The sequence below is a fragment of the Diadema antillarum genome, unplaced genomic scaffold (genome assembly GCF_040938485.1).
Source record: "Diadema antillarum isolate AM-2024a unplaced genomic scaffold, OU_Dant_1.0 seq00000783_RagTag, whole genome shotgun sequence".
Lineage (NCBI taxonomy): Eukaryota > Metazoa > Echinodermata > Echinoidea > Diadematoida > Diadematidae > Diadema > Diadema antillarum.
In genome coordinates this window covers 1,879,269-2,167,626 of record NW_027271671.1, presented here as the reverse complement: position 1 = coordinate 2,167,626, position 288,358 = coordinate 1,879,269, and the positions used below count along the sequence as shown (strand labels likewise).

Here is a 288,358-nt window from a genome sequence, read left to right as displayed (position 1 = left end):
GTTGAAACCAGTTAAAACCAGTTGAGAACAGATCAAACCAGTTGAAACCAGTTGAGACCAGTTGAAATAACTTGAGATCAGTTGAAACTAGTCCATACCGGTTGAGACCAGTTCAAAAAAAGTTGAAACCAGTTGAAACGAGTTAAAACCAGTTGAACCTAGTCAAGAACAGTTGAAACCAGTTGAGACCATTTGAAACTAGTTAAAACCAGTTGAAACCAGTTAAAATCAGTTGAAACCAGTTGAGATCAGTTGAAACCTGTTGAAACTACTTGAAACTAGTTAAAACTAGTTGAAACCAGTTGAAATTGCTTACCCACCCCCACTTTAAATGTCAGGCCCCTAAGGCCTGGGCCACTATGTGAGTGGTCAGATGAGGTTGCTAACCTCCTAAGCTACACATTTATACCGACCCCAGTGTGGCCCACGCCGTTTCAATGTCTGAAAATAACGAAAATACAAGGATATGTAGCATTTTATATATAACGTTTGTAAATGGCAGGAAACACCTACATTGTCACTTTAACTGTCAGGCCCTTTTACAGCCTGGGCCACTATGTGAGTGGTCAGATGAGGTTGCTAACATCCTACGCTACACATTTACAGCGACCCCAATGTGGCCCAGGCCGTTTCAGTGTTTGTTTGAAATAAAGGCAGCATAAGGTTATGTATATATCATTTTATATGCGATCTTTGTAAAAGCTACACAGCTATAAAGACGCAAATGTGGCTAGGCCGTTTTAGTATTTCTTTTTTTAAATAAAGGCATTACAAATTTATGTAGCATTTTATATATGCGACCTTTGTAAATGGCAAGAAGCACCTACATTGCCACTTTAACTGTCAGGCTCCTACAGACTGGGCCACTATGTGAGTGGTCAGATGAGGTTGGTATCATTTTAAGCTACACATTTATACCCACCCCAATATGGCCCAGGCCGTTTCAATGTCTCAAAATAACGAAAATACAAGGATATGTAGCATTTGATATATCATAACGTTTGTAAAGTGCAAGAAAACCTATATTGTCACTTTAACTGTCAGGCCCTTACGGCCTGTGAGTGGTCAGATGACGTTGTTAACATCCCAAGCTATATATTTATACCGATTTATACTGGTCATTTATACTGATACATTACATTTCAATACATTGTGTCACTTGATTTCCTAACATACGCTTTCTTGAAGTTCCTGAAGTTTCTTGGTTTCTTTTCAACTTCTGAATTACGTCATTATAAGAAATGACAATTTTGTTTCTTTTGAACAAAATAGCTTTCTAATTAGTTTGACAATATTGACGGGTTTGTTAAATATCATTTTCAATACATTGCGTCATTAGTAGTAATGACGCAAATATAAGAAACCATAGCACTCGCGATTAAATATTAAGAAGAAAAAAGACATTTCATTCCTTCTGCTACTTTCAAATAGTTTGGTACTTGTTTCAAACTGGAAATGATTAGACTATCAAGCATCTTAAATTGGTCATTAATCAGTCACTTGATTTCATAACATACTCTTTCTTGAAAACCAATGATTCGCTTACCTAGCACGAAAATTTGATGGTTTTACGTTGCAAACGAACTCCCACCCGTTTGCAATGTAATGTACGATTTAACCAACAACGAACAAAATAGCTTTGGAACCAGATTGACAAAATGGACGGGTTTGTTACAAATCGTTTTCAATACATTGCGTCATACATTAGTGGTAATGTCGCAAAGATAAGAAACCATAGCACACGCCATTAAAGGTCAAGAAGAAAAAAGACATTTTATTCATTCTGCTATTTTCAAATACTTTGGTACTTGTGGCAAGCTGCGAGTAACTAGACTATCAAGCATCTTAAATTGGTCATTTATCATTCACTTGAATTCATAACATCCTGTTTTTTTGAAAACCAATGATTTCGTTTCCCTTGCACGAAAATTTGACGGTTTTACTTTGGAAATGGTTTCAATCCCGTTGGCAATGTAATGTACGATTTCCCCAATAACAGATTCTTTATTTCGTCGAACCTTCCCCGGATTTCTAGCGAGTAACAAAAATCGACATAACAAATACAAGGAATTTTCTCTCCTTGTACAACACATCGAATACACTTCCCGATGTTTCTTTACTTTGCGTTGTTACTGCCAAATACCCAATTTACTGGAATTCAATGAAACTTTCAGTATGGACTAATTTGATTTCATCACCGTTATAATGCCGAGACTCATTACGCACACTAATTTCTCAACTGGTTTCAACTGGTTTGAACTAGTCTCAACTGGTTTTAACTGGTTTCATCTGGTTTCAACTGAATTGAACTGATCTCAACTGGTTTTAACTGGTTTCATCTAGTTAAACTGGTGTCAACTAGTTTCAACTGATCTCAAGTATTCAAAAAGTTCAACCCACAAAAGCAAAAGGTTTACAAAATAGAGCGTTCATTAAAAGACAATGGAAGGGAAGAAGAGAAACTTGTATTATAAAGGAAAGCAAGGGAGAGATGGATAAGTTTGAAAAGAAATGATGAAAGCAATTACTATAAAGAAATGCAAATTGAAAAAAATAGATAAATCAAACCTGGATGAATGCAAAGATGAATATCAAGGAAAGAAGTTGAAACCAGTTAAAACCAGTTGAGACCAGTTTAAACCGTGTAAAAAAAGTTGAAAAAAATCGAGAACAGTTGAAACCAGATGAGACCAGTGGAAACTAGTTAAAATCAGTTAAAACCAGTTGAAACCAGTCAAAATCAGTTGAAACCAGTTTAGATCAGTCGAAACCTCTTAAAATTACTTGAAACTAGTTAAAACCAGTTGAAACCAGTTGAAAAAAGTTAAAACTACTTGAAACCAGTTAGTTAGAAACACAGACCAGTTGAAAACCAGTGAAAACCTGTTAAAACCAGTTTAGACATTTCAAACAAGTTGAAACCAGTTGAAACCAAATGGAACCACTTGAGATCAGTTGAAACTACGTACTTGAAACCAGTGAAAACCAGTTGAGACTAGTTGAACCCAGTTGAGATACATTGAACCAGTTAAAACCAGTTAAAACCAGTTGAGACCAGTTCAAAGCAGTTGAAACCAGCTAAAAACAGTTGAGACCAGTTCAAACCAGTTGAAACCAGTTAAAACCAGTTGAGAACAGATCAAACCAGTTGAAACCAGTTGAGACCAGTTGAAATAACTTGAGATCAGTTGAAACTAGTCCATACCGGTTGAGACCAGTTCTAACCAGTTGAGACCAGTTCAAAAAAAGCTGAAACCAGTTGAAACGAGTTAAAACCAGTTGAAACTAGTCAAGAACAGTTGAAACCAGTCGAGACCATTTGAAACTAGTTAAAACCAGTTGAAACCAGTTAAAATCAGTTGAAACCAGTTGAGATCAGTTGAAACATGTTGAAACTACTTGAAACTAGTTAAAACCAGTTGAAACCAGTTACAAATAGAGACCAGTTGAAACCAGTTGAAATTGCTTACCCCACCCCCACTTTAAATGTCAGGCCCCTAAGGCCTGGGCCACTATGTGAGTGGTCAGATGAGGTTGCTAACCTCCTAAGCTACACATTTATACCGACCCCAGTGTGGCCCACGCCGTTTCGATGTCTGAAAATAACGAAAATACAAGGATATGTAGCATTTTATATATAACGTTTGTAAATGGCAGGAAACACCTACATTGTCACTTTAACTGTCAGGCCCTTTTACAGCCTGAGCCACTATGTGAGTGGTCAGATGAGGTTGCTAACATCCTACGCTACACATTTACAGCGACCCCAATGTGGCCCAGGCCGTTTCAGTGTTTGTTTGAAATAAAGGCAGTATAAGGTTATGTATATATCATTTTATATGCGATCTTTGTAAAAGCTACACAGTTATAAAGACGCAAATGTGGCTAGGCCGTTTTAGTATTTCTTCTTTTTAAATAAAGGCATTACAAAGTTATGTAGCATTTTATATATGCGACCTTTGTAAATGGCAAGAAGCACCTACATTGCCACTTTAACTGTCAGGCTCCTACAGACTGGGCCACTATGTGAGTGGTCAGATGAGGTTGGTATCATTTTAAGCTACACATTTATACCCACCCCAATATGGCCCAGGCCGTTTCAATGTCTCAAAATAACGAAAATACAAGGATATGTAGCATTTGATATATCATAACGTTTGTAAAGTGCAAGAAAACCTATATTGTCACTTTAACTGTCAGGCCCTTACGGCCTGGGCCACTATGTGAGTGGTCAGATGACGTTGTTAACATCCCAAGCTATATATTTATACCGATTTATACTGGTCATTTATACTGATACATTACATTTCAATACATTGTGTCACTTGATTTCCTAACATACGCTTTCTTGAAGTTCCTGAAGTTTCTTAGTTTCTTTTCAACTTCTGAATTACGTCATTATAAGAAATGACAATTTTGTTTCTTTTGAACAAAATAGCTTTCTAATTAGTTTGACAATATTGACGGGTTTGGTAAAAATCATTTTCAATACATTGCGTCATTAGTAGTAATGACGCAAATATAAGAAATCATAGCATTCGCGATTAAATATTAAGAAGAAAAAAGACATTTCATTCCTTCTGCTACTTTCAAATAGTTTGGTACTTGTTTCAAACTGCAAATGATTAGACTATCAAGCATCTTAAATTGGTCATTAATCAGTCACTTGATTTCATAACATACTCTTTCTTGAAAACTAATGATTCGCTTACCTTGCACGAAAATTTGACGGTTTTACGTTGCAAACGAACTCCCACCCGTTTGCAATGTAATGTACGATTTAACCAATAACGAACAAAATAGCTTTGGAACCAGATTGACAAAATGGACGGGTTTGTTACAAATCGTTTTCAATACATTGCGTCATACATTAGTAGTAATGTCGCAAAGATAAGAAACCATAGCACACGCCATTAAAGGTCAAGAAGAAAAAAGACATTTTATTCATTCTGCTATTTTCAAATACTTTGGTACTTGTTTCAAATTAAAGTAATTAGACTGTCAAGCATCTTAAATTGCTCAGTGGTCAGTCACTTGATTTCATAATACACTCTTTTTTGAAATTCAAGTTTATTTTAAACTTCTGAATTCCGTCATAATAAAAAATGAAAGTTTTGTTTCTTTTGAACAAAATAGCTTTGCAATCAGATTGACAAAATTGACGGGTGTGTTACAAATCATTTTCAATACATTGGCGTCATTAGTAGTAATGACGCAAAAATAAGAAATCATAGCAAACGCGATTAAAGATCACAAGAAAAAAGACATTTTATTCATTCTTCTACTCTCAAGTAGTTTGGTACTCGTTTCAAACTGCAATTAATTAGACTATCAAGCATCTTAAATTGGTCATTTATCAGTCATTTGATTTCATAACATACTCTTTCTTGAAGTTCCTGAAGTTTCTTAAGTTTTTTTTTTTTAAATTTCTGATTTCCGCCATAACAAGAAATGAAAGTTTTTGCTTCTTTTGAACAAAATAGCTTTGTAATCAGATTGACAAAATTGACGGGTTTGTTAGAAATCATTTTCAATACATTGCGTCATTAGTAGTAATGACGCAAAGACAAGCGATTAAAGATTAAGAAGAAAAAGACATTTCATTCCTTCTGCTACTTTCAAATAATTTGGTACTTGTTTCAAACTGCAAATGATTAGACTATCAAGCATCCTAAATTGGTCATTTATCAGTGACTTGGTCTCATTACATACTGTTTCTTGAAAACCAATGATTTCGTTTAACCTTGCAGGAAAATTTGACGGTTTTACGTTGTAAACGAACTCCCACCCGTTTGCAATGTAATGGTACGATTTAACCAATAACGAACAAAATAGCTTTGGAATCAGATTGACAAAATTGACGGGTTTGTTACAAATCATTTTCAATACATTGCGTCATTTGTAGTAATGACGCAAAGATAAGAAACCATAGCACACGAGATTAAAGATCAAGAAGAAAAAAGACATTTCATTCCTTCTGCTGCTTTCAAATACTTTGGTACTTGTTTTAAACTGCCAGTAATTAGACTATCAAGCATCTTAAAACGGTCATTTATCAGTCACTTAATTCCGTAACATACTCTTTCTTGAAGTTCCCGAAGTTTCTTCAAGTTTCTTTTAAACTTCTCAATTCCGTCATAATAAGAAATGAAAGTTTTGTTTCTTTTGAACAAAATAGCTTTGTAATCAGATTGACAAAATTGACGGCTTTGTTACGAATAATTTTCAATACATTTTCAATACACCTCTTCCATACAATGCTACACCAACCTACCTTGGAGTGAAGTTGGATAGGCAGCTGACCTACAAGGAACAACTCAAGGCCATAAGTGCAAAAGTGTCTTCAAGGAACAACCTCCTTCACCGACTTGCAGGCTCAAAATGGGGTGCCAGTGCAACCACTCTCCGCACTAGTGCGCTAGCACTGGTATACAGTGCCGCGGAATACGCCTCCCCTGCATGGTGTAGGAGCTCTCACACCAAGAAACTTGACTCAGTTCTGAATGACACCATGAGATTAATAACAGGATGTCTCCGGCCTACACCAACAGAATTCCTACCTGTTCTCTCAGGCATCGCTCCTGCCCCCATGCGCCGAGAACATCACACACATAGGCTGGTAACCAAGGCCTCCAGCAACCCGGACGACCTCCTCCACGACGTAGTTGAGGGCTCTGTAACTCTGGGTCAGCGGCATCAGCGACTGAAGTCTCGCCGCCCTTTCTCCCGCCATGCAGCAACGCTGAGAGGATCAGACTTCAACATCTGTCAGACATGGAGAACAAGCTGGGAAGACACCCAACGACCTGCCCAACTCGTTGTCACGCCCGATACATCTGTCCCCCCAGGAGCAAACCTCCCAAGGAGTGAGTGGGTGTCTCTAAATCGGATTCGAACGGGAGTTGGGCGTTTCAATGCAGCCATGCATCGTTGGGGGCTACGCCCGTCAGCAGCTTGCCAGTGTGGTGCACCAGAACAGACTGCTCAACACATCTTGAGTGAGTGCCCTGATCTCCGACCTCCTGACAACATGGACCTGACACACCCTACTCCACAGACTGTAATTTGGCTACAACAACTGAAGGACATTACTTAGATGCTGCTGCCTCATAAGCAAGAAGAAGAATACATTGCGTCATTTACTCATGACGCAAATGACGCAAAAATAAGAAACCATAGGACGCGCAATTAAAGAGTTAGAAGGAAAAAGGCATTTCATTCGTTCTATTACTTTTAAATACTTTGGTACTTGTGGCAAGCTGCGAGTAACTAGACTATCAAGCATCTTAAATTGGTCATTTATCATTCACTTGAATTCATAACATCCTGTTTTTTGAAAACCAATGATTTCGTTTCCCTTGCACGAAAATTTGACGGTTTTACTTTGGAAATGGTTTCAATCCCGTTGGCAATGTAATGTACGATTTCCCCAATAACAGATTCTTTATTTGGTCGAACCTTCCCCGGATTTCTAGCGAGTAACAAAAATCGACATAACAAATACAAGGAATCAGTCACTTGATTTCATAACATACTCTTTCTTGAAAACCAATGATTTCGCTTACCTTGCACGAAAATTTGACGGTTTTACGTTGTAAACGAACTCCCACCCGTTTGCAATGTAATGTACGATTTAACCAATAACGAACAAAATAGCTTTGGAACCAGATTGACAAAATTGACGGGTTTGTTACAAATCGTTTTAAATACATTGCGTCATACATTAGTAGTAATGTCGCAAAGATAAGAAACCATAGCACACGCCATTAAAGATCAAGAAGAAAAAAAGACATTTTATTCATTCTGCTATTTTCAAATACTTTGGTACTTGTTTCAAATTAAAGTAATTAGACTGTCAAGCATCTTAAATTGCTCAGTTGTCAGTCACTTGATTTCATAATACACTCTTTTTTGAAATTCAAGTTTCTTTTAAACTTCTGAATTCCGTCATAATAAAAAAATGAAAGTTTTGTTTCTTTTGAACAAAATAGCTTTGCAATCAGATTGACAAAATTGACGGGTGTGTTACAAATCATTTTCAATACATTGCGTCATTAGTAGTAATGACGCATTGCGTCATTAGTAGTAATGACGCAAAGATAAGACACCATAGCACACGCGATTAAAGATCACAAGAAAAAAGACATTTTATTCATTCTTCTACTCTCAAGTAGTTTGGTACTCGTTTCAAACTTCAATTAATTAGACTATCAAGCATCTTAAATTGGTCATTTATCAGTCATTTGATTTCATAACATACTCTTTCTTGAAGTTCCTGAAGTTTCTTAAGTTTTTTTTTAAATTTCTGATTTCCGCCATAACAAGAAATGAAAGTTTTTGTTTCTTTTGAACAAAATAGCTTTGTAATCATATTGACAAAAGTTTGTTAGAAATCATTGTCAATACATTGCGTCATTAGTAGTAATGACGCAAAGACAAGCGATTAAAGATTAAGAAGAAAAAGACATTTCATTCCTTCTGCTACTTTCAAATACTTTGGTACTTGTTTCAAACTTCAAATGATTAGACTATCAAGCATCCTAAATTGGTCATTTATCAGTGACTTGGTCTCATTACATACTGTTTCTTGAAAACCAATGATTTCGTTTAACCTTGCATGAAAATTTGACGGTTTTACGTTGTAAACGAACTCCCACCCGTTTGCAATGTAATGGTACGATTTAACCAATAACGAACAAAATAGCTTTGGAATCAGATTGACAAAATTGACGGGTTTGTTACAAATCATTTTCAATACATTGCGTCATTTGTAGTAATGACGCAAAGATAAGAAACCATAGCACACGAGATTAAAGATCAAGAAGAAAAAAGACATTTCATTCCTTCTGCTGCTTTCAAATACTTTGGTACTTGTTTTAAACTGCCAGTAATTAGACTATCAAGCATCTTAAAACGGTCATTTATCAGTCACTTAATTCCGTAACATACTCTTTCTTGAAGTTCCTGAAGTTTCTTAAAGTTTCTTTTAAACTTCTCAATTCCGTCATAATAAGAAATGAAAGTTTTGTTTCTTTTGAACAAAATAGCTTTGTAATCAGATTGACAAAATTGACGGCTTTGTTACGAATAATTTTCAATACATTGCGTCATTTACTCATGACGCAAATGACGCAAAAATAAATGACGCAATTAAAGAGTTAGAAGGAAAAAGGCATTTCATTCGTTCTATTACTTTTAAATACTTTGGTACTTGTGGCAAGCTGCGAGTAACTAGACTATCAAGCATCTTAAATTGGTCATTTATCATTCACTTGAATTCATAACATCCTGTTTTTTGAAAACCAATGATTTCGTTTCCCTTGCACGAAAATTTGACGGTTTTACTTTGGAAATGGTTTCAATCCCGTTGGCAATGTAATGTACGATTTCCCCAATAACAGATTCTTTATTTCGTCGAACCTTCCCCGGATTTCTAGCGAGTAACAAAAATCGACATAACAAATACAAGGAATTTTCTCTCCTTGTACAACACATCGAATATACTGCCCGATGTTTCTTTACTTTGCGTTGTTACTGCCAAATACCCAATTTACTGGGAATTCAATGAAACTTTCAGTATGGACTAATTTGATTTCATCACCGTTATAATGCCGAGACTCATTACGCACACTAATTTCTCAACTGGTTTCAACTGGTTTGAACTAGTCTCAACTGGTTTTAACTGGTTTCATCTGGTTTCAACTGAATTGAACTGATCTCAACTGGTTTTAACTGGTTTCATCTAGTTAAACTGGTTTTAACTGGGTTCAACTGGTGTCAACTAGTTTCAACTGATCTCAAGTATTCAAAAAGTTCAACCCACAAAAACAAAAGGTTTACAAAATAGAGCGTTCATTAAAAGACAATGGAAGGGAAGAAGAGAAACTTGTATTATAAAGGAAAGCAGGGGAGAGATGGATAAGTTTGAAAAGAAATGATGAAAGCAACTACTATAAAGAAATGCAAATTGAAAAAAAGATAAATCAAACCTGGATGAATGCAAAGATGAATATCAAGGAAAGAAGTTGAAACCAGTTAAAACCAGTTGAGACCAGTTTAAACCGTGTAAAAAAAGTTGAAAAAAATCGAGAACAGTTGAAACCAGATGAGACCAGTGGAAACTAGTTAAAATCAGTTCAAACCAGTTGAAACCAGTCAAAATCAGTTGAAACCAGTTTAGATCAGTCGAAACCTGTTAAAATTACTTGAAACTAGTTAAAACCAGTTGAAACCAGTTGAAAAAAGTTAAAACTACTTGAAACCAGTTAGTTAGAAACAGAGACCAGTAGAAAACCAGTGAAAACCTGTTAAAACCAGTTTAGACATTTCAAACAAGTTGAAACCAGTTGAAACCAAATGAAACCACTTGAGATCAGTTGAAACTACGTACTTGAAACCAGTGAAAACCAGTTGAGACTAGTTGAACCCAGTTGAGATACATTGAACCAGTTAAAACCAGTTGAGACCAGTTCAAAGCAGTTGAAACCAGCTAAAACCAGTTGAGAACAGATCAAACCAGTTGAAACCAGTTGAGACCAGTTGAAATAACTTGAGATCAGTTGAAACTAGACCATACCCGTTGAGACCAGTTCTAACCAGTTGAGACCAGTTCAAAAAAAGTTGGAACCAGTTGAAACGAGTTAAAACCAGTTGAAACTAGTCAAGAATAGTTGAAACCAGTTGAGACCATTTGAAACTAGTTAAAACCAGTTGAAACCAGTTGAAACCAGTCAAAATCAGTTGAAACCAGTTTAGATCAGTCGAAACCTGTTAAAATTACTTGAAACTAGTTAAAACCAGTTGAAACCAGTTGAAAAAGTTAAACCTATTTGAAATCAGTTAGTTAGAAACAGAGACCAGTTGAAAACCAGTGAAAACCTGTTAAAACCAGTTGAAACCAAATGAAACCACTTGAGATCAGTTGAAACTACGTACTTGAAACCAGTGAAAACCAGTTGAGACTAGTTGAACCCAGTTGAGATACATTGAACCAGTTAAAACCAGTTAAAACCAGTTGAGACCAGTTCAAAGCAGTTGAAACCAGCTAAAACCAGTTGAGACCAGTTCAAACCAGTTGAAACCAGTTAAAACCAGTTGAGAACAGATCAAACCAGTTGAAACTAGTTGGGACCAGTTGAAATGACTTGAGATCAGTTGAAACTAGTCCATACCGGTTGAAACCAGTTCTAACCAGTTGACACCAGTTCAAAAAAAGTTGAAACCAGTTGAAACGAGTTAAAACCATTTGAAACTAGTCAAGAATACGTGAAACCAGTTGAGACCATTTGAAACTAGTTAAAACCAGTTGAAACCAGTCAAAATCAGTTGAAACCAGTTTAGATCAATCGAAACCTGTTAAAATTACTTGAAACTAGTTAAAACCAGTGTAAACCAGTTGAAAAAAGTTAAACCTACTTGAAATCAGTTAGTTAGAAACAGAGACCAGTTGAAAACCAGTGAAAACCTGTTAAAACCAGTTGAAACCAAATGAAACCACTTGAGATCAGTTGAAACTACGTACTTGAAACCAGTGAAAACCAGTTGAGACTAGTTGAACCCAGTTGAGATACATTGAACCAGTTAAAACCAGTTAAAACCAGTTGAGACCAGTTCAAACCAGTTGAAACCAGTTAAAACCAGTTGAGAACAGATCAAACCAGTTGAAACTAGTTGGGACCAGTTGAAATGACTTGAGATCAGTTGAAACTAGTCCATACCGGTTGAAACCAGTTCTAACCAGTTGAGACCAGTTCAAAAAAAGTTGGAACCAGTTGAAACTAGTTAAAACCAGTTGAAACCAGTCAAAATCAGTTGAAACCAGTTTAGATCAATCGAAAGCTGTTAAAATTACTTGAAACTAGTTAAAACCAGTGTAAACCAGTTGAAAAAAGTTAAACCTACTTGAAATCAGTTAGTTAGAAACAGAGACCAGTTGAAAACCAGTGAAAACCTGTTAAAACCAGTTTAGACATTTCAAACAAGTTGAAACCACTTGAAATCAGTTGAAACTACGTACTTGAAACCAGTGAAAACCAGTTGAGACTAGTTGAACCCAGTTGATATACATTGAACCAGTTAAAACCAGATAAAACCAGTTGAGACCAGTTCAAACCAGTTGAAACCAGTTAAAACCAGTTCAGAACGGATCAAACCAGTTGAAACCAGTTGAGACCAGTTAAAATAAGTTGAGATCAGTTCAAACTAGTCCATACCGGTTGAGACCAGTTCTAACCAGTTGAGACCAGTTCAAAAAAAGTTGAAACCAGTTGAAACGATTTAAAACCAGTTGAAACTAGTCAAGAACAGTTGAAACCAGGTGAGACCATTTGAAACTAGTTAAAACCAGTTCAAACCAGTTAAAATCAGTTGAAACCAGATGAGATCAGTTGAAACATGTTGAAACTACTTGAAACTAGTTAAAACCACTTGAAACCAGTTAAAACCAGTTGAGAACAGATCAAACCAGTTGAAATCAGTTGAAATAACTTGAGATCAGTTCAAACTAGTCCATACCGGTTGAGACCAGTTCTAACCAGTTGAGACCAGTTCAAAAAAAGCTGAAACCAGTTGAAACGAGTTAAAACCAGTTGAAACTAGTCAAGAACAGTTGAAACCAGTTGAGACCATTTGAAACTAGTTAAAACCAGTTGAAACCAGTTAAAATCAGTTGAAACCAGTTGAGATCAGTTGAAACATGTTGAAACTACTTGAAACTAGTTAAAACCAGTTGAAACCAGTTACAAATAGAGACCAGTTGAAACCAGTTGAAATTGCTTACCCCACCCCCACTTTAAATGTCAGGCCCCTAAGGCCTGGGCCACTATGTGAGTGGTCAGATGAGGTTGCTAACCTCCTAAGCTACACATTTATACCGACCCCAGTGTGGCCCACGCCGTTTCGATCTCTGAAAATAACGAAAATACAAGGATATGTAGCATTTTATATATAACGTTTGTAAATGGCAGGAAACACCTACATTGTCACTTTAACTGTCAGGCCCTTTTACAGCCTGGGCCACTATGTGAGTGGTCAGATGAGGTTGCTAACATCCTACGCTACACATTTACAGCGACCCCAATGTGGCCCAGGCCGTTTCAGTGTTTGTTTGAAATAAAGGCAGCATAAGGTTATGTATATATCATTTTATATGCGATCTTTGTAAAAGCTACACAGTTATAAAGACGCAAATGTGGCTAGGCCGTTTTAGTATTTCTTTTTTTAAATAAAGGCATTACAAAGTAATGTAGCATTTTATATATGCGACCTTTGTAAATGGCAAGAAGCACCTACATTGCCACTTTAACTGTCAGGCTCCTACAGACTGGGCCACTATGTGAGTGGTCAGATGAGGTTGGTATCATTTTAAGCTACACATTTATACCCACCCCAATATGGCCCAGGCCGTTTCAATGTCTCAAAATAACGAAAATACAAGGATATGTAGCATTTGATATATCATAACGTTTGTAAAGTGCAAGAAAACCTATATTGTCACTTTAACTGTCAGGCCCTTACGGCCTGGGCCACTATGTGAGTGGTCAGATGACGTTGTTAACATCCCAAGCTATATATTTATACCGATTTATACTGGTCATTTATACTGATACATTACATTTCAATACATTGTGTCACTTGATTTCCTAACATACGCTTTCTTGAAGTTCCTGAAGTTTCTTAGTTTCTTTTCAACTTCTGAATTACGTCATTATAAGAAATGACAATTTTGTTTCTTTTGAACAAAATAGCTTTCTAATTAGTTTGACAATATTGACGGGTTTGGTAAAAATCATTTTCAATACATTGCGTCATTAGTAGTAATGACGCAAATATAAGAAACCATAGCACTCGCGATTAAATATTAAGAAGAAAAAAGACATTTCATTCCTTCTGCTACTTTCAAATAGTTTGGTACTTGTTTCAAACTGCAAATGATTAGACTATCAAGCATCTTAAATTGGTCATTAATCAGTCACTTGATTTCATAACATACTCTTTCTTGAAAACCAATGATTCGCTTACCTTGCACGAAAATTTGATGGTTTTACGTTGCAAACGAACTCCCACCCGTTTGCAATGTAATGTACGATTTAACCAATAACGAACAAAATAGCTTTGGAACCAGATTGACAAAATGGACGGGTTTGTTACAAATCGTTTTCAATACATTGCGTCATACATTAGTAGTAATGTCGCAAAGATAAGAAACCATAGCACACGCCATTAAAGGTCAAGAAGAAAAAAGACATTTTATTCATTCTGCTATTTTCAAATACTTTGGTACTTGTTTCAAATTAAAGTAATTAGACTGTCAAGCATCTTAAATTGCTCAGTTGTCAGTCACTTGATTTCATAATACACTCTTTTTTGAAATTCAAGTTTATTTTAAACTTCTGAATTCCGTCATAATAAAAAATGAAAGTTTTGTTTCTTTTGAACAAAATAGCTTTGCAATCAGATTGACAAAATTGACGGGTGTGTTACAAATCATTTTCAATACATTGGCGTCATTAGTAGTAATGACGCAAAAATAAGAAACCATAGCACACGCGATTAAAGATCACAAGAAAAAAGACATTATATTCATTCTTCTACTCTCAAGTAGTTTGGTACTCGTTTCAAACTGCAATTAATTAGACTATCAAGCATCTTAAATTGGTCATTTATCAGTCATTTGATTTCATAACATACTCTTTCTTGAAGTTCCTGAAGTTTCTTAAGTTTTTTTTTTTAATTTCTGATTTCCGCCATAACAAGAAATGAAAGTTTTTGTTTCTTTTGAACAAAATAGCTTTGTAATCAGATTGACAAAATTGACGGCTTTGTTACGAATAATTTTCAATACATTGCGTCATTTACTAATGACGCAAATGACGCAAAAATAAGAAACCATAGGACGCGCAATTAAAGAGTTAGAAGGAAAAAGGCATTTCATTCGTTCTATTACTTTTAAATACTTTGGTACTTGTGGCAAGCTGCGAGTAACTAGACTATCAAGCATCTTAAATTGGTCATTTATCATTCACTTGAATTCATAACATCCTGTTTTTTTGAAAACCAATGATTTCGTTTCCCTTGCACGAAAATTTGACGGTTTTACTTTGGAAATGGTTTCAATCCCGTTGGCAATGTAATGTACGATTTCCCCAATAACAGATTCTTTATTTCGTCGAACCTTCCCCGGATTTCTAGCGAGTAACAAAAATCGACATAACAAATACAAGGAATTTTCTCTCCTTGTACAACACATCGAATATACTTCCCGATGTTTCTTTACTTTGCGTTGTTACTGCCAAATACCCAATTTACTGGGAATTCAATGAAACTTTCAGTATGGACTAATTTGATTTCATCACCGTTGTAATGCCGAGACTCATTACACACACTAATTTCTCAACTGGTTTCAACTGGTTTGAACTAGTCTCAACTGGTTTTAACTGGTTTCATCTGGTTTCAACTGAATTGAACTGATCTCAACTGGTTTTAACTGGTTTCATCTAGTTAAACTGGTTTTAACTGGGTTCAACTGGTGTCAACTAGTTTCAACTGATCTCAAGGATTCAAAAAGTTCAACCCACAAAAACAAAAGGTTTACAAAATAGAAACCATAGCACACGCGATTAAAGATCACAAGAAAAAAGACATTTTATTCATTCTTCTACTCTCAAGGAGTTTGGTACTCGTTTCAAACTGCAATTAATTAGACTATCAAGCATCTTAAATTGGTCATTTATCAGTCATTTGATTTCATAACATACTCTTTCTTGAAGTTCCTGAAGTTTCTTAAGTTTTTTTTTAATTTCTGATTTCCGCCATAACAAGAAATGAAAGTTTTTGTTTCTTTTGAACAAAATAGCTTTGTAATCAGATTGACAAAATTGACGGGTTTGTTAGAAATCATTTTCAATACATTGCGTCATTAGTAGTAATGACGCAAAGACAAGCGATTAAAGATTAAGAAGAAAAAGACATTTCATTCCTTCTGCTACTTTCAAATACTTTGGTACTTGTTTCAAACGTCAAATGATTAGACTATCAAGCATCCTAAATTGGTCATTTATCAGTGACTTGGTCTCATTACATACTGTTTCTTGAAAACCAATGATTTCGTTTAACCTTGCAGGAAAATTTGACGGTTTTACGTTGTAAACGAACTCCCACCCGTTTGCAATGTAATGGTACGATTTAACCAATAACGAACAAAATAGCTTTGGAATCAGATTGACAAAATTGACGGGTTTGTTACAAATCATTTTCAATACATTGCGTCATTTCTAGTAATGACGCAAAGATAAGAAACCATAGCACACGAGATTAAAGATCAAGAAGAAAAAAGACATTTCATTCCTTCTGCTGCTTTCAAATACTTTGGTACTTGTTTTAAACTGCCAGTAATTAGACTATCAGGCATCTTAAAACGGTCATTTATCAGTCACTTAATTCCGTAACATACTCTTTCTTGAAGTTCCTGAAGTTTCTTCAAGTTTCTTTTAAACTTCTCAATTCCGTCATAATAAGAAATGAAAGTTTTGTTTCTTTTGAACAAAGTAGCTTTGTAATCAGATTGACAAAATTGACGGCTTTGTTACGAATAATTTTCAATACATTGCGTCATTTACTAATGACGCAAATGACGCAAAAATAAGAAACCATAGGACGCGCAATTAAAGAGTTAGAAGGAAAAAGGCATTTCATTCGTTCTATTACTTTTAAATACTTTGGTACTTGTGGCAAGCTGCGAGTAACTAGACTATCAAGCATCTTAAATTGGTCATTTATCATTCACTTGAATTCATAACATCCTGTTTTTTTGAAAACCAATGATTTCGTTTCCCTTGCACGAAAATTTGACGGTTTTACTTTGGAAATGGTTTCAATCCCGTTGGCAATGTAATGTACGATTTCCCCAATAACAGATTCTTTATTTCGTCGAACCTTCCCCGGATTTCTAGCGAGTAACAAAAATCGACATAACAAATACAAGGAATTTTCTCTCCTTGTACAACACATCGAATATACTTCCCGATGTTTCTTTACTTTGCGTTGTTACTGCCAAATACCCAATTTACTGGGAATTCAATGAAACTTTCAGTATGGACTAATTTGATTTCATCACCGTTATAATGCCGAGACTCATTACGCACACTAATTTCTCAACTGGTTTCAACTGGTTTGAACTAGTCTCAACTGGTTTTAACTGGTTTCATCTGGTTTCAACTGAATTGAACTGATCTCAACTGGTTTTAACTGGTTTCATCTAGTTAAACTGGTTTTAACTGGGTTCAACTGGTGTCAACTAGTTTCAACTGATCTCAAGTATTCAAAAAGTTCAACCCACAAAAACAAAAGGTTTACAAAATAGAGCGTTCATTAAAAGACAATGGAAGGGAAGAAGAGAAACTTGTATTATAAAGGAAAGCAAGGGAGAGATGGATAAGTTTGAAAAGAAATGATGAAAGCAACTACTATAAAGAAATGCAAATTGAAAAAAAAAAGATAAATCAAACCTGGATGAATGCAAAGATTAATATCAAGGAAAGAAGTTGAAACCAGTTAAAACCAGTTGAGACCAGTTTAAACCGTGTAAAAAAAGTTGAAAAAAATCGAGAACAGTTGAAACCAGATGAGACCAGTGGAAACTAGTTAAAATCAGTTAAAACCAGTTGAAACCAGTCAAAATCAGTTGAAACCAGTTTAGATCAGTCGAAACCTGTTAAAATTACTTGAAACTAGTTAAAACCAGTTGAAACCAGTTGAAAAAAGTTAAAACTACTTGAAACCCGTTAGTTAGAAACAGAGACCAGTTGATAACCAGTGAAAACCTGCTAAAACCAGTTTAGACATTTCAAACAAGTTGAAACCAGTTGAAACCAAATGAAACCACTTGAGATCAGTTGAAACTACGTACTTGAAACCAGTGAAAACCAGTTGAGACTAGTTGAACCCAGTTGAGATACATTGAACCAGTTAAAACCAGTTGAGACCAGTTCAAAGCAGTTGAAACCAGCTAAAACCAGTTGAGACCAGTTCAAACCAGTTGAAACCAGTTAAAACCAGTTGAGAACAGATCAAACCAGTTGAAACCAGTTGAGACCAGTTGAAATAACTTGAGATCAGTGGAAACTAGACCATACCGGTTGAGACCAGTTCTAACCAGTTGAGACCAGTTCAAAAAAAGTTGGAACCAGTTGAAACGAGTTAAAACCAGTTGAAACTAGTCAAGAATAGTTGAAACCAGTTGAGACCATTTGAAACTAGTTAAAACCAGTTGAAACCAATTGAAACCAGTCAAAATCAGTTGAAACCAGTTTAGATCAGTCGAAACCTGTTAAAATTATTTGAAACTAGTTAAAACCAGTTGAAACCAGTTGAAAAAAGTTAAACCTATTTGAAATCAGTTAGTTAGAAACAGAGACCAGTTGAAAACCAGTGAAAACCTGTTAAAACCAGTTGAAACCAAATGAAACCACTTGAGATCAGTTGAAACTACGTACTTGAAACCAGTGAAAACCAGTTGAGACTAGTTGAACCCAGTTGACATACATTGAACCAGTTAAAACCAGTTAAAACCTGTTAAAACCAGTTGAGACCAGTTCAAAGCAGTTGAAACCAGCTAAAACCAGTTGAGACCAGTTCAAACCAGTTGAAACCAGTTAAAATCAGTTGAGAACAGATCAAACCAGTTGAAACTAGTTGAGACCAGTTGAAATGACTTGAGATCAGTTGAAACTAGTCCATACCGGTTGAAACCAGTTCTAACCAGTTGAGACCAGTTCAAAAAAAGTTGAAACCAGTTGAAACGAGATAAAACCATTTGAAACTAGTCAAGAATACGTGAAACCAGTTGAGACCATTTGAAACTAGTTAAAACCAGTTGAAACCAGTCAAAATCAGTTGAAACCAGTTTAGATCAATCGAAACCTGTTAAAATTACTTGAAACTAGTTTAAACCAGTGTAAACCAGTTGAAAAAAGTTAAACCTACTTGAAATCAGTTAGTTAGAAACAGAGACCAGTTGAAAACCAGTGAAAACCTGTTAAAACCAGTTTAGACATTTCAAACAAGTTGAAACCACTTGAAATCAGTTGAAACTACGTACTTGAAACCAGTGAAAACCAGTTGAGACTAGTTGAACCCAGTTGAGATACATTGAACCAGTTAAAACCAGATAAAACCAGTTGAGACCAGTTCAAAGCAGTTGAAACCAGCTAAAACCAGTTGAGACTAGTTCAAACCAGTTGAAACCAGTTAAAACCAGTTGAGAACGGATCAAACCAGTTGAAACCAGTTGAGACCAGTTGAAATAAGTTGAGATCAGTTCAAACTAGTCCATATCGGTTGAGACCAGTTCTAACCAGTTGAGACCAGTTCAAAAAAAGTTAAAACCAGTTGAAACGATTTAAAACCAGTTGAAACTTGTCAAGAACAGTTGAAACCATTTGAGACCATTTGAAACTAGTTAAAACCAGTTGAAACCAGTTAAAATCAGTTGAAACCAGATGAGATCAGTTGAAACATGTTGAAACTACTTGAAACTAGTTAAAACCACTTGATGACACAAACTAGTATAGAAATACACTTTATTCCATAAGAGACAGCCGTGTTGCCATCTCAATGACACATAATAGTATAGAAATGCACTTAACTTCATAAGAGACAGCCGTGTTGCCATCTATAGTGACAGATAAAAATGCACTTTTTTCCATAAGAGACAGTCGTGTTGTCATCTCAATGACACATACTAGTATAGAAATGCACTTTATTCCATAAGAGACAGCCGTGTTGCCATCTGAATGACACATATAGTAGTATAGAAACAGCCGTGTTGCCATCTACAATGACAGATAGAAGTGCACTTTATTCTATAAGAGGCAGTCGTGTTGCCATCTCAATGACACATACAGAAGCATAGAAATGCACTTTATTTCATAAGAGACAGCCGTGTTGCCATCTATGGTGACAGATAAAAATGCACTTTATTCCATAAAAGACAGCCGTGTTGCCATCTCAATGACACATACTAGTATAGAAATGCACTTTATTCCATAAGAGACAGCCATGTTGCCATCTGAATGACACATATACTAGTATAGAAACAGCCATGTTGATATCTACAATGACAGATAGAAACGCACTTTATTCAATAAGAGACAGCCGTGTTGCCATCTCAATAACACATAAAGAAGCATAGAAATGCACTTTACTTCATAAGAGACAGCCGTGTTGCCATCTACAATGTCAGATAGAAATTTTCTTAAAATGAGACAGCCGTGTTGCCGCCATCTGAATGACACAAAATAGTATGGAAATACACTTTATTCCATAAGAGACAGCCATGTTGCCATCTCAATGACACATACTAGTATAGAAATGCACTTTTCTCCGTAACAGACAGCCGTGTTGCCATTGAGAATGACACACAGAAATGCACTTCATTCCATAAGAGACATCCGTGTTGCCATCTCAATGACACATAAATAGAAATGCACTTTATTTCATAAGATAGCCGTGTTGCCATCTACAATGACAGATAGAAATGCACTTTATTCCATAAGAGGCAGTCGTGTTGCCATCTACAATGACAGATAGAAATGCACTTTATTCCATAAGAGGCAGTCGTGTTGCCATCTACAATGACAGATAGAAATGCACTTTATTCCATTAGAGGCAGTCGTGTTGCCATCTCAATGACACATACAGAAGCATAGAAATGCACTTTACTTCATAAGAGACAGCCGTGTTGCCATCTATAGTGACAGATAAAAATGCACTTTATTCCATAAGAGGCAGTCGTGTTGCCATCTACAATGACAGATAGAAATGCACTTTATTCCATAAGAGGCAGTCGTGTTGCGATCTCAATGACACATACAGAAGCATAGAAATGCACTTTACTTCATAAGATTCATAAGAGACAGCCGTGTTCCCATCTATAGTGACGGATAAAAATGCACTTTATTCCATAAGAGACAGTCGTGTTGCCATCTACAATGACAGATAGAAATGCACTTTATTCCATAAGAGGCAGTCGTGTTGCCATCTCAATGACACATACAGAAGCATAGAAATGCACTTTACTTCATAAGAGACAGCCGTGTTGCCATCTATAGTGACAGATAAAAATGCACTTTATTCCATAAGAGGCAGCCGTGTTGCCATCTCAATGACACATACTAGTATAGAAATGCACTTTATTCCATAAGAGACAGCCGTATTGCCATCTCAATGACACATATACTAGTATAGAAATAGCCGTGTTGCCATCTGCAATGACAGACAGAAATGCACTTTATTCCATAAGAGACAGCCGTGTTGCCATCTCAATAACACATAAAGAAGCATAGAAATGCACTTTACTTCATAAGAGACAGCCGTGTTGCCGTCTAATATGTCAGATAGAAATGTTCTTAAAAAGAGACAGCCGTGTTGCCGCCATCTGAATGACACAAACTAGTATAGAAATACACTTTATTCCATAAGAGACAGCCGTGTTGCCATCTCTATGACACATACTAGTATAGAAATGCACTTTACTTCATAAGAGACAGCCGTGTTGCCATCTATAGTGACAGATAAAAATGCACTTTATTCCATAAGAGACAGCCGTGTTGCCATCTCAATGACACATACTAGTATAGAAATGCACTTTATTCCATAAGAGACAGCCGTGTTGCCATCTGAATGACACATATACTAGCATAGAAACAGCCGTGTTGCCATCTACAATGACAGATAGAAATGCACTTTATTCCATAAGAGGCAGTCGTGTTGACATCTACAATGACAGATAGAAATGCACTTTATTCCATAAGAGGGAGTCGTGTTACCATCTCAATGACACATACAGAAGCATAGAAATGCACTTTACTTCATAAGAGACAGCCGTGTTGCCATCTATAGTGACAGATAAAAATGCACTTTATTCCATAAGAGACAGCCGTGTTGCCATCTCAATGACACATACTAGTATAGAAATGCACTTTATTCCATAGGAGACAGCCATGTTGCCATCTGAATGACACATATACTAGTATAGAAACAGCCGTATTGCCATCTCAATAACACATAAAGAAGCATAGAAATGCACTTTACTTCACAAGAGACAGCCGTGTTGCCATCTACAATGTCAGATAGAAATGTTCTTAAAAAGAGACAGCCGTGTTGCCGCCATCTGAATGACTCAAACTAGTATAGAAATACACTTTATTCCATAAGAGAGAGCCGTGTTGCCATCTCAATGACACATATACTAGTATAGAAATAGCCGTGTTGCCATCTGCAATGACAGACAGAAATGCAATTTATTCCATAAGAGACAGCCGTGTTGCCATCTCAATAACACATAAAGAAGCATAGAAATGCACTTTACTTCATAAGAGACAGCCGTGTTGCCATCTACAATGTCAGATAGAAATGTTCTTAAAAAGAGACAGCCGTGTTGCCGCCATCTGAATGACACAAACTAGTATAGAAATACACTTTATTCCATAAGAGACAGCCGTGTTGCCATCTCTATGACACATACTAGTATAGAAATGCACTTTACTTCATAAGAGACAGCCGTGTTGCCATCTATAGTGACAGATAAAAATGCACTTTATTCCATAAGAGACAGCCGTGTTGCCATCTCAATGACACATACTAGTATAGAAATGCACTTTATTCCATAAGAGACAGCCATGTTGCCATCTGAATGACACATATACTAGTATAGAAACAGCCGTGTTGCCATCTCAATAACACATAAAGAAGCATAGAAATGCACTTTATTCCATAAGAGACAGCCGTGTTGCCATCTCAATAACACATAAAGAAGCATAGAAATGCACTTTACTTCATAAGAGACAGCCGTGTTGCCATCTACAATGTCAGATAGAAATGTTCTTAAAAAGAGACAGCCGTGTTGCCGCCATCTGAATGACACAAACTAGTATAGAAATACACTTTATTCCATAAGAGACAGCCGTGTTGCCATCTCTATGACACATACTAGTATAGAAATGCACTTTACTTCATAAGAGACAGCCGTGTTGCCATCTATAGTGACAGATAAAAATGCACTTTATTCCATAAGAGACAGCCGTGTTGCCATCTCAATGACACATACTAGTATAGAAATGCACTTTATTCCATAAGAGACAGCCATGTTGCCATCTGAATGACACATATACTAGTATAGAAACAGCCGTGTTGCCATCTCAATAACACATAAAGAAGCATAGAAATGCACTTTATTCCATAAGAGACAGCCGTGTTGCCATCTCAATAACACATAAAGAAGCATAGAAATGCACTTTACTTCATAAGAGACAGCCGTGTTGCCATCTACAATGTCAGATAGAAATGTTCTTAAAAAGAGACAGCCGTGTTGCCGCCATCTGAATGACACAAACTAGTATAGAAATACACTTTATTCCATAAGAGACAGCCGTGTTGCCATCTCAATGACACATACTAGTATAGAAATGCACTTTACTTCATAAGAGACAGCCGTGTTGCCATCTATAGTGACAGATAAAAATGCACTTTTTTCCATAAGAGACAGTCGTGTTGTCATCTCAATGACACATACTAGTATAGAAATGGACTTTATTCCATAAGAGACAGCCGTGTTGCCATCTGAATGACACATATACTAGTATAGAAACAGCCGTGTTGCCATCTACAATGACAGATAGAAGTGCACTTTATTCTATAAGAGGCAGTCGTGTTGCCATCTCAATGACACATACAGAAGCATAGAAATGCACTTTATTTCATAAGAGACAGCCGTGTTGCCATCTATGGTGACAGATAAAAATGCACTTTATTCCATAAAAGACAGCCGTGTTGCCATCTCAATGACACATACTAGTATAGAAATGCACTTTATTCCATAAGAGACAGCCATGTTGCCATCTGAATGACACATATACTAGTATAGAAACAGCCGTGTTGATATCTACAATGACAGATAGAAATGCACTTTATTCCATAAGAGGCAGTCGTGTTGCCATCTCAATGACACATACAGAAGCATAGAAATGCACTTTATTTCATAAGAGACAGCCGTGTTGCCATCTACAATGTCAGATAGAAATGTTCTTAAAAAGAGACAGCCGTGTTGCCGCCATCTGAATGACACATATACTAGCATAGAAACAGCCGTGTTGCCATCTACAATGACAGATAGAAATGAACTTTATTCCATAAGAGACAGCCGTGTTGCCATCTATGGTGACAGATAAAAATGCACTTTATTCCATAAGAGACAGCCGTGTTGCCATCTCAATGACACATTCTTTTCGTGCGTCAGTCGGAATATAGTGTGCATGCGGTAACTATGGAATTTAGCCTAAACCCACTCGGCTTCGACTCGTGGATTAAGCATTCCATAGTTACCTTATGCACACAATTCCGACTGACGCACTCAGACCTGTGCGTCATTTGTATACTAGTATAGAAATGCACTTTATTCCATAAGAGACAGCCATGTTGCCGTCTGAATGACACATATACTAGTATAGAAACAGCCGTGTTGAAATCTACAATGACAGATAGAAATGCACTTTGTTCCATAAGAGACAGCCGTGTTGCCATCTCAATAACACATACGAATGACACAAACTAGTATAGAAATACACTTTATTCCATAAGAGACAGCCGTGTTGCCATCTCAATGACACATACTAGTATAGAAATGCACTTTACTTCATAAGAGACGGCCATGTTGCCATCTATAGTGACAGATAAAAATGCACTTTATTCCATAAGAGACAGTCGTGTTGTCATCTCAATGACACATAATAGTATAGAAATGCACTTTATTCCATAAGAGACAGCCGTGTTGCCATCTGAATGACACATATACTAGTATAGAAACAGCCGTGTTGCCATCTACAATGACAGATAGAAGTGCACTTTATTCTATAAGAGGCAGTCGTGTTGCCATCTCAATGACACATACAGAAGCATAGAAATGCACTTTATTTCATACGAGACAGCCGTGTTGCCATCTATGGTGACAGATAAAAATGCACTTTATTCCATAAAAGACAGCCGTGTTGCCATCTCAATGACACATACTAGTACAGAAATGCACTTTGTTCCATAAGAGACAGCCATGTTGCCATCTGAATGACACATATACTAGTATAGAAACAGCCGTGTTGATATCTACAATGACAGATAGAAATTCACTTTATTCAATAAGAGACAGCCGTGTTGCCATCTCAATAACACATAAAGAAGCATAGAAATGCACTTTACTTCATAAGAGACAGCCGTGTTGCCATCTACAATGTCAGATAGAAATTTTCTTAAAAAGAGACAGCCGTGTTGCCGCCATCTGAATGACACAAAATAGTATGGAAATACACTTTAGTCCATAAGAGACAGCCATGTTGCCATCTCAATGACACATACTAGTATAGAAATGCACTTTTCTCCGTAACAGACAGCCGTGTTGCCATTGAGAATGACACACAGAAATGCACTTCATTCCATAAGAGACATCCGTGTTGCCATCTCAATGACACATAAATAGAAATGCACTTTACTTCATAAGATAGCCATGTTGCCATCTACAATGACAGATTATGCACTTTATTCCATAAGAGGGCCATTCTCAGATTAAGTGTTCAATTCCATGTGAGTAAAACCGAAAAATCAACCACAAAGTAATACATTCAAAGATGTGTTTTCGGAAACTTCAAAACCGGTCAAATACGAAACAAAAAGTGGAACATTCTAAATGATGGCCATTCATTGAGTAAAAATGAATTGAAATAGAGCATCATATATGATTTTTGATCACCAATCAGATACGTTACCACAAATTTACATGTTGTAATGGACTCCTAACTCTGAATTAAATTTATTGTTTTGATCCAATTTCTGTTCAGGAAAAGACATCTGTCCCCCCTAAAGATATTGGGGTTTTTCAAGAGGTAAAAATGTTGTCATCCCTTGCTAATTGGTAGAAATTATTTCTGTGTGGTAGGTTGAAATATGCTTTTTGCTGAAATGAAACATAACCTTAAAATTCACTTTGTATTTTTAGCAAATTTCGCTTACAAATAAAGTTTCGAATCCCACAAATCATGCAAAGGGAACGATCCGATCTGGAATTTCACAGGAAACAAATATGAATTGCTTTCCTGGGGAAATAACTATTGAAAAACATCGAATCACCCTTGGTAACGCATCTGGTAAAATATAAGTAATAATTTTAGTTGTGTATGAATTAATAAATATCACCTGTTTAATTAATACCTCATGAATTGATGTAAAAATGAATGATGTAAGCCCAAATTAACCATTTTAAACATTGTACGTAATATTTAAACTATGAAATGTAGTGGAAAAGAGCCCTAAATGTGAAAGCTGAGTTCTTCATTCACAGAATATTCTCATCTTACGTCTGAATGTATTTATCCATCTGACTATAAATACTCATTAAGTTTTGATGGATAATGCAAACAAGGTTTAAAAAATATATTTTTGCAGGCACTTAGAAGGAAGTAGGAACAGTCTCTATGAACTCGATATGCTAAACAGTTGTTTGACCTATGGTAACGTATGTGGCTCATCCCTTTTAATCAAAATGAATAAATAATTGTTCAACTTATCAATGAATCTTGAGTAGTTCTTCATATGTTGAAAAACACTAGAATAAATATGCAACAGAACACTGAAACTTTTCTCGGAAGCGTTTCATAAACTACTTTTTACTCTTTTAAAGTTTGGTAACGTATCTGGCGTTCCGTAAATGAATCTGTCGGTGAAGTTACAGAGCAATTTCTACTGAATATTCTTCATTTGAACATAACTTTAATTTTTTATGGAAGCGTCATTCTATGCAGAATTGTTTTATGAACACTTTGTTTTACATAACATTATTTGTCACCGTGGGTGCCCTGAATTATACCTAACGTATCTGCTAAATCTGAAAAGCAAAAAACTGATATGCTGAATCTTAGCTTCGTCTTGTAAAATAAACGTTCAAAGTTGTTGCATAGAATATGAAAGTGGCTGGGTTTTATAAAATAGAACTTTGGAGTTTATGAGCACACAACGATTTGTTTGTAAAAACATTTACAATTTCTTTTCAGCATTTTGATTATGTGGTAACGTATCTGTCGGAAAACTTGGCATTAAGTTGTGAGACACTGACGCAGAAAAAAAAATCATGTGGAAGTGTTGATCTTTTTCACCTCTCTGTCCTTTTGGTGTAAGAATATAATCCTGAGGTCCAACAAAACGAAGCATGTAATGTGTAGGGATGAATTTTGACCAGATTTGATCCCCAGAAAGCACAAGACCAATGAGCAAAATTCGGTCACGTATCTGGGGTAACGTATCTGTGGTAACGTATATGGTCGATCATATTATTATGAGAGCGATATCTACCAAATATTTCTCACTTGTACTAAACTTTAATGTTGAATCGATGCGTCATTCCGAGGAGTAATGTATAATATACAATTTGTCTGACATTGCAATATCTGTCGCAGTGGGTGGCGTGAAAAGTATGTCACGTATCTGTCCAAATAAAAGTGTAGAAAACCGATATTTCAAACATTGTACCGTATTCTCAAAAAAGAGCTGTTGCACAAAAAATCTAAGTACTTGCAATGTATGAAGTATATCCTCAGGGTTTCATATACACAGGGTCATTGCATAGTCTTGTTATTTTCGCAATGCTGTAACACTAAAAAAACTGGTAACGTATCTGGCGGTGAACTTGGCGACAGGTTTCAAAAGGCTATAAAAAAAGAAGTCAATAACAATTTTGGTACTTTTTGAGTATTGTGATTAGCACATATGATATGCTCATCGTCCATGAAAATGATATTTGGAAAGTGTGTTTGTGGACGGAGAGGAGCAATAAAACATAATTCTGAAATAGCCGGCGACACTGCATTTTGGGGGTCTTAACGAAGTTTAACAGCAAAATTTTATACAATAAGGCAGACAACCGCATTTGATCGTGTTTATTTTTAACAAATAAAGTCCTCGTGATATATTATAAACATTTAAATAGTATCTAATAGGTTTCAGGGAACCGCAAACTGTCATGGAATGTCGGCGACACCAAAATTCCGTATTTGAACGCTTTTACTGAGAATGGGCCAAGAGGCAGTCGTGTTGCCATCTACAATGACAGATAGAAATGCACTTTATTCCATAAGAGGCAGTCGTGTTGCCATCTCAATGACACATACAGAAGCATAGAAATGCACTTTACTTCATAAGAGACAGCCGTGTTGCCATCTATAGTGACAGATAAAAATGCACTTTATTCCATAAGAGGCAGTCGTGTTGCCATCTACAATGACAGATAGAAATGCACTTTATTCCATAAGAGGCAGTCGTGTTGCGATCTCAATGACACATACAGAAGCATAGAAATGCACTTTACTTCATAAGATTCATAAGAGACAGCCGTGTTCCCATCTATAGTGACGGATAAAAATGCACTTTATTCCATAAGAGACAGTCGTGTTGCCATCTACAATGACGGATAGAAATGCACTTTATTCCATAAGAGGCAGTCGTGTTGCCATCTCCATGACACATACAGAAGCATAGAAATGCACTTTACTTCATAAGAGACAGCCGTGTTGCCATCTCAATGACACATACTAGTATAGAAATGCACTTTATTCCATAAGAGACAGCCATGTTGCCATCTGAATGACACATATACTAGTATAGAAACAGCCGTGTTGCCATCTCAATAACACATAAAGAAGCATAGAAATGCACTTTATTCCATAAGAGACAGCTGTGTTGCCGTCTGAATGACACATATACTAGTATAGAAACAGCCGTGTTGAAATCTACAATGACAGATAGAAATGCACTTTGTTCCATAAGAGACAGCCGTGTTGCCATCTCAATAACACATAAAGAAGCATAGAAATGCACTTTACTTCATAAGAGACAGCCGTTTTGCCATCTATAGTGACAGATAAAAATGCACTTTATTCCATAAGAGGCAGCCGTGTTGCCATCTCAATGACACATACTAGTATAGAAATGCACTTTATTCCATAAGAGACAGCCGTGTTGCCATCTCAATGACACATATACTAGTATAAAAATAGCCGTGTTGCCATCTGCAATGACAGACAGAAATGCACTTTATTCCATAAGAGGCAGTCGTGTTGCCATCTCAATGACACATACAGAAGCATAGAAATGCACTTTACTTCATAAGAGACAGCCGTGTTGCCATCTATAGTGACAGATAAAAATGCACTTTATTCCATAAGAGACAGCCGTGTTGCCATCTCAATAACACATACTAGTATAGAAATGCACTTTATTCCATAAGAGACAGCCATGTTGCCATCTGAATGACACATATACTAGTATAGAAACAGCCGTGTTGCCATCTCAATAACACATAAAGAAGCATAGAAATGCACTTTACTTCATAAGAGACAGCCGTGTTGCCATCTACAATGTCAGATAGAAATGTTCTTAAAAAGAGACAGCCGTGTTGCCGCCATCTGAATGACACAAACTAGTATAGAAATACACTTTATTCCATAAGAGACAGCCGTGTTGCCATCTCAATGACACATACTAGTATAGAAATGCACTTTACTTCATAAGAGACAGCCGTGTTGCCATCTATAGTGACAGATAAAAATGCACTTTTTTCCATAAGAGACAGTCGTGTTGTCATCTCAATGACACATACTAGTATAGAAATGCACTTTATTCCATAAGAGACAGCCGTGTTGCCATCTGAATGACACATATACTAGTATAGAAACAGCCGTGTTGCCATCTACAATGACAGATAGAAGTGCACTTTATTCTATAAGAGGCAGTCGTGTTGCCATCTCAATGACACATACAGAAGCATAGAAATGCACTTTATTTCATAAGAGACAGCCGTGTTGCCATCTATGGTGACAGATAAAAATGCACTTTATTCCATAAAAGACAGCCGTGTTGCCATCTCAATGACACATACTAGTATAGAAATGCACTTTATTCCATAAGAGACAGCCATGTTGCCATCTGAATGACACATATACTAGTATAGAAACAGCCGTGTTGCCATCTACAATGACAGATAGAAATGCACTTTATTCCATAAGAGGCAGTCGTGTTGCCATCTCAATGACACATACAGAAGCATAGAAATGCACTTTATTTCATAAGAGACAGCCGTGTTGCCATCTACAATGTCAGATAGAAATGTTCTTAAAAAGAGACAGCCGTGTTGCCGCCATCTGAATGACACATATACTAGCATAGAAACAGCCGTGTTGCCATCTACAATGACAGATAGAAATGCACTTTATTCCATAACAGACAGCCGTGTTGCCATCTATGGTGACAGATAAAAATGCACTTTATTCCATAAGAGACAGCCGTGTTGCCATCTCAATGACACATACTAGTATAGAAATGCACTTTATTCCATAAGAGACAGCCATGTTGCCATCTGAATGACACATATACTAGTATAGAAACAGCCGTGTTGAAATCTACGACAGATAGAAATGCACTTTGTTCCATAAGAGACAGCCGTGTTGCCATCTCAATAACACATAAAGAAGCATAGAAATGCACTTTACTTCATAAGAGACAGCCGTGTTGCCATCTACAATGTCAGATAGAAATGTTCTTAAAAAGAGACAGCCGTGTTGCCGCCATCTGAATGACACAAACTAGTATAGAAATGCACTTTATTCCATAAGAGACAGCCGTGTTGCCATCTCAATGACACATACTAGTATAGAAATGCACTTTACTTCATAAGAGACAGCCGTGTTGCCATCTATAGTGACAGATAAAAATGCACTTTATCCCATAAGAGACAGCCGTGTTGCCATCTCAATGACACATACTAGTATAGAAATGCACTTTATTCCATAAGAGACAGCCGTGTTGCCATCTGAATGACACATATACTAGTAGAGAAACAGCCGTGTTGCCATCTACAATGACAGATAGAAATGCACTTTATTCCATAAGAGGCAGTCGTGTTGCTATCTCAATGACACATACAGAAGCATAGAAATGCACTTTATTTCATAAGAGTCAGCCGTGTTGCCATCTATGGTGACAGATAAAAATGCACTTTATTCCATAAGAGACAGCCGTGTTGCCATCTCAATGACACATATACTAGTATAGAAACAGCCGTGTTGAAATCTACAATGACAGATAGAAATGCACTTTGTTCCATAAGAGACAGCCGTGTTGCCATCTCAATAACACATAAACAAGCATAGAAATGCACTTTACTTCATAAGAGACAGCCGTGTTGCCATCTACAATGTCAGATAGAAATGTTCTTAAAAAGAGACAGCCGTGCTGCCGCCATCTGAATGACATATATACTAGCATAGAAACAGCCGTGTTGCCATCTACAATCACAGATAGAAATGCACTTTATTCCATAACAGACAGCCGTGTTGCCATCTATGGTGACAGATAAAAATGCACTTTATTCCATAAGAGACAGCCGTGTTGCCATCTCATTGACACATACTAGTATAGAAATGCACTTTATTCCATAAGAGACAGCCATGTTGCCATCTGAATGACACATATACTAGTATAGAAACAGCCGTGTTGAAATCTACGACAGATAGAAATGCACTTTGTTCCATAAGAGACAGCCGTGTTGCCATCTCAATAACACATAAAGAAGCATAGAAATGCACTTTACTTCATAAGAGACAGCCGTGTTGCCATCTACAATGTCAGATAGAAATGTTCTTAAAAAGAGACAGCCGTGTTGCCGCCATCTGAATGACACAAACTAGTATAGAAATGCACTTTATTCCATAAGAGACAGCCGTGTTGCCATCTCAATGACACATACTAGTATAGAAATGCACTTTACTTCATAAGAGACAGCCGTGTTGCCATCTATAGTGACAGATAAAAATGCACTTTATCCCATAAGAGACAGCCGTGTTGCCATCTCAATGACACATACTAGTATAGAAATGCACTTTATTCCATAAGAGACAGCCGTGTTGCCATCTGAATGACACATATACTAGTAGAGAAACAGCCGTGTTGCCATCTACAATGACAGATAGAAATGCACTTTATTCCATAAGAGGCAGTCGTGTTGCTATCTCAATGACACATACAGAAGCATAGAAATGCACTTTATTTCATAAGAGTCAGCCGTGTTGCCATCTATGGTGACAGATAAAAATGCACTTTATTCCATAAGAGACAGCCGTGTTGCCATCTCAATGACACATATACTAGTATAGAAACAGCCGTGTTGAAATCTACAATGACAGATAGAAATGCACTTTGTTCCATAAGAGACAGCCGTGTTGCCATCTCAATAACACATAAAGAAGCATAGAAATGCACTTTACTTCATAAGAGACAGCCGTGTTGCCATCTACAATGTCAGATAGAAATTTCCTTAAAAAGAGACAGCCGTGTTGCCGCCATCTGAATGACACAAAATAGTATAGAAATACACTTTATTCCATAAGAGACAGCCGTGTTGCCATCTCAATGACACATACTAGTATAGAAATGCACTTTTCTCCGTAACAGACAGCCGTGTTGCCATTGAGAATGACACACAGAAATGCACTTCATTCCATAAGAGACATCCGTGTTGCCATCTCAATGACACATAAATAGAAATGCACTTTACTTCATAAGATAGCCGTGTTGCCATCTACAATGACAGATAGAAATGCAATTTATTCCATAAGAGGCAGCCGTGTTGCGATCTCAATGACACATACAGAAGCATAGAAATGCACTTTACTTCATAAGATTCATAAGAGACAGCCGTGTTCCCATCTATAGTGACGGATAAAAATGCACTTTATTCCATAAGAGACAGTCGTGTTGCCATCTACAATGACAGATAGAAATGCACTTTATTCCATAAGAGGCAGTCGTGTTGCCATCTCAATGACACATACAGAAGCATAGAAATGCACTTTACTTCATAAGAGACAGCCGTGTTGCCATCTATAGTGACAGATAAAAATGCACTTTATTCCATAAGAGGCAGCCATGTTGCCATCTCAATGACACATACTAGTATAGAAATGCACTTTATTCCATAAGAGACAGCCGTTGTTGCCATCTCAATGACACATATACTAGTATAGAAACAGCCGTGTTGCCATCTGCAATGACTGACAGAAATGCAATTTATTCCATAAGAGACAGCCGTGTTGCCATCTCAATAACACATAAAGAAGCATAGAAATGCACTTTACTTCATAAGAGACAGCCGTGTTGCCATCTACAATGTCAGATAGAAATGTTCTTAAAAAGAGACAGCCGTGTTGCCGCCATCTGAATGACACAAACTAGTATAGAAATACACTTTATTCCATAAGAGACAGCCGTGTTGCCATCTCTATGACACATACTAGTATAGAAATGCACTTTACTTCATAAGAGACAGCCGTGTTGCCATCTATAGTGACAGATAAAAATGCACTTTATTCCATAAGAGACAGCCGTGTTGCCATCTCAATGACACATACTAGTATAGAAATGCACTTTATTCCATAAGAGACAGCTGTGTTGCCATCTGAATGACACATATACTAGCATAGAAACAGCCGTGTTGCCATCTACAATGACAGATAGAAATGCACTTTATTCCATAAGAGGCAGTCGTGTTGCCATCTCAATGACACATACAGAAGCATAGAAATGCACTTTATTTCATAAGAGACAGCCGTGTTGCCATCTACAATGTCAGATAGAAATGTTCTTAAAAAGAGACAGCCGTGTTGCCGCCATCTGAATGACACATATACTAGCATAGAAACAGCCGTGTTGCCATCTACAATGACAGATAGAAATGAACTTTATTCCATAAGAGACAGCCGTGTTGCCATCGATGGTGACAGATAAAATGCACTTTATTCCATAAGAGACAGCTGTGTTGCCATCTCAATGACACATTCTTTTCGTGCGTCAGTCGGAATATAGTGTGCATGCGGTAACTATGGAATTTAGCCTAAACCCACTCGGCTTCGCCTCGTGGATTAAGCATTCCATAGTTACCTTATGCACACAATTCCGACTGACGCACTCAGACCTGTGCGTCATTTGTATACTAGTATAGAAATGCACTTTATTCCATAAGAGACAGCCATGTTGCCGTCTGAATGACACATATACTAGTATAGAAACAGCCGTGTTGAAATCTACAATGACAGATAGAAATGCACTTTGTTCCATAAGAGACAGCCGTGTTGCCATCTCAATAACACATAAAGAAGCATAGAAATGCACTTTACTTCATAAGAGACAGCCGTGTTGCCATCTATAGTGACAGATAAAAATGCACTTTATTCCATAAGAGGCAGCCGTGTTGCCATCTCAATGACACATACTAGTATAGAAATGCACTTTATTCCATAAGAGACAGCCGTGTTGCCATCTCAATGACACATATACTAGTATAGAAATAGCCGTGTTGCCATCTGCAATGACAGACAGAAATGCACTTTATTACATAAGAGGCAGTCGTGTTGCCATCTCAATGACACATACAGAAGCATAGAAATGCACTTTACTTCATAAGAGACAGCCGTGTTGCCATCTATAGTGACAGATAAAAATGCACTTTATTCCATAAGAGACAGCCGTGTTGCCATCTCAATGACACATACTAGTATAGAAATGCACTTTATTCCATAAGAGACAGCCATGTTGCCATCTGAATGACACATATACTAGTATAGAAACAGCCGTGTTGCCATCTCAATAACACATAAAGAAGCATAGAAATGCACTTTATTCCATAAGAGACAGCTGTGTTGCCATCTCAATAACACATAAAGAAGCATAGAAATGCACTTTACTTCATAAGAGACAGCCGTGTTGCCATCTACAATGTCAGATAGAAATGTTCTTAAAAAGAGACAGCCGTGTTGCCGCCATCTGAATGACACAAACTAGTATAGAAATGCACTTTATTCCATAAGAGACAGCCGTGTTGCCATCTCAATGACACATACTAGTATAGAAATGCACTTTACTTCATAAGAGACAGCCGTGTTGCCATCTATAGTGACAGATAAAAATGCACTTTTTTCCATAAGAGACAGTCGTGTTGTCATCTCAATGACACATACTAGTATAGAAATGCACTTTATTCCATAAGAGACAGCCGTGTTGCCATCTGAATGACACATATACTAGTATAGAAACAGCCGTGTTGCCATCTACAATGACAGATAGAAATGCACTTTATTCCATAAGAGGCAGTCGTGTTGCCATCTCAATGACACATACAGAAGCATAGAAATGCACTTTATTTCATAAGAGACAGCCGTGTTGCCATCTGACACATACTAGTATAGAAATGCACTTTATTCCATAAGAGACAGCCATGTTGCCATCTGAATGACACATATACTAGTATAGAAACAGCCGTGTTGATATCTACAATGACAGATAGAAATGCACTTTATTCCATAAGAGGCAGTCGTGTTGCCATCTCAATGACACATACAGAAGCATAGAAATGCACTTTATTTCATAAGAGACAGCCGTGTTGCCATCTACAATGTCAGATAGAAATGTTCTTAAAAAGAGACAGCCGTGTTGCCGCCATCTGAATGACACATATACTAGCATAGAAACAGCCGTGTTGCCATCTACAATGACAGATAGAAATGAACTTTATTCCATAAGAGACAGCCGTGTTGCCATCTATGGTGACAGATAAAAATGCACTTTATTCCATAAGAGACAGCCGTGTTGCCATCTCAATGACACATTCTTTTCGTGCGTCAGTCGGAATATAGTGTGCATGCGGTAACTATGGAATTTAGCCTAAACCCACTCGGCTTCGACTCGTGGATTAAGCATTCCATAGTTACCTTATGCACACAATTCCGACTGACGCACTCAGACCTGTGCGTCATTTGTATACTAGTATAGAAATGCACTTTATTCCATAAGAGACAGCCATGTTGCCGTCTGAATGACACATATACTAGTATAGAAACAGCCGTGTTGAAATCTACAATGACAGATAGAAATGCACTTTGTTCCATAAGAGACAGCCGTGTTGCCATCTCAATAACACATAAGAATGACACAAACTAGTATAGAAATACACTTTATTCCATAAGAGACAGCCGTGTTGCCATCTCAATGACACATACTAGTATAGAAATGCACTTTACTTCATAAGAGACGGCCATGTTGCCATCTATAGTGACAGATAAAAATGCACTTTATTCCATAAGAGACAGTCGTGTTGTCATCTCAATGACACATACTAGTATAGAAATGCACTTTATTCCATAAGAGACAGCCGTGTTGCCATCTGAATGACACATATACTAGTATAGAAACAGCCGTGTTGCCATCTACAATGACAGATAGAAGTGCACTTTATTCTATAAGAGGCAGTCGTGTTGCCATCTCAATGACACATACAGAAGCATAGAAATGCACTTTATTTCATAAGAGACAGCCGTGTTGCCATCTATGGTGACAGATAAAAATGCACTTTATTCCATAAAAGACAGCCGTGTTGCCATCTCAATGACACATACTAGTACAGAAATGCACTTTGTTCCATAAGAGACAGCCATGTTGCCATCTGAATGACACATATACTAGTATAGAAACAGCCGTGTTGATATCTACAATGACAGATAGAAATGCACTTTATTCAATAAGAGACAGCCGTGTTGCCATCTCAATAACACATAAAGAAGCATAGAAATGCACTTTACTTCATAAGAGACAGCCGTGTTGCCATCTACAATGTCAGATAGAAATTTTCTTAAAAAGAGACAGCCGTGTTGCCGCCATCTGAATGACACAAAATAGTATGGAAATACACTTTATTCCATAAGAGACAGCCATGTTGCCATCTCAATGACACATACTAGTATAGAAATGCACTTTTCTCCGTAACATACAGCCGTGTTGCCATTGAGAATGACACACAGAAATGCACTTCATTCCATAAGAGACATCCGTGTTGCCATCTCAATGACACATAAATAGAAATGCACTTTACTTCATAAGATAGCCATGTTGCCATCTACAATGACAGATAGAAATGCACTTTATTCCATAAGAGGCAGTCGTGTTGCCATCTACAATGACAGATAGAAATGCACTTTATTCCATAAGAGGCAGTCGTGTTGCCATCTCAATGACACATACAGAAGCATAGAAATGCACTTTACTTCATAAGAGACAGCCGTGTTGCCATCTATAGTGACAGATAAAAATGCACTTTATTCCATAAGAGGCAGTCGTGTTGCCATCTACAATGACAGATAGAAATGCACTTTATTCCATAAGAGGCAGTCGTGTTGCGATCTCAATGACACATACAGAAGCATAGAAATGCACTTTACTTCATAAGATTCATAAGAGACAGCCGTGTTCCCATCTATAGTGACGGATAAAAATGCACTTTATTCCATAAGAGACAGTCGTGTTGCCATCTACAATGACGGATAGAAATGCACTTTATTCCATAAGAGGCAGTCGTGTTGCCATCTCAATGACACATACAGAAGCATAGAAATGCACTTTACTTCATAAGAGACAGCCGTGTTGCCATCTCAATGACACATACTAGTATAGAAATGCACTTTATTCCATAAGAGACAGCCATGTTGCCATCTGAATGACACATATACTAGTATAGAAACAGCCGTGTTGCCATCTCAATAACACATAAAGAAGCATAGAAATGCACTTTATTCCATAAGAGACAGCTGTGTTGCCGTCTGAATGACACATATACTAGTATAGAAACAGCCGTGTTGAAATCTACAATGACAGATAGAAATGCACTTTGTTCCATAAGAGACAGCCGTGTTGCCATCTCAATAACACATAAAGAAGCATAGAAATGCACTTTACTTCATAAGAGACAGCCGTTTTGCCATCTATAGTGACAGATAAAAATGCACTTTATTCCATAAGAGGCAGCCGTGTTGCCATCTCAATGACACATACTAGTATAGAAATGCACTTTATTCCATAAGAGACAGCCGTGTTGCCATCTCAATGACACATATACTAGTATAGAAATAGCCGTGTTGCCATCTGCAATGACAGACAGAAATGCACTTTATTCCATAAGAGGCAGTCGTGTTGCCATCTCAATGACACATACAAAAGCATAGAAATGCACTTTACTTCATAAGAGACAGCCGTGTTGCCATATAGTGACAGATAAAAATGCACTTTATTCCATAAGAGACAGCCGTGTTGCCATCTCAATAACACATACTAGTATAGAAATGCACTTTATTCCATAAGAGACAGCCATGTTGCCATCTGAATGACACATATACTAGTATAGAAACAGCCGTGTTGCCATCTCAATAACACATAAAGAAGCATAGAAATGCACTTTACTTCCATAAGAGACAGCCGTGTTGCCATCTACAATGTCAGATAGAAATGTTCTTAAAAAGAGACAGCCGTGTTGCCGCCATCTGAATGACACAAACTAGTATAGAAATACACTTTATTCCATAAGAGACAGCCATGTTGCCATCTCAATGACACATACTAGTATAGAAATGCACTTTACTTCATAAGAGACAGCCGTGTTGCCATCTATAGTGACAGATAAAAATGCACTTTTTTCCATAAGAGACAGTCGTGTTGTCATCTCAATGACACATACTAGTATAGAAATGCACTTTATTCCATAAGAGACAGTCGTGTTGCCATCTCAATGACACATATACTAGTATAGAAACAGCCGTGTTGCCATCTACAATGACAGATAGAAGTGCACTTTATTCTATAAGAGGCAGTCGTGTTGCCATCTCAATGACACATACAGAAGCATAGAAATGCACTTTATTTCATAAGAGACAGCCGTGTTGCCATCTATGGTGACAGATAAAAATGCACTTTATTCCATAAAAGACAGCCGTGTTGCCATCTCAATGACACATACTAGTATAGAAATGCACTTTATTCCATAAGAGACAGCCATGTTGCCATCTGAATGACACATATACTAGTATAGAAACAGCCGTGTTGCCATCTACAATGACAGATAGAAATGCACTTTATTCCATAAGAGGCAGTCGTGTTGCCATCTCAATGACACATACAGAAGCATAGAAATGCACTTTATTTCATAAGAGACAGCCGTGTTGCCATCTACAATGTCAGATAGAAATGTTCTTTATTCCATAAGAGACAGCCGTGTTGCCGCCATCTGAATGACACATATACTAGCAGAGAAACAGCCGTGTTGCCATCTACAATGACAGATAGAAATGCACTTTATTCCATAAGAGGCAGTCGTGTTGCTATCTCAATGACACATACAGAAGCATAGAAATGCACTTTATTTCATAAGAGTCAGCCGTGTTGCCATCTATGGTGACAGATAAAAATGCACTTTATTCCATAAGAGACAGCCGTGTTGCCATCTCAATGACACATATACTAGTATAGAAACAGCCGTGTTGAAATCTACAATGACAGATAGAAATGCACTTTGTTCCATAAGAGACAGCCGTGTTGCCATCTCAATAACACATAAAGAAGCATAGAAATGCACTTTACTTCATAAGAGACAGCCGTGTTGCCATCTACAATGTCAGATAGAAATTTCCTTAAAAAGAGACAGCCGTGTTGCCGCCATCTGAATGACACAAAATAGTATAGAAATACACTTTATTCCATAAGAGACAGCCGTGTTGCCATCTCAATGACACATACTAGTATAGAAATGCACTTTTCTCCGTAACAGACAGCCGTGTTGCCATTGAGAATGACACACAGAAATGCACTTCATTCCATAAGAGACATCCGTGTTGCCATCTCAATGACACATAAATAGAAATGCACTTTACTTCATAAGACAGCCGTGTTGCCATCTAAAGACGTCACTAACATGACGTGATGAACACATCACAAAACTGATGTAAAATTTACGTCATAAGTATGTCGGTAACAAGACGTGGTAAATAGGTCGCAAAACTGACGTGAAATTTCTATCATAAATAAATACGTCACTAATATGACTTGATGAACACGTGACAAAAGTGACGTGAAATTCACATGTAATTCACGTCATAAATACATCGTAACAAAACTGACATAAAATTTACATCATAAATGCATCGCTGACAAGACGTGATAAATACATCGCAAAACTGACGTCAAATTTACATGATAAATAATTGTTCATATGACGTGATGAACACGTGACAAAAGTGAAGTGAAATTTACGTCACAAATATGTCGCTAACATGACGTGATGAACACGTCGCAAAACTGATGTGAAATTCTCGTCATTAATATGTCGCTAATATGACGTGATGAACCGTGACAAAAGTGGCGTGAAATTCATATCAAATTCACGTCATAAATACATCGTAACAAAACTGACGTAAAATTTACGTCATAAATATGACGCTGACAAGACGTGATAATTACGTCGCAAACTGATGTGAAATTTACGTGATAATTACGTCGCAAAACTGATGTGAAATTTACGTGATAAATACATTGCTAATGTGAAGTGATGAACAATTGACAAAAGTGAAGTGAAATTTACATCATAAATACGTCGCTGATAAGACGTAATGAACACATAACAAAACTGACCTGAAAATTACGTCATGAATACCTAGCTATTATGACGTGATGAACACGTAACAAAAGTGACGTGAAATCTGTCATAAATACGCTGAAACCATGACGTGATGAACACGTTGCAAAACTGACGTGAAATTCTCGTCATAAATACGTCGCAAATATGACGTGATGAACACGTAATAAAACTGACGTAAAATTTACATCATAGACACGTCGCTTACATATTACGTGATAAATACATCGCAAAACTGATGTGAAATATTCACTATAAATGAATAGCTTATATGACGTGAGGAACACGTAACAAATCTGACATGAAATTTACATCATAAATATGTCGCTAACATGACGTGAAGGACACATCAAAAAAATGACGTGAAATTAACGTAATTAATACATTGCTAATATGACCTGATGAACACGTCACAAAACTAAAATTTACGTCATAAGAACATTGCTAACAAGATGTGATAAATAAGTCGCAAAACTGAAGTGAAATTAACGTAATGAATACATCGGTAATATGACGTGATGAACACCTTTAAAGAGTGATATATGTCATTAATATGACATGAAGTTTACGTCACTAATATGACGTGATGAAAACGGAACAAAAGTGACATGAAATTTACGTCATAAATATGTCGATAACATGACGTGATGAACATGTCGCAAAACTGACATGAAATTAACGTCATAAATATATTGTTAATGCTACGTGATGAACATGTCACAAAACTGATGTAGAATTTACGTCATGAATATATAGTCACTCCGTTGCGAACATGACGTGATGAACACGTAACAAAACTGATGTGAAAATTACGTCGTAAATACATCGCTAAATTGACTTGATGTACACATCAAAAACTGACGTGAAATTAACATAATAAATACAACGCTAATATGATCTGATAAACACGTCACAAAACTGACGTGAAATTTACGTCATAAATATGTCCCTAACATGACGTGATGAACACGTCGCAAAACTGACATGAAATTTACGTCATAAATATATTGCTAATGCTACGTGATGAACATGTCACAAAACTGACGTGAAATTTAGTTCATAAATACATAGTCACTACGTTGCGAACATGACGTGATGAACACGTAACAAAACTGATGTCAAACTTACGTCATAAATACATCGCTAATATGACGTGAAATTTATGTCATAAATACGTCGCTAATATGAAGTGATGAACACGTATCAAGAGTGACGTGACATTTACGTAATAAATATGTCGCTAACATGACGTGATGAACACGTCGCAAAACTGACGTGAAATTTATGTCATAAATACATAGACGCTACGTTGCGAACATGGCGTGACAAACATGACACAAAAGTGACGTCAAATTGACGTCATAAATATGTCGCTAACATGACGTGACGAACACGTTGCAAAACTGACGTGAAATTTACGTCATAAATACCTCGCAACTCTGGCGTGATGAACACGTCGCAAAACTGACGTGAAATATACGTTATAAATTTATCACTTATATGATGTCAGGAACATGTAACAAAACTGACGTGAAATTTACATCATAAATACGTCGCTAACATGATGTGATGAACACATTAAAAAATGATGTGAAATTAACGTCATAAATACATCGCTAATATGATCTGTTGAAAACCTCACAAAACTGACATAAAATTTACGTCATAAGTAGGTCGCTAACAAGACGTGATAAATACGTCGCAAAACTGATGTGAAATTAACCTCATAAGTACATCGGTAATGTGATGTGATGAACACGTATCAAGAGTGACGTGAAATTTACGTCGTAAACACGTCACTAATATGATGTGATATGTCGCAAAACTGACGTGAAATATACGTTATAAATGAATCGCTAACATGACGTGATGAACACATCAAAAAACAGACGTGAAATTTACGTTATGAATATGTCGCTAATAAGATGTGATGAACACGTAACAAAACTGACCTGAAAATTACGTCATAAATACATCGCTAATATGACTTGATGATAACGGAACAAAAGTGATGTGAAATTTACGTCATAAATATGGCGCTAACATGACACGATGAACACGTCGCAAAACTGACGTGAAATTCAAGTCATAAATATATTGCTAATGTGACGTGATAAACACGTCAAAAAAATGATGTGAAATTTACGTCATAAATACATCGCTAATATGACGTGATGAACACGTAACAAAACTGACGTGAAAATTATGTCATAAATACATAGCCGCTAAGTTGCGAACATGACGTGATACACAAGTCACAAAACTGAAGTGAAAATTACGTCATAAATATATAGGCGCTACGTTCCAAACATGACGTGATAAACAAGTCACAAAACTGAAGTGAAATTCACGTCATAAATACATAGGCCCTACGTTGCGAACATGATATTGTATCACCCCTAAATGTAATATCAACGTTAAATGTAATATCGACCCTAAATGTAATACACTTTAACCCTAAATGTAATAACAACCCTAAATGTAATACATTTTAACGCTAAGTGTAATAATCGAGTCAACCCAAAATGTAATACATTTTAACGCTAACTGTAATAACCGGAGACAACCCTAAATGTAATACATGTCAACCCTAAATGTAATATCGACCCAAAATGTAATACATGTCAACCCTGAATGGAATATCGACCCTAAATGTAATACTTTTTAACCCTAAATGTAATATCGACCCTAAATGTAATAACAACCCTAAATGTAATACATTTCAACCCTAAATGTAATATCGACCCTAAGTGTAATACACCTCAACCCTAAATGTAATAACAACCCAAAATGTAATACATTTCAACCCTAAATGTAATATCGACCCTACATGTAATACATCTTAACGCTAAATGTAATACCGACCCGAAATGTAATACGTATCTTAACGCTAAATGTAATAACGACCCTAAATGTAATACATTTTAACGCTAAATGTAATAACAATCCTTAATGTAATTCATGTCAACCCTATTAAATATAATATATTCAACGCTTAATGTAATTACGACCTTAAATGTATACACCTGATTATAGAGAGGGTAAGCAACGCAGAATATCGGGCAAAATGTCAGGGGTATACGAAGGAGATATGACACAACTTTCTCTCGCAATCTTGAAAGAACGATGATAGTTGCTTAGACTCGTTTTTGTTTACCCAGGTAAAAATCACACAGTCTTATTAAATCTATCGTTTGCTGCAAAGTTAATTATGTCCATGTGACATAGTTCTTAAATCTATTACCTTTATCATACTTTCACATAGACATTTTGTATTCCAATCTTTATTCAGTGTTCATTATTGCTTAGAGTTTTGTTGAAAAAGAAAAAAAATGGGCAAACGTTAAGTCAGTTTGCCTTACTCATACATTCATATATCATAGGAAAGTCAATATACAAATGGTGACTCAAAGATGATAAAAAAGACATCTATTTCTTTTTGCTTTACTGGCGTTTTTAAATTTATTTCGTGTACCCTCCCCACGACCAATTATCCCAGTTTCGTGTTGAGTATAGTAGTGATTACCAGGAGTAGTGAACAATGTCATGAGGTTAATATTTCGGACAGTGATTTGCTGCCATGTCAATGTGTGACAGATATTTCGTCATTGAAACATTACATAGATAATGATGGTTCGTAAAAAAATGTTTTTTTTCTTGCGATATTATTCATATTCAGAATTTCCTTGCAAAGAATTTTTGCCCATTTTTTTCTTTTTCATCAAAACTTTAAACAAGCATGAACACTAAATGAAGATTGGAATACAAACTGTTTATGTGATTGTATGATAAAGGTATAGATTAAAAAGAAAAACTATGTCGAATGTACCTAATTAACTTTGCAGCAAACAAAGGAATTAATAAGACTGTGTGATCTTTACCTGAGTAAACAACAAAAACAAATCTAAGCAACTATTGCTGCTCTTTCAGGAGTGCTATAAAAAGTTGCGTCATATCCCCTTCATATACCCCCTGATCTTTTGCCCGATATTCTGCATTGGTTACACTCTCTATAATGAGGTTTTCACATTTAGGGTGGTAATTACATTAAGCGTCAAGATGTATCACATTACGGTTGACATTAATTACATTTAGGATTATTATTACATTTAGCGTTAAGATGTATGACATTTAGGGTTGTTATTACATTTAGCGTTAAGATGTATTACATTTAGGGTCGATATTACATTTAGCGTTAAGATGTATTACATTTAAGGTCGATATTACATTTAGGGTTGAAATGTATTACATTTAGGGTTGTCATTACATTTAGGGTTAAAAAGTGTTACATTTAGGGTCAACATTACATTTAGGGTTGACATGTATTACATTTAGGGTTGTCTCCGTGTTATCACATTTAGGGTTAAAATGTATTACATTTAGGGTTGACTCGATTATTACATTTAGGGTTAAAATGTATTACATTTAGGGTTGACTCGATTATTACATTTAGCGTTAAAATGTATTACATTTAGGGTTGTTATTACATTTAGGGTTAAGGTGTATTACATTTAGGGTCGATATTACATTTAGGGTTGATATTACATTTAGGGGTGATACAGATGTGCTACACACGTCACAAAACTGACGTGAATTTCACATCATAAATACATCGCAACTATGACGTGATGAACACATAATAAAACTGACATGAAATTCGCGTCATAAATACATCGCTAATATAACCTGATGAACATGTAATAAAACTGATGTGAAAATTACGTCATAAATACATCGCTAATATGACATGCTGAGCACGTAACAAAAGTGATGTGAAATTTACATCATAAATACCTCGCAACCATGACGTGATCAGCACGTCGCAAAACTGACGTGAAATTCTTGTCATAAATATGTCGCAAATATGATGTGATGAACACGTAATAAAACTGACGTAAAACTTACGTCATAAGTACATTGCTAACATATGACTTGATAAATACGTTGCAAAACTGACGTGACATTAACGTCATAAATACATCGCTAATATGACGTGATGAACACGTATCAAGAGTGAGTTGAAATTTGCGTCATAAATGCGTCGGTAATATGAAGTGATGAAAACGTATCAAGAGTGATGTGAAATTTACGTCATAAATAGGTCGCTAACATGACGTGATGAACACGTATAAAGAGTGACGTGAAATTTACGTCATAAATACGTCGCTAACACGACGTGATGAACACGTAACAAAACTGATGTGTAACTTACGTCATAAATACATTGCTAATATGACGTGATGAACACATAACAAAAATGACGTGAAATTTACGTCATAAATACGTAGCTGACAAGACGAGAAAATACGTCGCAAAACTGACGTGAAATTTACATGATAAATACGTCGCTAACATGACGTGCTGAACATATCAAAAAACTGATGTGAAATTTACGTCATTAATATGTCGCTGATAAGACGTGATGAACACATGACAAAACTGATGTGTAAATTATGTAATAAATACATCGCTAAAATGACGTGATGAACACGTAACAAAGGTGACGTAAAATTCTCATCATAAATACGTCGCAAATATGACGTGAAATTAACGTCATAAATACTTAGCTAATATGACGTGATAAATACGCTGCAAAACTGACGTGAAATTTACGTCATAAAAACATCGCTAATATGACGTGATGAACACTTTCAAAACTGATGTGAAATCTACGTCATAAATTGGTCGCTGATATGACGTGTGACGTGCCCGTGCGATTACTTTGCGCCTTGGTTTCGCATTGTGAGAGATGCTCACACAGTAGATGAGTCTTTTCTCTAGCACTCTTCATCTTGTCTGACAAACGCTCCATCAGACCTACTCCCTCATATATGTCGCGGCTTTGCAAGAACCCCTCTGCTCCAAATCTGTCACTCACATTGCACCTAATTAAGGGTCAAATGATTCGGAGTGCCTCGCTTTGCATTTGGAATGACCATAGACCTGCGTTCCAATTCTCTGCCACCGGAAGTGCGCTCCCGGTTCCATTTCGGTGGAACTGTGAACTTCCACTTTCCACTAGAGTGAGCTACTCGATCTCCCGGTCCGCCGGCATGCAAAACCAAATATCGTTCACCGAAACAGCCTCCCCTATAATAGGCCCTTCATTACGAGAACCCCTCCCCTCGTAGTGCTGTTTAAAAGCACGTGTTCCAATAGCAAAACAATTTAAAGAGGGCCGTTTCGGATTCAGACTTGGATCACTGGGACTCGAAAGCACCAGCCCAAGAGAAGGCCATTTGCTTCCCGAGACCGGCCGCACGGTCGCAAACATGCTGCATCAAACCAGGAGGCGATAATCACCTGACGCGCGGCAGTCAATAGCCGCCCCTGCCGGAACTCCGGAGGAGCAGAAGGGCGAGTACCGCCGTCACTTCGGCAACGGCCAAAGCTGGACCTTTTTTTGTTTTTCTCCCTGTCGTCCGTTTTCACTCTTTTTTTTTCAGAAGCAGGAAAGCTTTTCGAGTCCTGATCTGACCAGTTGATCGCTACGGGACACGCCACGGAGATGCCAAGCGCCGACGCCTTGCCTTCGTCTTCTCGTTGGCTGTTTCAAGGCGTTGATTTTCCTGCAAAATGCTTGCTGCTTCGCCCGCCGAAATTCTGGGGGAGATTAATGTACAACACCGCCGTCTTTTCGGGAGCCCTGCCCTTTAATTCATGTTTCTTTTCTGGCAACTCTGGTGCCCGTTTCGACTTTAACATTCGCTCCTCGTGGTTCGATTCGTCGCTGGATTGCTATCCAGCGGAAATCTGGGAGCCTCGCCCTACGTACAGCACTTCGGGGAGGGAACAGATGGGAGTTTGCCTCTTCGTGTACTCTGCTCGGCTTTTTAGCGGGACGTTGACCGTCTATCCTGCTGGATATCCGTGGATTTAACGTTGCATCGTGAAATTGTTCTTTCGGGGACACTACACTTAAGCACCAACTTCTCTTCTGGCCACTCATTTCAAATAACGAAGTGATTTCATGAACTTATCTCAATCATTTTAGTTTTTACAGTCAACCGATGATTTCATCAACATGACACGAAAATCAGAATTTGACATTGCACTGAATTTACAATATATCAAGTTTCCCTGTTCAATAAAATTCCGTGACTTTTTACGCGACTAGAAAGAGTTGAGCCCTAGCAATGTTGGTAGCAGTCAACTTCATAGTTTTTTTCTTTTCATTTAAAGTAACTTGTTCATTCTTACTTTGCTATTAAAGTATCAAATGCGCCACTCAAAGTTGAAAATAACAGGAGAGTGCCGAAAGGCGACAAAGGTGACAATATCGATTCAGGCCACATCACATATTAAGTCAAATATCGGGCACCATTACGGAAGCGCAATGGCCAGAAGAGAAGCTGGCGCTTATTAAAGTGTAGTGACCTCGAAAGAACAATGGAACGTTGTAACCTTAAATCCCTGGAGTTCCGGCGGGATAGACGGTCAGCGTCCCGCTGAAAAGCCGACGGGGTCGAGCAGAGTGCACGAAGAGGCGAACTCCTATCTGTTATCTTCCAGCTTAATCCCCGGAGTTCTGGCGGGCAAGGCTCCCAGATTTCCACTGGATTACTAGCGGCGAATCGGACCACGAGGAGATAAACCTCTGTCTGTGTTCTGTTTTTGTTCTTGTTGTTCTTGCTCTGTGTGTGAGTGTGTGTGTATGTGTGTGTGTGTGTGTGTGTGCGCGCGTGCGCGTGTGCGTGCGTTGTGTGTGGATGCCTGTCTGTGGTCGTATGGGAGCGTTGAAGTCGAATCAGGCACAATTACGGCATCGCAGAGGCCAGTAGAGTGTTGTCAATCCGAAACAAGGGCGATTTCACCGGAGTTCCGACGGGACAGGCGGTCAACGTCCCGCTGGAATGCCGACAGTTCCAACACTCTGTTCCAACAGATTGCAAGAAGAGGCGAACTCTCATCTGTTATATTTCACTTCCCTCCCCGGAGTTCTAGAGGGCGAGGCTCCCAGAGTTCCGCTTTATTGGTAGCGACAAATCGTACCACGAGGAAGTGAAACTTTTACTGTTTGTGTTTTTTTTAATTCTTGTTGTTGCTCCTCTTTGCTGTGTGTGTGTGTTTGTTTGTGTGAGTGTGTGTATGTGCGTGTGCGGGCGTTGTATGTGTGGATGTCTGTCTGTGGTTGTGTGGAAACGTTGAAGTCAAATCGGGCATCATTACGGCACCGGAGTGGACAGAAGAAAAAGCGTAATGTCCCCGACGGAGTTCCGTAATGTCCTCCAACGGAGTTCCGTAAGGACAGGCGATCAACGTCCCGATCAAAAGCCCACGGCGTGGAAGAGAGTGCACGAAGAAACGATCTCCCATTTCCCGCCCCTCAGCTCCCTCCCCAGAGTTCCAGCGGGCGAGGCTACCAGTGACTGGGTGGATTGGTAGAGATAAATCGGACCACAAGGAGGCGAAACTCCACTGTGTTCTGTCTTTGTTCTTTTTTGTAGCTTATCTTTTCTCTCTCTCTCTCTGTGCGTTGTGTGTGTGTTGTGTGTTTGTGTGTTAATTAAAAAAAAACAAATCATTTAATGCTTATGACCTTTTGATTTCAATTCTTATAATGACGCAATTCACAACTTTAAGAAAAACTCCGGAAAGACAAGAAAATAGTGATTTGTGATATTATAAATAACTAACTTTTCCTGACTTTAAACATCAAAATAGGCAATTTTTCTCAGCCTTTGTTATTGCTACCAAACAAAATCACACAATTAGTCTGTATAATGAGTCTCTACATACTTTGTATACGAAATTATGCTATTTTCTTCAAAGCAGTTTGACTTGCTGTAATAATAAGTAGTTAAATTGTTTAAAATCATCAAATTAACAGTGCTACACTTTGGTAAAAAGCAACAAAAGATTTGTGTCTTTTAGCCAATTTACATTGGTCAACTTGTCTCAGGTAATCTCTTGTTTCATATTACTGTAATAACGTTAATCAATTTTGTCAATACATCTTTAAAGTGACAAAGCGTTTGTAAGCTCAAAATTCATTGAATTTGTCGAAAGACCGTTCTTCTTTTTCATTTCAAATAACGAAGGGATTTCATGAACTTATCTCAAACGTTTTTGTTATTGTTAACCGATGATTTCATCAACATGCTACAAAATCAGAACTTGACATTGCACCGAATTCACAATATACCAGGTTTCCCTGTTCACTGGAATTCCGTGACTTTTTGCGCGACCAGAAAGAGTTAGGCCCTGGCAAAGTTGGTAGCAGTCAATTCCATAATTTTCTTTTTTTCATTTAAAGTGAATTGTTCATTCTTACTTTGCTATCAAAGCATCAAGCAAATGCAAGACTCAAACGAAAATAACAGACGAGGGCCGAAAAGGCGACAAAGGTGACGAAATCGATTCAGGCCACATCACTAAGTCGAATATCGGGCACCATTACGGAAGTGGAGTTACCCAGAAGCGAAAAGCTGGCGCTTAAGTGTAGCGTCATCGAAAGAACAATGGAACGTTGCAACGTTAAAGGTACTGGTTGAGGTAGGGATTCATGTTTTGAACATTCCTAAGTGAGATAATGAAAAGCCTCTTATGAAATATGAAAGAGCATGTAATTTTAAGAAGGATTCACCGTTTATTTGATGAAAATTGGTTTTCAAATGGCTGAGATATCCAAAAAAAAAGTGCTAATAATAAAAGGCGACATGCCCCAACTTTATTAGTATCTCTTTGTTTCACCATATAATTTCAAAACCGATTTTCATCGAAAATTTTCGATACCCCTTAGAACTGCATGCTCTTTGACATCTCATAGAGTGGTTTCTGAATATCTCACAAAACGTTAAAAGCTAAATCTTCACCTCGACCAGAACTGTACACACCCTTTAAATCCCTGCAGTTCCGGCGGGATAGACTGTCAACGTCCCGCTGAAAAGCCGACGGGGTTTATTGGAGTGGACATAGAGGCGAACTCCTATCTGTTATCTTTCAACTTAATCCCCGGAGTTCTGGCGGGCGAGGCTCCCAGAGGTATGCTTTATTGCTATCGACGAATCGGACCACGAGGAAATGAAACTTTAACTGTCTGCGTTCTATTTTTTGTTCTTGTTCAGTGTCTGTGTATGTGCGTGTGCATGCGTTGTGGATGTGGATGTCTGTCTTAGGTCGTGTGGAAACGTTGAAGTGAAATCGTTCGTCATTCCGGCACCGGAGTGGCCAGAAGGAAAAGCGTAATGTCCCTCAAAGGACAACGGCGCTTGCACCGTTAGCTCCCAAGAAGTTCCGGAAGGAGAGGCAATCAACGTCCCGTTCAAAAGCCCACAGGGTGGAAGAGAGTGCACGAAGAAACGAGCTCCCATTTCCCGCCCCTCAGGTCCCTCCACGGAGTTCCTGCGGGCGAGGCTACTAGCGACTGGGTGGATTGCTAACGATAAATCGGACTACGAGGAGACGAAACTCCATTATCTGTGTTCTGTCTTTGTTCTTTTTGTTGCTCATCTTTTCTCTCTCTCTCTCTCACTCTCTCTCTTTGCGTTGTGCGTGTGTATGTGTGTTTGTGTCATAATTTCAAAGGAAACAAATCATTTCATGCTTGTGACCTTTTGATTTTAATTCTTATAATGACGCCATTCACAACAACTTTAAGAACAAGAGACCCGCGGGTCACGCGCTCACCTGAGTATCGCAATTTCACCTTCCATGCATTCTTGCACACTCTTACCTGAGAACATTGGAAACTTAGGTCTGCATATGGATCCCCCCCCTCAACTCCAGGGTGGGGGGCAAGCAGCCCTGGATCTGCAATGAACAAACTTGGAACTACACGTAAAGTCATCGATGTACAAACTCATGGTATTAACTATGCTTTATCATTTCTGGTTCTAGAGTAGAAGATTTTAAATATTCCTTAATGTGGGAGGGGGGAGGGGGTGGGAGGTGGGCCCCATAGGGGCCCCCAAGAGGGACATGGTGCCCATTTGAAGGAATTGAGATTCTATCCCCCGAGGGATGCTACCTGCTAAGTTTGGTCAAAATTCATCATGAGGTTTTTAAGAAGAAGATGAACGTGTACAATTCAGGCCCCATTACAACTGTAGTGTAGGACTTCTCTCCATCCCCTCTCCTGGGTCCCAAGGGAGGGGGGGGGGGTACCCCTGATTCCGCCAATCCCATGAACAAACTTGAAACTACAGTCATCAATGTACTAACTCATAGTGTTATCTAAGCCCTATCACTTCTGGTTCTAGAAGATTTTTAAAGATTCCTTAATTGTAGGGGGTTTGGGTCCCCCTGGGGGCCCTCCAGGTGGGCCATGGTGCCCATTCGAACAAATTGAGATCCTATCCCCCTAGGGATGCTACCTACCAAGTTTGGTGGAAATCAGACATGGGGATATCAAAGTGAATATGAAAATGTACAATTTAGGCCCCATTAGGACCCCTCCCCATCCCCCTCCCCTGGGTCCCAAGGGGGGCACCCCTGATTCCCCCATGAACAAACTTGAAACTACAGTCATCAATGTACTAACTCATAGTATTAACTAAGCTCTATCACTTCTGGTTCTAGAGAAGAAGATTTTTAAAGATTCCTTAATTTTAGGGTGTTTGGGCCCCCCTGGGGCCCCCCAGGTGGGCCATGGTGCCCATTTGAACAAATTGAGATCCTATCCCCCTAGGGATGCTACCTGCCAAGTTTGGTGAAAATCGGTCATGGGGTTCTCAAGAAGAAGATGAAAATGTAAAAAGTTTACGCACGACGGACGACGGACGACGCACGACGGACGACGCACGACGCACGACGCACGACGGACGCCGGACGAAGAGCGATCGCAATAGCTCACTTGAGCCTTCGGCTCAGGTGAGCTAAAAACTATGGAAAGACGAGAAAATAGTGATTCGTGATATTACAAATAACTTTAACTTTTCCTGACTTAAAACATCAAAATAGGCAATTTGGCTCAGCTTTTGTTAATGTTAACAAACAATATCAAACAATCAGTCTGTGTTATACATACTTTATATACAAAATTATGCTATTTCTTCAAACCAGTTTGAATTGCCGTAACAAATAAGTAGTACACTTTCGTGGAAGGCATCAAAAGAGTTGTTTCTTTTGATAAATTTACATTGGTCAATTTGTCTCAGGTAATCTTTTGTTTCATATTACTGTAATAACGTTAATCAATTTTGTCATTACAAAGCATTTGTAAGCTTAAAATTCATTAAATTTGTCGAAAGACCAATGTTCCTTTTCATTTCAAATAAGGAAGGGATTTCATGAACTTATCTCAATCATTTCAGTTATTGTTTAACAGATGATTTCATCAACTTGCTACAAAATCAGAACTTGACATTGCACCGAATTCACAATCTTTCAGGTTTCCGTGACTTTTTAAGCGACCAGAAAGAGTTAAGCCCTGGCAAAGTTGTTAGCAGTCAATTTCATAGTTTTCTTTTTTAATTTAAAGTGAAATGTTCATTCTTACTTTGCTATCAAAATATCAAATGCAAGACTCAAAGTTGAAAATAACAGATGAGTGCCGAAAAGGCGACAAAGGTGACGAAATCGATTCAGGCCACATCACATTTTAAGTCGAATATCGGGCACCATTACGGAAGCGGATTTTCAAGAAGAGAGGCTGGCGCTTAAGTGTAGTGTCCTCGAAAGAACAATGGAACGTTGCAACGTTGAATCCCTGGAGCTCCGGCGGGATAGACGGTCAACGTCCCACTTAAAAGCGGACGGGGTTGAGCAGAGTGGACGAAGAGGCGAACTGTTATCTTCCAGCTTAATCCCCGGATTTCGACTGGATTGCTAAAGACGAATCGGAGCACGAGGAGATAAGCCTCTGATGTCTGTGTTCTGTTTTTGTTCTTGTCGTTGCTCTTCTTTACTCTGTGTGTGAGTGCGTGTGTGTATATGTGGGTGTGTGTGTGCACGCGCGTTTGCGTGTGGAACAGTTCCATCCCGTCGGCTTTTCAGAGAAGCGTTGACCGCCTGTCCCGCCGGAACTTAGGGGGAGCTAACGGTGGAAGCGGCGTTGTAGTTTCGGAGGCACTACACTTAAGCGCCAGCTTCCCTTCGGGCCACTCCGGTGCCGTAATTGTGCCCGATTCGACATCAACTCTCCCACACGACCACAGACAGGCATCCACACACACACACACACACACACACACACACACACACACACACATATTGGTTTCATTCAGCCGAAAAGGGTCACGGCTAATTTCTTTTGCAATGGGAGTAGTATCCATCGGATATCCAAAAATACCAAAGTCAGATATTTTATCCTGCACGGGGCCCCAGACAGTAGCTCCAAAGTGCTTTGCTTTCTTCTCTTCTTTGTCTTCATCTCTTCTTCTTAAATATGCGATCCTTCGTCTTTATTTTCGCGACAACGACAACGTCCTCCTCATTATCATTAGTTTTGCTGTTCTGGCAAACATTTTCCAGCGTATCGGCTACGTTCGATGTTAGAGCGGCGAGAGTGGAAGACATGCGGAATTGAGTCTGGGAAAGCGTAAGAACAGCGTAGCTAAAGCGGCCAACAGCGTTATCGAAGCAGGAATGAAGCGTCGTAGGAACAGGCCTTGATTTTATACGAGAGTTGAGAGTAGAGAACTTAGTGAGAGCGTCGTTAAAGCGGGAAGGTCGTGATTTGATCAAGAAAGCGGCGCAGCAGCGGGACTACGTCGGTTGTCTGGTTTAGACTACTTCCCGTTCTTGTGCCGCTGTTACTACGGTCAGAAAAACCTGGAATTGTTAACCCCATCCCGCGGTATTTACACTGTCACTGCTCTCTCCCCGTTTGAGCTACGATTCAAAATAGGTCAATCTTGATGGGGAGATGGGGAAGAAATTTTGAACCAGTGCAAAAATTTTTCCCGATCTGTAAAATTGCCAGATCCAACCCCATCACCCAAACGCTGCTGCTACGATGCTCCCAGTCCCCGTACACTTTTGCCGCTCTCTCCCGATCTGACAGATTGAATACAGTAGATCGGGATGCAGATCTTGATAGTGGAATATGTGGGGACACTTTAGGAACACTCCGTGTAGTCAGGTCTCTTAGTGAAATTACCGTTACACGGCGGATAAAAGCATCAAATTTGGCATACAGATTCCTTTAGGACTATTAAACAATATTAGAGTAGGAGCCCTCTGGAATTTTTCGATTTTTAGGGTGAAAATGCTAAATTTTGATATTTCTTTATAATTGCGTGAGTAACTGTCAGGTCGCTTAATGAAATTACCATTACACGACGGATAAAAGCATAATTTTTCTCACACGGATTCCTTTAGGACTATTAAACAATATTAGAGTAAGAGCCCTTTGGAATTTTTTGATTTTTAGGGTGAAAATGCTTAATTTTGATATTTCTTTATGATATGATATATACACTGTATTGCGCAAGTAATAGTCAGGTCGCTTAGTGAAATTACCAATACACGGCAGATAAAAGCATCAATTTTTTTTTTTTTCACACGGATTCCTTGAGGACTATTAAACAATATTAGAGTAGGAGCCCTCTGGAATTTTTCGATTTTTAGGATGAAAATGCTGAATTTTGATATTTCTTTTAATATAATTATGATATATATACTGTATTGCGTAAGTAATAGTAAGGTCGGCTAGTGAAATTACCATTACACGGCGGATAAAAGCATAATTTTTTTTTTCGCACGGATTCCTTTAGGACTATTAAACAATATTAGAGAAGGAGCCCTCTGGAATTTTTCGATTTTTAGGGTGAAAATGCTTATAATTTTGATATTTCTTTATAATAATAAATACTGTATTGCGTAAGTAATAGTCAGGTCGCTTAGTGAGATTACCATTACACGGCCGATAAAAGCATAGTTTTATTTCACACGGATTCCTTAGGACTATTAAACAATATTACAGTAGGAGCTCTCTGGAATTTTTCGATTTTTAGGGTGAAAAAGCTGAATTTTGATATTTCTTTATAATATGATATACTGTATTGCTTAAGTAATGGTCAGGTCGCTAGTGAAATTACCATTACAAGGCGGATAAAAGTATCTTTTTTTTTTCACACGGATTCCTTGAGGACTATTAAACAATATATTAGAGTAGGAGCCCTCCGGGATTTTTGTAGAAATAAACTAAAGAGATTAAATTTCAAAATGTCCGACACTTAATTGGCAAAACCTTCACATTTCATGTCATATGGGTGATACGATGACAGTATCTTACATTTGTTTTTGTATTTTTGGTTTGCTTTAGAACCTTGGCTTGAACATTGCGTTAAGAGCATTATATTCTTGTGTATACTGGGGGAGAGGTATAAGGGCAAAAGATGAGAGTTTTGGGACCTGATTTTTACTTAGTTGTTACGAAAATTCTTACCGCGTTCGTCATCACGGGAGTGCACTGTATCCACAAATAAATCTTACTGCACTGAACAATTATTTCAGTGTAAAATGAGTCTCAGAGCATGGGAGTAGCAGGGGTGGATCCAGGAATTCCGTGAGGGGGAGGGCGCCTTTACAAAATTAAAGGGGCGCATGCCCTCCCCCACCATTTTTTCTTTTTATTTTTGTTTTAACAAAGAATAGAAGGGGTTTGCCCGGTGCGCCTCCATGCACCCAGATCCGCCACTGAGAAGGAAAACTGTTTATTTTAGAAACTATCATCTGTCTGTTTAAACTGTATACAATTATATTTGATTAGTATATAATATATGTATATAATATTTGATCAGTAATTAGTTCTACCAACTCCATGTTTCAGATACTTTGATATTAATCGTGGTCTCAAGTTTGGTTTTATGTTTTCAGTTCCATGACAAATAAATCAATTCACAACAGATCTGAACTTATATGTTATCACATTCCCTTACTTACGCAATACAGTATATATATCATATTATAAAGAAATATTAAAATTCAGCATTTTCACGCTAAAAATCTGAAAATTCCAGAGGGCTCCTATTCTAATATCAATGAGTAGGTCCTATAGGGGATCACTTTTCCAAATTTGGTGCTTTTATCTGCTCTAACTAACGGTAAGCCCAAATGTTGACATTAAGCAACCTGACTAAGGGAATGTGATAACATATAAGTTCAGATCTGTTGTGAATTGATATATTTTGGAATTTGATTTCGTGTGTGTGTGTGTGTGTGTGTTTTCCTTAAAAATTGCAGGACTCTTACTCTAATGAGGAATCCGTGCGCCAAATTTGATGCTTTTATCCGCCGTGTATAAAGCAAGACGATAAAAAAGTACGCAACAGAACAAGCGAACCACCACTTTTTAAGTTGAGGGCCGCCCCCTTTGCCCTACCCTTCCCCAACCCGTTCAGAGACTTTACATTACGCAAGACTATAAACAATGCTCCTACCGCAATGTCCAAATTCAGGTTTTAAGCCAAACCAAAAATAAAGATATGTACTAATATTGTCATCGTATCACCTATCTATAAGTAATAGCACATGAAAAGTGAAGGGTTTGCCATAAGTGTTGGCCATTTTGAAATTTGATCTCGTTTGTGTGTGTGTGTGTGTGTGTGTGTATGTGTGTGTTTGCGTGTTTAGTCTAATATTGTTTCCTAGTCCCGTGCGCCAAATTTTATGTTTTTATCCCCCGCGTATAGAGCAAAACGAGAAAAAAAAAAGCAGCGAACAACCATTTTGTTTATATAAAGGGGGGGGGGGGGGTCCCGCCCATTTTGCCCTACCCCTCCCCCAGCAGTTCAGAGACTTTACATTATACAAGAATATAATGCTCCTAACGCAATGTTAAAGCCAAGGTTCTAAAGCAAACCAAAAATACAAAAACAAATGTAATATATTGTCATCGTATCTCCCATATCACATGAAAAGTGAAGGTTTTGCCAATTAAGTGTCAGCCATTTTGAAATTTGATCTTTTTAGTGTTTTTCTACCAAAATCCCGGAGGGCTCCTACTCTATATTGTTTACTAGTCCTCAAGGAATCCGTGTGAAAAAAAAAAGTTGATGCTTGTATCTGCCGTGTAATGGTAATTTCGCTAAGCGACCTGACTATTACTTACGCAATACAGTGTATTATATTACATCATAAAGAAATATCAAAATTCAGCTTTTTCACCTTAAAAATCGAAAAATTCCAGAGGGCTCCTACTCTAATATCAATGACTAGGTCCTAAGGGATCACCTCTCCAAATTTGGTGCTTTTATCCGCTCTGTAACGGTAAGCCCAAATTTTGACATTAAGCGACCTGACTAGTGGGGCCCCGTACAGCTATAACTGGTTTCGGTGTTTTTGATACCTCGTTGAGTACTACTTCCATTGCAAAAGAAATTGTAGCAGTGATTCTTTTCACTTAGAATAAAATAATACAGGAGCACTTTCCAGCTACTGGCTGGGGGTCCCTTAAAAAATAAAAATGACTGGATGGGTTTGTGTTTTAGGTATCTCAGCTGTTAATTCCACTGCCAAGGAAAATAGGCATGCATGACTTTTTTCACCTAAAAACGCTTAATTCATATGGGGCTATACCTGTCAAGGGCCCTGCATCCGGGACAATTTCGCACCTCTTTTAATCCAATTCTTTAACGCTGAAATTAATTTAGCAAAAATTTTGCCCGGATGACATGGTAGTTCAATGTCATGATCTTTTCATTCAAATTCACTTTGAAACATTCACATTACCTCTAACCTTAAACCTCTAAATTACACTTTTTAAACTGAGATCCTTATATAACACAAGCACCATTGCACTATCCGTTCATTCATAAATTCATAATGGTATAGTTACGTGATCACATGCTGCGCTCGTTCATTCAAATTGATTTCTGGGCATCTAATATAACATGTTCTGCAGTCAATTAAACAGATATGTTCATGCTTGACCTCTTTCCTTATTTTCTTTCATCGTAGTTATTGTTTTGTACGCATCATAACATTTCATGTTTTCGTATTCGTTTAAGAGACTTTGACAACAGTTTTTTTTTCAACGTGCTTATTGAATCCGAAGAAGTAAGAAGCCACAAATTATCTGGCCGTTACGAGCGCTTTATTACGAGCGGTCGGCCAGTTCCAGGAAGTCAAGGTTATGATCCTCAAATGTTTTTTTTTTTTTTTATAATTCTTTCTATGTCTTCTAGAGATATATGTCTGTATCTATTGTGCTGTCATGACTATAAAAAAAATGAAGTTAATCTGCATTACTGGTACACGTATAGGCCTATAATGACATGTATATGAAAGAGAAGGAGCGTTACAGAACAACCAAATCCAATTGTACTTGATAAAAAATATGACACTTTTACTGCTTTATAACAGTAATTTATAGATGAAACAAAAACACATATAGAAAGACACGTTGAAATGATCTCACCATTAAAAACAAAGAAATAGCATGATGTAAATTTGAATTTGACTGTCTTTCGCGAAATTTAATGACTGAAATACCCTTTTCGGCAAGTCAAGGCGAATTTGAATGAACGTAGGGTACCAGCCAATTTGAATACCCATTTTACGAATTCGAACCTTCTATCAAATGAACCGACAAAAGTGCGAAATTGGCTGGGAAAACCTAACTGGCTTTGATGTTTTGGGTATCTATGATGTAAACTAAGGCCTACTTCGATTGTAAAAGAAAAACTATGACTCTTTTCAGCTAAATGATGTCATAATAATTATGTGGGGGAGGGGCACTTTACGGCTACTGTACTGGGCCCAGTACAGGATGGAATGACTGGCTTATGGTCATCTCGGTTGTGCACTATACAAAAGTATGCTTCCTTTGCAAATTTCTTGGGTGTTTGCTACGATAGGACCCCGTATACAGGATAAGATGACTTGCTTTGGTGTTTGTGATATCTCTGCTCAGTAGGCCCTGATATTTACGTTACAAAAGAATTTGTAAGACCATTTTCAGCTGATTCACAGTACATGTATAATGGATGGGACACTGTGGAGCTACTGTCTGGGGCTCCGTACAGGATAAAATAACTGGCCTTGGTGTGTTGAATATCTCTGATAGGTACTTCTTCCAGTGCAAAAGAAATTACCCGTGTTTGGGGCTATACTGTCTGGGGCCCCGTATGGGATAAAATAATTGGCTTTGGAATTTTGGATATCTCTGATGGTACTACTTCCATTGCAAAAGAAATTAGCCGTGCCCCTTTTCAGCTGAATGAAACTAATGTGTGTGTGTGTGTAGGGGGGGGGGGGGGGGGAGAGGGGTCACTTTGGGGCTATTGTCTGGGGCCCCGTACAGGATAAAATAACTGGCTTTGGTGCTTTGGATATCTCTGATGGGTACTATACTTCCATTGCAAAAAAAAAAATTAGCCGTGACCCTTTTCGGCTGAATGAAACTAATGAGTGTGTGTGTGTGTGTGTGTGTGTGTGTGTGTGTGTGTGTGTGTGTGTGTGTAGGGGGGGCACTTTGGAGCTGCTGTCTGGGGCCTCTTACAGGATAAAATAACTGGCTTTAGTGTTTTGGATATCCCTGATGAGTATGCCTACTACTTCCGATTGCAAAAGAAATTAGCCGTGGCCCTTTTCAGCTGAATGAAACGAATGTGTGTGTGTATGGTGGGGGGGGGGGGCACTTTGGGGCTACTGTCTGGGGCCCCGTACAGGATAAAATAGCTGGCATTGGTGTTTTGGATATCTCTGATGGGTACTACTTAAATTGCAAAAGAAATAAGTCTTGACCCTTTTCAGCTGAATAATGTCAATGTGTGTGTGTGTGGGGGGGGGGGGGAGGGGGCAATTTGGGGCTACTGTCTGGGGCCCCGTGCAGGATAAAATAACTGGCTTTGGTATTTTGGATATCTGTGATGGGTACCACTTCCATTGCAAAAGAAATTAGCCGTGACCCTTTTTAGCTGAATGAAACTGTGTGTGTGTGTGCCGGGGGGGGGGGGGGGGGGGGCTCCTTTGGGGCTACTGTCCGGGGCCCCGTACAGGATAAAATAGCTGGCTTTGGTGTTTTGGATACCTCTGATGGGGACTCCTTCCATTGCAAAAGAAATTAGCCGTGACTCTATTCAGCTGAATAAAATCAATGTTTGTGTGTGTTTGTACGTAGGGCCTATGGGGGGTGGGGCACTTTGGGGCTACTGTCTGGGGCCCCGTACAGGATAAAGTAACTGGCATTGGTGTTTTGGATATCTCTGATGGGAACTACTTCCATTGCAAAAGAAATTAGCCGTGACCCTTTTCAGCTGAATAACACCATATTTGTGGGTCCCTTTGGGGCTACTGTCTGGGATAAAATAGCTGGCATTGCTGTTTTCATGATAAGTACACCCAAAGGAACAATATCTACCAACTTTTGTCCGTGACCCCCTTCGGCTGAATAAATCCATTTTTGGGGGCCCCTTTTTGTGGCCCCTAGGCGTAAGGTACAGGATGTGACTTGCCAGCAATTAATTTTATTGACCCTTGGCCACATTCTTATATGATGAGACCATCAAAAAGTGTGACCCTTTTCAGCTGAATAAATCTTCTGGGCCCCCGGTCTATTGACCTTAGGCATGTGCATCCAAAAGTTGATAGGCCTAACTTCATATATTTACACATACACATGCCAAGTTTCATTTGAATACCTGAAATGGTTCTTTAGATTACGTTGTCCACAAAACAGATGACGGATAGAAGGACGAACAGGAAGGCAACCCATAAACATAATGCCTCAGGTGACACTTCATGGTGGAGGCATGAAAAGCACTTCATATCAGTCACATATAAATCACACTGCTGACAGGAGTACAATATACAAATATACCAGGCCTGAGAGGCTCTGGTTGAAACTATGCGCATGAGGTGACTTCAGTAGCACTATTTTCTGAGGGGCGCAGCCCCGAAGAAAATAGTGCTACTGAAGTCACCGAAGGCACATAGTTTCAACCGGTGCGTCGAAAAAATGGCCTGGTATATTTGTTTTATATCCCTCCCAATGAATTTAAGAGTATTCGACTGCTGGTATTCTGTAATTTACCCCCTATTTTATGGCATCTTGCTTTACTCTTTTCAAGAAGATTGACAAGTCATTCACGCTCGGGAAAGCAGTTCAGCAGGAGGGCAGCGCGTACGCGTACTATAAAGAGACAACTGCGCGCTCAGCCGCTAAAGTGTACTCGGTGCATTAATATACTGGTACTAATGATGCACAGGATAGAGTGTGTTAGTGAAGGTGCGGCGCGCTCGAGAGTATTGACAATGGTGCGACATGCACGAGGCGCAGCCGAGTGCATGTTTGCAACCGTTGTCAATACTCGAGAGTGAGCCGCACCTTCACTAACGCCACGAAATAATCCTGTGCATCATTAGTTTTATAAAATGGGTCGAAAACTAACAGCATTATTCACGTACCTTTGTGGGTCAATACCAGTCAGCTACATGTAGCACTCGCTCAAAAGTCAAGATGTCCGAAGATGTTCGTCCCAAACATTTACGCACGTCGCACTCGGAAATCCCGCACACTCACCTAGTACTGTACGTACGTATAAGAGTATACGTACGCCACGTACTGTTATGCACAAGAAAGGCCGCCGGCTGTTGTGGCAGCCCGCGGCCCGAACTAGAAGTTGTTTACAGGATTGACAGCGCGTATAGTAGCGCGTGACGCACTTGTAACAACTGATTGAGTGCGCACTGCTAGTGTAAAACATTGTGACGTACGTCAGGCCAGGGAGGTGGAAGAGAGACTCTTCTTAGTGCTTACCTGAAGAAAATAATGCACGCACACGTGACTCATTTCAGCGCTTCCAATTGGCTACATTCTTGAACCCATTTTATAATGCTGTTTATAAAATGGAAGTTTGGGACGAACATCTTCGGACGTCTTGACCCACAAAGGTACGTGAAAAACGCTGAAAAATGATGTTAGTTTTCGAATTTTCGACCCATTTTATAAAACAAATGATGCACAGGATTATTTCGTGGCGTTAGTGTAGGCGTAGTGCACTCGAGGGTATTTACAATTGTGAAACATGCACGAGGCGAAGCCGAGTGCATGTTGCACTACATTGTAAATACCCGAGAGTGAGCTACGCCTACACTAACGCACTCTATCCTGTGCATCATTTGTATAACAACGTAAACATGCGCAAACTGCAAACTCACTACAGGCTTCATACATGCAAAACGCCTCCGATCTGTCAACAGTTGTACAAGTAGGCCCTACGTTGGTGCCGGTGATGTGCGTGCTCGAGCTGATCAACGATGTGACTGTGAGCTGCAGTTGATTGTGTTTTCTGTCGTCTTTCTAGCTGTCTGTACATGAATATGAACTATCATTTCCTGTTAAAAATGCAAGTATACATAGCATTCAGTAACATTGGGTAGCATTCAGTAACAGCACGAGTTAAAGCATCGAGTGCCACTGTAAATTCGTGTTCTAAACGTAAACAGTTAACATTAGACTCTAACTCGTTAGACACTGTAAAAAATAATTATTAGGATGAGATTACGGGAACTAGGGTCTACTGTTAAACAGGTAGAACTAACGTCAGGCTTAACTAGATCTAACTTGCGCTAACGTTAGAAATAATGGCATAAGCAGGCCTACTATCTACTGCAGTTTGTCATCTTTTGGGTGGGTCGCTCGAGTTAGTGTAGCATACTGCGAGACCAACTTAGTTTCAAACGGCGAAGCATGAACTCCCCAAACTTCGACAGTCCTACACTGGGATATAGGCATGATAGACACTACCTCAAATCTAGCATACCGTAGTAGGATCATACTTTGGGTAGCATTCAAATCCTTTAAATGACCTTCTATTGGCATATATCTCTAACTTAAACGGTTACGAGTCACGACACGCATCTTCAAAACCAGGGTCAAATGAGACTGGCCTAACCAACGTTCGTTAGATATAAGAATATATCTAGGCCTACGGTACGTCGAAGGGGGTACAGAATACCGGTTTTGCGTCATATAAATTAGCATATTGGTGCGTATAAGAGCCGCCGGAGGCGGCTCTCCCTTAGAGATGAATTTCAGCCCGAAGGGCTGAAATTCGTCTTTCCCGTCGTCTGGGGCCCCCAAAAAGCGCGGGAACGGAACGGCCGTCAAAAAGTAGGTTGACCACACAATTTTTATGAAAATTGAGTGGTTTCAGAGGAAAACTGCTCTAAATCAAGATAACTCGAGTAAATCGTCGATAAAGAAAATCGAGCCGATTTTGGCGGAACTACTTTAAACTTGATGACGTCATCACAGCTGACATCCTCCTTCCGTCATCTCTTTTCGACACAAGTCATTCACGATCAATCACACTACACACTAGTTTGGCAAGGCAGCGCGTATACGCGTATTGTCAAGAGACATGTGCGCACTCAACTGCTACACGTATTGTACACTGTACTAGTAAACATGCGCGCGTTCTGCAGACTCAATACGCGCTACCACTGCACACGTACGCATTATAAGCTGTTGTGTGTAGTATTGTTGTACGACTGCATAGAGTCAACATGGTGGGCTGTCAAGAGCACCCACACAGTGCGTAAGCTCTACTGTAAGCTAGCACCAGCAATTAGATAAGTGATTGTTTCCTAGTCTCACCTAAATTGCTGTCGATTTCTAGGATACGGACTATCCTCAACTTCTAAAAACGTGAGTATTCATCGTAAATTCGGGTAAATTTTAACGGCTAGTCTGGACTAGCATCGTCAGGATCTAGAACTACATTATTCGGGGGACACCCCCGAAACCCCCGAGAACAACGTAAGATACCACACTTCTCACCACACAGATCAAAGAAAACACACGTAAACAAATGTAATCGTCGACAGCCGAATCACGGACCGTATCGCAGATCGGATTAATATTTCAGATGGTTGCTATCGGCAAGCGTAATTACGCTCTTTTCAGAGCGATTTGCGCTCTCCGTGATTGGCTGCCGGTATTCTGTAATTTACCCGTTACACGTATTGAGTGTATGCGTGCCTTGTGGTTCTCGCCAGTGCCGTATATTAGGGAGCTTTAGATTTTCGACGCGCGGACGTTCAAAAGAAAAAAAACATGTTCTGAGCTTGCGCAGTAGCGCGCGTAAAGTCAATCTATTTTTAGCTTGCGTCGCCTGAGTTGTTTACTACGCGTACTGGGCTATTTTCACGTCCGCACAGTTTGCGACGTAGAGAGCTTCTTCATGCACTGATCATATGGGGGCGCGATTTTATTTTTTATACGTTGCGTCCCAGCGTAATCTAAAGCTACTTTTCCACACGACGCAGGGAGAGGAGAACGTCCAGCGCAAGCGTCGGCTCAAACGTCCGCGCGTCAAAATCTAAAGCTCCCTATTATAGATACGGCGCTGGTTCTCGCTAAGTGAAGGCGCCGCAATACCCATTCATTTGTACATGAAATCTCTCGCGAGGCGAAGGTGCTGCGATACCCATTCATTTACACGTGAAATATTTCGCGTCGCGACGCGAAGCAAAAAAGGTGCGAAAATCACCAGCGTGGTATAGTTTTTACCATTTCCCTAGGGAGTATAGTCTTTTTCGCGCACTTGTATGGTAGAATTATGTTTTGTTGTTTACAGTGCTCTCGACCAATCAGAGGACGAGATGCATTTTGTGAGGGATCACAGAAGTTTTATACATCTAAAGTAGTTCTACAAAACAAAACAGGCAGAGTCCAATCTTTTGAGAAATTAGATTTTTATTAGAAATTACAATAATTTGCAATGATAACGAAGTGAAAGTCATTTGTTTGAAAGAGTTTGCAATCCTTTATCAGCTTGCAGAGGGAATATGCATTTCTTGTACTCTGGAAAGCATTTGAGTGTAGATATTACATATACAAAATGTGAAGTATAGTTATATTAAAATAATATGTTATGGTTTATTGAGAAAAATAGTGATATATTCATATATCTTGGGCTTTATTGGTAAATTTTTACACTGTATATGGCAGGATGTCTTGTGATACAAGTGACCTACACATATACATCAACTGTGATAACTCAAGCATACAGGCTGTATTTTACATCATTGCTCCAAACGGTCAACAGTACCCTAGACACAAATAAGGTATCTTGCACGATTACAGTCAGTACATTGATCACATGTGCCAAATTTCAACTGAATTGCTCTGATAACAAAGTTAGTAGTTCTACTGGCAATATTTTCTGGGATTTTTTATGAAGAACTGCCATTAAGGTGTTTTGCACATCTCCCTTTGCTAGCAGTCAAACATGCCAATCTTACGTCAATTGCTCAAAAACTTGAGGGAGTACAAATAGTTTGATCCACAAGCTTCTGCAGTGGAGTGATCGATGGACTGTCATGGCCATCCGACCTCAGAGTGACTCCTATACTCCAATGCACACACAATATGAGTGGGTGGGGGTATAATTACAACTCGAGCAGATGTAACAGCCTTGACTAGTTGTGACCTTAACTTTGACTTTGACCTTTCTTCAATATAATTTCATGCACATAATTTTCTCCTAAATTTTAGCCTTTCTACTCTTTTTGTCAATAATCTTTGTCCTCTGAAATTCTAGTCAGTCAGTCAGTCTATACCTCATGTTGTACACTTGGCCAGATACCATGGAACATGATACTACTGAACATCTTTTTCTTTTAAACAACCATGAGAACAGCATCTAGGATGGACAGACATGGACAATCTGAAAACATATTGCCTCCAGCTTTTGGTTGGTGGCACATAAATCAGATACCCTAAAGAAGTCTAACATTCTTTCAAATATGGACATTATTATTAGTAGTTCTGCAAGCTGGTAAAAGCTGAGTTATCACACCATCATTATATGTAGGCCACCATTATAAGAATACAGTTTATGAAACATGGCTTCTAGTTTGAAGGCAGTGTAATTCCTGAAGTACATACAATGAAAACAAAGTCTACACACAATATACTCTTAAAAACTGACACTGAAATACAACTACTTTTCTATGGAGACTTATGATACACTACCAACACGGTAAAGGAATGCAATTACACTGGAGTTGGCCTTTAGAAGCACTATGAAAATAACTTTATCCCAAAATCATTTGATAATTTGAATACCAGCAACCATAATGAGATTGATCCTGTAAAAATTATGTTATCTCTCAGATACAGCCAAACTGTGATATGGAATAAAATTCCCCTTGTATACGTTTTGCCATTATTAACTCTCTTTTTCTTCTACCTTATTTTCAGGTGCAAGCATTAACCTTGAATGTAATATCTCACAACAAATGAGGCCAGGACATGTACATAACTATTTTCCCTAAAGAAATATAAATACATGTCACTAAGATACAGTGTATAATTTCTTCTGTGAACTGTAGAAGTGGACATTTTTGCAGGGGTTGAAATTTTTCTGCATTTTGCGCAACCAGAAGCTAGTGTGAAAAAAAAAAAAACAGACATGAAAAAAGTTTTGCCTGGCATATATTCCAGCCATTGATGTCTTGATTCCGCAGAATTAAAAACATGCCAAACTCGTCTAACTGGGTCTAGCATGAAAAATTACTCTTTTGCAAAAAATGTCATAATGTATATAATCATATTTTATTTCTGTGCTCCCTGTTGATTATTTTTGACAGTTGACATTTGCTGCATATTCACAAGCAGCAGTTGTGATTTAGCTTCAATGAATTAACAGTCAAATAATAATTTTTTTTTTTCTTTTACAAGAAAAATGATAGCGGAGAACGGACTAAATGAAAAAAAAAAGTGGCAGTGTTTCTATTTTTTTTAAGAATCACATGTCTTTTCTGGTTTATCAACATTTTTCAATATTAAATAAATGAGGTACTTGAAACTCCTGGAGTGTATTTCTTTGGTCCAGAAACTTACATGAATAATCAAAATGGTACACATTACTGTATATGGCGTATACACATAGTTCATAAGAACTTTAGTTGGTGTAAATGTCTTCTTCAATCAGTAATCGGTAGGCATCCTTCACTAAATAGCCAGCTGCTACCAGCAGCATGCAATATTACTATGTACAGGAAACACAAACATGATTTCACTACATTCATAGTAAACTTCGAGAAGATGTGTGCCCCACACAACAGTCAAATACTGAGTATATCTTGTACGTCTTTTGTGTAAATTCTGCATCCCCTACCCTTAAGGATGAATCCTGATAAATCGGATTACAATGTAGCTTGAAGAAGTAATGCCTTTAAAGGCTTTACTTCAACATCAACTGGACTATCCATGGGACTGCACTGAAACCATTTCCCCATACATAAATGGACGGTACTACAAAAGTGTTACTTCAGCTAAAGAAGGTCTGCCACAAACATTTTTATCCTGTGTAATATTCAAGCATATTTGTTTTTGAAAACATGTATGAATGATTCTTTTAAGTCTGATATTCTCTACTGGGAAGAGTATCTACATGTGATACCATTTGTGACCCTGGATTAAAAGAAAAAAAAAATGCCAGACATTGACTGGTAGTTGGGAACATATTTTGAAAGAGCACACTCTAAGCTAAATAATGGAAGGAAAATGCACATCCTAGAAAAGTGTCTCTTGAAAAAAAGAAGCTTTAAAGTTCAGGGTCCATTCAGGTGCTTATCTCACCAAGCTCTAATCCTGTGTAATTAATGAGACAAAAACATGATGTTAAACTCCATAGCAACTGCAATGAAGGTATTATAAGATCTTGCTAATATTTTGTACATTCTATAAACACATCATATCTATGACTAATGCAAACTTTCAAAGCAGTAGAATCATCCTTTTGACAGTCATTATTGAGTTGAAAGTCAAGAGTGTGTAAAGGGTTTTTCAGAAATGAAAAGAGTTCTCTATGACATACTTGATCACACCATTTTACCAAAAAAAAAGGTATTCTAGACAAAACTGCAAAATCAGAATTTTCCATTCATTGTATGATCCAAAACTTCAGAAGTATGAAGATTTGTTCTGCCACAAAATAAAAAAAAAGTAAAGATTGACTTGAAAATATACTAGGTTCATCCCTTGGGGTCCCAACCAAGTAGTGTAGCTAAGGTGCCTAATCAGGCTACTATTGCCACTGCATGAAAAGTTTACCGAAAAAAAATTATCTAAATGCAATTCCACTTTAATGCAATACTTCTATATATGGAAAAGACCTTCACTAAAATAGCAAAAATCAAACAAACAAACAAACAAAACTAAGGGTGGTATTCTGAAATCTTCCTAAGTTTCTTCTTAAGTCGGAAACTTAGGAAGTGCCTCGGAAAGACAAAATTGGTATTCTGAAATTTCTTCCTAGGAACTTCTTAATGCAAATCAGGCCATCCTTATCCCCGAAATGCTGTATAAGGAACCAACCAATGAAAAATGCATATTTCTTATGACGTAGGGGTAAATACACGCGCACGCGGCATGTTCCCTTTCTCATGCCCAATTCGCACATCGAAGTACATGTTGCGCGCAGTGAATGACATGCACCTATCACGATGTTTGCAGCTTGCTATATCTTAACAACGTACTTTAGGACAGGGGTGGAGTTTTCCTAAATATCTTCCTAAAATTCTTTCCTGAGTGCATTCTAGAATACCAACTTCTTCCTAAGTCAGAAATTTGCATACTCCCGCCCCCTCCTTAAGTTTCTTCCTATAAGTTTAGGGAAAAAAACTTAGTAACAAACTTAAGAAGATTTTTTTTTGAAAAAAACCCTGACTTAGGAAGACATTTCTTTCTAGGATGGATTTCAGAATACCACCCAAAAACAGCAACTTTGGCCAACACCCTGGACCTCCATAAAGGCCATCTGAAATACTTGAACAACTTTGCAAGGGACACAGTATTGAAATAAAACTTTACAAAGACAACAAATTTTGCCTTTCTCACAAAAGGAACACATTAGTCCTGTACCCTTCAGTGAAGATGTGACATGCTGTTATTGCATAGTTCACAGATCATGTGATGCAGATTATGAACTAATATTGACTGATGTAGTCATATCCTTATAAAGGATAGCTCTTTCATGCAGCACCATACCTTTCAGATGCGCGTCATGTTCTCAGTTTCAAAACACACAACCCTAGTGTTTTTGAGGCTATGTATAGTGATCGCTTTCACAATAACTGCATTTTCCATTTCATAACACAAAAACTTGAGTTCATCCTGATGCTTCTTTGTATGCACATGTATAATAGACAATGATCTGATGAAATAGCTATTACTCTGTGTAAATAAACATACAATTTGTGACAGTGTGGTTGCATTAAAAAATATCTATTATCATTGTTCCTAAGAGAAAAGCCATGAGGTAGTGTCATAATCACATTGCATATTTTCCATACATATTTTTACATTCATCATTTCTTTGAACGCTATTTTTTTATTTCACTACTTTTGTCAATACCTGCTTGCTGCTATTAAATTTGATACAAAGTACAACTCTGAAAAGATGAATGTCACAATAACACTCTCATTTATATGTTTGCCACTGCAGATATATCATAAACACCATGATCTCGTGCTGAACAAGCTATCGAAATAAATTGTCACTTTTTGAAACTACTCATCACAACATAGGTAGGTGAATATCAAATAGAAGGATACTTTCTAAAATCCCTTCATACCTGCTCCGAGAGTTATGATTTAAAATCATGTGAATGGTATAATAACTTTGTGACTCTAACATCTCAATTGGTGTATATGTCAAACTTCATAATAACTACATCTTATGACATGATAAACTTCATTCAATCTAACATTGCTTTGCCTTGTTCTTTAGTAGATTTCTACAAATTTATATCAGCTTTGGTTGTGTCTTGAGTAGTATCATGGTGTGGCATAACCAGGAGAAAAGTGTTTTCATAAAAACATTAACACACGCACACATACACACAGACAAAATAGACCTTTGACTTTCATTTACTTGCAACATACAGATGTGCTGAATATGATTGTAACTGTGTCTAATTTTTCTCATATATACATTGTATAGCAGGTAACTGACTAAAAGGTCTCAAAATACTTCACATAGGGTAACAAGAAACCTGGGGGTCACACGCTCATCTGAATACTGCAAGTTCATCTTCCATGCATTCTTGCAGACTAATACCTCAGAACATTGAAAACTTTGGGGTGGGGCAGCTTTGAGGGCTTCTATTGGGGCATGGTACCATTTGTATTTACCATCACACAGCTAAAAATACCTGTCAAGTACACTGTATATAGAAAGTTTGACTGTGCAGTTTGAAAAAAAGACTTATAGCTCTATCACTTGTGATTCTAGAGAATAATATTTTTGAATATTCCTCAAGGATAGCACGGTGTCCATTTAAGCAAATTGAGATCCTATCCCCCTAGAAATGCTGTACCTGCAAAGTTGGTGAAAATCCTTCATACTATTTTCAAGAAGATGAAAATGTACAATTTAGGCCTGCATTTGGATCCCTACCCCTCCAGGCCCTAAGGAGGGAGGGGGGCTACCCCTGGATCTATAATATTGATCTTATTAATAATGATATTTTTCAAATAATGCTTTCAAAGGCAAATGACTTATAAACCGAATGAACTTTTACGTTTTGATAGTTTGCCCCGTTGATGGCTAATTGTACAGGATCACTTTAAATCCATGTTGAGGTCCTGCTAGCATGATTCAAGCTTGCTGTTTATGAATGTACAATGTACTTTGGGCAAGTCACATGACCATGAAATAACCATGGCATTGCAAACCACAAAATATCAGTATGACATTCACAATGCGGGTGCATTTAACAAATGTCCCATGGAAAAAATACACAACCAAAACCCAAAATGAACTGAATTGATTTTCATTTCCATTGACTTGTACCTGATTGTAACTCCTATGCAGCAGGGACATACATGTACTGTAGTCATATGACTAGTTAAACCTGACTTCTCCATAAAATGTTTTGCTATCCCGTCTTTTTCTCTTTAATGTTCCATGTGTAAGAGGAACTGTATGCACCATATATTTAACAAGATTTATATTTTTTGCAAATTTTGCAAGTCTGGTGATTGTCGTGAATATAAAAACACACACAACAAAATTAACTTCGATCCTGACATGAAAACAATGTGCATGCAAAGATTTTTCCCTTCATTACTACACTCCACGATCATGAATATAACCACTCGCGAAATTGTGGAGAAATCTCAATTTGTGAAAAATAAGACTCACTAAATGAATTGTATCTGGCTTAGGTATGTATGTTCCTCAATATAACTTTGCCAATAATCTGCATGTAGCCCTAACATCATGCAAACAAAGCCCCAATCAAGCTCCATGTGTGCACTACTAAACATAGGTCATTTGCTCCTACGCTCAGCATGCAGCCATGTGCTGCAGCAAGTTCTGCAGCTGTCTCCATAGTTTCAATAACAACCATTAATGACATCCTGCTTGCCGCCATTACAATGCACAAACACATGTAAACCAATTTCATTAGAATATAAGCGGTGTATTCTTTATTCAATATAGTGTTTCTCATTGCAGTGTTCCCCTACTCCCCTATGTTCTCTATTGAGCCTGTCTCACTTATTTGAATATCACTGTGGTTGATAAGGGCGGTAAGCATACTTTCCATGCGGTCATTCTGAGACATAACCTGCTTCAGGCGGGTACTTGAGGTTTATGACCGTGTCTGACATAGTCTCCTGATTGGCTCGAATCTCTGCCAGCTCTCCCTGGATAGACAAAGATTGGAAAGGAAAATGGATCAAACATTATTCAAAGCTAAAATGCAGGATGCAAGCTCTAATTTGCACTCTGATACACTCCTTATGAGCTTAAAAGAGGAGTGAAGTGGTGTGCAAGAAAACCGTCTGGCTATAAGTAATCATTAAAGTGAACTTAAGGATGACTGAGACTTCAAATCTGCGAAATGAGAATCTGAATAAGATCACCTGAACTTAACTACTCTTAAAAAGGGGTTGTTATTTATCACTGTATAGCTTGATTACCTCTAACATGTAAAAGAAAACAAGAAATGAAAGACACATTTACTTACTTGTGAGCCAGGGTCTACTTCCCACCCCCCTTCCCCATTAAGCTGGATGCTCTTTTCAAGTCATGAAGCTCTTGTATGAAATGATTGTGTGCTTTGAGAAGAATCTTATCCAAACACTTCTGAAAACACATGAAAGAGAAGCCAATTGTTACTGCAGGTTTTGTGGAAAAGAATGTCATTGCCAAATTGTATCACTATACATGTCTATTGCAGAAAGGCAAAGACTGTAACTATATTGTTTTTCCACCAGGAACATGCATTTTTCTGCCCTCAGCAACTGCAATGCTATTTGCAAGGTTGCCATGCCTGCTACAGTGACCATAGGCAAGCCAGTTTGCAAATTACCCCTTCTGAAAATAATCAATAAAAAAAAAGACTTTGTGAGTGAACTTAAAGGCATGGTTGACCTCAGATCATGAAAATAACTCCTGTCAGATTCATTGACCCAGAAAAATCTACAAAGGGAATTTTTAAATGATTGTACAAACAACGTAACCCTTTATGGCTTTTAACTGAAAGTGAACTTTAAATCTCGATAGGGGCCACTTTGGCTTTTGTCAAAATAGCTGTCTGGATAGCTGTCCTAGGCAGCACCCTTCTTGATGCCCATTAAATATCAATGCAGTATAGTTTGGCTATATGTATGCCAAATTTGGCAATCTTGGAAGAATTTGAACCCAACAGTCCCTTGCCCTCTACTTTGTTGGCTGGTAGCATTGAAAGATATGGGGGTGGGGGGTTCTGGGTGGCCACAGACAAGTCAGAAAGGCTTTCCTCCCTTTCTTGACGGAGGGCAGAATTAAAACAATAGATAAGTATTTTTTTTCTTGCACAAGAGAGCTGCCTTGTGGTTGTGTGGCAATTTGCCTAGTTTTGTTACATGTAGTTATTAGTTATCTTTTTGTTTTATGAAAAGACCGCTATTACAACAATTCAATTTGGTATTTGTCTTAAAAGTCACAATACAGTCAATCTCGCTTACCTCGACGTCGGATTAGCCGAATATCACTTACCTCGGGGGCAAAATGAAAGTCCCGATTGTTCCTATGGAGTTTCCGTGTAATAAAACTCGCGTAGCTCCAAAAAACTAACTCGAAGTTCGGTTACCTCGAAGGGAAATCTAATGTCCCGATCTTAATTAACTTATTGTTTTTCCCAGCATGTTGCTCAAATCGAAATTGCAAACATCACTCGGCATTTCTGGTCAAGCGCGCGTGGACAGCGAAGACATGTTACAAATCTTTTCACATTCGATTGTAAATATTTTGAGACCAGAATGACCGTGCACCCAAAGAAATACCCGGTACACAGCTGACAAGAAAAATCCCCAACACCTACCTACAGCTGTACACATGTACACGGTATGCACATAGCACCCATGCCAATGGAGTGCTTACGATAGCACTACCCTCTGCCCCATCATCTTCTTTTCTTTAACTACTGTGTTCTGACTTGCAATTGTGATAGTCATGCCGTGCGCACAGATTTCTTAACCGCCGTGGCGCACCTGCTTAGGTGTTGACAGTTATATTCTTTAGCATTAATCATGGTCCATTGTCCAAACATCAATCTCCTGCGTAGTGCTTTTTTACTTTTTTCCTTTCACAAAGTTTGTTTCATCAATACTCCTCCAAATAACGCAAGCACTGAATACTTTTTTTTCCCCCAGCAATGTGATTATGAAAATAGTGTGGTATATGATCTGGAAGTATAGGCCTAGCATAATAAAGAATAGAATAGACAGGGCTCTACACTAACTTTTATTTTTGGTGGCCTGATTGGGCCACCAATATCATTGATTTTTGTTTTTTGGTGGTCAAAAAAAAAATCAAGAAAAACATAAGAAAAACTAAATCAGTCCTACTAAGCACAGAAAACAAATATTAAGCATTATTGAAGTGATACAGATACCAATGTCTAAAACGAATGAACAGAAAATTCAATCATCTTACCGTTATTCTGAGTTCTAAGATTTAGCAAATAGGCTTAGAGATTATTATAAAAGTTGATGCCTATATAGGTGGTCAAAACTTACATCTGAAATGAGAAAGAGGGAGCATTTGCAGATATTTGTAAACATCCGACATTTGTTTTAGCATTGTAAAGAGCCGAATATTACCGTTAATCATTTTCAAATGTAAAAGCAAACGACCGATATTCATTTTAGCATCTTACGGAGCTCAATGTTATCCTTATTCATTTCCGAACGTGAGAGCAAACATCCGCTATCTATTTTAGCATCTAACTGAGCGGATTGATACCGTTGATCATTTCCAAATGTAAGAGCAACAATCTGTTATCTATTTTAGCATCGTACGGAGCAGAATATTACTGTCATTCAATTCCAAATTTAAAAGCAAACATCAGACATTTATTTTATTATCGTACGGAGGCGAATGCTACTGCTGTCCACTTTCGAAAGTGAAATGAATCATGACAATTATTTTATCATCATACTGAGCCAAATGTTACTGTTTTTCATTTTTGAACGTCAAGGCAGATATTAGAAATTAATTTTACCATCAAACGCAGCTGAATGTTACCGTTTATTCATTTCGAAATGTAATAGCAAATATCCAATATCTATTTTAGCATCGTATGAGGCTGAATGTTACTGCTATTCACTTCCAAACATGCCAAACGTAAAAGCAATCATTCGACATGTATTTTAACATCTTCCGGAGCTGAATTTTATTGCTATTTACTTTCGAACATAAAAGCAAACATCAGACATTTATTTTATCAGCGTACAGAGTTGAATATTATTGTTACTCATTTCCGAACGTCAGAGCAAACATCGAACATTAATTTTACCCTTGAATGCAGCAGAATATTACTGCTATTCACTTCCGAACATTCCAAAATTCAAAGCAGACATCTGACATTTATTTTAGCATCTTACGGAGCCGATTGTTACTGCTGTTCATTTTCAAAAGTAAAAGCAAACATGTGACTTTTTTTGATTGCCCGATTGGCCACCAAAATCTTTATTTCTGAAATCTTGATTTCAATTTCGATTTTCATTTAATTCATACATGAAGAGTCAATTCAATTCCAATTGACAAGCATGCAAACAATCGGTAGGCACTATATAACAGATACCATGTTGAACATTGATAAACGTCGGATAAGTTGAAAATTTGACAGTCCCGACTAATTCGAGGTATGCGAGGTTGACTGTATATAGTATTAATATTGTATTTCAGTTTACAGCATTTTCCATGATTAGAATGTTGCACTGATTTTGTGTAACCAAGGAGGTTTAAGAGAATGGAGTCACAACCATCTTTAATATTTCCTTTGCTAGATGTTCAATGCTGCTGCTCAAAAATATTTCAAGCATGTGCCAAACAGGATCTGCCACGCAAATAGGAAGACAATTGACTCGTGTCTGATTGCATAATCACCGGCCACTTTCTAAGGAAGATATGTCTTTGGGATGGTAATTACTTTTTGCTATCCCTTCTTATAAAAGGTAGGTGGTACAGACACGAGGATGTGCGAATAGAAATTGCGCAAAAAAATGCTGAAATAAAGATAAAAATTACTCGACTGGGCATACCTGGGCACAAATCTGATATATCTATCAATAAAGAATTCCATATCAGTTTTATTCGTCGGAAATAAGTGAAAAAGTGATAAAACCGGCTTTCCAGATGGTACACTTTTAAACATTTTCACATGATACAGCTCTGATTTACACTTTTGCACAAATTTCTGCATGGGATTGACTTTTGTTTTACATGCTTTATCATTAAGTGAAATTTCATTTCATTTAATAAATAAATAAGTAAAATATGGCCAATATTATGTTAACATTCAAAATGAATATTCAGATTGCTCAGCAAGACGGCGGCGTCGAACATCGATCATCAAAGGCACAAATGCACCTGTGAAATTCTTTTGTACATCAATAGAACTCTGACAACTGTTTAAATAATTACAGCCAGTTGGAACTCCAACAGTTACTCGTACAGGGGACCTCCGGATGATTTTCAGACTTTTACATTTGAACAACCATAAATTAGTTAAAATGAGTACAGAATTTCAGAATTCATAGTAATTGGAATGAGGAATGAGAATGTTTTCAAAATCTAAAACAAATTGTATTGAACAAGGATGATGACATGGCAGCCTAACTATAAGAATGCATGAGTTGGGGCTCAAGGAAGCAGAACAAAAGAAGAAGGCATGCATAGATTCTTCACAGGTGAACTTGTTGAGCAAGCGGTATAGTAATGGAATTACACTGCCACATTTCTGAAATATGTGAGGCTCTGATGTCATCAACACCGTTCAGTGTAATTTGTATTAGTATAAGATTTTCAGTTTATTGATTTCTCTGCTCAAGGACCACAATAAATTCCCCAAGTCTATACATGGAGCTGTTGATTTATGTACTACTTGGTGTGAAATTATGAAAATCGTCTGGAATGCCCCTATAAAACCTCCTTGGTGTAACTATGTGCATACAAATGTCTATTTACAAAATTGCATTTTTGTTGGAACAGAATTAATGCCAGCTGATGTGATAAATGGCAGTCAGGTGCTGACTCAAAAGCCGAATACTTACCATTTTTTCTCTTACCATCCCTTGAGCAATAGATAATAATAATAATAATAATAGTGAGACTCTTATAAAGCGCTCATTTCTACCTAAACTAGAAATGTCGCTATGGTAACTGATGCCTCTGCCATAATGCATGATTCTCCCAATAGGTGTATAGTATAATGTCTTCACAATGTGAGATAACAGTTTCACATAACTGGCAAAATACTGAAATGACAGGTTTGTCAGAAATATCTTGAATGTTCACTTTCCTTGAACTACATTTGCTATAATTGTCTATTACAGAGTGCAGGTATATATTTGGGGAATTGAGGATTTTTACTTGACATCTGACTGACCCTTTTATAAGTTTATGCATTGAGTAATTTTCAAGGTATAAAGAAAGAGTGTAATTACAGTATAAAATAGATTTTTTTTTTGGCATTTAAACTGGCCTTGACCCTTAACCTTTGATCTTTTGGCAGGAAATTTCCAAGAGAATCTCCATTATGTAATACATGTATATTAAGTTTTAAAAATAATAATGCAAGCATTGTATATACCAGTATATGAGGGAAATAGTAAAATTTTGACGAGTTGACCTTGACCTTTGACCCCTGACTATTGACCCATGACCCCTAAATTCCCTAGATAATCCCTGCCAGTCAGTACATGTGTATGTACGAAGTTCCATGAAGATACATTGAACCATTTGTGAGAAAAGTGAAATTGTAACATTTTCACCTAATCTTTGACCTTGTGACCTTTGACATTATGACATGAAACTCTCTATGGAGAATTTTTATGCAGTAGTACATGTCTACGCTAAGTTTCAAGAAAATACCTTTGGGCATTGTGTGGATATGGGGAAATAACAACATTTTTAGCATTTGACCTGGACCTTTTGACCTTTGACCTCTTGTCAATGTCACTAAAATCTACTCAACTAATTGCCGTATCATACATCATCCTTGGACCAAGTTTGGTGAAAGCTGCTTCATCCAATTTTGAGTTATCATGTATAAAGATAAATTTTAGGATTTGACCTTGATCTTTGACCTTTGACCTCTGTCTGATTTCACTCAAAAATGAATCAATTGTCCCACCATATATCATCCTTGGACAAAGTTTGGTGAAATTTGCTCGATCCAGTCTTGAGTTATCGCATAAACAGATACAATTTGATAATTTGACCTTGACCTTTGACCTTTGGCCGATTTCACCCAAAATCTAATTAAGTAATTGCCCCATCATACTTTATACTTGGACCAAGTTTTGTAAAATTCCAGTCAATATTACTAAAGTTATCGCATAAACGAATGCAGACGGACATACGGACAACCAAAAAACATAATGCCTCCGGCATCACTTCGTGGCGGAGGCATAAAAAGATACCCAAGGCGCTATGATGAGCCCAGAACAGGCAATATTTTGCTGGTATCTTACTCAATGCCGTTTAACATGACTACTGTCCCATTATAATACTGAGAAATGTGTATGAAGAACAAAAGGTCTAAACATTCTTCATTCACCTTGGTGGAGAAAGAAATAACTGGAGGAAATAAATTACGCACCTTTTCTGGGTTTAGTGTTGATGTGATGGTCTCTGCAAAGCCATGGTCATAGTTGCCCATCAAAGAAGCATAGGCACGAGTGAAGATATTGGCATTGTAGCGGTTGGGGTAGATTCTCTTGGTCTTGACAATGAATTTCCGCCATATGAATGACGGCAGCGCTTCCTGGACCTCCATAGCTAGGTCAACCTGGAAACGGCATAGAACAAGGTTGATGGAGCTCAACCATTCTACTAGTGAAGATCAGAAGACAGTCTTCAATGGGTCAGAGAGGGTTTTTTATATTTTCCATAAGCATTTTGGAAAATTACACAAGTGTACCCATTAAAGGAAACATTTGTTGTGATGACCATGGGCTTAAAATGTCAAATATATATACACTTGGCATATAAAAGATTCTGAGAAAAAGTCTAAATTTGTTTTGTTATAACGTGAGAATACACTCTTTACAGTGACTTAAGACCATCAACTTTTCACAAATGTTTCAGGACTAACTAGTGATTTGTGTGGTTGTGGTGCAGGGATGCCAACCTACCATATTTCGCCGTATTTAGTACGTTTTTTGACCCAAAAAAAGCCCATACGTTTTTTGACCCAAAATACGCCCATACGTTTTTCCCCCATTTTTGTACGATATTTCCATATTTCAGTACATGTATAAACAATCAATATCAATTCTCCTGCACTGCCACTGCGTGTATGATGCGCACAACACTTAATTCTCCTTTTAAAAATCAAGCGGTGCGACATTGAAACTGTGTTATCTGTGAGTTGGAGAATTTGTAGTTTGATCAGATCCTCAAAATTTTATCAGGGATCAATTCGAAAGATCGATATCTTTACCAAGAGCTCTATGTATGCTACGTGCAACGTAAATACTTTCAAGAAGATCCCATACACCATCCTCTTCCCATAATATAAAACATGTGGTTTAGTACTACGTGTATTTACGGTATTGCGCTCACACAGTATACCCTCTCGCTGGTATCTGCACATGCACAGCATGCATGCATTAACACGCAACTCGTATCGCTTATGCATGCCCTACACACAGTGTTCACGATCGCTCTCTGAACTTCGCCTCTTTTTTTGCCTTTTTTAAATCATGGCATCGAAATCAGCCCGCAAACAATCATATAAAAAGGAATATACTACGCGTTGGCCATGCATAAGACCTTTGAAGAAAGATGAATTTTCAGTTGTTTGTACCATTTTCTCTAGAGAATTCAGCATATCCCACGGAGGAGCCAATGACATCGCCATCCATGTTAATGTGAACTTGGCAAAAACGAGAGATGCCACGTGAGGCATTGATTCTTTTTTCCGGAACAAGAATAAGGATTATACCACCATCCGGTCAGAGGCTCTTATGGCGAATTTTTTGATCGAACATAATTTGCCATTTGCATTGATGGATCACTTTAGTGACCTAGTGAAAAGAATGTTCCCGGACAGCACAATAGCGACTTCATTCGCCTGTAAACAAACCAAGGCCACAGCTGTTGCGAGGACACTGGGAGAAGTAGAAAAAGGTGAGAGCAAGATCAACTGTATAGGTTTGTAGCTCTATGATTCAATTACCGGACACTTAATATTTCAGTGGCGAAAATAATTCAATTTAAATTTACCATAGGATGCTTGAACTGTCTGGACGTACTCAAAAAGTTGTGATAGCAGAAAATGAGTCTACTGACCATGCAGTTACGCATGGCGTTCCCCAAGGATCTGTACTAGGTCCAGTTTTGTTTTCATTGTACACATCTCCTTTGGAAACCTTAATCAATTCATTTGGTGTTCAAAAGATGTTTTACGCCGATGATACCAAGCTGTATTTAGTTTTTAACAAATCTGATGTTGAGAATGTAATCCCACAAATTGAATCCTGTATCAAAGTGATAAAGGAATGGTCGATACTCAATGGGCTGAAGTTGAACAGTGCCAAAACAGAATTTCTCCATATCTCTTCGTGTTTTCGAGCAGTAGAATCTATACAGTCTCTTGATTTTGAGGGTACTACAATCCATGCAGCACTCACTTGCAGAAATTTGGGCGTAATATTGGATGATAAATTGCTCATGGGAAATTTTGTGTCGCAAAAATGTTGCTCTGCTTCATTCGCTCTTTACAAAATTGGGAAAATTCGAGAGTTCATTGACAAACACACCGCAAAACAACTAGTTCACGCTTTTGTCATGTGCCACCTTGATTTTTGTAATGGTTTGCTTTATGGATTGCCGGTCAAACAGATACGGACATTACAATCAATACAAAACTCTGCTGCACGAGTGGTATCCAAAATCAAGAAACATGAACAAATTTCACCAGTTTTAAGAAGCTTACACTGGCTTCCAGTGAAAAATCGGATTCAGTTTAAGATACTGTTATTAGCATTTGAATGTTTCTATATGTTTGCTCCACATTATCTAAGGGAGGTACTTCAAATCTACACACCACAGAGAAACCTACGATCAACAAGGCAAGTACCAAATTGTGTCTCGCCCATTCGCGTACAAGGAATTAATTGACCTGCTTATGACCTTTGACCTTTTGGTGACCTTCAACACCTTGAGGGACATTTACCATCCAAGTTTGGTCACAAATGGACAAAGGGATCAAAAGTAATGAGCCATAACCGAAACGCGCCATAAAAACTTAACATTGGGCCCTAAAAATTTGTTAACCCCTTTCTGTGACCTTTGACCTTGTGATGACCTTTAACTCCCCAAGAGACATCTACCGTCTAAGTTTGGTGACAAACGGACATAGGGATCAAAAGTTATGAGCCACAATCAAAACGCGCCCTAAAAACATAACATTGGGCCCAAAAGTTTGTTGACCTCTGTCTGTGACCTTTGACCTTGTGACGACCTTCACCTCCCCATGGGACATCTCCCATCCAAGTTTGGTAACAAACGGACAAAGGGATCAAAAGTTATGAGCCATAAACGAAATGCGCCCTAAAAACTTAACATTGGGCCCTAAAAGTTTGTTGACCCCTGTCTGTGACCTTTGACCTTGTGGTTACCTTCAACTTCCCAAGAGACATCTACCATCACCCAAGTTTGATTGCCATTGTAGCAACATGTGCTGAGCTACGTGTGATAAGAGAGTCTTGCAAGTAAACTTGAACATATGACCTCAAATGACCTTTGCCCTTATCATGTGACCTCTTACGGCACCATTACATGAAGGTACCACCAGTGCATCCATCACCCAAGTTTGATTGCCATTGTAGCAAGTGTCGAGTTACGTGTGATAAGAGAGTCTTGCAAATAAACTTTAACGTATGACCTCAAATGACCTTTGACCTTATCCTGTGACCTCCAACAGCACCATAATAACATGAAGGTACCCCCAGTGCATCTATGACCCAAGTTAGGTTGTAATCCAAGCAACTTATGTGAAGTTATTTGTCAAAAGAGAGTCTTGCAGGTAAACTTTAACATAGACAAGAGACCCGCTGGTCTAGCGCTCACCTGAGCATCGCAAGTTCAACTTTCACGCAGTCACTAATCTAAATTATTCACAGCTCTACCAAAATTTGACAAGGCATTCTCAAGTAGAAGATGAAAATGTACAATAAGGGCCCACATTTTTAAGATTCCTTAATTTGGGGGGATTGGGGCCCCCTGGGGCCCTCTGGGTGGGGCATGGTGCCCATTTTGATAAATTGAGATCCTAACCCCTAGGGATGCTACCTGCCAAGTTTGAAGAAAATTCATCATGAGGTTTTCAGGGAAGATGAAAATGTACAATTTAGGCCCCATTAGAACCCCTCCCCACCCCCTCCCCTGGGTCCCAAGGGGGGGGGGGGCACCCTGATTCTGCCATGAACAAACTTGAAACTACTGTCATCAATGTACTAACTCATAGTATTAACTTAGCTCTATAGATTACTTCTGGTTCTATAGAAGATTTTTAAAGATTCATTAATTTTGGGGGGTTTGGGCCCCCTGTGGGCCCCCTGGGTGGGGCATGGTGCCCATTTTAACAAATTGAGTTCCTAACCCCCTAGGGATGGTACTTGCCAAGTTTGGTGAAAATGGGTCATGGGGTTCTCAAGAAGAAGATGAACATGTCAACAATTTAGGCCCCATTAGGACCAATCCCCACCCCCCTCCCCTGGGTCCCAAGATTCATTAATTTTGGGGGGTTTGGGCCCCCCAGGGAGCCCCCTGGGTGGGGCATGGTGCCCATTTTAACAAATTGAGTTCCTAACCCCTAGGGATGCTACCTGCCAAGTTTGGTGAAAATCAGTCTTGGGGTTTTCAAGAAGAAGAGGAAAATGTAAAAAGTTTACGCACGACGGACGACGCATGCTGGACGCCGGACGAAGAACGATCGCAAAGCTCACTTGAGCCTTTGGCTCAGGTGAGCTAAAAAGAGAGTCTTGCACATACTCTTTAATATATCACCTCAAATGACCTTTGACGTCATCACATGACCTCCGACAACAACATAACATGAAGATACCCCTAGTGCTTTTTTCACCCAAGTGTGGCTGCCATTGCTGTAACAGTTGCAAAGTTATGCATCATAAGAGAGTCTTGCAGGTAAACTTTAACATTTGTGACGGACGACAAACGGACGACGGACGGACGACGGATGGACGACGGACCGATGGACGATGGACGGACGCCATTTGGATCCCTTAGTCTTGCCTTCACCTCTGGTGGGTGAGACAAAAAGTAAAGATTTGTTTGTTATTTCAAACAGAAGAACCAAGTTTTACAGAGAACGAACATTCGCATTTAATGCCCCTACCTTGTGGAATAATTTACCTCAGAAATTATGACAAATCACTGATATAAATAGATTCAAGTCTGCCTTGAAAACGCATTTGTTTACAGTGTAAAGCACACATGAAGCTCGGTACCATCACTGTAATTGGAATTGTATGTTTTTGTTACAATCTTTTCATTTTTTGAGCGCATAGGGACATTATCACAATGTGTTATGCGCTATATAAGCACTGTCAATTCTAAACAAAAATTATAATTTTCTTCTTTTCAAGACATGAGAATGAGTTTTTCAAGGTGCACATGAAAAATTTATTTTAAGAAGAGCATAGATCAACTTCTCCATGAACTACATTTTCAAAACTAAGAAACAGTCTGCTGATAAAAAATTGGCATCAGTGACAGTGCGGTAATTAAATTTTGTTTACCTTTTGTGATGAAACTTCAAAATCAGTGTGTGTTTTTTTTTTCTGGACTTTGAACTATTTTGGAAATTTATATGTCAACATCGTAAACTTCATTATTTTACTTCTGTGTAATTTATGTCATTTCCCTAAATCAGGAAACATTGTGAAGAAGATGAAGGAGCCAGGGGTGGTATTCTGAGACTGTTTTATCTCTGTTGGTCTGTTGTAACAAATCGGTATTCTGAACACCGTTTTATCTCTGTTGTAACTTCTGTTGTAACTTCTGTTGTAACTTGCGTTTTATCTCGCGCTCTCTTTGCCTGCGCATACCATTGTCTTGAGATATGCGCACGTGCGTAACTTTGGGCACAAACCTATGCACCCATTAGATTACACGGTATTCTGAAAACTGTTTTATCTTCTGTTGTAACTCTCACCACGTGCAAACTTATGCTTCTGAGATAAAACAGGGTGGAAGGTGTTTTAACTCTGTTGTAACTTTCGTTCTAACTTCTATTAGATAGTGATATAGTTTATTTACTCAATATTGTGGTAAGCTAGTTCAAAATAAGCAACATAAAATATAAACACAATGTTTGTACAAAATGGCAAAAGCAAAAGCAATTTGACAAAATGTAACCTCATTTTACAATACAAAATTTGGTAACAGTAAACTTGCAAGTACACCCATAGCATGCATGCACATAGGTTAAAAACACAAACACATGGATGCCTACAGAAAGGTTACAGGCACCGCCGGCAGTTTATCTTAATTGTAAGCACTAAAACACAAATTTATATGTAAAACTTCCTATACCATGCAAAAGACCTTCTTTTAGAAAGTTTCCTCTGGATTATACTCAATTTTTTATGTATATAAAAAAGTAAAAGTCATTTAACTCTATTTATGAAACCATTTATGATTATTCATCTTTCAAAATATTTAACAATTTTTACATGATTTCACTATCTTCACCAACACGAATTCATTTTCAGTACCTTTGGGTGTTTCAAAGAGTATTTAACAAGCGCTTGTCTTAAGTGAAATTTCAAAAAGCGGACATTGGATATTTTCCCAAATATCATGAAGTCAATCAATCTTCTGAATGCCGTGAGTGCTGTTAAGAAACAATGAATAGTTAGCAAAACACAATAAGCGTGATAACTTCCCATCTGTCTAACGGACAAGCCTGTAAAGACAAAAAAAAAGAAGAAGAAGAAAACATAACATTGCAAGTGCCTGTTTTAATTTAGAAGGGTCTAGTTCCCAATAAACCATGAAATTTGGATTTCTCTCATGAGGAATGTTTTATTATTCTTTAAACAAAATTTCAAATAGAAAAAAATCTCAATCTGAGATAGCTTTTCAAACCCCCCTACAGCAACAACCACCTACGTGAAAACCGGTAAGAAGGCATGAATGATCAAGCTGTTGTAACTTTTTGTTATATTATTTTATCTCTGGCTCTCTTTACCTGCGCATGCCATTGTCCTATTTGTGCGCACGCCAGAGAATGAGCGCTTGTTAAAATGCACATAGTTAAGCAGTTGCGCATAGTGGGCGCGTTTTGCCCAAGAAAACAATCTTATTGGTTGAAATGTCTTAGATGCTACATGTACTTCTCACAATATTTCCTATTGGATATGATTATTGCAATGGGCGTGGTTATCATGACTTACAACACCATTAAAACAGTTTTCAGAATACCGATTTACAACTGTTTTAGCGGTGTTGTAACTCACAGACTTACAACACAAGTTACAACACAAGTTACAACTGAGATAAAAGGGTGTTCAGAATACCACCCCAGAAGTCTATTTCTCAATGTCGACAGATGGCAGCTCGGACAGAGGTGCCGATGAGCAGCTGGACCCAATCCTCTTTCGTTACTTCAATGATGATCCTGATGTAATGCAAGTTACCAGTGTTTTGCTACAGATAGCAACAATGAACAATCGATCAACAGGAGAAAACATCTTCAAGCTGCTCGATGAATCTCAGAAAGAAAACAGTATTTCTTTGGACAAAGTTGTGTGTTTTTCGGCAGACAACGCTGCAGTAATGATGGGCAAACAACGTGGAACAGCAGCATTCATTAGGGCTGAAAATCCAAATGTGTTTACACTTGGATGTGTCTGTCACAGGCTACATTTGGCAGCCGAAAAGGGTGCTAGCAAGCTCCCTATTGCACCAGACGACTTGCTAATCAAAGTGTACTTCTACCTTGAAAAATCCAGTAAGAGACATATAGATTTCAAGAAATTCAGATGCTGTGTGATGTCCAAACACATCATATTCTCCGACATGTGTGTACAAGATGGTTATCTGTAGAGCGTTGCTTGGACAGGTTACTTGAGCAGTGGTTACCTCTCACCCTGTACTTTAAATCAGAAGCTGAAGCTGCAATGCCAACTGGAAAGAGGAAAAGTGTTGGTTCATCTACCACAACCCAGTCAAAAAGGCAGAAAGTCTGCCATGATGGTCGGACTGCAACACAAGACTCCAAGCTGGAACACAATGGTTCTCTAAGTACAGCCACCAAGTCCTCTTCAACTGCTACACCATGTGCTACCAAGAAAATTGATCACTCGCGTAAGTTCATTTAACTTTTTTTAAAGAAAAACAGTTGTAAAAAATGAAATATTGTAATTTACAAATGTTACACTTCAAAAAATATTTAAAAACTTTATTGTTGTGTACTGTACAGTACTTCAGTGCCAGATATCATTGTTCCTTATTGCCCTATTTTTTGTATAATATCAATATCAAAACTATTTTATTCAAAAGTCAACATGCTAAAATAAAAGTAAATTGAAGAATGGCAATGATAATTGTTTTAAGCGCAGAGCAATTTGCTATGCATTATGCGCTATATAAGGGCATTTAATTATTTTATCATTGTCATGGGGTATTTGTAAGTTTGAGACTTTTAATTTCATCTTATTTATTCTTTTTTCATTTTCTTAGAGAAAAACAGTACTGCACTAGCCAAGAAGTCAAAGAGCACTAGCACGGTGTCTACATCTTCAAGAAGTCAGATTACTAGTGCTATGAAATTATTCAAGATTCTCTGCACTTCGGTAAGTTATGCTACATTTACACTATGTTCCCGCCTAGCTACGGAAGGACACAAATTCAATTCATGGACGCACAATACATAATCTCTCCACATTGCATCACGTTATCTCAAATTATCAAATCCATGACCTGAATTGAGTCCTCTCCTGTAGCTCGCCAGTAAGTAAGTGTAGACATATTATTCTGTTTTGTGTGTGTCTGTTTTTCTGGCAATTGAGCAGTCTTAAATGAATGATTCAAATAACTGAAAATGAATTGTGAAGCATAATATTAAAAACAGTTAAGAATAAAAGAAATATATTAACATAAAACAGTATATTAATAACAAACAGTATAAGTTGGCTAGAACTTTCCTCTTACCATATTTCCACCCTAAAGAGTAAAGGGATGCCTCCAGCAAAATTACCTTGTTACAAATATAACCAGAACCTCACTATATCCAAGCTCGCTATAAGAAGGTTGTGCTATAGTGCAAGTTTGTAATAAAGTCTTTTTTTTTCTTCTTTCATTTCTTTGCAGCAGAGAGTGACGCTTCCTGCTGCACCATCTGAAGGTGAGAAGGCAAGCAATATGTTACTGTCCGCATAACCCCAGCAAAGAAGACAACTAACTACTAGTGCTACCCCCTCTGTAACGAAGAAGTCAAGCAGTGCTACTATGACCTCGGCAACGAAGACAATGAGTACTGCAACCCGTGTAGCTGAGAAGTCGAGCAGTGCTATCATCACCTCGGCAAAGAAGACAACCACCCATGCATCTTCAAAAAGTGCTTCTGCAAGTTCAACTTTTTGTCCATTTAGCAGTGTTCCTTCAAGGTCTTCCCATGATGGTGCAACTGCAAACCCACCTCCCCCCACCTCAAAAAAGAAGTCCTCTTCATCTGCATCATCAAAACTGCATGCAGGTATAAAGAAAGGTGTAGGAGTTGCAGCAAGCACAACATCAACCAGCAGTAAATGCACTCAAGGGACATCACAAGCAACTGGCAAGGCTGGTGAAATCTCTGACAAGTTCCAAGATGGGAATAAAGTTTACCTCTTGTTTATACAGTCTGTCATTCCGTTGTTTACAGGACTCAATCTTGAGCTACAGGAGGAAGCTCCTAAAATCCATCTGCTCCATGACAAATTGCAAGGACTTGTACGCAATTTGTTTGTTCGTTTCGTCAAACCAGCTGCTATGGTGGACGTGTCAATATATGAAGTGGACTACAAATCTGAACAAAACCAGAAAGCAGACAAGGATCTCATTGTGGGAAGTGCAACAAGGAAATGCCTTGAAAAACTCACCCAAGAAGAGCAATCACAGTTCTATTCCTCTGTCAGAAAGTCCTTCCTTACTGTATGCACTTATGTCTTTGATACCTTCCCTCTGTAGGATGAACTATTAATGCACTCGCATGTAGCGAATCCCAAATTGAGGATGGAGATGTCCTTCAGTGATGTGTCATACTTTGTAGAAAGGTTTCATTTCTTGCAGGACAAGATAGATGAACTTGAGTTAGAGTTTGTGCATTTCCAATGGACCCACTTCTATCAATTGATTTGGATGACAGAGCAGACAATGTGTGGGTCCAAATTCGTAGCATTAAAGATGCAATCTGACAATTTCAAGTTCATCTTCTTGCCCAAGCTAATGCTGCAGTTAGTCTTAATTATTTCCCATAGTAATGCTTCAGACGAGAGATTGTTTAGCCTAGTAAGGCAAAATGCACATGACTTTCGGCCAAACCTATCCACTAAAAAACCCTCTCAGACATACTTATCAGGAAAATGTCAGCCACAAAACCATGTCATCAGTCTGAGTTCTCAAACTCTGTCCTAGACCTGTGTAAGAAGGCAGCGTCAGTTTACAACAAGTAATTGTTGAATATTAGGTGATTTCAAGTGTGATATTAAAGGCTGGTGTTTAAGCTAATATTTAGTTCTGGTCAGCGATTCAGACACTATCAAAATACTTGTTTATTTATGTATTACCTCCCCAAGATAGAGAACTGACAAAGTTACAGTTTGACTTTAAATTTTCAACAAGTCTCTTCTACGGATAGGTTTGAATCAAACTTCTGGTATATAAATTAGCAAAACTGATGGTGACTAAAAACCCTTATCAAAACTAAATTTTAGTTTTAAAGGTAGTAAAGACAAGTTTCAAGATCCAAAATGCAATAAGTTCAACTTTGTAAAATTGTGACAAACACCATCAGCATAAACCTGAACAAGAGCCAGCCAGTGCAAAAAAAAAAAAAAAAAAAGGTTTAAAAAAATCCCAGCACTATTACTATGAAGAAATTTTGTGACACAATTCCTTTGTTTATATTTTCGCTTATATCTCAACCAAAACAAATGCATTTCTTTTAATTTTTTTTTCAGATTATTTCACTAAATTCCGTAATATTAGATTTTTCTGATGCATAGTTCATCCTCCTTTTGGTTTTGCAAATGCCACACTTGTCACCAATACCTTTAACCCTCTCCTTACCTTGGGCATGTGGATGTGTAATAAGTCAATGAGGTTTACAAGGCTTGGTACTGAGAGTGTTAAAGGAAGCCAAACCCTGACACTATGTGTCATGCTTTGAATCACCTTACATTATTACTCCCCTGTTTGGAGCTTGAATCAGAACTATAAAGAGTGGATTTCATGTGTAAAAAGGGGCATCAAAAACAAATTGAACCCCTACATGATAAGAGCCACTTATATTCATAAGATGAAATCTTATAAAATCTCAATAAGATGAGATCTTTCTACTGTTAATATGCTATTGTACATGTACTGATTGTAGGGTGTACAATGGAAACTCAGAATAACAAGATCTTTGGGACCAAGACAATATCAGTGGTTAGTTAATAAACAACAAAAAAAAACAAAAACAAAAACAAAAACAAAAACAAAAACAAAAACAAAGGAAATTGGGACCAGAGAAATTAGTATGTTATATCGGGTATTTCATTATATCAGATCTCTTTATATTGAGTTTTCACTGTAATAGGCATCAATCAACTGAAGCAATTGGATATTTTCATAAATAAGAGGTCCAATTTTAGTGTCCCATTTACAAAGTCATGTTTTTATTGCTCTCAGTGAAGATGCAAGTGGGATGATTTTGTAATGTGATTCTCTTAATATTATTAAATCCCCTGTTTGGAGCTTAGACTCAGAACCATAGTCGATTTCATGTGTAACAGTTGCACCAAAAACTCACAAAACTTATGAAAATAACCACCTATAATTGGATGAAACCTTAAAGCCACTGGTTAACATTGTTGTTGATCGAGATTTAAAAAATTCTAAAACTGAGCTGCCTGACCTGTTAGTCAAGGCGCAGGGACCCTGAAAAAATGACTTCGTTCAACCCACCCCGCAGAAAAGGTTTGACTGTATGGGGGTGGTCGGTTGGACCCTCTAAAACACCCCTAGGTAGTATGTGATTCCAAATTGTGGTATCAATAAAATTTTTACAGGCCACTTTAGTTGCGACAAGACCTTATTCTTCGAGAAGAAGTCTGTGCACGCTAAAAGACTACTACACGTACCATTATAGTGCTGCAACATGCGCCAATACCAGTGGCGCGTGTAGTAGTCTTAACCCATACAGACTTTTTTCTGCGACAAACAAGGCTTTATGCCTGCAAACTAACTTTTCATACCAACCTGGGGTTGGTGTAGTGTAGTTTCTAGACGTTTTTATTTCGTCTTCATTTTTCCGACTTGAAGCACGCCGAGTGAGCGCTCATACCTAGTGATTGCGACGCCCGAACTGTTTTTGTCGCAATCACTTTGTATACACCCTCACTCGGATTAGCGCAATACAGGGGCTTTTGCAGAATTCACAAGCTGCAACTCAGAGAAATAAAGACGAAATAAAAACGACTAGAAATCAAGACTAGGGTCGGTGACGTTTGTCGCTACTGGGGCACTGGAAATGACAAAATTATCACAGTTTTTGCATGTATTTCACCAAGAATTCATCGAAACGCCTTAAAACTACATATGTGCATGTTGCGAGAGATGTCAGCAATACAATGGGATACATTGTAAGGTATAATATTGTGCATGGTTACCATGGTAACCAGATGCCTACAGGTGATTGGTAACCCCCTCCCCCCCAAAAAAAAATAAAAAAAATCTGGAATTTAGACACGGTTGTTTGTTTGTTTGTTTGGTTTTTTTTTGTGTTTCATGCACATCACCCATTTATAGATCGGATATTAAAGTACCTACCTTAAACACTGTAAAATTAGCCTGGATAAAAGGGATAAGACGCTCAAGATTTTTTGCCCGTAATTCTCTCCTTAACATTAATTCATTACTGCACGTTTTGCTACAAATTTACATATCATGATTTTTCATTTTATTCTATTTTTTTAAATAGCTAACGAACACAAAAGTATGTTTAATTCTTTGATGGATAATACGGCGTACGTGTATATTCCTTCTTTAGAAAGGAATTTTTCTGCATTCTTGGATAAACTTCTTTTAAGAACGTGAACAATCAAAATACTTTCCTCTGCTCTTTTCAAGAATTGTTTTGAATAACAATCACTCTGTAAATACTCAAAAGAGCTAACCTTAGAATATAATTGGCTTTGCTCTCTGTATTCACCTATATCTTAAGGGAAAGTTGTGTCCATACATTACTAAAAAACTACACTTTGCCTATACAAATTTGTGTTGAAAGTATAATACGACGGATGCAACTTTTTCATGCATTTTACTACTAAAAAAAAATGATATCCTTCTTTCAGTGGCCGTTTATTTATGCCTTTGTTTATAAATTTTGCTGTAACTTGAGAATGCTTCAATATATTCTTCACATATGTGGTACACTAATGCAGAAGGAAGGAAATGCTTATTGAGCTTTTTGAAAAATACTGGTTGCCATGGCAACAGGAAATACATTCTTTTACGATAATAAATAAAAAAAAACTTTTTTGAATTGTATCTAAAAAAAAAAAATCAAAGGCTGCAGCAGTAGGAGGCATTTTGGGGGTTACCAATCACCTGTAGGCATCCGGTTACCATGGTAACCATGCACAATATTATAACTTACAATGAATCCCAATGTATTGCTGACATCTCTAGCAACATGTACATATATAGTTCTAATGCAGTTTTGATGAATTCTTTATATGAAAATAAATGCAAAAAACTGTGATAATTTTGTCATTTTCAGTGCCCCAATAGCGACAAGACGTCACCGACCCTAGTCTTAATTTCTAGCCGTTTTTATTTCGTCTTTATTTTCTCTGAGTTGCAGCTTGTGTATTGTGATGAGCCCCGCTGTATTGCGCCAAGCCAAGCGAGTGCACATTCCCAGTGATTGAGATTCGGGGCGTCACAATCACTGGGTATGCGCTCTCACTCGGCTAGCTTCAACTCGGAGAAATAAAGACGAAATAAAAACGCGCTAGAAACTACACTACACCGACCACAGCTTGGCGTGAAAAGTTAGTTTGCAGGCAAAACCCCTTGTTTGTCGAAGAAAAAGTATGTGTGCGCTAAGACTACTACACGAAGCACTGGCACTAGCGCCTGTAACAGTGCTAGTGGTGAGTGTAATAGTCTTGGTGTGCGTAGACTCTATACGTTTGTTCCAACAAATAATGATGAAAAGTGGCCAGTAAAATTCTACTGACACCACAATTTGGAATCACATACTACCTGGGGATGTTCATGCAGGTCCCATCTACCACCCTTGTCTGGTCAAACCTTTTCTGCGGGGTGGGTTGAACGAACTCCTTAATTAAGCCCCTTACAGGAATTAGCGCCTTGACTATGTCTAATTATGTTCAGATGGATAAAAAACAACCAAGGAGGCAAAAATAATGATAGTAACACATTCACTATAAAGATATCTATGAAAATTGTATTCATTATGGTTCCCATAATAATTTTTGCACAATAGTCTATGGGGGTGATATTTTAGGTTTTCACTCTTTCGAAGCACTAAATGATAACCTTGAAGCATAATTTTTCTCACAGGTTCATTTTTGCATCCCATCAGATATTCTGACAGCATTTGGGAGCATGCAGCTGAGATTTAACTGAACACAATGTTAACCAATGCCTTTAAAGGCAATCTAGAGTATTGGTAATGGATGAAAAATCTACTGAGGCAGTTCCCATCTGTTTGTTTCCCACCTGAAAGCATTTAAAGTAATAGTTCCATGAAAATATTTACCTTGAATGTGCTGAATAGTTGCAGAATTTGAAGTTAAAAACATCATAATTTTTGTGTCCGCCACTCGGAAACTATTATTCCATTATGACAGTCCCATATATGCTTATTTGTGTAGATACTTTGCCAACATGGTGATGTATTTTGAAATTTCTCTGTTTTGAGCTTGTTCTCCTATTCCCAGCAACATTGTTGTGTACCAGAATTTAATATTCTGAGAGATAAGCTATAAAAGAATGGTTTATGGGCAGTTTCTATCAAAATGAAATCACACTGCAAGTACTCCTGATTACCTTTAGTTATCTCTTGCTACCAGTTATTAACTGCTTTTAATGATATATACTAACATGGTACCAACTGGGTATTATAGTAATTATAATTGGGGTGAACTGCTACATACATGTATAATACTGTTTCACAGATTGGGCCATTTTTTTCATAGGCAACAACCAACTGTTGTAATCATAATTAATTGCTTCTTCAGGAAAAGGCCTCAGTGAGGCCTCAGATCTTTCCTACCACTACCAGACATTTTGCCATAATGTATCAATTGTGCATGTATCTTGAAGTATATGATTGTGTGTATACTATTATTGTGTCTTGAATGAGACAGCTGTATGAGTATAAAGAGGAATTGAAATCAATAGCAGAAAGAGTCTGAGTGAGTCTTTTATTTTGTTTAGTCAATGATTTAAGGTCATGTCAAAAACACCAAAAGAAAACTAATACAGCATAACCTCAGTTCCTTTGGGTCTTGAAAATTACCTCATATTCACAAGCTTGTTATATCACGGTAAAAAAAACAAAGAAATAGAAATAAAGGGGACCACCAGCAAAATAACCTTGTTATAACCGTAACCTCGCTATATCCAAACTTGTTATAAAAAGGTTCTGCTGTTGTAAATAGACCTGATGATGTTGCTGGGTCGTCATCATGAGCAAATGAACAGAAAGGATACTTCACATTGGTTTAAAAAACTGTTTGTTTTTGCTCATTACGAAAATACTTTTTTGGGGGGCAAAATACTGTTTTTGCCTCATGGAATACTTATTTTGGTTGGCAAAGGTTGGCATCCCTGGTGGTGTAAGAATTGTATAAACTGAATTGTAACATTTTCCTGAACATTTATAACTTGACCTAGTCACACACACACACACAAAATTTAAATTATTTGCCACATGTGCAAAAGTTGCAGCAAGGTTCAGGACATGCTACAGATTAAAGTAAGCATAAAACATAAGGGACACATAGCTTTTTTCACATCCCATGAGCACTAGTACTTCCTTGGTTGTTGGAATATTTTTAGTACCATGTTGAGATGACATAAATGTACAAACACGTCCTAACTTGTACTATCACAAATGTACTCAAGGATTGAACAAATGCACTCTCACATACACACACAATGCCTATGAATTATGAGGAAGGTAAAATGTAACATTATTTGGTGACCTGCACTGAGCTATTCATTCCATATACCATAATTACAAATACAAATACCTCAACTGGAGATTTTTATCCTTTTAAGGTTTACAAAAAGGGAATGTGACTATTCAGATAAATTGTAGTCAGTATATCCCTGTGGAGGTTTTTGTCTTTTCTAAGATTAACAAGGCAAATGTGAAATTGTGAAGAAAAGAAGTTTCACCTGCATAGCCAGTCTCTGGAGCTTTGCCTGCTCCTGAACCTCTTTGATGTCATCTACAGCAAGACCAACCTGTCAGAGAGGACCATTAGAATAACCAAGATGGGTGATTGTGTATGAATTCCTATATGGTGATTCCTTACCTGGCACAAAAAGTAGGAAACTTGACACTTTGATTACTTACATTTCTGTTTTGAATACAAGAATAATATGTCTGGTATCATCATAACCTCATAAATAATTTTCTTTCCCACACTACTATATTTGACATGCTTTGTTCAGTGGGGCATGTGCAGGCAGCATGAATGTCAAAAAGGGAAAAAGAAAATGTTGCCAAAATATTGAAGTGATATTTTTGTTTGAGTTATATCAGATGATGGTTGGACAAATCAATTATTTGAATTCAACTTCATAACCATTCACCAAGTGAACTAGAGCTTTGAAAAGACATCTGGACATTGCAGACACAGGGGGAATCATTTCTATTCTTGTGTTAATCATTGGCTGGAAGGAGGGTGGGTTATCACACATTTAATCATCTGAAGACAGTAACACATAGAGGACACTTTTTTTCCTTAAGTGTCAATGATTGTTAAAAGCAAAGGATGTACCCTGTCAATGAACAGTATCCAAAATAATGCCCATATTTACTAAAGGTAACAGAGGGGAAATAGAAAATTATATATTTACTTCTTTCATGTCCGTATCAGCAAACTGGAAAGATAGTATTTGGCCATATGTATGAGTATGTGACTAGTAAGGAAATTCTCAAAACTGAGAAGATTTTGTCCCACATTATTCCAATTTTTCTGCAGTTTTACACACAATGGACGATGTCATACAAAATATTGATAAGGGATCACTAGGACCCCCGTTTACAGTGCAAGGCTCTGCCGCGGCCGAGCCGCGGCCGAGTCTACCTTCATTTCAGTGTAAACGCGCAAAAGGCCAAATGCGAGGCCAAAATTGGCCTCGCATTTGGCCTCGCTCTGGAGGTGGTCTCGGCCGCGGCCGAGCCCGGCCCTTTCTCAGTGTAAACGCAAACTGGGCCAAATGCGTGGCAAATTTTAGTCTGGCTTCCAAACCCTCTGCCTGTATCTTTTGCTATTCAGGATATAACCCCCCCCCCCCCCCCCAATGTCGAAAACTAGTATAGTTTAAGGTGGTTTTGTCCTGCAAAGGATTTTTTCCTTCAGCAAAGGCCTTTGCCCTTACAGCGATTTTGTCGCCACAGAATTCAGTTGGCAAAGGGTCTGAAAACCAGACAATACCAAATTGCGTTTGTTTACAAGCAGAGCGCCACAACGACAAAATATTGAAAGGTTTGAATCAGAAGCATGGCCGAGCCAGGCAGTGTAAACGGACAAAATTGCGGGGCTCGGCCTCGCAATTGAGGCTGGGCTCGGCCACGGTTCGGCCCAGCCCCGCACTGTAAATGGGGTCTCACAGGTATGGTCATGCTAGACCTAGACTAAAAATGTTGGTATGGCGACTGGTATGCCTCCGCCACAATGCATGACTCTCCCAATAGGTGTATAATACAATGTCTTCACAATGTGAGATGACAGTTTCACATAACTGGCAAAATACTGAAATGACAGGTTTGCTAGAAATGTCTTGAATGTTCACTTTCCTTGAACTAGGGTTGCTATAATTATCTAAGAGTACAGGTACATGTATTTGGAGAATTGAGGATTTTAATTCACTTTTGGCCGACCCTTTTATAAGTTTATGCATTGAGTAATTTTCAAGGCATGAAGAAAAAGTGTAATTGCAGTATAGAATAAAGTTGTTTTTTTTTTTGCATATTAGTCTGGCATTTGACCCTTAATGTTTGACCTTGACCTTCTGGCAGGAAATCTCCATTAGGTAATACATGTATATATTAAGTTTTAAAAAAATAATCCTGCAAGCATTGCATATACTAGTATATGAGGAAAAGAGTGAAATTTTGAGGAGTTGACCTTGACCTTGACTATTGGCACATGACCCCTAAATTCCCTAGATAATCCCTGCCAGTCAGTACACGCGTATGTAACAAGTTCCATGAAGATACATTGAACCATTTGCAAGAAAAGTGAAATTGTATCATGTTCACTTGACCTTTGACCTTTGACCTCATGACATGAAACTCTCTCTGGAGAATCTTTACCCAGTAGTACATGTCTACACTAAGTTTCAAGAAAATACCTTCAGGCATTGCATAGATGTTGGGAAAATAGCAACATTTTTAGCATTTGAACTTGACCATTTGACCTTTGACCTCTTGCCAATTTCACTAAACAAGGCAAGTGCCAAATTGTGTCTCACCCATTCGCGTACAAGGAATTAATATTTTTTATAACCCCCAGAAGTTAATTGACCCACTTATGACCTTTGACCTTGTGGTGACCTTCAACACCCCAAGGGACATTTACCATCCAAGTTTGGTCACAAACGGACAAAGGGATCAAAAGTAATGAGCCATAATCGAAATGCGCCATAAAAACTTAACATTGGGCCCTAAAAATTTGTTGACCCCTTTCTGTGACCTTTGACCTTGTGACGACCTTCACCTCCCCAAGGGACATCTTCCATCCAAGTTTGGTCACAAACGGACAAAAGGATCAAAAGTTATGAGCCATAAACAAAATGCGCCCTAAAAGTTTGTTGACCCCTGTCTGTGACCTTTGACCTTGTGGTAACCTTCAACATCCCAAGAGACATCTACCATCACCCAAGTTTGATTGCCGTTGTAGCAACATGTGCTGAGTTACGTGTGATAAGAGTCTTGCAAGTAAACTTTAACGTATGACCTCAAATGACCTTTGACCTTATCGTGTGACCTCTTACGGCACCATAACATGAAGGTACCCCCAGTGCATCCATCACCCAAGTTTGATTGCCATTTTAGCAACATGTGTCGAGTTACGTGTGATAAGAGAGTCTTACAAGTAAACTTAACGTATGACCTCAAATGAACTTTGACGTTATCCTGTGACCTCCAACGGCACCATAACATGAAGGTACCCCTAGTGCATCTATGACCCAAGTTAGGTTGTAATCCAAGCAACTTATGTGAAGTTATTTGTCAAAAGAGAGTCTTGCAGGTAAACTTTAACATAGAAAAGAGTCTTGCACATACTCTTTAATATATGACCTTCAATGACCTTTGACATCATCACATGACCTCCGACAACACCATAACATAAAGATACCCCCAGTGCTTCTATCACCTACATGTGGCTGCCATTGCTGTAACAGTTGCCAAGTTATGCATCATAACAGAGTCTTGCAGGTAAACTTGAACATTTGTGACGGACGACGGACGGACGACGGACAGACGCCATTTAATTTGGATCCCTTAGTCTTGCCTTCACCTGCGGGGGGGGGGGGGGGGGGGGGGGGGCGAGACAAAAACTATTGAACTAATTGCCCCATCATACATCATCCTTGGACCAAGTTTGGTGAAAGTTGCTTCATCCAATTTTGAGTCATCACGTAATAAGATAAATTTTAGGATTTGACCTGAATCTTTGACATTTGACCTCTGTCTGATTTCACTCAAAAACTAATCAAGCAATTGTCCCATCTACATCATCCTTGGACAAAGTTTGGTGAAATTTGCTCGATCCAGTCTTGAGTTATCAAGTAAACGGATACAATTTCATGATTTGACCTTGACCTTTGGCCTTCAGCCGATTTCACCCAAAATCTAATCAAGTAATTGCCCCATCAAACTTTATACTTGGACCAAGTTTGGTAAAATTCCAGAAAATATTACTCAATTTATCGCGTAAACGAATGCGGACAGACGGACAACCTGAAAACATAATGCCTCCAGCACCACTTCGTGGCAGAGGCATAAAAAAGCTTTTTGATAGCATTGTTCTGAAAATTCTACTCTATGAATTGCATCTCAATGATATAAGGACTACTGCCAACAAGTGGTTTAAGTCTTATCTATGAATGGAGTATGGTCCAACTATGGAGCAGTTGAATGTGGAATACCACAAGTGTCGGTTCTTAGCCTGTTACTTTTCTCTATATAATGACCTTTGAAAATGTTATCAACAATGTCGGGAAAAGCATAACATGCAATTATAGAACAATAGTTGTGATTGCAGCTAAGGACATGGATGTAAGTGGGAATTCAGAATAGTAATAAAATTGCAAATAAGATAGTTTCGGTTGTTTCATTTTTGAAGTGTGCTGTAAAACTGAATTGAAGTGCATAATTTGACTTGAAAGTACAGTCAACCTCACCTAAGTCAAATCTATTGGGACCGATGAAAACATTTCGACTTATGCGAAATTCGACTTCTGTGGAAGTCAACTTTTTTTCGACTTGCATTTCCTGATGCATTTTCATAATGCAATGTCTTTTCATGTTTTCATTGACCATTAAATTACAGCAGATGGCAGCAATGTGTCGTATTCAGTGCTTTTGTTTTGTTTGAGTTCTAAGAAAGAATCGTGCTCAATTATTGGACTGCGATAAGTGAATATGCGTTTTTTACTTGGTCATGACGCGAATGGCAAAATCCAACATTCATATTTTAGTCTGCAAAAGATCGCCAAAGGAGCGCGGGGGTTCGGAAGCATTGTCAATTGTTTGCGGATATCGATTTTACTCCGACTAGAATTGCATAAAATTTTAAATTTTCTGCAAACCTTTTCCACACACTGGGTCATGATTCGCTTGTGTTTGTTCTTTAAAATGTCTTCAAGCCTCATCAAATGCGCAAGAGTTTCACACGACGTGCGCGATGTTCGCAAAATTTTTGTGAAACCCCAAACTGACCCCGAAACTTTGGAGAATGTCTCATGTATGTTTCACGAAATCCACAAAGTTTTTTTGATCATTTTACAACATAACTGCAATAACTGTTTGCGTACCTTTTGAGACAAATCCGCACCCTTGACGTATGAAATCAAAATCGTACCATAAATTCACACATCAAACAACTTTACATAGTAACAAAAATAAAAAAAACAGCAAAGAGTATGAAATATTTCATATTAAAAAATCACAGAATACACTCAGAATGACTCCACAGTACGCTAAAACTATATTTGAAACTCAATAATGTGTGGGCAAACCTGTAAAAAATCAAATGATTGTGGGAGTAGGTCCTTAGAAAAACTGTCGGCACACACACACACACAACAGAGAAATGAAAAAGGGAAAGAAAGGAGAAATACAGGAAAGAGAAAAGCTTCAACTCAAGACAGCAATTAAACATTAACATTTCTTCCATGATTATCGAAAAATTTGCGCGGTTTGCATTTCGGTCTCGTGTTCTTTGTGTGTATAAAAAAACGGCACACACGACATTCGCACTTAAGTCATGAGAACTTCGAACAAACTGCACAAAAAATGGTTTTCGCCTTCATTATCAGAACACATTCGCAGAAAAACTTTTCTGAGTGTTGAATTTTGCCATTCACGTCCTTCGCAAATTGTTCGCGTCCTTCATGAAATCAGCCCTGTATCCCCATGAGCTGTGAATGTTTGTGAGCGTAACAATTTCTTGGGGAATTTCAGCGTTCGTTTACAGTTGCAAATCAAATTGGTAGAAAATTGCAATCAAATTTGTAAGCAGTTTTTATTGTCGTAAACAGTTTTCATTGTCCAAAAATTTTGAGCACGTCCAAACTTTCTTTGCTAAAAAAAAAACTGTTTACAACAATTAAAACTATTGGCGATTTGATTGCAACTGTTATCAAATCCTGACGACACATAAAATTCCCTAGAATTTGCTACGCTCGCAAAATTCGCTGCTCAGTGAGATAAACCCCTTTTCTCCCTGAGCGGCAAATGTCTGTGAGCATACTAACGAATATTAGGGAATTTTAGGTTTCGCCAGGGTTCGTTAACAGTAGCAATCAAATTCGTAAACAATTGCAATCACATTCACAAACAGTTTTCATTGTCGCAAAATTTCTTTGTGACAAGAAAAACTGTTGGCGAATGTGATTGCTTACGAATTGAATTGCAACTGTTAACGAACTCTGAAATTCCCTAGAATTTGGTACACTAGCAAACATTCGCAGCTCAGTGAGATACCCACTTTACCGGTTGCGTCAGTGCCATAACTGACAGTGAGTTTTTTTCCTTCTCCCCACCCCCCCCCCCCCCCATAGCCGAAATTTGACTTATAAATTGTCAACTTGTGAAAGATTATTTTATAGAAATAAGTAAAGAAAATTGGGACATTTCTGGAGCTTCGACTTGGCTGAGTTTTCGACTTAGGCGAGGTCGACTTAGGCGAGGTTGACTGTAAATGATCTTGGCAAGCTGACAGAGGCCCACCATTACGATGTCACTCTTCAGTGTGAATTCATGACTTTGACTTTTTGATGCTTTCATAGTACCCTCCCTCTACAGAACGCCCCTCATGATCCAAAATTTGTACCACAGCTTCTTGAAAGTATCACATTTCTTATCTCATATTGTATTAGGATACTCTATATTGTGTCTAATTGGACAAGTGGTGCAGAACAGAAGTATATAGGAGAAGACAAGGCAAGTGCAGTCATGTGTCTCGCCCACAAACGTACAACACCCTTTAAAAAAAAATTTTGTTCACAAATGGACCAATGGATCAAAAGTTAGGAGTCGTAATTAAATACACAGTACATTGGGTCCTAAAAGTTCATTGACCCCGCCTGTGACCTTTGACCTTGTATTGACCATCAACTCCCAAAGGTACATCTACCATTCACGTTTGGTCACAAATAGACTTATGGATCAAAAGTTATGGTCCATAATCTAAACGCGCCCTAAAAACTGAACATTGGGCCCTAAAAGTTCATTGACTCCTGTCTGTGACCTTTGACCATGTGGTGACCATCAACTCCCCAAGGTACATCTACCATCCAAGTTTGGTCACAAATAGACTTACGGCTCAAAAGGTATGGTCCTTAATCGAAACGCACCCTAAAAACTTAAAATTGGGCCCTAAAAGTTCATTGACCCCTGCCTGTGACTTTTGACCTGGTGGTGACCATCAACTCCCAACGGTACATCTACCATCCAAGTTTGGTCACAAATAGACATACAGATCAAAAGATATGGTCCATAATCTAAACGCGCCCTAAAAACTTAACATTGGGCCCTAAAAGTTCATTGACTCCGGTCTGTGACCTTTGACCATGTGGTGACCATCAACTCCCCAAGGTACATCTACCATCCAAGTTTGGTCACAAATAGACTTACGGCTCAAAAGGTATGGTCCTTAATCGAAACGCGCCCTAAAAACTTAACATTGGGCCCTAAAAGTTCATTGACCCCTGTCTATGACCTTTGACCTTGTGGTGACCATCAAGTCCCAAAGGTACATCTACCATCCAAGTTTGGTCACAAATAGACTTACGGATCAAAAGTTATGACCCATAATCAAAACGCGCCCTAAAAACTTAACATTGGGCCCTAAAAGTTCATTGACCCCGGTCTGTGACCTTCGACCTTGTGGTGACCATTAACTCCCCAAGGTACATCTACCATCCAAGTTTGGTCACAAATAGACTTACGGATCAAAAGTTATGGTCCATAATCGAAGCGCGCCCTACAAACTTAACATTGGGCCCTAAAAATTCATTGACCCCTGCCTGTGACCTTTGACCTTGTGGTGACCATCAACTCCCCAAGGGACAGCTATCACCCAAGTTTAGTCACAAACGGACTTATGGATCAAAAGTTATGACCCATAATCGAAACGCGCCCTACAAAACTTAACATTGGGCCCTAAAAGTTCATTGACCCCTGCCTGTGACCTTTGACCTTGTGATGACCATCAACTCCCCAAGGTACATGTACCATCCAAGTTTGGTCACAAATACACTTACGGATCAAAAGTTATGGCCCATAATCGAAACGCTCCCTAAAAACTTAACATTGAGTCCTAAAAGATCATTGACCCCAGCCTGTGACCTTTAACCTTGAGGTGATCTTCATACTTGGCAAAAGGTAAACTTTGTATGACCACTCTTCCCTCCAAGTTCGATTCAAATTGAAGCCTAGAGTACAGAGTTATTAAAGTTTTTATAGCGTTACGGACAGACGACGGATGGACGGACGATGGATGGATTACGGACGGACAGACGCCGCAGGCGATCCCTTAGTCTCCCCTCACCTCCGGTAAGCTCGACAAAAACAGATAATAACAAGACCAATCCCTGGAATATGAAGAAAGTTAAAGTGATAATCCTGATATATAACTGAATGAAATAAGAGGAAACGTCATCACTGACATAACATATAATTATTATTGTGATATACCCGATGATCTGCTACAATTAGAGTAATGATAAAATGTCAATCTTGTCTGTGTTCTAAGCTTCATTACCATCGCAAACCTGTGTTACCGTCTGCCAATGACATTTTGAGATGATTGTCCTGTCAGAGAATCCATATCAGCAAAGGTAAATTCCTTTACGTATATTGAAATTCTACTTGGGAGAAGTTGCAAATCTATTAAAGCAACACATTTTGATGAAACATTAAAGATAATATTCGATTTATAGTAGAAATTTGAACTCACCAGTAGGTTCATGATGATGATGGACATGATCACCACAAAGACGATGAAGATGACATACGTGATGCCTTCATAGAAGACGGATCCCAAAAAGGTCTCTGTCAGTGTGGTATCCACAGGCTCCAAGTAGTTTTGGGTATGGAAGATGGAATCAAACTCAAATTCGCCTATCATCATGACGAATGTCTTCACCAGCGAATATTCCACCCTATAAAATGGGGCCTAGTTTGGAGGGAAGACATTGAGGAAATTTAGTTTTCATCAATTTACTATTTTTTACTTTGTCAAAAAGGACTTTGACAGAAAAGAATTTAAGATGACATAAAAATAAACATGTTTATCTCATCATTTTGATTAATACATGTATATTGGCTCTGTTGCAAAATCTTGTGCTTGAATCCAAATGTAATGACTTCAAAGAAAGCCCACTTTCAACTTATCAGAATATGGCATTCAGGAATTGTTGAACATTTATGTTCAGGTTATGTTCATTTATAGTCCTATGCTATCTTTAATTCTTGCCTTTGTTTTCTTCATGAGATATCATTGAAGAAGAGGGAACCTTCCATAACTAAGGTGCTATTATTTCCTAATTTGAATTTACAGAAACTCAAGTTATGCTCACACAGAAGCATATCATTGATGGTAGCAGATAAAGTGATGATAAAGATCTTGCCTCCTTAACCCTAAAAAGACTGGGCTATTTTGGTAGCTCGAAAGACTGGGGGGGGGGGGGGGGGGGCCCTAAAGGGCCCCCCCCCCCTTAAGATCTCGGCCTTGGATCGCGCGATCGCCACGGAAATTTGCACAATGGTAGTGTGCGATGTAATCTACAAGATCATATATTCCAATTTTCCAAGATAGTCTTCTTTTATTTTATTTTGATTAATTATGCTAATTTATGCGAGAAATCAGACTTTTTGATCTAAATCAGTAAATAAAGCTCCAAAAGTGCTCATTTTTGGTCTAGATATTCTTTGTGGCATTCTTAGCAAATGTACTTGAAAAAAAATTCAGTACCAAAATTAATTTCTTATTTATTTTATTGTTTTATGAATTTCTTATGTATTTCTTTGTTTTTTCGAACTTTTGTTTTTGTTGTTTTTTTCAGCAAAATTTTTGGCAGACCCTTTTTGAAGCATAATACTACTAAAACAAATTGATTTTAGCCATTGAGAGTAAAAATAAGCATATTTATATGAACCATGTGATAAAACTCCAATTTGTATTGACTTTGTACACAAAATCACATTTTTGAGCCATTTTCGGTCTCACGTGCATGTACAAAAAGTTATGTAACTTCAGAACCGTACCCCCTGGTGTCACAAATTTGGTGTCAAAATGTGCGGGAAACTCGAAAGAAAAAAGTCATAGAGCATCGCGGCGAGAGCATTGCATGTTGCTGAGTAATCGCGCGAAATGTCGAGGGGGGGGCCTTTTAGGCCCCCCCCCCCCAGTCTTTTTAGGGTTAAACTACGATGTGTATCCAAACAAAGCTAATCATTGATGATAAGCTCTAGACCCATTAACTGCTAGCGAGTCTTAGTAGATGATTAAACTACAGAACTGGGAGAAATATATATACACACACCACTAGTGATAAACCTGATGATGTGAGATAGTGGTCACTCTCACTTTTGAGTCCACTGATTATCATGTCCATAATTATGATGCTAACTCCAGGTTGGGACCTCCCATGGCTTGTGGATAGAGCATAAACCCTGAGAAATGTGTAATTCTTATCGTTATCTTTAAAATAGCCAACTTTCAAGTACATCTACACTGTACTAAACTATGAGTTTATCATCAAAGTTACACTTGCAGCTTTAAACTTGAAGTTAAGTAATATTGTGTGAATGTAACTAATATTCTATATAAGACAGCTTCATAAGTTTAATGTATGTTTGCATAAAAGTCAGTTGAGTTAAGCATTTTCTAATTTTAACATGCAGTAAAGTATTATATTCACATAATCGCATGTATGATTATTCATTTTTAGCCTTGTCAAAATTTTATGCACAGCGATTCTTTGTAGATACAGTATCGGCTCGAAAGGATAAAAGTATAGTGGCCTCTAACATGGACATTAGCCTGTGAAGTGTACAAGAAATACAACTGTCTATTCATTTCAACCCTGTTCATCACATAATATTACTACCACAGATTCCTAATGGACGTGATTGTTTAGAAATCAATTATCTTGTTCTTTTTTTTTAAAGAGTTAAAGGGGATGGCTAGTAACTGATCAGTGGGAATCAGTGGGAATGCTGAGGGATGATTGTTCCAATCCTTGTGGGATTCATTTAAGAGTACATTATATATCTATTCTTGTGTGAAAATTATTTGCTTCAGAATGGTCTCATATTCAAGTAATGTGCAGTTTAATGTTTCCAGGTAAGCGTCCCTGGTCAGTGACGGGGCATTAATCTGCACATTACTTGAATATGAGACCGTTCTGAAGCAAATAATTTTCACACAACAGTAGATATATAATGTACTCTTAAATGAATCCCACAAGGATTGGAACAATCATCTCTCAGCATTCCCACTGATTCCTACTGATCGGTTACTAGCCATCCCCTTTAAATGACCTCAGACCATGACTTTCTGCCTCTAACCCTCTCCCAAATTATAATAACATAGTGGTTTTGCCACAGGATGTAATCTAAGGAAATCTTGCTCACTTGAACAATAACAAAGCTGTTGACACAATATGTTGGACTATTGATTACATCCAGATGCACAACAGGATATTTGTTGCACAGAAAGTCTGTTATTCTTTCTTCTTGTATCTAGAGAATCAGAACTCTCCAAGTTTGATAGGTTAATATATTCATGTTTTAAGTTCATTGTTCACATTGTTAAACCGAATTTGACCAACAAAACCTTTGAGATAATGCATGAACTGGAAATTAACAGAACATGAAACATGCTAGACTACCCGTGACATGCTAGACTACCAACAGAGAAAGAATCCCTTCAAACATGTCTTCATATCGCTCGAATCAACCCCTATTACATGATAAAACTCTAACACTTGACATTTAACTAATACACTCTATGGACTATGTCTACATGTGTATATGCCCTGTACATACAGATCGTAAATATCCTTTAACCCTAAAAAGACTGGACTGGTTTTTTTTGTTAAAATATCATGATAATATACATGACTTCTTTGTAGAGTGCTCAAGGTACATACATGCTATCATTACCCCAGTCACTGGATAGGCATACATTATTTCCAACCAACACTGACACTACTGCTCACTCCTTACTCCCTGGGAAGCCTTCCAGCTAGTCCCCATCTTACATCTTTTAGGTTCCCCCTTCCACATAAACTGCAATCATGTTGTCAGGCAAAAAGAGTTTACGCAGTTAAGTGTCAAGTTTTGCACAACTTTTGATACTACACTTGTATGCTTTTAGAGAGATACATGACATTGTCACAAATGTCACCAAAAAAAAAATCAGCTTTATTTCGCACCTGTTTGCGTGCAAAGTGTTGGAGTATCAAAAGGAAAATTATAGATATTGTTTTTAATCTTCTCTTACAATGTAACCTTCTTAGATTATGTCAATTGTGAGTTTAAGAATCAGTTCTATGTCATAAAACAGAAAATACGTTTGACAAAAACAAAGAAATACATAGGAAATAAAACAGAAAAATTAAAATACAGAAATACATAAGATAAAATTGAAAAAAATTTAAACCATTGGGATTCTCTTTCTTGAGTGTGTGATACACTGAATATAATCATAATGTGAAAATTTTGTTTATGATTTCATTAGCAATATTGAACAAATTCATAACTTCACAATAAAAATGCAATTTCTGATAAAATTTGCACATTTGCATAATCAATAGCACATATATAAGAAATATATAATTATAATTGACTATGCAATCTTGTAAAGAACATGATGATGAACACACATTTCAGGGTTAAACACACACACACACACACATGCATGCATTTGCAGATATTAAAAACACATAAATCATAACCTGGTTCATGAGCAGCGCATAGAAGGCAAGTGCAAAGGCAACGATGAACAGAATAAAGAGGACAACGAAGTTTGCAAATGTTCGCAGAATATCTGTAATGAAGAAGATAAAAAATATTGCTTGTAATACTTTTCCTGCAGAAATATTTCAAATGCTGGTCATGTTTAATCAGACCAAATTTCATTTCAAAATACAACAGTACTGGACAGGAGATTTATCAAAGAATTTGAATTTCTTCCTGATGACATGAACAACCAACTGGATTTAGTACAATCATGACCACTGTCGTTATGAAGCAGAATGCTTTATTTTACCAGGATACAGCTTTTTCATGCTCTTGATATTATAAGTCATCAATAATTTTTTTTTTTTAATCTGTGATACATGGTGATACAGCAAAGTACTACTATACATTTCAGTCTGTTTTTCTCTTTAGCAGAAATCTGATCAAATAAAACTTTTCACATATTCCATGAACTTGTTAGTGGAAAATTGAGCAAAGAAAATGGGATTCCATCGAATTCGAGCCCGAGACCTCCGGATGGTAGCCCGGTGCTCTACCGACTGTGCTATAGAAAGCCCTAATTCAGTGTTTGTCCCAGAAACCCTAAATTCTCAATGCTCAAATGATCAGAAGCTATAGTAGTGTGTTTGTGTGTGACATACACGTACACACTTAAACCTGGCTTAAAGGGGATGGCTAGTAACTGATCAGTGGGAATGCTGGGGGATGATTGTTCCAATCCTTGTTGGATTCATTTAAGAGTACATTATGTATCTATTGTTGTGTGAAAATTATTTGCTTTAGAATGGTCTCATATTCAAGTAATGTGCAGTTTAATCGCCCTGTCACTGTACAGGCATGCTAACTTGGAAACATTAAACTGCACATTACTTGAATATAAGACCATTCTGAAGCAAATAATTTTCACACAATAGATACATAATGTACTCTTAAATGAATCCAACAAGGATTGGAACAATCATCCCCTAGCATTCCCATTGATTCCCACTGATCAGTTATTAGCCATCCTCTTTAAACCAGAAGGATAATTCAACTTGGGGATAAATGCGAGCAATCACAGAAGTGATGCAGCTTTTTGAGAATGTAACAAAGGCAAACAGAAAAACTGATGAGAAATGAATAACATTTATAGTGGAAAATTGAGCAAAGAAAATGGGATTCCATCCGGATACTCCGGATGTTAGCCCGGTGCTCTACCAACTGAGCATTAACTTGAAACAAGCATTTGTCACAAACTGCCTTTTTAAAAATTTCTCCAAATTTGGATGATTCTACCAGGTATCATATATTTTTTTTGGTGTAAATGGTAAATGAACTTTTGCATATACTAAACTAATGTAGAAAAGGAAAGAGTTACAAGGCTGATCACTTTACCTGTGAACATAACAACGTAGATACCAAGCTGTGGAAACTTTCTGATGAATAGAATGAGATTGATCCATGCCAAGAAGACTGCTGCTGCCCCACACTGCCACTGCCATTCCTGCAATCAATTGAATCAAAACATTTCGCACTTACTGTACATTCAAATTTTTTGACATTTCTGTCTGGAATTTAATTGCCACCATGACTGATAATTCGCAATTAAATGGAGATCATTCACTGTACATCTACATTTCATTTCTCAATATATCAATTGCAGGGCTGCCAACATTGGAAACTAGTTGAGTGTGAGACTCCCATAGGCCAATGCTAGAATTTAGGAGTCACAATGAGTGAGGTCAATAGAAATGCATGCAAATGAAATAAAGTTTTAGAGTGAGAAAGGACCAAAATGAGTGAGAGTTGGCAGCCCTGCAATTGTAAAGGCAGTTCCTACATAAACCTAGTAACATCCTTGGGCATTGAGGTATATGAAGAAAGGAAGTGTCAAATTAGGTACCTTTTACTGTCCCTTTTGAGTATTCCATCATTCAAAACTTCATAATGTCTTCTACACAAAGCAGTAATGGACTAGTAAACAAAACACACACAAAAAAATCAACATCTATTTAGAAAACCAATGGCATGTATCAAAGAACTAGTACTTTGATGATAATCTGCCCCTCTTCACTTCTGTTTTCTTAACAACGCCTTTCAAAAAACCACGGATAGGATACACGTATATTACCTAGTGCTAGGGCAAAAATGCATTGGGTGATGTCAAGCTTGGTCATTGTGCTGGCATTACAAAACAAGTGCCTGAAATTGAGCTCTATCACCCAGTGATAAGACTATTAAAAGCAAATGATACCAATCATAATTTTTACATCCCTACCATGAATGTTAGCTTTTCACAACTGTAAGAGTCTGATCACACTGGAATTTCTATATGTAAAGGTGATGGCACATGGTTCAAGTCAAATATGAAAAAAAAAGCAGTCCTGACTGATGACTTAAAAGGCCACAACATCCATCACTATACCAGTGATCTCAATTTCATATGATCATGTCTAGAATAATGGTACCCATTTCATGGGTGACTATTGCATTAGCATTGGCTACACATGTATATACTTGATGACAATTCAATTGAGGACGATGTTCTATCAATGATACTAATACCAATGTCAAACCTGGAAAATGCTTGTAATTTGGCAACAAGTTTAGTGTAGCCTGGTTACCATGATCTGTCCAGCATCATTGTGGTAACTGTAGAACTCATTACTGATTGGAGCAACAAACAGGATAGACAGGCCATACACACACCACTCCAGCAGGTTCTCAAAGTTGATGTAGGAGAGCATCTGGTGATATATCTGGACAAACTATTTACACAGATTATATGAAATCCTTTAATCAGGTACTGGTGGCAGTCACAGCTACATGTACCACATACAAATAATTCATCACGCAAGTTCATACAGTGCACTGCAGTACTTAATGGTTGCTCATCAAAGGAGCAAATAACACCACTGACAATAAAATAACGAAACAAACTACAACTAAGAAGTATCTGGAGTGGTACAAAAGAGTGAAATTAATCTGGAGGGGTATATCAAAAACTAATTCATATATCAAAACCCTATTTATGCTGGTAATCAGTCTTGTACAATGTACTTCAGGTTTCCATAAAAATAGCAAGTCACATAGTAGCAGCGCAGAAAGAAAAGTACATTCAAAATCATTCAAAATGTCACAATTAAACAGGTCAATGGATAATTTCAAAAAATTCTGAATCAACTACAGTAAACCCTTATTATAACGAACATTGTACAACAATAAAATTCTTGTTGCAACAAAGTGAAAACTCAGGTCTCAAAATTGTCATTTATACATCTTTATTGTTCAACTACAATGAATGTTGACAAACAGTGTAATCAAAGAAAACTGCCAGTCCCAAGGACTTCGTTATAACGGGAGTCGCCTGTACATAGAGTTTGAGATACTGTCTTCATTATGTAAGAAGCATCACTAACAAAGTTGAGTTGTCAGTTATGAAAACAGACGAGTGATCACTACAAGAGTGTTACCACATATTTTCCAATACAGTTGACCTTGCCTAAAGTTGACATAATCGTGACCATGCAAAACATGTTGACTTTTACACAAATGTCAACTTACGCGTAAATTGACCAAACTTCAGCATTCTACAAGAAGTAGATCAGGTGATTAAAGTAATTATCCCCTTTATGGACAACTATACAAAAACAAGATCATGCTAGTATGCAACATGTTAATATTAGCATACATTAAAGGAAAACCAGTCTAAAAGTTTACATGGAGCTGCTTGAAAATCAGAGATGTACTTTATTGCAAAACATAATCACTCTAAAAACTTTTCTCCCCCATAATAAGTATCACATGACCTATTGTAACATACTTCACGCAGTAAATTGAAGCCTGCTAAGATGATGATCAACCAATGCCCAATCTCGCCAAAGAGGAAGAAAGTGACCCTGCTGTAGGACTCTGTCCAGCGTACTGTGCCATCAAACCGGAATGTGACACCAGTGTCATTGACTGAGAAGTAGAATGGTGGTGGGTTAACAACCACATATCCAGTGAGGACAGTCAAGAAGAGTAGGTAGAAGACGAGGGATGAATAGTAGAAGTGGCGGCCATAGCTGCTCCACTTGTGATTCAGAAGGCTGGTAACAAGTGGGTGCCCCAGCAGCTGCTCACGTTTTGACCGCACCTATGAAAGCAGCAAATAGTATGAAAGGCTAACAAGATTAATGCTGAAGGTCAGTTAGAACTATTTACTAAATACCACTGAAAGTATTTACTGCTGGTATTCCAATTTCTTCATAATTACAATCTTACTACAGTTAACCTCGCCTATTAAAGTCGAATCTATTGGGACCGGCGAAAACACTTCCGAGTTATGCGAAATTTGACTTCCGCGGAAGTCGAATTCTTCTTCGACTTGTATTTTCAGACGAATTTTCATAATCAAGTGTCTTATTATGTGTTTATTGGCCATGGAATTACAGTAGATGTTAATACTATTTTGTAATTAGTACTTCTGTTTTGTTTAAGTTTTAAAAAAGAATTCTGGAGCTCAATTATTGGACTGTGATAATTGAAATGCGTGGCACGCAATTTCTGCAAAAGATCGCTAACGAACGCGGGAGTTCGGGGCGCCGTTATTTGTTTGGGGATCTTTTTACTTCGGTAAGAATTTTAAAACAATTATTTTTTTTTTTCGATGAACTTTTCCGCACAATGCGTCATGATCTGGTCGTGATTTCTTTTTGAAAATGTCTTTACTGTCTCGTCATATAGCGCTTGACCTTCGCCAGACGTGCGCGATGTTCGCAAAATCTTCCTGAAACCCCGAACAAACCCTGAAGCTTAGATCGGAGAATGTCTCGTGCATGTTTCGCGATATTCTCCGATAAATTTTTATAATGCAGTGTATTTTTATGTCTTTATTGGCCGTTGAATTACAGTAGACGTTAGCAATACATATAGAATTCATTGTTTTGGTTTTGTTTTGATTTTTTTTTTTTAAATCGAGAAACTTACTTTCCAACTTTGGAAAATTTGGACTGTAATAATCGAAATGCGTTTAATGCACGGAGTTGAATATTATTGTCATTCATTTCCGAACATCAAAGGGATCATTCCACATTTATTTTGGCATTTTCCGGAGCTGAATGTTATTGCTATTTATTTTCGAACGTAAAAGCAAACATCCGGCATTTATTTTATCATTGTACGGATTTGAATACTATTGTTATTCATTTCTGATCGTCAAAGCAAACATCAAACGTAAATCTTACCATCGAACGCATCTAAATTTTACTGTTGTTCATTTCGAAGTTTAAAAGCAAACATCTGACAGTAATTTTAGCATCGTATGGAGTAGAATATTACTGCTATTCACTTCCGAACGTAAAAGCAATCATCTGACACTTATTTCAGCGTCTTCCGGAGCCGAATGTTATTACTATTTACTTTCGAACATAAAAGCAAACATCCGACATTACTCATCATCGTACGAAGTTGATCATTATTGGTATTCATCTCCGAACGTCAAAGTGACCATTTTGACATTTACTTTAGCATCTTCCGGAGCTGAATGTTATTGTTATTTACTTTCGAATGTAAAAGCAAATTGGAAATATCCGGCATTAATTATGTCATCGTACGGACTTGAATATTATTATCAATCATTTCCGAGTGTCAAAGCAAACATTCGACATTTGTTTTTAGCATCTTCCAGAGCCGAATGTTATCCTTATTCATTTCCAAACACAAAGTAAAATATCTAACATTAATTTCAGCACCGTAAGGAGCTTAATCTCACCGTTATTCATGTCCAAAAGTATGAGCAAAGATCCGACATTCATTTTAGTATCATACGGAGTCAAATATTACCGTTATTCATTTCCAAAATCAAAAGCAAACATCTGACATCTATTTTAACATCTTACAAAGCTGATTGTTACCGCTGTTCATTTCCAAAAGTGAAATACAGGAAAGAGAAAATCCTAAACTCAAGACAGCTATCAATCTCCTTGAAAACATTCTCCAATGATTAATGAAAAATTTGCGTTGTTGCAATCAAATTCGTAAACAATTGCAGTCAAATTCGCACACTGTTTTTATTGTCGGAAATGGTTTTTGTTGTCCAAAAGACGCTCACAAACAGAGATTGGTGGCTTGTACATGTACCGGATTGTGAGGACCTTTTCTTTTTCCTTTTTTTCCCCAAACTGTGCTGCGCCGCCCGCACATGACTCGCCTCTACCCTGGTACATGTGATTTATGTTCTTCTCAGCTAGACATCAAGGATACGAGGGATATTAGGATTAACTTGTATTCGACCCTTGGGAGTATTTTATTTCAAAAGTAGTGTGTTTTTTCCTTCGTTCATTTACTGAAGAATGAAAGAATGCGTCACTTCCATGTTTGAATGACGTACGGGAAAAAAAAAAACTTCGACTTGTGCGATGAAAATTATATGTATTTATACCAATCTGGACTCGGAATTATCTTCGATATAGGCGAAATTCGACTTGTAAAACTTCGACTTGTGCAAGATTATTTTAAAGAAATAAGTTAAGAGAAAATCGGGACTTTTCTGGAGTTTCGACTTGGCCGAGTTTTCGATTTATGCGAGGTCGACTTAGGCGAGGTTGACTGTATACCCTGCGCTTGCAGAGTTGATGGAGCCTACAAAATTGTACAAGTAAAGCTTGTAACCTTGGCCTTCTGGCTATTGATAACTGCTGCAGAAATTGTCTTGGACTGAAATGCACAGTTCTGTATGCTACCAATGTCTCTTGTACAGTCAAAATGCACATTCAAAGATTTGTGGCTGAAATGCGCAATGTGTTAAGCATTGCACTACTTAAAGGTCCTGTCACACCTTTCCGGGCAAGCCTTGTGTGTGACTTGCAAGGAACAATTTTTGCTAGCCAGAGGTCCCTGCAGATGGCCCACACCTGACAGTACCTAGAACATATCTTGCCTGCAGTTACCCGGAGGACAGTGTGCACGCAAGTTTGATTTGCCTGCAGTATTGTTCCAGGTGAGTCGTGGGGGCTTGCCCACAGAGGTTCACCAAGAACACCAGTGGGAGGCAAGTCAAAGGCAGTTAACCAGCTTGAAGTACATAGGTTGCCCTGCCTGTGGATATCTGGCTATGCACCAGAAATGCAAGTCATCTGCAGACATTCTACGAGCAGAATATGGGTGTTTTACTGGCAAGGAATGGTGTCGATACTGTCAATATCTGTGTAGCTGGTCAGTTCTGCGGGCATGGAGCGAGCAAACTGCATGCATGTTGAGGGTTAGCTACTGCCTTTCTGCTGGTTAGCTGAGGTTCAGCTGCCACCAAGATGGTGACATTCGCACCTCGCAGAAAACTCCCTCACAGGTAACACGCAGTATGTGACACAAGTACTTTGCATTGCCCATACGTATGTCGCCTGTAACTATTAACACGGATCAATTTTGAAGCTCTCATGCGCCATCCATGTGCCTGATATGATGCATCACGCATTACCTCGGGGTACCGTAGTACCCCGGGGTACCACGTTGTGTAGCGCCACCTCACATCCACTCGAGGACAGCCGCAGAGAAATGCATGTACTGTGTGTGCATCTACAGTCATTCCCATGCCACTGCATGTGATACTCTGCATGCATGGTATGCTGCGCTAACAATAGCGTGTGCTTCAGTGCAGTGTCGTGGCTAGCACGCGCTAGCTCCAGCACCAAATAATTTCCAACTATTTGGGCATCCAGGGTACAACCTTTAAAAAAAAAAAGTAATTCAACAAAATGGTTGATTTTTATTTGGTACCCCGGGATACCATTTATGTCATCATATGCAGGTCACACATCAGGCAGAATGTAAGTAGCACACGTCCAGCAGGTGAGATGCACGCACACTCGCGAAAGATCCTTCTGTATCTGCAGAAATTATCCTGCCCGTTGGAAAATCCCTTCACGCAATAATCCGCGTAGCTTAATACCTGGAAAGGTGTGACAGGGCCTTATGATCTACTCATAAGTATCTTAACGGTTGAGAGCATACTTCTCAAACTTTTCTACCACTACTTGTTCACCAATTTGAAAATTTGATGGAGCTCAGTCAGCAAAGAGAGACCCTTATTAAATTGAGCCACTGCAATATCAAATGGTCTATACAGTCACAGTTTGCAAGTGTGAAAGTTTTTATCAATGCTTTGTAGCAATGTGCATAAAAACAGCATATAACCTGACTTTACACATGGTCTCAAAATGTTGACAATATCATGATCACCGTGACTGCTAATCCCATAGCATTTTGTTTCTGTATGCACCCATTTCTGGTTTGGTGGCACTCACATCATCCATGTGCATTCCTATACATAGTTGGAAGATGGCAGAATTATCAGTGAGATGTGAATGTCAAACTGCAGCTCCAGTAGAGTACACAGCATATCAATTTCATAGCACTGAAATGTTTATTGTTATCCAAAGTACCTTTTAATATATGGACAAATCTGTAGCAACAATTATCTTCTTCTGGCTTCCATGGAGAATTGTAATCAATGAATGCTGTATCATTTTGGTCCATACAATATGAATACAATTCTGCTATGAAAATGACCATTGCTGAGATACAAAATAAACTTGAAAACTGAGCCTTCAAGACTGTGAATGGAGAGAAGATGTTTAGGTATCTCCTAACCAAAACAAAATGCAGTATTATGAAGTTCTCCGATAAAAGGAGATGAATACATTTCAAAAAATGGGGGTATTACCATGATGACAAGGGGGTGATTGGTCTTGATGACACCGGAATCCTTGGTGTAGGGTTTTGCATCGTCCTTCAGCTTACCATTGTCCTTGAAAGGTGACTCAGAACTCTCTGAGGAAGAGTCACTGCCGATTTCATCTGCATTTCAAGCACGTATTCAAAAGAAATTAAAGGTAAGATGTAGTTTTTAGAAGGGCTAAAAATTAATCTTCAACCTTTTGAAATTTGCTGGCAATACATCAAAAGGATCTACCCAAAAACTTCTCTGACTGCCATAATGAATTGTTTAGGATTATAGCGAGACCAAAAGTTAACTAGAAATGTCGCTATGGTGACTGCTATGCCTCCGCCATAATGTGTGATGACAGTTTCACATAACTGGCAAAATATTTAAATGACAGTATCGTTACAAATACGCTGAATGTTCACTTTCCTTGAAGTAGGTTTAATTGGATGGATGGCTATACTACCTAAGAGTGCAGGTATTTGGGGATTTGAGGATTTTTACTTCACTTTTGATTTTTTTATAAGTCTATGCATTGATTAACTGGCGAAAAAGTGTAATTTTACTATCAAATAGTAACATTTTTGCATTTTAGCTTGGCCTTTGACCCTGGACCTTTCACCCTATTACCCTTTAAAATTACCAAGAGAATCACTGTCAGGTAGAACATGCATCTGCATAGATATGTACTAAGTTCATGATGATACCTTGAGTCACTTTCGAGATATGGACGAAGAAATGAAATTTAGCACCTTCACTTGATCTTTGACCAAGAAACTTCCCAGAGAATCATTATTGGGTTATACATGTATATATCAAGTTTCAAGAAAAATCTGGCAAGTATTGCAATTTTAAAAATATCAGAGAAAAAGTGACATTATGAGGAGTTGACCTTGACCTTTGACTCATGACCCCCACATTCCCTAGATAATCACTGCTAGTCAGTACATGCATATGTACTAAGTTCCATGAAGATAGCTTGAACCATTTCCAAGATATGGAGAAAAAAAGTAAAATTTTAACATTTTCAATTGACCTCTGACCTTTGACCTTATGACTCGCAACTCTCTCTGGAAAGTCTTTATTCGGTGTTACATGTATACACCAAGGTTTCAAGAAAAAAACCTCCAGGCATTGCATAGATATGGGGGAAATAATGAAATTTTGAGCATTTGACCTTGACCTTTGACCTTGAGCATGTACGCCAAAAAATTGATCAATCAATCTTGGCCTAGCAGGACAGTATTTGTTGACAAGCTGCACACGGTTCACTCACGCATGTAAAATCAAAAGGACACTGCTATGGCCTGATTTGCAATCAAATGAAAAACAATGCGTAGCAACCACAATTAGATATCTTCTCAGATTGCAATACTGACGGCCTACCTTTTTGGCTAATATTTCACAATTTCATTGTAAACAACCTGAAATTGTAATATCCCATCATTATTTCACACATTTTTCATACATATGCATCCATTATAAAGAAAAAAAAATCCACAATTTCTGTTGTCACATGAAAACTATGTTTTATTTTCAAATCTATTTTTATTCTGCTTCTTCTGTCAAAGATTTACTGAATTTTGAAGACTTCCTGGTAGGCACTGAATGACAAAGCAACAAATGCTAAAAATCTGCCACCTCAGCAAAGAGCAATGAGCCATTTTCATACTACTGTAAAGGAAGATATTTTCAAGTGAGTAATTTTTTGCACTTGGCCGGGTAAAATGAATTTCCAGTGTTTTTAATTCCACGGAATCAGGACATAACTACTGGAACATGTGGCATGTCTTCTTCTTCTTAAGTGCCGTCTTCAGTCCGAAGGTTGGCGACTATGGACCTCCATTCCGTTCTCTTCATGGCCGCCTTTCTACATGCGGTCACACTCTTTCCTGTCAACTCCTTTATGTTGTCACACCACACACTGCACAGGTGTCCTCTGCATCTCCTGCCTTCTAGAATCCCTTCCAGTACATTTTTTTTTGGATGTTCTGATGACATGGCCAAAATATTTGAGTTTTCTTGTCTACCGGGAATGATAAGGAAATAACATCTAGTTATGAAGATACAATTGATCATCTGACATTATCTGAAAATCACAAAATGGCGCTTAGATGACATCACAGATATGTTATCATCATGAAAAGTTTCAGGTCATTAGATATCGATATTAGATTTATCGTCTGAAAATTTCATGTTAATTGGTCATGTCATTGTTGAGATATTTTGTTCATAAATTTCGTCAGAAAGAAAGAAGAATAGAACCAGGAGACCCTGGGGTCTCGCGCTCTCCTGAGTATCACAAGTTCACTATCCATGCAGTCATTCATCAAATCATACATAGCAATACTGTAGCTTATCGCTTACAATTTGAGATAAGAAGATTTTCAAAGATTCCTCAATTTGACGGTCTCCCCCCCCCCCCCCCCCCCCCCCCCCCACTTCGGGCATCATGCTCCAGTCCATGGGGTTTTCATAAGATGAAAATGTACAATTTAGGCTCTGATTAGGACCCCTCCCACTCCCTCCCCTGGGTCCCAAGGGGGGGCACCCCTGATTCTGTCATGAACAAACTTGAAACTATAGTCATCAATGTGTACTAACTCATAGTATTAACTTAGCTTTATCACTTCTGGTTTTAACCAGAAGTGAACAAATTAAGATCTTATCCCCTGGGGATGCTATCTACCAAGTTTGGTGGAAATTGGTCTTGGGGTTATCAAGAAGATGAAAATGTACAATTTAGGCCCCCATTGGACCTCTCCCACCCCATGCCTTAGGTCCCAAGGGGGGCACCCCTGATTCCGCCACAAACAAACTTGAAACTACAGTCATCAATGTACTAAATCATGGTATTAACTTAGCTCTATCACTTTTGGTTCTGGAGAGGAAGACTTTGTAAGATTCCCTGTGTGTTTACACCTTTCTTTTTTGGAAGTCCGATCACAATACCTTGCACATCTTGCAATTAATAGCTGTTAACATACACTAAATGCACACAGACACAGGAACAAGCAATAGATAGCATCTAACATCACTGAATAATGAAGGCAAGACAAAATATTATGTGTGTCAGCTACTCTAACAGTCTACACAGTAAAAACTGTGACCAAATCCACATGCAATATACAGTTGTATGCAATTAAACAATAGATAATACATTCGATTTGCAAACAGCAGAGATAACAAGGGAAAAGAGACAAATGCTGAAAAGCTTTCAGCAAAAGAAAAATATGCGCGACACAAGCACAAATCTCAGCACTACAAGTGCTTTAATAACTACATGTACTACATTCTGTGAAAAGACATGATGACTTGAAGAGAGCTGGAGAGTGACATCACATCATCATCAGATGTACTGTATACGCCATATATTTCGCAAGTCTAAATTTTCGCAAATCAGGAATTCCCAACGATTTCGCAAGTGGTTAAATTTGCGATCGTGGATTCCTGTACTGAATGGGAAAGTGTGCATGCTAAGTCACATTCACATGTGGATCAGAGTCAATATATTCGCGTGTCTTAAATTTCGCGAAACCTCGCGAAATATTCGGCGTATACAGTACTTCCACATCTCTGTCAGCTCTGTGATGTGTGCAAAACATTACAATGTAGTCAACAAAATGTGATGAATCTATATTATATAACACATCTTACAAGCTTGAGTATCAATGTTCTATATTGTCATTCAAACAATTTTTTTTTTTACAATAAATTCTTTCTTTCTATAATTTACAGAAATGGTGACACACAAAAAATCTACAAAAAGAAGCACTTTCAGTGCACCAAGCATTCTAAACATCAGATTTTAGAGTAAGATGTATCCTACAATGTAAACTTGAGTAATGTTACACAAGTCAATAAAAGGGACAATAGGATTATTTGGGGAATTTCTGTTTACAGTACAAAAAATACCTGTTTTACAGAAGATACATAATATGTGTACATGTGGTGTGGACCAATGTGGTGTTTGTGTTCATCTCTCCTTCTAGCTCTTATTCTCTTTTATTCCTAGCATTAAGCTAGCAGGGTTACTGGCAAAGACATTTTTTTTTTAATATCAGGCTGTTGAAATCTGTCTCTCAACTACTATTATATCATTACTCCTGATCCATATATTTCAATTCTCCTCCTGTTCAATAAAAGTAAAAAACTTAAAACTTATTTCATCGATAGCAGTTCTAGATATCAGTAAGATGTTGGAAAGAGCCAATTACAATCAACTGCTGGAGTACCATAGTGATACATCAATATATTCAGTAGTTTACTATTGAGCAATGTATGTATTAGAGAAAAAATCCACTCCAAAATTTTATAAATTTCACAAGTGGAAAAAATTCCTGCAGATCTATGCAAAAACGGTCAAAATCAAATAACAAAGAAAGCAGTTATGACATATTGATTTTTTTCCTTTTTTTTTTTTTTTTGGGGGGGGGGGGAAATTAACTTTCTTGACCAGTCATTACGAATATTCAAATCAGCAAGTTGATGATGTCATGCTCTCACAATTTCTTATTCATTCCATATACAGAAATGACAAAAATTACATATTTCAGCTGTATGAATATAACACTTACCGGTACCTTAAAATCACCCAAATAAAAAAATAAAAACAAATAAACAAATTTCAACTCTGAAGTACTTTGGTATAGGAATATGCTTTCACCTGTATAGCTAAATTCCGAACGTCATGTATGGGCAATTCCCTGATGAAGGGAGATTTTGGTTAAGGTATTTTTTTGCATCATATTATCAGCTCAGCGAGTGAATGCCTCACACTTTTTGTGGCTCATCAATTCCAAGTGACCACAGAGAGATAGGAAAGACACTTCATGACTGTTGAATGATCACAATACCAGCACTTTGGGTTTTTTCCCCTAATTTTCACCTGTTTTTAATAACTTTTTCTGCGACAAGAGATGTAGTGCACATTTTAAGAGATCACAGGAATGCTACGAACTCTCTTTCAACTAATTTTTGCATCATTTCAAATTCTCCAGACATACGATAGGTCAATGCGATGAAAAAGAACATGCTTGGGATGGAAATGGAATATTACTCAAATTCAATAGCCCACATAAAATTTCACAAAATTTCCATTCTATTTCTAATCTTTTGATGACATTTTTTTTCATGTTTTTTTTTTTCATTACACGATATAGGTTATAGTGAAATCATGTCAGTTGCTTACTTAAAGTGAAAACACTATTTGTATGGAAATAAATGTGGAAATGGATAATTACTCAAATTTAATAGCCAACATAAAATTTCACGAAATTTGCATTCCAATCTTTTGATGATTTTTTTTTTTCAGTACACATATAAGTTATAGTGAAATTATGTCAGTTGCTTAATACTTGAAGTGACAACACCATCTATAAGGAAATACATGCATATAGTAATTTCAGATTTTGGTGGCCATTTTTAATATCTCAAAACCTTCAAGGATGCAAGAGTTGCATCATCCAGATCCAGATTCAGCATCCTTAAAACAGGGTATAACCATCAAAAGCATTGTGTAGACAGGAAAACAGGCTTCATCCTCTGGCACCAAGACTAAAGCTACGGTCACAATTCAGAGCAGCGACCAACTGATTTGTAGGCTGCTCTGTCGACACTGTTTTTGGCATTGCCAGCAGTTTTTTTGAAATGTCAAGCAGGCTGTAAAACTCTAGTGATGCCCCAAGCAATGCCCTGTTGATTTCAGTGGTGGCTGGTCACCAGTCAGTCACTGGTCAGCATCTGACTGAAATTGACTAAAAACTCGCCAACCAATCGCAGAGCAGGCTGTTTTAGAGGGTTGTGACCATAGCTTAAGTAGAATCACCATCCGTACTCTTCCACTGTGTATTACTGTATGACATGAGGTATGTGCATGCATGCGCGCGCGCATGCGCGCGTGTGTGTGTGTGTGTGTGTGTGTGTTTGTGACAGGGTGCGAGATCAAGCACCCTATCACACACACACACACACACACACACACACGCATGCACATACCTCATGTCATACAGTAATACACAGTCACTGTGGAAGAGTACGGATGGTGATTCTACTTACCGGTAGGCTATGGTCACAACCCTCAAAAACAGCCTGCTCGGCGATTGGTTGGCGAGTTTTTAGTCAATTTCAGTCAGATGCTGACCAATGACTGACTGGTGACCAACCACCACTGATATTTGGGGCATTTGTTGGTAGCCGCTGAAGTTTTAACGCACGAGAAAGAGTGATGATCAGACACATGTTGTGATTCGTGGCATTGATGTATAATGCATACCTGTGATATGTTTGCCATGCATGCATTGATGTGCGCAATATTGTAAAATGTATTGTTTCACTTGTGTGCATGCTGTTCATGATCACTCAAATGTTGTAACAAAAACACATTTCAATTTAACAGCGTTGCAAAAAACCCAGCTTTAGTGCTTCAGAATAGTTCTAAAATGTGAGATAGGGATAGAAACAACCAATGTAAAAATTTGAATTAATATGATTAATGACAAATATTGTTAAATATGTGAACAAGAGTTATAATAAAAATGTTTCCAGACTAAACAGTCTACAGTTACGGTTTAGTAAGAAAAACAGTGATATCTCCTCATACTTTAGGCTATTTAGAATATTTATGTGGTAGGATGTTTTGTGATACAACTGACCTACAAATTTGCGTTAAATGTGAAATCTCGAACACTTTGAAAATCACTGCTCCAAATGGTAAACAATACCTTTAAGCAGGGACCACTGCACTTAGAAGCAGTTGGCAGAAGGTCCCAACTATTAACAAACAATGGCAATGGATTATAAAATAGTTGCTCATCGTCACAAAGTGTTATTCATAATCGCCAAATGTCTCTAACACTTTGGCAATTTTTTTTTTCATTTGAATGATGCTAGTTGCTAAGCATTAGTCAAGACACTAAATTAGGGAGCTTTAGATTTTGACGCGCGGACGTTTGAGACGACGAGTGTGCTGGATGTTTTCTCTCCCCTGCGTCCTGCTGAAAAGTAGCTTTAGACTACGCTGGGACGCAACGTGAATCGCGCCCCGATATGATCAGTGCATGAAGTAGCTCTCTACGTTGCAAACTGTGCAGACGTGAAAATAGCCCAGTACGCGTAATGAAAAAGTCAGGCGACGCAAGCTAAAAATAGATTGACTTTACGCGCGCAACTGCCAAGCTCAGAACATGTTTTTTTCCTCTGAACGTCCGCGCGTCTAAAATCTAAAGCTCCCTAATGTCATTAATGACAGAGACATGTCCTGATTTTGCAATTGGCAACTCCAAAATTGCAATGGTCCTAGGCATTCATCATTCAGTGAGATACAATGTACCTCCTTAACCAATTATGTTAACAACACTGTAATACTGTATACAAGCAGAAGTGCCCAAACATTCAGAGGCCATCGATGTGGACCTGGGGAATGTGAGTCTATAGTTAAAATCACAGATTAGTCTTGAACACTTCAAACACATACATATTAGTAGAACAGATATCCCTGTTATGCAGGCTGTGTCCCATTCTCACAGAGCAGAGTTCAGCCTTTTTTATTACATTTGGTTGCCCTCTACAATATTTATTTATTGTTGTAAAACATGATCAAAACATAATCAAAACATTAGAAGTACACATGTAACTTCCACAAGCAACTAGAGAGGATGACAAGCATAACAGTGTAGGAAGACTCAAGATATGTGACACCTCTAGAGGCTATTTTCATGATTGTAATGGTCATCAATTGAACAAAAGTGACCATTACAAAATATACACAAATGTAAACGGCAACACATGACTCATCAAAAGTGTCACAAATTTTAAGTTTGTTTGTTTGTTGTTTTTTTTTCTGAGTGAATACTACCCCCATGCTTTTATCCACAAGAATGTCTGTGAGCAGAGGGTTATGTGTCCAAGAACCATTGGTCAGTGTATTCTTGCCATTGGTTAGTTTATTCTTGCAACCTGAGAGGTCAGTTGCCATGTAATAATTTTTCACAGACCGCATGCACATTTTCCTTTCAAGAAGAATAAATCCCAATTTATACGTGGATTGAGTGACTGTAGTAATATTAGCAGAACACATATATAGTGAAGTTTGAGGAAATTTGGACAATCTTAATAAACAAAGTACAGTCCGATCTCTCCTATGTGGATATGTCGGGACCGGCGCTTATCCAGATAAAGGATTGGGCCTGATATGGAAAACTCAATGTTTAAAGGGGATGGCTAGTAACTAATCAGTGGGAATCAGTGGGAATGCTGGGGGATGATTGTTTCAATTCTTGTGGGATTCATTTAAGAGTACATTATATATCTATTGTTGTGTGAAAATTATTTGCGTCAGAACAGTCTTATATTCAAGTAATGTGCAGTTTAATGCCCGTGACTGTACAGGCACGCTAACCTGGAAACATTAAACTGCACATTACTTGAATATGAGACCATTCTGAAGCAAAATAATTTTCACACAACAATAGATATATAACGTGCTCTTAAATGAATCCCACAAAGATTGGAACAATCATCCCCCTGCATTCCCTCTGACTCCCACTGATCAGTAAATAGCCATCCCCTTTAATACATGCAGCTGCCTACCCAGTGGTAGGTAGCTACATACATGTATCAATTTGGCGTGAACATACAATTGTATGTCATGTCCTTGTCAGCTGGTCAGCATTCAAAATTCTCTGACAATTTGCTCAACAAACGATTGCCTGTACCATGCCCTGATTTATTAAAAGATTTTCTGTCCATGTTCCTGCGGTAATTTGGGGGTAGTGAATGTCTAAATGCATGCTATTTACACGTAGATGAAAATGAGATGTGAATGTATCTTTATTATGCTGGCAATAATATGTAATTTGTGTGAGTTTGTGTAGGAATTCTGATTGAGTATGAAATCCCTCTTTTCTCCATAACCATTAGATTAGGAAAGAAAAATCACGCTGAGATCGCATCCAGATAATAGAGAGATCTGGATAAAGGGAGGCCAGATAGGAGAGGTCGGACTGTAAATGATTTTTTTTTGAAGTTTTGGTTGTGTCATTGCTGGATGAGAAAGGCTCCTGGTTCCACGACATTATGCTCCACTGACAATTGCTAGAAAATTGTGACAAATGCTCAGCGACAAATGCTCTGAGACATTTGCTTTGGCGACACTTGTTCCCAATTGTTCCATCAACATTTGCTCTGAAAAATACATTTGCTCTGCCAATATTTGTTCCAAAGATACAACTTATGTTCCACCAACAATTATAATAATGATACACTCAGCTCATAAAGTGCATATTACATTCAAGTCTCTTTGCACTGTATAATAATTATTTCAATAATAACAATAAAGTTATAAAATACATGTACTCCAAAATTATATAGAAACACTACGATAAATTACAAAAGTATTGATTGAATAGATGTGTTTTGATGAAAATCAACTTTGATAGGTAAATGGGAACACATGACAACCATGTTTGTGGAAATTTCTGTGAAAGCTGAGTGCCAGGCAAAGACAAGGAATGCCATACTTTGCATTCCTTCAGCGTATCAATACTTGAGTAGCCTAGGAAACAGCAATGAACAAGTCCTAGAAGTGTAGTCTGTGAGTCAAGACCTTTTGGAATCACTGAAGATGTCACAATTTCATTTTTCTTTGTTTTGGGCTAAAAGAAAATCATTCACAAGTGGATTGATGCATAAAAAAGGATAAATTTATCACTTCGTGGCAAAAATCAAATCACATATTATAGAAAAAAACAGAATACAAAGAGATTAATGCCAATACAAATATTGCTAAAGTGATGCCACTGCAACAGCGCAGCCACTATGTTGCAGTTATGTGAGAGCTACCCAGCTTGACAGCACAATCATGACAATCTAAGACTTCTTGCAGTCTCATGCGGAGCAAAACTAAATGTTTACTTGTCAAAATTTGAAGGAACTTTAAAAGAATAAGACAGTTTCAGTTGAGATGAAGCTTTAAGTTTCCAATGTCTTTTAATGGCAATTTTTTTTAGATAATGCTAAATTTTTAATAAAATCTATGAAAGAGCACATAATTCTATGACGAAATCAAAGTTTATGTGTAGTTGATGAAAACTGGTTTTGAAAGGGCTGACCTAATAATAGGATCCACCTTTTACTAGAATCACTTTGTTTTACTTTGTTTTTGGATTTCTCAGCCATTTCAAAACCCATTTTCACCAAATAAACTTTGAATTCCTCTTAGAATTGTATGCTCTTGAACATTTCATATACTGTAAGTGGCTTCCAAGAACCTTGTACAATGCTCACAAATTAATCAGGAACCGTTTTAGTGGGATCCGCGCTTTAGTGCAACAAAACTTGATGTAACAAATTTTTCATGTGTTATTTCCACCGCCTAATCAGAACCATGGACCACTTTATTGGGACAAATCTTTGCTGAAACACTATAGTAAATCCTTAGAAATAACTGTGGGGATAATTTCCTTTCCAGAAGGATTGTTTTCTAACCAGTTCCCAACAAGTTATGCCGACTACAATCTAAAAATTTGCCATTAGCTGGGAAGTGAGATGCCGCGCAGAGGTGGTCTTCTTATTGAGCGTCGTCAGCTTCTACTCACGCACTTACACTGTACCACCCCTAAGTGCGATACGGAGAGTCACCTTCCCTGCCAGTGGCTCATACTCCACTTGTTTGTGCATAGTATGCATGCAGAATGTGTGTTTGTGGGCAACAGCATAATAAGGGGGCATGGGGATAATGAGAAAAACGTGTTTGTACGTTTGTTGCAATCAGTGTCATCATAATGTGCATGCTGTTACCATGTTATAACAACATGTGAAAGTTAGCATAGCTGCCTCTACCATAAATAGGGTAGGCTTCGTAACTTTATGTACTTCGAGCTCTTAAAAAAGGGTTATTTTGTGGATCAAATGAATGAAGGTTTGTTCCAATGATGCATTTGCCAGAATTATGAGACTGCTGTGTCTTTGTGTACTTGTTGCTGTGATTATCAGCAGGTTTGATAACTGTTCATGGTTTAGTGTAATGCCCACATACTGGGCTTCAATGCTGTGTTGTTTCCACGTGCCAATATCAGCCACTGCTTAAGCAGGAGCACTGCTTAGACAGGAGAAAAACACGTTTCTCGACCCCTCCCGATAAAGCAGTGAGCACTGTATCTTGCTAAAAGTTAAAAGCTGAATCCTCACCTCAACCAATACTACACCATCCCTTTAACTCTAAAGTGGAACTTTGTCTGGATACTTCAAAAGATTTGATGATCAACGGTCATTTGTTTTCTGCTCGTAAAAGCCATACATGTAAATGATGATTTCTTTATCAAACGTAAACTGTTCAATATAACCAAGCCAGAAACATATGACGCTTTAAGTTAAACTTGAAACTGCAACCCAGCAAGCAATTCGCACATCGGCACATGTACGGTCGGCATGTAATGAATACCATTGTGGCAGATTTACTAATTTTGGTACAGGGCAAGGGAAAATGAAATACAGCTGTATTCACAAAATGTCTATTAACCCATGGAAAATGAAAAACCTCTAAACATAATTCATGACTTAAGTCACGTAGATGAATTTGATTTTTAAAAAGTCTCCATGCAACAAATTTACACTGGCTATGTTATCATACCACTAGAATTTTTCATCTACCGGTATTTCAAAGCACTGATTCAAGACAGAAACGATAACTGTGCAAAATAATTTCTTAATGTTTCCAAATGGTCACAGAGTATACGAAATGAAAATCATTACATCAAAAGCACTTGAGAATTAAATTGAGAGGTTGGTGGAGCAATTGCTGGCAGAGCAAATGTTGTTTTTTAAGAATATGTCAGCAGAGCAATTATCAGTGGAGCAAATATTGGCAGAGCATATGTTGTGTCACCAAAACAACTATATCTTGTGACCTCATGCATGGATGATATAAACAAAATATAGAAAGAATTCCACATATTTTGAGTTTCTAGCATATAAATAAAAAAGAAATTGACTTACTTCTTTCAGAAAACGGGGAATCATATTACCTTATATGCCAGTATCAAGAGGAAATGTGCACTTTCTCCCATACATCCTGTAAAACTACAGTCGGTACACTATTTAGCTAAAATATTAGAAATTTTTGACCCATTTTATAAAACAGATGAATCACAGCTTTTTTGTGAGTTGATAGGAAATGTGTATGTGCAGTTCCTCTGAAATATCTGAACTCTCTTGGCTTTACTTCATGGATTAAAACAGTTCAACGATACTTTTGAGTTGTGTATACAATTCCTATTGACCCCTTCAAACCTGTGAGTCATTTTGATACAAACTGACTTTGACTTTGCATGACAGCATGAAAAGAGAATTCAACATATTTCCCTTTTCTAGCATAATGAAAGAGCACTTGACTTACCTCTTCCACAAAGCAGGGTAAATACTAGTACCCTTAACATAAACAGTAATTGTATGTCACTAACAGTCAGCAACCAGTCAAGGTAATGTGTATCTTATGGAATTCTCTTTATATTCTCTATCCTGCAGTGATGTCACAAGCTGTTGTAGGCTTCTCATTCAGTGAAGGTAGCACCAAAAGTTTTTCAAAGTGTATTAACTTTTGAATGGATTGTCCTGGATTGTCTGATTTCCGAAAGTTCTTGCCAAGTGCAACCTGAAGGCGACTGTATCCAGGTGAAGAGTTTATAATCCTCTTACCTGATGGGAAGACCATTTCCTTAAAAGATCAAACTCTCTTCACAAAAAGATGATTAAACATGTCTCATAAACACTGATGCAAACAGGATTAATGTAAAATGTGACCCGTCACATTAAAAGCGGCCACAAGTCGGATTCTTCGATTTTTCTGTTGACAAGATATTTAGTTAGTCCAGTCCCCAAACTTTAATTTGATGTATAATCCATTCAAAGATGCACTTTTCACCCAGAGATATTTCAAATCGAATGCGGCTAACACAGGAATTTTGTGACAACAAAATGCAGAGGAAATCGCTACTTAAGTTCACTCTCGGTTTCGTTTTTGTTCCGAGATTGTCTGCCACACGGGACGGAAAATATCACGTACATAAACTCCTAAGCAACAATAAGTTTTATTGAACCATTATTTATGAAAATTCACACAATGCATCATCATATGTATGATTTCATACTCATAACATTTCAGAAAGATTGAAGGAGGTCTTTTGTCTTAATTAGCATTAGAAAAAGGGGTTTCTCAAGCAGCTTACGGAACATATTTTGTTTGCGAGTATGTGACTTGGTCTCCAGTGCAATGGTACAACACGGGGTACAACAGAGGCTGCACTCATTTGAAAAGCCCAAAAGCTGTGCCATTCCGGACTATTGGCCAAGTGAGTGGAGCGCACCTGTCAATCAACAATGTAAGGACTCCAACCGATTACGGGATTATATCCCGCCAGCTAACATGGCGTACACTGTCTATTGTTTGCTTCAAGTACACTTAAGTCGTCTTTTCGATAGAAACAAGAACACTCCGAGTTTATGACTGATCGTGCTTTGTAAGTTGCACTTGGGCAATGAACGACTTCAGTGAATATGTCATCACTAGCCAATCAGCTTCCAGCAGTTGCTAGGGGTCGGAGTTTATGAAATTGCCACAAAAAGCCCTTGCACAAGCTGTGCAGCAAGAATTGACAAGCCAAAAAAACTGCCTAAAAATAATCAAATATTTCACACTTTCTGGTAAGCATGACACACTGAAATTTGAGCTACTGGTAGATAATACCCTATAGTTTCAAATCAGCCAAAACTCAAAATTTCGATTTTATATTGGTACCTGAACTAAAATCTGATTTTTCTTGGTTGTGGTGTCAACGACTTGTGCTGCTTTTGATGTGACATGTCACAAAGGGGATTGGAATAATTTATGTGCAAGAAGGTGTAATGGTAGTTTGTGACAGATACTGCACACTGAATATCAGTAAATTTGAGCAAACACTATGTAATTCTGAAGACATTAATGATCACAAATTAACCAAAAAGAACATCTTACCTATTGACCAGGACCCTTTGCATTTTATAGTGCATGTAATTCAAACAAAATGACACTTACATATTAGAAGAAATTAAATAAATTATAATAATGATAACAATAATAATAGTGGCTACTTGTATAGCACACAGGTCCACCTTTCCATGCTCATGGCACTTCCAAAAAAATGAAAAGATAGGTATGTTCAAACATGACTACAGAGAAGACAAGGCAAGTGCCAAAATGTGTCTCGCCCATTCCCGTAGAAGAAATTAAAGGACAAGTTCACCTTCATAAACATAAGGATTGAGAGAATGCAGCAATATTAGTAGAACACATCAGTGAAAGTTTGAGGAAAATTGGACAATTGATGCAAAAGTTATGAATTTTTAAAATTTTTGTGTTGGAACCGCTGGATGAGGAGACTACTACAGCTTGTGAGTCATATGCGTACAACAGTATAAAGAAAATGTAAAGAAATTCAACATATTTTCACTTTTTTCGCATAATAAAAGAGCACTTGACTTGCCTCTTTCTAAAGGCAGGGGGAATAATATTACCCATAACATTTGTCGGTAACGAGTCGGGGGAATGTGTACTTTTTTCAAAAGATGAAATTTTGTGAAATTCTCTTTATATTTTCCTTACATTGTTGTACGCATGTGACATCTAAGTTATTCACACACTGCAGTAGTCTTCTCATCCAGCAGTTACTGCACAAAAACTTCAAAAATTCATAACTTTTGAACGGATTGTCCGATTTTCGTCAAACTTTCAATGATGTGTTCTACTAATATTGCTACATTCTCTCAATCCTTATGTTAATGAAGGTGAACTTGTCCTTTAATGTTTTTCTAACTCCCGGAAATTCATTGACCCCGCCTGTGACCGTTGACCTTGTGGTGACCTTCCACTCCCCATGGACATTTACCAGACAAGTTTGGTCAAAGATGGACATATGGATCAAAAGTTATGAGCTATAATCGAAATGCACTGTAAAAACTTAACATTGGGCCTAAAAGTTTGTTTACCCTGTCTGTGACCTTTGACCGTGTGATAAACTTGAACTTCTCAAGGGACATCTATAAAGTTGTACCATCCAAGTTTGGTCACAAACAGACATAGGGATCAAAAGTTATGAACTATAATCGAAATGCACTCTGTCTAAAGTTCATTGACCCCTGCCTCTGACTTTTGACCTTGAGGTGACCTTCATGCTTGGTAAAATGTGTAACTTTGTATAACCCTCTTCCCTCCAAGTTTGATTGAAATTGAAGTCCTTAGTAGAGAGTTATTCAAGTTTTTTGTAGTTGTTTTAACGGACAGACGACGGACGGATGGACAGACGCCGCAGGCGATCCCTTGGTCTCCCCTTACCTCTGGTGGGTTCAACAAAACCGGTGAGCTCGACAAAAAATGGCAAAACAACAAACAAACATACACCAGATAAAGAATACAACTATATACACGAAAAACTGTTTGTACAGCTTCACTATGAAGCCATGTGGCTTGTTATCTGGAAATGTCGCAATGGTGACTGGGTATGCCTTAACCATATTGCATTATTTTCCCACAAGGTCTACAGTTTCACATGATTGGCATATACTCATTATCTGGTAATTACATATATATGCCAATTTTCATGGCAATACTTTAAGCCACTCTCAAAATATGGGAAACAGGTGAAATTTGAATAGTATTTTCACTTGACCTTTGACCCCATGGCCCAAAACTTTCTCTACATAATCACTGTGTGGTAATGCACACATAAACTTGTACGTAACGAGTTTGATTACACTTGTAAAATGTATAAGTGACAACTGTATAAATTCCATCATTTCAAGGGTATGGAAAAATATACATAACCCTTTAGCCACTGAAGATTCTGTACATAATGGCCTATGGCTCCCTGGAAGGTACACAAATATTGCTCTCATATTGACAACATTCTAAATGATAAAAGATAGCTCACTGCACGTTCATTCTTGTCTATTTATAAGTTATGTTCATATTTTGAAAGCCTAAGACTTTAACAAGAGAATGGTATATCACAAAGATAATTCTGAAATACATTTGTTGACCATTGACCTTTATCAAATTACATGATTATATATTCTGTATGAAAAAAAATCATAAAGCATAAAACTATAAAAACAAAAACAAAAACAGACGGGCGATTTTAGGCACACCAGTGCCCAAAGAGTTCATTTAGTCATCATATACCAGGTAGCATAATTTTACAATGGATCTTAACATGAACTTTGGCCTTTGACTGCTGACAGAAAATTTCCCAAGAGAATCGATATCTGGCAATACATGTATAATTTTGTGAATCTTGGCTCTTTCAAATTTTGGGAAATTAAAATGCATTTGAAAATCAATGGTTTAACAGAAGTCATAAGAATAAGGAATTAAGGACAAAGTTTTTCCCCTTGTCTAATCCTCACCGTCAACGTCTTGAGTCCAACGTGAAAACATGTCATCCAGGAGTTCGTAGTCGAACTCAACGCAGTAGTTTCTGTGCTCTCGAGGAAACTCATTCTCTTTGAGACACTGGTTGAAGACCTTTTCTGCAACATCTACAAACAAATTAGCAGATGGTGATTGAAATGAATGAACATATACTGCAGACACCTTGTACGCATTGGACTTAATCAAAGTCTCCCTCCCCTCTAATGACTAAGTACAGTCCTCTGAGATACATAGGATAGAAAGTCAAGTACATGTCCTCTGAAATAAAAACTTCACAAATGACTCACAAATATTGCATGTATCCTGTAAATAATTCTAAGATTTTAGACTTTGTGTATTGGTTTTTTGCATTTTTCCAATACTTAAATGGTAGAATCTGAGTCTTGTTATCAATGCTCAAGGATGCTGATCACAGTGTTGGTCACATGAATTTCAAAATGAATTTGGTTTGAAATAATCAAGTTAGAATGCAGAACAAGATTAAACACTCAGTATTTCGGTATCACACATTCAATCACTGGTATTTCTCTACTGCATATCATACAAATTAAATACTGTATAACTTAGGGTCCAAACAGGTTCAATAGAAAATTACATAATTGTGCCTGTGTTACCATCTTATTACGTTGCTTATGTTGGAGGTTCAGTTTTTGCACATATTTATAACTGTATCAAATTCAATTTTGTATTTGTGACCATGCATCACAGAACCAACAAAAAGTTGCACTACCCGATCTTACACATGGATCTAAAATACTTAGGTGAAATGGGTCAACTTGGTCAATCTTTGTATTTCTATATTTTATGAAAGATTCTTTCTTCTTCTACATAAACACTTAAGTTTGAGATCATGTAATGAATGTGAAATTGTGTTTCTTGTGGTTTTTCTAGAACACTTTTTTGGTAGAATAGTGTAAAAATGTAGGCCTGAGACACCCTTTTTCATTTCTTAACTAGAAATGTCCCTATGGCGACTGATGCCTCCACCATAATGCATGATTCTCCCAATAGGTGTATAGTACAATGTCTTCACAATGTGTGATCCATGACAGTTTCACATAACTGGCAAAATATTGAAATGACAGGTTTGTCAGAAATGTCTTGAATATTGTTCATTTTCCTTGATCTGGGTTTGCTATAATTGTCTAAGAGTGCAGGTACACATATTTGGGGAATTGAGAATTTTTACTTGAATTCTGACAGACCCTTTTATAAGTTTATGCATTGAGTAATTTCCAAGGTATGAAGAAAGAGTGTAATTACAGTACAAAAAAAAAAAATATATATATATAATATATATATATATATATATATATATATATATTTTTTTTTTTTTTTTTTTTGGGGGGGGGCATTGAAACCTGGCCTTTGACCCTTAACCTTTGACCTTTGACCTTCTGGCTGGAAATTTCCGGGAGAATCTCCATTAGGTAATGCATGTATATATTAAGTTTTAAAACTAATAATGCAAGCATTGCCTAGTATATGAGGGAAATAGTAAAATTTTGAGGAGTTGACCTTGACCTTTGACCCCTGACTATTGACCCATGACCCCTAAATTCCCTAAATAATCTCTGCCAGTCAGTTCATGTGTATGTACCAAGTTCCATAAAGATACATTGAACCATTGGCGAGAAAAGTGATATTGCAACATTTTCACCTAACCTTTGACCTTATGACATGAAACTCTCTCTGGAGAATCTTTACGCAGTAGTACATGTCTACACGAAGTTTCAAGAAAATACCTTTGGGCATTGCATAGATATGGGGGAAATAGCAACATTTTTAGCATTTGACCTTGACCTTCTGACCTTTGACCTCTTGCCAATGTCACTAAAATCTACTCAACTAATTGTCCCATCATACATTATCCTTGGACCAAGTTTGGTGAAAGCTGCTTCATCCAGTTTTGAGTTATCACGTAAACAGATAAATTTTAGGATTTGACCTTGATCTTTGACCTTTGACCTCTGTCCGATTTCACTTAAAAACTAATCAAGTCATTGTCCTATCATACATCATCCTCAGACAAAGTTTGGTAAAATTTGCTCTATCCAGTCTTCAGTTATAGCGAAAACGGATACAATTTCATGATTTGACCTTGACCTTTGGCCAATTTCACCCAAAAACTTACCAAATAATTGCCCCATCATACTTTATAATTGGACCAAGTTTGGTAAAATTCCAGTCAATATTACTCAAGTTACCGTGTAAACGAAAGCGGACGGACGTACGTACGGACGGACGGACAACCCGAAAACATAATGCCTTTGGCACCACTTCGTGGCGGACGCATAAAAATCCTTTCCCCAAACTTCACTCTCAACCCTAATAACTTTTTATAGAATGGTGCTACTGCATCTGAAGTTGGCAGGAGTCATGAACAGAATGTGCTTAATGAATGTGACCAATTCCAGCTTAATCTGATAATCCCTTCATTGTGGTTGTCAATGAGTTCCTTGTCCTGTTTTTTGTCCTATTCATTGCATGGAGCACCACTTAGTGGGATTGAGTGCTTGAATAATCCCTTAACTTCAAAGCCTCCTTTCTCAGAAACATTTTTTCAGAGGTTGTACTTTCCTTCAAGAATTTAGATAAGTTAGGAAAGTCCACTTGTATTGATTTACATATTATTTCAAAGCTTAAACCCTGCTCTTTCAGAATCCGTCCTAAACTAACAATTTTTGTTGATTTTGTGATGCAGGGTCACATTTTTCGTGTACTTATGGTAAAAGGGGATGCTGCTTGACTCCATATCACAAACCTTTCTTTCATTGGTGACAAGCATGTGACTAACACAGATTATTTGATGCCAGTGGTCTGACCTACCTTGCTCAAAAAATAAAATAAAGATACAGATGTAATGCTAAGGAATTTCCTATCTGCTCACTAGAATGAAACCTCTTTTCTTTCAATGCAGAAGCTTTTGTTCCATTTATTCAATTTGACTCACCTGTGTATTCGTTATTGACAGACAGGCAATTTCATCCACAGTAATGCTCCCATGGTCTATCCAGGCTTTACAAAATGATACACTCAAATCTCCATTCTCTGGTTGTACCTCATTTTGTCTTGTCCATGGCAATATGTTTGTGATCGTCCGTTTGTACCATTTAGTTTCATTTAAATGACCTAAATTGCATTTTTCAATGAAGTAAATAAACTTCAGCTAGAATTTGAACTCTGACTTTCCTTTTCATAAAGAGTACACACTATCTGATTTTTTCTGTCTTCAGTGTACATGCATGTGCACTGTGGAGATGCACACATAAACACCTATTCGCAAAACTGCAAACAATTTCACTGCCTATTTGAAGAAAGAGATAGCAGAAAACGGGAAAATAAAAAGACAGTCACTCAAGTCATCAGTGTTATCTTTGATTTCTTTCTTTATCAAGTTTAAATGTTTCACTCTTTAAGTTTGTGAGTCTTCCAAGTCGGCAATACAGTGCCATCCCTGTACTGCAGTGGTAAATCATTATTGTATTTCTATTAAATGTTATTCCCTCAATTAATGCATATATTTTCCACAGATTGTGATCAATTCTTTATTTGTTTTATTTTATTGTAATAAATGGAAAAACACAGCATGGGTATCTCTCTGTAATTAAGAAGTTAGTGCTGTTGGCCATTTTTTTTTCTTTCTGTAATGGTAGGTAAGGCTCCCCAACTTTGTTTTTTTGGTTTTTTTTCGCCGAGACCTGTCTGAGCAACTGATCTCTGTGGGAGGTCCCTGAATACAGTGCACTCCCGTTGTAACGAACATGGTTATAACAAAATTCCGTTTATGACGAAGTTAGAATTCAGGCTGCAACATTATCCACTCTATGTAATTTTATTGTTTATTTGTTCGGTTATAACGAAATTTCGATATAATGAAAGGAAACTGCAGGCCCCGAGGACTTGGTTATAACGGTAGTCCACTGTATCTCATTGGCCTATTCATGCTGTACAAACAACTGAAGTTGCCACACCACCATCTTATACCAGGCACACTCTATTGGGATTTAATTTGCACACATTTTCTAACGGAGTCTGTCACCAAGATCATGTGACGTTGTGAGCTCTGTAAACAGTATACAGGCGATGTGCATGGTAAGATGGCAGTGCGGTGACTGGCCTACAAAACATCCAGATACTTTCGATAGAAAATCATTGGTCTGAGCCTAGAGGGCAGCCTCCCTCTGGCTATCTTTCTCTCTTGCCCTTCTTGTACCTGGCATTCTCTTTATCAGCTTCCTCATTGGAGTGGTCCGCTGACCAGTGACCGCATCAGTACTCTCTGAACACAAGGCATCCCTCCACTTTGGGTGTGACACAATGGCCATAGCGACATCTCTGTTCATAAGATATAAAGAATGTACAGACATTTCATCTTAGAGTCTCTATGCAAAACCACAAGTTTGCACCTTTCTTTTTTCCTTTCTGAAATAGGTCCAAAACTATAATAACAGACCCAGGGGTCTAAAGCTCACCTGAGTATCGCAAATTCACCTTTCACGCAGTCAATAATCTAAATTATTCAGAGCTCTACCAAAATTTGACCAGGCATTCTCAAGTAGAAGATGAAAATGTACAATAAGGGCCTAAATTTTTTAAGATTCCTTAATTTGCAGGGGGCCCCCTGGATGGGGCATGGTGCCCATTTTGATAAATTGAGATCCTAACCCCCTAGGGATGCTACACTTATCTGCCAAGTTTGGTGAAAATCCATCATGAGGTTTTCAAGAAGAATATGAAAATGTACAATTTAGGCCCCCATTTGGACCTGTATTAACAGGCCACAAAACACAGGGAAGCCTTAGGGTAGCCTCCGGCAAAGATTGTTCTCCAGAGAAGATTGTGTCTGTTATGACGTAACATGGTGGACAGCCTCTGGAGAGCCTTCTGAGAGTCTTCGGAAAAGGTGTCTGTTAAGACGCTCATGAGGTGAATCTTACCTGGAGGCGTCAGGTGATCAGCGCTGCATCACACACAAATTATATGTGTACTCTCCCTATGTATTAGCCTGATCAGACACCATGTGAAGCACAGTGACTTCTGTACAGCATGTACAGGGCTGTGTGCTGTTACCTATGTATATACAGTTGTCACACTCATCGAGTTCTGAGGGTTGAACGGTATCGTAATAGGCGTGCTCTGACTGTAAAACATGTGGCTGATTTCATGACTTACACTTTATTTCTTTTTGAAAGATCCTCAAGAAAAAAAGAGATATAATATGCATTTGCATGGTAATCATATTTCACGGAAAAACAGTAGGCCTAATTCAAATGTCCCCAAGTCGGTAGATAACAGGGCCTACATGCTTGTATCGGTACACACATGCATGTAGTAGTACGCAATCACATGCTACTGCAATGGTAATGATGGCAAATGCTTCAATTTTCAGCATATATATCTGTAATGAATTGGCCAAGGACAGCAAATTCTCCCAAATGAAGGTTTTCAAGCAATGCCTGTTAAAACAGGGCACTCAGCGTTCAACCCGTGTTCATGGAATCTGTGGAATGTTAACACGGGGTGATTCTTTGCCTGAGAATGGACGGAGAGGTCTGTTAACCCTATTGTGATGACATTCTATTGCGCAGACCCGGCCAGCAGGACCACTATAAATTTGTGCAGCAGCGTGCTCAATGCAAACTGCTGTTCAAGTAGAGAGTACATCTTCTCAGAAGCCATGAATGAGAAATCTTCCTGTACAAAAGATATCCTCTAAAAATTTTCACACTATTAGCTTTATTAGAAAATTTAAATCAGAACTTACCTGTTTGAAATTTAAATTGTACAGTTAAACTCACCTAAGTCGACATCGCATATGTCGAATAATCGCGCAAGTCGATGATTTTAAAAAGTCCCGATTTTCCCCATTGACTTACGTGTATTAATTCACTCACAAGTCGAATTTTTAAAGTCCAATACTCGCCTAAGTCGATGAAATTCCAAGAACACTTTCACGGAAAAACCATTGAATTCACTGTGCCTAAGTCGAATAAGATTTTATTGTGTAATAAATCACTCTCAAAATCACGAGACGCCAGTTTTTGTTTACATACAGTATATACCAAAAGAAACTTTGCGTTAATAAACATTAACGTTTCATTAACACAAACGGTTTCACCTGAATCGTTAGTAACGCAAACTAACAATCGGGAAAATTAACGTTTGTAGTAACGATGAGTTATGATCCCAAGCGCAAATTAACGATGTTTCGTTGACATTAACGATAGGTAACGCAAGAACTCACGCTAGATTTTGGTTTCCGTTACCGAGACCTGGTGAAAGGACGACGTAGCCCCTGCCGAGTGTAGCGATCTATGCCTTATATCTAGCGGAGTCTTTTCGCGAATCGAATCACGATTTCGCGAATGGTTAATTTGCGACCGGGGTCACCAAAAACGCATGCCAGGCCACCAAAAAAGCCGGATGTTTGCCTTCAGTTTTGGAAATGAACAGCGGTAACAATCAGTTCCATAAGATGCTAGAATAAATGTCAGATGTTTGCTCTTAATTTTGGAAATGAATAACGGTAATATTCGACTCCGAATACTAAAATAAATGTTGGATGTTTGCTTATACTTTTGGAAATGAATAATGGTAAGATTCAGTTCCATACGGTGCTGAAATTAATGTCAGATATTTGATTTTGCGTTTGGAAATGAGTAAGGATAAAATACGGCTCCGGAAGATGCTGAAATAAATGTTGAATGTTTGCTTTGACGTTCGGATATGAATATTCAACTCCATACGATGATAAAATAAATGCCGGATGTTCACTTTTACGTTCGAAAGTAAATAACAATAACATTCATCTCCGGAAGATGCTAAAGTAAATGTCGAATTATCCCTTTGACATTCAGAAATGAATAACAATCAACTTCATACGATGATGAAATTAATGCCGGATGTTCGCTTTTACGTTCGAAAGTAAATGACAATAACATTCAGCTACGGAAGATGCTAAAATATAATGTCGAATGATCCCTTTGACGTTCTGAAATGAATGACAATAATATTCAACTCCGTACGATGATGAAATAAATGCCAAATGTTCGCTTTTTTACGTTCGAAAGTAAATAGCATATAACATTCGGCTCCGGAAGATGCCAAAATAAATGTCAGATGATTGCTTTTACGTTCGGAAGTGAATAGCAGTTAGTAACATTCTGCTCCATAATTAAGACGCTAAAATAAATATCAGACATTTGCTATTTAACATTTCGAAATGAATAACAATAACATTCAGCTGCGTTTGATGGTAAAGTAAATGTCGGATGTCTGCCTTGACGTTCGCATATGAAAAACAGTATAACATTCGGCTCCTTACGATGCTGAAATAATTGTCAGATGATTCATTTCACTTTCGGAAGTGGACAGCAAGAACATTCGGCTCCTTACGATCATAAAATAAATGTCGGGTGTTTGCTTTTGAATATGGAGATTGAATACTGGTAATATTCTGCTCCGTACGATGCTAAAATAAGTAACATATTGTTTCTTTTACATTTGGAAATGATTAACGGTATCAATCGGCTCAGATGACAAAATAAAAAGCGGATGTTTGCTTTCACGTTCGGAAATGAATAAGGATGATATTCAGCTCCGTAAGATCTTAGAATGAATGTCGGTTGCTTGTTTTAACATTTGAAATGATTAATGGTAACATTCGGCTCCGGAAGGTGTTAAAATACTTGTAAATGGTAAATGATTGCTTTTACAATCAGAAATAAATAACGGTAACTTTCGGCTCTTATTACGATGCTAAAACAAATGTCGGATGTTTACAAATGTCTGCAAATGCTCCCACTTTCTCATTTCAAACGTAAATTTTGACCACCTAAATAGGCATCAACTTTTATAATAATCTATAAGCCTATTTGCTACATCTTAGAACTCAGAATAACGGTATAAGATGATTAAATTTTCTATTTATTCATTTTAGACGTGGGTACCGTCCTGTCTCACTTCAGTAATACTTAATATTTAATTTTCTATGTTTAGTAGGACCGATTTAGTTTTGCTTGCTTTTTTTGGGGGGGCCACCAAAAAATAAAAAACCATCATTTTGGTGGCCCGATCGGGCCACCGAAATAAAAGTTAGTGTGGAGCCCTGGCCTGCATCAATGTGGATAAAGTGTCTTGCTGAAGGGCAAATATCAGGCACACCGCTCCAGCTCTCGGCTCCAGAGTAGACAACATACATGTACATTATACATATGTACGCATGGTGTAACTGTAAGTCGATTTTTTTAGACTTACGCACAAGTCGAAACTCGCCTAAGTCGATGTGTTTTGCTAAGTCCCGAGAAGATCGACTTATGCGAGTTTTAACTGTATTTTATGAGGAAGGCGAAGGAAGAGACTGCGATGCATAATGAGTAATAATAGGAGAGCCCGCATGCGCGTCCAGCAATATTAGTAGCTCCGAAAAATGTGACTACCAATCAAACAGTCATCCTACTGCTAATGAGAACTACCTGAAATTATGAAGAAGGGTGGGAGAGGAGGGACTGTAGTCTCTTCCTTCGCCTTCCTCATGAAATACAATTTAAATTTCAAACAGGTAAGTTCTCATTTAAATTTTCTATTTTATTTAGGAAGTCTCGAAAGAGACTACGATGCATAATGAGTAATAATAGGAGACTTTAAAGCCAGTAGTCACATTTTTTGGCCATACAGAACTGTACCAATGACCGTTTTTACCACTGAGGGGTATGGCTTTACCTTTTACGATAACACTGCTTGGCTGAAACCCCCATTCTCATCCCTGAGGGGTTTCACGTAATATGTTTGAAATGTCTTCTCATTACTCCAGCCTGCCTATGCCAAAATCTCATGTACAGGCAGATCTTTCCTCTGGGCAGCAGACGCCGCGGCTGCTCTTGTGGAGTGTGCCGAGAACAAGCTGGTGTCAATCCCAGCTTCTGCCATAACTGTCTTAATCCAACGAGACAAAGTTTGGGTAGAAACCCTGTGATAAGGTTTACGAAAACTTATTAACAGATACTTTTGGTCCTTCCTAATAATCTGAGTCCTTCTCAGATACTCTCGAAGGTATCGTACAATGCAAACTCGTCTGTCTGGAGGGTACGCTCTTAGACTCACAACATGGCCTGTATTACCAGGTCTGTGATGCTTTAACAAGTCATCAATGCAGAATTTGACGGTATTGTCTTTGAACATCATCTTGTCTATTCTCAAAGCATTCAATGACTGTACCCGTTGTGCTGAGAGAAGCGCTAATAACATTGTCACTTTCAACGTTAGCTCTTTCAAACACAATTCGCCTGCAGGTGATTTCCTCCTCAGATAGTTGAGGACAGTTCTAACGTCCCACACCTCCGTGTAGCGGGGTCTGGGGGGTCGTAAGTGAAAGACTCCCTTCACAAATCTAGTTATTAGAGGATGTGCGCTTATGGAAAGCGAACTGTCTGTGAGAGTCAGAAAAGAAGCCAGTGCACTTCTAGCACAGTTTATGGTACCGTAGCTGGCTCCCTTGTGGAACAAGTCTGAAAGAAATTCTAGTGCCCATTCTGATGATGTCTGGAGATAGTTAATGTTGTTGGCAGTGCAGAAAACTTTCCATTTGCTTATGAAGCTATGATATTGTTGTCATGTAGATTTCCTCCAAGAAGCTACGATGACCTTGACGGTCCCTGCACTCAATCCCTGCGACCTGAAGGGTTGGCCAAAAGCCTGCAACAGAGCAAACCCAAATGTTTGTGTAAGGGGTGGGGCATTAAAGACACAGGTTGAACGAGAAGTTGTGCATGTCTACGTAGAACAAGTGGTTTTTCAGTCAGCATGTCCTGAAGTGCTGGGAACCATGATTGTGTAGGCCAGTTTGGTACTACTAACAACCCTGTGGCTTTATCTGCCCTTATCTTTTGCAGACATTTAGGGATAAGGCAGAAAGGAGGGAAAGCATAGAACCAAAATGGACCCCAATCCACGGTAAATGCATCTACATTCTCTGCCGAAGGATCAGGCTGCCAAGTGATATACCTTGGTAGTTGTGCATCAAGTCTGGAAGCAAAAAGATCCATTTCAGGGAGGCCAAAATATTCTACCACTTCAGTAAATTGAACTTTGTTAAGCATCCACTCTGTTCGATCGTTAAACTTCCTTGACATGAAGTCTGCTGTGGTATTGAGCCGTCCTGGCAAGTAGGCGGCTGTGATCCAAATTTGTCTTTCAATACACCATTCCCAAATGTCATGTGCCAATTTGTTGCAGTCCTGTGATCTGAAGCCCCCCCATATTGTTGATATATGAGACTGCAGTAGTATTATCCAGTCTAATGAGAACATGAACATTTCTCAGGCTAGAACAAAAGGACTTCAATGCCAATCCTGCTGCAAGGGTTTCTAGATAATTTATCTCATTGTTAACAGCCTTTCCTCTTTCCACTTAATTCCATCGTCCCCCTGTGTTTGTGCACATGTCTGTTGCTCCCCAACCAGACCCACTCGCATCTGTGCGCAATTCTATTGTATGCCTAGGTCTATCGATAGGATTAGAGGTGTACTGTATGTGGTCAATCCACCACTTAAGTTCCTGTTTGGCTCTATTAGACAAGCTCATTTTCCTATCAAAATGACCTTTATTGGTCTTCAATGCCAAAATCTTCTCTTTTTCCAAGAGTTTGTAGTAGAGGGGTCCATATTGGGCTGCGGGAAAAGTAGCAATAAGCTTCCCTATTACTCTACCCACTTCTCGAATAGAGGACTCTGTGGCATTCAACAGGTCTATGCACTCAGCAGTGATATCTTCCTTCTAAGATTCAGGGAGAGTAACTGTCATGTTCACAGAGTTAAGGACAAATCCCAAAAAGGTGATTTCTTTAGTGGGTTTTAACACTGATTTAGACTGATGGACAAGAAACCCCAAATCTTCCAAGAGATCAGTCGTAGCATTGACTGCTCTTTGAGTGCAAGCCTCATTCTTCCCAATAATGATAGTATCATCAAGGTATCCCACTAGCATATGGCCTGCTCTTCTCAGATGAGCAAAAACTGGTTTGAGAAGCTTTGTGAACAGACGCGGTGCTGTACTAAGCCCGTTTGGCAGTGCACGATATTGTCAAAGTTGGCCCTACCACACAAATCGCAGGTATTTACTATCCTGCAGATCAACTGGTACTGAATAGTAAGCATCCTGAAGGTCGACTGAGGCTAGAAAGCAATCTGGTGTAATAAATTGCATTGCTGTAAGGATGGAATCCATTTTAAAATGCTGGTAGACTAGGCTTTTGTTCAACTCTGAGAGGTCAAGAATGACCCGAAGGCTGCCATTCTTCTTGGGGCGGGTAAAAATGTTAGAGATGAACTCTCCCACTTCATGTGAACAAGGTTCAATAACATTCTTGGCTACCAGTGAATCAATTTCAGCTTGGATATTGGCCAAATCTTCATTCTTTACTTTGTACTGAACCAAAGGTTTAATCCTTTCAAGTGGAAAACATTGAGGCTTGAATTCAAGTTTATAGCCATTCACAGCTTGTAGTATTGTGGGATCTGTCCCAATTACATGCATGAAGCCTCAGTCGACCTCCAACTGGATGGTCATTTACACATGAAGTGGCAGGTCTAGATTCTATAGATCCAGCAAATCGAGGAGTAGATCTAGAATACTGTTCTTCTAGACAAGATAGAAATGCATCATGGTCAGTTACTGACATGTCAAATGAGCAATCTGTTGAATCATTGTCTCCTACCTCTTCAGAGGAGAGCTGTTGGGTTACTTGTGGGGAGTCTTGCTTCTGGCCTGTGAATGAGCTCTGCTCTGCGGCCATTGCTGTGGGGGAGGTCGCGACTTCCCCTGGTAGCGCTGGTCTAAAAAAGGACATTTGCCGTTCCCTGCACGAAGCGTGAGGCTGCAGCACTATGTGCGCCCGTCCAGCCCGCATCGCGAACCTGCTGGCGAGCGCCGCTGTAGAAGGGTCGTCTGTACGGATGGAAAGAGTCGCTCGGACGAGAAATGTGTATCTACTGGGTCCTCATGACCCCAGCAGAGGCCTTGTGTTGTTCTCTTAGATCTTTCATCTGTCTTGTGAGATCATCACCAAACAACAGCTGCGTGACTGGTGTTGAGGGCTTACAGAGATGCACGTATTCCGAGTTGATGTCAGGTTTAATCAGCTCCTTCCGCACGCAATTCAGTTCGAAGTGCGCATTACTCAAAAGAGCAAGTGCGTCTTGCTGAGACTCGGAGATATCTCGCGCGTCCAGAGAGCGAAGAAGAGCCCCAATACCGCGAGTCAGACATTTCTGCACTCTCTGTAATTTCAGATCACGATTACGCGTGATGGACTGCAAGTGTTCCCAAATGGGAGCGTTCACTTTAGGTGTATCGAGGTGGGGGCAGTTGCTCAGAGGGGGGTATTTTCCAACCGTTTCCTCGATGGCTTTATCTTCCAGTTTGTTGCCAATGAAGTAATTCATCGATTTTGCGATATCCTCGTCAACTGCCTCCCCAATCCCGATGGGGATAGCATACTTGGCTGCCAACGGTGGTAGCTGTGCAGCAGGGGGAACCTCTTCCACCCCTTCGTCAAAATCGAACGCTCTGTGTCGTCGGACGTATCAAAATTGTCCCAAACAAAATGGCGGACGTCAATAGGCAAGCGGGAAAATTCCTCCACTGTAGATCTAGATGTAGACGCGCCTGATTGTACCACAGCAGCACGGCTAGTGGTTTTATCATGCGATTGGGGAAGGTGTTTCACCACTTCGGCGAGGAGATTTTCAAGTTTGTCTAGACGAGAACTAACGTCCCCGGAGGTAGACGCCCGATCCTCGGAAGGGGCTTTTGATACCGTATGAGGAGCTTTTTTGGGGATTTTCTTCATCGGCTTCTTCCCTGAATCTGGAGCCTTAGTCTTACCGATGCTCACATTCTTCTGTATGTGCGCCGTACCGGCATCGCCGGAGGGAGGCGCTGGTGGTGGTAACTCTGACTTCGTGGCACAGAACTCCTGTCCACGTGTAGCACGTATAGCGAAGGATGGATCGTGCTGCTCTTTAGAGCTCATATTAGTAGAACCACCGTATAGTTTAGGCTCGAAAGATGGGTCTATAACACTTCTCAAATGGTTTCCGATGACCGGCGAAGCAAATTTACCTCGCGAGAGGGTAAATTCCGGCGAAGAATATTACAAAAAGAAATCAACCGCAGAGCTAAGCAGGAGAACGTCCTGTCGGCTGGAACAAACGTGAACGTATTGCTGGACGTGCGTGCGGGTTCTCCTATTATTACTCATTATGCATCGTAGTCTCTTTCGAGACTTCCGAAATAAAATTTACTGTAAAGACAATAGAAAAATAAACATTCATTCTAAACTAGAATTATCACTGAAGGTAATTAATACCCCACCCCTAGTGTTGCTTTATAGTATGTGATGTCGTGAGGGCAATGACGTTAATACCAAGTTTGTGCACTTGTCGAATTGGAAACAGAATAATTTTAGTTTACTGTACAATTACAGAGTTGACACCAAGTATAAAACTTACAGCAAATAGAAACATGCTTTCCCCCAGCATCATTACACTTAAAGACCATCATACACACCAAATGTGACCTTCATAGCTTGAATGGTTTATTTTGATACAAAAATGAGTGGTTACCATGCCAACACATTTTCCTTAAACTAACACATTGGTGTCTTGCAAAACTACACTTCTAGATCATGATACATACTAAATTTTACTTTAATTGCTTGAAAGATGGAAATTAAAGTTATTCGATCTGCAAGGTTTTGGTAAAATTGTGGTTACCATGGCAACGGTTTGTGTGACAAACACAAAAACTATGTGTTCCACATCTATACCTCAGGGCCATAATGCCTACCAAATTTGGTTTCAATTGCTTGAAAACTGTGGAAGAAATTCACTCCACAGGATTAAAAAAAAAAAAACATGCGGTTACCATGGCAACGCATTGTCCGATACAAATACAAAGGACATTTTGCAAAGCTACACTTAAAGGGGAAGGCTAGTAACTGATCAGTGGGAATCAGTGGAAATGCTGGGAGATGATTGTTCCAATCCTTATGGGATTCATTCAAGAGTTCATTGTATTTGTGTGAAAATGATTTGCTTCAGAATGGTCTCATATTCAAGTAATGTGCAGTTTAATGCTTCCAGGTTAGCGTCCCTGGTCAGTAACGGAGCATTAATCTGCACATTACTTGAATATGAGACCGTTCTGAAGCAAATCATTTTCACACAACAATAGATATACAATGAACTCTTGAATGAATCCCATAAGGATTGGAACAATCATCTCCCAGCATTTCCACTGATTCCCACTGATCAGTTACTAGCCTTCCCCTTTGAAGAGCATCATACACACCAAATTTCACCTTCATAGATTAAACGGTTCAATTTGATACAAAAATGAGTGGTTACCATGGCAACACATTTGTCATATATTTACACATTGGTGTCTTGCATAACTACACCTCCCGATCATCATACATACTAAATTTGCCTTAATTGCTTGAATGATGTGGAAGTTATTCAATCCACAAGGTTTTGGTAAAATTATGGTTACCATGGCAACGCTTTGTCCAACAAACATAAAATTACGGTATGTGTTTCACATCTATGCCTCAAGGAAATGATGCCTACCAAATTTGATTTCAATTGCTTCAAAACTGTGGAAGTTGTTCACTCCACAAGATTTTGAAGAAAACATGCGGTTACCATGGCAACGCTTTGTCAAGTACGAACACAAAGAGTGTCTTGCTTAACTACACCTATAGATCATCACAGATACCAATTTTGAAATTGATTGCTCAAATACTTTGGAAGTTATTCAATCCACAAGGTTTTGGTAAAATTATGGTTATCATGACAACGCATTGTCCGACAAACACAAAAAACATGTCTTGCACATCTATACCTCAATATCATCATTTACCCTAAGTTTCATTTAAATTGCTTCAAAACTGTAGAAGGAGTTCGCGACGCAAGATTTTGCAACAGACCGCCTGACCAACATCACGCTGATTCCTATATACCCCCTTCACACTATGCGTGGCGGGGGTATAAAAATCAGAATTGATACTAACTTAACTTTAATAGGGTACTGCAGTGCTCCCACAGTAGACTAACACATAATTACGCTACACTCGCAAAACACAGCATGTTGGGGTTTGCGATGATTTCAAGTGAGAGAGCTTTGTTGACTGAATGAGAAATCTTCCTGCGTAAAAGATGTTCTCTGATAATCATATTTTCATGCTATCAACTTTATTTTACATCATATTTTCATGCTATCAACTTTATTTTACTCTGGAGACCATACAAAAAAATATATTCGGTCTAGAAAGTCAGAATTGATACTAGGCCTACAATGTACCTAACCTTACGATACTGCAGCACTCCAATAGACTCACAAGCACGTAATTACCTGTATACACTGAATATTTTGCAAGGTTTTTATTTTCGCGAATTTTGCAAGACAGGTGCTATTCGTGAATTCAAAAACGTGAAAATATTAAATGTGACGGATATGAATATGTTTCTCCATTCCGTGCGCGCTGGACCTCACAATATTGCAAATTTAACCACTCGCGAAATTGTCAGGAACTCTGACTCGTTAAATTCACTAACCTACACTTGCAAAGCACAGCAATGCATTAAAGTGCATGTAGAGCTCTTGGAGAGCTTTGATAAAAGTTTTCTCAAGAATTTTCAATGGTACCCCCTATTGTATTTGGTATCTACATAAAGTGGATGCAGCGAACACGCAAATAGCGCCCTTTCACCATGTGAGGGCAGCATACAGAGCTTTTATTCACGATCATAGACAGGCGTGCATTTCAGCGAGTTAACACGCTGTTGGGCTGGAACGTAGTGCCGAGCAAGGCGAGTTGCCATTGGTCGCGATAGGGTTAAGAGGGGAGTTAAGATCAAAAGATTAACAGTGCAAGCAACTACAGTTAATTACTGGTGCATGCTATTAACTGGGATGTTTCTGCTTCTCACTCAATTACTGCACAAGATTTGCAATGAGTAGATTTGTCTTCTTTTTCATTTTGAACCTCACTGATACTTACCACTGACTGAGGATTGACATTTAATCGTCTCCATGAAGGAAATAATTTCTGATAAATTTCTATCCAAAGTACAGAATTATAATCAGACATACATGTACAACTGGCACCATTATATGGACAAAAAATTACATTTTAGCTCAATTTTGACCTTGAGCTTTCATCCATATCATTTCAGACAATTGGTAGTACATTCATGTCTGTCTTTACCAGTTACCAGATATTACCACTGCACATTCCTTGGTAAAGAAATGGGTGGAGAATGACAGCTTCTCATCAAGCACAGAGGAGGCTTTTGATCTTGACATATGAACACTAAATGTTCAGGCAAATAAAATGCCAATTAATTTTTCAATTTTTCAACAAGGCTACATTTTGCATGAAAATCCACTGATCTTTATCTAGATGATACTTATCAAAGCTTTGAAATTCATAGAGATCAATATGACCTCATGGTATTTAAGAATAGTAAGGAGAACAGATAGGAGGAATTACATCAATGTTCAATTCTACACTTACAAAAATATATGGATAGATTTAACACAACCTGATTGACATGATTCCCACTTTTCATCATAATGAATGTGAATGCAGCTTTCAGTAACATATCATGGTATTTTAAAGTGATTTTTTATTATAAGTCCTTCACTAATTATAACTGCCTTAAAAACTGATGAACATTAACCATTCCCTTCTTTATCAACCAATAGGGTGTGTGGGGTGAACTGGGACACAGGAGAAGTGGGACACCTCTCATATCTCAAAAGATTTTGAACTAATCAGCTTTCAAGTCGTACCACCTGTTAGGCATTTGACATCAGAGTACAAGCATATGGTAACTGCTCTGCAACAACTCTATGGGAAAGCCATGTTCAGTTTAATTTTGAACTATTTTTTTCGGACACTTTTTTGTAGTTTTTTGCATTAAGTGTGAAGGGCTTTCTGAATTCATCGTAAGGCTTTAGCAGGCACTTAGCATGCTTCATGCAGGCCTCATGAGTTCCAATAATTTGCATTAAATGATTTTGCAAAAATTAGCTAAATTGTGATGTTAGTCGCCATTTTGAATTTTTGGGAGTGCTGGGGTGAATTAGGACAGCATCACTGTCCCACGTCTTGCTGTATTCAAAGTTACGATAAAAATATCAAAGACTTTGAATTCTTATTTCTTTTGTTCTTTAAATTCTGGATGCTTTTAATGCAACTGTCTCTGATGGACCATAATGGACATATCATGCTTTGTAATGAAACTCTTCATGTGTAAATATTCAAACACACACTTTTTGTTTTCAGTGATCTTTTTATTAATTCCATTTCCTTTGAGAATATAACAATTCAAAAAAAATTACACACATTCTACATAGCATCTGTCATAAATCATGTAGATATTCCTACAGTTATGAGACATAATCCATAATCCATAAAACAAGAATAATCATTCAATTCATTTTAAGGCAGATATCAAACAGAAGAGAGGAAATAGAATGAATTATCCGATCATTCCTTTTTAACTACAAAACAAACAAGCAGAATTCATATATGCATTTGTGAGCAATTTAGCCAAACACTAAAAAAACAGGAAATGAAATTTCTATTATATCAAAAGAACGATGACAACAACAACAACATAAACCACCCTCATTCCCACCTTTCCACCATATCCAACCCTCACCTACTCATAACTTTAAACTTTAAACCCCCCCCCCCAAAAAAAACAAAAAACGTCCTTCTCATCTCTAAACCACCTCCCTACCCTCTACACTACATCCACCTCCTTACCCGAGACAGACACACATAGGGACTATGCACACACAAACACACACACACACACACACACATTATCATGATATGCTTGTAATATTGTCTAGCCTATAGTTACTGTTTGTCCCACTTTTCCCGGGGGGTGGCCCACTTCATCCCGATCAGAAGCCCTTTTAAAATCAATAATACCACAAATATGAGACTTTTAGGAATATGAAGTACATGTAACAACCCACCATGTGGCCTAGCATCAGTAGTCTATGGGTCCGACACATGAGAGCCCCATTCTAAATATCAGAAAAGTTATAGGAGGAAATTCATCAAATCACAATTATTGTCCCACTTCGCCCCACTCTCTCCTACAACCTGCCCATACACTCAGAGATAACTTGCCAAGCTAGTTCATTAGCATTTCATCTCTCCCCCAAAGCTTAACTGTTATGCAAAGATTCCCATGATGGCTATACCGTTGCATCAAACCTCCTGAAGATCAAGAAAATACAGTACTCTAGGCTCAATAGGGCAAACAGTTCTCGATGCGTGTTTTAAAGGACAAGTTCACCTTCATAGACATGTGGGTTGAGTGAATGCAGCAATAATAGTAGAAGACATCAGTGAGAGTTTCAGGAAAATCGGACAATCCTTTCAAAAGTTATGAATTTTTGAAGTTTTTGCTCAGTCACAGCTGCATGAAAAGACTAATATAGCTTGTGATGTCATGAGTACAACGACAGAGTACAACAACAGTACAATGAAAGAATAAAGAAAAATCAACATATTTCCATTTTTCTCGAATAACAAAAGAACACTCGACTTCTCTCTTTCAGAAGGCAGGGGGAATAATATCACCCTTAACATACATCATTAATAAGCCAAAGAAATGTGCACTTTATTAAAAAAGTAAAGTTTTGTGAAATTCTCTTATATCGTTGTATGCATGTGACATCATACACTGTAGTAGTCTTCTCATCCAGCAGTGTCTGCACAGACACTTAAAAAATTCATAACTTTTGAATGGATTGTCCGATTTCCCTCAAACTTTCACTGATGTGTTCTACTAATATTGCTGCGTTCTCTCAATCCTTATGTATATGAAGGTGGACTTGTCCTTTAATGACCGGATAATCGGGTAGGCATTGCCGATTAAACGGGTAGGAATTTTCAAGATTAACCCAATCTTTTTCCATGGTTTCTCACAGAAAGCCTTTAGAATTTGTGTGAATATGAATTACGAGGAAACTGTGAGGTGCCGAAAGTCAGTAGAGGGCTTAGGTTGATGTTACAATTTTAAATGTTAATTGACATGTTAAATGGACAGTGTACAATTGATTCACCATGTAACTGGTATTTTAGTAGACACATTTTTTTTTTCATGCCATGTACAAAACCCTTACACCGGCACTAAACACACTATCCAACACACTCACACACACACACACAAACACAAACACACACACACATACGTGTCTATGATGGAAACCGAGGACCTGTGTGTCAGTAGGACTCTTGTCAACCGAGGACTCATTTGTATATTACCATCCAACGGAGGATTTATTACAATAATGCTAATCAAGGACTTACAAACATGTACCCCTACATGCAAAAGCATGCAAAAGCAGACCGTTTGGAATGGTCTATTTCTCTGTGTGTCCTCGGTTTAAATGTGAAGTTCGTATATGTGTCCTCGTTTTACACCATGGGTAAGTGTGTGCACACACACACACACACACACACACACAGTGACTCACATCACTGCCATGCCTATGAGCTATGGCTAGCTCTCAAGAAAAACGAAGAATAACCTACCTCCATTGAGACCCTAACCTTTCTTCAGGCCGTTAATTGAAAGTAGATATGTTGCTATGGCACTGGTACTGTACCCGCTGCATGCTATATGGATTAGAACCAACACTTGCCTTCGGGCGAAAGCTCGGTGGTCTAGTGGAGATGACGCCTGTCCGGTGATCAGGAGGTCGTAGGTTCGAATCCTGCTCGAGTATGTACGCCCATGATTTTTTATCATGGCTACTACTAAAACACCGATCAATTCAGTGCTTATTTACGTCGATGTAGGGCAATTTGTCAATCAGTTGCAATGAAAACATCTCGACGGAAGAAATTCATGAATTTGAATAACATAATGCCTCCGGCGACATTTCGTGGTGGAGGCATTAAAAAAAACCACAAACTTATGGTCCCCATGAAACACACAGGGACGCAGCAGAGTTTGTTGAATCATTAGACTGCATATGCACAATAGGCATCTACATGTAGTTTCAAAATACAGATGTTTGGAAGCGTGTATGTGGCTTGATGAGGGCTACGGGCTGCAAGCAGATTGCTTGCAAAAGTATGCTGCAGACACTTTAACTACGGCTATTGTGCGACATTAGATGAGCTATGGCTGTAAGTGACATACCGTACTGTGTGTGTGATGCAGAGAGGTGTGTAATTACAATGTGGTATCTGTGTTGTGAATGAATTAACAAGCTTTCCGGTTAATCGGATTGGGTACTCTGCTTAATCGGGTAAATAATGTTCTGCTAGACACTACCCGATTAAGCGGAGAGTACTATACAACTGTTGCAGATACTGTAAAGTGTATATTTTCACGCAGTAATTTTTCGTGCTCTGCCTAATAAGATGAATTTCGCATGTATTTAATTCTGTGGAATCAAGACATAGGTATATACAACAGGCAAAAATATTTACTTGCTTTTACATTGGCAGCAGTTTCTGGTTGTGCGAAATGCATGAAATTTCCACACTGTGAAAATGTCTAGTTTTACAGCATTAGAAAGATTACTTAACGTTATTTGTTGACACCTGGATTTACAATATCTTCGCCAATATGTAATGAAGTAAACATGGCACACAGAGGGTTAAGCATAGTTAGATTTATGAGAAAATCACATGTTGAGTAACCCTTTAATTATTATATTTATCTTACCCTTGTCTGTGGGTATTGATTTCTGTGACATATTCAATGAAGCCTGTGATACACATTGTACTACAGTTTTTTTTTTTGTGTGTATGTGTTTTTTTTTTCCTTATCAAACATTCAAGAGACCATGATATACTATTAGTCTGGACTTTTTAAATAGAATGCTGAAAAGCCAAGACTAACCGATGGTTGTTCTCAATTGCCATGTCCAGACAATTTCTGTTGTTGGCATCCTTGAGGGAGATGTCTGCTTTCCATTCGAGAAGAAGCTTGACCAGGTCAACATGGCCACTGGTAGCTGCAAGATGGAGAGGTGTAACCTGCAATTAAAAAAAAAAAACAACAACAAAATATATATATATATATATATATATATATATATATATATATGATTGCAGTGAACTAAAGAAGATAAATACAGTAAATCAATATTGAAATCATTTTTCTAATTCATTATTTAAAACTTCATACATCTAAGCGATGCGAAACAACTTGCCCAACTCATGTATCATAATAGGAGTGTCTTCCTTAAAGAAAAAACAAAACAAAAACACACACATGTGGACATTCATGATCTGTACTAAAAAGTCCTCTGGGAGGAGAATTTGGGATCACTTAAAAATGAGTTTTCAAGAAAGAGTTAAATTCTAACAAGCATAATAGTGAAAATAAGATAAAAGTAGAATTGAATGACAGCTTCGACACTTTAAAGATTTGCCAAGTTATGCAAAGCTGTGCTCAAATAGTTGATATGGATATATGGCAATGGGTGAGCTGATGATGTCATGACCTAACAATTTTCCATTGATCACATACAAAAAACAAACAACAGAAAATTCAATTCTTCTGTAATACAGTGTAGAACATGTTTACATACGTACTTTAAAATAATGATCAGTCTGGAATTTTAGAATTTGAGACTGGGGCATACAAGATGTAACTGGATTTGAACCCCCCCTCAAAAAAAAGAAGAAAAAAAGAGGAACTTTCACGCTTTTGTACAAACTGTATAGCAAGTTGTCAGGCAATGACATGATTAACTCACTACAAGTTGCACATGACTGTTCAAAAACTGTTTTGTGAAAACTAACAAAACTTCACAGAATCATTTGTCTTTATTGAATTTTGATAAATTTTCACTGTTGTGCTACTTAAATGGTCTGAATTTCCCTCTAGCTACAAGAGTGAAATGATGCCACTTTGCGATGAAAATGCGTGCATTACAAACATCCTTATAGTAATGACTATCCAAAATTCAGGACCCCACCTTGGCTTTGTCTGTTGGGTCCACAGGACTGTCATTGTCAAGGAGTGCATACGCTGTCTTGACCCATCCCCTGTGAGCTGCACAGTCTAGTGGAGTCCATAGTTGCTGATTTCTGATGGATAAGAATACAAAATACTACAGAAAACTAGAATAGAAGTAGGATCACTTTAATGTCTTATCCAACACTTCAGTCTAGTTCACAAATACCTATGTACACAGCCTTTGTATACTGAGATAAAAACAGTACTAACAAACCTGCAACTTTGAAAGACTTCACCAACTGTGACACAGAGATTAAGCTTCTGCAATCTCTTTTTTTTTCTCTCTTTTTTCTCTTTTTTAATATGTCTGCCTAACAGCAACTTTACACCTAAGTTGTGAAAAAGATTTGGATGAAACTACAATGTACAAGGCAAGATCAGCAATGGTCCATGGAAAAAACATCTAGCTCTTGGTAGTGATCTGGCTATCATCAAAATTGGAACATTTTTCAAGGATTCTTTATCATGTCTTTTTTTATCACAAGTTTGGTGTAACTCTGACAATGTACACTTAAGGAAAAAATTGAGGGTCAGATTCTATCTCTTGGGCCCCAACAGACTTGTAACCTCCTTACTATAGGGGCCCACGTGGGGCCCTAATGCCACTGCCGTGAACATATAATAATCTTTACCGCCTAGAGTATTTACATGCAATATCTTTCTTGTACTCACTTTAAATCTGGAAAGATGATTCAAACTCGTTTATGCATGTGGGGCAGCATCATGTGAGAATTTACCAATTTTGTATCCCTTGACCTTATTGAAAGAAGGATTCATGCCATTAAATCATATCAAGGACAGGTTGCAAGAAGGCAATATTAAAAAGAATACCCACAAGGGATTATAAAACAATAACAAAAGCTCTTGAAAGCAGATAATAGATTTTGTGGATGTACGCAATGTGGTATGCAAACTGTGTATTGCATTGTACTGCTATATTGAGCAGCAGTGAGCTATAGCGAGGTAATACTGTATACGCCATATATTTCGCAAGTCTAAATTTTCACGAATCGGGGATTCCCAACGATTTCACGAGTGGTTAAATTCGCGATCGTGGAGTCCCACACTGAACGGAGAAATGTACACGTGTATGTCATATTCACGTCAGGATCAGAGTCAATATTTTCGCGAATAGCACCTGACTAGCAAGATTTGCAAAAAATAAAAACCTCGCGAAATATTTGGCGTATACAGCAGGCATTCAAATGCAATCGAATGCAGTCATTATATGGACGGCATACAAGCTACCTATGAGCTAAATACATAAAAGTGTGACTGCAACCTTCAAAATTGCTGCGTATCACTGGCTATGGCTGCATATTGACCTACCCCGCAGAGCGTAGCAATGTGCAGCGATATACGCAAAGGCATGACCAAGGCATTAGGAAGAAAGCTGCAACATTTGGCAATATGACATAGAAACATAGCATACCTTGACTCTATATCTGCCCCTGCTTCAATAAGTGCTCTGACAGTCTTGGCATGGCCTTCCATGGCTGCCTTGTGGAGTGGGGTGTCGGAGTTCTCATCCTCATCATGTATCAATGATTCATTGTGCTTCACAAACTCCATCACAGTTCTGAATAAATGAGAAGGATATATAACATGACATGGTCAGGCATGAGACAGAGAAAAGTTGAGAAAAGAGGAGAGAGTTTGCGAGGGAGCGTAGCGACCGAGCGGGGGGAGGGTGTGGGAGGGGGGTGTCCCCCCTCCCACGGTGAGGACTTTTTGAAATTCAAGGTATGAAAAAACTCATTTTAATGCATTATACAACTGAAATTTACTATTGTTATGAGGTACATTTTACAGAGAAACATTGTGATAATTGAACTCATGAATGACACTTGCAAAATCTAAAGGAAGGAATAGTATGCTTAACTGTTGAATACCTAGGACCTACTCAAATGTGAGGCCATAATAAATCACAGTAATGTACACCCAGGTGACGTCTTGCTGGATTCAGTTCATACGGGTACAAAAAAAATAATAAATCACAGCTTAGCATTGCCATTGTTGGCTGTCTTTACCTTAGTCCATTAACAGTTTACAGTGCGCAGACCAGGCAAAGTATTGCTGATCTTGTACTTGGTCCATGTAGTCTAGTAGAGAATCATGTATGTAAGACAGCTGAAAATAAATCATACATGCAGCTCAGCACTGTTGACCGTCTCTACGTCCATGCAACAGCTAACTTAGACTGCCTATAATACCTTACAGGAGGTACAAAAATTTGTTGACCCGGTTAAGTCCATAAACAGCTAATGTAACGTTAGACCAAGCAAATGAAGTATTGTTGGATGAAGTCCAGAATGTAAAGCGAATCCTTGCGGCGGATGATGTATCACAAGTTCCAGGTCCCGAGGAAGTCGATTGACTCGCTGGCCTAATGTGGTTAGAAGACGAAACTGGTTCTGGGAGATCAACTTCATATTCCAACCACTGCCACTTGAACTTACTGTATTGGAGACATCTGTGTCAATATCTGCTACACGAGGCTCATCCTTATCGAGGGTCTAAGAAAGAAATATTCTCATCGGTCCACAAAATCACGATGACAAATGACGAAATGTAACGTTAGGTCACGCCAACGTAATCAGCGGTATACAAAAGCAGCGCATCGCGGCGTTGACCGAAAGATCGGTCTGTATCTGTCCGTCGGGGAATGTTCCGCGGAGACTGCGTCTGGCTTCACGGATCCCTAAGGAGGTCTACGCATCGCGTAGACAGAAAGATCGGTCTGTCCGGAGGACTCTTTTATATTTTGCCATAACGCTGTCCTCCGTATACGGAGGAGATCCATGAAGCCAGACGCAGTCTCCGCGGAACATTCCCCGCCCGACGGACAGATACAGACCGATCATTCGGTCAACGCATCGCACTGAATGCTGCGGCAGCATGCATGCCGAAGCTCCTTGATAGTAATGATACACGTACATGTAATTGCAGTTACAGCCTCACACACGTGTGCATCATATCACACCACACTGCAAGCTACACTAAGTATAGTAGCTACAAGTTGATCGACACGCACGTTTCACATCCATTTCATGCATGAAACATGCAACATCGCACAGCTGCCCGCTGACAAAATGCACTCATCACCATTCACACACGGCGAGATATGGTGGCTGCAAAAAAAAAAAAAAGAAAGAAAGAAAAAGAGGAAAATCACGGAAATTTTCCCGACTGTGTATTTTCTCCCCAGAATTTCAAAATCCGCGGAAATCCGCGGATCCGCGGAGAAATCTCATGCCTGCATGGTATTTATGCTGAATATTGTTTCATAACGTGCTGTCTTCCTTTAATATTTCATTTAACCCTATTCTAACGGGGGGGGGGGGGGGGTCAATTTGACCCTCCCTCGACATTTTGCGCCACGATTTCCGCAACGCGCAAAGATTTTGCCGCGTCGTTACACGACTTTTTTCATTGAAGTCTCCCGCATATTTTGAGACCAAATTTGCCACGTCCGGGTACACCGTTCTGAAGTTACGCAATGTTTTGCATATGCATGTCAACCCAAAAACGGCTCAAATTCATGATTTCGTGTGCAAATCCAATGCAAATTGTGTTTTTTTGTTTAATTTATATAAATTACATTATTTCAACATTTAGCCATTGAAATTAATCAATTCTAATGTAGATAAGCTTGGAAAAGTGCCTCCAACAAATTTTGGCAAAAAACAATAGAAAACAAAAGATCGAAAAAACTGTAAAATACATAAGAAATTAACTAAACAATAAAAAAACAGAAACTGATTATGATTGTGCTAGTTTTTTACAAGAAAATTGTTTGATGTGTCTTGAGGAACTCTGACACAAAAATTTAGCAATCCTTCAGTCTTTTTGATGGAGTTATAGGTGAAAATATGATTTCAAGCGTATATTTGCATAATTAATTTATAAATTTAAAAAATATAAAATCAACATGTTTCTATTGTATCTTGTAGTTGACATCCGGCTCTATGTTCAGGCAAAATTTTGCGGTGATCGCGCGATCGGCGGCCGAGATCTGAAGGGGGGGGGGTCAAATTGACCCCCCCCCCCAGTAAAAACTTGGTCTCAAATAGCCCAGTTAGAATAGGGTTAAATCTTGCTAAGTTCAAAGTTTACTGCATTCTTTCAGACATGCAAGGAACTGTCAGTCTGTTTAACTTTTTTTTTTTTAAGCAATGAAGAATTCCTGACAAATGCCTCATCTAAACAGCTGAATCACTTATTTTCTTCATTTAAAGAAACATAAAAACCCTGGTGATTGCAAGAAGATAGTATATAAACAAAACAAAGCATGAATACCTTGAGCTCATTAAGGAAATATGGACAATCTTCTTCTTTGTATGGCACGATGTGCCTGGTTGATAATGTTTGATGTCTACTGCTAGCCACCTGGGACCAACCACAAGCGGTCCACATCATTGACCATTTTCTTGTGTGGGGAGGTAGGTGGACCACTTCATCCACTTGGCACCCTACTCTTTGAGATGAATGAATGAATTTGGATCTGTTACATGCGTGAGTCATGATTTCCTCACACATGGGGTCTCATTTTAATATCCTATCCTAGGAACAGAGTGCTTTGCCTCTTTCTAGAAGCGATGGTATGATTACATGTACATCAGCTATATTTGGGAATTGAACCAGCGTCATTTGGACTGGGAGGCAAAAGTGCTACTGACTAAGCCAAAATCGCCACACACACATGGGCAATCATAAACATATTACATGCATTTTGAAGAGATTTATTTGGATCTTTCATATGCGTGAGTCGTAATTTATTCACACAGTCCCATGCAGCCTCAATTTAAAGTCCCATCCCATGAACAGAGTGTTTTGCCTCTATCTAGGGGGGACATGGGAGGCAAAAGTGCTACCGATTAAGCCAAATCGCTGCCCATACATGGACAATTTAGTAAATCTATTAAAACAAACTCCTGTGCAAAAAGAAAAACAAGTACAGTCAATCTCACCTGAGTTGGAGGATTTTCTCTGGTCCCTTTGGATACGACTTAAAGTGAGGTTGTATGTAATATTGTATCACTAATAGTGTTATAATTTTCAAAAGAACTGTCACAAAAAAAAGATTTATTGTTAATAACGGTTCTGATAATTATATACATTAAAATGCAGACACTGCGAAAGAGAAATGTCCCTCCTCAGTTTTGATGTTGAATCACTCTTTACCATTTTAACTGAGAAGGAAGTTTGTAGTGATTCACAATATTTCACCAGAAATCTGGCCCCACTCTAGACTAATCATCCTGGTTTGCGGCAGGGTGTCTCTTTGCGACGGAGCATCTTCATTCATTGATGAAAATGCCCAATCAGGTGAGAGAGTACTCTCACTTCCTATTAATGTGTGCGAGCAACTCCTATTTCTGTTCTACGTAATTGGGACCAAGCACATTCAATGCCTTTTACCTGAAAAAAACAACAACAACTGGAAATCCCAAAGGAAGCCTCTCAAGCTGGTAGATTCGCAAGATACTAATCAGTATATCTAAGGCTGTATAGACATGCCTAGATCAATTTAAAACACATATGGGCAATTCCAGGGTAACTGACGTTACGCGTAAGGATTTTCATAAAATTGTTTACGTTGTAGTTTTGTGAATGAAAGTACCTTGGGCTTGCAATTAGCATTGATGAATGAGTTCATGAGAATGAAGAAATAGGTGGAAATTTTTTCTCTCAAACTGCATCTCTTGTCACATAGCAAGTGAAAATGTGTTGGTAACTGACGTTACGGGAAAAGGACATGGGAAATTATGGTGTAGATGTTTGGAAATATCTCATGTCCCTGACTTCTAGCCTTCATGTGGTTAATATGGCAATACACCTAGGTTCTTAGGAACAGGTGTGCAAAATAATGTGCACTTTAGATATTTCCTTTTAGCACCACGCCAATTTCAGTGAAGGCATAACAGTAACTGACGTTACGCTTACATTTGCCATAGGGTTTACACATGCAAAATCATGATTGGGAACAGTTTTGTGATATTTTATCATTCTGACCTATCAGAATGATTTGTTTGATATGGGATCATACCCTGGTTCATCAATTACAAACACACAAACAAAATGAAACATTAGTCCATTTTCTTTGTGTTCTATGAAAACTGAAAGGTAAACATGTCAGTAACTGACGTTACACATACTTTTGCTATGGGGTTTACAGAGAACTAATTTATTTAACAGGTTATGACTGCTACAGTATGCCAATAACAATCCCACGCAATTACTTAGCAACAAATTAAAACAAAATATAAAGACACAAATGGTATGGGGCCTTTAGGGGGCAAGCCCCCCCCCCCCCCCCCATACCATAGCACAGTTGGGCAAAAATAATGTAAATGCACGAGATGATATTTCTTGACATTTGTCTTAAGATTGAATGCTTATTCAACAAATACGAGATTACACAGAGTCATTTAGATTCAGCAGTTCCAAGTACAAATATATTGACATAACAGGGTTTTTTTTTTTTTTTAATGAACAGGAAAGTTTCTACCCAGAATGCCCCACCTATTATACCCTTCAGTACTACACAACACAGATATTTTAGTGTGCGAAAAAAAAAATCAGGTCATTGGAAAAAAAACACATACATATATCAACTCATAAATATGCATAAATATGTATGAATTCTACTGTGATATATTTCTTCTTTTTTAAATTCTTTATTTTACTCCTTCTCCTTCAAGTCATTGTTAGAGCCACAAATAAAAAAAAATGATCTCCATCATCAATTGATTCAGATGAAAAGCGTTGCACTTTTAATATCCTTCTGTCACGAAGAAACATTGTTTTGTTTTGTTTTGTTTTTTTTGTTCAAAAGAACATTATTGGTTTATTCCTTGCTTGAAGTAATATAACTGTTTTTCTTTTCCTTTTCACTGGTATCAAGGCTTGCAAATACATCCCAGATACCAAGAAATAGGACTTTGCAAAGAAAGAATTCTTAGATCAGTATAAACGATTCTTCCTGTTCAGAAGTATCATGTATTACAAAATGTCCCTGCATGAATTTAATAAAGCAATCAACAAGTATGAACATTTTTTTTAAACCCTAAAATCACCTCTCTCTTTGAGCAACATCAGTGTTAAATGTTGAGCAACATCAGTGTTAAGTTTCAAACAGTAATTACAGTACATGCCTTATGTACATAATACAATTAAGATGTGCCATATTAACTAAACCACACATTTACAATGTAAGTGCAAGCGAAGAAATATATCGATCTGTTTGTGCATTTGCCTAGAGGTGGAAACTTCACTAAGCTTCAAGAAAAAAAGAAAAATGCTAGCAAAAGCAATCATTAGTAAAGATTATAAAACTATTGGTATACAGCTGTATACAAGCTATTTTTATGGAAAAGGTGTTTACCATGCAACCACATCATTGATTAGCCCTACAAACTTTGGTAGCTTTAACATCCCATAGGACTGTGAATGTACTGTAGTAATTTGAGTGCATATATTGCATCTGGTAAACTTAAACTTCCAGATGATTTAACCTTTTAAAGCTTGTGTTGAATTGAAAATCAAAAGCTAAATCCAAAAAAGAAGAAGATATAAATTATGATTTGAATAAATAAATTTACAAAAATAAATTAAATGAAAACAAAATGTATCCATGGACATGCCATGGTGATGACATCATTCCCTATCAAAGGGATTTCTGCTCTTTGTTGATACTCTTTGACTTCCCAGATGTGCTGAAGTGGCCTAAAGTCAAAAATTTTACCTCAATTATAATTATTGTCATGGTAACTGACGTTACATACTGGTGTATGACATTTCGGTAACTGACGTTACACATTTTGAAGTGTTCATTATGACTCTCTAGTATGCCAAGTATCCTTATTTCTGGTATTAGAAGGAAGGCATATGGGCATACATTAGAAATCTCAAGTTACATCATACATCTCACTTTCTTTGATGAATAAAGTTAAAAATTCCTTGTTTTTGGTAACTGACGTTACATCCATCACTGTCAAACTAATCAAAATTTTTTATCAAATTCTTTAAAGCAACCAGCTTTGTTTTCTATCATGTGGTAAAAGACTTCTCAGGTAACTGCATACATATGAAAGATTGTTTGGATTAATAGTAAAGTGGATATACAGAGAGTAAGTTACGTGACAATACACTCTCTTTACCACTGAGTTAAAGGCCTATTTTGGCAGCCATTTTGAAAATCAAAATGGCCGCTTTAATTGAAAAACATAATGATTCTTCAAACTTCAACTCAAGTATTGTCTGAAAATGTATGGTGTTTGAAACAAATATAATCTTGAATTTTTGGCACCTGTGTCCTACATACCGTGGAATTGCCCATATACGTATTGTGCTTTACAGGTCAATTTGAGTTGATGTGAGAGAGTAACTGCAACTGTCTAACCCTGAATGCTGCAAATACATACAATAAATGAATGATCAAACAAGGTTTTTAGGATAGGCCGCAAACAGGGCAATGATAGAGAGCATGTGTTCTGGTATGCGTCATGCATACTGGTCCCCTCGAAAGGGGACAAAGATGTTATGCTTGACTGCTTTCGTACTGGTGGATTACCAACCTGTTTGTTCTTTGTCGATGGGCAAAAAAGAATCTCATTTAGGGGCACTGAAGGTCCTGGGAGGATTGTGGGAGCAATGGGTCAAATAAAATTGTTTTGTTCATGTGGAGTTACTGGCACACTTCATTGATCTGTGGTCCGTACACAACAGGGCCAAAGGAAAAATAGCACAAATTGCTTGAAGGACGGCCCTGTGTAAAGAATACACAGTAATTGGTGATTGGATAATGAGGATTACAAATTAATAGCTCTCATCAGTGTCATCATCATAAACAATAAACATCTATCATTAATACTCACAAGGTGTGTCCATTTTTGGCTGCTAAGTGTATAGGTGCTTCCTCTTCCTCGTTTTTCCATTCACTGTCTGCTCCATTGTCCAGCAAAATCTGTTTGGGAGGACATGAGGAGCATAACCATCATGGGGGGGGGGGGGGGCATATAACTTTCAGAATATATGTCTGTTGGTGCACTGGGGTGGTATTCTGAAATCCTTCCTAGGAAGAAATTTCTTCTTAAGTTAGGATTTTTTTCTAAGTTGTATTCTGAAAATCTTCCACAGTTTCTTCCTATCTTTTTTTCCCTAAACTTTGGAAGAAACTTAGGAAGAAGCTTCAGAAGAAACTTAGGAAGAAACTTCGGAAGATTTTCAGAATACCACCCATGGCTTCTCACAACGTTGCCTTACAAATAGCAAAGTGAAGTATTAAACTAGAAATGTCGCTGTCAAATGTCGCTACAGCGACTGGTTATACCCCCGCCAAACAACATTTCATAAGCTTTGGTCAAAACAACATTTCATAAGCTTTGGTCAAAAAACTGAGGAAGTAGTTAAATCCGCAAGATCTTTCCTTGATCTTCTGCCATTAATATGCCGTTACCATGGCAACGTACTTTCGGGTACTGTCGAAAAATGCGTCTTGCACATCTACAACCAAAGGCACACATCTGTACCAAGTTTCATGGAAATTGGGCAAAAACTGAGGAAGTAGTTTGCAACACAAAATTTTCCATCATTTTGGCTCATAATATGTGAGCTGTTACCATGGCAACATACTTTTTGTCACTGTCAAGAAATGTGTCATGCTGACCTATATCCTAAGACAAACATTCAATATGAATTCCATGAGAATTGGAAGAACACTGATGAAGCAGTTTTGCCATGAAGCATTTTGCCCTACATTTTACCAATAACATGCCGTTACCATGGCAACGCACTTTTTGTCACTGCGGAAATATGTGTCTTGCACATTAACATATTCAGATGAACATCTGTACCTAATTTCATAAAAATTGATCGAAAACTGTGGGAGGAGTTCGCGACGCAAGATTTGTACCCATTTTTGCCCATAATATGCCGTTACCATGGCAACGTACTTTTGGGTACTGTCAAAAAATACGTCTTGCACATCTACAACCCAAGGCACACATCTGTGCCAAGTTTTATGGGAATCGGTTGAAAACTGAGGAAGTAGTTCGCGACGCAAGATTTGCAACGGACCGACCGCCCGACCGCCCGACCGACCGCCCGACCGTTCGCTGATTCCTATATACCCCCTTCAAACTTCGTTTGGCGGGGGTATAACTAGAGAAATTGAGTGTTCCTCTTCTCATGCAATCACTACAGATCCGTAGAACTATACAGTAGTACATAGAAAAGAAGTGTGGCATTCTACATAGAGTGACTGTACTTTGTTCTCCAGAACTACAGACCAGAAAGAAAACAAGAGACCCGGGGTTCTCGCGCTCACCGAGTATCGCAACTTCCACGCAGTACACATAGCACTACCATAGCTTTGCTTTTAGTTTACAATTTTAGAAAAGATTTGAAAAGATTCTTTAATTTGGGGGTTTTGTCTGTGTTTTTCCCGCTATTTTAAAGATGTTTGGGAATGGTCAGAGCTTTTCTGATTAGCTATGTTCCTTAATGAAATTTCACGCAATAAAGTCAGCTATACTAGTCACGCAGAACTTTAAAGGACAAGTCCACCTTCATAGACATGTGGAATGAGTGAATGCAGCAATGTTGGTAGAACACATCAGTGAGAGTTTGAGGAAAATTGGACAACCTGTTCAAAAGTTATAAATTTTTAAAGTTTCTGCTCAGTCACTGCTGGATGAGAAGACTGCTACAGTTTGTGATGTCACATATGTACAACGATATAAAAAGAAAACATATTAAAAGAAAATTCAATATATTTTCACTTTTCTCGCATAATAAAAGAACGCTTGACTTGTCTCTTTCAGAAGGCAGGGGGAATAATACTACCCATAACATACGTCAGTAAAAAGTCAAGGATATGTGCACTTTATTCAAAAAATAAGAAATACGTGAAATTCTCTTTATGTTTTCCTTATATTGTTGTATGCATGTGACATCATACACTGTAGTAGTCTTCTCATCCAGCAATGACTGAGCAGACATTTTAAAAATTCATAACTTGTGAACGGATTGTCCGATTTTCCCCAAGTTTTCACGAATGTGTTCTAATGATATTGCTGCATTCACTCATTCCACATGTACATGAAGTGAACTTGTCCTTTAAGCATCATAGCTGTAGATAGAAAAGTCAAAAATAGTGGATCACTTTTTCATATACTTTCAAACTATTAATCTGGCAAAAAGATTATGTATTTGCCAGCATTGGTTTGTTTGTCTGTTTGCAAAATGACTCAAAAAGTTATGAACGTATTTGCATCAAATATTTGAAAACTAGAAATGTCGCTATGGCAACTGGTACGCCTCCGCCATAATGCATGGTTCTCCTACTAGGTCTAGAGTCTAGCCTTGAACTAGGTTTCATTTAGATGGATGGATAAATTGCATAAAAGAGCGAGTATTTCAGGGTTTAAGTATTTTCACTTGACCTTTAACTCAATGGCCAACAGTTCTTCAAATAATTATTAACTGGTAATATCCATTTTCATGACAATACTTTGAGCCATTTTCAAAATATGGGAAAAATTATGACATTTGAACATTTTCCATTGACCTTTGACCCCATGGCCAAAATATCTCCCTACAAAATCATTGCATTGTAATGCATGTAATACCTAATTTCATTAAGCTTATGCATTGAGTAATATTAACGTTATGGAAAAAAAGTGTAAGTTCAGCACTGAACAGTAGAATTTTAGCATTTCAACCTGACCTTTGACCCCAGGACCCAAAATTATGGCATTTGAACATTTTCCATTAGCCTTTGACCCAATGGCCAAAATATCTCCCTACAAAATCATTGCATAGTAATTAATGTAATACCCAGTTTTATTAAGTTTATGCATAATGTTAATGGTATGGAGAAAAAGTGTAATTTCAGCACTGAACAGTAGAATTTTAGCATTTTAACCTGACCTATGACCCTTGACCTTTGACCCCAGAGTGTTTTTGTAGTTGTGGAATTGCGATCACAAACTCCAAGTCTGGTAACAATGCGGATATTAGCAGATAATAGCATGCAGTGTCAGAAGAACACAGATTACCTGGTCCAGCTCCAAATTTATAACAGAGCAATTTAGTGTATTAAAGGGGTGTCAAATTGAAGCCTCTCCTGTTTGGAGCCCTAGGCAAACTGGGTAATTTTGTGACTCTGAAGGCTCGTTAATTCGAAAATGAAATTACATTCATTATTCCAAAGGACTGTTAATTCGAGAAAAAAAGAAAAGGCTCATTTATAAGGTTCATTAATCAGAAAAAGAACTAAAGCCAAGTTGTTATTCTAAGGGTTCGTTAATATGAAAATGAAATAAAGGCAAGTACTGACAAACATTTGGAGTTAAGAACCTTATTTCATATTAAGATCAACAACTTTTGGAATAACAATCCCATATGACAAAATGAAAGAATGCATATGGAATAATCGTATTCTAAAAACCTGACTTCAAATGTTAATATACCAAAAATCAGAAAGTTGCACTTTTCATAGTCTCAAAACCTCAGAAATTGGAACGGCTGGCAAGTATGCATTACCATTACAAGGCTTCAACTTGTTAGGCATTGTCAATTATCTGGACAGTTATAAGCATCACACATTGCATGATTCAGCTACACTCACCTTCACAATCCTAAGGTAACCATGCTCTGCAGCTACGTGAAGAGGTGTGTTGTCATAGCGATCACTTACTTCAAGCATTTTTTTTGCCATGCGATGGCTCAGAAGAGCCTATGTAATGAAAAGTAATAAATTACAGCTGAGATATCATTGTAGACATTTCAGAAATTGTGAAGTATATGTTGACATGCATAGCATAGATATTTTATGTACAGATTCATTTCTTATAGGTTGTCTGTCCTAAGCCCTGTTATTGACTAGAATTTGTGCAAATTTTGACCAAACCCACAAAGCAGAGTCAGCATGCAAAACACATTATCTTTTTTTTAGGAGTTGTTTCCTACACAGCAAGAAAGAGACATTAACCAAATTCAAATCAAGCAAAAATACATTATATCACTCTAGTGTTTATATAGATGTGTATGTTACCATGCATCATTAAGCCCCCCCCCCCCCCCCCAAAAAAAAGTATCATGCCCTAGTTTTATGTGAGGACTCTAGTGGCCGGTCCAGGGGGGGGGGGGGGCACACTGGGGCATGCGCCCTCTTCATTTTTTGTTTAAAAAAAAGAAATAAAAAGAAAAAAATAGGTGAAACAGGTCAACCTAGTTAATCTTGATTTTTCATATCTTCTGAAAGAGCAATTCTTAATCAACATTACTTTTAAGTTGGGATCATAAAAAGTCATATTTTCAGCAGTTTTTCTAGAGCACTTTTTTTTTTGTAGAATAGTGTAACCAGGCATGTCTTTGAGGCCCCTTTTTATTTCTTAAAAATCCTTTACGCACTTTTTACTTTCAACTGTAATAACTCTTGAAAGGATGGTGCTACTGCTTTGAAAGTAGGTATTAGTCAACAGAATGCATACTCAATTTCAGCTTAATCTTGTAATCCCTTCATTGTTGTTGCTATGGTGTTTTACATCCGGTTTTTGTCTTATTCACTGCACAGCTAGCACAGCCTGGTAAAATTAAGAGCTTGAATACAATGTATACTTCGGCACCTCTTTTCTCAGTACACACTTTTCCAGAGTGTGTGCCTTCTTTCTAATACTTAGATAGGTTATGAGAGTCCACTTGGTTTGAGTTATACATCATTTTAAAGCTGAAAGTCTGCTCTTAACTGCAAATCAATGTCTGGCGACATTTTGTTGATTTTGTGATGCAGGGTCACATATTGTTTCACCGTCATTATCATTCAACAATCAGGGGAATGTGTGAGACAGAAAGTGATGCCATACCTGCAGAGCTTCCGGCTGGTTCTCCTCTGCTGCCCAGAAAACAGCTGTTTTTTCATATTTATCAACAGCTTGGATGTTGGCCTTATTTTTGAGGAGGACCTGTATGGTGGCACTATGACCATTACTAGCTGCGATGAGCAAGGGGGTGAAGTTGTCTTTGTCTCTGCTCTCAATCTTTGCACCTCTGTAATGCAAATACACAAACACACAAACGTATAGTCAGCCATGAATTAGAAAGGCCACACAAGTCCTGCATCTATTGACATTTATCAGAATATATGCATCAGCTTCTGGGAATCTACACTCTACATGCAATTCTTCTACAATTCTTCATATTTCATGTCTTTATTCTCTTATTTGTTGTATTCAATAATTCATTCATTCAATTCTTTATGTGTTGAGATATGGAATAAGGAACAATAAAAACAAACAATAAAAAACAAACAAACAAATGTATACAAGGTATTCACAAACTACAATCCTACGAAAGAGTGGCATGACAATGCAGGGAAAAATGACTTGCTCGGCCATACATCAGTGCACATATAAGAGGGCAGTTAAGTATACGTACTATGGGGCAGGTAAGGTACTGCAGGGATGAAAGCAATTCTTGAATTTATCTCCCCTCCCTCCCCCATTTCAACCAGTCAGAATGAAGGATTCATCAAATGAGATATATTATGACAGTTATTTCTAGTGTAGGCTTGCATGTACTTGCAGCTTTCAGGTGTGAAAAGAAGAACAAAAATGTTTAACCAGTAGAAGAATTCAGACATGAAGAGCCAAAACACAAAAATCACAAATTAGTAGACTTGCTAAGGGGGTAAATGCTGCATTTTTTTAGTACAAATGTCCTACTTGGCACAGATGTTCCCTAGGGTAATTGAAAAATTTACATCTAAAGAGACACTCAGTATTTAGGCATTTTATGCATAAATTAATATGTAAATCATGCCATGTTCTCAACCTTTGGTGGATCTTTATTAGCAAAGTATATCAACAGAAAAACAGATATTCCCTAAACACCATACCAGGGAATAGACAGATGATAAGGGAATGTCAGAGAACACTGATGTTCATTGTTATCCAGGAGCCCTAAATGATATCATAAACAACATTGAATGGGAAAGCCCATCACATTGCACACTAGCAAATAATCTTGTTGTGGCTGAAAAACCGTGAAAAGACACTCACTTTTCCAGGAGGTATTCAACAACCTTAAACCGGTTAAAAGAACATGCCCTGAACAAGGGCGTAGCCCTATCAGCATTGAAGGCATTGATGTGGGCTCCCTTGTCAAGGAGAAGTTTGACAATTTCAAGATGGCCTGCAATGCAAGCTGCGTGAAGTGGTGTACTCCGGTTGTCACGATGGCAGTTCACATTGGCTCCTGACAAGGAGAGAACAGCAAGAAAACTTTATTACAATGACAACTTAGGTTTATCTTGTGTCATTTGTGATAACAAAAAATAACTTTATCAACATAGCCTCAAAAATAATTCATAGTCGTAAAGAGTGTACTACAGTTAACCTCACGTAAGTGGACATCGGAACTGAGCAAAACATGTTGACTTATGCAAAGTCGACTTACCCGTAAGTCGACAATTTGTCAATTTATAAATGAAAACTAATTTACCCCTGTACAGAATAAAGATTTGGATTGTGACGCGGATCGCTATTCAAATCTAACTCCTTTTGGTGTCGAAACATGCCTACTCTATCTTAGCAACAATCCTATTTCAGTTCATGCATAAATCTCTCGCGGATCTTATAGTAACGACGATGCACAATTACCCAGTCTCTAGAGAGATTTTGAGAGAGCGGAATTGGAAACCTGGGCCCGTTTCGAGAAACTTTACGTTTTAAATTTAATTTGAAAAATCAATAACACAAATTTTTCCAAATTGCCTGCAACTTTGCAGTTTAAATTCAAGTGTGTTGCTGAAAAGATATGTGTAAGATTTCGTATGATTCTGTTGACATCATTTTCAAGCGCCGACTGAGTTGAAATATGTATGATTTTCCTTCCCTAAGTCGCCATATTTGTTTTGCTTAAATTTTTATTGCCATACTCTGAAAGGATTCGCAACATTACTGCTCTGTACGGCGCAGACCTGTCTGAAAAAAAGAAGAAGAAAAGTTTGTTAATTCGACAACGACATCTTATTTTCAGATTAACCAACCTTCATAAAAACAAACCACTTTCCGTTGTCGGACTAATTAAACTTCGGACTGAGATTTAAACCTTCAGCATAGCGAACTGTTAACAGTTTGTTTATACCATTCTTTCATTGACATTTCGTGAAGCAGCATGCGTTTCGGTAGTTTGAAACGTGTAAATGTTGCGATGTCTTTCCCCTGCTACTAAGTTCATTCGGTCATGGCGAAAGTTCCACTTGCTATCTTAATTTTGCATACAAAATAAAAATAATGCAAGCCTTTCCAACAATAATGCACTTGCATAGATTCTTAGAGATGCGTTTAAACGCAGTTTCTAGTTTTGTACGAAAACCGCAAGTCTATTCTGCAATGCTCTTGCATTTAGATACAGCGTTGCGTGTGATTTGATGGACTTGCATTCGATTTTTAGAGTTGCGTTTAAAAGCAATTGAGTTTTCCTTTAGTATGATTATCAAACACAAGTCTATTCAGCATAACGTGTGATTTGACGGACTTGCATTTGATTTTCAGAGTTGCGTTTAAATGCAAATGAGTTTCAGTTTTGTACAATTTTCTAGTTTCATATGATTATCAAACGGAACAGTCTTTTCAGCAACGCACTTGCGTTTAAATGCAAAGTTGCAAGTGATTTGATACACCTGCATTTATTTTTTTTTAGTTGCATTTAATTAAACGTGAAGTTTCTAGAAACGGGCCCAGGTTTCTAATCCCACTTTGGAATAATTAACATCAGAATATTTGGATTAACGAAAAGGCCTATTTCATGTTCGGATAACGAATATCTATAAGGACCTAGGCGTAAAAAATTTGTGTGTTTTGAGAATAATGATCGAACCTCATTGCATTTTTGGATAAACAAAATCACCTGTAATAAACATATGCCTGGAAGCTGCATGAACAATCATTTATAATAATGAGTATGCAGAGAGGAGGTGTGATATAAGTAGCCTATATTTGACAAAATTGTGCATGTTACTGATTGTAATCACACAAAATCTTTTTGACTTAGCTCACAAGGCAAATGTACATCCCTCAGTACAATGCATGTAATTTTAAACAAAACAAAAAGCAAAAAAACAAGGAAAAGTAGAAAGTACGCAGTGCGTAATATATGTCCCCGCCGGAAGTAGCATTTTGTAGCAAAATGTACAATATAGGTCAAAAATCAAGGTCAAAGGTCAAAGAAGTCAAAGGTCAAAATTCTGTGTAGAAGTTTTGAAGCCCTCACCTAGTGCCATCATATAAAGCAAACGGAATCAAAATCGGGTTAGAAATGGCGACGGAGTAGCATTTTGTAGCCAATGTACAATATAGGTCAAAAATCAAGGTCAAAGGTCAAAATTCTGTGAAGAAGTTTTGAAGCCCTCACCTAGTGCCATCACATAAAGCAAACGGAATTGAAATCGGGTTAGAAATGGTGAAGGAGTAGCATTTTGTAGCAAAATGTACAATACAGGTAAAAAATCAAGGTCAAAGGTCAAAATTCTGTGTAGAAGTTTTGAAGCAATCACCTAGTGCCATCACATAAAGCAAACGGAATCGAAATCGGGTTAGAAATGGCGAAGGAGTAGCATTTTGTAGCAAAATGTATGATATAGGTCAAAAATCAAGGTCAAAGGTCAAAATTCTGTGTAGAAATTTTGAAGCCCTCACCTAGTGCCATCACATAAAGCAAACGGAATCGAAATCGGGTTAGAAATGGCGAAGGAGTAGTATTTTGTAGCAAAATGTACAATATAGGTCAAAGGTCTAGGTCAAAGGGCACAACTGAAATTTTCAAACTTGGCTCATAAATGACAGAGAAGTAGCAAATTGAACATTTTGATCACACACGGACGCACACACGGTCACACACACGTACGGAGCCCGTTTCATAGTCCCCTGCTCGAACTCGTTCGGCGGGGACAAAAAAATTGTTCACAAACAATTTCCTGATGACCCTCATTGGACCATGCAGCTTTAATAACTCCACGTTTGCAACGCGAGTTGCATCATGCTGACCCACACCAAACAATACACACAGACACAAACACTCAGAAAGAGAGAAGTGAACTACCTTGGGTACTACGTGTAGTATATACTGGAGTGTAAATGAGTGCATGCCTTTTCTATTCCAGCATACAGACAATGGATGCGTGGCACGAACAGTACCGCGCCATACACTGAGGAATCAGGGAGTAGTAATGCTGAGAATTGGAGCGGGGAAACATTTCTTTTTCAGAGAATGGCGATATGAATTTGAGCGAAAAATTATGTCGACTTGGATGAGGGGATTAACACGTATTTCAGCTCAGTTGGCAATGAAAATCATGTTGACTTACGCGAGTTGTCGACTTATAAATGTCAACTAAGATGAGGAAATTTTCAAGGAATAACAAAGGCAAAATTCAGGACTTTTCTATCATGTCGACTTAAGCGAGTTGTCGACTTATGTGATGTCGACTTAAGCGAGGTTTACTGTATTTTTTTTCTTCATATTAATCATTAACTTCTTCTATGTCAAGATGAAACACTGACTACTTTGCACATCATGGAAAAAAAGTGGTAACTGTGTGTTGCAATAAGGGACAGCCAGTACAGGAGTGATAGTGTGCAAGCATAAATGAACCAGTCTGTCATATAGTGAAGTGATAAACAAATACAAGTGCCACTCTGGCACAAAAACAAGTGATTAGAAGCAATTTTACAATTTACAGGTAATAACTGAAACGTACAATGTAAATGACTATGTTTCACTCAAATTTCCGGTTGGTATCTTTTTATAACATAAAATGTACACTTTAAAGAAAAAGAAAAGCTGAATATGTAATCAATGACATCTGTATACAAGTTAAACCAGACATGTAATATGAATTGTAATTGGGTAACTTACTGTAAACACTTTACACATGGACATTAATTACAAAAGTGCATCTCCGCATTGTTGAGAGCTTGCTACTTTCAACTATTTATACTCACACATACAATGTACACACATGCATGACACAAAGAAGGGAATGAAAGATATAAGAATGTAATTCAGATATGATGAAAAATTACCTTTTTCCACACACAATGACACAATTTCCAAATAGCCATTATCTACAGCCAGATGGAGAGGGGTGCTGCGATCAGTGTTGGTATCGGTCAGCATCTGTTTTAATGTCAAACCATGTAAAGGAATAAAAAACACTTGGTAATCAGTACACATCTGTATTTGCTGGAAAAGCCTTTTTCCATTAACCTGTTGAGGACGAGTCCCGCATATACTTCGGCAAGGCAGGTGTCTATGGGAAATGCATGTTGTAGCAAAATCAGGCCGTCCTCAACGGGTTAAAAGACATGTTGGTAAGAAGGTGCAGCTAATACACAAGTACAAGGAAAATCAGTCTAAATCATGAGCATGTCATGAAATCATGCAATATTTATGTGGCAATATCTCTATTTACAATTCTTGCTATTACAATGAAGCAAAATAAACTATGTGAATATTTTTTTTTTTCAAGTAATTTGCCCTTATAACATCAAGTAGATCCAATGAACACACATTGAGAATGTTGAGTGGTCTGCATTTGCTCAGTTGTTAGAATGATTTCTCTGGTATGGTATTGCCATTTATCATTCACAGACATGTTTATTGTCCGCAACAAAGGGAATTGTAATGTGATGAAACATTATTAAAGAGACAACTACAGTGAGTAGTGACTAGAAGTTGTTATACCAAATAATCCTCACAGGCAGGTGAAACACATTAAGCCCGCTGCACACTACGGTATACGATCCGACTGGTCGTACGACCTTAACAGTGTGACGTCACAGTCTTGCCAGTTTCCAGTCGTACGACTGGGTCTTAGCGCCAGTCGCAGAGATTTGACATGTTGAATTTCTACGATCGGTCATGGGCTTTCAGCCAATCAAGATACAGTGCGCACTGCGTGCATTTTAATACTCATTAGTAAAATGTACTGAAGACAGAACAGTCGTAAGCCTACTCGTAAGGTCTGATCGTATAGTGTGCGCGTTGGCAGGTCGTACGACTGGGTCTTATGGTACTAAGGTCGTATAGTCGTGAGTTGTGTAGTGTGCGGCGGGCTTAAGACTATGTTTGTCAAAACAAAGGAGAATCACCACTATCACCTTGCTCATTAGAATGCACAAGGTGTGTACACATTTCACATGGTACAGTGTAATACCTGTGTGACAACAGCTTTTTGTAACTGATGTAAAGGCAAAGACTTACAATGTATTCACTAAAAGCATACCAGCCCAAGAAGCTAAGAGCAGAAAACTCTCACCTGAGCACCACTCTTTTCTTTCTTTGTCTGTGGGCCACAGTCTGTCCACTATCTTCTTAATAGCATTTTTATGTTCTTAGCTTCCTTAATTCAATGGTTTGGCTTCTCCTTGTAATTCTCTTTCTGTCATCCCCATTTGGACTTATACAGTATTCATCGCATAATCGGGACAGGTTGGGAGTAGCAAACACGGCCCCTTTAAGCGAGGTGCCCGATTTCGCGATGAGTACTCACCATACACTAACGGCATACGACATGTACATGTAGTGCACACAGACACACACACACACACACACACACATGCATACTGACGTACTATACATGTACATGAATACACAACACGCTACCCCTCGGTGCGACCCTCCAGCTCTCCCTGCATTCTCGCAATGATGTAGAGTAATCGCAACCGGGTTCGATTCTTCTGTCAAACACGCGTGTACACGTAATCAATGTCAGCTCATAGTCTAGATTCATATAACGTTACGTATTCGCACATACATTGAACCCTTCTCATCTTTCACGCTCTCCCTCCCACTCTCTCCCCCATTTCACTGAATACGTAACTGCTCATAGCCCTCATTTCAATCACGTAACTTTTGCCCAGTCACAACTGAGGAAGATTGTGACGTACACACAGATCACAGTGTACAGCTGTATTGAAAGTTGAAGCCAAAGACAGTAGATAACAAGATACGAAGGCGCGCGATAACAATGGACTTTGCCCTCAGAGTGTATGACTGAGATTAAACAACGCACACAGCCTGGGCTGTCTGAGCGAGGCATGTTTTTTATTGGATGTGAGTCGAGTAGGAATTGCAAGCGAGCACATGGCTTTGCTTATGTAGGGGAGAAGAATGTTCGCGAAGGCATGTGCTTTGCAATGGCATGGATACTTATACACGGCGCTTTCATGGCTATGCATGTACATGTACTGGATGGACGGAGGTCAATATACAAATGACGCACAGGTCTGAGTGCGTCAGTCGGAATTGTGTGCATAAGGTAACTATGGAATGCTTAACCCACGAGGCGAAGCCGAGTGGGTTTAGGCTAAATTCCATAGTTACCGCATGCACACTATATTCCGACTGACGCACGAAAAGACATGTGCGTCATCTGATTTATAGAATGGGTAATTTTCTTGTCAAAAATCCATTTTTCTATCGTGTTACCCGATGACAAAATTACTGGATGCATTTCCTTTTGGCTTGCCGTAAACAAGCATGCATCAGTTTTTACTGGACGCACGGCCAGCCATGCATCAGTATTTACTGGACGCATGGCCAACCTGAGTGCGCGAACGCTTGCTTAGTGCGCAAACCTTTGTTACAAGTACGCGTACTCTTGCTACAAGTACGCGATAACATGTTTACCACGGTGACTCAGCATACGTAGCGTGCGGCCAGTAAAAATCAACACATAGCTCTCGACCAATCAGATCGCAGGATTTTCGCTACCCATTCTATAAAACACACTAATCCGAAGCTTGCTTTGTAAGTTTGTTGTAAACGACAACTGATACGGAATCTTTGAAATACTGTTGTGGTATTTTGGTAGATTTTTTGTGTAAAATATTAACAAAATCAAAGATCGCTTGAAGAAAAACTGTCCCGTTTATCAGAGGTCCCCGCCCGATTATCCAGTGAAAATAATGTGCGTTGGAAATGTTTCTGGGAAGCGTATATCATTTAAGCGAGGATCCCGATTATCAGATGCCCGATTATGCGATGAATACTGTACCATCTCTATTGTATCGGGTATAATGAATTTGAATGGTTTTCCTGGTGACCATCCCTTCCCATCCCTCACCAACGAGAAACGAGGAGTACACATACTTTGAGCTACCACGACCCTGTTACATTGCATGAACAGCCAGTATTCCTCATCCACCAAGGCATTTACTTACATCAAAAATATGACTTCATCTGTTTGAGTTGAGAAAAACTATGACTTACTTGCACTATGTATTGTCTGCATCTTAAACTACCTTTCATGAAAGTCATTACAGGCTTAAAGGGCATTGTTTTCATTGATAACGTCAAATGTATCTAAATTTACATTCTTTGAAGCTACATCAGAACTAATGTGGTCTTGTACAAACGTTAAAATCCAGATAATTTTTTTTTCATTGCACACATACAATATATTTTAAAAAAGAAACTTCCCTTTAATAAATGCCAATGTTCTGCCATTATCAGCAGCAAACCATGCATTTACCTCCACTCCCTTGTTCTTCAACTGAGACAAAATTGTAATGGTACGTGATCACTGCCTCATGTCATGACAATGAAGAAATATCACATATGCCACATGCTATGGGTCTGTAATTTATTTGAGGCATGCATTCTTTAAAAGAGATTAATAAGAAATGGATTCATATTTTTGTTATTACTTGACCAACAAGTCCTTGCTTGTCACCAGCTGCAAATAGAAGCTTGACAATTTCCTCATGACCTTCTTGGCAAGCTGCATGGAGAGGGGTACCATTCTCCTCATCAGTTGATGTCAGCGCTGCACCCTTCTCCACCAACATGGAAGCAATGGTGTCACTACCATGAGTACATGCCATGTGGAGCGGGGTCATCATCTGACAATCACAGACCTGACACATGGAAACAGAAAATGTTATCTCAATGACCATTTCAGGTTGCAAATTTTGTTTAAGATGCAATGTCCGTAATACTGGAAATGCCCATAACGAAAGAAAAGCAGAAATAGGGTTTCACCAGTGTCATCCCATGGTTCTAGTTTTGTGTGTTCTCTAACATGTGTAAATACATTGTACCATGATATAGAGATTTGTAGTTCTAGATACCACCCACATGACATATCCTTTCCAGATTGGTCCAATTTTTTTTTTCAATCATATAAAAAATCTATTATCTTATTAAGGATGGACCAGGATGACAACGCCGGATCTCCTCAGGACAGCTGCCAACTGGATGGCCTGGATAATTCAAACTGCTGCATCTTCTTCATGCCCCCCTGCCCCCGACTGTAATTTGTGAGAGTGAGTGAGTGATAGACATTCAAATCAACTAACAGGTATATATAATCTCTTTGAAACAATGGCAATAATACACTTTCATGTTTAAATTTTATCAAGTCTGTGATTTCATACACCTGTAAGTAGGTCGATAACAAAAATTAATTCCTACAGAATAATATAAAATCTACACCACTTTTTCTGCCGATCTAATGTTGTGCTGAATGAAGGATAAACTAGTTGACATCACAGAGCATCTATTAGGTTCTATACAGTGAGCCTCTTTCTAAATTCCAATATGTTTGTAGGCCAGCAAACTTTATGAATAAAGTCAATGGGGACTGTGGCTGTTGTGAAAGTTCATGAAAAATATGTAACATGCAATCTATACATAATACTTGTATAACTTTTTTCACATTTCTGAAAATGCAGTGATTCATCAATGATTCAATCCATTTGCTGGAGTATAAAGCAACTAAACACACTCACATCAACTTGAATTGAATTAATACTCAGCAACTCGCTGGCAGCAACCTCATTGTCTCTGATGGCAGCTAGGTGGAGTGGGGTGATGCCATATGTATCCTTGGCATTCACATCAGCCCCCTTGGATTCCAGGAAAAGGATCACACTCTCTATCTCCTCTGAACTGGTGCCATTGGGCTGTCAAGCAAGTCAATAGAAAGATGGGGGAAAAGAGAATGTTAACTATTGCTTTTAATTCCCTTGTATTCTTTGTGCTCTGCCGAGAAAGATGAATTTCACATGATTTCAATTCCCACAGATACAGAATCACATAGTTCTACATGTACTGTAACAAGCTACTTGTACAATATACCTTGCTTGTTTTTATTTTTGTGCTAATTTCCAGGCGTACAAAACGCATACAAATGTTCACATCATAGAAATTTCCACTTTTACATATATTGCCTAAAACATTGTACTGTAGAATACCCTTGGGTTTTTTCTCTGTATATTTCTAATAATTTGCATTTCTACACTAATTGCTAAGATTGCTAATTGCTTCTATTGACAATAAATGGTGGCTATTTTGATAAATGGCTATCTGGGCTTTCCTTGGCAAATTTCAAGAGAGTTTGATATCGCAATTTATTTAGAATAGTTTAAAGGCCACTATACACAAGAAAATCATTCCATTTCTCAATTTTGCAAATGAACACTGTTCGTACGAAGGCCATAAGAAGTTATGCCCTATCTACACATCTTTTTAAAAACCCCTAAATTTGTATGAACAGGGAAATTCACATTAACGCATTGTTCGTATGAACCTTTGTGATCATAGTTTTAAAGGCCTCGCTACCTTTATCCTGATGTGTTTACATTGCTATGATGTTTTTCCCGCTTGCCTTTCGATCCAAAGTACGGAAATTATGATCAGGATGGATCAGCAAAACACTCTGAATACATATGCCCAAAATTTCTTGGAGATCTGAACAAAAGCCCTACTTTTGCTCCATCACCACAACAATGGTATTAGGATGCTTCGGATTTAAACCAATCCCTGTACACTTTTACCACTCTTTCCTGATCTGATAGATTGGGATAGATAGGTGTTCAAATCATGACAGTGGAACCTGGGCTTAAGTACATTATTCAAAATCAGTAAAATCAATATTTTTATTGTCACCCATAATTAAGAGGTATTTCATTTTGATTTTTCTATTTTACAAACGAGGCAGTCTTTTATGAATTGAATAACAATTAACACGTAAGTCTCCTTCCTTTAAAAGTGCTCTCAAAATGTGACTTTTAACCGTTGAAGACGAGTCCCGAGTATACTCGGGCAGGTACATGTATCTATGGGAAATGCATGTTGTAGCAAAATCAGCCCGTCCTCAATGGGTTAAACATGATTTTTTTTTTTTTCTAGTCCTTACCACTGGAGGGGGTATCCCCCTTCCCATACCCTCCCCCTGCTCGGTCACTTTGCTCCCTCAACACTTGCACCTTCCCTATTTGAGAATCCTGGATCCACCACTGGGCTTGGTGATTGAACGAATACTCCCTTGATGTTCTCATATCAATTCTGGGTATAAGCACTGCCCATGAATGGACAAGGAGTTATACTGAATATCCTATATGCCCAAGCTATGAATGATGATCACAGCATGGAAGATACAATGCATTGGTAAGGTGTAAAAAAGAAAAAAAAGAAAAAAGAAGACCCCATCATGTACGGAAGTATATTAACTTTTTAATGCATTACTTTTGCGTTCATACAAGGGTGACAGAAGAACCTGCATGCATAGTTGCGATTACCCTATGGTATGCAAGATTGTGAGGGGTAACTGTGCAGGGTAGTGCATACAATGTATGTGCAATTGGGTATGAGAATGATTAACCCATTCCACACTGAATTCTGAAATCCTTATAGACTTGTAACTTTAATACACAGGCTACCAGGTTCCGGTATGGAACAGGTCAAAATGTATTATCGATCCTGTGAGTGTATAGTGCATGCTCATTGCAAAATCAGTCATCCACTCTATGGAGTCGTTTTGCTACTGATTCAATCCTATCCCGGTTATGTGGTGAGTATTATACTATGAACTCCCTTTTCCTGCTTCCTGTACTTTATTCATTGTGATGCTAATCTGGAAACACAGAGCACACTTACATGTAGCTCCACACACATGACACACACAATGCTGTACAGTTAGCACCAACAGAGGTGTGTAACATGTCTGTTCAACCAGCAAGCACTGACAAATCACAGAAGAGTTGGGCATGCCATGTACACAAGCTATCGTCAATGCACACAGTGCATTAGCCACACCCTTGTCATTATTTTCATTAGTAAGGTCTATATACAGCAATGCTGTCACACTGTAGGTCTATTAGAGGGCAGCGGCTCAATGTGCAGTCCTGAAAGCCAATGAATCAACTCAAATATTGTGTACCACAGTATGGATATACAAATAGTTGAATTTACTCAACTCTATAATATGACCAGAGAGTTCATGTGTTGAGTGGAAGCAAAAGGAACTCTGACAGATATCACAATTACTTCTGAACAAATTGAATGACCAACTTTGCAAACACTGTAGGCTACAGTTCAAACACTGCAAACACAAACAATAACACAAAAAATGATTAATGATTCCTGTATTGCTATTGATATACACAGTTAAGACAGTACAAGTAAGGATTGTCACCCAATGAGTACTGGTACTGCCACATTTCCATGTAAAACTAGAGATTGTAATTTGTCATCACTGACAAATTAAGGTGATCCGATTTTTTTTTTATCAATGATTCGAGTCCTGATCGCAATAGGCATGACCATACAAGTTTCATCTGTGTTTAGAGACATTGGCCGTGTTATGTTTGCATTCTCATTTAGCAAAGGGAGTCATATCTGCCATATTTGGTACCAAATTCTGTATACACTATAACGAAGAAACAGCAACAAGTACATATGACCTTTGACCCACCTTTGCACTCCCAAGATTGCATCTGATGAAATACTAGTAGTGGTTATTTTGTGAAATGATTCTCGCGACATCGTCTATACGTGTGAAAAATATGGGAAGGATAGGACAGGTTTTCACCAAGATACAAGATGAAACATTTATGACTTTTGACCCTAATTTACATACCCAAGATGTTGTCCGATCTAGTAGTTGTTATATTATGAAATAATGTACGTGACATGAACTAAACATGGGCAAAATAAGGGGGTGATAGGACGTGTTTTTCTTGAGTTATTGCAAAGAAAGTTGCAGAAAAAAAAGAAATATCTCAATACATAGAAGATAAGCTTTAATTTCAACCAAGTTTTTTATCGTGATCCCGACATCGTATGAAAAAACGAAGAGAAATTTGACGATAGTGCAAAGTCTCAGCGACAACATATTAAAATCTGGGAGAAATTCACCGAAGGGTAAGTGAGCTAGTGCTCGATAAAGACAATCATGTCAATTTTCACATTAAAAAAATTCCCTCCCATAGAGATAACACGTCATAACGAAGATACAAAAAGAAGTACATATGACCTTTGACCTCAATTTGCACAGACAAGATGAAATCTGAGTAAAAAGTAGTTATTTTGTGAAATGATCCTTGTAACATGGTCTTTACGTGTGCAAAATATGGGAAAGATAGGACATGTATTCACTAAGATACAGGATGAAACACTTATGACCTTTGACCCTAATTTACATACCCAAGATGGTGTCCGATCAAGTAGTTGTTATTTTATGAAATAATTTACGTGACATAAACTAAACATGTGCAAAATATAGAAGTGGTAGAGGCCGTTTTTCTTGAGTTATTGCAAAGAAAGTTGCAGAAAGAAAGAAATATCTCAATACGTCGAAGATAAGCCTGAATTTCAACCAAAATATTTGACGTGATCCCGACATCGTATGAAAAAACGAAGGGCACATTTACGGTAGCGTAAAGTCTCAGCTACAACATATTAAAATCTGGGAGAAATTTACCGAAGGGTAAGTGAGATGGTAATCGATAAAGATAGTCATGTCAATTTTCATTCCCAGAAAAACTGCACTCCCATAGAGATAACACGTAAACTGGTCAAATTTGACAAGATTACTTTCAATCCATTTTTACGAGGTGATACCGTTATCCAATCAAAATATTGTTATTTTATGTTTGAAAGAACGTTTCATAAGCTACAACATACTGAAATTTGTGTGAAAATTGACAAAGGACTAGTGGGATACGCTCGAAAGAACTTGAAATTTGATGACGTCATTATGAAAATTTACTTTTTTTACTTTATTAAGACATTTGATATCTTTTAATCATTTTGTCAGCATTGCCACCCCATGAAATGACATGTACAACTCATCAGCTTTCAAAATGTGTAAAGAAAATGGGGGGTCACCGTCCGTCCTGACGAGTAAAATCGGATTTAAAATTGGCAGTTTTTTGGCATAGTTGCACTGTAAGTATATCGCCATTGACGCGCGCGCGGAATTTCAACTTTGACGGGCCCGTATGACGTCATAATGAGTTGGATTGACTTGAAACTTGGTAGAAATATTCCTTGACATTTCAGACATCCGATCAAAGTGAAAAAACTGAAAATTTCAATTACATATGAGCTGTGCGTGCGTATATGCGCGCGCGCGTACGCGTCCGTCCGATTTTTTCAATTTTTCAAAAAATGCTCCAAATGGTCTGAAACGTGTGCAAAAAAATTTTGAGCTCGATTGGAGCATACAAATATTTCAACGCGCGCGTACGCGCACGTTTTAAGAGAAAATATGAATTTTGAGAACATGAGTAGAATGCACATAAGTTGAAATATATGTGACGTAAATTTCATTGAAAAATTCTATTCCATTAATGAGATATGATTGAGAATGTGTTTTCATATAATGACGTCATAGTGACGACACGGTTGACTGATCACAATGATACATTAGATTTGTCGTCTTTGGGACATGATGCATACATGGTATAAGTTTCAACTTGATAGCCATAGCATTTTCTGAGCTAACCTCTGCACAACTTTTGGGGAGAAATAAAGAAAACTAGAGATTGTAATTTGTCATCACTGACAAATTAAGGTGATCCGATTTTTTTTTAAATCAATGATTCGAGGTCTGATCGCAATAGGCAACACCATACAGGTTTCATCTGTGTTTAGAGACATTGGTTGTGTGATGTTTGGATTCTCATTTAGAAAAGTGAGTCAAATCTGTCATCTTTGGTTCCAAATTCTGTATACACTAGATAACGAAGATACAGCAACAAATATATAATTTAGGCATGGCCATACAGGTTTCATCTGTGTTTAGGGACATTCGCCGTGTGATATTCGGAATCTCATTTAGAAAAGCGAGTCAGATCTGCCATCTTTGGTACCATATTCCGTATAACACGTCATAATAAAGAGACAGAATGAAGTATATTTGACCACTGACCTCACTTTGCACAGCCAGGATGGCATCTAAGCAAAATGTGGTTATTTTGTAAAATGATTCTTGTAACATGGTCTTTGCGTGTGCAAAATATGGAAGAGACAGGACATGTATTCACTAAGATACAGAATGAAACATTTATGACCTTTGACCCTAATTTACATACCCAAGATGGTGTCTGATCAAGAAGTTGTTATTTTATGAAATAATGTACGTGACATGAACTAAACATGTGCAAAATTTGAGGGTGATAGACGCTGTTTTTCTTGAGTTATTGCAAAGAAAGTTGCAGAAAGAAAAGAAACATCTCAATACATTGAAGATAAGCTTTAAATTCAACCACGTTTTTTAACGTGATCCCGACATCGTATGAAAAAAACGAAGGGTAAAATACAATAGCCCAAAGTCTCAGCTACAACATATTAAGATCTGGGAGAAATTCACCGAAGCATAAGTGAGCTATTGCTCGAAAAAGATTGTCATAGCTTCATTCGCAGAAAAACTGCACTCCCATAGAGATAACACGTCATAATGAAGATACAGAAAGAATATATGACCTTTGACCCCACTTTGCACAGACATGATGGCATCTGAGCAAAAAGTGGTTATTTTGTGAAATGATTCTTGTAACATGGTCTTTGCGTGTGCAAAATATGGGAGAGATAGGACATGTATTCACCAAGATACAGGATAAAACATTTATGACCTTTGACCCTAATTTACATACCCAAGATGGTGTCCGATCAAGTAATTGTTATTTTATGAAATAATGTACGTGACATGAACAAAACATGTGCAAAATATGGGATTAATAGCCATTGTTGTTGTTCATCTATTGCACAGAAAGTAGTAGAAAGAAAGAAAAATAAAGAAAAAATTATGTTATTTTCATAGAAATTTGAAGGAGAAGCATGAAAAAATCAGAAAAAGATAAAGTTAGGAAAGGAGATTAAGACTAACTAAAGAAAAAAAAGGAAAAAAAGTGTTCAAAAAAAAAAAAAACTGGCAGGGGTGAGCATCGAACCAGGGACCTTAGGATTACGAGTCGGATGCGCTATGCAATGACCTATTTCATGCTCCATAGGCCCTGTGTATTAAGCAAAATGACGCTGCATCGAAGCCACATGCAATTTTTCAACCAAGTTTTTCGATGTGATACCAACGTTGTATGAAAAAATGGAGGTCACACAAACGATAGCCCAAAGTCTCAGCTACAACATACTAAAATCTGGGAGAAATTCACCGAAGCATAAGTGAGCTAGTGCTCGAAAAAGAGAGTCATGTCAATTTTCACTGCCAGAAAAACTGCTCTCCCATAGAGATAACACGTAAACTGGTCAAATTTTACAAGGATACTTTCAATCCATTTTTACGAGGTGATGACGTTATCCAATCAAAATGTTGTTATCACATTGATGAAAGAACATTTCATATGCTACAACATACTGAAATCTGGGTGAAAATTGGCGAAATTTAAGTGAGATACGCTCGACTGAATTTGAAATTTGATGACGTCATTTGGAAAATTTACTTTGTTTACTTTATTAAGAAATTTGATATCTTTTAATCATTTTTTCAGTATCGCCAACCCATGAAATGACATGTACAACTCATCAGCTTTTAGAATATGTCAAGAAAATGGGGGGTCACCGGCCATCCTGACGAGTAAAATCCGATTTAAAATTGGCGGTTTTTTGGCATAGTTGCACAGTGTATCCCCATTGACGCACGCGCGGAATTTTGAATTTGACGGGCCCGTATGATGTCATATTGAGTCGGATCGACTTGAAACTTGATAGAAATATTCCTTGACATTGTGGACATCCGATCCATGTGAAAAAACTGAAAATTTCTATTGCATATGAGCTGTGCGTGCGTATATACGCGCGCGCGTACGCGTCCGTCCGATTTTTTCAATTTTTCAAAAAATGCTCCAAATGGTCTGAAACGTGTGCAAAAAAAATTTGAGCTCGATTTGAGCATACAAATATTTCAACGCGCGCGTACGCGCACGTACCAAGAGAAAATGTGAATTTTGAGAATATGAGTAGAATGCGCATAACTTGAAATATATGTGACGTAAATTTAATTGAAAAACTTCATTCCATTAATGAGATATGATTGAGAATGTGTTTTCATATAATGACGTCATAGTGACGTCACGGTCGACTGATCACTTTGATTTTAGTTCGATTGCCGTCTTTGGGACACGATACATACATGGTATAAGTTTGAACTTGATAGGCATAGTACTTTCTGAGCTAACCTCTGCACAACTTTTGGGGAGAAATAAAGAAAGAAGAATAAGAAGAAGAAAGAATCCGTACAGATACAATAGGTGATCCGAGAGGATACTCGGATCACCTAATAAAGCCTTCTTTTCCTAATCCCTGCAGCTGTACTGTATTAGTGGTTGCTTCAATCTGATCAAATAATATTTTTGGTGATTGTGCAAACTTATACTACACACTACAGAACTTACAGTTGGCAGCAAAATCATTCAACCCCCCATGCATTTTTGACATTTTGGCGAAAAGAATAACATTGCAACTGTAGACTGTTACTAAATCATTCACATAGTCAACAGATAGTTTATCACAATTGAATACTGAAACAAAAGTCAAGATTTACTTCATAGTCCATCCAAAATTGCAATTTTCACACGAAAACCACGTTGCAAAATTATTCAACCCCCTGTATACATACATACGGATGAATACACAAATAATGACAAATTAAAAGTCACATGCACATGTTCTGAGGTGAATGCTGGATTTCATTTATCGTCCATCCAAAATTGGAACGTTTACATGCACAAAAAACAGGTTGTAACATTACAGCACGTAGACCTACCAGCATTGCTGACCTGGAGACAATTGCCCATGAGGAATGGGCTAAAATCCCCACGGAGCGCTGCCAGAAGCTTGTGAGAGACTATACCTCTCATCTACAGCAGGTCATTGCAGCAAATACACGCGTAGGTGCTGCACTAAGTACTGTAAACGTGGAAATTTTTGCGGTACATAATTTTCGCGGATTTTGCGCTACGTTCGGCTAGCGCGAATTCAAAAATGCGCGAATATATCTTCGCAACTTTCTATACACATTTTGAACAGCCTGAATTGTGTGCGCTTCGTCGATGATACTGCTACGTAGTACAAACATGTTTACACATATAGCAGTATCATCGCACGCACCGAGCCCACAGCCGATTGGTGTACTAGTACTACAGTACATGTATCGAGTACAATACATGTACTACATAGTTGAGCGCTTGTACTCGCACTCGCGTCGCTTATCGTACGCTGGCATTGCTGGATGAAAACAGCGACAGTGTATTAACCCGCTTCGGAACACGAATTTAACAAGAGACCCGCGGGTCTAGCGCTCACCTGAGTATCGCAAGTTCACCTTTCACGCAGTCACTAATCTAAATTATTCACAGCTCTACCAAAATTTGACGAGGCATTCTCAAGTGGAAGATGAAAATGTACAATAAGCAGGCATGAGACAGAGAAAAGTTGAAAAAAGAGGAGAAGAGTTTGCGAGGGAGCGTAGCGACCGAGCGGGGGGAGGGTGTGGGAGGGGGGTGTCCCCACTCCCACGGTGAGGACTTTTTGAAATTCAAGGTATGAAAAAACTCATTTTAATGCATTTTACAACTGAAATTTACTACAAATGTGAGGCCATAATAAATCACAGTAATGTACACCCAGGTGACGTCTTGCTGGATTCAGTTCATACGGGTACAAAAAAAAAAAAATCACAGCTTAGCATTGCCATTGTTGGCTGTCTTTACCTCAGTCCATTAACAGTTTACAGTGCGCAGACCAGGCAAAGTATTGCTGATCTTGTACTTGGTCCATGTACGTCCATGCAACAGCTAACTTAGACTGCCTATAATACCTTACAGGAGGTACAAAAATTTGTAGACCCGGTTAAGTCCATAAACATTTTCTCGTTGAAGAAAGAAATATTCTCACCGGTCCACAAAATCACGATGACAAATGTAACGTCAGGTCACGCCAACGTAATCAGCGGGATACAAAAGCAGCGCATCGCGTTGACCGAAAGATCGGTCTGTATCTGTCCGTCGGGGAATGTTCCGCGGAGACTGCGTCTGGCTTCACGGATCCCTACGGAGGTCTACGCATCGCGTAGACAGAAAGATCCGTCTGTCCGGAGGACTCTTTTATATTTTGCCATAACGCTGTCCTCCGTATACGGAGGAGATCCGTGAAGCCAGACGCAGTCTCCGCGGAACATTCCCCGCCCGACGGACAGATACAGACCGATCTTTCGGTCAACGCATCGCGCTGAATGCTGCGGCAGCATGCATGCCGAAGCTCCTTGATAGTAATGATACACGTAATACGCAGTTACAGCCTCACGTGTGCATCATATCACACCACACTGCAAGCTACACTAGTATAGTAGCTACAACTTGATCGACACGCACGTTTCACATCCATTTCACGCATGAAACATGCAACATCGCACAGCTGCCCGCTGACAAAATGCACTCATCACCATTCACACACGGCGAGATATGGTGGCTGCAAAAAAAAAAGAAAAGAAAAAGAGGAAAATCACGGAAATTTTCCCGACTGTGTATTTTCTAACCAGAATTTCAAAATCCGCGGAAATCCGCGGATCCGCGGAGAAATCTCATGCCTGAATAAGGGCCCAATTTTTTCAAGATTCCTTAATTTGGGGGAATTGGGGCCCCCTGGGGATCTCTGGGTGGGGCATGGTGCCCAGTTTGATAAATTGAGATCCTGACCACCTAGGGATGCTACCTGCCAAGTTTGACAAAAATCCATCATGAGGTTTTCAGGAAGAAGATGAAAATGTACAATTCAGGCCCCCATTTGGACCCTTCCAACCACCACCCTCCCCCCTACCCCCAAGAGGGGCACCCCTGGATCTCCTATGAACAAACTTGAAACTACAGTCATTAATGTACTCACTCATAGTATTATCTCAGCTCTATAACTTCTGATTCTAGAGAAGATTTTTAAAGATTCCTTCATTTGGGGGGTTTGGGCCCCCTGGGGGCCCCCTGGGCGGGGCATGGTGCCCATTTTAACAAATTGAGATCCTAACCCCCTAGGAATGCTACCTGCCAAGTTTGGTGAAAATGGGTCATGGGGTTCTCAAGAAGAAGATAAAAATGTACAATTTAGGCCCCATTAGGACCCCTCCTCACCCCCCCCCCCCCCCCCCCTGGGTCCCAAGGGGGCACCCCTGATTCTGCCATGAACAAACTTGAAACTACAGTCATCAATGTGCTAACTCATAGTATTAACCTAGCTCTATCACTTCTGGTTCTAGAGAAGAAGGTTTTTGCGGATTCCTTAATTTTGGGGGGTTTGGGCCCCCTGGGGGCCCCCTGGGTGGGTCATGGTGCCCATTTTAACAAATGGAGTTCCTAACCCCCTAGGGATGCTACCTGCCAAGTTTGGTGAAAATGGGTCATGGAGTTCTCAAGAAGAAGATGAAAATGTACAATTTAGGCCCCATTGGAACCCTTCCCCACCCCCCTCCCCTGGGTCCCAAGGGGGGCACCCCTGATTCTGCCATGAACAAACTTGAAACTACAGTCATCAATGTACTAACTCATAGTATTAACTTCGCTCTATCACTTCTGGTTCTAGAGAAGAAGATTTTTACAGATTCCTTAATTTTTGGGGGTTTGGGCACCCCTGGGGGCCCCCTGGGTGGGGCATGGTGCCCATTTTAACAAATTGAGTTCCTAACCCCCTAGGGATGCTACCTGCCAAGTTTGATGAAAATCGGTCATGGGGTTTTCAAGAAGAAGATGAAAATGTAAAAAGTTTACGCACGACGGACGACGGACGACGGACGACGGACGACGGACGACGGACGACGGACGACGGACGACGGACGACGGACGACGGACGCCGGACGAAGGGCGATCGCAATAGCTCACTTGAGCCTTTGGCTCAGGTGAGCTAAAAACCCACGAAAATCAAAACTGCATAAAACAGGTCCAATATGACTTCAAGTACCTTGGTACCGTACAAGTTATAACAGTAACATACCTCACCTGTTGCTCTTTGTCTATACCATTCGATAAAAGAGAGAAAATCATCGTTTTAAAATCAATTTTCAAACCGGGTCAACCCGACCCAAAATCGAATTACGAGCGCGGGCTAGCTACCTACTAACTGCGACCAGCCCCAACGTGCAGCGTTGGGGCTGTGCCGTTTTCGCATTCAGATCGAGGAGTTGTACAAAACGGGTGCCGTTTCGGCGCTATATTTCCTTAATTTTTCAACAAAAACTACTAGGAATACTTACATGGGTCGATTAAACCTAAATGATTAATTTCGGCGACTGTTTGATGCATTTCATTGCTTATGATGCAGAAAATGTTGCCTTATAACGCGAATATCTTCAGCTCACCGATGCTCACTGAAACTCACAATCACTTGCACAGGCGCACAGCATGCATGCAGTGCAGTGCATTGAGAGCATGCGTAATGCGTACTAATGGATATATGGCTCAGCAAGTCTCTCCACTGTTGCACTAGGGCAGGCCGCTTATTACTCCTAAAAAAATGTAGAAAATTTTGCAGTTTCTAGATAAATGGGTGAGAAAAACCAAGTCGAAAAGGTAATGTATTAATTGTCACTGTGTTTATGATAGAAATTTAGCCGTGCTTTATTTGTGAAGTCGCCGTGAATGTGGCAGTGATTTTTGCTCCCGCTCAGCTGCGAGGTAGCCGCCAGGACCGCGCCTTGTGGCACGGTCTCCGGGGCTAGCTACTAGTACGTACATGTAACTTACACATGCATCGCATGCAAGTAGTACGTACGTGGACCGGAGCTAGCGAGCGTTATACGCATGCATACGGTGCATTTTCCTTTATTTTTGTGAAAGTAATGGACTAATTGGAACGAAATTTTGCACAGGTGTTACTGCAATCATACCCAAACTCCATGCTAACTATGAGACCAATTGCTGCAGGTTTACAAATGTGGGCTAGTACCTTTAAGAACCCACGAATATGTTCTCAAGCCGCTTAGCTCGAAAAATTAATTGCGCGCAATATTGACGTTTACAGTATGTAAACGTTCCAATTTTGCATGTGCGACAAATAAAATCTGGCATTCACCTCAGAACATGCGCATGTGGCTTTTAATTAGGTGATCCGAGTATCCTCTCGGATCACCTTCTGTATCTGTACGGATTCTTTGTTCTTCTTCTTCTTCTTTCTTTATTTCTCCTCAAAAGTTGTGTAGAGGTTACTGTAGCTCAGAAAGTCCTCTTCCTATCAATTTCAAAATTATACCATATATATACACTGTACATGTCCCAAAGACGACAGATCTAATAAAATCATTGTGATCAGTCGAGCGTGACCCCGATTTTACTCGTCAGGATGGACGGTGACCCCCATTTTCTTTATTCTGAAAGCTGATGAGTTGTACATGTTATTTCATGGGTTGACGATGCTGGAAAAATGATTAAAAGATATCAAATTTTTCAATGAAATAAAAAAGGCAAATTTTCAAAATGACGTCATCAAATTTCAAGTTCACTCAAGCATGTCTCACTTATCTTTCTCCGATTTTCACCCAGATTTCAGTATGTTGTAGCTTATGAAATGCTCTTTCATTAGTGTAATATCAAAATTTTGATTGGATGACATCATCACCTTGTAAAAATGGATTGAAAGTAACCTTGTAAAATTTGACCAGTTTACGTGTTATCTCTATGGGAGTGCAGTTTTTCTGGAAATGAAAATTGACATGACTATCTTTTTCGAGCACTAGCTCACTTACCCTTCGATGAATTTCTCCCAGATTTTAATATGTTGTAGCCATAGACGTTGGACTATCGTAAGTGAGCCCTCCATTTTTTCATACGATGTCAAGATCACGTCGAGAAACTTGATTGAAATTGGCACTTGGCTTCGATGTAGCGTCATTTTGCTTAATACACAGAGCCTATGGGGGATGAAATAGCTCAGTGGATAGCGCATCCGACTTTTAATCTGAAGGTCCCAGGTTCGAGGCTCACCCCTGCCAATTTTTTTGCTTTTTTTTTTAAACACTTTTTTCTTCTTTGTCTTTAATTAGTCTTATTCTCCCTTCCTAACTTTATCTTTTTCTGATTTTTTTTTAAATGCTTCTCCTTCAAATTTCTATACAATACCTTAAATTTTTCTTTATTTTTCTGTCTTTCTTCCACTTTCTGTGCAATAGATCAACAACAACAATGGCTATCAACCCCATATTTTGCACATGTTTAGTTCATGTCACGAACATCATTTCATAAAATAACAACTACTTCCTCCGACACCATCTTGGGTAGGTAAATTAGGGTCAAAGGTCTAAAGTGTTCAATCCTGTATCTCCGTGAATACACGTCTTATCTTTCCCACATTTTACTCACGTAAGACCCAGATTGGAAGAATCATTTCACAAAATAACAACTTTTTGCACAGATGCCATCTTGGCTGTGTTAAGTGGGGTCAAAGGTCAAGTATACTTCATTCTGTAACCTCATTAGTGTATGGTTTCACCGCCATGTTTTGCACACACATGGGCCTCGATAGATTGATCATTTTGTAAAATAACAACGCTTTGGTCGGACGCCATTTTGGCTGTGCAAATGAGGTTCAAAGGTCAAACATTCTTTATTTTGTATCTTGCTTAGACTAATGCTCAACCGGGGCCAGATTTTGTACATAAATGGACCAGGGTGCCTGGATCATTTCATAAAACAACGACTTTTGACTCAAGATGCTATCTAGGCTGTGCGAGGTATATAGGGTTAAGGGTCAAGACTACTTTGTACTGTATCTTGGTAACTACATGCCCTATCACTCCCATATTTTGCAACCATTTAGCCCATGGCATATGGATAGTTTTGTGAAATAACTTTTTAATCAGATGCCATCTCTGATGTCTAAAGTAGAGTCAAGGATCAAACCAATTTCGTCCTGTATCTTGGTAAATACATGCCATATTGCACCATATTTTGCACAGATATGTACCTTGTCAAGAGGATCATTTCATAAGATAATGGCTTTTTATCAAAATGAGGTTCATTTTGTCTCTTTGTTAACATGATAAGCCCTTTCCATTTCAAATCTGTGGAGATGAAAGATTTGATTCCCTTTTCTTCAATGATAATCTCAGAAATCATTTGTACATCGGATCACCTAATTTGTCAGTCTTGACAAATTCTCGTCTAGTTTGTCATTATTTGTGTATTCATCCAGGTGTATATTTATACAGGGGGTTGAATAATTTTGCAACGTGGTTTTTGTGTGAAAATTGCAATTTTGGATGGACTATAAAGTAAATATTGACTTTTGTTTCGGTATTCAATTGTGATAAACTATCTGTTGACTATATGAATGATTTAGTAACAGTCTGCAGTTGCAATGTTATTCTTTTTGCCAAAATGTCGAAAATGCGTGGGGGATTGAATAATTTTGCTGTCAAATGTATACAACACACTACTGAGTTACACCACAAAATGCACTTTTACATAGCAAATACTGAGTTAAGTGGAAAACACAAAACGATATCCTGACATGTCAACATCAACATGCTTGATCTTACAAACCATTTGCTAAAATAAACCAAAACATTGAAGTCCAATGATTGTACAAGCCTTCATTCTGATTCAATGCTCATGATATTGCGAAGTTTGACTTGATCAGACTGGCAAGAATTTGTATACAAGAGTATCATCCACCAAGTGAACTAGAAAGGAGGCAACTAAAGAGGACCTACAATAGGCATGTACATTGTATGTACAACTTAGTCACTTACCTGATTGTCATCGGATGCACTAGACTCAGCATACCTTGAGGCTTTGTATTTGCATGCAAAGTGGAGAGGTACAAGGTCCCCTTCACCCTTTCTATTGACATCTGCAGAAGGAAAATTGTGCAGACAAGACACAATGAAGCACTGGAGTCTTATTTTCTCATTGCTCTATTTCTGTTTGAGTTTCTAATGGAAAACTGTAAACATCCTGGTATCATATCTGAAGACTCAAGACTGGCAGCTCTGGTACTGTACAACAGGCATACATACTAATTAAAGATGTGGAAAAGTTTGTTTCAAGGCCCCATCACACTAGAGCAGGTCAGATCAACAAACGGCCAAACAAATTCAAAAATTTGGAGATGTACGCTCACATTTGCTGCTTGTCATTCCTAACCCGTTTGATGCATTACAAAAAGTCTACACGCGAACAGTGACAAACAGATAATGAGCTATGACGTAGATCCGTCATTTGCATACCACCAATCACAGTGCGTTGAGCGTTAAAGAATAATACATATTAATGATGCAATCACGCGCCGCAAATGCTACGTTGAGCTAATGTATTGATGAAATCTAAATAGTAATAAAGACGCGCGCACCTATTGTCACGTCACGAATTTGCATACCCTCTACGTCACGATCACACATTGACCCGATGCGACCTCGTAAGGCCAATGACATTTAGCCAATCAGCATAGCGTATTCAAGTGAGAAGCACGCAGGGACGCGCCATTTGTTTTAGTGTATGAACATATTGGTGGCTTACTCACTCGGGGCTAAACGACATGGTCTATGAATATTGAAAAGGTACCGATGGCGAAGTTTCACGAAATTCCTCCAAACTCAGTATAAATACACATGAGTATTTGCTGCAACTCACTAGGCAGGTGCATTGTACAAAAACAACAGGTACAATGGCAGTAAAATAACCCTTCCAAAATGGCCTTCAGGCTCACAGTTGGCACACCGCGCCGTCAATGTAAAATTGCGTGTTGTCGTAAAGCTTACTGCATTTGAGTGAGAAATGACACCTAATTTTCAACTCGAAAGGTACCGATGTAAAATTTTCACAAAACTCTACAAATGAGGTATGTAGAGCAAGCTTGAAATCTAGATTTTCATAAAAACCAGGTACATTTAAGCAAAAAGACATATTCTGGGAGGTATGAGTTCGCAAAGTCTAGAGTCCGTGTAAATGTCCTATACCTGATTGTGCGCTCTGCGCGGTGCATTTAAAAACGCTTGTTTCCTATGGAGGATGTCACCGCACTTTTTGTAATGGTTCACTGTATCTGTTTAGCTGTCTGGAAAGGATCGCAGAGATTTGCTGGGGCCAAATTTTGTTTTTGGACATGTCCAAAATCTTGAGCAGATGACAAAGGGTATGACAATACACTTTTGGCCTGAATTCACAGAGGTGGTACAATCTTGTCCATGGTTTAAACCAACTTGAAGGAGGTTCAAGGGATGGAGTTACAACTGACTATAATTGTTCAATCAGCTGTCAGTTTTCTATGGATGGACAAAAGAATTCCACAGGTGCATTTGTGCCTTTGATGTTCGATGCTTGAAGCCGCAATCTTTCTGAGCAATCTGAAGATTCATTTTTAACTCTAACATAGTATCGGGTATATGCAGGGATGCCAAGTTCAAAACATTTTTATGAGTGAGATTTTCATGACTTGGCATCTTGGCGAGCGAATGTGCTCGCGAGCTAGGGTGTGGGATGGATTTTTCCCCCTGTGGCCTCCCACGGTGGGGAGCTTTTTTCAATTTTTAGCTCTTAATGGTGCGATCAGGTGCTATGTTTTACCTAGTTTGAAAGACAAAAGGAAAATATACCTTCAATTTCAACTATCACTTCAATCTTTTGAGCTATGCTCATTATTATAGGCCCTGGTTGCAGACTTCGCCCGATGCGTGATAAAAATGGGCGCCATGCGTGAGATCGTGAGACGGCCCCTAAATGCTTAAGTCTCACGCAGAATGCGTGAGACTTGGTAGCTCTGGTATATGCTGCTCGTTTATATGGAGATCAAATGCAATGAAATTTCACCTAATGATAAAGCACATAAAACAAAAGTCAATTCCGTTCAAAAATATGTGCAAAAGTGTAAATCTGAGCTGTATTTTGTGAAAGTGTTTGAAATTTTACCCTCATGGAAAGCAGGTTTTATCACTTTTCTGATTATTTCCGACAAATGAAACTAATATGGTATCATCTTCAAGTATAGTTCTTTATAAATCAATATGTCAGATTAGTGTACAGACACGTACAGTCGAGTAATTCTGATAATCTATTTCAGCAATATTTGAGCAATTTCTATTCACGCACCCCCGTGCCTTTACCATTGTCTACCACCCTTATACAAATCTGTAAAGCATGCCTCGCAAGCTTGCCGCAAGCTTGCGGATTAGCTTGCCACAAGCTTGCGGGCCAGATCTTGGCAAGCTTGCGGTAAGCTTGCGGCAAGCTTGCGGCAAGCTTGCAGCAAGCTTGCAGGGTTCCAAATATTTAAATGAGCTGCCGAAAATTTGCATACTAGCTTGCTGCAACCTTGCAGGGCTAGCTCACATACCTGCAAGCTTGCACAAAGTTTTTAGCTTGCCGCAAGCTTGCCGGCCAGCTCACTGCAAGCTTGCGGGCCAGCCTGTGGCAAGCTTGCAGCAAGCTTGCAGCAAGCTTGCAGGGTTCCAAATATTTAAATGAGCCGCTGCAAATTTGCATACTAGCTTGCTGCAACCTTGCAGGGCTAGCTCACATACCTGCAAGCTTGCACAAAGTTTTTAGCTTGCCGCAAGCTTGCTGGCTAGCTCGCTGCAAGCTTGCGGGCCAGTCTGTGGCAAGCTTGCGGCAAGCTTGCAGGGTTCCAAATATTCAAATGAGCAGCCGCAACCTAACATGCTAGCTTGCTGCAACCTTCCGGGGCTAGCTGACCTGCAAGCTGGCACAAAGTTTGAAACCTTGCATATTAGCTTGCCGCAACCTTGCAGGGCTACTGGTAGCTGACCTGCAAATTTGCAGCCTTATGTATTGACTTCTGGCAACCTTGCAGGGCTAGCTGACCTGCAAGCTTGCAGGGAGTTTGCAACCTTGTGTGCTATGCCACCAGTTCGCGGAATGCTTGCTGCTAAGCTTGTCGCAAGCCTTTGCAAGCTTAGTTTTTTAAAGAAATTAAGAAATTTGATTACTATAGAGCGCTCGCACAGGAGACCCGTTCGAGCACTTGAAGAGTTTGTTCGCAAAAACCGATAAGTCCATTTTTGAAGATTTTGAAGTACGGTTTCTGTTATAAAGTACAAATTATACCCTTAAAATGATATATTGGTCCTTACATATAAAGGTACATTTTTGAAGTTACGGTCAAAAGAAGCAAAAATTTCCTTATTATTCTCTTTATTTTTCTTGACCTTTAATCGCAAATATCTCCATTTGGTAAATATGGACTTATCGGTTTTTGCGAACAACTCTTCACATACATTGTATCCCCTGAACCAATCTCCCATTCCCCATCTGGATTACTTTAGGCCAGAATGTTGTATAATATGGCAACTGTCGCAGGATACAATAAAATCTGACGAGAAATGAGGCTGGTATATAGCACATACAAGGAATATAACATGTCATCCTATAAAAGTTTGAACAATGAGAGCACTGGCAATGAACATTTTTGTTACCTAGAATAACTCACCATAAACCTCAATAGCAAGTTTGAACAAAATTCAACAAGAAATGTGGCTGATAGAGCATGCACAAGAAATGTGACTGGCATCTAAGTTGGAGCACTGAGGGCGCCACCACCACAAGCTGTTGTGTCCTACATGTACATGTACAATGATCATTCGTTTACCGATCCTTAGCAAGTCTGAATAATTAAATCCCATAAGAATTGAGGTTACATGTAGTACCATACAGCACATACAAGAAATATGACATATCCTTAAAAGTTGGAACAATGAGGACGCTGTCAATGAAAACTTTTGTTACCGGTACCTAGAATAACCCCCCACAAAACCTCCATAGCAAGTCTGAATAAAATCTGACAAGAAATGTCGCTTCTGAATAGCTTACGAATAGAGCATATACAAGATATGTGACATGGCCTCCAAGTCGGAACACTGAAGGCGCTGTCACCACAAACTGTTATGTGTCCTTCATGTACAATGTAGATTGACCACCCGCACCTCCTTTAAAATAGCAAGTCTGAGTAAAATCCAGTGAGTAACGATCAAGTCATTGCATAAATATTTAAGCATTTTTGCAAATTTTGACATGGTCAGGGTGACCTTTGAACCTGTAAAAGCTAGAACAGTGAGGGCAGCATTATCAATACACTGTAGGTATAGGTGTATAGATTTGACTATGATACCTTTACATACCAAATTTGAAAAAAAATCGGTCGAGAAACAAGGCCAGCATCACACACACAAGCAGACCCTGTTGAATTTACCTTTTCATGTATAAAGACGGAACAAGCGAGGGCACCACCACCAAAAACAGTAGGCACCTTGATTTCACTATGATGCACCTTTTTGCCAAATTCTAATCTAATAAGAAATGTGGCTGATAGAGCACACACAAGAAATGTGACATGGCATCCAAGTCGGAACACTGAGGGCGCCATCACCACAAACTGTTGTGTCCTTCATGTAGAATGACCACCCATACACCTCCTTAGCAAGTCTGAATAAAATCCGTTGAGTAACAATCAAGTTATTGCATATATAAGCACATTTGCAAATTTTGACATGATCAGGGTGACCTTTGACCCTGTAAAAGGTGGAACAGTGAGGGCAGCATTATCAATAGGTATACACGTAGGTGTATAGATTTGACTATGATACATTAATACATAGGCCTACCAAATTTGAAAAAAAAAATCGGTCAAGAAACAAGGCCAGGGTACGTTGCACACACAAGCAGACCCTGTTAAATTGACCTTATTTTCATGTATAAAGACAGAACAAGCGAGGGCGCCATCACCAGAAACAACAGACATCTTCGTTGTACCATAATACACCTTCATGCCAAATTTGAAGATGATCTACGAAGAACTGCAGCCAGTAGAGCGCTCTCACAAGAAAATCTCTGTGGCGGACGCGGATGCAGCGGACGCAGCGGTGCAACGAGGCCAAATCCATAGTATCCTCCGAACTCTGTTCGGGGGATACAATTAGGAAATTTAATTGAAATTTGCACAAAAGTGAAACATTAAAAAAAAAGGATGAAGTATAAATAATACACTCAAATCTGTTTTACATTCATTTATTTTACTATTAAAAAAAAAAGAGGTATGCAGAATGTACCGGTATTGAGTTATATGTAACAATAAGAATACCTGTTAATACACACACAAATTACAATGGGTGGGACTGTATTGCACATTTAGGGGAAGTTACTATGATTACTTTGTTAAAATGTGTAGATTATTGAGGTTTATGGGGAATGAAAATATGGTGAAGTTATTCAGCATGTTAATGCATGCAGTTAGTTATAATAGTATTAATCAATTTCATACCTTTAACAGAATTATTGTCCTTAAATCTAAGCTGCACACAGAAACAGTCAAACCGCCATTTTGAATTTCAGAGTGAACAAAGTAACTTTCTTTTTTGTAACTGAGAGGGCACCAGGCAATTTTCTCTATCAATTAACCTATAAGCTTGCGACAAGCTTGCGACAAGCTTGCGACAAGCTTGCGACAAGCTTGCAAAGATTTTGATTGTGGCCATACAGTTGCAGTAAGCTTGCGGTAAGGTTGCAGAATTTGCTCTAACAATTTACCCACAAGCTTTAGCTTGGGACAAGCTCACAAAGATTTTGACTGCATTTTGCATGCTTGCGAGGTTCTAACCCGCAAGCTTGCAGCAAGCATGCAAAGATTTTGATCACAGTTCACAAGCTTAAGTAAGCTTGAGGAGTTTTCTTTAACAACCTGCAAGCTTGCGACAAGCTCACAGAAATTCTGATAATGGCCTGCAAGCTTGTGGTAAGCTTGCGGAGATTTCTGCATTACTTGCAAGCTTACGGCCAGCTTGCAGAGCTGTTAGTTGTCTCACCGCAAGCTTGTCATAAGCTTGCACAGCTTTCATATGGTCTTGCAAACTTATCTGCAAGCTTGCGACACAATCTGCAAGCTTGCGATTATTTTTGCAATCATATTTGCGACCTTGCAATCGTCCACAAGCTAATGGTAAGTTGCTGCAAGCTTACCGCAAGCTTGCAGCAAGCTTACCGCAAGCTTGCAGCAAGCTTACCAGGGGATGCCAAGTTTGTATCATGCTTGCAGTAAGATGGCAATAAGCATGCGCAAGCTTGCACTCTTTAATACAAGCTAATTAAGGTTGCCGCAAGCTTACCGCAAGCTTGCTGCAAGCTTGCCGCAACCTAAGATTTTTATAAGGGCACCCATCGTTTGTAAGTAGGGATAGCGAAAAGTAATTTCCATCATAAAGACATATCTTATCTTCCTTAGACAGTGGCTGGTCATTATGCAATGAGACATGAATTCATTTTCTTCCTATGGTGGGGGGGCAGATCCAGTTTGACACATACTTCAAATATTTTTGAGTGGCAGCTTCGAGCATGAGATCAAAGTGAATAAGACTGTTGTGACTCCATTTCTTGAACCTCCTTGGTTAAAACCATGGACAAAGACCGTAGTTTTTTTATGGGGTGCCAAATGTTGCATGGCCTATTTCGTTACAAAATCAGTCATTTTGTTCACGAAATGGTCATTACGTTGACAAAATGACCGATTTTGTAATGAAATAGGCCATTTGACACTTGGCGCACCATAAAAAAACAAATGTAGTGACCTTGCACTTTTGTACATGTATACTGCATGCTACACTCGTATAGTACGGTCAGGAGACGACCTATTTCTCTTGTTTTCCTTCATATTCAAGTTCCGGTGTTTACGCACGTGGTAGACGCGTTTTGATCTTAATTTAGCACTCTTCGCGTGCCAATGTTACATTTTAGCGGGTGTCAAGATTCAACGTTTCGTGTGTTCGCCCCACCTTCACTAAGACCGTGGACCAATCAGAAATCAGCGTATTTTCACTGCAACCAATGAACGTTGTTTTTCGGCCGTGGTCACTGATTGCTGAGGTCGCGCTCGCGATGTCATTTCTTGATGTTCATCACTTTGCTCTTAGTACTCAGTCACGTAACTTCACGTAGGCCTGCTTTTTGCGTTATAAGAGTTCAGTCGTTATCGTATCGCTATCAATGGGAACCTGTTTATCTTCATCTTCTGTGGATATCTTATTGAATAGACTGTCCTCTTTCAAGCCGTTGTTCTGATTTCGTTGTGTTTCGGAATATTCATATTTTGGATTACATTTTTCCCCACGCAAAAGGAAACGCATCATTCTTTTTCGTGGATCTTTACTGGGAGTGTGCAATATCTGTGGACTTAACCCACGCGGTTATTTTTAGCTAACGTGCTAGCATCGCGACGCTAATCCAGTGGACGTTTTGCTTCCAGCGGTGACACATCAGTTTGCCAGGGATTTTCGGCGGCTGGCCTCCTACCCTTAACCTGTGTCGTAGCATAGCAGTCCTGCCTACTCCTGACATTCTCCACTCTACGCCTAGACGTCTACATTATCTCAGTGAGTAGAGTAACTCTACGTAGACGCTGTGTCCTTAACCGTTACTCTACACTACTATATCGTCGCTGGGGTGACAAGACCTCGTATCTACAAAATGTCAAATGTTCAGGGGCCTGTTTCATAAACTTGTCATCAGTGACAACTGCCACATTTCCATGACAAATTTGCTCTCAGCCAATCAGATGCAAGGATTTCAGAAGCTTGTCACATCTATGACAACTTGTCATTGATGACAAGTTTTATGAAACGGGCCCCAGGAGAGCCAAAAAGCATGCTGGCCAAAGCACTGTGGCGAATGGGATAGCCTTTCCTTTGACATGCCGTGGTGGCTTCATTTTTGGAGTAAGACACTTGGGATTTGGACTGGACATCACTAAACCCATTATTTGACCATTAATCCAAAAAAGTCATTTTCACCAAAATTGCAGATACAAGGTCTTGTCACCCCAGCGACGATATGGTCTTTGTCCATGGTTTAAATCATGGCCAAGATTGTACCACCTTTGTGAATTTGGGCCATCGTGTTCATTGAACATTCGCTGCTCAATCGTTTTGCTTGCTGTGTGTCCCTTTTTTATTCATATGCCATTCATCCAAACATGCCCAGCCAATAAAGGTAACATTCGTCAGTGAGTGTCATCTAATCATCTGAAGTGGAAGAAGCTCAGTCTTCGGATCCAATATCTTGTGACTGTCCATCAACATACATAGTAAGTATGACCTAACAAGCTGGCCATCACCCAACGCATCCAAGGCAAGAGAAAAATGGCGGGGAGGAAAGCCTCTAGAGGAAATCTGAACTATTTTTGTCAAATCTAACATCTCTCTTTTCTGGCCCTGAATTTTTGAATTCTCTTGATAACAGTATACACGAAGCTCAAAGTCTTGTTACCGGTACTTTCAATTCTAAGTTGAAGATGCTTTTCTTTTTTTAGTTCCTACACAGCAGAATAAGTTATGCTCTTGTTATAATTTCACACTTTTTTAATCATACACGTTTACCTTCTTTTATGCAATCTCTTCTCTACCACTGTGAGCCTTTGCATCTCTAGCGTAATGTGCATTGGTTTTAACCCTTCAATTCCTTTCCTTTCGCCCCTTTTCCCAACCTTTTTCGGTCTCTGTTATTTCTTCAATGCTAATCCCTTTTTTTCCTCTCTCTCTTTTGTCACAATACAGCAATGCCCTGTGTTTGTTTCTGTGACTGTGTGGATTTCTTTCTTGTGTTTCTTTTAATTTATTGCAATTTGTCTAGTTTTGTTAATAAGTTCAGCAACTAGCTATCATTTATTGTTTAAGAAGGGAATGCATACTCCAAGCTCTGCTTTCCTGCTTTTCAGCTGTCCAATTATTTCCAATAAATTTTGCTATTGTATTTCAATTAACATCATTTCCTTGATAATGATTTTGTATTATATTTTGTGTAATTGTGTTGTAAATGAAGTAATTGAAAGGAATGTGGACCAGAGCCTGGATCTGGAGAGGATGGCAGTTCAGACTGTATGATCAGCTTCTCATTGAGCTCCATCGTGAAGACCTAATATCGCTCGTGAACTTCATGCAAATCTCACCAGATATGTATATTATCTTCAATGACAAAAAAAAAAGTTAATGCAACATGCGACTGAACATGGTAAAAGAAGGTAGCACTATTTTATGTAGGGCTTATCCATTACTGTATCCTCGTTCATCAGACTTTTCTTGTCTAATTCATCCAATAATCAGACTGTTTGGAATACCAAAGGTATACCGTACTCATGCTCTCTCACCCACTGGACCAGGGCATCCTCCTGTGCCTTCAGGATGTGAACTTCCCTGTTTTTGCTTATTTTTTTTTTCTTACTGAAAGACCAGGCAAGCTGGGACAAGACAGAGGCATCAGATGCCAGGAAAGATGTTGGCCTACCAGCATGATCATGACAAGAAAGTGGAGGGGTTGGAGTTTTAGGGGAATCTTACAGAAGTATTAAAATGTGGGTAGTGACATCGGGGGTACTTGGTGGTGATTGTGTGATTTCTTGTGCCCACTTGGCAGGTTGTTTTCTTTCCTTTGAGGCCACATTAACAGCAAAAGTATTTACTGAGATCTTCACTGCTTCATGCACTTCGTAAAACGTGAGGCAGCCGAGATGCATCAAGTGATTGTCCCCGTAATGTGTTGCATTATGTTGGGCATCTGTTGGTCATTTGTTTCATCCGTTCAGCATCCGTTGGATGGATGCATGCGCTAGTAATGCAGTTAGCACGCTTTGCACATTCATTTAGCAAATGCCTGAAAATGAAATTTTGCCCAAGAATTTGAGTGTATCCGAGCATATCTGGATTTTGCCACATCTCGCCCCTAAAAATGGTACCCGCCAGGTATTTGCTAGCTTAATGCGCTATAGTATGTGGGGCCTTGTAACAAGATACTCAGGGATCTTGCACTCACTTAAGTAGCGCATGTTCATCTTCCATGGACTGTTGCAGACTACTTCCTGAGGACATTGCAAACTTGAGGGGCAGGGGCAGCTTTGGGGGTTTCCACTTGGGATGACATCCATGTATCTATCACATACCTAATCAAAATTCCTGCTAAGTAGCACTACATTTAGAACATTTGGCTATGAAGTTCCTTTTAAAAAAAAAAAGGAAGAAAGTTCAAAATGTAACTAGAAATGTCACTATGGCGACTGGTATGCCTCCGCCATAATGCATGGTTCTCTTAATAGGTCTATAGTACATATGGACAACGTGTGATTACATTTTCACAAAATTGGCAAAATATTAAAATGACAAGTTTGTCACAAATGTGTTGAATGTTCACCTTCCTTGACCTAGGTTTAATTGGATGAATAGGAGAGAATGTATTTGGAGATTTAAGAACTTTAACTTGACTTTGATCCATTCATAAGTTTATGCACTGAGTAATTTTCAAGGTATGGAGAAAAAGTGTAATTTCTGTATTGAATAGTTAATTGTTGCCATTTTCATCTGGCCTTTGACCCTAGAATTCATATTAAGATAATTACCGTGAGGTAGAACATCCAAAAATATGTAGTAAGTTTCAAAATAACTTGAACCATTCCCTAGATAAGGAGGAAACAGTTAGTTCAGCACATTCACTTGATCTTTGACCTTTTGACCTTTGAGGCAAAAAAAAAAAAAAAACTTAATAGAGAATCTCTATTGGGTTATACATGCATACACCAAGTGTAAAAAGAAAATAATCCTGCTGGCATTGCATAAATATGAGGGAAATAGTAAAATTTTGAAGTGTTGCCCTTGACCTTTGACCCCATGAACCCTAAATTCTCTAGATACCGTAATCACTGCCAGTCAGTACATGTATATATACTATGTTCCATGAAGATACCTTGAACAATTTCCGAGGTACAGAGAAAAAAGTGAAATTTTAATATTTCTACTTGACCTTTTGACCATTGAACTTTGACCTCATGACCCCAAACTTTCACCAGATAATTTTAATTGGGTAATACATGTATACACTAGGTTTCAAGAAAATATCTTTAGGCAATGCATAGATATGGAGGAAATAGTGAAATTTTAAGTATTTGACCTTGACCTTTTGACCTTTGATCTTGAGCATGTGCACCCAAAAGTCGATGGGCACAACTTCACCCCCTAATACACATACATGCCAAGTTTCATTAGGAGACCTCGAAAGGTTTTTTAGTTACGCTTGCCACAAAATTCATTACGGACGGATGGACGGAAGGATGGACAGGACGGACGGACGGAAGGACGGACGGACGGACAACCCAAAAACATAAAGCCTCCGGCACCACTTCGTGGTGGAGGCATAAAAACTATCCAATTTTGCCCAACCCCTGGATCTAACATTAATAATCTTGCTATTACATTCACTCATGAAATTACTCTTAGCAATCATAGCAATGTAAAATAGCTTTTTTAAGCAGAGTTATGTTAACAAGACAAAAAATTCACTTGCAGAAATGATAGAGATTTACAGGAAGCTTTCCTCACCTGCACCATGCTCAACAAGTAACTTGATAACCTCAAGATGGTTGTATCGGGCTGCATAATGCAACGGGCTAACACCATTCTCATCCAGAGCATTAACTGTCTTCTTGCGTTGCTTAGCAATTTGTGACAGAAGCCGCTTCATCACAATGACATCTCCATCTCGAGCAGTCTGAGGAAAATAGAATCATGGTAGAAATAAAGAAAACAACAAGGTATAAAGTTACTTTATTTGTTGGATTGAAGTGAAATTTGGTAAACATACTCTCCATAATATTTTCAAGCAATTCCATGCAAATATATGATATTATTTCATAGCTTTTTAAATATGCCTGATCACTCAGGTGCTACAGTTGTAATAGTGTGGGCATGAATGTATGCAAGTATGCAAAATTGTGAAATGCTCAAAATGGCCTGAAATGTATGCCATGTGTACAACGTACATGGCGTAAGCAAAACAATTTCTAAGTCATTTGCACATTTTAACATTTTGCCAAAAGATTACAGTAGGGTAAGAGCACCAGTATTCGGTCAGCTACCGGTATTCGGTCACTTATCACTAGTCACCAGCCAGTATGTTCAACTGTCACAACACACGCAAATCACATCAATTCACATACTTGCACACTCATTCACGACAGGAAACTCCCGTAGCCCCCTCGAAAAATCCATCCAAAATCCCAAATTTTACAGTCAAAAGTGCAGAATCGGCGCTACTTTCCAAAAGCGCGTGCGGATAAGGCTCAGTTTTAAGAGTATGGGTCGCCGAAAAAGCGCTAAAAATCGAGAAATAGGCCGTTCTCTCACGGAATTTTTTGCTTATCGCAAGCTTGGAGTGTGATGGTATCCTCAAAAACGCAAAAGAAAAACAAAATTTCTGTACGTGCCGATACAGTGTCTCAATGTGCAAGGGTTGAATGCAAGTGTCGAGTCCCCAGTATTCAGTCACCAACGGGCGCTGCAACGTCCCACATGCGATTTTGCGCCAATAAGGTAGCGCGAGCCCGCGTTTTTCAGCTGCCTTGAACAGGCATTGACTTTGAACGCACATATCGCGTGACCGAATACTGGGGGCAGTGACCGTATACTGGGGAATTTTCAAGGTGATATATTTTGCAATTTTGTGAAAATCTGTGTGATATTTAACAAAATGAAAGTTGGTATTAAAGAAATTTGATATATTTCACATACATTGCTGTAGATATGATGTATAATTTTAGTTTGAAAAATGTTACAAAAAAGCTTAAGTGACCGAATACTGGGGATGTTACATGTTTGCACATCTATACAATAGCGGTCACATGTGCCACATTTCAATCAAAATGCTCAAAGAAGGGAGTTAACTGAATCCACAGTATTTTTGTAAGATTTTTATGCAAAATATGCTGTTACCCTGGCAACGCACTGTTCAACAATCACGTAGGATAAGTTTGCACATCTACATGTACATACATGTACCATTGTGGTCATATGTGCCAAATTTCAAGCTAAATGCCAAAAGACGGAGGGAGTAAGTGGAATCCGCAATATTTTGTATGCTTTTTAGTGAAAAATGATGTTACCATGGCAATGCATTGTTAAACAATGATGAAATATCAAGTTTGAACATTTTAAAATTTTGCCAAAAGATTAAGTGGTCACATGTTCCAAATTTCAAGCCAAGTGCTCAGACTGAGGGAGTTGCCTTAATACACAGTATATTTGTATGATTTTCATTCAAATTATGCTGTTGCCATGGCAATGTATTCAAAAGCTATAAGACTGAGGGAGTTTGCTGAATCCACAATATTTTTGTATGTTTTTTCATGAAAAAAAGCTGTTACCATTGCAAAGCATTGTTAAACAATGATGAAATATTAAGTTTGCACATGTACAGAGGTCACAAATTTCAAGCCAAGTGCTCAAAGACTGTTACCATGGCAACATATTGTTCAACAATAACAAAAGATTAAGTTTGCACATGTACATCTATATACCATAGTGGTCACATGTGAAAAATTTCAAGCTAAGTGCTCAAAGAGTGAGGGAGTTTGCTGAATCCACAATATTTTTGTATGCTTTTTATTGAAAAATGCTGTTACCATGGCAACACATAGTTCAACATCAACAGAAGATGTGTTCTGTGCATATACTGTAGTGGTCACATGTGCCAAAATTCAAGTCAAATACTCAAAACCTCAGGGAGTTATTAGGTCAATCCACATATTTTGAATGATTGGCATAATAAAAAAAAAACTATTGCCATGGCAACAGATTTATTCACACACATGGGGAAAAAAGGTATCTTGCACACCTACACATTACATTGATCATATACACTGTATCTCAAATTTCAGCTGAATAAACGGTGAGTAGTCTGATTCAAAACATTTTGTGATTTTTTTTTAAATTTGCAGTTGCCATAGCAACATATTGTGCAATACTAACCCCCAAAAAAGTCTTGCACATCTTCGTTTGACAGCAGTCATACATGCCAAATTTGGGGTCAATTGCTCAAAAAAGTGAGAGAGTAGACTGCCCGATCAACAGACCGTCCGGCCACCCGACTTTCAAATGTGACCGTGCATCACAAAACGAGCAAAAAGTTGCACACACTGATTTTGTGTGAGGACTAAAAATAGGTGAAATGGGTCAACCCGGCCGATCTTGACTTTTTCATATTTTCTGAAAGAGCAAGTCTTCTTCTACGCTGTGTAAAAATTTGGGGTCATAAAATGGGCAAGAAAGTGTGTTGCTTAGCAGTTTATCTCAAACAGTTTTTGGGTAGATAAGTGTGATTAGGTGTGTCTTTAGAGTCCCCTTTTCATTTCTTAAAAACCTTGTACACACTCTTTACTTTCAACTCTGATAACTTTTGAAAGGATGATGCCACTGCTTTGAAAGTTGCCATTAATTATGGATAAAATGTGTTAATAAGGCAGGGTGCTACATAACTTTTTGGTACCACTTGCCCGGTCGGGCAAGCAAATTTTCATACTGTTGCAGAACACTTGCCCGAACATGAATTATACTTGCCCGAAAAGAAACTCTAAAGATATAAGAAATCACTTGTAAAGCCAAGGGCTTGATAAAACCCAATCATTTGAATTAACAGCACATGCATGTATGGGGAGCAACAAACTTGGTTGGATAGAGTGTTGGTGTTGGATTGATGGGACTTTTTCACGCAAGTGATGAGAAGCAAAGATGGCTTCAAAACTTTTTGCTCGCCCACTTCCGGCAAGCATTTTTTCTCATTGTTCCAAAACACTTGCCCGACTTTGATTTTCACTTGCCCCGGGCAATCGGGCAAGTGCTTATGTAGCACCCTGTAAGGCATGCTCAATTTTAGTTCAATCTGATAATACCTTCATTGTTGTTACTCTGGTGGTTTACATCCTGTTTTTTGTCCCATTCATCGCACAGCCAGCACAGGCTTGGTAAAAATTTAGCGCTTGAATAGACACTGTACTTCAGAGCCTCTTTTCTCAGTTCACACTTTTCCCGTGTGTGTGCCTCCTTTCCAAGTCATAGGTTAGGGGAGTCCATTTGATTTGAGTTATACATCGTTTCTGCTCTTTCGGAATATGCTCTTAACTAAAAGTTCATGTCTGGCGACTTTGTGTTCGTTTCGTGATGCAGGGTCACAAACAATTCCTATACCCCCACCATACCATATGTGTGGTTTGGGGTAGAGAAATGACATTTGACTACGACCCCGTTTACAGTGCGGGGATGGGCCGCGGCTGGGCCGCGGCCCAGCCCGCCTTCATTTCAGTGTAAATGCGCAAAAGGCCAAATGCAAGGCCGAAATTGGCCCCGCATTTGGCCACGCACTCTAAACGGGGTCTATGAAGATATGACTCTTATAGACATGCATGCACTAGTTGGCCAGAGCCCAGTCATATGTCAAGAAAGCTACGTTCAAACACAAGTCAGGACAATAAAAATCTGACTAGATTCTATTATGAAATTACATTATGCTTAAAATGTGTGAGCTGTTATTATTTTCGCGAGGGTTTAAAGGCTTTAGGACATACAAATACATGTTGATTTGTGTTGATGCATGATACCCTCAACAGCCGCATTTACACCTACTAACAGCGCGATTTTTAAAATTTCGATATTTTGGTTCCACCGTTTACACTTGCACAAAAGCATGCAAAGTTTGAGCTTCACGAAACAACGCGATTTTTGGGTCGGTAGTGCGCATGTGTAATTTACCTCTGAGTCTCTTACAACACGGTAGACGAGTGGAAGCGCGGGCTATTCGTACTCACTGCAGTGCAGTGTACAAAATGTATTTTGCTCACAGCTAGCTAGCTGGTTGGAGCGTTGAGCCAGGGCTTTTTATCAGTCCAATGCACACATAAATTTGTGTTTCTCGAGAGTGTAAACTTACGGTAAAACTATAGAGCTTGCTATATTAGATCACAGACGTAGCAGGTGTGTAAAACTTCAGTTTAGTATGGGAAAGTTGATGAAAGTAGCAGTCAGGAGGATCATGAAATTTCGCCGATATGACGAAAGTGAGAAGTAGGACTTGAAGTTAGGACTGGTATTTCATCAGGCGACAGCAAGAACTCACCATTGTATTACCGACACTTGTTACGTAGGCCTACTCCTGTATTCCACAAAGTCAAAGTATACCGAGAGCAGTATATGGGCACTCCCAAAATCAATGCATTTCTGGGAGAACATTATTTTGTTAAGTTGTTATGGGGTGATGATACGTGAGGTTGGAGAACTTCAGGTTTTCACTAGTTTCCATATACAATATAGTTTCATCAGGGAGGTGATAGACCACGAGCCGAGGATCGGCCGTTTACCTGTACAGCATGTACCCTGTACTCTGGCCAGCGGCAGACGTACTCTCTACCAAAGACTCAACAGTATAGAAGCTACTATTTGGTAGAGGGCGTACCGTGCTCTCGCGATTTCGCACGCAAACGGGTGTAGTACGCCATGGAGCCCCACAGGAGCCCAACGGCGGCCATTTTAGTAATAATACCGCAAGCTTCTTAACACGTGAGCCTATGGAGCAAACCCTGCCTTCCTTTCATTTTCTTCATTTGAAAGACCTGATAAAATGCGTGCAAAATGTTTTAATATGCAAAAGAAATGTAAAATACATGTCATGATTATCAATGTAAATATGTTTTCAGTGTCGTTCCAGTTTTTATCGCTTCTAGAAACTCCCCCAAATATCACATTTTTGGAGGACCTCGTTGCAATTTTTGCGAAAAAATATGTCACGTGACCAACACCCCAGAACCGATTGATGACGTATAAGCACGGAGTTGTGCTCAGTTAGCAGACGCCGCTCAGCACTAGCACTTATATTACTAGCTTGGTACACACGCGTACACGTTTAGCTAGCCCGGCCAGGCCCGGGCCTGGGATGTGCGCTCCCGCTCGACCCACTGACTGTCGACATGTACGCACTACTACCACCTACATTATCACTAAGTTAGCTTGCACAAATACCTGATACCTCCAGCATAATGTCTTCCCCTATATGGGTAAACTTCGACATTGATGATGATGATGATGATGAAGACTGCAGCCCTGACGATAGCGGAGAAGAAGAGGAGCACAGCACATGAAGTTGACTGGGAAGATGGTGAGGGAGAGGCAGCTGATGAACCAGAACGTTATCGTGGGGCTGCACCTTATCGATATGAACCAGCTGCATCTCCCGCTGCCAGTGCAAGTGCGAATGAACATGGCACCAAGTCCGAGAATAGACCTCACGGAAACGATCGCCTGGGAATAATACAGAGTGGTATGTGTGGTATGCCCCCATAGTTTAACGTTAGAAAGGATATATTGTACAATGTATTCTACATGATTGACACTGTAAGTTGTAACTGTTTGTCTAGTATAAAAGTAGTAGAAGAACAGACCCAGCTCGCTCACAAAGTGAGCGCGGCTACTCTGGCCGCCGCAAGCGGGAGCGTCCCGGCTGTGGCCTGGCCTGTCGGCCGGCGCTAACAAATTAAACTAGTAGTAGTAACATTAGTCTATTAGTAGTAGTAGTAGTCTACTAGTAGTAGTAGTCTACTAGTACTACTACTAGTAGTAGTACTAGTACCACTAGGTCTAGTAGACTAGTAAGTAATATATTTTCAATTGTTAGCTGAGCTAACCTATTAGCATAAGAATGTTGACAGGTGCCGGGTTCGAAGCTTTCGCAGGCGGAGAGAGCTGTGGAGCTCACTGACCTAGTTCGACATGCAGCAGAACGGACGTCTTATTCGGAGACGGAATTGCGACGTCCATCACTGGTATTGTCGGGACGGCCTGTAAGCTCAAGATAGAGGATCATAGGACCAGGACGAAACAGCTGTCGGGATAAGAGCATCGGGAGGCGGTATTGGTTCCAGCATGTCAAGAAGCAGTTCGTGAGGGTGGTTTCCAGGCACGTACGTAAGTCATCAGTTCTCTCCGTCCGTTCTGTCTTGCCGTCGAAGCTTGGTGCTCCCCCAGGATTCAGGTATTATGTATATATATTATGTTCCTTTGCAGGTTATGCGATAGGGAAGGGAGGCAGGATTGAAAATAATTTATTCACGTTCGAGTAGCGAATTAGGGAATAAGTAATAGTAGCAGGATCTTTGGATCTTTGGATCTTTTGGGACCTTGTCTTACAAGCTATGCTTCATTAAGGTCTCCTTGTTTGCCTTTCTCAAAATATTGTTACCCTTTCTTATCATTTCACATACACATGTAATTATATATTTATGTATTTGCAAAAATTTTAGTGCTAGTTGTTGTTGTTCCTATATACTCCTGAAAGAAAGTGTCAATGTTATCGTTATGTTATTGTTATATTACTTATTGTTGGAAGAAAGACAAATGAATAAATAAACTTGAAACTTGAAACTTGAAACTTGTAGTAGTACAGAGGCTACACTCTATACATTAAATAAGGGGGATTAGAGTATGTTACAGGGTGGGTCGTGGCTCAAAAAAAAAAAAAAACAAGAAAAAAAAAAAGGCCTAACCAGTTTCCCACGGTCAGTTTCTGCAATAATTGTTATCAGTAATTTAGATGCGCCATTTTCTAAGAAAAATGATACCAAGAATGATCGTCAATTTTGGTTGAGTAGTTTTTGTTTTATGATACAAATCATACTGTGGAAGGAAGCCCCACCGCAGTGCTTATCTACCGATGAACGCCACGGTGGGGCTGAATTCACGAGTAGGCCTAGGCCTATAAACAGGCGAGTCACCATAGTATTAGTACAGACACGCGGTGGTGGGGCTATCGTCAAATAGGCCCCGTCACAGTGCCCGTCCGTTTATAGCAAGCAAGGGTAGGTCCTAGGGTTTATGATAGGGTTTAGGGTTAGGTACTAGGTTGTATTTATGGTTAAATTGGCCGTTAAATTAGTCGAGGGACATATTAGGAAGTCTTTTTCGCCGCATTCACAAGTATTATACTGTGGAAGGAAGCCCCACCGCCGTGCTTATCTACCGATGAACGCCACACGGTGGGGCTGAATTCACGAGTATAAACAGGCGAGTCGCCGTAGTACTACTACTAGTATTAGTACCTATTCTCTTTGATTAGTACAGACACGCAGTGGTGGGGCCTATTTCATGAGTTTGCTTACAAATATAGTATAAGCTTAGCGTTGTCCGAGTGCGAAGTATCCTTTTCTCGCCACAGTCTTCATGGTCTTACAGTGAAAATAATGGATATTCAAGCGTACTACAGTTGTAATCTATATTATTGGCAGTATTAAATCCGATACAATTCATTAAATATTCTTTTGTCCAAAGGCTTAGCCAATGACAATAGTGCAGCGCAGCGCTATCTATACGCTCGCTAGCTCACTCCCCCGCCAGCGCTAGCCGCCGGCCGGTGCTGTCGCTGCGCTGCGCTAGCCTTGCTAGCTCGCTGGCTATGGCTAGGCTGGTCGGACAATCGATATCGACGACTCCAATCTTTGACGTCATCACAATTTAGAAGTGATAGTGCGCCGCATGTGGCGAAAGTATAGAAAGTTTTTCAAAACCGAGGAAATTGCATCCATTATGTTAACAAATATAGAACAAAATTCAGAACAGTAAAAAAACCCACACGACCACAGAATTATTTAGAATTTAATATTATCACATCATTAAGAAAAAAAATTTCTAAACCATTTTATCAGGTCTTTAAAGGGACGCAGTCCTCACGAAATTAAAAAAAATATGTTGTTGTTGGTACCTCCAATGAACTACTTTCATCAAAAACAAACTTTCAAATCACCAAATAAGCTCTTACATTTCGGTTAAAAAAGTGTGACTCTGCAAATGAGCAAGTCTTGGCGGAGAGTCATACGTCATCGATGCACAACTCTTTCCAGCGGTGTTCTGCTCGCCATCCCTAGTTATTTATAAATACATGTTTACTATTTATTTTTATATTAATTGTATACATAAATAAGCTTGAAATATTTTGTTTGAAATAATAAAACCACATATTGTCACATTTTATGAAAAAATCAGATATGATCATTTTGAACACTTAAATTGGTTTTCTGAGGCACGGCTGTCAACTTGAGAGTAGGGCATCAATGACGTTGCACCTTTTGGCAGGCTCTTACACGATCGCTTGCAGGAATTATTTTGTAAAAATCGCGTACGGAGGCAATTTTTGATGTCCACGCTTATAAATTGGTGAAAGGTTATATTTTTTACTCTTCTTGATTATCAGTACAGTGAAAATCTCAGGACTGCTTCCCTTTAAGGAAACATACAGCTGGGTAGAATTGCGTTTCAGACCTAAAAATATCACAAGAAGTATATTTTCTGTCGATACGTTAAAAAAAAATTGGAGAAATGTCATTACTTTTCAATCTGTAGTCCCTCAAAGTTTATGTTTGAGCTGACAAATGCCATCTATCTCTTTCTCTCTCCCTCCCGAAACATAATTTTTGCTACTTCAGCTCAAACTTTGTGGGACTGCAGATTGGAAAATAAATGACATTTCTTCAAATGCATTTCAGGATTAGACAGGAATGATACTTCAGTATGACAAAACAAGGTCCTAAGTACATGTCTTCCCCTCTATGCCCCCTAAGAAGGGAAAAAAAAAATGAAAGGGAGACTGAAATACGAGGGCCAAGTGATACAGCACTGATTATGATCACATAAATATATGCCCTCTATCGGTCTGTTACTTTTAATGGTGCAATGTTGTCCATATTTCACCCATGAGCGTACTACGCGAAATCACGGGAGTAAGCCCTCTTAGCATACATGTGTAGCTTCTATAATACTCTTTGCTCTCTACATGTTCCACAGAGGGATTGGGAGCACGCGTAAACACCCGGTTTGAGTGTACAAGTGTAGTTGCTTAGCAACTTGCAACCAAACGTCACAATTTTAGAAAAATCGTGATTTTTCCAAGCAAGTGTAAATGAGCCTTACATCATTTTTGCGATGAAACAGATAGAAACATTCCATAATATTTGTAAATAATTTTTATCTTCTATTTTTCTTCAGATTACTTGGATACGCCCGCAAAAAAAAAAACAAAAAAAAACCTTCCTAACCAAGACCTCATCTGTCAATCATTGCTAAAGTATTAAACATGATTAACAAAAGACATTGGAATGCATCCTCCCCTAGACCAAGCATAACTTGCATGTTCCCTTGCCATAGCCATGTTCAGACGTATTTCTAGTCGGAGTGAAATTTTATGGCGCAGCAATTAAAATTTAAATTTAAACTTATCTTACCACGACCCTGTGTTCACACGAAGGTCGTGGGAAGAAACTCCGACCAATTTACCACGGCCTTCGCGGGGATCACCTCGGAGAGTCGGTGTAACTTCCGGAAGTGGTAGTGCCGCGCACGTCGACCATAAGATTACTTTGTTTTGTTTGTTTATGTGTTTGTTTATACCAGTGGTATTTGTCTTCTCCACTCTTGTTGATGGAAATTTCTGAGCACTAGCTTATTCGTCGCGATCGACTTGGTTAGAATTGCACTACACGTGCACGTGTACTCGCTAAATGTCAACATTGCGATATGCCCCGGAAGTTTTACCTAGGTCGTAAAGGTATGTAAGTTCAGAGATACTCTGAGGGCTTGACCGCACGGGCCATTTACTCCAACCGGCTAGTCGTTGTGGCGAGATACTCCTGAGAAAACTCAGGAGTATCTTGGTCGGAGGAAGAGGTCGTGGTAAGTTCCTCCGATCAAGGCAGTTACCACGACCTTGTTCAGACGTGCACTACTCCGACCTCTCCCCCGAAGTTACTCCGACCAAGCTTCCTCCGACCCTTCCTCCGAAGTTACTCCGACCAAAACTGCCCTCGTTTGAACACAGCTCATGTCTTTCATTAGTCACATTAGTATCACCAAAGCATGCAAGTTATGCTGAGTCGAGGGAAGGTGCATTCCAATGTCTTTTAAACATAAGGCACCTAGCTGGCACTGCAATTTCTGTACAGCAATGTGAGATCATGGGGAGGGGTGTGTACAATGTATTCATGCATACATGTACTAGTATGAGCACTTACCAGTTATGTAATAGGTCTGATTATTCATGCCTAGAGTGTATGGTGCATGCTCATCGGACACCCCGCCTGCTTTAAGGGATTGTTTTTGCAAAGTTACTCCCAGCAGATTCCAATTATGCAGTGAGTAAAGTACACTATACGTAGTGTTTGGGATGTGTGTGCAACAGAAGCACTACGACTGTAGTTCAAGTTGGCACAAAGGTTTCTTTTTCATCCAATTTCTGCCATTTCCCCTCCTTTGCTTCTTCTCCATTATATTCATATTCCTTTGTTTTTTTCCCAACCAAGTACGAACTCATACCTGTGACTCACTTGGGTCTCACAGGCTGTGAGAGTGTTGCTGGTTTCTACACTGTATGTAGGTGTGTAATATTAGCGTGTTTTCGCTCAGCGACGTACAGGGGTTTCAACGACGTGGGAGCGATCTCCAGCTATGTCTGCCGTGCTCAAAGAACACTCCTTACGAAGTGGTTTCGTTGAACGCAGACGTACGTAGACTGCCTAAGGAGTTAACACAAATTTGCATGCATGCAGCTGCAGCTGCAGCTTCAGATCTATGCAAACGATTCACAATGCACATCTCACGACTCACAAGCGGCGGGCCTTGTTCTTCGATGTTGTTAAGCTCCTCATAGTTACTTCAATTATTCATTCAAGTTTATATTACGGTATAAAAATTTTAATTTTAATTATACCCTTACTTATAGAGCTCTGAAAATTGGTCGAATCCATTGGGTGATTTCAAGTTCGGTACTAGTGCTAGTGCTATCTCAGCACTAGCACTGGCGATAAAACCGAACTTGAAATCACGTCGGTGTTGGGGGTTGACCTCAAAATTATGACGTACTTCCGGTTGCTGGTGCTGGGATCGTTGTTGAATGTCGTCTGCTGAACCGAGCTCCGTTGATTGTGTTAGCGATTTACGTGCTTTTTCGCCATTGACTAACACTAGCCCCTAGGGATTAACATTTTCTTCATTTCAAGTTCGGTGCTAGTGTTAGCGTTGCCTTTCGAGACTCATAATCATGTCCATAATAGATGCACGTTTTACGTGCTAAGTCTATGCTAATGCAGTGGTCGCCAACGTAACATACACGAACACTCTCGAGATGGCTTTAGAAATCCGAGCCTGGGAGCAAAATTAAGATAGTTGTATTTTGGGGAGTGGATGAAATTTGTGTCATTTTAATCCATCTTCCTCACTATGTGTCTTAAACTAAGCAATTTTGTCTACATCTTTTAATATTTTACTGTAATCACGTGCAATCACTTTTTTCGTCGCGCAATTCCCGCGGAGCTCGCGGTGCTGTGATTCCAACAACTAGTGCTGGTGATCGATAATTTTGATCGGTATCGCCTCGTTAATCTGACCGTCGGTGTTGGAGCTCGATTTAACGCTGTTATTCGGGGGCTAGCACTAGCACTAGCACGGAACTTGAAATCACCCATTGTGACAGATTATAAGGCAAAAACCACCCGTTTAGAGACGACGGAACCTGGATCTGAATATAGAGGCTTGCTATGCACGTGTGATTCAATCATGCGTGCGTGGTGTCTACAAGCGCGCTGATTTGTTGTTGATTCTATGTCCAGCCTCGTTGCGACCGACATAAATCTGGGCAAGACCCGTTCCAAATTTCTACGCTACAGCAGGCTGCTCGCTGTTACTATAGTAACATGTCAATTTTTGCGCACAGACCGCAAATTCTACGTCCATTCTGAGGATGCGAAAACTGCCTAATGCTGCAATTGATGCTCACAGAGCAACACCTATGAGGGGGAGAAGAACTGGGGGTAACTGCAGAGCTACCCTTGATTTCCAACCTCCCTGATTTCACCCTCCTGCCTGTAGCGCACACACACACACACACACACACACACACTGCAAAAAGTAATGCAGTCATCAGCAAAGAGCAGGTTATATTATACCCCTTTTACGCTGAGGGATAGCCCACTTCATTATCAGGTGCGCGGACCTGGAGAAAGCTAAATCCCAGTATATAAGGTCGAAAAATGATAAGCCTCAGCTAAAGTTAGGCTCTCGGGAGGTAGATCAGGTCTGCTTCACGTCTGAGCTAACATCTGTATAAAGAGTGTCTCAAGTTAACCTCAGACTAAATTCACTGACCCATGACTGGAAAGCGTTTATGGTGCTTCCGGGTTGCCAACACGCTGCACTGTTGCCAATACGCTGCACTGTTGCCAATGGCGTGCTGTGTATTACGTATCACATGCACTGCAGTACATAGTGTATTCTATAGATGCCATCACTGTTCGCTGTTGATGTGTACTACAATGTAGGCCACACTTGACTACAGACGTAGGGTGCGTTTATCAACTCTTTTTCTCGGCAGAAACAGGTTTTCAAAACAGCTTTCAAGGAATTTTTACGAGTTGATAAACACAAAGCTGTTTTGAAAGCCCTTTCGGAAAGCCTTTTCGAAAGCCACAAATTTGTGCTTTCTGAAACAGGATTCCAGAAACCTGTTTCTAGAAGCCTTTTGAAGCGAGATAAATGCAAAGCTGTTTTGAAACGGCTTTGTACTGCAGTTTCGAACCATGCACACCTTATATGACCTCTTCTCCTCAGGTCGAATTGCGCAATGCAGCTGTGCAGTGACAGGCCAGTTATCGTGTTCACGATTGATAACCGCAACTATTTTGGAAGCCGTTTCTAAAGGGCTTTGGAAACGGCTTTTGAAAGCCGTTTAAACAGGGGAAAGAAAATAAACGCAGCCACAGACACTTCCAGTTCGACCCCGTTTACAGCCCGGCCTCAATTGCGCGGCCGGGTTGAGGGGGTAAATATCCTGAATAGCGAAAGATACAAGCAGAGGGTTTGGAAGCCAGACTAAAATTGGCCGCGCATTTGGCCCAGTTTGCGTTTACACTGAGAAAAGGCCGAGACCACCTCCAGAGCGAGGCCAAATGCGAGGCCAATTTTGGCCTCGCATTTGGCCTTTTGCGCGTTTACACTGAAATGAAGGTAGACTCGGCCTCGCACTGTAAACGGGGTCCTAGTTGTAGCAAGGGGGTTTAAGAGATGGAGTTCCAACTGGCTGTAATTATTCAAACAGCTGCCATTTTTCTATTGATGCACAAAAGAATTCCACAGGTGCACTTGTCCCTTTGATGATCAGGGTTCCATGCCGCCGTTTTTTTTGAGCAATCTGAAGATTCTTTTTAAACTCTAACATTATATCGTCTATATTCTGCTTGTTTATTTGTCAAATAGAATGAATGTTCTCTTAATGATAAAGCATATGAGACAAAAGTAAACCCCGGCCAAGATTATGTGCAAAAATGTAAACCTGAGCTGTATGTTGTGAAAATATTTGAAACTGTACTCTTACTACAAAGCCGACTTTATCATCTTTCCGATCGCTTCTGACAAATGAAACTGATATGGTATAATTTTCGAGTATAGTTCTTTATTCATTTATATGCTAGATTAGTGTAAACCAAAAGTCATGTAAAAACAAGTAATTTTTTATTTTCATTTCATCAATTTTTGTACAATTTTTATTCGCATATCCCCGTGCCTGTACTATTAATGTGCCGCTTGTTTTCTAAGAAGGGACGGCAAAAAGCAATTACCATCATAAAGACATACATCTTCCTTTGAGAGTGACATTCATGATGCAATGCCACATGAATCGATTGTCTTCCTATCTGAGAGGCAGCTCCAGTTTAGCACATACAGCTGTACTTCAAATATTTCTGAGTGGTGGCATGAAACATGGGATCAAAGGGAATGAGACTGTTGTTACTCCATTTCTCAAACCTCTTTGGTTGTAGCCACTTTATTTGAGGGGCTGGATGTAGTCATGGTAACAATACTATATGGAAAGCCAATAGTGCATTTTATCATACATAAACTCTCCCCCTGCCAATCCAACAAGGCAAGTGCCGTAATGTGTCTCGCCCACAAACGTACAACACCTCTTTTTCTATTTTGTTCACAAATGGACCTATGGATTAAAAGTTAGTACTGAGTCATAATTAAATGCACAGTACATTGGGCCCTAAAAGTTCATTGACCTCTGCCTGTAACCTTTGACCTTGTGGCGACCATCAACTCCCCAAGGTACATCTACCATCCAAGTTTGGTCACAAATAGACTTACGGATCAAAAGTTATGGCCCATAATCGAAACGTGCCCTAAAAACTTAACATTGGGCCCTAAAAGTTCATTGACCCCTGCCTGTGACCTTTAACCTTGAGGTGACCTTCAACTCCCCGAGGGACATCTACCACCCAAGTTTAGTCACAAACGGACTTATGGATCAAAAGTTATGACCCATAATCGAAACGTGCCCTAAAAACTTAACATTGGGCCCTTCCCACCAAGTTTGATTCAACTTGAAGCCCAGAGTACAGAGTTATTCAAGTTTTTTATAGCGTTACGGACAGACGACGGACAGACGGACGACGGACGGACAGACGCCACAGGCGATCCCTTAGTCTCCCCTCACCTCCAGTGGGCTCGACAAAAATGCATTTTGACATGTGTGGTCTTCCATAAAACAATATTGTGTACATTCGAAATATCCTGTTTAACATGACATCACATAACTAGAAATGTTGCTATGGCGACTGATGCCTCCGCCATAATGCATGATTCTCCCAATAGGTGTACAGTACAATGTCTTCACAATGTGTGATGACAGTTTCACATCACTGGCAAAATATTGAAATGACAGGTTTGTCAGAAATATCTTGAATGTTCACTTTCCTTGAACTGGGTTTGCTATAATTGTCTAAGAGTGCAGGTACACATATTTAGGGAATTGAGAATTTTTACTTGACTTCTGATGGACCCTTTTATAAGTTTATGCATTGAGTAATTTCCAAGGTATGAAGAAAGAGTGTAATTACAGTACAAAATATATTTTTTTTTTTTTTTGGGGGGGGCATTGAAACCTGGCCTTTGACCCTTAACCTTTGACCTTTGAACTTCTGGCTGGAAATTTCCCGGAGAATCTCCATTAGGTAATGCATGTATAACACATATTAAGTTTTAAAACTAATAATGCAAGCATTGCATATATGAGGAAAATAGTAAAATTTTGAGGAGTTGACCTTGACCTTTGACCCCCTGACTATTGACCCACGACCCCTAAATTCCCTAGATAATCCCTGCCAGTCAGTACATGCGTATGTACCAAGTTCCATGAAGATACATAGAACTATTTGCAAGAAAAGTGATATTGCAACATTTTCACCCAACCTTTGACCTTTTGACCTTAGACCTTATGACAGGAAACTCTCTTTGGAGAATCTTTACGCAGTAGTACATGTCTATACTAAGTTTCAAGAAAATATCTTCGGGCATTGCATAGATATGGGGGAAATAGCAACATTTTAAGCATTTGACCTTGACCTTTTGACCTTTGACCTCTTGCCAATGTCACTAAAATCTACTCAACTAATTGTCCCATCATACATCATCCTTGGACCAAGTTTGGTGAAAGCTGCTTCATCCAGTTTTGAGTTATCACTTAAACAGATAAATTTTAGGATTTGACCTTGATCTTTGACCTTTGACCTCTGTCTGATTTCACTAAAAAATTTCAAGTAATTGCCCCAGCATACATCATCCTCCGGCAAAGTTTGGTGAAATTTGTTCGATCCAGTCTTGAGTTATCGCGTAAACGGATACAATTTCATGATTTGACCTTGACCTATGACCTTTGACCTTTGGCCAATTTCACCCAAAATTTTATCAAAATAATTGCCCCATCATACTTTATACTTGGACCAAGTTTGGTAAAATTCCAGTCAATATTACTCAAGTTATCGCGTAAATGAAAGCGGATGGACGTACGGACGGACGGACGGACGGACAACCCGAAAACATAATGCCTCCGGCACCACTTCGGGGCGGAGGCATAAAAATGATCTTGTCCTTTACTTACGATTCGTCGGTGTTTTCACGAAGTGGCACGACCGGCCAAAATCGTGTAAATTTTCGATTTTAAGATTTTTGCATATTATGATAGTATATATACCGAGATCTACAACCCTGACAAAATTTTGAATCTCAATCTCGAATAATTACGTAATAATAACGATGGTGTCACTTCGTGAAAACTCCGACTGGTCGGTCATGACTTTCACAAAGTGGCACGATCGCTGGTTGATGTGCGTACACGCCGGACGTCATCAAAAATCATAAATCTGTCAAACGTCCTCGTACGCGCCCGTCCAAAATGCCAGAGCAACTGAAACCAGACAGATGAAATCGGTAAAGTTACATATCGCTCTGTATTGACACTTTAATTGTTCGATTTTTTTCACATTCTTGAATGTACAGTTGTAGATCTATGAATGAGGAATTGAAATATCAAAACAGAAAGCTGCATCGCCAGCTAGTTTTTTCATGTGTGGTTGATTGAATGTAACGGATGATGAAAGACGAGTGCGCCTAGAGTGAGAGTGTCGTACCAGACACTCCCCAATGTACTCTGGAGCTCTATTGTTGACTACTTTGTAGACCAGTAGGAGAAGCTTGAAGGATATTCTTGCTTTGACTGGCAGCCAGTGGAGTTGACATATAAGAGGAGTGGCATGAGAACGTGAACGAACATGGTACACAAGTCTAGAGGCAGCATTCTGAACTCTCTGTAAGCAATCCACATCAGCCTGACTGATTACGCCAAGAAGAGCATTACAGTAGTCGAGTCGCAATAAGACCAATGCACGGACTCCTGTGTGACAACGTGTAGAAGCATCAATAAATTTTCTGATCCTCCACAGATTTCTGATACATTTAGTAGTTTGCTAACTTTCAAATCTGTGAAACATGCGTGCTCATCTTTGCATCAGAGGAAAAGATAACTCCAAGATTGCGCACATGATCAGAGGGAGAGATGAGAGTTGTACCAAGAGCAAGTTTGACGTCCTGTACAAGCTTAAGATGGCGTTGGGAGGCAAGAGCAAGAAACTCTGTTTTATCTTCATTGAGTTTCAGCTTTTTCACAGTCATCCATTCCTGTACTTTACCCACACATCTGGACAGTGCATTCAGAGTGAGTTCAACACTGGAAGGGTCACTGGGGTCAAACTCAAGATAGATTTGCACGTCATCTGCATGTTATGTATGATACTTAACATTTTCAGCACGAAGAAGATTTCCAAGAGGACTGGTATACATGGTGAACAATAGGGGCCAAATTACAGATCCCTGTGGAATACCAACCACTGAAGTACACTCCCTAGACAAGTGACCGGACATGCAGACACGACTCCTTCGATTTGTGAGGTAAGGAGCCATCCACTGTAGAGCTGAACCTTTGATACTAAAGGTGTTGTGTAAGCGATCAAGCAGAATTTCATGATCGATTGTATCGAACGCAGTCAGACAGGTCAAGCATTACTAGCATAACCCCTTTCCTTTTGTCAATGCTGCGAAGGATATCATCTTGGACTTTGAGGAGGGCTGTCTCGCAGCTATAGGCAGACTGAAAGGACTCCGAGCTAGATAAGACTGTGTTACAGTATTAATAGTGCTCTTGAATACCGTTACCTGTCCAGGTTACTGTGATGTTATTTTGCTGACTACCTTTGAAGTCTCAAAAAAAAAAAAAAAAAAAAAGATCTATAATTACTTTTGCTGAAGTCTAAATCAGGGACGTCCTCTTCCCACCTCCCTGTCTAAACTGAGGCGTTAACAACGACAATGAAGTTTGATATTGTTGTCGTGAATACCATACCAGCAAATCTGATTTGGAGGCGACAAATTTGTTGTGTAACGTTAATGCTCAGCATCTGAATTCATAAATTGTTCTAAATGTAAACGTTATATACCTGGCAAGTACATGTACTTTTGCCTTTAAGTCATATTAAAAATTTGTTTTTCAGGAGACATTTCCCTCTGCTTTGACACCTTTTTATATAGACTGTTTTCTTAATTTAAATTTCCCATTCTTTGTCCTTTAACTGGTTATGCCCCTGTCACACTTTGCCGGATAGGCCCACCGTACAAGAAACGGGCGATATTTTGCTCATCCATTGTTCAAATCGTCAATCTAGTGGACAAATTTGCAAAGTTTCCATTTTAGAGGAGCCGACGTGCGCGGTCTAAGGGCCAAACAAAATGAAAAAACTACGCATGTGGGGTGATTATGTACAGAAAAAAACATCAGCTTCATGTGCGGTTCATATACTGTGGATGTGCTGTATCCTGTAGATCGATACATGTATGCTGTGACATCTTTGTAGCAGCACAATGAGTCATGCTTTCATTTTCTTACTTTACTAAGAATTGTTTTCGTCCACTCGCTGACCATATCAGCTTGTGGTCACTCTACAAAGTAATACAAGCACATTTTTACCACCGCTCTGGCCCACTGTATCACAAGCACTCACATAAGTCTGAAATTCCTCACGAACAACGTAACTTCACCTCCAGTCACTACTCCAGTCACCATGCCAATGCGAGATGGACATCCTTTCTAACCAATCTCCTTCTTTTCTTCGCTCCACCTCTCTATTATAAAGAAGTTTTGCAGGCATGTTCCAACATTTTCTTACAACCCAAATTCAGCAATGCACACACTCCCTACACTCCTTGACCAGCTTTCATCGTGAAAGCACGGAAACGTCAAGTTATAAACTCAACACACTTCATCATCAAACATTGGACTCGCGAACTTCTCTCTCTCTCTCTCTCTCTCTCAGTCTATAAATATCTCTTTCCATCTATAATTTCACACTGTCTCGTGGAGCGTTCAACATTCTAGTCTGAGGCAGTCTTCTTTCTCAATAAGAAATGAAAACAATTGGAATGCACTACCTACTGTAAGGAAGTCATCAACGCTACCACCATAAACCAATTCAAGTCCTCCCTAGAAAGACACTGGAGAAATAATCCAATCAAATATGAACCCTACCTGAGACGGGACAGAACTGTCACGAGGGACATTGCTTCCAGTCTCTACACCCAAGCATACCCAAGTAAGTAAGTAAGTATTGTGCTATTTCTCCATTGTGCTACTTCACCTTATTTACTGGAATTACATTTTGTGTCGCGTTATGTTCTTGTGTATGTGCTATAAATGGGAGAAGTGCAATAATTGAACTTTTAATTGGAGGATCAATTTCCTGCAACAACATCGACTCCAGGGCGAGTATATTGTGTGTTATAGAAACAACGAATGGTGAGTAGAAGCATAAATTCTCTACGCTCTATTAGCAACCTACTACAAAACCCCTTCATATTCATCACGTATGGCCATCCTCTCTGTTTGTCATCCATAACTATACAAGTACAGTAGCCCGACTAGTACAAATTGTAACCGCTCACTTTGATACTTTATTGTGAATAGTTTTAACAAATTATCTCCTTCCCGATTCAATCATGTGAAACGTGGTTGGCGATATTGCTCTTTCCGAATGTATGATACCAACATCTGTTCACGAAGTCCAATAACGGAATAAATGCGCGATACTTCGTCGTTACATCCTGTACTAGTAGCCGCTCACCCCTCACATTTGTAAGACTCTGAAGGATGCTAAGTCCCTTTCTGAATGATGCTAACTAGCAAAGGGCATGTCTGCCAACACGTGTGCCGAGGCTGAGATAAACATAAATTTTCGGCAGCATACGATGTGGTGGATATTTCATATACACATGTAATTGTATTCAATTTCCATGTCTGAATTCGAACAATCTAATATCACATTAATGTTTGGTTTGTTGTTTTTCATTTTCTTTATTGTGTAAGTATGCTGCATTGGACATGTGTCGTATTTATTATTATGTGAAAGACGGGTCTGCTTATTTATAGTTGCGAAAATAGAATTTTATAGATAGATGGGACCCCCATTATAACGAGATCGTCGGTTCCGGGTGATTTTGCTTGTTATATCCGGATTCTCGTTGTATCCGAACGCTTGTGGAATGTACACTTTATATACAAATGCTCTATTAAAATTGGGTTACCTGCATTTTATTATGACGACGTCATATTGATGAAAAGAAAAACAAGAAATGCGACAGGAAAATGAGAGAGCATTCTTGCGATAAGTACAATTATTTTTGTTCTAGACGCATGTTATCAAATATTTCAGATTTGACAAATCATATACCGGTAATCATATCGTATATGGGGCCTTCCTTTTGTTAGTCCCATGCTGATCAATCTGCACATCTGAGAAGAGAGAAGAGGAGATGGAGCAAAATTTATGCAACTACAGGTAAAGTATTGCGCCATCAACGCTGCGTTTAGTTTAGCGTAACTCGCATGGATGAAAGCTGTGAATAAAATCCGAATCTATGTTTCATTCTATGACAAATTACTGATATAAACCATGTGTACTATGGTGAAAGTTTACACCACAATTTATACTCTCATCTTTTATTTCTTCCAGGGAAACAGCTTCCCGGTTGTGATGCATGAGGTTGAATGCGTCAGTGCTTTGCGTGAATGTTTTACCTGACGAGATTGACGGGTCAATGCCGTTTTATAAGAAAACGAAAACCACGTACCAGCTATTAAACTGTGGATTGCAAAATTGAGTGAAATAGTACTTGTATTTCGATAGGCTAGAGTTGACTTGATTAAAATTTTAGCATACGACCCCATCGTATTTTAATTTTGACATTTAATTCAATTCATCTTATCAAAGTTACGTAAATGGGTATACTAACTGAGCAGCCAATGTTTGCGAAAGCAGCGAATAATGGCAGATTCTAACTTTCGTCAGGGCTCGGTAACGGTTGCGATCAAACTCAAGAACAGTTTTGATTTTAACAAGCAGTTCTTTCTTATCGCAAAGGATTTTTGAACATGTTCAAAATTTCTCCCCAAACGTACAATTCGCTGTGTTCGCCGCTCACAGATACTCCCGTTGATTATCTTTGGAAACATTTCGGATACATAAACGCATGTACATTTATACTGTACACCATTTTTTTCTTGTTTAAGCCATTAGATAACGTTAATTCGAAGTGTAGCATTTGTGATAACATTTCGGCATATATAGCGAAGGCTGTAGCTCCTAAATATTCTGATTCTGTTCCATCACGGCCCTCGGAAAGAGACTTTATGAACTTGTGGCGCCATTATCACCTTGATTGCTTCTGTTTGGCACTGGCATAATTATGTTAGTCTGTTTGCACGAAATGATAGTTCAGATAATTTACGGAGAATTAACCTTTTCTGGTTTTGAAATAAAGCGTGATTTTGCCCATTGTTAATTTCGGCTTAAAAGAAAATAAGTTGTCGTTAAATCCGCACAAATTCATCTTTGCTTTTCTCTGTTTTTACGCCCGAAAATTATCTCGCAATAGCCGGAACTCCAAATCTCCATTTAGGCTTGTAACATGCAAATTTATTTGGGACAGGACGATTTATCTCGTTATAAGCGGATTCTCGTTGTATCCGATCTCGTTAGAACAGGATTCCCCTGTATACAAGTTATGAAATAGCCATTATTCATAATGTACTGAACTGAATGATTCATGAGGTCTTTGATGTAGCGATCAATAAAAACATTTAAAACGCAGAATAGATTCGATGCAACTAAATTCACGTGCATTTTACGTAATGCCCTCCGCTGTTTTATTCTAATATTCCTTTTCTTTTTTCTTTTTCTTTTTTTCCTTTCCGTTTCTTCCATTTTTTTTTCCTTAGATCATTTCAAGTTGTACAAACGTGGCAAACAAGGAACTTTACAAAGAAATCCATTCACTTATATATAATGTCAATGTCTCACAACTTTTCCAACAAAGCTTTCGTTATAAACATCATTATATCACCCATCCATTAAAAGCGTATACAGCATGCTCTGTAGGCCTAGAGTATAGATTTCAGAACTGGCATAAAATGTTTTTAGGCTCAAAACTTTCCATAAAACAAAAGGCTTATGGGTACATCATTGTACAAAATACAGAAACATAGCTTGAAAACAATAGATTTAACCTTTTACCAAAGTGTGGACTGGACTTTGATACCACCCGTTTCAAGGTCACATAACTTACATGTATAAACTGGCAAAATCAGGGTGTTAAAATTCTTACACCAACATGGTGTAAACATAATTATCTTAACACCGTTGATAATGCCAGGATTCACTCAAATCGGCCACCAAAGATGAAACGTGATGTTTAAATTTAACCTCTTACCAAAGTGTGATTGCCTGGATATGTCATGGACGCAAACCACGCCCGTAACCTGGCTTTTTTTTTTTTCCTATGGAGGGGGGGGGGGGGATGATTAATTAAGAAAAGAAAACTGACTTTTCATGCATGCAAAAATTATTGTTTCGTTAGCGCTGACAATCTCACTCAGCGGGAGGAGGAGGAGGAGGAGGAGGTTGGGGGGTTTGCCTCGTACCTTTATGATCACACATTGATATAATCTCTTGTTGATCATTGCATCCCAATTTCCATGGAATTGATTATAAGTATATGAAAAAGGACTAGAAGTATACATATTTATACAGTTCACCACACAAGCTTTTAATTCTATATATATGAATGGAAAGTCCCCCAGACATTCTGGTGAATTTAGGGAATGCTGAAAAAGAATAAAAACATACCAGTTATGAGCACTTCGAAAAATGTTATTATAAAAAAAAAAGTATATCTGCAAACATTTCATAAACAGGCAAATCTACAGCAAGGCTGGCGATCTTTTCAAAATTACATACCTTCAAACATGTAATACTTATGATAATAAATCTTATGAATGCAAGAGTATGCTTGCAATGTGCTTAAAATTTCGGTCATATTAGTAATTTTCATTAAATATCTGAAATAAAGATGCATAAAAACAAACTTCAGTTGTATACCTATATGTGTGGTGGGTTTTTTTTGGTATAGGCTTATATAGCAAAAACTATTATATGGGATATAGTCATAACAGCAATATCACTTTTGAGTCCTGTAAATACCTGTATTTCTCAGCCGCTCGCTCATACGTATTATTTGTTTTATAATGTCGACGCACATATTACTTCTGAGAAAAGAAAAAGTCTAAAATGGAATTTTCAAAATAATATTTTGCATAAACTGTATATTCAAAATAGTGTTGAGTTAAGTGTGTAGATTATGGGCAAGTCCAAGATAACGCGCGCGTTACGTATGGGACATTCAGAGACTTTTATGACCTAAAAAATAGTGTTAATGGCCTTTGATCATACTGAATTTTATCATGGTGATTGATATCTAGAAGAAGTATAATCATGTAAAAGATGGAGAAAAATGACCTTGACAATTATATTCTAGAAGAGAAAATATGTCCCGTTACGTATGGGACCAGAAAAATTGTTTTTTTTAACATTTTTTTCAACCTCAAAACTCTCTAAAAGTATTTCATCCTACAACTTGTAACTCACTGTGATGAAAGTCACAACACTCAAGATTATCAGAGGTAAGTTTCAAGTCATGAGGCAAAAACACTAATTACAGGTTCTAATTAAAGACAGACATGACGTGTTACGTATGGGACAGTTACGTATTGGACACTTTGTCCCACATTCATTTAGTGTGTGGAGAACCATGTTTATGGGTATTTTGCATAATTATTGATGTAAAACTAGCAGCACCCGTGGAAATCCACGGGTCTGAGGGGTTTTATTTTTTTTTTTCTCATAATACGATTTTGCACATTTTTATTGAAGAAATAAAAAGAAAAGTCTTCTCATTCTTTCGTTAATTGTGCTGTCTTCTAAATGACCACCCTTCCCAGAAATTTTATAATGCATTTTTGTAGTATATGCCCGGCGATCCGGTCCATTGGTAGGGATCATTCCCGCCACTACTTGCTTTTAATTTATTATAGAACTTGAGTTTCGAGGGGTTATTTGCACCCGTTGAAGTCCAACAGTTGTCTTGTTGCCCCTCACCCATCCCCCCCCCCCCACGCACACACACATTTCCACCTCCGCAGGGCAAAAAACAAAAACATTCAGGGAAAAATTACCAAAAACGCAAATGAGATTCCCCGAAAGTTCTGCCCACAGGTTGTTCCCGTCGAAACGGGAAGATATTAACACTATGACTTTGATTACCCCCTGCTCTTGCATCCACGCGGGCACCCGCGGGAATCCACGGCTGGTCTCAAGGCCTCGGTTTGTTTTGTGGTTTTTTTTTCATGTTTCTTTTCCCCTCGTTATGAGAGAAAAATAAGATATTTTCGTCTTCATAATTTTGCTCCCTCCTTTTTGTTTTTAATCACCAAAACTTGGCTTGATATATCATATAGAACTACATCTGCTTCAGACTGTACATTATCATAATCAATATTAGGCCTACAATTATTGCTCCTATTATAGTTACTAATACTATTATATTATTATTATCATTATCATTATTATCATTATTATTATTATTATTATTATTATTATTATTATTATTATTGTTATTATTTGGGGAGGGGGAGATCATAGTCATCAGGTTTAATAGGCACCCGTGGGAGTAGGGTCTCACGACCTCGTATTTTTTTTCTTTAATATTTTTCCCATGTTATGGAAGAAAGAAGAATATATACATCACTGCATTCGTCTTCATTTGCTCCCTCTTTTTTTTTGTCACCAAAACTTGGTTTGATAGACCATAGAACCACACATTCTATTTCCACTTGCAATTTTAAAAATAGGCGGTCGGCAAAGCGAGGTTTTCCTCTACGTCCGCTCATCTTATGAATATGTATGATTACAGCAGCTCTGCAGTAAACGAATGGACACAGCTGCGAGTGTAATCTGATATGGAAGGGTACGATCGGCAAATATATTTAGCCGCGTCCTAAACAGTCTGCGTACAATGACATCGGACTTGAGAGCAAACGGCGAGCAAACTAAATGACGTACCTGAGCTGCATATAGTATTCTGCAGTTGTGCAAAATACAATTACATAACAACGTTCGTTGTTTTCATTTGGGGACGCCAATAATGGCGAACTGTACGTAAATGCCCTTGTAGTCCATATCACGCACACACAGATTCGTGTAACCATCGTCAATACATTCAGTACACGTAACAGGCGGAGGCAAAGGTACATCACAGAACTATATACACACAGTGTAGAGTGTGTATAGAGTTCTGCGAGGTACATTGTGTGTGTGCGTGCGCGTCCGCCGGAAGATGTCAGACATTTCGCTGCACCATCATCTTTAGTATCCCCCAGTGTCTCTGCAAGCTAAAAGATGGAAGATCGAGAAAGCAGGAGGCCAGCGCAGGTTCCGTGAATATTGAAACGCTCGGCTCTTTCGTCACGCACAAAAATGCATTATGCATGTAGCTAATTAATTTTTCTTTTTCGTCCTCGACGTCGACACGGAGGCGGAGAGGGGACGAAACCCGCGCCATTCGATGTAGGATACTCTCCTGCGGCCGACGGCACCGGTCGCAACTGCCCGGAGCCGACGGCTCGGGAGGAGATAGAGAAACCAGCAACGCCGAAATAAAACAGGAAATACATAAGGCCGCGACAACAACAACAACTTCGAGTATTATAGTATAGGATCAGTTGAAACTACTCAAATACTGATCCAGATTGTCAAGGGAACAATATTCCCCCAAATATTTACCATTATAATCATATTTAATCATATTTTATATTTTGATGACCAACCTGAGTATGCATGCCCTGTATTTTTATCAGGATAGTTACTACTAAAAGATTGAATAGTAAAGTGTTTACTTCGATTGATGAAGGGCAGTTTGCCATTCAGTTTCAATAAAAAACGACTTGACACAAGAGACATTAACTTTAATAAATATGCAATCCGCTGTTGCGTGGAACCCCAGTGATCGAGTAAATAACATGTCTGTCTAGCAATCTGGTTGTTGATTTGAGCCACACCTCAGTGTGTATACCCATGATTTTTGTCGTGGCTACTACCAAAAACTGAATAACTGAGATATCCAGAAACGTGGTGTCCTAATAAAAGGTGGGTCACATTTTTCATAAGGATCACTTTGTTTTACTTTGTATTTGTTTGTTTTTTGATATCTCAGCCATTTCAAATTGGATCTTCATAAAATAAACTTGGAATTCCTCTAGTCTTAGAATTGTATGCTCTTTAATAATTCATATAAGTGGTTTCCAATCATCTTGTAAAATGTTGAAAACTGAATCAACATTTCTACGAGAACTAATCATCCCTTTAATGCTGATTTTCATCGTGTATGTTGGCATCTCCCCCTCCCTCTTTCTGAAAATTGTTCAGTCAAGTACATGTTTTGTTTCAAGTGTACCCTATAACTCAAAAGTAGCTGCAAAGTTGGGATGCTTTCTGCAGGATGACTGACGATTTGTGTACTGAGAGACCTTCCCAGCTAGCTACAGCTGTACATGCATTCACATGCAATATGTATGAGGATGTCCCATACGTAACGCATTTGTCCCATACGTAATATTATTTAATTGCCTAATAAAAAATATTTCTTTGACTATTTTTTCTTCTTTCTGTAGTATTTAACTTCTTTAAACAATAAATAAGAACTTCCCAAAAGAGCATTCAAATAACCTCACAAATTTCAGAAAAAAACCTTTAAAAAATGACCTCAATTTGTTACGTATGGGACATGTCATGATAGGACACGAGCTAATTTGCATAATCATTTGCATAATCCCTAAATTTTCATACCAAGTTAAACTATTTGATGAACTTCTTATGTCCACATATTAATCAAATATCATTTGCTTTCCTTTTTATAAATGTCCCATACGTAATGCTGTATTTCACATTTTATGCAAATAAAGCCCTTGAAATTTGCATAAATTTACATACATGTAATATCATATTTTCCTCCCTGGAAATCAAAATTTCCACTCATAAGCTTCAAAATGATACCAAACATGTCAATATTCAGCAAAGATGAAATTTTGCCTTCTGAGGGGACCTTATCTTGGACTTGCCCTTAAATACAATATTAACAAGATCATTTTTTTTTCTCCACTGGTACGTAAGGTTATCCAAAAGGAAGAAGGGAAAAGAGAGAGACTGCGATCATGTTCCCCTTTCAGTTCAGCAGAAAGGACACCGATACATGTATTTTGATGTCTTCTTCAACCTTATTTTTTAGTTCACTGCATTCCAAGTGCAACCATGTGTCACAAAAATCACAAAAAACCCATTGATCTTCTACGGCTTCTTCTTTCCTGCATGCTGGACATACATATCCAACATCATCTGATTCAATTCCTTCCTTTTTGTTCCTCTTCTTTTTTTTTTTCTTTTCTTCTACGCTATTCTCCTTCGTAGAGTCATCTTCTTTGTTTTCTTCTCTCTTGTTTTACATATTATCTTCTTCCAAACTCACTTCTCTTTTTTTTTTTTTGCACTCAGTTTCTTCCAACTTCATTTCTTCCTTCTGTTTTATTTCTTCTTTATGGTTCATTTCTTCTATCCTCATCACAATCCCATCTCTGATCTTTCTATTTCCTGTACCCAACATGCCCAACTTCATCTCTGAACTTTCTTCTTCTTTAGATCTTCCCTCTTCTTTCTTCTTTCTCAATGTCTTTGTGCCTTCTTCTTTTTTTCTTTGTTTCTCTCTCTTTCTCTTCCTTTCTTTTCTTTAACTCTCTTTTCTGTTTGGATTTCATGTGAGTTATGAAATCATCTCCTGATATTGCTTCAGTAGCTGCAATTTCCTTTTTTGACTTCCTGGAACGTGTACACGTACTTCGGGAAACTTGATAATGTTCGAGAGATGGGGACATTTTTATTTGAAACCTTACTTCATTTTGGGATTAACAAACCTTATGAATAATGAGTTGTAACCGCATATTATATATATGTATACTTGTATATAATTATATATTTATTCATAGCAATGTCACAATAGAGGAATGCATTAAATGTCAATTGCTTTGATTATTTAATTCAAAATCTGAATTTTCGGGGGCCTCCCACTTCGTCGCGGATCCAAGAGGATAGTTAGTGGGGAGGAGGGGGGAGGTAATAAATCAATGTGGTCTGAAAGCGCACGCACCACCTACACACATAATTAGTGGGGGGGGGGGGGGTGAGTGGTTACTAGTCAAGTGCCATCTCTGTACGAGTTTCTAACTTTTTTTGTTTGCGTATGCAATTCCATGTAAATACGTACACTACTATCGTTCAGTTATTTGCCGACAGTTGTCAGGTCGACGACTAGAACCTATTCGTACGACTTACCTCAACTTCGAGGGATTTTAACTAAAAAATCAAGGCCTACTCACTAACTTCAGTAGACGAGACCTTTCCGGCCATCACTGCATTTAAACATCATAAAATAGTCGTGAATATTTTGAATATTGCAATTTCTTTGAGCATCGAATTCTTAGCATTGCGCACACGCGTACTGCAGTGCGTGCAGTGCGTATTATAGAATGTAGGGCAGATATTCGCGGTCATCATCAACTACACTCGTGCGCTACGGGGTGAGCGGTTACTATGTAGTCAGGCTACTGTAGATATGCGTTTTGCCCGGTAGTCATCCTGTGGCTATGCCGTGCGTATGATGCGTTTATGTGCTGTAGACCACCTAGGCCTACATCATGTACAGCTGTAGGCCTATATCCGTTCCATCTCTTGCAGTGCAACGGACTCTACAGGAGGCCTAATAGTGGATGGAAACATCTGGAAAACGATTAAGTACAGTAGTACAGATATGTTTTCTCCTGTACAGGAGAAAACGCATAACCTGACAAAGTCAAGGGTCATATCGCGCTACCTGTTTTTGGCGAGAAAAGACTTTGTGCATGCACAAGTTTTCTGACTGCTCTGACGAAAGTCACTGGAAGATAAACGTTCACAGGGAATTCAAAGGATACAGCACGTTAATGTAATAATGCATTATCAATGATATCAATGGATGCCAAAAATCAACATTTGCCTCTCATGCATTGCCATTTGCCTTATCAGCAAAGTGTAACAGGGGCTGCTTTGTAAAGCCCCATCTTAACAGACCTTCCCCCCGGGCGCGCCTGGGCGCGCCCAGCGAAATACATTCCACAGATTCCATGAAACACAGAGTACCCCGTTTTAACAGGCATGGCTCGCAAACCTTCCCTGGGGAATACACGATCTCAATAGCCCCGTCTTAACAGACCTTCCCCGGGAGCGCTCGGGTGTTCGCCGGCGAAGATTACGTCATTCCACAGATTCCATAAAACTTGGGTTAACCGCCAAAGTGCCACGTTCTAACAAGAATTGCTCGAAAACCTTCTGCGGGGAGGATACGCTCTCCTTGGCCAATCACATTTCAGGTACGCTAAAAATAAAGCATTTTACATGCACATCATTGTCATTGCACTAGCATGTGGTTGCGTACTAATGTGTGAGTGTGTATTGCTGACACAGGCATGTGGGAACTATAGTATCTACCGAGGCTTTTCAATATACAGTGTATATTAGACCAACTTAAGATATGCTTACTGCGAAAGCGCCTTTCTTTTTATATCTTTTCATAAGGATATTTCAAAAAGAAGTAAAGAAAGTAGAAGTCATGAAGTCAACCCCATGTTTAATCAGAGCACGTCTATTACCATAGGGCCTAATGTTCAACCCACAAAACTCGACGAGTGTTACGACTGTATACAAAATACATAGGTGTTACAAAAAGCATTTCACACTTTGAATCCTTGAATGTTTTCATGTTTTGATATTACCTCCAACAAAATTTTACTCTCTTCAGCCATTACTCATATCTATGCCAGTGTTGTCTATATAGTTTTTGAACTATTAAACATCAAAACCGGGATTTTTTTTTTAAACACCTATTACTAGTACGTGAGTACACACAAGCCCAATACACGCTGTGCAGAAGTCGCCGTGCTTCGCATGCACGTCGTACCGTCGGGTTGTGCTACTGTAAAAGTGGTTTCTTTCGCGGTGGTTTTATTTTTGCGCTTTTCGCGCTTTGAGGTTGAACCGCGAATTTAACACCACGCGAAAATGTTTTGAACTCGTCACTTGTTACAACGCTATCATTACCGACCGCGAATTTAAACACATGCGAAAAAGTCGGCACCGATGGAAACCGCGAAAGTTTCTGTACGCGAAAGAAACCACTTTTACAGTAATACAAGGGAGAGTTCGTGGATTTGTGTGGCGCAGTGCTGGTCACCTGACTTAGCACTTAGCACATATCACGTGACGCCTCGGGGGAAGATTCACCCCGCGAGCGTCTTAACAGACACCATCGCGAGGTAGCCTCCGGCAGTTCGCCCGAGGCTACCCCGCGTCTACCCTTGTCGATCGAAGGTTAAGGTTTCGCCCGAGGCTATCCCGCGGCTACCCCGAGGCTGTCCACTGTGTTGCGTCTTAACGGACACAGGGGAAGATTCATCACCCGAGGCTACCCCGAGGCTACCCTGTGTTTTTTAAGACTTCGCCCGAGGCTACCCCGCGGCTACCCCGAGCCTGTCCACTGTGTTGCATCTTAACAGGAACAATCTTCCATGGGGAAGAATCTTCACCCGAGGCTACCCCGAGGCTACCCTGCGTTTTGTGGCCTGTTAAAGTGAAAACAAAGTTCTGGTAAGGGCTTGAGAACCCGTCTGGCACCATTTCATATTTGCTTGCAATATATCGAAAGAGTCTACAAAGAAACTTACCTGGCTGACGCGGTTTGCCGGAATGATGAGTGGTTTTGGATTATTTTGAGAAAAATAATAAAAGTAGGTAGACCGACTTTTATTCCAGAAGGCTCCAGCCTAACTCGGTCTCAGGGAAAACTCGACCCTATTTCAGACAATTTGCACACAGTTCGTGATCGCCATGTTCATCAGTACTCTACGGGTACCAAACGAGGCCTTGATGAGCAGACAGGAAAGTGCGTGCTAATCCTGTACAAAACAAATGGACAGCGCGCGGTCCTCACCTCAGTTGCTGAGACGCGCGGTCTTTGAAGTTTTTGTTGTTGTTGTTTATCAAGCGTCTTTGATTGTTTTTAGAGGTGCTTGAGAGGCGCACACTAATTTTGCATGCGCGCCAAAGAGGTTTTTGATGCGCGCATTGTGACAACTCGGACCATTACTGCGAGTAGCCAGAACGCTACAATGTAGTTTATACAGGCCGCTCCCATATGCATAGTACAACGCTGTACAATCCAGAGGGACAACCAATACAACTCATCCCGCCATCAAGCAAAGCGAGGTCGAGTTATCCCCGAGTCCGAGTCTAGCCTGACCCCGTTCGGGTAAGTCCTGAGACTGAACGTTTTTGGTTAATATTTCCCATTTTCGTCGTTGCCCATCGAATATCTTGTTATTACAGCGTTATTTCGCACATTTCCTACAGTAGGCATACGATCACATTTTGGAGCAAAATTTGACAACTTTTGCCGGCGTACCAGAACTTTGTTTGGGCTTTTAAGATGGGGTATAAGATTAATGTTTTTGTTAGGTATATAAATGTAGCCTGACCAGACCGCTGTGCGAAGTACAGCAGTCTGACATACACTAGTGTTTAAACGTTGTAAACGACCGTCGCTATTGACGGCAAAATCACATAAAATGTCTTTTATTTGGTTTGACTTTAACATAAAAAAATTTTTACCACTCACCTTCATCGTATTTTGCTGATGGTGGAGTCGAATTTGGTGTTTTGTTGGTATCCAGACCTTATTGTTGAATTTTTCGGAGTAGATTGTGCGGTGCCATCTTTTTCTTCGAGAGCTTCCGTACCACGCATGCGCAACCAAAAGTGGTGAGCGTTTTTTACGTACACCCGTGCGTTTTGTGTGTTACGCAAAGCACTCGTATCCGCGCGTGCTGCTCCGGCAATGGTTTGACGTTTGCATGTGTCACTTCCGCTCTCCGACTAGCTCATGAATATTCATGTCTGCCGACTAACTCATTAATATTTTCGACTAGCTACGTTGTAGTATACGAGCTGCCATTCAAATAACACGCAGAAGATGAGGAGTGAGCAATACGGACGCTTACAGACCTGATTTTAGTCACGGATTTCGGTGAGTTTTTGACGTAGTTAACAAAAAAATCGCATACCGATTATTGAATGAATATCATAGATTATGGGTATTCCTTATATTTTAGTTTTCTACAATTAATAAAGATATTCATGAAGGAAACGTACACCCACCGCTAAAAATGACAACGTCTACTAGAGAGTAGACGTGCAGCCGCTGTTCCTTTGCGACAGCGGCTGCGTGTAGTTAGGTATGAATGGAACCCTGCCTGTCCGGTTGGCCCCCACTACGGGGAGTTGGACAGTACACACGAAGAAGAAGAAGTAGAAGAAAGAGGAAGATGAAGAGTTCGCCTTTCCTTAACCGCAGCAGCGACCCCATACGGACAAATACATACCGTAAAGGGGTCGCACAGCAAACCTATCCTGTCACGGAAGCACCTGATATGGCTAAGCATTTACGTGACCAGAGACCAAAATAGAGGGTTTTATACCGAAATTAGTGGCCTTACTCTTAGATATAAAGATACTTACAATCACGGCAGGCGAAGTCGGTTTACAATATGATCTGTTTTGAGAGCCCTGTGAAAGAGTTTATCCGAGGTTTTTATAGTCCTACCGCATTTCGTATTGTAGTATGACTTACACAGCGCATGCGCTAATATGGATAAAACGTAGCACATACTGTAATATGCAATGTATGCACGTGCAAAAAACACCGGACGGCTCGCTGAGAACTGAAATGAATATTCATGAGACGTAACAAATAGAATGCATGCTGGGCGATGATTTACTATCGGGCCTACCGGCACTTATTTATTTCGTTTTTAAAGCGCATTTCGAATGTGTGGTTCATTATTTATTTGCAATAAAGGAAGTGCACACATAATGAACATCTGGAGATGTGAAGGATTAAGAAAATAACAGGTGATTTTCATGATAGAGGGTATGTTTTGTTTTGTTTTTTATTTTTTTTCCCCAGTCTGCAGAGGAAATGCCCCAGATGTCTCATCTATAGATCAAGTTTCCTTTCACACTGTACATTATAGTTTTAATGTTGTACATTCACAATGGGCTCCACTCACAAGCTCTGCTTCTTGGGGACTCATATTCATTTTTGCTTCATGTTCATTTTCTACTGTGATTTGAATTGAATACACTTCTGTTACATACATGTTTTGTTTATTTCCAATAGTTGAGAATTGTTTGATTATTTATTGAGAGACCTTTTTTTTTCCCCCAAAAGACTTACTATCGCATGAGAGGAGATCCTTCCTGTCTTTCTTTTTCTGTCAGGCTTGTCACTTTCTGTTTGATTGTGTGTATGTGTGTGTGTGTGTCCGCGTGCGTGTGTGTTTCATAATTATTGTCTGTAACAAGTTGGAAGAATTGGAAGCTAAATTTCTATGTACTGTGACATACAGATAAATAAAATTGACTCTTGAGTATTCATTCATTTTCATTCATTCATTCATTCATTCATTCATTCATTCATTCATAGCAATGGGACAAGAAGTGTCTTCTGAAAATTTTTGAAATTTCAAATATCATAACTTCCTTATTTTTTATCCGATTTTTATCATTCTTGCACTGTTCTGCTGGATTTTTTTTTATCATTGTCGTGAAATTGATAAAATTTTAGATTGGCTTTCATCTTAAAGGCATAATGGATTGGTTAATGAAAAACTAGAAATTAACCCTTTCAGATCCATCCACATGGTCATTGGGATTGTATTCCATTGCTCCCCATGGCTTTTTTTTTTAATGTTGTCTTGCTTGATCAATACCCTTTTAAGCCTTATACGTGTATGTCCAATACTGCTGAAATGCATGCCGGTATTCCCCAACGCGTTTACATCGTTCGTTTGCTTGCGATCGGCGGTCATGCCATCAGACAAGGAGTATGTATTCGTAGAGGCGCACGCATTTCTGTGGTCATTTCACTCATGCCTTTTTTAAACCCATGATCCGATCCCGCCTTTGCAGCAGCATGACATGATAGAACGAGTTTACTTGTGCAGATTTTTAGAAAAATTGAAAAAAATTACAGCAGTATAAAGATCTGATTGCGTTTGTTTTCATTTCATTCCTTCACAATGGTCTCATAATGAAGATAGGCACAAAAGGGATAACAAAATTTGTCCTGTTGTTTACCTTTCAAGAACGCATGCACAAAATGTGACGAGAAAAAAATTAAAAAAAAATTCATAAAATCATCACAGTCCCGTTGAAATTTGCGGAAACAGTAGGCGCGAAAAGGATCTTGAATTCGGTCCTGCATGCCATGTTGGTTATCAAAACGCATGCACAAATGCGAAGAAATGATCGGGAAAAAAACTACAGCCACTGTACTTTCAATCCTTCTTGTGCGTGCATCACAACAGATTACAGCCGAAAGAATTCACGAAATCATCGCAATCCTGCTGATATCTGAGGTATAGAAATAGGCGCAAAAAAATCGTAATATTCGAATAGTGCGAAGAGATTATTGGGGGAAAAATAAAAGACACATTTTCAACCCCTTCTGGTGGTGCATCATAAAGATTACAGCCGAATATCAAATCATGGCAATCCCGTTGAAATTTGAGGAAACAATAGGCGCAAGAAGGATATCGAATTCGGCCCTGAATACTGTCTTTCAAAAAACACATGAATAATTCCGAAGAGAATTTCGGGAGAAAAATAAAGAATGTTTTTTCAACCCTTCTGGTGTGTGCATCACAAAGACTAGAGCCGAAATAATTCATAAAATCACCGCGATGCCGTTAAAGTTTGAGGAGACAATATACAATGTAGGCGCAAAACGAATCATAAATTCGGCCGTGAATACCTTCTAATCCGAGAGGACGCGCATTTACGAAATGTGGGAGAGAATATCGGTAAAAAGTATAAAAGGACACATTTTCAACCCCTTTTGGTGTGTGCAAAGTAAAAGATTATAGCCGTAGGAATTCATGAAATCGTCACAATCCCGCTGATATTAAATTGATAGGCGCAAACAGGATCATGAATTCGGCCGTGTTATGATCTTTCAAGAACGCATTTATGAAATTCGAAGATTTTATCGGGGAAAAATAAAGAACACATTTTCAACCCCTCTTGGCACGTGAATCATTAAAATTATAGCCGAATAATAATCCATGAAATCATGGCAATCCCGTTGAAATTTGAGGAAACAATAGGCGCAAAAAGGATCGTGAATTTGGCCCTGCATGCTGTGTATCTTTCAAAAACGCATACCGCATGCACAAATTCGGGAGAAAAATAAGACACATTTTAAACCTCTTTTGGCGCGTGCATTATAAAAATTACAGCCGAAATGATTCATGAAATCATCACAATCCTGTTGAAGTTTGAGGAGAACAAGAGGTGCAAAAAGAATCATGAATTCGGCCGTATCATTTCTTCTGATCCGAGAGGACGCATTTACGAAATGCGAAAAGATTATCGGAGCAAAATAAAGGGCGCATTGTCAACAATTCTGGTGTGTTCATCACAACAGATTACATCCGAACAGTGATCCGAAGTAAAGTTCATGAAATCGTCACAATCCCGCTGATATTTGAGGTAGAAATAAGCGCAAAAAGGATCGTGAATTTGACCCTGATGCCGTATGCTGCCGTATATACCTTTCAAGAGCGCATGCACAAATGCGAAAAGATTATCGGGAGAAAAATAAAGAACCCCTTCTGGCACGTGCATCAGAAAATACTATACAGCAAAAATAATTCATATAATCATTACAATCCAGCTGAGCACCAAAAATGTGAAAAGCGCAGAACTTAAGTAACGCGTGTTACTCTACGTGCGCCGATGTTGACAAAAAGTCACAAACGCATTTGATACAATCTGATTTTGTTCATAATCATTTAACACTTTGATTCACAAACATTCAATTCTTTTAAAATGGTTCTATACACGAAGAAGAGATAGGAGTACAAAGCATTACAAATTCGACCCTGCAGTGTACTTTCAAGAACGCCAAGATACGGGAAGAAATTTTCGGAGGAAAGTTAAAAACCGCATTTCGGTCCCTTCTTCTTTTTTTTTACTTCCTTTTCGTATCAACAAATCAATTCACAAATGATTCCTTTTTGTTCCTTCTCAAGAAAATGATCCGTAAACAAGGCATTTGAGTTTACAAAATATTGATTTGCAAAATGTTTTGGTTTTTTTTTTTGGGGGGGGGAGGTAATATTATTGTCGACAAAAACATGAAAATAAATTTGCAAGCCAGTTAATGCTTTTTCAGGTTGTTGTTGACCAGTAAATTTTCTGTTCCGACCAGTACAAAAATGGGGAGGAAAAATGGATATTTACTGATCCGACAGAGACAGGTTGGACCGGCAGAAAAAAAAAAAAAAATGGGTTAGTGTCCAGCCCTGCTTTATCCAACTTCCAAGATTTGGTGATGAAACCAAAGCAAGCACTCTTGCCAAACTCAGTTGGCAACATTAGGAAGGTGTCATTCTGTTTCACTGCGTTCTCGATAATTTCTATTTGCTCCACTTTGAACTTAATTCTTTTTGCATCCTCCTCTACTTCACTTAGAGCATCTTTGAACTCCATGATACCTATCGTATTGGTACGAACAGGTGTCCTTTATGATACCGAGAACCAAATACTGTAAAAGTGGATATTTTCGCGCGACTAATTTTTCGCGCTCGGCCGGATAAGAAGAGTTTCGCGTGTTTTTAATTCCGCGGTATCAAGACATCAACTACAGGAACATATGGCAAGGAGAAATATTCGCGTGCTTTTATTTTCGTGCTAGTTTCTGATTGCGCGAAATGCGCGAAAATTTCAACACCGCGAAAATTTCCACTTTTACAGTACGAGATACTCGTATGGCAGATGACGTAAAATATGAATATTTATTTGCGCATGCGCAGATTAGTATATTTACGTGATACGTTCAAAACGGCGAACGGGCAGTATCTCGAGTAGACGGTCTCAAAGATGACTATTTATCTTGTTTTCGGAGGTAATGGTGAGAAATACATAGTCGGCTATAATATTCAACAATAATGGTTTTATATCATGTGGCTTTTCGTTGCGAATCCAAGTGTCCTTTTGAGCGGTGAGTTGTTTACGTGTTGCAGTGCATTTGAGTGCTTCCTAAAATTGCATGGGTTGCTTCGGGGCGCTGTTACTGTGTTACAGCGCCCCGCGACGGGGTTAGCCTTTCCTCACAACTAACACTGCGTTCTCCATAGCTGACAATTGAAATTATAAAAGTAACGGTTAAATTTATAGTTATACCTCCAATACAAAGTTGGGCAAAAGGGCAATTAGTCTAGATCTAGTCCAGTGTTAGTAGAATCTAGAGAATTTCCTTTTTAAAATTTTATAATTATACACACTTGTGGTCGGATATCTAGGTTTTGATACAATCTCGCATAAAGTGGGTTATCAAAGCGATAGTTTCTGCTCACCTGATGAAGAGTTACGCCAAGATCTTCGGAGCTGTCCCAATGCCGTAAGACAGCACTGGTCTGAAAGTGGTCGGATTCGTTCGTCGCAGCTGGCACGTACTCTGGCATCATCACCGAATCCCGTCCACCTTTCGCACGGTCATCCCCAGTGCGATATCGCAGCTCGAAGCCCGTGTCCGAGCGCTCAAGCCCTCCACCGGTTGGCATGTTTCGCCCCGATTGTGTGGTGCAGTGTCTAGCCGTAATAGAAGGTGAAACTCTGATGGACCGCAAAGGAGGTAGAACACGAGTTTGAGACACACTTGCTGAATTCCTTTCACACGGTGATGGTGATAAAAACTCCTGCGCCGAGTTCGACTCCAGAGGAGCTTCTTGAGTTTCAAGCCGGGTAGTCGCAGCGTTTTCAGATGCTGTCGAAGTACGGTGAGCATCGAACACCGAGTAGTTCACTTGTCCAGAGCTCTGGCGCAGAGCACAACCTTGTGTTTCGACAGTGCTTTCCTGATATGAATTGCCCCTCCCGGTCCCCAGAACGAAACTGGAGGTGGAGTGCGTAATTTGTGGCTGCTCTGTGGACTCCACTGTTTCTCCAGGGGCAACGCAATCTAGATAAAAGGGTTGTTGTTTTTTTTTTTCCAGGGTTACTACTAGCTGGTACAGACTCAAGAGGAGATTCAGCTTTTATGCTCGAATAATCTTGAGGAATGAGGTCAGTGTGTTGACTCAATACTTCGTAGCTTGCTCTGCAGTGCTGTGCGTGTGCATGTGTGTACGTTGCCAATACACATAAACCACTGATCTGAGGGGAGATCAGTGACATAAACACCGAAAGGTACTGTGTGCTATCATAAAACGTTGAGGGCAGCATGTATGACAGTGTCATAGCACCGAACTACTCGTAAAACTATGTTTTAGTTCGGTGTGTCATAGAGTCGGATGCCCATAGAGCCTTCTACGGTGACGTTTCATGAAAGTTGTCAGCCCTGACAAGTTGTCAGTCTCCGACAGTTTCAGTAACATCCTTGGTTTTGATTGGCTGTGAAGCTCTGCCTACTGAACAGTTTCTATTTTTGGAGTCAAGAAGGAAGTTGCGTATCCACCAGCTTGGTGAGTCTTTATCGCGTATTGCTTTTCCCATGCGCTGATGCATGGTTATTACCTCCGCCAAGGGAGGAGGTTATTCTTTATAGCAACCATTATTGGAAACTACACAAAATTGTACATTTCATCAATGTGCAGAGACTCCAACCCCAAGCACCTTATGATCTGGAGATTCTACCGCCCGATACCCCTAGCAAACGGGAGACTCCAAGTTGATGTGTGCGAAGCGCGAAGTTCCTAGGGTTCTAGATGTTCTCTGGTGCTGTCTAAGGCTTATTTTTTCAACATACGATAGAAATAGGTAAGAAATCCTTTCCACCGGGAGACACAGAGCCAGGGCGGGAGAAATAAAATCTCAAACGGGAGAACGGGAGATTGTGCAAAAATGGACTTTCGGCGGGAGATCTCCCGTCGAAAACGGGAGAGTTGGAGTCTCTGAATGTGTGTTATCTTCAATAAAAAGATAAAAAGAAATCTTACAAAGCTAATATGGGTTTGATAACCAAGAATGAGTGGGGTTCGTTTATTGTAATTTTTTATTTGTTAATCCGGAGGTCCGTTGTTTATTTTCCCGAAAATTTATAGGGTTCGATATACCCAATGTTTGGAATTGCTTTCTTCAAACAGGAAATGGGGGTTTTAGACCGAAAATGAGATACATATGAATAGTCGTTCCGACAAAGAAATTATATTATCAATCCGAAGATAAAAGATGAAATTCGATGATCCAAGAATGATAGAGGGTTTCACTGATCGGAAAATTGAGTAAGGTTTGCTGATCGGAAAATTAAATGAGCCTCGTGAAAAATAATAATATTGTGGACATACATACGTGTAATGTATGCTGTTCAGCATTCAAGGTATTTTGATGGGGAACCATTTTGATGTACATCTATTTCCTTTTTACTGTTTGAACACATGTTGATATGTGCTACATGATTTGCCTTTGAGGGGCAGTTTAACGTTATTTCAACGTCATTCATGCCGTATCACTGAGGAGAGGGAGATGATGGAGCGGGAGGGAGGGGCCTGTACAAGGGAAGAATATAAAATGGACACTCATTATTCCATCAAAAATTGCAACAACAAGTTGCCATGATAATTTATGTCCACTTTCCAGTAATTTGTCATTAAGTGTGTGTACTTGCTTGTGTGTGAAAGGTAATGTTTAGAGATTTGGAGGAATTGGCATATTACTGTCGATAAATTATTGTGCCAAAATTATTAGGACATACTTTGGTGCCGAACAAAATCGTAGCAGTCCTGCACCTTTCGTGACTCAAGATATTAAGTGATCATTATCAGTGTTACTTAATGGACAATTCATTATTGTCCATTCAATAGGAGTACTATAAAAGTGGTACCAAAAGTGGTACCAATAATAAGTAGTACTATGATAACCTGTTCTTGGTTAAGTGATGACTGCCGTTTATGATTATTGTGATATCACTGCAGAAATCGAGACGACGGGAAATAGGACTACTTTTTACCCCAATATCGAAAACGTTATGTGGATTATGAGTAATGCTGTCAGTCTCAAGGTTCTATATAATTATAAGTATGGGATTGGCTTCTCTTTTCTTTATAAACAAAGTCAGAACCTTGTATTCTTCAAAGAGGTATATGGTTAGAGAAGGAAGAACTACCATTTTGACGAAATCATTGAATAAGGAAACAATACTTCACAACTATTGTTTGATACGAATTTTGATTATAATCATGTGAACGAGTTTTTGTGTGTGTGTGTGTGTGAGTGTGTGTTTGTATGGTAGCACTGTCAAATATCGCTGGTCATGCTTCCTTTGTCTTCCTTTCCTAACCTCTCTGTCGTTTCTTATTTCGCTCCCTCCTCTTCTTTAGTCTCATTTCCTCTTCCTCCCTTCTCTTCTCCTTTTCCACTTTCCCACGAACACACTATATTATATCTCCCTCTACATCGCCATCGTCCCAATTACCCTTTCTTGTAATATGCTCTCAGTCTATCTTTCTCTTAGTTCTTCACTCCAAACTCTCCGTCCTCCCTTCCTCATTCATCCTGCCTTCCCTAATCTCCATTAAATTGTATTTTCCCTCCCTCTCATTCTTTTTTCTCCCAGTCTTCTCTTTCCATGTGCTCCTTCAGTCTAACCCAACTTCAAGATAATTTCCCATAAGATCACTGGATATTATTCGATAGTACACAAAAACAGCAGAAAGAAACGCATTTCTGAGCATACTCTTCCTTTTCCATATCCTTTTTAATTTCTTAATTCTCTTCTGCTTTTTGAAAGTATCTATAGCCTTTAGTGTTATGTATCAACGGATTGCTTGACAGAGAATCTTTGTATCTATAAATCACAAGATCGCATTTTGAAAACGAGTTCAAGAAGTCGAACAGTACTACAGCTTAATTCAGACTTTTGATCCATTTATCAATCTAATTCAAGTCAAGCAAATGTTACAAATGCTTTAAAATCACTCAGATTAAATGTGCCTCGTTGTTCAGAGCGGGTGCTGTTCGTTATTCCGAAGGTTCGTTATTCCGAAGGGTCGTTAATCCGAAACACGCAAATTCCCTATACCTACAGGTTCGTTAATCCGAAAATGAAATACGGTTCGTTAATCCGAAAATTTGTGTCGTTATTCCGAAGGTTCTTTATTCCGAAGATTGGTTAATCCGAAAATGAAATTCGGAACATGCACGAACCTTCGGAATAACGAATCTTAGGAATAAAGAGCCTTCGGAATAACGAACCTTCGGAATAACGAGCTGTAACCGTTAAGAGCTGTTCGAACGTATAACAAGATTCTCTGATATAACCTTTGAAAAATGTATACCTGACTGCCACCCTAATGAGGTAACTTCGTCCTGAAACACTTTGAATTATAATTATTTTATGACCATTTCTTAATTCAATCATGATTGTAAGTTGGTGTAAGTTGGTGTACTAGTGAAAATGACAATATTATAATCAGTCAAATCAAAGTGAGAAGATGGGACGTGACAGCAAATTGTGAACATTCTGTCTTTAACCTGTACATAAATATAGTACTAAACATTTTGATGCCATAGTCTTGCACAACGAAATATTACAATGGTAATGAAATGCATGACAACTCCGTTCTCAAATCTGGCGATATTTTGGCAATATTTGACAATATTTGGCATTGATTCTAAGTTCTTAATACTGCAAGTGAGATAAGATATTTCAATGACTTATATGGCTGGTATTAAATGTATCTTGCACTGTCCAACATGCCTCCTTATGTATATTATTTGTTATACGTTTGAGTAAAAAGATACGTCAAAACAGACTACACATCACAATTTTTAACTGAAATCATGTTTTTACTATTTCAATAATCTGACATTGAATCATCTCGTGAAGAAAATCATTCTAAACAAAATCAGTGTTTAGATAATTATGACATCAAACAAACTGCTAATTTACACATTGTCTCTTCGATGCTCAATCACAAAGAAGTAAAGTTATGATTGTTCTTCGACAATGACAATTAGCGTTGCTGTGCATCGACGTTTATTTGGCCTCTAAAACGCAGTAAGGATTGTACCAAAGAACGCGATGCACTGTATGTCACCTGTGATCAATTTGATTTATCAAACACTGTATACTGTATGGAGAGTGAAATATCAAGATCTTTCACAATTTCCCCCAATGTATCATTATTGATAGTTTTACAGTTTGTACACATGGCAACAATAAACAGGTGTTTTTGTTTATAGTATGAATGTACACAATAATCTCAACGTTTTGCAATTACAGTAACTACTCCATGTTGTTCATCCTTTGAACTGCCATCACTTTCGTTTTGTTTCTTCACTTTTTACACTTTGTTCGCAGCGCCTTATCATCATGTTTCTACGTAAGTTGATATTTGAAATCTAAACATTTGATTTGATATCTCTGACAGAAACACTCAATTTGCATTTTTCAACATGTCATTCTAATACAGCTACCCAACACCAAACAACGTCGACAAACACTATCAACTGGATGAGATGCAAATACTGCCTACTGACATAGATCAAGCGCGCACAAATCCATAGATACTCAATCTTACGAAATACCAACGACGAATAGTGACTAGTAGGAAACACAATGTTCATGTATTACAATAACCACAAGTAAATCATAATTTTGTTCCAACAGTCTAAATCTAGAATTCCTCCTTGTTCCCTTCCTCTTCGTCTTCTTGGAATGAATCCACGCCGACTTCTTCATAGTCCTTTTCGAGCGCAGCAAGGTCCTCTCGAGCTTCGGCAAACTCACCCTCCTCCATGCCTTCTCCGACATACCAGTGGACAAAAGCTCTCTTGGCGTACATCAGATCAAATTTGTGGTCTAACCGAGCCCAAGCAACTGCGATTGCAGTTGTGTTGCTTAACATGCACACAGCTCGTTGCACCTTAGCCAAGTCACCACCAGGCACTACAGTTGGGGGTTGATAGTTTATGCCTACCTTGAAGCCAGTTGGGCACCAGTCAACAAACTGAATGGATCGCTTGGTTTTTATCGTAGCAATCGCAGCATTAACATCTTTCGGAACAACGTCACCTCGGTATAACAGACAGCAGGCCATGTATTTTCCATGGCGCGGATCACATTTCACCATCTGGTTGTTGGGTTCAAAGCAGGCGTTGGTTATCTCTGCGACTGTGAGTTGCTCATGATAGGCTTTCTCTGCAGAAATGACAGGAGCATACGTGGCGAGAGGAAAGTGGATGCGAGGATACGGTACCAAGTTAGTCTGGAACTCTGTTAAGTCAACATTAAGAGCACCGTCAAAACGGAGAGAAGCAGTGATAGACGAAACAATTTGTCCGATGAGTCGATTAAGGTTGGTGTAGGTAGGTCTTTCAATATCAAGATTACGGCGACAAATATCGTATATAGCTTCGTTATCGACCATGAAGGCGCAATCAGAGTGCTCCAAGGTCGTATGGGTCGTCAAAACGGCGTTGTAAGGCTCGACAACGGCGGTGGACACTTGCGGCGCCGGGTAGATGGCAAACTCGAGTTTGGACTTCTTGCCGTAGTCCACAGAGAGACGCTCCATGAGCAGAGATGAGAATCCAGATCCCGTGCCGCCACCGAAGCTGTGGAAGATGAGGAATCCCTGCAACCCCGTGCACTGGTCAGCTAATTTCCTAATACGGTCCAGGACAGTGTCTATAAGCTCCTTGCCGACCGTGTAATGCCCACGAGCGTAGTTGTTGGCGGCATCCTCCTTACCGCTGATCAACTGCTCAGGGTGAAATAGCTGACGGTAGATGCCGGTACGAACTTCGTCTGCAAAGAAACAGATATCACACACTACAAATCAATGTTGCATTATGACATTCGTTGAATATGGAAATGATTTCACATGATCTTTTATCGCTTTATTTGCGCAAAATGTAGAGAGAGGGAATTTTACATGTGGTAACAAAAGCCTTGTATAGTCATGTGTTGGCTATTCGTCAATAGATGGCGGGATTCTAGTGTGCTTGACGAAAATACTTTTAGGGTTTACACCCGTAAATACAATGTATAATGGAATATCCCTGACCGCATCGCAAAATAATGTCAAAGATACTAAAATAGATGAAGAACAAAATTAAATGAAATTCAGAAAAGGCAGTTTTGCAAAAAATTGAAAAGTTGCTTATATTACGTATGAATTCCTCTACAAACTGCATTTTGGTTCGAAGATGAAAGCTTTTCACATAGAATTTGAAGGGACTATAATTATTATTTGATCGGGTGCATGTACTGAAAATAAATTGTGATTTTTGTAAGTAAAAAGAACTCGTAGTCTGGCTTTGCGAACCCTTGGACAGAGTCTGAGCCGAAGGACCCCCCCCCCCCCCCACCTTGGAAATTTGTTGGATGAAAGGATATACCTCACTTTTCAGGTTAGCGAAGATGAAGCACCTCATTTTCCCAGCTATTTTACAGCTTTTTTTTTTCAATTTTGAATTTAACACACTTCTCTATGGGGAATTATTTACCCGTGTGAGTAATGGACTCGCGCCATCTATCGATAAGTAGACAAAATAAGAACACTGATCCCTATTTTCCTTTGTAAGAATAAATGATAAGTCACATTCTTGATTAGGTGGATTCCAATATAACAGCTTTCCTGCTGTTTAAGAGCAAAGACAGGGTAAATGTATTTTAGTGACCCGACAATTTTTCTAATCTTTACTGGAGAATTAAGGACCTCTCAAATAAATGTTTACACCATATCATTTTTTTTTTCTAAATGGCTCAATACTACAGTATAATATTGGCATACCGACAAAAGAGTAAACATTGAAATGCGACACACCAAGATTATATAGGCATTGCTTATCATTATCATGTGTAAAATAAATGATGTACGTAGTTGCTTTCAGCACATAGTTGCTGCCAGTGCACAAAATTGCGTGCTCTCATTTACCCGTAGTTTATTTTATTCTCACCAGAGAATATTTTAAGTTACCAAATATTGCTCTACGATCTGTTTCTAATCTGGACTTCCGTTCATCCATTTCAAACATACTTTAAAAAAATCGTTGAAAATATATGACTTGCAGCACCTTCTCCAACTTGGATCCTTAATGGTCGTAGGCCCAATAATTTCTTTTGCAAATGTCACGAAATATGAGCATGGTTGAAGAATGTCTTCCAACATTGTGTATGAAATCTTACGGTAATACATCTCAGAGTTTTTAACGAATAAATGAGTTAAAGAAATGTAACTGGTATGCACTTTATTTCGTATTATCTCCCATGCAATAGGTCTCCAGAACATCTTACCAATATGAGACAAATGATTGGTAGATAATCACTATCTGTATACACAAATTTTTATGACAATACTTTGAAGCATTTTTTCACAGAATGTATGAATAGGTTTGTATAATTTTTATTATGCCCCATCTTGCAATGACTATAGACATGAACATTTTTTTTTTGCTACCTGTGTATCATTCCAAAAATGTATGTCAAATGTACGTATTTTTATACATTCTGTGAAAAAAGTGCAAGTTTGAACTGAATTCAAGTGAAGTATATAGAAAGACAGGAAAAGTTTCAACATTTTCTCTTGACCTTTGGTTCAGGCATCGTAGAGATATGGATAGTAGACTTGCTAAGGGGGTTAACGCTGCATTTTTTAGTACAAATGTCCTACTTGGCACAGATGTTACCTAGGGCAAATCAAAAATTTTCATCTAAAGAGACAATCTGTATCTATGCAAATAAGCCTTAATTTGCTTAATTTATGCAAAATACATATAAAAATTCTTAAAGAATATATGTGCATTCAGCAGAAATACCTAATTTAATAGAAGTATTCTATAATAGAGTATGTGGAAACATTCCTGCAAGAATGTATTTCATACCTATGTAAATTAACATAAAATTTGCATTATAATGCAAGCTATTGTGCAAAAGTCTGCATATTTGGAAGAATTTCTAATCTATTAAGCACTGGATCTCGTAGTACAAAGTTTGAACCTGGGATGGATGTTCCTTGGGTCAAAAGCAAATGATTCATCTAAAGAGACAAACTGTCTCTATGCAAACAACCTGTTATTTGCAAAATATGCATATTATACATAGATAATCAGAACAAACAAAAAGCAAGCATGTGACAATGTCTTAAATCGGTTGAACTTGATATCCCCAAAGCTAATAGAATAAGACAATAATCATTCTCTCCACAACAGTCTTCTGTTGCTTGAATTGTTTCCATATTATTTAATTAACCCAAGCATTTTATGCATAAATTATGTAAATAAGTATACAAGACGTAAAGTTTCGGAATACGTTTTGTATATTGATCTTTAAAATCATTTTACTATCAATATTCCCTCATTGCATAAATACTTTGCAGGTTGGGAAAATAGCACTCGATAGTGACACTCTTTAGATATGATTATAACTATAGATATAACAGTAGGTCCTACAAAGGAATATGATATGAAAGCAAGGAATATGATATGAAAGAATAATTGTTTTCCCTTGGGATAATGTAACTCCCTGGCGGTCCTACAAATATTATATTCCACCACACACCAGCTAATATACATGTATAGATGATCATGACCTACATGATCTTGAAGCTTTAAAAAAAAATAATTATGTTAACTGGTTTTGTGTAAAGACGTCAGAGGTTAAAAAAAACACACAGTTAAAAATGTAAAAGAAGAATGTCAGAGGTTATTGCGTGCATCAAGATTAACTGTCATGCGACCCATATACTAAATGCAATGACAGTGATGACTTTACTATGTCATTGAATGCCATGTCCTTTCCTACTTATCAAGAGGAAATAAAAACGCTTGAGAGGGGAGGGCTTAACATTTTTTTCGATAATCAACAAGAGAATCACTGTCAGGTAGAACATGCACAAATATGTACTAAGTTTCATGATACCTTGATTCACAAGAAAAAGTGATATATAGCACTTTCATTAGAGCTTTGACCTTTTGCCAGGAAATTTCCGTGAGAATCTCAATTAGGTATAGCTAATACATGTATGTATTAAGTTTCATTAAAAAAAAATCCTACAAGCATTGCATAAATATGAGGGAAATAGTGAAATTTTAATGGCCCAATTGACCTTGATCTTTGACCCTGACCTTTGACAAATGACTCCTAAATCCCTAGAATATTCCTGCCAGTACCAAGATCCATCAAGATACCTTGAACCATGCGAGATACGGAGAAAAAAGTGAAAATTTAACATTGTCACCTGACCTTTCACCTTTGATCTCTTGATCTAAAACTCTCTGGAGACTCTTACTTTGGTAGTATATGTATGCAGTCACTAAGTTTCAAGAAATTACCTTCAGACATTGCATAGATATGGGGGAAATGATGAAATTTGAGCATTTACCTTGAACTTTTTGACCTTTGACCTCTTTGCCGATTTTACTTAAAAACTGCTTGATTAATTGCCCCATCATACGTCATCCTTGGAACAAGTTTGGTAAAATTTGCTTAATCCAGTCTGAGTTATCTCATAAACTGATACCATTTGTTAGGTCGACCTTGACCTTTGACATCTGGTACATTGGGTATTAATATGCGTAGTATGCTAATTAGGTGGTATTTGCATAGAGAAATAGTGTTTTGATATTACAAACCATTTCCTTTTGACTAAAGGATATGCATACTACTTTGGTAGTTTTATCATAAAATGCAGTTCTTAGACTGTGAGAAAAACTTCAAAAATGATGTTTTTACTTTACTTTCTTTGGTAATTATGTAAATTAGGTGGTAATCATAGTTCAATTATTCAAATTCTTATCTCATTTTGTTTCACATAGTGTTTACAACGAGTAAGATATATCTATAGGAAGAGATTTAAGGGGTTTTTAATTGTTTACAAAACAATTTGCATTTAACTTGCATAATTATGCAAATTTCATGTTTATTTATACATCGGTATGAAATCAACTTTCGCAGGAAATATTTCCACATACTGTATAGAATATACTTCTACAAAACTAGGTATTTCTGCTGGATGCACATATATTTTTCAATAATTTTTATATGTATTATGTTGCATAAATTATGCAAATTAAGGTTTATTTGCATAGATACAGATTGTCTCTTTTGATGAAAATTTTTCATTTGCCCTAGGGAACATCTGTGCCAAGTATATAAGACATTTGTACTGTAAAATGCAGCGATCGCCCCCTCTTTCGCCCTTAGCAAGCCTACTAGGAGGGATATGGTGAAATTTAAAGGGGACCTCCGGATGATTTTCGGACTTTTAAATTTGAACAGCTATAAATCAGTTAAACTGAGTACAGAGTTCCAGAATTTATAGTGATTGGGATAAGGAATGAGAATGTTTTCAAAATTTATAACAAATTGCAATGAACAAGGATGATGACATGCCAGCCTCACCATAAGCATGATAAGAATGCATGAGTTGGGGCTCAAGGAAGCAGAACAAAAGAAGAAGGCATGCATAGATTTTTCACAGGTGAACTTGTTGAGCAAGTGGTATTGTAATGGAATTACACTGCTACATTTATGAAATATATGAGGCTCTGATGTCATCAACACTGTTCAGTGTAATTTGTTTAAGATTTTCAATTTATTGGTTTCTCTTCTCATGGACCACAATAAATACCCCGAATCTATACATGGAGCTGTTGATTTATGTACTTCATGATGTGAAATTATGAAAATCGTCCGGAATGCCCCTTTAAGTATTTGACCCTGACCCAGAGACAGTGTGCGAGCCCTTCATAAACTCATAATTTGCCAAGTTTCATTTGGATACCTCAAAGTCGATTACGGAAGTACGGACGGACGTACCGAAGGAAGGCCGAAAGGACAGCGGACAACCCGAAAACATTATGCCTCCTGCGACACTTCTTGGCGGAGGCATAAAAACTAACCCCATGTCAATCCAAAATATACGCTTCCTTTTTATATAAAGAATAAAGGGGGATTTGGGGGTCCGAATAAATTCACTTCTACAATTAATACACAAATTTATGTAAGGAATCTACTTTTTCAGGGTTGCTACAGGGACACACAAACTTCAACTTCAAAACTGTATACATAAATGAATATCCAACTATTCTCTAAGTTACAGCTCGTTATTCCGAAGGTTCGTTATTCCGAAGGTTCTTCAGTCCGAAGATTCGTTATTTCGAAGGTTCGTTGTTCCGAATTTCATTTTCGGATTAACAAATCTCCGGAATGACGAACCTTCGGAATAACGCCACAAATGTTTGAATTTACGAACCCTTTTTCATCTTCGGATTAACGAACCTCTAGGTACAGGGAATTTGTGTGTTTCGGATTAACGAACCTTCGGAATAGCGAACCTTCGGAATAGCGAACCTTCGGAATAACGAACAGCACCCTATAAAAACACCCATGTTCATAGTTCCTCCACTCGACAGCAAAATTGTTCCATGTACATGGCAGACGCACCACTCTTGCACAAAATGTTGTTAGCTGTTCTGTTTAGAAGCATTGGAATGAAATGTCAAATCTGTCTCAAGTTTATTTGTATAGGCTCCTACAAGCACCTCCTTGCATCCTATGTTGATTAATGATATTATGTTATCTTTGATTAATGGTCATTATGTAATGTACTTAAAGGGATGGTACAGTATTGTTGGAGATGAGAATTGGGCTTTTAACTTTTTGCGAGATACCAAGAAAACACTTCTGAAATAGTACAGAGCATATCAATTTAAAAAGAATTCAAAGTTTATTTGAAGAAAATCGGGTTTGGAATGACTGAAACATCCAAAAACAAAGTAAAACAAAGCGAACGTAATAAATTGTGGGTTCCACACTTATTAGAATCGCTCTGTTTTGGATATCTCAGCCATTTCAAAACCAATTTTCATCAAATAAACATTGAATTCCTCATGAAATTACATGCTCTTTCATATTTCATAAGAGGTTTCTCATTATCTCACCAAAAAATGTTAGAAACCTAAAATTAGGTCTCAACCAAAACTCTACCATCCCTTTAATAAGTTACTCATATTTTGGACTTAAAATGACGTTATACTATACTTCTGTAGCCAATAGTTTTGCCATTCAGCAGTGGAATACTTGCACTGTCAAGATTGTCCTACATCCTCCATTCTATTCAGTGGAAATGAAGAAGTCACCTTATATTTCAATGAAATTTATGAATAAGCGTCTGCTTGTTTGCTTTCAAATGAAATAGTCCCATCAGGTCATAATTTTCTATGTATGCAATATCACTTGTAGCCACGACTAACTTGCTACTGCACAGTGCTGTAACTGTCAATATACTCTCTGCCATCTACACCTAGCCTACTCCATTTTTTCCTTCCCCATTTTTCACTTGGTTTCTCATACCAGTCATACCTTATAAAATGCATCACTTTCACTTATCTACATAATTTTATTCTGTATTCTCTGTTCAACAAGCTCTGCTTCATTTAAGTCCATCACAGCTGCTTCAATTTTGTGTTATGGTCCGACGTGTAACATTGTGTAAATCCGGCCTAGCTACGTAAATGTTTGTGGAAATCTTTAACTGAAACTGAAACAGTCAGTGGTCATTGTGATGACCTTTTACAGAAAGTCATACACTTCTATACAATGTTTACTACTCAATTCTACTTTTCTTACCAACTACGGTCGGCTCGAGATCGACGAAGACGGCACGAGGAACGTGTTTGCCGGCTCCAGTCTCGCTGAAGAAGGTGTTGAAGGAATCGTCACCTCCTCCCATAGTCTTGTCGGAGGGCATCTGACCATCGGGTCCAATACCGTGCTCCAGACAGTACAACTCCCAGCATGCATTGCCCATTTGGACTCCAGCCTGACCGACGTGGACCGAGATACATTCACGCTAATCGGAGTAAAAAAAAAAATGAATTATTAAATAAAGAATAAAAAATAAAGACAATATAGTACAGTTGTACCGTCTGGGAAGGACACATCAGACTTGTCCTGTAGAATTTGGTTTCCTATATTATGAGGGTTAGGAATCGGAGGTCAAATATCGGCTGTGTCCTCTTCGTGTTTCCAAAATCCCTCTACGTCCGTCACTGACTCTGATAAAGACTTATAATGCTTACAGAAATTGCACTTAATGTATAGCAGGTAAGATCACATTTTTAAACGCACAAAACTAGTACCAAGCTACATTTTAGTTTTAGTCGTATAGTGCGATGATCATGATAATAAACACATATTTCATAAGAGAAGACGGCAAGCACTTGTGCTTGTACTGACTAATACTCTCTGCAATGCCCACTGATTTCATCTGGTTGACACAGTAGGCCTACTTTTTACAGAGTCATTGCTCTCATCAAAAGAATGATACACAGAAAGCATCGCGGAAGACTCACGCACAAATTGCATTTTACGTCACCAATACAAATGGTACATGTGTATCAGCAAAGTCAGTAAGCACTGGAAATGCTATTTTTAAAGTGATTTCGAAAGGAAGTTACGGAGGCAAATCTTGCCAAATCAATTCAGAGATATGAATCGCAGAAAGTGTAATTCGACACTATGACAGTCACACTGCGCAGTTTAAGTACAATGGTAAATATTTCACATACAGTGTACTTACGTGTATAATGCTCTTTAGTTGTGTGTGTGTGCTTTTTTTTTTGTGGTGGATTCTGGCATGTAGGGAAAATATTTGTCTTCTCGTCTATGTAGTCTGCTACACCCTCATGAACGGGTAACGAGAAACTTAAATCAATATCTTCCCGAACAAGCAATTTGCTATAGGATACCTAATGTCAACGTTTCTTCTCCGGTTGTGCAATGTTCTCATATGACCATTGTTCTTTGCTCTATAGGTCAGCGAAATACATTATTTTATCAGGCTTAAGTTTTAAAGCCATTCACAGACAAGAAAATGACTTACATACAGGGTCTCGTGCACAAAATCAATGTAGGGACTCTTACACAAGGTATATCCACATTTTCACATGCAATTCTTAAAATCATTGCCGTTTACAAAAGCGTAACAGGACCTCTTTAATTCTAAGTTTAGCTCGTGCTCAACTCTTGTAACCATTCTACGCATGTACCATAAATAACTTTGACAGTGAATATAAGCATAACAAAGCAACTTGAAATAAAAACAAATATCACGACACTTTCACGACATAATATAAATATGTGTGTATTACATCGAGCAAAGTATGAAATATTGCAGTTGCTGTGCTGTAAAGAAAGTTGTGATTGTTTGATTTAGAAAATCGATGTTGTAGGCCTATAAATGTGTGATGAATTTTACATCTTTGCGAGAATATTGCTGTATAATGTAGGGGTGCGTTGGTCCAGTTGTAAAATCGATGGCGGAGTCGGAGCACAGCTGATATACACGCAAGTTTTATCTTATTGATAACAAAAAAAAAAGATCTAATGACGTTACGACAGAGCAGATTGATCTTGTGACGCATTAAAAGGACAAGTTATTGGTATACAGTACACAGGACGCTAATGATCGACAAATCACAGCTCAGATAATCTTGCTGCTGGTCAAGTTGAACATGTTTGTTTCTTTCTCTACGCCTTTATGCTAGCATTGATAGTTACGATCATGTTCCGATATGAGTTATACATTAGTTTTGTCATTTGCCATTCAGATCAAAGTATATGCGGCACAATACAAATCGGAACCTCGAACGACCAGTTCTACGTTTGATTTAATCTAGCTTTCTAACGAAGATAATCATCTGTTTAATGTGGATTGGGGGTTTCAATACAGTAGCTATCTAAATCCATGCACTACAACACGAAGTGGGGCTTTCGGCAAGGGTAAGAGGTTTCACGCGTCCTTCATAATACAGTAATTCATCACAGGCCTCCTACCACCAACGCGGACTTATTGCAAGATTGAAATACAGAACTATTTTGCACATGCTCACTCTTGCAGACACAAGACTTCTTTGATAGAAGCACACTGTCTTGCACATGACAAAGTTCACTCCATTTTTGCGTGCTGTCAGAGTCAATGTGCTATCAATAGCATCGATGAAGTGTTGCAAGATTGTAAGCTATACATGTGTAACGATGCAAGGGGTTCTTCAATGAAGAATAAACACTGCAGGGTGTGACCAGATAAAGGCTAGAAGCAGTGTATACCTGATGGTGTGTTGCCTGCAGATCCAGATGTTAGCGACGGTTTACAAGAAATGCAAAATGTGATAATATTTATTGAGCAACTGAATAGCAATTCATTGTAGCCATCTTAACGGTAGAGCATCCACGTATCAAGCGGGAGCATTCTTATACGTCCATAAAGATATGCACTGGGTGGCAACGAAGATAACTTTCATGGATAGAAGTTACTTTTACATATCTTTAGGCTCTTTCGGTCATTCTCTCTCTCTCTCTCTCTCCCTCTAATACACACTCCTTCAATTTGTCTGACTATTCATTATCAACAGTGGGTTCTCGTCCTAAACAAGTTTTTTTTTTCCCAAAGAAAATGACATGTTCTATCCGTAATTTTCATTAGCTCGAAGAGGTGCATGAGAGTATTGACGAGGGCATAATTATATTGAGGGTGCACGTCGCGAGTCCGACACCGAGTCATACACCCCAAGAGTTCGACACTAAGCAATGAGGCCTATGAATCAGACGCTATAAGAAAACAAAGCCCACGAGTCGGACACTAGGAAAAAAAGGCCCATGAGTCCAACACTAAGCAAACACGGCCCACGAGTCCGATGCCAGAAAGGCCAATGAGACCGACATTACTTCACAAGGCTTAATGTACGCAGTGTCGGTCTCGTTGGCCCTTTTTTTCCGTCTGTTATAGTGTCTGACTCCTGCAATGGGCCTTACTTGTCGGACTCATGTGCATCGGACTCATGGGCATTTTTACCTAGTGTCGGATTTGTGGGCCTTATTTGCCCAGTGGCGAGCTCATGGGCTGTATGACTCGTGGGTGTCGGGCTTGTGGGGTTACCCCTATATCGATTACCCAGAATTTATATGTGTATATATATATACAAACACACACTACTCCTATGAGAAAGGAATGAGACGATAGACGTAGCTTGAATCCTCACAGTTTGATTTTTATTCTCAAGCTTTTGTGCCCTGCCCTTTATCAAGAGATGTGATGTACAATTCACATTTGGGCTGGTTGCAAGCCGGCAATCAGTTGGCAACCGGTTGCGGGAAACATTTAGTGGTGATAGGTGGAGGTAGGCGTGCTGAAGTTAGGTGTGTATGTGCTTAGATAGCGGCTCAGTAAGGTTGTACTGAATTGTACATCATATCTCTCGATAAAGGGCAGGGCCCGAAAGCTTGAGAATAAAAATCAAACTGTGAGGATTCAAGCTTCGTCTAACGTCTCATCCTTTCTCTCACCTACATACTACTAAGATGCGACGGCCCAGGGGTTTAAGAACTGAAAACACACCTTTCACACACACACACACACACACACACACACACACTCTCTCTCTCTCTCTCTCTCTCTCTTTCTCTCTCTCTCTCCCTCTCTCTCTCTCTGTACATATATATATATATACATATATATATATATATATATATATATAGTAGAGAGAGAGAGGGAGAGGGAGATGAGAGAGAGAGAATGTGTGTGTGTGTGTGTGTGTGTGTGTGTGTTTGAAAGGTGTGTTTTCAGTTCTTAACCCCTGGGCCGTCCGGTAGTGTGTAGGTGAGAGAAAGGATGAGACGTTATAGACGTAGCTTGAAATCCTCACAGTTTGATTTTTATTCTCAAGCTTTCGGACCCTGCCCTTTATCAAGAGATGTGATGTACAATTCAGTACAACCTTACTGAGCTGCTATATATATATATATATACATACAGTTCTACCTCGATTATGCGGCCATGTCGGGGACCGGCGCTCATTCGGATAAGTGAAATGGCCGGATATATATATATATTCTTTTTTACATAAGTCCTCCTTCTAATTATGTCCCTGTCTGTGTTCTAAATATAACGATGTGTTTATTTTCTCTTTCTCCTGCATTCTTACCAACATAATTACGTATAAAAAATGTTTTGCATTACATTCAATCCAGCTTGTATTTCATCACTTATTTTACATTATGGAATCTAGATTGCTTGTGTCCACGATGGCACGTGCTGTAGTTTTTTCCCCCTTTTCTCCCCCTTTCTTCTCTTTTTTTCTCTCTTTTTTTTCCTTTTCTTTCTTTTTCCCTTCCCAATCATCTTGATGTCAGTTGACATCGGTTCGTTTATTTTGTTTTATATTGCTGTCTTGTGTATTTTCTGAGGGTCCCATATCGTACAAGCTCTGCTTCTTAGTGGGACCCTCCACTTCCATCCTCATCCTTAGTTGACTTGTATTATACGCTTTATGTATATATTAACAAAGATGTAATCGCATCTACTTCTCATTTTCATATGTACCTTGTCAAATTATGTTCTGCAAGTATTACAAATATCCTGTACATATGCAATGTATATAATTTCTTTGTTTATTTGATGGAAGTGAAAATAAAGATGAATCTTGAATCTTGAATCTTGAATCTTGATATTTATGGGAGACTCAATGTTAATGTATATAGCTGCCGTCCAAGCTGCCGTCCCAGCGCACTGGCAGCTAGGTATAAGGTATGCCCCGCAACGGTGGTTTAATCTATGCTAGCCTGCGCAAAATTGTAGTCCCTTCTTCACAAAAGTAAAGTATATCTTTACGTGCAAACTATACATGTTTTAGCTCATTAGATATTGAGAAACCTATAATGCACATCTTATGAAATTAGTGAAATAGATCCATGAAAAGATGTTAAAGTCACTGTTTTTTCTCCATTTTTTGATGAAAAAAAAAAAGTCCTTCACTGCGTGAACGCGTCCGGATAATAGAGATTTCCGGATAAAAGGAGGGCGGATAATCGAGGTCAAACAGTATACATATATACGATAACGATTTTTCTTCTTTATGTTGGAAGTATGGCGTGTATTCTAGTATATGTAAACAGGGTTTTTATTAACTTGAAAAGTGTCAGATTACTATAATGAGAAAGTAGATGATAGCAAACACAAAAGAAAGTATGTTGACATTCCCATAGGAGTCGATTACCCCGATGCCAAATCCAATGAAACATCGATTAAAAAACAAACTAAAAGTAAGCTATACGTTTTAAATCACAGAGATTTATTGTTGCAACCATTACAGCTGAACAGACGTGTTTTTTTTCTCTCTCTTTCTGAAAATCATTAGCTTATAAGATCCTCACATTTCCTTTAAAGGCAAATAACTGTAATAAAAAAGCTAGTGGGTAGATATTGTCTTCACACCACATGTAGGATCGGGGGCATCCCACAAGACCGACACCCACGAGTCATACGGTCCACGAGACCGACATCAATAATAGGTCCATGAGTCATACAGCCCACGAGTTATACGACTCAGGAGTCATACAGCCCATGAGTTCGACACTACGCACAAAAGGCTCATGAGACCGACACTAAGCAAACATAGCCCACGAGACCGACACTAAGCAATAAAGGCTCATGAGACCGACACTAAGCAAAGAAAGCCCACGAGACCGACAGTAAACAAAAAAAGGCCCACGAGACCGACAATAAGCTAAAAAGGCTCACGAGATCGACACTAAGCAAAGAAAGCCCACGAGACCGACAGTAGGCAAAGAAGGCCCACGAGACCGACAGGATAAACAGCGCCATCTACATGTCAATCACCTGTACAGGGCGTTCCATGAACGGAAAAATAACATACTGGCGGGTGTAATTTCGTAACGCTATCAATTGAAAGATGGTGACCATCTACATAATTATGAACGTCATCAAATATGTATTTCTACATACTTCGGGGGGGGGGGCAAGTGTGTCAGGGAGCGACATTGTTATCAAGTAGAAAAATTGAATTGTATTCTTCATGCCCCCGCTCCCCCCCCCCCCAAAAAAAATAGAAGAATTAGTATTTTTCATCCCCCCCAAAAAAAGAGACAAAAACACAAATGAATTTAACAGAGGATAATAACGACGTATGAATTAATTTTAGAGCATTGATAATGCCATCGTGCTATTTTAATAAGCTTTCCCAGTTTTTAGCTAGAAAATGGACAAGATATAAATTTTAGCTCTTCTCTTTCCCGATTCACTAGTTACTTATTCTATTTTAGATATTCTACCCTCCTGCTTTGACATTTTGCAGTAAGATCTATTTGTAATTTTCTCTGTAACTATGATGTAATTCTGCTGATTGAAACGTTTTATGTCGCAGGGATTCACCTCAATTCGAGTGTGGCTTGTGTTATTCTCCTCCGAACAGTACATTTCATCGTGAAATACAATAGCTATTTTCATGGATGCATCTGTTTTTTTCCGAATCCCTAACGCTACCTTAATAGACGATTACGTCATTTTTTTATTTTTAATTGATACTAAATCAACACCCTCGCAGGTTTATTGTAGAAAGATCTGTTACACACTTTTACTGTACTTTGTTCATTTTTTTTCACAAACACACACCCATGCAAACACAATTAAAGATCCTGATCATTTCGGGGGGGGGGGGGGGGGCAACTGATGGGGTAACACCCTGCCGGAGATGGCAACTCTTCTCTTCCATCTCTCACATCTTCCTATGCTATTATCAGGACACCCTATACAATTTATTGGTCTATAGGTGGCGCTGTTCATCCTGTCGGTCTCGTGGGCCTTCTTTGCTTAGTGTCGGTCTCGTGAACCTCTTTTGCGTAATGTCGGTCTCGTGAGCCTTGTATGCGTAGCGTCGGTCTCGTGGACCTTTTAGTGTAGTGTCGGTCTCGTGGGCTTTGTTTGCTTACTGTCGGTCTCATGAGCCTTTTGTGCGTAGTGTTGGTCTCGTGAGCCGTATAACTCCTGGGCTTATTTTACTTGATGTCGAACTCGTGGGCTTTATTTACTCAGTGTCGAACTCGTGGGCTGTATAACTGGTGGGCTGTATGACTTGTGAGCTGTATGACTCGTGGGCTGTATGACTTGTGAGCTGTATAACTTGTGGGCTGTATGACTCGTGGGTGTCGGTCTCGTGACGTGCACCCTGAACCGATTCAATCTTTTCGCATCATTCTTTGTAAGCTCATTCCATACACAAGAACGATAGTCTATGTATGGTCTGACTATAATTACGTAGGGCCTTATACAGTAATCATGATAAGGTCTTCAGAATCCAGGGTAGCCTCTTCCATGTTGCCACTGCTCTACCAGAGGACCCTACCATTATTATTACCCTGAGCGTTGTCAGGTATACCTCTTTATACACCTGGATCAAGAGAGACATTGAGGGTAAAATGTCATGTCCAAGGATGTAAGCGCTGGGCGGGAATCGAACTCTGGTCTTCTGATTGGGAAAATGGAATCTTATTTTATCCACTATAATATGTCACGGCGCCCCATAAGACAACATTTTCTCAGTCAGGTAAGTAAAAGTCATTTTGCTCAGACCAAGCACTTTATTTGCTTTGGCAGAGACTTTGTGCGCATGAAGAGTGAAAGTGAGGGAGAATACACTAATATTCCCCATTGATTGTCTCTATAACCTCTGTGATCACTTTCGTCATCTGAATGCATCGGGGCCCGTTGCATAAAAGTTACAATTATGGTAACTTTGCCATCCAATGGTAACTACCGTGGCAACAATACTCAACAGCCAATAAAATTCAAAAATTCCATGGAAGTTACCATTGGATTGCAAAGCTACCATAATTGCAACTCTTATGCAACGGGCCCCCTGGCGTTGACGTTGCGGGTTTTTATACGACCATGGTATACGTATAACATGACATTTCCCATTATTGACTTCGAGTTGCCACACACGTGACCAGCCCTCAATCGTGTGGATGGTTTGCAGTCGTAACTCTGTATCATCAGGATCTCTACTCAATTGCCAAAATCTGGCATCTGCAAACAACCTTACATTATATTCAAGATCATCTGATATATTATTCATAAATATGAGGACAAAACGGGGCTAGGGAAATCCTCTGAGTAACACCCCGCTACACTTCGGATTGCCCGTGAATACGAAGAAGCCTCACCTGGGACGATAATCCTTATAGCATTCTTTTTAAGAAAAAAAACCCTCAATCCAGCTCAACGCATTCCCATTAAAGCCGAGGTTTTTCAGTTTAAAGAAAAATCCACTCCAAAATTTGTTCAACTTCATAAGAAAGAGGGAAAAATTTCCTGCAGAACGGTGCCAAAATGATCAAAATGCCATAAGAAATATGGAAATTATGACATTTGAAATGTCAAAATTTTTCAAAAAACACCTCTTGACCAGTCATTATGAATGATAATTATTCAAAACAGCAAGTTGATGTCATGCTCTCACAGTTTCTTATTAATTTCATATACAGAAATAACAAAAATCTCATATTTCAGCTGTACAGATGTAAAAATTGCCTTAGAAACATCCAATACGAAAAAAGAGCAAAATGTTTACGCTAACATATTTTGGTATGGGAATATAATATGCTTTTACCTTTATTAGCTAAAATGAATTTCATATATAGCATAAAATAAAAATGAAGAATCGTAAGGGCATGACATCATCATCTTGCTCACTGAGTATCTATGAAAGTATTTTCTGGAAAAGTTGCACATTTCAAAATTACTCATTATCTTATTTATTTCTTAACCGATCTTGGTCATTTTACGTACGTTCTGGTGTTTTTTTTTTCTCTCTCTCTCTTTTGGAATTTATCATTTTGAGGGTGGATTTCTCTTTAAGGAGAAGCCCGCTTTGGGGCATATGCTGTTAAAGACCTTTGAGAAGCCCAGGTAAAGTACATAAAAATATTGTCCTTACTGTCGAGAGCACATCTCCATGCAATCATGGAGTTGAAGACAACATGACCGTTTGGAACGAAAAACCAGACCGGACATCACTCAATAGATCATTGTTGTCAAGATACTTCATGATGATTACGGGTTCCATGCTCTTATAATGTAATAGAAGCACATGATGTCAGATGGACAGTCTATAATTACCATACATGAAATGTACTCCCTTTCTAAAGCCCCGGTCACACAGCACTCCACGTCTAAATCACGTACAAAAAGTTATGAAAATCTGGTGGACGTGGTCGTAAGTGGTAATTTTTGGTCAATTTTGGTTTGGCCCTGCTTTGTACGGGGTATGGCCGTCGGCGGCTGTTCCACTGCTGAAGCACTACCTAAGCACGGCTAACCACGTCCAGCCACGTGTAAGGCTACGGAAAAATCCATTTGTCAGTGATAAGCCGCTAAACGCACGCTATTTCCCGTGATACCAACGCGTAACACGCGTCCGATGACCGTGCTCTGCCCGTGACAGACCGCTAAACTTTCGCGTCTTACCGCGTCTCCCCAAGTTTTAATCACTGCAGGAACACGAATTTTCACGTGTGTTTCACGTGTGTTGCACGTCTTTACCACGTGTGCCGCCCGTGGTTGTTCGCGGGCTAAAATTTTGAGTAGTTCAAAACTTTTTGCCGTGTCCGACGCCGTTCCGATTTTTCCCCGCGTCCTGCCACGTCTTTAAATCGACCGTAGCTCGTCTTAAACTCGACATCAACGCGAACAACATCGTCTGCTTCACGAGAGACCACTTTTTGACGGGTTTTGGCCGTGATTAAGCCGTAAAGCGCTGTGTGACCGGGCTTTTACAGGTGTTACATTGCTTCCATTCATTTTGTATATAGTGAAAAAGATAAGCTGCAGATTCTACTCCTACACTGCAAAAACATCAGAGTTAGATTTAACACCACGGGTGTTAAATCTAACACCGATCAAGTGTCAATAGAGGACCACACCCACAGGTGTAGAAAGTATGTTGTGATGGTGTTGAAAAGTGCTCACCTGGCACTACATGGTGTTAATTTGGGTGCACGTCACGAGAACGACACCCACGAGTCATACAGCTCACAAGTCATACAGCCCACCGGTTATACAGCCCACGAGTTCGACACTGAGTAGATTAAGCCCATGAGTTCGACATGAAGTAAAATAAGCCCACGAGTTATATAGCCCATAATAAAGCCCACGAGACCGACAATACACTTAAAAGGCTCGTGACGAGACCGACACTAGGCAAAAGAGGTTCACGAGACCGGGTGCACGTCACGAGACCGACACCCTCGAGTCTTACAGCCCACAAGTTATACAGCTCACAAGTCATACAGCCCACGAGTCATACAGCTCACAAATCATATAGCCCACCAGTTATGCAGCCCACGAGTTCGACACTGAGTAAATAAAGCCCACGAGTTCGACATCAAGTAAAATAAGCCCAGGAGTTATACGGCTCACGAGACCGACACTACGCACAAAAGGCTCATGAGACCGACAGTAAGCAAACAAAGTCCACAAGACCGACACTACACTTAAAAGGTCCACGAGACCGACGCTACGCATACAAGGCTCACGAGACCGACATTACGCAAAAGAGGTTCACGAGACCGACACTAAGCAAAGAAGGCCCACGAGACCGACAGGATGAACAGCGCCACCTATAGACCAATAAATTGTATAGGGTGTCCTGATAATAGCATAGGAAGATATGAGAGATGGAAGAGAAGAGTTGCCATCTCCGGCAGGGTGTTGCCCCATCAGTTGCCCCCCCCCCCCCCGAAATGATCAGGGGCCCGTTGCATAAAACTCCAACCGGATTTTTTCCGGTTGAAATCACAAAATTCCGGTTGGAAGCTCCCAACCAGAGTTTTTATGCAAAGGATTTTACATTCTTATGTTAGCAACCTTAAAAAATTCAGGTTGGGCAAATCCCAACCTGAGTTTTTTAAGGTTGCTAAAAAAGTTTTATGCAATGGGACCCAGGATCTTTAATTGTGTTTGCATGGGTGTGTGTTTGTGAAAAAAAAATGAACAAAGTACAGTAAAAGTGTGTAACAGATCTTTCTACAATAAACCTGCGAGGGTGTTAAAAAAAAGTAACGTAATCATCTATTAAGGTAGCGTTAGGGATTCGGAAAAAACAGATACATCCATGAAAACAGCTATTGTATTTCACGATAAAATGTACTGTTCGGAGGAGAATAACACAAGCCACAAAATTGAGGTGAATCCCTGCGACATAAAACGTTTTAATCAGTAGAATTACATCACAGCTACATAGAAAATTACAAATAGATCTTACTGCAAAACGTCAAAGCAGGAGGGTAGAATATCTAAAATAGAATAAGTAACTAGTGAATCGGGAAAGAGAAGAGGTAAAATTTATATCTTGTCCATTTTCTAGCTAAAAACTGGGAAAGCCTATTAAAAATAGCACGATGGCATTATCAATGCTCTAAAATTAATTCATAAATCGTTATTGTCCTCTGTTAAATTCATTTGTGTTTTTTTCTCTTTTTTTTTGGGGGGGGGGGGAGCGGGGGCATGAAGAATACAATTTAATTTTTCTACTTGATAACAATGTCGCTCCCTGACACACTTGCCCTCCCCAGAAGTATGTAGAAATACATATTTGATGACGTTCATAATTATGTAGATGGTCACCATCTTTCAATTGATAGCGTTACGAAATTACACCCGCCAGTATGTTATTTTTCCGTGCATGGAACACCCTGTACAGGTGATTGACATGTAGATGGCGCTGTTTATCCTGTCGGTCTCGTGGGCCTTCTTTGCCTGCTGTCGGTCTCTTGGGCTTTCTTTGCTTAGTGTCGGTCTCATGAGCCTTTATTGCTTAGTGTCGGTCTCGTGGGCTATGTTTGCTTAGCGTCGGTCTCATGAGCCTTTTGTGCTAAGTGTCGAACTCATTTGCCGTATGACTCCTGAGCCGTATAACTCGTGGGCTGTATGACTCATGGACCTATTATTGATGTCGGTTTCGTGGGATGCCCCCACGAGACCAACACTAGGCAAAAGAGGCTCACGAGACCGACACTAGGCAAAGAAGGCCCACGAGACCGACAGGATGCATAGCGCCACCTATAGACCAATTTATTGCATAGGGTGTCCAGATAATATAAAGAAGGTAAAAGAGATGGAAAAGGAGAGTTGCTAGGGTATTACCCCGGCAATTGCCCTCCCTCACCCCCTGAACGGTTCAAGATCTTTAATTGTGTTTGCGTATGTGAGTGTTTGTGAAAAAAATAAACAAAATTCAGTAAAAGTGCATGAGATGTTTCAACATTACTTTCGAAAATGCCAAAATACCCTCGTTTCCTTATCTACAAAGCCCATACCAGTATACCTATTTAGAAGAAAAAAAAAATGATGTGGACATTCAGATCAACTAAATAGAAACATTACCTGGTATGAAATTAAGTTCAATACAAGAAAATTATTCACAAAACGGTCAATGTTGTAGTGCACACCTGCTTTACACGATATGGGGGGGGGGGGCTAGTCATCTGCAAAGGTGTTGAAATAATAAAAAAATCACAGAAAATAATGTAATCGTCAATTAAGGCAGCGTTAAGAATTCGGAAAAAGAAGATGCATCCATGAACGTTACTTTTCTATTTCATGAAAAATGTACTGTTTTGAGAAGAATAATTTTACAAACACAAGCTACTGAAATCGAGGTGAATCGCTCCGATAAAAAAAAAAACAACGTTTCCATCCGTTGAATTTCATACATTAAAGTTAAAGAGAAAATTACAAATCGAACTCTAAGCAGGCGGGTTAAAGTAGGCAGAAAGGATATCTAATAAGGCCTACTTAACTTGTGAAGCGAGAAAGAAAAGGGCAAAAAAAAAAAAAATCTCAACAACTTAGATCCTGTCCACCGTCTAAGTAGAAATTAGGAAAGCCTATTAAATATTATAGCATGATGGCATCTAAAAGTAAACCATTCATTGTTCATGTCCTCTATCACTTTTTCATTCTTGTTTTTTTTTTTGGGGGGGGGGGGTCCTATGAAGAGGACAATTCTATTAAAAAAAAGAAAGAAAAGAAATGGTAACAATGTCGCTCCCCGTAGCATGACAGACCTGCCCCCTAAAAGCCACACGTGTAGAAATACATACTTAATGTCGTTAATATGTAGATGGTGCTGTCATTAGCTAGTTACAATATCTCGCTCGACAGTGTAACGAAATTGCACCCGCCAGTATGTAATTTTCCCCTTAATGGAAAACCCTGTACAGGTACATATTTGTAATTGACATGTAGATGGCGCTGTTCATCCTGTCGGTCTCGTGAGCCTTCTTTGCCTAGTGTCGGTCTCGTGAGCTTTCTTTGCCTAGTGTCGGTCTCGTGAGCCTTCTTTGCCTAGTGTCGGTCACTTGGGCTTTCTTTGTCTAGTGTCGGTCTCGTGAGCCTTTTTTGCGTACTGTCGGTCTCATGAGCCTTAATTGTGTAGTGTCGGTCTCGTGGGCTTTCTTTGCTTAGTGTCGGTCTCGTGAGCCTTTTGTGCCTAGTGTCGAACTAATGGGCTGTATGACTCGTGAGCCGTATAACTCATGGGCTGTATGACTAATGGACCTATTTTTGATGACGGTCTCGTGGACCGTATGACTCGTGGGTGTCGGTCTCGTGGGATGACCCCATCGGGGTCACCGCGAAACTTCCGGTTTTGTGATTTTAACATCGAGTGGGACCAAAGAGGTTCTTTACATATAGGCCTATAGAACCTCTTTGAGTGGGACTCACTCGTAGTTACGGGGACAGAAGCTTAACCTCGAAGTTTCCTAACCTCGAGGTTGAGCTTCGTCGTGTGGACGCACGTCGAAGTTAGGGGGCAAGAGCTTAACCTCGAGGTTTCCTAACCTCGAGGTTAGGGCTTGTCGTGTGAACATAACTTCTTATTTATTCTAGAGATTTTGGAAACATTTTTTGTTTTGCTGTTGTTGTTGTTGTTGTTGTTTTTTTTTTGCAATGTGCTTACCTAGTCTTCCAGTCCGAAGATAGTGCATGTGGCCACAACTTATCTGGCCGTTGAGCGTTTTATTCCGAGTGTGCATGATGTGTCGGCCAGGAAGTCAAGGTTATGCTCCTTAAATGTTTCAATAATTCTTTCTCTGTCTTCTTGAGATATATACATCATGGGCGTCACCAGGGGGGGTGCGTTGGGTGCGAACGCACCCCCCTTCAGATCTTAAAAAAAAAAAAAAAAAAAAAAAATCAGTCTGCGAGCGACCTCAACGCCGGACGCTAAATAATTATTCTTTTCTACTTTTTTTAATATATTTTGCACCAGGGACACACACACACGCACACACACACACACACACACACACACACAACTCGTTGGCAAAAACAATTCGCACCCCTGGTTCTGGCAGCACTGATTTTATACATATCTATTGGTATTCTACAGTGTTTACTATTTATCGACCGTACTGTACATCCGTACGATACGGAGCACTTATTCACGTTTGCATGTACGTGTGCTACTTACAAGTATGTAGGGTCTATGTACGTTACTTCTGACCAGTCCATATTGCCAGCCCAAGAGCGAGCCTTAGCCTCATTAAAAAAAAAAAAAATGGAGGGGCAAGCATATTAATTGCCCCCCCCCGTAATTAATAATTCCCGAAATGAGAAGATTTTCTTGCTTTTGAAAGAAAACAAAAATGTTGCCCCCATGAAAATATTGGAAGGCAAGCGCACCATTTGCCCCACCCCACATAATCATAATTCCCGCGATGAAAAGATTTTCTTGCTTTTTTGTTAGAATTCAAGAAATCTGTCCAATTATTTCACCCAAAAGCAATGGCGTAACTACGGAGAGGGGGGGGGGGGGGGGTGCGCCCCCTCCCAATCCGCTGGTTAAAAAAAAAGAAGGATTTCCCGAAATAGTAGTTCAAGTGTTAGTAAACTGCTTTTGAATGAAAGGGTGATCCAGAAATAAGATATCTTTCTATAATTTCTTTTAACCATAATTAAATAGGTATATAGTGTGAAACATTGTTCAAAAAGCCCGGACCCGACAAAAGATTGTGATTCCTGGTTGGCATTCTGCATATAAGCAGGATGTGCGCAGTGTACCCAAAGCGAAAAAATATACTTGTAGCTACAAACGGCAGTTTGGGGACTGTAAAATGTCAAAATTTTCAAGCTCGCTCGCTTTGTTCGCTCGCATTTAATCTTTATGCCATTCTTCTGATGTTGCTGCCAGTAATTGCCTGCAGTTGCGCCCGGTGCGCCCCCCCCCCCCCTTTAATTTCCAAAGCGAAAAAATATGGATAAGAACGGCAGTTTTTGGACTGTAAAATGTAAAATTTTCAAGCTCGCTCTCTTCACTCACTCGCATTTAATCTTTATGCCATTCTTCTGATGTTGCTGCCAGTAATTGCCGGCAGTTGCGCCTGGTGCGCCCCCCCTTAATTTCCAAAGCGAAAAAATATAGCTACAAACGGCAGTTTGGGGACTGTAAAATGTCAAAATTTTCAAGCTCGCTCGCTCCGTTCGCTCGCATTTAATCTTTATGTCATTCTTCTGATGTTGCTGCCAGTAATTGCCGGCAGTTGCGCCCAGTGCGCCCCCCCCTTAATTTCCAAAGCGAAAATGGCTAAGAACGGCAGTTTTTGGACTGTAAAATGTAAAATGTTCAAGCTCGCTCTCTTCGCTCGCTCGCATTTAATCTTTATGCCATTCTTCTAATGTTGCTGCGAAAAAATATAGCTACAAACGGCAGTTTTTGGACTGTAAAATGCAAAATTTTCAAGCTCGCTCATTCCGCTCGCTCGAATGTAATCATTATGCTCTCTTGATATTGCTGCCAGTATTTGCCAGCAATTGCGCCCGATGCGCCCCCTTAAATTCTAAAGCGAAGAAATATAGCTACAAACGGCAGTTTGTTTGTTTTTTACTGTAAAATGTCAACATTTTCAAGCTCGCTCGCTCGCTCGCTCGCATTATTTTAATTGTTACGCAATTCCCCTGATGTTGCTGCCAGTAATTGCCGGCAGTTGCGCCCGGTGCGCCACCCCCCCCCCCCCCCGAAAAAATATGGCTCCAAATGGCAGTTTTTGGACTGTAAAATGTCAAAATTTCAAGCTCGCTCTCTTCGCTCGCTCGCATTTAATTGTTATGCCATTCACCTGATGTTGCTGCCAGTAAAGTTGCCAGCAGTTGCGCCCGGTGCGCCCCCCCCCCCTTAATTTCCAAAGCAAAAAAAAAAAAAAAATGTGGCTACAAATGGCAGTTTTTGGACTGTAAAATGTCAAAATTTTCAAGCTCGCTCGCTCGCTCGCTCGCATTTAATTGTTATGCAATTCTCCTGATGTTGCTGCCAGTAATTACCGACAGTTGCGCCCCGTTACGCCCCACCCCTCCTTTATTTCCAAAGCGAAGAAATATGGCTCCAAATGGCAGTTTTTGGACTGTAAAAATAATGTCAAAAATATTCAAGCTCGCTCTCTTCGCTCGCTCGCATTTAATTGCTATGCCATTCACCTGATGTTGCTGCCAGTAATTGCCAGCAGTTGCGCCCGGTGCGCCCCCCTTAATTTCCAAAGCAAATAGATATGGCTACAAACGGCAGTTTTTGGACTGTAAAATGTCAAAATTTTCAAGCTCGCTCGTTCGCTCGATCGCATTTAATTGTTATGCAATTCTCCTGATGTTGCTACCAGTAATTACCGGCAGTTGCGCCCGTTGCGCCCCACGCCTCCTTTATTTCCAAAGCGAAAAAATATGGCTCCAAATGGCAGTTTTGGGACTGTAAAATGTCAAAATTTCCGAACTCGCTCTCTTTGCTCGCTCGCATTTAATTACTATGCAGTTCACTTGATGTTGCTGCCAGTAATTGCCAGCAGTTGCGCCCGGTGCGCCCCCCTTAATTTACAAAGCAAAAGAATATGGCTACAAACGGCAGTTTTTGGACTGTAAAATGTCACAATTTCAAGCTCGCTCGCTCCCCTCGCTCGCATGTAGTCGTTATGCCATTCTCCTGATATCGCTGCCAGTAATTTGTCGTTTCACACCGTCATTCCATAATCCATTTATAGGGGTATACAACCCCCTCCGGCACTTCCACACCCTCCCCCCACCCTTGCTCGCTCCTTCGCATACTAACCCCCCCCCCCCCCCCCCCAAGATGAAATCCTAGCTACGCCGGTGCCCTTTCCCCGCTTGGTTTCCCTATACATCTCTATCTAACTTGTGCTGTCATAACTATAAGTATAGATGAAGTTATATTCTGTAGTACTGGTGCATGTAGGCCTATGATGACGTGTATGAAAGAAAAGGGGCGTTACAGAACAACAAACTCGAAATATGATACTTATATTGCTTAACAGTATGTGGATAGAACAAAAAGTCACATAGAAATACATGTTTAAATGTTCTCACCTTTAAAAAAAAAAGAATAACATGACGTAAATTTGAATGAAAATGTTTGGAATTTGACTGCCCATTCGCGAAATTGAATGACTAAAAAACTCGAGTGATGGCGAATTTGAATGAAAGTAGAGTATCGGCCAATTTGATTGCCCTTTTTACGAATTCGAAAGCCACATGTGCAAATTTCATTGATCGAAATGCTTAACTGAACGCACAAGTTGCAATTTTAACAGACAGACTGTGCGATAACGAGGGTTTTTGCTAAATTGAATGAACCTTCAATCAAATGGACTGACAAAAGCGCGAAATTGGCCGGGAAAACCTATAGATAAACTCGATCTGTTTTAAAACTGCGCATGAACCTTAAAGCTGGTATCTCACTGAGCGGCGAACGTTTGCGAACGTAGCGAATTTAAGATTCGCCAACTTTTCTGACGAATGTTTGCGAAAAATCAAAGTTCGCTTCTGCCATTAGCGACAGTTAGCGACTTTTAGCGATGTTTAGCGACAATTAGCAACACTTTAGCGAATGTTTGCGAAAGTGTTTGCGAACACAGGTGGCGACTATTAGCGAATGTTAGCAAATGTTAGCGACAATTTTGCAAACGTTAGCGACAATTTTGCAAACGTTAGCGACAATTTTGCAAATGTTAGCGACAATTTTGCAAATATTAGCAACTGTTTGCAAATTCTTTGCGACAATTTTGCGAATGTTCTTGGACCTAGAAAAGAACCAGGCGATTGTGTATAGTAAGACCCATAAAACGACATAAAACCTTCCACTGAATTCAGATCTCTTGTGATAACCGTTCAAGATGGATTTCCAGGATATGGAAATAAATTTCTGCCAAGAAGAGGCTCAAGGTATTGATATCTTTGAAGAGCTGCTTTGTCAGGCTGCTGCTACAGCTATTCTCTCTAAAAAAGAAAGAGTGAAAATGTTCACTCTTGAAGAAGTGAATAACAGAAAAGAGTGAGTTTCAAGTGAAATTAGAGTGATTTTGGACTGAAAATGTTCATTTTCACTCATTTTGGAGTGACTTCAGGGATCACTCCAAGATTTTCGAGTGATCCCTGAGGTCACTCCAAAATGAGTGAAAATAGATATTTTCACTCAAAATTCACTCCAATTTCACTCAAAACTCACTCTTTTCTGTAATTCATTCCTTCAAGAGTGAACATTTTCACTCTTTCTTTTTTAGAGAGTTGTGCAGCATAAGAGAAATAAAATAAAGAAAAACAAGAAAGGAAGAAGAAAAGAAAGAGAGTCAGAGAGTGCTTGTTGCAGAGGACAGACTTTAGTCAATATGAAAAGCTTTTGAAGCAATTACAATCATGATGGAGATGTCAAGAGCTTCAAGAACTTTCTTAGAGAGGAACCTTGTCTGTTTCAGAAGCTTTTATATAGGAACCATGTGGTTACTTGTTCGCTAGCAGTGGCGAATCCTATAAAAACGTTAGCGACACCGTATTACGACCGTTTGCGAATTCTTACGAGTGTTTTGCGAATGTTTGCGAATGTTTGCAACTGTTAGCGAAAATACAAATTCGCAAAGGTTCGCAAAGAAATTTTGAACATGTTCAAAATTTCTTTGCGACAAAAAAAACTTTGCGACAATAAAAACCGTTTGCGAACTTTCTTGCGAATGTTAACGAACCTTTTGCAACCGTTTACGAACCCTCCTTTACTGATTGCATTTTATTTGAAAACAACACAACGGGTAATTACCAAAATTGGCAGGTAGGTTTCAACTGAAAAGAACACTCCCGGGAAGGGGGGGGGGGGGGGGCGGAGGATCGAGCCTCAAAGTCCCTTAAGTACAGATTTTCTTTTTTTATCTTCTTCGTCAAAACTTAATAAAATAGAGGTAAGTTTGTGTTATAGATATTAATGGCTGTGGTTTTAAGTTTGCCTATGGCAGATCCATGAGTACCCTGCATGGGTCGGGTGGGGGGGGGGGGGGGGACTTTCACATTTTCAGCACCTTCTTAAAGACTCTATGACAGCTTCTTCTTGAGAACCCCACAACAGATTTTCACCAAACTTGGCAGATAGCAGCTGCAGCATCTTTAGGGTGATAGGATCTCACTTTGTTTAAATGACCCCTCCCTTTAGCTCCCTCCCCCTCCCCGGCCCAGGGAGAGGGGGGGGGGGGGGGAGTCGAAGCCTCAAAGTTTCTAAACTATGTATTTGTTTTTGGGGTTTTTTTGGTGTTTTTTTTTTTTCATCTTATTCTTAAGAACCCTAACATACGTATATAGAGTTAAGTTAGTGCTAGGAAGACATTGATGACTGAAGTTTCATGTTTGATTGTGGCGGATCGCAGGGGTGCCCTGTTTGCTGCCGGGGTGGGGGGGGGGGAACTTTTACATTTTCAGCTCCTTCTTGAAAACCTTATGACAGAATTTTAACCAGCCTGTTGGCGGGGGTTGGGGCAAGGCCCCAATTTAAGGGATTGTTTAAAGGAAAATTCTTCTAGAACCAAGCGAGATAGACTTAGTACAATGCCATATACGTATGTTAATGAATGTAGTTTCAAGTTTGCTATATACTCTGTGGTGTGTGCGATGGGGGGGGGGGCAATATTGTCACATTTTTAGCATCTACTTAAGATATATATGACAGTTTCATGAAACGTGGTAGGTAGCATTCCTATAGGGTAATAGAACCACATTTTGTTCGAAGGGGCACTAAAATCGTCGGGGAGGGGGGTCTACATGCCCTCATCCGTCAGAGCAAACTTGAAACTACATTCATACATGCTCTTTTCTTTACTCTTCTCTGGATGTATATATAAATTATACATCATATATTTATATATATTATATATAATTATATATATGTATATATATATATTTTTTTAATCTTTTTTTTTATACAATCCCCTATTTGTGTCTTGGCTTATGCCACCGTACATGTCTTGTTAGTCTCGTCTCTGCTGGGCTTATGCACTTTATTTGGTTTTAACCCAATAAACAGCACAGTTTATTTTTATGAATATAAGTTTAATTTGATCCACATTGATCAAGTAATATGTACTGGATTTGGTTACCATCTTTTTGTTTTTCTTTTATTCATATTCTATAATTGGTGGGACTCACAATCTACAAACTTTGCTTTGTAGTGGGTCCTCCATCTCCATCTCAAAAATCATTTGTCACTCAATAATGTTTCACTTCTTTAATTCTCATCACTTGTGTATTTTGATTACTTATATTGACATCTCTTTCTTGTTGTCTTTATTGTACGTATAAGAGCCTGTGTGTTATTACTTATATTGGAGATGAAGAAAAAAATGATTTGAACTTGAACACGACAGACGATCGATCATCCCCTTGCTGTATGATTTACTCAATCGGGATATACAGCTAGATCTTGACATATACGTTTCAAAGCTCATCGAAGTATCACTGTTGACAACAGATGATTAGCAAACAATGACATACATCCAGTTCACATTGAACTGAGCGTAACGGTTTTTTTTTCTTCTCTAGGTAAACATGACATTTTCGTATCACAAAGGGTCTACGGGGAACAGACTAATTTCATGTGAGATGCACGCAAACCGCGTGCTCCATCCCACTGCGACCTGATCAAGGGATGGCCGTTATGAGTCATCCTCCTCTCGCCATAATGAGATGCCTTCGCAGGAGCAGCTATGCAGGAGCATCCCGTCCATTTTTTGGCAAGCAGTAATGGAATGATCGTGTCGAGTGCCCATTTCATTTTGCGCCACTCACAAGCAATGACATGAAATGGCATAGTGTATTATTATGTATGATATAAGACTTTTTCTTTCGAACTTCGTTGTCCACAGATAGGGAATACGTTATGGAAGTAATCACCACACTGAGGATTTGAAGAAACAGCTTTGAGTTGAATACTGCATAGTGTGGGACCCATTAAAAAGATCATGACCTGCCACTTGTTCATATGAAATCCCGGAGACGCTTTCATAGTCAATTAGGCTTTAGAAGAGTGACGGTACAGGCCAACAGGTCACAAAAGATATAAATAAAAGGAATTGCCACGTTAACGCTGTAGGCCCCTACAGAATAACTTCCGCTATGAATCCAAAGGAAATAAAATTGTTCTTTTGGAACTAATCATATCAATTAATGAATTCCTTCCATCAAATTTGCATGATGCTGATACAATACCAAGCTAAACTGTGTGATTACACTTAGCCTTCCAAATTGCGTCATTTCATTGCCTCGACACAAATGCAATACATAATGTGTGTTAAAGAAGTCTCTACGTATGTAAAATATTACCTCTCAAATGATTTTTCGAAATTTAATCAAAAAAAAAAAAAGAATGAACACAAGATTGATGATTGAAGTAATGATTCAGACGCCCATATTTGACTTGCTCCTGCAACGACATTTCCGATTCTACAGTATGTCAAATATTTGCTTGAAATTGGCAATCCGATTGAATCACATCAAAACAAATCAAAATGACTTATTGCAAAAGCCAATCTGAATATTCCCCAAAATTTGTGGGACATTATGTACGATGTTAGGAATTAATTCAAAATAGTATTGCTACTCAGTTTTTGCAAAAATTTTATGAAGAAACATCGAATGCAAAAAATGAGAAGAAGAAGAAGAAGAAGAAGAAGAAGAAGAAGAAGAAACAGCTAAAAAGCAATGAACTGTGTGATAACTACTATCCAATAATTTCTGATCCGCTGGATAGATCTATGTGTCACGTCGTAGATATCTTTTAAATTTCCTCCAAGTTTTTCGGCATAGAATACTGAAAAATACATAACACACTCACACACACACACACACACAAACAAACAAACAATTCCAATAGCCAACTGACTGGCCTTGGAGTGGTTTTAGAGTTATCTGCTCATAAGCAGATAATACATTATTTTCTTTAATAAGAATTCTTTAATAAGAATGGTGAGAAACCCAAAAATAAAATAGAATTGAAAACACATGTTACTCTGCAGATTTGTAGACACAGAGACGCACTTATAAATAACCCCGGGTTTGGAAATCTTGTCTTGATGATAGTATCGAAATTGTTCGCATGGTTTGGAAAGACATGTAAAAGATATCGAGTAAACGATAGACTATAGGTACACACACAGCTGTTTAATTCGATGGTGGTTGGGTTACGGACACAATTATGTCACAAGAGGAAGAGAACTGAGAAATACATAGATATCTGGAGATAGACACAGAGAGAGAGAGAGAGAGAGAGAGAGAGAGAGAGAGAGAGAGAGAGAGAGAGTTATAGGAAACGGCAAGTATGGAAAATCCTATGATACCAACATCTGAGGACGGAACAATAGCTGAGGACTTTTGACAGCCTAAGATATGAAAACATACACACAGGCAGCATATCAGCCACTGGCTGTGGGCTGCAGTTTACCACTCACCCCTAAATACCAACAATAACAAACAAAGAATGGAATGTTATAAACTCCACTGCAACCAAGGACTGCCAGGGCGTTCTCCCCTCCCTCCTCCCCTCCCCTCACCATTCCTCCAAAGAGGGGTGCCTTTTACTGATCCTCTAAAGAGCAGTAATGCGGGCCCCTCTCCCTTCCCCATATAACAGAATAATGATGATGATGATAATAATAATAATAATGAGATGAGGCACAAGCAATCATAGCAAAAGTAAACATGTCACAGGTTAAAATATCACAGGAAAAAAAAATGCAAACAGACAGAAATGAAGACGCCATGCACAGCTAGGTAAGATATAAATAAGATATGTAAGGTATTAACAATGTCAGAGTGAAACTACATATAGCAAAAATGCTGTATTTGCTAAGGTATTTTACGTCTAATATCATTAAGCCTACTTCTGGTATTTTCACACATACCCGATTCTTTATTGCTTAAAGGGACTGTACAGTACTGGTTGAGGTAGGGATTCATGTTTTGAACATTCCTAAGTGAGATAATGAAAAGCCTCTTATAAAATATGAAAGAGCATGTAATTTTAAGAAGGATTCAACATTTATTTGATGAAAATTGGTTTTCAAATGGCTGAGATATCCAAAAAAGTGCTAATAAACAAACAAACAAAGTTTGTCTGATTCCAGATACACCGATAATCGAAGTACCACAACCATGACGTTTAGAGCTTCCCTTACGGAGGTTTAAAAACGAAAAGAACAACCAAAACAGCATTTCTTCTGACAATGCAAGTTCATTTATCTAACCACAGAGACCTATTGATATACGGTAATCCCAATCTGTGATGAAAGGGGTCTGCCAATGTAGATTCTATTTGGTAATGATCACTTGTGAAATACCACTGAAGAATATTTTTCATCCCCTTTTTGTATAATCCGCTTTCATCACCGGTTACAGTAAAGGACACACATTGGGCTTACAAAGGTTATTATCTTTCATCCGATCAATTCAGGTAGACTTTACATTTTCAAAATTAGTGAATCCTACAAAATGCATGCTGCATTGTATCATCATTAGCTTGCCTTATATTATTTTCTACCTGTACTCTGAATAATAACAATAGTAATAACAATAACTATCGTAATGATAATGATAATAATAATAATAATAATAATGATAATAGTAATAATAATAATAATAATAATGATAATAGTAATAAAAACAACAACATACTAGTATGACGCGTATCGCGCTCACAAGCCAAGCACGATAACCACACTTTCACTTGGAGATGTTTCTGTTGGAACTTCTAGATTTCGCAGATGAATTCAAACGCGTTTGTACGGCGACTGTCCAGAATAGCAATCTCAAACTAGTCTACATCCTGCGACACCGTTTATATTTATTGTCAATATTGTGCTCGCCACAAGCAAGTCATTTGTTTTTAATGATGTTTAATAAAGTCCCGTGGTTTCCACGTTTTTACAAATTTATCCTACATTCAACTCTTGCTGTATGTTTGTCAGAGTCACAACTTCCCTTGTTAAAATCTAACATCAGCATTATCCATCAAAATTCAACAACCTTGAGGTTTCATGGCGACATTTTTTCTATAAAAGCTGTCTACTGCCTTTCTCTAAAATGAATCCTTGACAAGGAAATTTTTCTGGCTTACCATGATTGCAAGTGGTGATCTTTATTCTGGTAGACTGATGAATAACGAAGTAAACGGCAGTCAAGCACCCGTGGAAATGACTTGAGGTGTGGTTCAGTAACAACCCTGCAGTAGGTAAGAGATGGATAGATGGCAGCAAGGATGCGGGTTCCTTAGAGTGAGGTGCCCGCCGAACTGCTTTGTATATTTCTGCATCTCATTGGTTGCAAGCCGGCATGGAACTTGAAGGACGCCATCATTTCCTATCGACTGCGTAGAGGATAAGTCGCGAATCGCTAAGCCTCTGCTGCCGTTCCTTTCAGCTGTGTCTGTAGTCTGGCCAATTTGTTCTTTTACCGCGAGGTGATAGCTGCCATAATAACTGATTTGTTTCTCAGTCATTGTCACGAAATTTATTAAATTTCCTGTCACGTAGTGCGACAATAATGGATTCCTTAAAAAAAAAAAGACAGAAGGAAGATGTGTGTATTATTCAATAATGTAAGGCAATGGTATCACCACCGCATCGAATTTGCATATCATTCAATACTGTGAGGAAAACACCTGTTTTAAGAAATCGTAAAGCTTCAGAATTCCTCATAGCACTTAATTTAAGTCGTTTTGATGAATGTGTTACTGTTTTTCAATACACTTATGTGGCATAATAATTATATAGAATTCAACTGAACTTCAATATACTTCAACATCAAAATAAAATAAAAATATCACGTATGAAATATTTGAAGGCGGTAGAACGTTGGATGGAAGAAGGCTTAACCATGACTTAATAGCGCACCACGTATTCTTTCTTGGATATGAATATGGATGGCCCTGGAAGGGGCCTACTTACTCCCGACGTTTCGGCAAACATGTTCTTGCCGTTTCTCTTTTTTCATTCTCTGTATATATCTTTTATTGTTTTGTACGCGTTTTTTTTTTCTTTATGTAATCATATTGGTTTATGTGAAAATGTCTGTAATTCAGCCTACGGGCACGTCTGCCATGGATGATTTTCAATATGTTTTTTTTTTCCACTAAATAAATGAGATAATGGAATGCAGGAGACTACCACTATGAGCGATTAAGCTTGAAAGGAATGGGCCTCATAAAAGACTATCGCTTGGAGGAAATATAGTGATCAGGTGGGTGCATGCAGTTGCAGGTGTTGGTGTACAATGCAGCTGAATGAAAAAAAAAAGGATTTAAAAAGAAATAACAATCATTAACCAAGAATTATGTTAGGGCCTATCTTAACTTAAGAGTGGGGAACTTAATGATTTTATCAAATACCTTAGCTGTTAAAGAATAAACAGTTGAGCAAGACTTAATGTTGTCTGGAAGATCTTTCCAAATGCATTGAATGTCCGGACCCGAATGACTGATAGATGTGTGTGTCACTAATAATTTTGGATTCAAAAAATTGAAATGTCTACATTTTCGAGTAGGGTACGAATGGACAGAAGTATTAAACCTAAACATGTTAACAGATGTTGGAAGTTGATCATTGACTGTTACTTGAGTAATATTCAAATCAGAAATCTTTAATGCTCACGAAATAAAGAATCGGTATGAGCTTTAAAAAAAATGCGATCCGGTACAAATACGAATAACTTTCTTTTGTAATTTAAAGATAGAATTTATTTTGGCGGAGCCATAATTTGCCCATACAATATTAAAATGACTTATATACGGGAGAATTAAGGAATTGTATAATAAAAATAAAGTTGAATGAGGGAGGAAAAGTTTCAGCTTGGAAATAATCCCAATGTTTATAGAAATGCACGTTATACTATGATCAAATGCTCATTCCAAGTCACAGTTTCATCTATAATATACTCCCAAGAACTTTGAATTTCTTTTCTTTTGTGATGGTATATCATCAATCTTCACATTTATCGGCGTATCTGTATTATGAGAATGAAGTTTAGAATACATAAAATGAGTCCTTTTTACATTCACAGAAAGTTTATTAGACTTAAACCAATTTGATAATTAGTACTTCACCAATTTCCATATTTGAATTATTTAAAATCTTAAGATCTTTATGAGAATAAAATATATTAGTATCATCAGGAAAGAAGGGAAAATGTAAAAATGTTATCATTGGCATAAAGTAGGAATAATGCGGGCTTAAGATTGAGCCTTGAGGAACACCACATTTGATTAGAAGAGGATCAGAATCAAACCCATTAATGTAACATGTTGTCTTCTATGGTTTAATGATCTTTAAAACCATAAAAATGCTTGACCTCGAATACCATATTGACTGAGTTTGGAAAGTAAAATAACGTGGTCAAGAGTGTCGAATATGCCTTACGCACATCACAGAATATATACCTACAACATATTTTCTATCATCAGGAGCTCTAGTGATTTTATCATAGATTTGTATTAATGCTGTATACTTAGTAGGAGAATATTGAAATCTTCTTAAAGCCATATTGATTTGAAATAAGTATATCAAATTTAGATATAAATTTAAGTGATCTATTATAAAGATTTTTTTTTCTAAAATTTTGGATATTCTAAGCAATAAAGAAATGGGACGATAATTATTAATTTCAGTTTTCAGTTTCAGTAAGTTTTATTTCTCCACTTATTTAAAACAAAGTAAGTATGACAATATCAAACATAGTCACAAATCATGGGCATAATATAAACAGGAGTTCTCAGTACACAATCATGGAAATAATACATATGACGACAAATCTTTAAGTACACTCAGCTGGAGGAGACCGTTTGTCAATAAGCAAATCGCGTGACCTGGACAACGGCCTCTCGACTAAGCATTACGTCTTGGAACAATCTCCTTTTTTTTTTCAGACTGAAGGAATAGAACACATACACAATAGTCATAAATCATGGAATAAATAACGTAAAACCTTTGGTATTTTGAATGTCATTTTACCGAAAAGGACAGCACAACGGGGAATAATACAAAAGGACAAAAACCAAACAAAAACAAAACCAAAACCAAACAAAACCGAGAATAACGGACAAGAATAAGGGGGTTCCCGAACAGGAAAAGTACAGAGAAGAGAAGGAAAGTAAAGGGAAGAAAAGTGATAGTACCAGAGTTGCGTGCTAATAGGAGCTTATTTCTGATTTGAGTGATACATTGCGAGAAGAACTTTATTATAGGAGGATCTAAAATGTCAGTGAGTTCCATATATCTTGACCGTGATTACAGTATTACAGTATATAGGTGAGATGGGGTAATAATGAGAGAATTATGAAGAATATGCTTTGTTTGTTTGGTGAGATATTCTCTTACTGTCTAGATTACTTTCTAGATACTATCCGTTGTGTGTTTTAACAAGTCAATTAGTACTGAAATAAATGAATATAAAAGAGTCCGAGTTAATAAAGGATCTGTAAGCAACTCAATGAGAGATGATAAGAAATCTTTGTTGTTGGAATTTGGAGGTCTATAAATAATGCGTATCACATTTTTTTTATTATCAGGAACAATAATCTCAGTGAAAAGTGAAGTAAAAATAACAAATTTTGCTAAGCTCTTTAAATATGAACAGTGCATTCAAAACAGAATAAAACATATAAAGCTACTTCACCATCAGATCGATCAGGTCTATTATTCAAAAAATTCGCGATACCCATCAAGAGCGAAAGATTGTTTGGGACATGATGATAACCACGTTTCAGTGAATCTATCACTGAAAATAAAGGGTTGTTTGGATTATCTAACAAGAACTTTAATTCTTTAAAGTGCTTATTCATACTTCTTATTTCAAATATATCAAGTCACTATCAACTATCGAAAATGTGTCTTTAATAAAACCCTTGCTAATATCTTTGAACTGATTCACAGTGATATGATTTAGGCCTACACAATGGGGCTTGAGTTTAATCGTTAAAATCATACTGCATTTCTTCCGTTGCTGAAAAAATGTCAGCAACTAACTCATCATAAATATTGCACGTGTATCAAAAACTTCTTCTTTATCTGGGGATCAAATTATGGTGTAGTAAGTCGAAATAAATCGGAAAACTCAACGTCTAACATAGAGTGAAAAGGCACATCTATCTTGTCATTCATTCTGGATTGAGGCATCTCTGACTAGATATTTTCCGCGATCAGACAGGCAAGTTAGAGATTCAGTGTATTCAAAGTATAAAACATCAAAGCTAAAAATTTATTCCTTATTTAACGTACAGTGGAAGCGCTTGAGAAAAGGAGAAAAAGAGAAGAAATAGTAGGTCATGGGCCCCGTTCTCCGAAGAAATGTACAGATTCTAACTTACGTAATTTCTAAGCAAGATTGTAAAAAGAACTCAAGTTGTTTGCGTATCCTGTAAAAATAATCATAAACATATCAGAATGGACAGGTTTATCCTATATTACAGTTGTTGCGAATTATGTGTTACATAAAACAGCATATAGGCCTAATACTACCTATTTCACCAAACGATCCTAACAGAAGCCAATTAGCACGGACAGTAAAATTTCAGATACCCCTGCCAAACGTTTATATCGGGTCACTGCCAAACGTTTGTATCGGGTCACTGTCAAGAAATACGAACATATTATGTGTTACGTAAGGTAAGTAAGGTGTCAAGTAAACATCATTTGTGATAGGTTGTCACAATGAACAAACACTTGCATATTCATTCAAACATTCCTTTGTATACGAGAACAGATATAGATATACGAAGTAATTTTAATCACTTCGAGCAGTACAGTAACAGTAAAGGCGAGACCTGGTCAGAAAGAGAAATTAGAGATTTAGGTGAATTCAAAGCATAAATCGGCAAGGAATAGTTGTAATCCTTATAAATATGCATATTGAATGTCCGCACTGAGCAACCTCATTAAAGACCGCTTAATAAAAAAAAGAGAAAAAAAGAAATGAAAGGTCATGACTTGTTTACGCCATTCTCCAAGGAACAGCAAGGATTATGCGCTATGTAATTTCTGGGCGGAAAAAAAAAATCAAATTCATGTAGTGTGATCCTTCAGACATGACAGACCTGACCAGTTTCTCGTTCAGATGTTACGAACTATGTGTTACGTAAGACAAAATACAATGCTTTCAGAATCGAATTCATCAACAATAGTGAAATTCTTCAGACGGGCATCTAAATACACGAGTGTAGACGTATAGTAAATATTCTATCTCAGGTCCGTGACTAAAAATGCAAACGGAATCCTAAGTTATATATAAGGTGAGCAAGGTGTCAAGAGGACAAAATTCATGACGATCAGGTTATTACAATGAATAATGGTCATTTTCACTGCCTGCCCTGTAAATTACCTTACAAAGGAAATGAAAAAAAAAACTCTCAAAGATTAAAAAAAAAATCTGATGTTATTGAAGGCAGTTCATCAAGCTCTGGTTGAAAAAAAAAAACTTTTTTAATTCAATCAAAAGAATAAGCATCTGTTCACCGTAAAAAAAGTAAATGTCAAACGAGCGTAATATATAGAGTTCCAGTAATAAAAAAGTATAAAACACACAAATTAGAGGCGTACCAGTGACATACAGATTATGTCAAACATCACGCCATAACTTGATAGTTTTTCCTGGAAGAAACAGAACTTTCTGAGTTTAGACTTCTTTTAGTAACGATAATGCATTATAAAAAAATGAACATAATAATGAGCTCGGCGTAATAAGGGGAATATGTTTCATTATGACCGACACAGGCGCCGCCATGTGATTTCAGCATGAATCAAATCGAATAGTCACATCTCGAACTGTCGTGGCTGCCAGGAGGCAGAGCATGGATATAATCATATAATGAAGAAAAATATAGTACGAAAAAAATATCAGTAGTCATTAAGCGGTGACTACACTTTACTTTGAGTAAATCATAGCATATGGTGCACAACTTAAAGGACAAGTCAACCTTCATATACATGTGGATTGAGTGAGTGCAACAATATTAGTAAAACATTAGAAGTGAAGTTTGGGGAAAATAGGACAATCCATTCAAAAGTTATGAAGTTTTAAAGTATCTGCGCAGTCACTGCTGGATGAGAATACTACTACAGTGTATGATGCCATATGCTTCCAACGATATAAGGAAAATAAAAAGAGAATTTCACAAAACTTCACTTTTTTAATAAAGTGCACATTTCTTCGACTTGTTACTGACATACGTTAAGGGTAATATTATTCCCCCTGCCCTCTGAAAGAGAGAAGTCAAGTGTTCTTTTGTTATGCGAAAAAAGAGAAATATGCTGAATTCTCTTTGTTCTTTCTTTATAACGTTGTACACATGTGACATCACAAGCTATAGTAGTCTTCTCATCCAGCCTTGACTTAGCAGAAACTTCAAAAATTTTGAAATAACTTTTAAACGGATTGTCCAATTTTCCTCAAACTCTCACTGATGTGTTCTACTAATATTGCTGCATTCACTCAACTCACATGTCTAGGAAGGTGAACTTGTCCTTTAATGATAGTGGTATTGCATGTACCAGAATTGCGAGATCAACAGTTCCGACATATTATAAAGAAGCATACAGAATAAAAATACAACGAAATGAATTGAATGAATTGACATACGTATGACGGAATCAATTATTTTGATATCAATTTAATGTGATATTATCCGATGGTGGAGAATCTGACTTTTTTTCCTAAAACCTTTTTGATGATTTTTCAAGCTGCATAGATGTTTGAAGTGACCTTTTTAATTCTGTCAGAAAAATTAATCTACGGGTTAAACGCATCGATTTTGTCAATTCATTTTGATAAATTGATATGAAATATGAAAAATTGTATACTCCTAAGTGGTATGCAAAGTTTATATTTGATGAAATTTGCTTTTGAAATGGCAGAGATATTAAAAAAAACAAACTAAAGCAAAGTGGTCCTAAAAAGGGTGGGTCCCATAACACCTTTTAAGGATCTCTTTGTTTCTGGATATCTCAGTTATTTCAAAATCAATTTTCATCAAATTAATTTTGAAGTCCATATTTCAGTAGAGATTTCTCATTATTTGATAAACAAGTTGGAAACCTGAAGCCAAATCTCAACCAAAACTACACCATACCTTTAATGTTGTTTGATCATGCTATAGCTGTTATCACAATGAAGTAAAAAAACAAACAAACAAAAAACGACTGTATCATTTACAGCACAATAGCCTCAATGTTAAAGCATCACATTTGATAAATTATCTAGTTTTCTCTAATTGTTAACTGAGCAAGAACTGAGTCACAACATTCACTAAATGCTCAGAATTTATCTCTGGGAGTTTTTATATACATGTACTCGCAATCGCAATATTTTTACCCTGCTTCTGTTCTGCCTCAGAGTACAATAAAGAATCATGTATCAACCCACCAGCTCGATAGCCAATGGCATATATGAAACAAAGATTTTTATCAAAATCTTCTATGAAAAATATGCATTGGAAGAAGTGTTTACTCTCTTTTCTTTTTCTTTTTTTTCTTAGTGTATAATAATACTTCTCCCTTAATATACTTCTACTTGTACGAGGATACTCCGCAGGATCCATTATAGTCAGTATGTTAAGCTGAGGTTTTTACTTTACTGGTGCATTGATAGTGGCGCTGCAGTGTCTGTTGGTGTGCATAGGCGAGTATCAAGTGCAAGAATCAATCCCTCATTTTCGCTGCTGGGTGGAATAGTAGGGCTCTCTTAAAGAAGAAATAA

General features: G+C 38.6%; 2 protein-coding genes across 2 annotated transcripts; both read right to left on the bottom strand.

Moving 5' to 3' along the window:
* Positions 1-65,235: 65,235 nt before the first annotated feature.
* LOC139739149 (transient receptor potential cation channel subfamily A member 1 homolog) lies at positions 65,236-243,586 on the bottom strand. Its single transcript, XM_071649766.1, has 24 exons — positions 242,864-243,586; positions 205,060-205,228; positions 193,453-193,553; positions 178,214-178,387; positions 177,131-177,340; positions 173,504-173,597; positions 169,478-169,673; positions 168,284-168,467; positions 167,047-167,154; positions 163,292-163,380; positions 155,845-155,991; positions 154,372-154,483; positions 153,288-153,424; positions 136,556-136,677; positions 132,315-132,446; positions 115,881-116,014; positions 111,000-111,314; positions 109,801-109,944; positions 108,572-108,680; positions 107,173-107,264; positions 103,167-103,385; positions 94,645-94,713; positions 78,593-78,781; positions 65,236-72,146 (listed from the first exon to the last, which is right to left on the bottom strand). Exons 1-24 carry the CDS (start codon positions 243,068-243,070, stop codon positions 72,051-72,053), a joined length of 3,549 nt encoding a protein of 1,182 aa, XP_071505867.1. The 5' UTR covers positions 243,071-243,586; the 3' UTR covers positions 65,236-72,050.
* A 2,601-nt stretch (positions 243,587-246,187) lies between these two features.
* On the bottom strand, positions 246,188-280,838 carry LOC139739134 (tubulin alpha-2/alpha-4 chain-like). The gene is made up of 3 exons (XM_071649752.1): positions 280,734-280,838; positions 256,081-256,303; positions 246,188-249,255 (listed from the first exon to the last, which is right to left on the bottom strand). The coding sequence occupies exons 1-3, from the start codon at positions 280,734-280,736 to the stop codon at positions 248,123-248,125; spliced, it is 1,359 nt and encodes a 452-aa protein (XP_071505853.1). The 5' UTR covers positions 280,737-280,838; the 3' UTR covers positions 246,188-248,122.
* Positions 280,839-288,358: the final 7,520 nt, after the last annotated feature.

Bases quoted from the DNA above. Each gene is read 5' to 3' on its own strand.
- LOC139739149 (XM_071649766.1), bottom strand. From the start codon at position 243,070: ATGCCAACCGGTGGAGGGCTTGAGCGCTCGGACACGGGCTTCGAGCTG. The intron at 193,554-205,059 runs GTGAGGAAAGCT...TTCCTTCTGCAG, and splicing joins ACTTGTTGAGCATGGTGCAG to ATGTCAATAGAAAGGGTGAA. The intron at 78,782-94,644 runs GTGAAACTTCTT...TGCCGTTTCCAG, and splicing joins TCCAGAGACTGGCTATGCAG to GTTGACCTAGCTATGGAGGT.
- LOC139739134 (XM_071649752.1), bottom strand. The intron at 249,256-256,080 runs GTAAGAAAAGTA...GTTTCTTTGCAG, and splicing joins TCTCGAGCCGACCGTAGTTG to ACGAAGTTCGTACCGGCATC.